The 288,358-nt window shown below is 37.6% G+C and overlaps 1 long non-coding RNA gene across 4 annotated transcripts; it reads right to left on the reverse strand.

Moving 5' to 3' along the window:
* Positions 1-59,195: 59,195 nt before the first annotated feature.
* LOC142601571 (uncharacterized) lies at positions 59,196-225,707 on the reverse strand. 4 transcript variants are annotated; one of them, XR_012835090.1, is made up of 7 exons: positions 225,643-225,707; positions 216,608-216,745; positions 143,482-143,623; positions 100,086-100,189; positions 64,493-64,984; positions 63,751-63,797; positions 59,196-59,567 (listed from the first exon to the last, which is right to left on the reverse strand). It is a non-coding gene; the product is annotated as an uncharacterized LOC142601571 (long non-coding RNA). The 4 variants fall into 4 exon arrangements; XR_012835092.1 differs by lacking the exons at positions 59,196-59,567; positions 63,751-63,797 and having other exon boundaries at positions 63,833-64,741; positions 64,925-64,984; XR_012835089.1 differs by lacking the exons at positions 59,196-59,567; positions 63,751-63,797 and having other exon boundaries at positions 63,833-64,984.
* Between the last annotated feature and the right edge of the window lie 62,651 nt (positions 225,708-288,358).

The raw sequence follows: 288,358 nt of genomic DNA on the forward strand, positions 1-288,358 counted from the left end.
TTCAAAAAATTAGAAGAAAATATAAAACCTGATAAAATGTTATCATGACTTCTAGAGTTTTAGAAAATGTCTTTCTTTGGTTCTGTTTTAGTTTAGCCTTTGTTTTATACACTGCATAGGAAAAAAATGGTAACAAAGATTTATTACTCCACAGATAACAAATGAACAACAACTCTGACAGCTACACAAGAAGTTCATGCTATTGCATGATAATGAAGAAGAGCTATTCTGGTGACAAGCATGGGCTGCCAATTTTAGTAACAGTTTTCTGTCACAAAGTTTAGATTTGGACACAAACTTTCTAAAGAATATGAAATAATCAGATATAAGTCTTTAAGTTTTGACTCCTCTTATAATAACAAAAGCATTTCAACATGAAGAAGTAGAGGGTTTTTTACAAAAATACACTCGGTATTGCACTGCTGTGCAAATTTTACCTATGAGTGAGCTGATGTACATAATGACTCCAGATCACACAACAAAATCTGTGAGTGTCAAGAATATAAACTAGCCGTTGTCACTAATTATAGCCACCAGACCACATTCCCATTAGTCAAAAGACTTCATTTCAGGAAAGATGTCTGGACATTGGTGTTAATAAAATGGTTTTTTTTCCAAAAATCCTGTCTTGAAATAGCTACGAGAATCACTGGGAAAATAGACCAAGACTTAAATACAGCTTTCACATTCCTGGCAACTTTTATTGGTATTCCATTGCAGACACTGCTTTTAACATCTTCCTGTCATAAATTTCAAATAAAATGATAATGATGTCAAAGATATTGTGTCAGATCTGGCATCAAGAACATAGTTTACATATACGGTAATAAACTTCCTTATATAATAGAGAGAACTAGCTAAGAATTCGGCTTTATCAAGCGTATCATAATACAAACAACTAGAATAATGAGTCTAAGGACAATTTCCCAGTATGCAGATGTGATTAAATTGGGTGGAACATCAAGTAATGAGGAGTAATAAAGAAGGACTTGAATCACTGAAGAAATATGCCTGAGCTAATTTATAGTAAATAGACTTTGACAAAGACGGATGTATTGTTAGGTGCTAAAAGGAAAGAAACCTCATCTGCGTGAATGGAATGGTGCAGAAGTCTTCTCATTTCAGACAGATAATCCACACCTCTGCTAATACCCTATGCAGTGTACTTTATATATAAGCAGCACTATATATAAAAATGTTGTTCCACAGAAACTGTAACATGAAATGGAAAGACTGTGAAGTATCAAACGGAAGCAAATGGAAAGGGAAGAAAAAAACCCCAAAAACCAGAGGAATAAGAGTGGGAAAAACTGGAAGTACAAAGTATTTCAAGTTCTTTTGAAACCTTCAAAGCTAGATTCAAACAGAGATTGAAGAGAAGAATCCTGCTTTAGTAGGAAGATTCAGTAGGTTAACTACTCAGTTCTTTTCTATGCCTAAATCCTTATTATTCTTTGTAAGATTACCGAGTACTGGTTTCTTTTTCAAGTGGAAAAATATTGCTAAATGTTACCTTTGAAAATGCAGCAGCTTTCTTCTGCTTCTTTCTTTTTTCTGCACTTCCTTCCCTATATTGAAAATTTAAGTCTCAACAGAAATAGAGTTTGGAAGTTTACTAAAGATAAGCATTTCAAACTTTAGCTGCTTACCTGAAACTTGAACCAAGGTAGCCTAGAGAACTCATTGAAATAAGTTGCCTGTACATACACACACGTACCGCAAGATACTGGCACTCTACTGAAGATGTGCATTTGATGACCCTAGCCTGTATGTTTAGATTTCATCAGGCCCTTTATTCACTAAGGGCTGTTCAGTAACTCTAGAAGGCCTTTCTGTCCCTTTTTAATTACCCAGGTTGTCCCTAACTGCAGTCTTTTTCTTCCTCTTAATTTATCACAGTCACCACCCCTGGCCTGAATCCAACCCCAATTTAACAAATTATTTTACCTTCAGACTGAGCTATCTTAATCAGTTTTTGTCTCTCATCTCTTCAGCTTGATATCTGAGCAACAAGCACAAATGAAACTCAGTGTTAAATCTCTACCAATTCCTCCTCCTGTAGAGTACACAGAGAGGCAGCCAGATTCAGAAACGGGGAAGTCTCATTTTGTCACGTCCGCTGATTTCATCAGGGTTCTGAAACACAAATTTAAAATCCCAAAATAACATTAAAAAAACAAGGGCTCTCTGTGCCCTCAGTTTGGTCAGTGTGAGTCATTCCCAAAATTACTGAAACATAATATAAAGCAGAAGAATGACATTTGTTTTCCAGTTCTACTTTTAATTTGCTGATACTTGAATGCATCAGCTGCTTATAACAGCTATCAATACATCTGTGCACTAAGAAAGCAAGCAAGCCGGATAAGTGTTAATGCTTTAATTTTATTGACTATTGCAGCGGGTCATTGGTGAAGTGGACTGTAAACTGGGTGCTTTTGAGATTTTCTATTTATATCCATTCCTGGAATAAGTCTAATGACATATTAAGGTAAAATACAAGAATAACAAGCAGAAAAGACATAGTTTTCATATCACCTATTGACCATAAAATGAGCGAAATGTTTAACATAATAAAATTTACGCTATACTATTTCTTCTTCATTCTTTGCTGAGAGAATTAAAATGACAGTTCTTTATGGTTTAGGCTTTCATTGTTAGAAAATGGCTGCTGTACATAAAGTAATAGAGGGTACACAAACCCTGCCTGTCTCATTTTGTCTCCTTCTTTCAAAATAACCTCATCCACAAGGAAACTAGTCATTGTTTTGTCTCTGACTCTGAAGTATACCAGTTCCCAAGGGAAGGGGAAGAGTCATTATTTTATTGTCAAGAATAGCAACACACTGAAATACATTTTAAGCATGATTAAGATCTTATATATTAATTTGTATATAATGGTTTAAATTAATGTTTACTCTGAATAAGGAGTTGATTATGCAAAAGTATACAATCAGAAAATTTCCATAGTGGCATGCAAATACTTGTATTTCAAGGAGTAAAAATTCATTTGAACAGAATATTATAAAATAACCAGATATCTGACCACTACCTTGATACTGATACAATATTTCTTGAGGATTTCTGTCATGCCTCAAGAGGCCAAGTGCACTTCCAGAAAAGCAATGCGAAGCAAATATGACCAGTCACATTCTACAGTGATTATATATATATTTTTCATCAAGAAACATTACAATTATTTGGTTTCAGCAGGAATATTTTACTATCAAGGCATTCTTGAAAGGGAACTTCAATAGAATATAACCTTGAACAAATATCTCTTGTGAGAGACATGACCAAAAAAAAAAAAAAATGACCACAACTAGGTTATGGCTGTGCTAATACTAGTACTGCTTTTGCCAAGTCATTGTTTCTTTTTGTTTCTTTACCCACCCTCTCTGTATCTCTTGGCTAATCTAAGGACACTTAGACTGTTGAGATTGTCTTTTTACTGTTTTACATATGTCTAGTCTGTTTCTTTGATGTATAGACACGTATTTCCAACAGTAATTATTATTATAAGCAGTCCTCTTTAACCACATGTTGTGGTACTTTTCAATTTTCTCAGTCTTTTCTAATAAGCAAGTGTATGAATTCAGAGGGAGCAGAAGACTACAAGAATTTGAAATCAGATGATTTGTGTCAGAGAAAGTGCCAATCAATCCCTCTATTCTGGGTAAACGCACTGCCTGGTTTATGTTTGGGGTTCAAACAAATCAGTAATGAGAGTGGAAGCCAAAGGAGGCCATAAGATTGCTTCATCAAGAGTCCTTTTTTTTTTTTTTTTCTTCCCATGAATAAACAACATACTATCATTCTATAAGAACAAAGAAATTAGACCAAAAGAGTTCTATTATGAGCCATTGAATAACTGAAGTCAACAGAGAAACACTGATTTCTGTCAACCAAGGAGTGTTCAATGGCTGTAGAAAAGAAAGGAAATTATACAACTGGTCACATACTCATTACTTAAGTGCCGTAATCTGTACAGTGCCCTGACCATACCACATCCATGATCACCAGAGATAATACTTCATAAATTATTTATTAACCTGAAGATACTCATAATGTTCAGTTAGAAAATTAAGTTGATCATTCCCCACTCCATGTTTTCATTTTCTCTTTCTGAAGCATATTTTAAACCACCTGACAGAAACATAGATGTGCCTTCAAGCACCAACAGGATTTGCTGTGATCCTGCTCTGAACTTCATGGTTAACCACCTACTTAACCGCCTGATTAGATGAACACATCACTGTGCTAGCTCTAAAGCTGCTCTGTATAGCTAATGAAAGAATTACCAATGTTGGAACACAGGCAGATCATCCTTTTCTTAAAATGTTATAAGAGTATATTATGTAGCACAGATGTTAAAAGTGTTTTTCCAAGTGAGATATCCCAGCTTGGTTTATTATAATAATAATAATAATAATAATAATAATAATAATAGTTGACATCATCGACATCATCATCATCATCATCATTTCTGTATTAACTCTACCAAAAAAAGATTTTTCAAACACACTCAAACAAATTCTGTTTTCAGATGCATGTCTCTCTGGACAGAATATACCTTTGAGGGAAATTCTTAAGCAATTCTGGTTTGCTGTGTATATAGAAAAGAGCTCATCTCAAAGCATATCCAAGGTTTTCTGTCCTCTAATTCCAGCATGTAGCTACTTCACAGCACTGCAAAGGGTGTTTGAGCTCAGGTAGGAGTGAATGGTTAGTTCCTTTTCGAATATGCATCACATTTATTTTCCTCTTCAGACACTTGGTACAGCAACAAATAATTTTTTTTTTTTTTTTTTTTGCATAATAAATATTGGTTTGTTTTGATAATAGCTGGAGGGTATCTGTCAGTTTGTAGCATGATCTTGGTAATAAAAGAAGCATCTACTGTCTTGTAAAATAGAAAATAAAACTATGCTCAATTTCTGAAGCTCCCTGAGGTGTTGGAGTTGAATATTTAAATAAATTCAGAAAGTATTGGACTAAAAGAGTTTTAAATGTGCCTTCAAGAGGCACAGTGCTTGTTCCTAAATCCTCAGTTTGTTGGCTGTGGCAAAAACATTTCTCATGTTGCTCCCTTTAGACTCCAGGAAAATTTAAAAAAAAAAAAAAAAAAAAAAACAAAATGAAAAACAAAAAACCAAAGCACATATAAACTCACTATAGCAACCTAGTCTATGAAGATAATAACACTTCTGCTGCTTGATGATGCCAAGTTGAGTAATCAGCATGTTGCACAATGGAAGACCATAAAAGTTGCTAATAAGTGTACTTTCAGGTTGGTTCATATTGGTAATCAGAACTGTGTTTTGCTGCGATCCCTGATATTAATTGACATGTTTATTATTTTTGATTGACATGGATAAGCAAAATGCAACCACATTTATTACTATCTTCTTTTTATTTGCACCTTTTTGCTGTTCAGAGGTTTTCAGGAACATGGAAAACATTTTTCAATACTGGCGACACTAGGGAATTTCACAAAATAGAGGCTCATAAGATTTACTTTCTTATTCTTTTTTAATTGCCTATTTGATGCTAAAGTAAATTCATTTTGAAATCTCTAGTACAAAGATTTGCAGTATTAATAGCCTCAAGCTATTTTGGGTCTTACTCAGTCCTTATAGAGATACAGTTTGGGCAAATTTTCTCCTCCCCACCCTCAGTTTTATAGTAAACCAGTAGTTTAACAAGGAATTTGACCAAAAGACTGACTCAAATAGGATCTTCATGTATAAAAATTCTTATATAAATAATTTTGTAAAATATGAATATAAAAGAATGGCAGCTGAAACATCAATTATTAAACAGGAAGTAACTACATGAAAGATTTTCTGAGGCTGGAGTACACTGGAAAGAAAAGTGAAATATCTAAATCTTCAATGTAATCGTGAACTTTTCTATTATTTGCAACCTAATGTTTCCACATAATGACACACGCAGCTCTCTAAGCGACACTTTATCTTACTACAGCTGTTACCTTGATAAGACTTGAGAAAACATGGCCACTGGTTCCAAAAAAACCCTGTAAAACCTGAAGCTATATAATAAGTCAGAAGATGATTGATGCCAATATACCATTTCTGAGCTAAGACTTTTCTTTTGATGTGCGTCTGTAGAGTTTTCACTAATTACAATATAGGGTGATGCAATGCACTAAAAGAGTTTTCTCATTGACTTCAGTGAAACAGAGATTTTGCTTACAATTTCAGCATTTTCTTGTATCTAACCTTGATCTGTTCCAGCACATCAGGATATGTCTCGTGAGGCATGATTTTATTCTGTATGCATTACTATCAGGATACACTGGAGGCTGACTGGAGAGCACCTGGCCCACTGAGGTCATCGGTGTGGAAATTGCTGCTGCTTTGATGGCATTCTCCCCAGTGGCACTGAGTCACTCTCATGGGAAACAACAGAGATCTTCAAAACACTCAAGCAACCCAATGTGCAACAGCCACACCCAGCAAGAACTGTTGTTAGATATGGCTATGGTAATCAGAATAAGGTTTTATGGGCATCTTGGTTGCCAATGCTATCACCAGCAAAGTGTCTATACATCTTAATATCATCCCCATGTCAGTGGGGGGGACGAGAGCTCTCACTTGCTAAGGGACGCAGATATGGATACATTGTGTGTCAGAACTCATCCTCCTGTCTTCCCAGACTATCAAGACGCTCTGGCCAGAGCTCAGTGGAGGTGCCACCTTCTGACCCAGACATGGAAGACAGCCAGTCCTGTTCAGGAGACTGCATCCCTGGATCATTCTGGCTCTCTCACAAGTCCCTTCCCTGGGGTGTTTTCCTCTAAGAGTTCTCTGAAACCACCTCCTCCTTCTCTCCTCTCTTCGAGACTGACAAAATGTGCTGCCACACTAAAGCGACTGGGAATACACTGGCATTACCAGCTGCAGCCCATGCTAAGCTGTGCACTATCATCTCACAGGGTCTGCGTCATGTACACAGGTCAAGTCAGAGTGAGTGCCAGGATCAGGTCAGGCATGCCACAAAATTTGGTAAATGAGAAGTCTTTTTGATAGTGCTGTCTGTGGTGATACACTACACACGCCCAAATCGGGCACTGGCTCCTAGAGTGCCTTCACTGGAGTAACCTCCAGAAGTGAACTAGCCTATGAAGATTTTGTCTCCCCATTTGAAAGACTACATGCACTAGACGGCCACAGGCACAATATAGAGCACATGAGTAACCGCAAATTACTTATGAAAGTGTAATTAAGCCATGTTGTTCTGAATAATTTATGTCTGCTGCACTTACAGGCATTTTTATAGACTTATTTCTTCTAAGAGTCTTCTGGGACAGGTAAAAACCCAGAGAGATTGAACTGATGGAATGGGATTTTGTTCTAAGGATGGAGCTGAATGCTCCGTGTACAGTACGTGTCTTTAAACAGCAGCAGCTGACCAGCATTTTGAGCTGGATACCATTTTTTTAATATTGCATAAGTTAAAGTGGAATGAATGAACTGTGGCAAATATTCAATGGTTACTATTTTTAATTATAATGGTTCACACATAGAATCTGAATTGGATACTATTTATAAAGAAAAATCTATTTCCCTATATGTTATTTATTGACCTATGTATCAATTGAAATATTTATATTGTTTATATAATGATGGTTGTTCACTTTTCCTTTGTTCCAGGAACTCAAAATAAAGATCTGATATTTTCTATATTTCTCTTGATTGTTTCCAGATATTTCAGCATATGTTTTTGCTATTTTGTGTAAGCTTTGTGTAGTGAAGTTAAGTATGAAGGCTGACTTATCTGCAACAGACACATGGAGGGAGAAGTCTCATCAGGCACTTGGGAAAGAAAGTACACTTTTCACAAATGAACTGTTAATTTCTTTCCCATTTTAGCACCCATTTACTCAGGGATGTTGGAGCAGCTGTGATGAGAATGATGGATGTTCCAAATTGGTTGCCATTGAACTCCTGCAATTTTAAAAGGTCACAGAGTGAAGAAAATGAAAAACCTCTGTTTTGGCAGAGACAAAGTTACCCTGGCGTGGCAATCATGCCAACAAATAGCTTTGTGCTCATATCTAACACAAAATCCTAAAACTATTTCTAAAATACTTTTTCATTATTTTTACAAGTCTGTTTGATTTATTATTATTGTGCTTTCATTTATCTTGTGTTCAAAATTTGATCTCAATGTATTCGTACACTTCTAATCTTTTATTTACACATATTTTGAATCCCTCAAGTATCCAGGTATCCCCACACAGTCAATAAATTCATTCCTTTTTTACCACTATTTGTTCTATATCAGTTCTATACTTATGACCTTAAGAAAGATAACTCTATTAAGATTTTCCTTTTATTCAACTGTAGTTACAAGTAAATGCTTGTTTCTCTTCAGCGCTAGTCTTTATTTTCTTCTAATTCTCAATCATATTTCTGTGCACATATCTGAAGAGAACAATACTTTCAGCAAGTATCTTACATGAACATTTTCTATTCGTTACCTTCTTTTGATTGTGTGGTTCCAGAACCATGAAGGTAGTTAGTTGCCTAACTCCTGTTTAGGCCAAATTTGCCAAAGAAAAAATGGCAATACAGACCCCTGAATAAGAGTGAGGTACACAAATACCCTCGTGAATTTTGTTCAGTAGAATAGAAATATTCTCACTGTGTCAGCTGTCCAATTCAGACGGGATTCTACGCACTTTCCACTGGGAGTCTGATTTCTGGTATGGCCAATGGTAAGTATATAGTAAGTGGTGATTCAGAGAATCCAAGTTAGAGACCTGAAGCTACACAGAATTAATTTTTCTATTAGTGCCCACTTACATCTTTGCTATTTTTAAACTATAATGAGTTGAAGCTGTTGCAAGGCTGTTTGTTTGCCATATTTATACTGGCAGAATTCCTACAGAATCCCAGAGCCCCCACCTCTGAGGTAGCTAACAGTACTTAGCTGCATCCTTTTTCCTTCCCCTTACACATGGTAGAGTTTTCCTCCCCTTAATCATTGCAGTCTTGCATTTTTTTAAGACCCTGTCGTGGTTTTACCCCACCCAGTAGCTGAGCACCACGCAGTCACTTGTTCACTCCCCCCCATCGGGATGGGGGAGCGAATTGGAAAAGTTAAAGTGAGAAAACTCGTTGGTTGAGATAAGGACAGTTTAATAGGTAAAGCAAAAGCCGCGCGCACAAGCAAAGCAAAGCAAGGAATTCATTCCCCACTTCCCATGGGCAGGCAGGTGTTCAGCCATCCCCAGGAAAGCAGGGCTCCATCACGTGTAACAGTGACCTGGGAAGACAAACGCCATTGCTCCGAATGCCGCCGCCCCCCCCACCTCTTCCCCAAGCTCCTTGTAAACTGAGCATGACGTCATATAGTATAGAATATCCCTTTGGTCAGTTTGGGTCACCTGTCCTGTCTGTGTCTCCTCCCAACTTCTTGTGCACCCCCAGCCATCCCGCTGGCAGGGCAGTGCAAGAAGCAGAAAAGGCCTTGGCCCCGCATAAACACTGCTCAACAATAAGTCCATAGAACAAAAACATCTCTATGTTATCAATGCTGTCTCCAGCACAAATCAAAACGTATCTCCACACTAGCTACTATGAAGAAAATCAACCCTCTCAGCTGAAACCAGGACAGACCCTTTGAGTTAACCTTTATTGAATAAGGGTGACCAGAACTTCACACAGTACTAAATGAGGATTCATGAATATCTGGCACATGATTTTAGTTCTTATATTTACTGGAAACCTTCTTATAGATGCTTGATAAGATTGTATTTTCTTCAGCTCAAACAACAAATATCTGGAAAAAGATCAAAATAAAGAAGCACCCAAAGAAATTATAAAGTAGCAAGTAAAAACAAGGAAATAAGAGTATTTTTTCGCACAGTGTGTGAGTTAACTGTGGAATTTATTGTCCCAGAAAGGGAAAGACCCAAACTACGAGTGCAAAAAGTAATTAGACACATTTATTGAAGAAAAATCAGCCAGGAACTCCCAAAATTGCTTAAGCTGGAAGGGTGTCTTTACTGTTTGTAAACAGGGCAACAGTATTATTCTTGCTTTTATTTTTCCACTAAATATTTGCTTTTCAGAGACAGAGTATTGGACCACACCAAAACTTCATTTGATCTAATGCAGCTGCTGTGCACATGCTACGTGTAAATCAGGGAGGCTGACCTCATGGCCCAGCAAGATACTTCATCAGTTCATTTCTGTGGTCCTTCAGGTCTACTATCTGGACTTCTAAAGTTCTCAATACAGTTTCCATGGCACCTCATTTCACCAACCCCTAAATTAACTTTTGCACTTCGGTGGAAAATACGCAGCGCATACAAGTCCTTAGCTTTCCTTCAGCTGTGGGTACACAAGGGGTCATTAGTAAAAGTTTGTTATTTAGTTTAGATGCTTTCACACACACAAAAAAATAAATTTTTTACCTCTTACCTAATATCCTTCTTTACACACTCAAGCTCAAAAATTAAAATGACAAATTTTATTTTTTAAAGAGTTAAGTTACTCATTGAAAAATTGGAATCACACACACAAAAGAGAAACATGAAAATGAGATACCATTCAGAAAACATACTCCTAGTTTTCATTGTTACCTGTAGCTTTCTTTGAGGCAACACTTTGCTGCGGAAATGAAATCAGCACAATTCTTCAGGAAGCTTGTCTTTACCATAGGACTTCTGTGAGACATCCTTCGCCAAAAAGATAGTTCAATAGTTCTAGGTTAGAACGTGGGTTTATAACAAGTGAGCACACTTGTACACATTCTTGTTACTTTTATTAATTAATACATTCTTCCTGAATTGCATGGTTTTCTTTCAAATTGTATAATTTTTGAGACCATTACAATACTTTGTAAATCACATGTTAGGGACACTTGTACTGTACATTTATTTTAGAAGTCTTACAAACTCTTACCCATCTTTTGCATTGCTCAGTATCTGGACTGGTTTAGCACGTGATAAAGTATCATGTTTGAGTGCTGTGATCATCAAATCACCATCAAATGCTTCTGATTTAGCTTTTTCCTTACAGCTTTGCTAATCTTAAGGTTTCTGCAATAAAGGCTCAAGAGGTTTTACAGGAAGCCGTATTTGCTTCCCTGCTCACTGCCTTGTGTGTTGCTTTTGGGACTGAGAGAGAATAAGATGATCTCAGAAACAGCTGAAATTTTTAAAGGAATTCAAGTGAATGGAAAAATAAAACACTAATTTTATTTGCTTTGGAAAACTGACTCCTCTGCATTGGGTGGAACTGACTCCCCTGCATTCAATGGTAAAATTCCGCATTGCCTTCATGTACATCAGGAATTTACCTCTCATTTTCTGAAACTCAGGGATGAGTAGGTTTTAATACCAGGTTTCTGTATCTGTTGAAAGGTTTTGCTAGTAGGTCATTGTACTTGCACAAAATTAGGTATGCTTAGACCACAAAAATTAATTCAATATGAAACTTTGCAAAAGAAACAATGTCTGCCTATTTCCACGTTTTTTGCAACTAGATATCTGTAAACCTGTATAGACTTTCTGAAATAGTTTGTACCTGAAAGAGCCCAATTTTCCCAAGGTCAGATTGCTCTGTGAACTCAGATATGATTTATGCATGGTAACATAGATCAAAAGTGTGTCAGAAGAAGGACATAATTATATGAGACAAAATATGAAAAAATAATGAGGTCGTTTCCTATTCAGATATCTATATACAGGCCTTAATCCTTTCCAGGGAAAGGAAGATAAGAAACATGAGTGTAACATGGTATTTCAGATCCAATTTTATGTCTTGTCCTCTTGATTCTGAAACAAGGATTTTCTGGGGGGGGGGGGGGGGGGAATTTTGGACAGCACTGACCTTTTGTCTCTGAGTTTAATAGGATATAAATTAAACCATATATACACATATAAATATAAAAGTATAAATATATGTAAGATGTAAATATAGACCCAATAGGGTATAATATCTAGATGTGCACAACCTTGAATAGAAGCAGAGTTACTGAAATGTATGAAAATCTCAATCGTGTGTGATCATATTAGGATAAATAAGTAGATTTCAAAGGATTTTGTTAATACAACTGAATGATATACACTTTTTCATTCATGACACTAAGGCAATTCTTAAAATCCTGTAAGTACAGTGTAACTTTAAAATTAGGCATTAATAACTCACTAAACCTTTAAAGAGAATGAGTCACAGACACAGTTATAATAAGGCAAACACAACCTTTTAGTAAGACAAATTTGAATAATTCCCAAATCTGATTAAAAACTGAACTAACACTCAGTACTGTCACACGTGAGATGAAATACACCCATAGCAGACTTGGATAGTGGGGTTTATTTAAAAACCTGGGAGATTCACTTATACCCCACTTGGTTATCTCACACACTTGCTCACTGGCAGCTCCCACCACATCAGGTTCCTTACGTCTCCAGTCCCCGCTTGGGAGGTGGATGCTGACCCAGGGAAGTCAGGTAGAAAGTTGTACCAGCACATGCCATGCTGCTGCTTGCAGGCATCTGTCTTGGGCATCACCAGCCAAGGTCCCTGGGCACCTCCCAACATTTGTGTTCGTGCAGCTCACTGATCTCTGGGACCTTTCCCTACTTCCCAGATCTTTCCTTCAGCCACAATCTTCACCTTCTACTTCCTGTCGTGTCGTGTGTCCCCCCCCCCGTCCCCCCCCCTTTTTTTTTCCCAAGACCACTTCTTCCTTTCAGGATTCCCTCTTCTGTGCACCACCTCTTCTTTTGAGGACCCTACACCACCATTTTTCCCAATCTAGATAGTCTAGCTAAGGAAGCACAACACATGACTGGCCTTCTAGTCGGTGGTTCTCTCTCAAGTCTCTTTCTCAAATGGAAGAATCAGGATGTGACACTTTTGTTTAGTCCAGGTGTTATAAAAATTTATAGCCAGCCCATGCCACCTGCAGCTAGCAGTAGGAGGCTTCTGCCTGAGAGTTTAAAAGTCCTGTTTTGGATATTCTCCCTTCCCAAACACATACACTCAATTACCTTCTGCCTGGTAACATTCACAATTTTAGCTATATTTTTACCTATGAGTATGCTCTTTGATTACTTTCCTGCTGAAGTTGAACAACTAGTGCTTCTTTCCATAGCTGTATTATAAGACCTATCCAACTTAGAAGAAAGAGCAATATTTTATATTGCAAGCATCTGCAATTCTATCATAACTCAATATATGGCACACCTAAGAGTCTGACTGTTATAGAATAAATAAATCATATTAGACAGTATAAAATATATAGTCACAGAACATTAGACTTGGAAAAAAGGGTCATTTGCTTACTTAGTTCACCCTCATGGAAAGCAGAATTAAACTATATATTCTCTTGAGCTTTACACAGGCAGGTTTTTACATGTCTGTAATTATGAGATTTCCATTACTTTTCCCAAAAGATATTTTCATAATCTAGTATCTTGGAATATAACTCTGGCATTGATGAATTTTTTTTCACATAAATACAGTGAAACCTATTGATAGTTGATGTCACCCAGTAATCCATTTCTCCAAGCTTGGCTGGTTTTGGCTGGTAAAATTTATGATATGGAAAACATAAATGTCTATTTTTGAAGCAGATGCTTATTTTGCACTCAGGCACAGAATAGCCAATGAGAAGTTGTGAAAAAAATATAGTGGTGATCTTTCATACTGAAGAGACAAGAACCACAAGTGAATGTTTTGTGCATAAATCACTCTTCAGACAGACTGAAATCATATATGAAAGTTTGACACGCTAATTCTATCACATCTGCTTAGTACTGGTAACTTTAAACATTAAAAATCTCATAAAATAATTAAACTCTAAAAATTAGTCACTGTCAATATTTGCTTTCTTATGATGAGCTACAGATAGTTTCCAGTTAACTTTTCTTCTCTTCTCAAGATCTTGAGATTCATGGAAGATTTCATTGTGTCAGTTATAGGTATCAATTCAGACATTTCAACATCCAAAAATTAGTCACCCAGCAGGAGACTCAGCATGCAAGCTAAATACTGCACGCTAAGAAGGTAATTGCCTATACCCAGGAAAAAGAAAATAATTTGCATAGGAACTACTCTGACCTTGTCACCCAAATTAGGGATTCTCCACCTCTTGGAAATTCAAAGCTGAGTTCACTTCCAGGAGTGCACACGTAGTAGAAGAGGAGATGACTTTTTGTACAATGTCTACATGGTTAAAGAAAATAGGAGAGCTTGCTTCCAGACACCCTTTTCCTCCTAGAGATGTGGACCCATAGTTTCTACTTCTCCAAAGTACGTCTTACTGATTAGACTATTGAAAGCAGTGAACCAAGACCGAGATCCTTACAGCCAGCAAAAGCTGGACAACTATGCAAACAAAACAAAACAAACAAACAAACAAACAACAACAACAACAAAAGCCAAGGGATGCTGGCTCTGCAACCTGCTCCTAAACACAGAGCTGTTGAAGTGAGGGCACAGTGCTGTTACTGCATGGTACTATTCAGTGGTATTTTAATGAAAAATGCATAATCCAACAAAGATGGAAGCCCAAAACTCTCTCAGAGTTAAATGAGAGATTCTACCATCGTATCTATGCATTTTTCATTTCAACATTATTCTTTAAAAGCACTTCAACATTTATTTCATTCCATTTATATATTTTTGATGTATTGCCCAATTTGTAATGGAAAATAATTTGGAAATTATAAAGTTGACTAGAAAGGGGGTTTGATACTTTCATTTCTAACAGTATGTTGTGTGTTATACAGAGGAGCCATCTTTTGACACGTTATCTACAAATGTGTGCTGTCTTTTAATTCCTTCTCCCATGACTTCTGCCATCTGCCTGGAGTTGCAAATATCATTTGGGTCAGAAAAATTAAAAAAAGAAGGAAAAACATTGAAATAAAAGTATCAACAAATCAAGATCATAGTATCAATATTGACAGACAGAAGAAATTTTTAAATCAACAGAATTTATTTCATTAGAAGAAATAAAGGAAACAAATTTAAGGAAAAATAAGATTTAATACAATAGAAAAGAAATACTGAAACATCTAGTAGTGGAAAGAGTGAACAAGAAGCCAAATAGGTGTACATATATAGTATTGAAATTGATACTATATTATGGAAAGCGGATATAACAACTTATTTATTATGTACTTAGGACACAATTACAATAAAATTAATATCTGAAGAGATTTACAAGAAAAATATTTAGCTTCTGCTTGTTTTTTTTAAAGACTTTAGTTCTTAAATCCAGGTAATTCTCTTTAGAGAAATGTTACCAGATCAATTTGAAACCTTTTGATAAGTCATCATAATAACTAAACAAAGTTGACAGACTGCATCTTAAACCTTTCTGGAACTTCAAAATAGCTGGTATGTTTGTCAAACAAGAACATATTGGCAATGGCTTTTTTTTTAATCAAACATATCTTTGCAATTTCTGTGCCATAGCACATCACAGCTGATTATATCATATTACAGTATGTGTTGATGTAACCATAGCAATCATTAAATTCATTCTTGGAATTTGTAGGACACATGGATTCTCCAGACTGTTCAAACATTTGTTCTAAAAGTGCAACATTTTCTTTTTTAAAATGATGTATTTTTAAAGAAAATTCAGATTTTTTTATAGAAAGTTCAGACACTAAAGGAGTTGTTGTGAATATATAGACCAGTCTAATGTACTTATTTCATGCTTACATTTCTCATTTGCTGTTAATCAATCTGAATTAAGTACAATCTACTGCGCCTGCTACGCATGATGCCTGGCATTGATCAATTCACTACACACTTACGTACTGCTTTAAAACTTGATCTGGAAGATATAAGCAGTAATTCCCTGGGGACCCAAGAGTCAAGACACCTCAGAAGCACAACAGTAAGTGATAAATTAGAATGTTTAATTATAAACATGAGTACAGGCTATTTGTATTCTCAATAAATCATCCAACAATATCTACATCGGGTAGAATTTTAATTCACCCTTTCAAGGAAGAGCCCTGACCTATAATTTGCCTTTATTGAACAGATAATGGAAAGATCAGATGATAAGGCTGAAGAGGGAATACTCAGATGTTAAGAATTAGTCTTTTATTTTACTTTGCAATGAGAATTTTTAAATGCCACCTTTTAGGATGTGTTGAACTGTTATACTAGTCCATACCAGTACAATTGTTTTAAGGAATATAAGGACAAGTATTTAGGAACTTGTTAAGCAATGCCTAGAACATTATAGGGTGGCAGAAAAGGTAACCACCAGACCTTTGGAAACTGAAATATAGGATAGCTTTCTAGAACATGCTCTAGTTTGCTGGGATGAGCAGAAGAGCAGCCACAAGAGGTTTGGAGTCATTTCTCGGTTCTTTTTGTAATTGGGGCAAGTACCTCAAGCCCTAATGTAACATTGTATCTAATGATAATTGTTTTTAGAAGCTTCTGTATGATCAGTGGCTGACAAAAATTCTGATCACATAGAGAATAATGCAAAACTAGGTTTATTTTTCCTGATCAAAGTTTACATGCAATTCACTACTTTGAAACATAGTATGAGGTAAGGAACACTTCAGACTGGGACAGTATACAAGTTCCTTTGATCATTTTTGTTTACCAGCTAGACTGTACATGAATCTCCTGGTAATTTTTATTAAAACCCCCTCTGGCCATAATTTTCAAATTTGTTTTCCGAAGATGTGCTACTAAAATAATGCCCTAATTTTGCCTTCTTATAAATAGTCCAAAATCCCCGAGACTTTTCCGTGTAGTTTTAATGCTATTGATTTAACTACATTTTGAACCTAAACAACTCTAGAAACTGAGTCTGTAATATATAGTAAAGGCTTAGAGTGTGTCACCCTCCAAAGAGGCTGTCTGAAACCCACAAGAGTGGCATCCTTACGCTCAATATCTGAGACATGGCTTTCATGTTATAAATCATTTAAGTGGTTAAAAAGTGGTTTGCAAGCAGGGTAGAAAAATAAATAAATAAACCAGTATTATTCTAGTGTTAGTGCATCTTACAAGGCTAAGTAAAGGAGTGGTCTGTATCCATCACATAATGACATTATAAATCTTTGTACCTTGCAAGGCAATGACATGAAAAATTAGACTGAACAAGCCAGAGATGCACTATTTGTAAGCCTCAAAGGAAAGGTTAATGCAAGTTAAATATTGACATGTCAGCAATAAAGATTATAGCAATTATAAATTTGCACTAATGCCAGCTGCTGTTTAATTATTATGTGACACTGACAGGTCAGCCTGGAAGATTGACAGCTGAAGGCATTTGCCTTATAGGAATTATTCAAGATCTTTGGAAAAGGCTCTGATCTTGGTTACAACAGTTCACTCCTATGCACAAATTGCCTAGAGTCAGGGGAGTTCATTCATATTCCCAGTGGCAAGAGCAGAATCTGCTACTATGTCACGTGTTGTATTCATTTTCCCTAGTGTCAGGAAAGTGAATAATTAATTATCATGTAAACATACAGTAACACACTTCCTCTCTTCTTTCCTTTAAGTCACTCTTCTAAGAACTACACAAGAACATATGTAAATACTGTTAGCATCTGCCTGAGAAAAGGGAGGGGGAAAGTAAGAAATGTGAATTTCTACTCTAAATGGGAATGTTTTCATTAATCTCTGTAATAATCATAAACCTTGAGCTTTTGGGAAGTGCACAGAAAGACAAAATATGTAGACAACGAAGGAGAATTTGACTGTTTTCTATGGAAAAAAAAAATCAAGTAGTTATTAAAGAAGTATTTCTGGAGTATAGGGGAAAGAGTAGAATGGAATTCTCTGCTGAAATATACTGGGTCTGATTAAATTATTCATCTGGAAAAATTAATTCAACGACTGCCATTTTGCTTCACTTGCATTGTTCACTAAGCAATTTTGACATCTAAAAGTACACTGAAATTATGGCAGTAAATGCCTGCAAATGACCAGCACAAAGCCTGTGAATCAATTAAATTCTAATTCAACTTCAACATACTGAATGAACAGAATTTAACTTGTGGAGAAGTCTTATCTTAGTACCTCCACACACTGGTGCATTTCTAAAAGACTATGAAACAGAAAATCAAGACAGTCATACCTTTTGTCCCTTAAGTTGTATCAAGAAAAAACCAACTTGCTGATTTAAATGAGGGAAGATTAAAACAAGTCTTATCACTTTTGAAATTTCTAAATCGTACCTTTTCTATTTTCAGTATCTAAGTAAAACAGGAGACCTGTCCCAAAGACCTATAGAGTTCCTGGTAAACCTGCCATTTTCTAAGACAGATTTCTGTATTTTGGGGCAGTTATTCATCTGTTTACCTGTAGTAAGACATGTTTAATTCCCAATACAGCAAATATGTTGAACTTTATCACGTAACGTCCTCTTAAATACTTTGCTTCAACTGTCTTAGATTATTGAAGGAGCTGATAGCTAAGCCATAGCATAGCAAGTGGAACTGCATTTTAGTTCTCAACTATCATTAAAACTTGTTGCTTCCAATCCCTCAGTTAAAGTTTTATAGATAACTAAATAGGCTTGGGGTTTTTTTTGGTTTTTCATTGAACATTATAAATTTTATGGAGACATGAGGTTGTGGATGCCCCCTCCCTGGAAGTGTTCAAGGCCAGGTTGGATGAGGCTTTGGGCAATGTGGTCTAGTGGAGGGTGTCCCTGCCTGCAGCAAGGGGGTTGGAACTAGATGATCTTTAAGGTCCCTTCTGACCCAAACCATTCTATGATTCTATGATTCTATGATTGCTGGAGACATCTATATGCTTCTATTTCTATATATCCCCTCTTTTTACACCCAGTCTTACGAATTCACTGGTGGCATGGAATCAAGGTTTTAACCTTCCAGAGGATTCACTACAGCTCTTCTTGTATTCTTATCTTCAAGTTTATTGCAAATGTCAAATTAAACTTCTGCTAAGATGAAACACATAAGATCAGTGGGACATGACTAAACTGTAAAATATCTGACCTTAAGCAGCAATTGTTGGCATTGTTCTTTCCTCTCTTCATTGAAAATAGGATGTTTCACTTGTTAAAAGAAAAAAGGTTAAAAGTAACCTCCAATAAGTTTCCAATGCAAAACTGTTTCATGGTAACTTTTTACAGTTATAAAATTAAAACAAATCAGAGGCAGCCACTAGGACCTCTGAACTTTAGATTTGGGCCAAACTTCTGGTATAGGGTACCAAGAATGCATTACACCAGTTCAGCATTGTAAGAAAGAAAGTCTACGTGAAGCTCATAAAAGAAGATTGTGTCTCCTTGCTTTGAACCAAAGCAGATTGAGTGGTGACAGTGGATTCCCTTAAAATACACACTCCTGATCCGAACTAGAACAGCAATGTACACACATCCTGCGTGTCATTCCACCGTGTTCTTCACAATAAATGAAGACTTGAATTAAGACTTCTTTATAGCAATATACTGTGGCAGCATAACATACTGCAGCAACTCTAAAGCAGACCAAGGAGGTGACTGAATCAGGGTCTTTTACCCAGATCTTTCTTGAGCTTTAGAGAGGAAATACTGGAGATGTTGCTACACTGCGGTAGTTTAACAGAGATTATTTTAAGAGCTTTTACGTGATCAAAAAGGGGCCAGGCGTTAGTATTATTATAAAAGTTTCAGTGTTAGTAATTAGCCTCATGTTTGCAAATATGCTGATAGAATGAACTCAGAGTCCTCTCCAATCAGATAAAAAAGAGATTAATCAGATGGCTATGCCAGCTTTTTTTCTCCTGCACCCAAACTAACAGCAGCATCATTTGATTTAAAACAAATATATTTATAAGTGTACTTTCAATTAAATGGGGCAGGCTGTATTTTAATTAGAATGTGTTCTCAATTTGAATGCACAAATCCAATTTGTGCAGAAAACTAAAGACATTTCTCCAGTTTGAGGGCGGAGCTGCAAGGGAGTTATGGCACATATTTCAAGGGCAAAAACCTTTAAAAGATTGACCAATCTCAATTATGTTGTTAATTCCTGAGTGTGCTCATATGAAAAAAGTCATAACAAGATCCAAGGGGTTTGGCAACTGAGAGAGTGCTTCTGCACCTGGCATTGTACATGCTCTGCATCACAAGCAGGCAGAAAAGTAGAACTCTGCATTTTTCTGGAGTACTTCACCCTGGTATAACAGTAGCAGTAAGCTCCACAATAAACTTTCAAGGGGAGGGAAGAGATTTCACTCATGTCCAGTTTGGAAGACAATTATAAACATAACTGGTTACTGCAATATTTTTTTTTTGGGGGGGGATGCAAATGTCATTAACCTCAAGCAACCAGGAGCACATCTTCATAGTTCTTCTTCCAATCTTCACTTGGTTCCCCAAGGGTTAAATCTTTTTTCGTTTGTTATTTAAAGAGTTTCATGTTGTTTAAAGAGTAAGTAGACCTCTGCTATTTGGTAGTTATAGGATTAATACCACTTTACAAATCTACTTAAACAAATTCACAGATATAAAATGAGATTTTTTGCTGTCTTTGTGGTTTTAATGCCTTTTCTTTTTTTTTTTTTTTTTTCCAAGACCATGAAATTTTAGCTTTTAAAAGAACTATGAAAAATAATGGAATATATTTATACATTTCTAAAAAACAAAATGGGATCCAAAATGACAGGACACATTCCTTAAGGTTTTTTTTCCAGTAAAAAAAATGGTCTACAGAAAGCTGGGAACTGCCAGTCTGGATAATATCTATTATGTCTCTAATCTTGCCTGCTGTCTGAAATAGTGTCCAACACCAGTTTGCAGATGTCGTATTAATCTACCTTACTGCCATTTTCCTAAACAGACCCAATCTTCTCCTCCTTCCCATTCAGACATACCAACTTTGTGGGCTTTTAGAGGATGTCTCTCTGAGTAAAAGATTCCTGGGACTCTTTCCTAAGTTGATACAATGCACCTGTAATGTGCACAGGAAATTCAAACAGTCCCCTCTATTGTGGATTAATTAGTACTTTTTAGCTCTGTTTGACATTATGTTACCACATTACTATTCACATAATCTCCTACTATTTTCTTGTAGCTTTCTCTATATTTGGCTATTAATGAAATAATTTCTGATCTTCAAGAAAAGTTGCATCACTAATATTCACTCTCAATAGTTATGAATATATTAACACCGGACTTTTTATGGAGACTTGAAACATTGCACCGTCAATCTGATGTGACAAAACCTGACCATTTACCACCTTGTTTCTTTCCTCTTGTGTTCTGTGGGAGACTTCTGAGTAAAGGCTTGTTCCTATACACAATCATTACTGTACCGAAATGTTCAAAGGACTCCAATGATACATCAATTCCCAAGCTTGCTAGATCTGTTTTCCTGGAAGACACATCCTACTTCAAAAAAGAGAAATTGTTAAAAACAAACTTCTTAAACTGACTTGGCTCCAAATAAAGTGGAAGAAAACAATTTCTTAGTCCCAGAGAGTTTTTCAGCTTTATTGTGAGAAAAAAATGAATGTATCCCTGAAAATCCTTTGTGGTACAGAATGAGGTAGAAAATCATTGAACTTCTCGGCAACATCCTTAACTTCCTCCAATGTTCCCTCAATCACACTTAAATATACCAAAAAAAGCTCTGAACAATTTGGTCTGGCATTTACTGTGCAGTTAGAGTAATTGCTATGCACATGGCACTGAAATGATGAATTGAAGAGTTTTATTATCATTTGCAACTTTGAACACAGCAGAGTTTAGTAATGTCAAAGAGAAGATCTGAGCCTGACAGGTAGCTGAAATCAATGAAAGGCAGAGGCAAACCATGAGCTGAAACAGGGGTTTTAGGTTTTTCATGTCCCTTTATGTGTGAAAATCTCCCTCACACACATTATGTGGTTGCCAATTACAAGATTCATAATATTTCTGGGATCACTGTAGGAAAATGGGGAATGAGAGGTAGGGAACAGAGTGAATAAATTTTCTCCTTTATTGCATGACATGGAGACTTTCCTGCAGAGGAGGGGGAAAGGATTCCGCATGCCCTTCTGCTTTCTCTCTAGCCTGGTAAGGCCCTGGGGACAAACATTCTTACCACAAAGGTATTTATGGAAAAATCCTCCTTCAGCATTCTCCTGTTAGGATTCCCACCAAAGCATGGCAATACTCAGTGGGGAGGTGGTATTATAACCACCCAGTTTATTGAGGAGCATGTTTTCTTTATTCCGCTGTTCATTCCTACCCACTGGTTGTCACTGGTCAGACAGTGTGTTTGTGAGGAGGGGTTTATTCTGTGGGCATCCAAATGCCTGGGTCACCAAGAGGTCTGGGTGGAGCATTTATTATCTGTTTGGTATTTATTCTCTTTTTATCCTCAACAGAACGGGATTCAGTTTGCATGCCTAGAGCTCCTACATACTACAATAATCATGATGATCACTGTTTTAATCTCCAATTAATCTCAAAATAAAATTAGATTTGTTGAACAATTTATATTTCCCATAAATTCGTGTTAGTTGGCATGAATTGCTCTCCTTTATGTCCTCAACAGTGAAAGTTTATCCACTTTTTCATCATTAAGGATAAATGTTCTGGGCTTATAAATATCGTACTCCTCATACTTGTCATTTCTGAATATTGGCACAATATAAACTGTCCTTCAATCTTCTGGATTTTTTCTGCTATCTCCGGGATTTATTACAAATCAACACTATCAAGCCAGAGATGTCATCAGCCAGCTCTTTTCCATGCAACTGTCCCAGCTTGATGATTTCAAATGTTTATCACCACCAGATGTTATTTAACATCTTTTTTAGTTATTAATAGACAATATCTATCTAGACAACAGACATCTTAAGTCTTTCCAAATGTAGGAGTGTTCCTAAACTCTTTGGCGTTTTTATTTCTTAAAACATCTTGATCTTCTCCAGTTAGTGAATGGCCTTTCTTTCCTAAGACTTTGTTGTTCTAATGAACTTAATATAAATTCTTATTATATAAATCTTAGCATAGGATATTTAATTTCACTATCAATAATCTACACTTTAAAATATCTATTTTTATTTGTTGAAGCATGATTCTGCGTTTAATATTTTTTATATATTGTGTTTACCTTTTGACTTCTGCTTTAATTTCACCACCTCACAAATATTAGCATGCAGCCAAGTTGTCCCCATTCTTATTTTCAGAATCATATTTTATCATCACATAAACTCTGTTTGAATCATTCTAAAATTTTTTTTCACATGGTCTTTTGTCTTCTGACTGCTGTCATAACTCTTACTAACAGTTAGTTTTCTGGTCTAGTTAGACACTAGTAGGGCACTATATACTAAGGGGTTAACTTCTCTAAAAAGGAATAACACATTATTGAAATAAATTTAGAAGGGAAATGATTGATATGATGTATAAAGGAAAGTCACAGAGATGTGAAGGAAGGCAGTATCACCTGTCAGTCTTGACAATTATAATTCCCTAGTCTAAGTCAAACCTCTCATATATTATTTGAATAAACCTTTTTCTGCTATGGATATCCTAAATTTTTCCTGCCCAAGGCTAACGACTCTGTAAGTGCTGGAACTGGTCCATCTCCATCATTCTGGAGCTGCTCCTCCACAGTAGACCGTAAACTTCCGAGTGTTACAACATGGGGTGAAAAGAAGCACATTCTATGTGGCACAATTATACCAAAATAAATATGGACCGGCTGTAGTGGTTATATGCTCTCCAAGCTGTTCAAAACTTAAAATGTTCTATGGTAAGGGGCCTATATTTTTCTTTGATATTCTTAATCTCTTTTCCTGATCCTTAAAAGCACATAGAAACTACGCAATTCATAAAAGGATGTGTGTGCATAGTCTTAAGGTTCTGCTGAAGCACTTCTGCAAGATGTCAAATTTGTAAAGTACAATCTCATTCTTGCAGATATTTATGAGGATATTTAGCTTTACACTAAGCAAATAAACACACTAAAGATAATGGGACCCATTACTAATTCTATTCACTCTTTGTACATTGAGACGTATGTAATTTAATAATGTTTCATTTTAAAAATATTACTGCTAATAAAGTTTTCTTTTGTATTAGCCTTTCATGCAGAAACATTGGTTAATAACTTTTTCCAATCTCTCTGACTGGCTAGGACACTCCATTCAGACTATGCGGCCTCAGAACTACACACATTTGTCTTTTCATGGCTCGAGATGTGATAAAATGTAGACGGGAGTGAATCTGGAAATGTGCAACAAAGTGTATCTGAAAATTCAGGAGGATTGTAGGTATTCAACATGAAAATCAAATACCTGCGCTGCAACCAGCACATCAGCTCTTTCTGTAACTCTTCAGACTATTGCCTTAGATCTGTCTGCCTAAGACAATTGGAGGTGATAGGATTGCCCAGAATGAGAGAAATAACTGGTAGTTCTGTTTATTCGGCAAAGTGGAGTGGTTATTCCATCAGGATGGAAAAAATGATCTCCAGAGGGATTCAAGAAAGGAAAAATTCCCACAGAGTTTAAAATCCATTTCAAACCCATTTTTTTATGTAATATGTTTTATGCCCAAAAGTAAAGTTACAAAATATTGCAGGAATTAAAGAAGAAAAAAAAAGAATTTTCTCATTTTCTGCTAGAGTCCATTTTAGGGTGATTTAAGATGTATTATTCTTATGGTGATCTAAACAGTTTTGGAGATGGAAAGATCCCAACAGCAAAATAAGCAAATGTTACACATGACTTGGTACTCTACATCACACTTTCAAAACATTTCTAGAAATTTATTGATGTACTTACAAAAATTAAGCCATCCTAAAGTCTTAATAGAGGAAACTCTGGTTTTAAATTAATTCAGTTAATTTAAAAACAAGCAAAAAGAGTGTAAAACAGTCCAAAGACTAATTCAAACAGATATACATTCCACACTTCTGAATCTGAAACTACTAGCTGAAAACAAAAAGTGAGTTCATTCCTGCCAGTATCATCAGGAAACTAAAATATTAACTGATGCCAATCAAGACAGTCCTGCAGATGTTTATGGAGGGAGCATCCTGCTACCAGTGCCCAAGCACTAGTGGGGATCTCCAGCAGTGGTCCCAGGGTAAAAGTGTGCTTCAGGAATCCCAGATTTTCAGGGCTGCTTAACGCTTTAGTTTGAATAGGAATGGAAAGGTTTGCCTCAAAATATCTCCTTTTTGAGTGCAAAACATTGATTCTCCAAGATTTGTATTTTATGAGTTAATACAGAAGCTCATCCAGCCTTTCTCACTTCTCTGCAAATGAACTTTAAGTTGAGACTTTAAGATAATCTACATCTTGCCAATCAACACATTGATCAACTTCCACTCTCGGTTACACATGTCCATACTTCAGCTAAGTTATCCATCTGTACCTTACGTGGTTGGCTTTACCCTGAGCCTGAGTGGGTGCTGAGAGGGAAAGATGAGAAACCTACACCTTGAACTCCACACACCACAAGTCACTGTTGATCTCGAGATGAAGGTATGTGTTTTCGCTCCATGAAATCTTTCTCATTGTACACAATATGGGTTTTAAAATAAAAATAACACCCAAATCCCTCAGTCTATTTCCCTATTGAAAAGCTTGGCAACAAAAATGAATGCATATAACATATAAACAGATGTAAACACACATTTATAAATGTGTAGTGAAATGCCAATACATCTGGCAAATGCAATTTTCACTGTAATATATCTTTTCTTATGAAAAGTTGTATATTTTAAATATAAGTCTGGAGGACAACTCTTTCTTTTCATTTCAGATCTTTTATAGTATATGGAATGTAATCTTTGCCATCTCATCCAAATTTGAAAATGTTAGTGACGCTTTTTAAAGAGGAAAACTAATAGCATGTTACTTTTAACAAAATCAGAATCTAAGGGATTATACATACTCATGAGTATTTATAAGATAACATTTAATTTTCTTTGTAAAAGATCTTTTGACAAGGTAGAATGTACGTGGAAACTTCAGTATCCTACAATGAAAACATTTTTCTTTTTATGGGAATGCAGTGATTCTTCTATTTCCCCAACGGGATTTGAATTAGTTTAGCAAAATGTAGTTTACCCATAACAGCTGCAGCCTGCACCTGTGCAGTATTTCGGAAAATCATTAGGAATTGTATATTGCTTTTTCATTGCTGTGTTGTGGGGGAAACAAATGGGCAGAAAGTGGTTACTGAGACCTAATTAATAAGAAACTAATGCAATATCACTTTGAAGAGGGTTTTGGTTTTGGTTGGGGTTTTTTTGAGGCATGTACAAAAGAATTAAGTTTAAGGAACAAAAATGCCATATTTTCACAGTCTCTTCTGAATTGAAACAACAACTAAGCTGGATATAGAATGTTTAATGCTTCTGACTCTTCTAATGAGTGACAAAGGTTTTTACTTCACTCCAGATTTTAAAGGTCTGGACATAAAGAAGCCTGATGTGTGGTGACTCAGTCACTGGGTGAATTAAACTGCCATGATGCTATGAATATCAATCCTCAACAAATTGGACAGAGAAGGGTGATATGAGGGATGCAAAGCTTACTCTGGCCAGATGCTGATCTCCCCAACCTGCATTCAAGTCCCGGTGAGCTAGAAGTACTCATTGCACTAAGGGAAGTGCATTGTACCTATTAATATCTGCCAGGGCTGTATTTGATCCTGCTTTGAGAGGTGAGGGCTGTCTCAGCATGAACCACACCAGGTCAGAAAGGGCAGGGCGCATATTGCTGCTAATGGAAACAGACAAGAAGCAAACAAAGCCACTCTGTGCTGTCCCCTTCCACCCCCCCACACCCCCCCCCCAAAAAAAAAGGAAAAACAAACCGACCAAAAACCCCCCAAAATCTAACCAAACAAATCCATGTTTGTCTCCTCTCTAATGTTTTGTAAGTTATAATGTCAGATGGCACAAGCCATGCCTTGGAAATCCAACTCTTTCCCTGAATTCCCAATCTCCCTTTTGGTGGCCAAAGACCATAAATTTCTAACAGTATTTCTGTAACTGCATGTGCAGAATTTTAGCATTTGTTAAAGACAGAAAATAAAAAAAAATTAAATATACTTACTTCCATCCATTTTTTTTAAAGAGGTCTGTGGCAAGTTGCCCAGAAAATAAATATAAGTGCATCCCAGTTAAAAAAAAAAAAAAAAAAAAAAAGGACAGAATATCTTCCCATTAAATGCAGATACAGTAACAATCTTATTTTAGGTTTTTCAAATAGCTACAAAGAAATCACTTAAAACATAAAAAGAATGAATGCTATTAAAGACTGTCACTAGGCTTGACAAGTTAATGAGGGTTAGATTATGAGAGTATTATTGTTTTAGCAGAGTATTATATTCCACTTAGATTCTCCTCCTGACTTCATAGACAAAACTTGCTCAGAAATCTGTGCCAACTATTACATTAGGTTAATGGGACCCTGACATGTGAAACAAGGCAATGCAGTCCTGTTGACCTACCACATGGGAAAGGGATACTGTAGCTACAAATTCAGAAGGGACACTAGACAGTTTTTTGTGTTTTTTTTTTCTTTTGAAATAAGAGAATGAGGTAAAGTGATTAAAATTATCTCTAACACAGTGAACACCAATTAATTAATTGTTGTACTCCAGCACATTGTTGTGCCTAAGTGAAGTGGGCTTTTTTTCCCTTCTAATTTTATCTTTAAAAAAGGTAGAATACTTCCTAGAAGACCCAACAGCTGAGAAAGTCTCCTAAAGACACTGCTTTCCCTTGTACTTTGTTGAGGATCTGAAAATAGATACCTGTTTTTCTTTCTCTTACCTTAAAAGACAAGTATAACGCTTTTAAGCCTAGGCACATGAACAGCACACCTAAAACCTGCCAATTTGGTTAAGTTCCGGACAAAACAGCCACAATTACTTAAGCTTTTGTTCAAAACCACAGCTGTGGCATTGTTGCTATTTTGTTTCGTACAATCGTTCTGTGGCTAATGTGTTCCCCTTGAATGCAGACATTTACATCGAAATGTCTTCAGCCTGACAGGGTTTATAGCCACAATCTGATTTCCAGGAACTCTGCCTAGCCCAAGACACACAGAACAGGAGTAGCAAGTGACTCAGGACCGGGTGTATAGGAGATATGTAGGACATGCTGTGAAGAAGACAGACAGCAGAGGACGGCATCCCCAGACATGATCCTGTGGTAGGGATGGGCCACACTGGGCAAGCAGATGAGTTAAATGGACAACAGTTCACTAAAGCAATTGCTATAGCCCCTCTCAGCTCTCCTGCAGCTGTGGTAGATTCAGGTCCCTCTTTGGTTATGTGACGCATGTCCCATATACAACTGAGATTTTTGATCCTTTCTTGAGTTTGCATTCAGCTGAAGACCATTGTTCTGATCATTTTTCTTTTGGCTAGTTAGGAGGAGAAGAGATTATAAGGAAATCAACCCCCCAGAAAGAAGGGCTGTGGGATCTGTCTTTACATATCCTATTGAGACTCTTATGATTCATTGGCCCAGAAAGTGAAGATGACTCCCTAGCACTGTCACTACATGATTTCCACGGAAGAGGGAGACTGGTCTAAGTGATTCTTCTGTATTTTATTATGTTTCTCTTTTGATTGTCACCTGTGTCTCTTTGTGGCTATTGTTAGTGGGATGTCCTGCTTTTCTTACTGACTGCTTATAACCTCTGTCCTGCTATGCCTTCCCTATACATAGCTGGTCTGCTGCATAATTAGTTAATAATACAGTTTATACCCATCAGTTTCAGTTTAGTCTTTATCTGGCTTAACCCCTTAATCATTAGCCCTTCCCTCCTCTGTCTGGCACATAGCTTGCATTACTTCTGCCGTGACTGCTGAACCTATTTGAACCACTACTGCCTTCCCGCTTTGTGCTGGGTTACACTCCCTGTCTCTCCTTTTCCCTCAGACACAAGTGGGCCTTTGTTGTCTTGTCATAGTTGAGATCAAGGGACTTGAGCCAATTTCTGCAGTCCTTAATCAATGACTTACAGGACAGTCACTTGATTAAGGACTGTGAACTTAGGATCTATAATGTCTGACAGTACACATGAAGCTTGCCTGTATCCAGAAGGAGGTTACACTATTCTTCTAGCTGATGCAACTGCTTTCTGATTTTAAAATAGATGTATTTTAACTCTGCATCTTTTCCTACCCTTTTCTACATCCTGATGATTTTAAAACATAATATCAGGAAATAAATTATAACTGTCATTTTTCTAAATAGTTTAATACTTTAAAAATTAGGTATGTATCCGTCTTCAGTTTCCTTTACAAGGATTTTGTACTGTACTTTATTTCTTCTGTTCACAGGAAGAGAATAATTTGTCTCTGGAAAAAGATTATTTTTATGAATGTATGCATATGAATATAGATGAGAGAGAGAAAAAAGTGCGCTAGAATTGGAGAAAAAAAAACTTTGGCAAATTAACTTTTAGGTAAAGGCAATTATTAATGGAAAACATTGACTTAACTACACTGAGCAAAGATTTATGAATGGAACTGCATGTGTGGCAAAACTAATTTCACCTGCTTTTGTAGGAGAGCTTGGACTTTCAAGCTGTGTCTGGGCAAAGAGCCATTTTGAAGGGTTTTTAAATCATGTCAACAGAATGCAAATCAAGCAAAAATGTATATACAAGCAATACTGGTATACTAGGTACAACAAATGTTCAGGCTTTGTGCAACATTCCTGTTTTATCACAACACTGTAAATTTTTTCGCTTACCCATAGTATCATTGCAGAATGATAGTGCAAGTACATGTGAACTTTTCCTATAAACTGCAGGTTGATCAGCTTTGCCTTGGCAGCAGCATTTGTTTAATCAGCCTGCACTGACATTTTGTGAAAGACACTCATGCCATAGTGTCCTGAGAGTGTGGCCTCTCTGGATTTTACTCTTGTTTGATCATTGCTCAGATGTGTCCCCCACCCCATTACTCCTTAAGCTATGCTCTGTGGTTTTTTACTGATGGTATTTAAGCTGACATAGCGGCCGAAATGACAAGCAAACAAAGCCACAGAAGCCCCTCTGCTTACAGCCAGCCTCATCCTTGACAGTTTGACCTTGTCCTGCTAATTTTAACTGTCATGCCAATTGGATTTGAGAGCCAAAGCACAGATTAAATCAGTAATACAGAAATAGTGTTCACATTTTATGTCCATGCTTCTGTTTACAAGGAGAAAAGGTAGAAAGAAATCACGTTGCCCAGTCAAGTTTGAGGATATGGAGGTCATTTTGCCAATAGATGTATTCGCATGGAAAGAATACTATTAAGTTTCAGTCTGTGAAATAAGCTTATCAGACTGCAAAGAATAGATCAAGGTCTTCTGTAGTAGAAAATGATAACTGTACTCCTATCAGCAGGAGCAGCTTCTACAAACCTCTCTGATGACTGACACAATACACTTTAATTTGCTCCCAATAAACAATGTAGTAATGGTTTCTTCACTACATTTTTCTCACAACGTTACTTGTATGTATTTTGAAAGTTAATTTGGATATCATTTGTTTCTAGTGGTTCCTATGTTTTCCCAGCAGTGCCTCTCAAAGGCATAATTTTCTCTGTAAATATTTTTATACCCATTTAAACATATATGTGCATTATGTACTTATATATATTGTATACTTAAAATTCAATAACTGTTTATTTCTTTTTATTTTAATATTTGCTGAAAGCTGCAAACCCACTCTTTTTTAATATATTTGTCACTTTTGAGAGAGTGATATGAATAAAATGCTGAGTTTCAGGTAGGCAGATGAAGAGTGGAATACAAGTACAATTTCTTCCTTGTGAAGCTTACTGTACTCAGGGAATTCAATAACTTTGTGCCATCTAACATGAAAGTGTCATTTGAGATCCTGTTACCAGAAGAAAAAGGAAAATCACTCTGGCCATAAGTGAAATTAGACAGGAAGAAAGGAAAAAAAAATTTAATATGAAATAGAATTTAATCACATTTCTCTATATTCTGTTCTGTCTCAGCCACCAATTTTGTCTAATTAATCTGCTGAGTCAAGTGATACTTATTCATGACATAAAAAAAAAAAAAAGGGAATGAATTCATGGGAGGAAAAAAAAACCCCATGGCTGGCTTCTGTAATTTTGGAATTCCACAGGAAAGTTCCTGGGTTTGTAGGAACTAGAAAAACTCCTGTATCTGTTATTATACTTGGAAGTTTCACAAGGAATTACAAAAGGAGGATTTTTTCCTTTTTGTTCTTTGACATTTTCTGATAGAACAACTATTGACCAAATCCAATACATCTTCCTCTGTGCTGTATTCCTATTGAGTTTGTGTTTACACATGGTCTTTTGCTCTCAGTAAAATATATGAAAGAAACAAAAACAAAAGTCTTGAACAGCTCCTTCCCCATCTGTCTACAGAGCTGTCATCTCAATCAGTGTCTGACACATTCATGTGTTTCTGAAGATGCAAGAACCATATTGACTAGCGGCTGCAGGCACAATGGATATAAAAGACATTCAGCATTTATCTGCATGATGGTAACAATATTCAATTCAGATCTGAGCTTTTAGTAAAGGGGCTATCATTGTGTTATTTGTTTGTACAGTTTCCTGATCCCTGCTGGAGACTCCTGAATGAGACCACTATAGAAATTAGAAATAATGATTCAACCAAAGGAAAGGTGCTTTGTTCTCATTCAGACATGCTTTTTAAAGGTACCATGAGTGCCAGGATTTAGTTATTTATGGCAGAAGTCTATAGAGAAAGCTATTGTATAAGTAATGGATTTTGAAGAAGTGGCAAAGATACAGGCAGAAAAATATGACAAATCATCCATTAGAAAGAAGGGTTATAAAAAAGGGCTATGACTTATATGAACAAAATTCTAATATGGTCATGGTGCTGGCTAATTCTTTTCTTACAATGTGGCAAATTAAGGGTCTACTACTCTTCCCTAACTCCATGGACTTCATAACTATTGAAGTCAGTAGACTTGCAGAGGCATAACACTGGTGTAAGGGAGCAAAGAATCAGACTCTCATTTTCCTGTCTGTATACAATCTAAGGCGTTCAAAAAAGTATTTTTTTAATCATATTTTGACCCTAATATACAAGGGAAGAAACAGTCCTACCCACTTGAACAAAAGAATGTTGCAGTTCTGGTGATGATAATAACAGCTTAAACCTTTCTTTTTGGCTTTCTTTTAAGCAGAAGACAACAAAACACAAAGAATAAAGAAAATCCAGAGAGTTTTGTTATTTCCTGTTATGATTTATTTTTATTCAGAATAACACACTTCCAGAGAATGAAAGATTTTACCAACATGACCAAAATACATCCATGTAAACCATATATGTGTTTTCCTTTTAGAGCTAAAACTATGTAAGTTGAGTAGTTATGAAATTTTCCAGCAGCTCAGATAAGATTACTCCACTGAACTTTTCTCTTAAGGAATTTTATTTAACTTGTAAAAGAACAAAAATTTATTTATAACTCTTTTTTTTTAAATGCTGTCCAGCCCTTGAGAACTTCATGAAATTCCTTTTAAAGTCATAATGACTGAGTTAGCCTAGAGGTACAACACAACTGCTGCCTTAAGTTTCAGTTATATGGAGTGTTCATAGTATGCATAACTACCACGTCCTTCTAGTACATGCACAAGCAATCTACCTGGAAGTTCAATAATGTCAGATATATCAGCAGTGTCTTACACAAAGGGGAAGGGAAAGGGAAGCCTCAGTACTCTTTTTTTTAAAGGACCATAGAATCATCAAATATCTCAAATTGGAAGGGACACATAAGGATCATTGAGTCCAACTCCTTGCTTCTCACAGGACTACCTAAAACTAAACCATATGACTAAGAGCATCATCCAGACATTCCTTGAACTCTGTCAGACTTGGTGCCATGACGACTTCCCTGGGGAGCCTGTTCCAGTGACCAACCACCCTCTCGATGAAGAACTTTTTCCTAATGTCCAATCTGAACTTCTCCTGATGCAGCTACATTCCATTTCCTTGTGTCCTATTGGTGGTCACCAGAAAGAGGAGATCAGTTCTCTTCTTCAAGCTGAACAAACCAAGTGACCTCAGCTGCTCCTCGTAAGTCCTGCTTTTGAGGCCTTTCACCATCTTGGTTGCCCTATTCTGGGCACAATCTAATAGTTTGGTGTCCTCCTTATATTGAGGTGCCCAAAACTGCACGCAGTACTTGAGGTGAGGCCACACCAGTGCAGTGCAGAGTGGGACAATCACCTCCCTTGACCGGCTAGTTATGCTGTGCTTGATGCACCCCAGGACATGGTTGTCCCTTTTGGCTGCCAGGGCACACTGTTGACTCATATTCAACTTGCCATCAACCCAAACCCCCAGATCTCTCTGCATGGGGCTGCTCTCCAGCCTCTTATCCCCCAGTTTGTATGTATATCCAGGACTACCCCATCCCAAGTGGAAAATCCAGCACTTGCTCTTGTTAAATTTCATACAGTTAGTGACTGCCCAGCTCTCTAGTCTATCTAGGTCTGTAAGGCCTCTCTACCCTCGAGGGTGTCCATAGCTCCTCCTAGTTTAGTATCACTGACAAACTTAACTAATGTACATTCAATTCCTGTGTCCAGATCATTTATAAAAATATTAAAGACCACAAGGTTTAAAATTGAGCTCTGGGGAACCCCACTGGTTACTGACCACCAGCCTGATATAACCCCATTTACTATAACTCTTTGAGTCCAACCCTTCAGCCAATTGCTCCCCCAACATATTATGGACTTGTCTAGCTGTGTGCTGAAAAGTTTATCCAGAAGGATACTGTGACAGACAGTATCAAAACTTTGCCAAAATCTAAACCCATCACATCTACTGGTTTCCCTTGGCCAACTGGACGGGTGACCTTTTAATAAAAGGAAATTCAGTTGGTTAAGCAGGACCCTCGTGAACCCATGCTGGCTATGACCGATGACCGTATTGTCTCTCAAGTGTTTTTCAATAACCCACAGAATAAACTTCTCCATAATTTTGCCAGGCACTAAAGAGAGACTGACCAGCCTGTAACTATCAGGGTCTTCCTTCTTACCCTTCTTGAAAATTAGGACAACTTTTACCAGCTTCCAGTCAACTGGGACTTCTCCAGACTCCCAAGACCATTGAAAAATAACAGAGAGAGGTCCTATAATAACATCAGCCAGCTCTTTCAGTACCCTGGGATGAATCCCATTGGGCCACATCATAGATTTATGTACATAAGCGTAATTCTATGTATATATGCATAAGCATACATATGCTTACATAAGAAACAATTTTTCTAATCAAATTTGCCTGTAGCTATGCATATATGTCTGTATCAGCTTTGGCTAAAAATTGTCCTATTTCAGTAACTACTTTATAGCATAAGTGACAAACTACCTCCTGACAAAATCAGTTGCTAGCACTGCTCATGGATGTATTTGGAAAATACACGTATGAAACACACAACTATCAGACAATTGCAGTGTTAAGACTCAGCGACTTGCTAGCAAGAAAAAAAGGAACTGGGAAGAGACAAAAACCAAGTTCTTAGTACAGAAGCAATCACATGTTATCTAAACCCCCTAACTTTTCTAACAGTAAATAGTATTTCAGGTTCTCAGCTGGTGCAAATATCTGTTCAGCTGACAATGGTGGAACCATATGGACTTGTGATAGAGGGCAGATTCTATTTTATATAGATTACACAGCTATGCAGATTATACAGTTATCCAAAATATAATTCTTCACTATAATCTTATTTGGAAGTAGCAATATTCAATCATCCCAAGATTTTTGGATTTGAAGAGTAAGGCCAGAATATATCTTTAATTTTAAATATATTATTACTGCTTCTTCTCCAACATGGTCCAAAACTACTGTGTTTTCTAGAAATAGGATTTAATAGGAGGATTTTAAATTAGCATGTGATTGTGATAGGACTGCACTGTAATTGTTGTATCCAGACTTTCCTGTGCAAATACAGAGTTAAACAACATGGATACTGTAAAAGCAGAACAGATTCCACCCTGGAACAGATTCTCATTTACATTGTCTCTGCTAATGTGGGCTTATTTGCCATCATTGGGTGTTTACTTAAACATTACTAGGATGATATGAAGTGGACTTAAGTGAAACCATGTTTGCTTATAAAAGGCATCTTTCCCTGCAAGGACTGAAAGCAGATTTTAAATAAATAAATAAATAAATCTACTTGATGCACAAAATTGAGGCTAAGATGACTAAGGATGAGCATTTGCTATCTATCCATTCTCAGTCTGCAGTTTCTACTATATGAGCCAAAAAAGTATTCCACCTATCACAAGCACTATAGTGCTTCAGTTTTAGTTCTAAAACTTTTGGGGTTTCTTTTTTTTTTTTTTTTTTTGTACTCTACAGTAACTTATATCCTAGCTATTACTTCAATCTCATTATAGTCATTTAATTCCCTTTGAGGTTTTTAGGTGGGAGGAGTCATTACAGCAGTACTGAGGCAATTTGGAAGTATATATTAAGTACTTAATAGAATCTAACAATCTATCATATCATGTCAATTGATAGTATTAAACCAGTAAAATATTGAGACATGAAAGCATTGGGATAATTCTTATGTACAGCAGTCAGCTTTCAAACATACACACACTTAAGGAAGAGAATTTTAAAGGTAGAGTAAAAACAGCTGCAGGGTTTAGAAAATACTCTTTTGCTACATAAGAATACAGAAGTGCCATCATTCAGTGATGTTTCATCCTGAAGATTTCCATGAGCACAGACTGCTTTTCTTAGCTTTGTTGGTGTATTGCCTATGTCAGAGTAAATTAAAAGGGAAGTTCCATGACATAGAGCAGAGCAGTTTTGTTTGATAAGCATACATCTGGGGGAAGATGAGGAGGCATAACTGGAGGAAAGAACAAGATACTAGAATCTAAGAGATAGACTGTAAATTTAAGTTTTGCCATTGCATTGCTGTGTAAATGTAGACTTGTGCATGGCCAGTCCAACTGACTCAGTAGAACTACTGAAGTGATCTGAATTAATATTGTCTGTAAGCTTTGTAGTATTGGTGCCTCAGACCAATAGAGATCCTAGCTAATTTTTTTGTATTCTCAGGTGAAATGTGCTTTGCAGAGTAACAGCATTATTTTTACAAGGGAAGACCATAGGATCTGTAAAGATCTTAAAATGTTTCTCAACTGTCATCACTCACAGGCTGGACTCTAACATGAGACCCAGGGGACTACCACAGCCTCCTTCTTCCCCTTTAGACTAGCTATGACCAGTCTTGGCTTTACTGATCTCAACTCAGCTACCAGGAAAAGCTGAGTTCATAACTCTCAGCCAGTAAAGAGTGGTTTGCAAAGTAATCCAATTATTGTCAATGACACCAGTTACTAAAGATGGTTTTATCTTAACGTGTTCTTGTAATTGACCATCAGTTCCTTTCCCGAAAAGCAAGAGCATAATCCAACAACATTCTTGCCAGATGTTCAAGCTCTGAATATACATTTCATGGACAGTGACCCATTCCTCCAAGCCTGTCTCGGGGAGCCATTCAGTATTTCCTGTTCTTTGAAAATAGTCTGGTGTGGGAAGATTTCATACTCACTATACGAGCTCCCCTTTTCTTAAACAAATTTGTCATAAGCATCTGAATAGTGCAGGAATCCAAGCTCCCTGTTGTATTACATGTTTCTAACTAAACCTACAAGAGCAAAGAGTGAAATATGAATTAAAAGCCACTGGAACAAAAGCCTCTATATCTTGCAGTAAGAAACTACTAATTAGAAGGGATGAAAAATCCATTCTTTTGCTCTCCTTTAAAGAAGTACTTCACACAAGACTGTTTTAATTTTTGGAATCATTCTGGCCAATGTTATTTCACTAATAAAATATGTCTGTTTTCTTACTACTATTTTTTCATAACAGAATTTTCAGTCTGTCAAATAGGCTTTATACACTTTATAAAAGACAATTCAACACTGTGTAGCTTTTTAATAGGCTCATCAGTGTACTAACAAGATTTGAACTATTGTGTAGCATGAAGTAACACCAAGAAAGGGGGAAAGGTACTACTAAGATGACTTCTAGTGGTGTAGGACTCCTAAACCTTTTAAAATCATGTTGATGTAGTTATTCAAAGGACTAATCTCCTTATTTTTCTACAGTCTTTACTATGCAAAGATTGTTTTCTTCACAAATGCTGCAAGCAATGCAATGTACAGTAATCATAAAGAACAACCTTCAGATAAAATCCTCTATGCTGAAATTGTAAAATATTTATTATTCAAAAATTAATTTTAAAACCCTGAAAGAAACATGACATCAAAATAAAAGTACTGACCAAAGCTTGAAAACATTAAACACGGCCAGCTCCAGAAGGAACACAGAATTTTTCAAATGTCAACTTAGTTTTGATACTCTGTTTTAAAAATCTTTGATACTTGTATTTTATTCCTATTTATAGCTCCAAATTGACATTTATTCATATGACAACAGCTATAACATGAGCCATTAAGAAAAATTTGGTACAATTTATCAAATAACATGTTATCTTATATCATGTTTTGCTTTGACCGGTCACATTAACTTCCTTTGCAACACTATAAAAAACCAAGTGACTAAGGACCAAATCACCTGAGGCCTAAAGCAGTGCATGCGACAAGACCAAAGAAATATAAAAGTTAGGAACGATCTTTCTACAAGTCATTTTGAAAGTAATGTGGATTCAGTTCTCAGATCCAGTAGTCCTTGGGAACAACTAGGAAACAGGGCATCTTGAAAAGTCTGATCTTCCTAATTAACTCTTCATTTTTCTGCCATGGTTCTGGACAAAAAGAGAGACCAAGCTCTCCTGGGGACAGACATTTGGAGAGATTTTACTTAGGAAAGATGATCTGAGCACACAGCAGCCCCGGGCAGCAGACACCTCTGCAGTGGCAGACAAGACAGCAGCATCTGAACACAGCTCTGCCAGCCCAGAAGAAACCTGCAGAGGCAGATCACAGTGGGTGGTTCTCTGGCCATGTTACCAAGGTAGAATTAAAAATGGGAATTCATAAGTGGGTGGAAAAGGCCAAGGCTTGTGAAGCTGATTCATGTAAAGCCAAATATTTCACTTCAGTTTTGAATAAATCTCTGATAGTTGGACTATGAAAACTTTTTGCGTTGAACCATTGCCTTATATGAAGCTACAGTTATGCTGACTTCTACAATGTGAAACCAATTTATATCAGTAGAGAGTGGGTCTTTTACATATTTCCTTACTGCTAAAATGGTGCATTTTCCATATTGATAATTGCATCCTGAAGTCAGTTTTTCTGCCACCTTAGTAAGTAGAATTTTGCTATGTTTTACTTGAAAAATGCATGACAAAAATAATTACTTAACAGATTTAAATAAGGTCCTGTTAACAATTTGAAATATCAAAATTGCAATTTTCTAATTAATTTCCACAAACTGGCTACAAGAATAGGTCCTTTACAACTTCAGAATTTATAAAAGATTTTTAACTGCTACCGTAAGGAACAGAACTTTAAAAAATGTACTTATTTTAATCTTTTGGGAATACCATAGTTGTGGAATATTCATAAGCAGAATAACAGCAGAAAATAATGTTGTCTATGCCTATAAACACAACACCTTACTATCATCAAAGGCTGACACATGGTGCATTGAAATGAAATAATACTAAGAGTTGTACTGCAAACATTAATTTATCACAAAATTCTCCTAATTACCCGTGATCATTTTTCAAATCATACAGTTTTCCTTAACAGGCACCATGATATTGTCTCTTTTTTCTGATGCAGGTTAAAAGTGGAAATGTTCCCCATCTCTGCCTGCTGGAAACTTGCAATTTAGAAGAAGGAAAAAAAGAAAAAAAAAAGAAAAAAAAAAAGAGGCAAAATAAACACCAACAGTCACCAGGCTGTTCTGCAGGACAACTGTATAATTTATAGCAATCATAGTATTGAAATCAGGACAACAAAAGCAAAAGTTATGCCCCAAAGGAGAAAAAGTGCAGGTAGTTTTTTTGTCAAGTCAATGTAACACAGCATTGTAGTCTAAGGTTATGAAAGACAGTTAAACAGGTGAGAGATTCTAAGGTGCATCCTTTTTGTTTTGATTTGTTTTTCTTTTTTTTAACCTCTAAATGAACTTTACGGTTTTAACATCAAGCATTTAATGTGACTTGGTCTCTATGAACCTGAATCTACCTAATTAGAAAATAACCAAAAGCTCTTCAAGATAATAAACAAGAGAAAGAACACAGATAAAACAGGATGGCATATTCAGGTGAAAAAGACCATACAATGCCTTCTAGCATTTAAACTAAGGATTACAGATTTCAGTAAAGAACTGAAGAAAACAAGTCACACAAGATTGTGTATGGAGAACAAATCTTCAGAACATCTTCAAAATCTTCTACAATATTAGCAAAACAGTGTGTTCATTCCTTTCCCCCACTTCATCCGCAATGAAAATGTATGTTAAACTAGAAGACAGGGGTAAGCATTTAGATCTTAAAGCATGAAAATGCTGTGCTGTGTTAATTCATATTATAAAATTTTTAGTTTCTTCACACAAAGTTGTTTTTCTCTGGTGCCATAGCCCATAGTCTCATTTTTGTATTTTCAGAAACTTGTTTTTCAATGTATGTCTGTAAACTCTGTCTCAACTTTTCTGCCTGCACAAGTCTGTAGCAAAATTCTGTTTTCCGAATGTAATGATGCTGCATTAATATTATTATTGGTTTTTATAAGTAAGTGTTAGTGTGCAAAACAATTTTAAGTAAAACTAAGCCCAGTAGAGTTATGATTCTCGCTAACAATGAGTATTATCCAAAGATTGCTCCTGTCACTAGGTATCCAGGGGATTAAAATGAGGGTAATGACATAGATGGAACAGAAACATATTACATTATAGGTTTCGTTACTATATTTCAGTAATTACTTTAACATAAATACACTGATTTTGAGTCCCTAGGTGAGGACTGACACCCCGTGATGGGGTGACCTTGGCCAGCTGCCGGACACCCACCTAGCTGCTCTCTCACTCCTCCTCCTCAACAGGACAAGGGGAGAACATACGATGGAAAAGCTCATGGGTCAGCATAAAGACAGGGAGCTCACACAGTTACCATCACAGGCAAAACAGACTTGACTTGAGGAAAATTAATTTAATTTATTGCCAATTAAGATAGATTTGGGTAGTGGAAAACAAAGACAAAACCTAAAACACCTTCCTCCCACCCATCCCTTTTTCCCAGACTCAAATACACACCTTGACTCCTGACTCCTCTACCTCCCTCCTGTGCTGAGCAGTGCAAGGAGGACAGGGAACAGGGGGTCATGGTTAGTCTGCAATTGTTCCTCTCTGCTGCTCCTCCCTCCTCAAGCTTTTCCCCTGCTCCAGTGGGGGGTGTCTCCTGTGGGCTGCAGTCCTTCAGGAAATATCCTCCCGCTCTGGCGTGGGGTCCTCCATGGGCTGTAGTGTGGACATTTGCTCCATCATGGTCTCTCTGTGGGCTGCAGGGGAATCTCTGCTCCTCGCCTCCTTCTTCTCTGACCTTGGTGCTCACAGCATTGTTTCTCACACTTTGTTCCTCATGTCTCACTGCCATGCAGTGTTTTGTCTTTTCTTAAATATGTTTTCCCAGAGGTGCCACAGGGTTGGCCGTGCCCTGCAGTGGCTCTGTTGGAGCTGGTTGGAGCCGGCTGGAACCGGTCGTGTCCGGCACGGGGCAGCCCCAGCCTCTCCTCACAGAGGCCACCCTGCTGCCAGCCCTTGGACACAACCTGCCACGGTCCCTTACCACTCTAATCACATAGCTTGCACAGCTTTGGACACTGGCCGTGTTGAAGAAATAATAAGCATTACTTATCCAATATGGAGCCAATAACATAAAGGTACGCTTGAGTTACTTTCCCCACCTCCCCCATTTCTAATTTAACAAGCACAATCCACATCTCTGATCCACACGGCAGGAACAATCTCCAAACGCCATATTCCTCATCGGAGCTGGCAAAGCATTTGGATGGAGAGCTGTGATGGAGTTATTCTTGACATACAAGTTTTTTAATATCACATGTTTTGAGGCTAAAACCAAATACCTAACCAGCAAAACCATCATTTTTAACCTCTCTTTTGATAGTATTCTGAACTTTGTGAGATATTATTTTCTAGAGAAGGCGAAAGAGAAAAAAATTCACTCCTTTTAAGTACAACAGAAAGCAATTAGAGATGTAGCAAATGAAAAAGTACCTAAGTAGTAGGAACCATAATCTAATTAAGGTTTATAATTAGAAATAAATTGAGATTGAAAAGGGAAAAAAACATCAGCATGCTTAATGTCAGAAGGAAATAGTTGTCAGATTAGTTAATATATTCTCAGGGGTAAACAGGCTACCAAGCAATGGAGAGAGAGTAATATATGGACAATGCAGATGAATGTTGCATTAAATGCAACAAAAGGAATAGAAGAGAGTACCCTGTAGCTGTATAATCTCAAATATAAATATGAATTAAAGACCATACAAATTAATGAGGGGAAACAGGGACTGAAAGAAAATACCTCAGAAACTAGCAGTGGAGACAAAATTGGAAATTTCAGTCTAACAACGTAAGATACATGATGAGGAAATTCCAGTGATGAGTAGCAGTAGAAAAATAAAAGCTTTCTAAAAGATCTGTGATGCATTCAGTGATCAGCTTTTATGCTAAATTAATGTAATTGTCCTACTTTACTAGTATTTTAACTAATGCTTCGATTCAGGGAATGCTATTCTAGCTTTTTACACTTATTTAGGTTTAAATTTCCCATGCTCTACTCTCTGTTTAACTCTATCTGGAAATTAAAATTATTCACCAATAAAATGATTTAGAGATAAATACGTCACAAAAGGCCTGTTATCCACATAACTGCTGCTTAAAGTTCGGTGATTTTTAAAAAAAAAAAAAAAAAAAAAAAAAAAAAAAGCTTTTCCCTTCTGCAGTGCCAAATGCTGAGAATCAATGTTCTGTGGGAATGCAGCGATTTCTTGAAATGATCAGGAAACCAGGCAGGCAGCCAGGCTGATCATCCTGGCCAGCCTTGCTCTTTTTAGACCCATGGGGTCCAACTTTCCTATGCTGCCCAGCAGAATCTTATTTCCTGCACAGCTAGCTCTGTTTATACTTCTTTATTATTTGTTTATCTAGTAGCCCACAAAGATCGTGATCTACCTAGTATACCATGGATCAGAAAAAAAACTGTGGATACATATAAGAGAAAGATAAGTTATGTTTTGAAGTTATTACAATGAAAGGAAAGGCAAAACTGATTCCTTCATGGGAACTGCCTCAGAAAGACAACAAACACAAATGTTACAATATCTACAAAGACACAATGTAGTTGGGACAAAATGAGGCTAATGCATGTCTAAGACTTGGTCCTAAATGTGAATGTAGGTGTACTGCAGAACTGTCCTGCAAGACAGCCAATGAGACAACATTAAGTGGTCTGGGACATGAGGTAGGATCTCAAAATTGAACAAGTGGTGTAAATGTTTACAATTTCTATGAGCAGAAATACGTGATCAAAACCCATTGCATTTTAGCAGTTCTTCTCTTCAGCACTAATTTTTGGGGTTTTTTTCCCTGTAATTTATTCTGAACATTCCATCCCAGATTCTGGAGCTTGCACTATTTCTAAAACAGAAGAATATATATGTTTTTTCTTCAAGGAACTTACTGAAAGTGAAATTATAATATAGCAAATGGTGGTATAACCAATAAGGTATCATGCAGAAGAGAGATCTGAGAGATAAGGAAAATGACAAGGTGACACGAAACCTGGGGAAGTGAAAAAGCATTAAGTATTTGTTAGGCACACGAATTAATCTGAATCAATGTCTTCAAATACAGTCCCCAAAATATTCTTAATATAAGTGGATTTTACTTAAGATTTAGTAATTTATATGAATCTATAGTGTATGTATATGTATAAAATAACAATTACATATATATAAAATAGGCTGATGTAATAAAATAAATATTTGGAGGTTTTTCTTTCAATTTAAGGAATGGTTAACACTTACAGTTAGATACTGCTAATATCTTTAGAAATACTGTTCACTCAAGACTATGTTTTATTCCCCTTGTGTTTCATACTTTTTTTTTTAATTAAATGAGTGTCTACAAAGATCATGGTTTATCATATACCACTAGAACCAGGATTCAGACCTTCAGACACTAGACAGGACTTGACACAAGACTAGTCAGCACATCCATGAACCAATAGAAAAAATTGAAACTAATTTGAATTTCTCTTAACATGATAATAGTGCAAATGAGTTTGGGTCGTAGTGAAAATAATAATAGCACCCTGAATATCACAATGAAAGTCAATTTCTCTTTAATTAAAACCAGGTGCAGCTGGTCTATGAAACTGGTGGGTGGGACTTTCATTCTGTCCTTCAATCTCTTAATCAGAATATCAAGTCTCTTATTTCTAACATACTTATTAAGTCTTTTAATAATAGTAGCAGTGTTTCAAAATTAGCAGATAGTTGTAACTCACCTGAGAGAACTAAGGATATAAAGGATTTCATCCTAAAGCAATGGCTTGTGCATGACACATCCATCTGTCATGGTGATTGATCAGGATGTCCTTGCCACTAAGACAACCTACGGATCTTTCCAGATAACACTAAATTTAGACAATACGGAAAGACTTGCTCTTGTTCAAATGTGTACAGCACACTTGTTGGGACTGGAATGCAACTGGGATGCAGCAGATTACTTATACATCCTAATCCAATCTCTGCCTCCCTCATGATGAGGTTTAGACTATGCTCCTTATTAGGATGAAAAATGTTTCTTTGATCGATTAGCCTTCCTAAGCTTATCTTTGTTCTCTTATAATGAGAAACCAGCAGTGAAGACAATTATATTCAAAATAAATATTCTTTAGATGTATAGTGAAGGTAGAGCAAGAGCAAAATCAGAATTAGTTTACTGAATCACTGTGTAGTGGACCATAATATCACAGCAAAGAGAAAATCAAAGAAGAAAAACAAATCACTATTTAGAAGTAGGAACTGTTACCCTGACAAACAGCATTTATGCTGATACAACAGAAAATCTCAGCCTTTGTCACATAAACTTACCCTTTTTCCTTTTTTTTTTTTTTTTTTTTTTTTTTTTTAGGAATTAAAGATACTCAGGAAGGGAAAAAATTACACTAGTGAGAAATGTTATCCTATCATACTCATATTTAAGTCATCCTCCTGAATTATCTGTAACAGGACTAAACTTCTAGTTAGTATAAACTTAGTCGAACTTCAGAAAGTTGAAACTACCTAAGCAATGGACAGGGTCATCTTATCTAATATGAGTGGTATTTGAAGGTTGTCCAAGAACCTGAGGCTGTGGCTGAAACTTATTCTTGAGAATAGTGCTGCTGTCATTGTTTAACCTCTTATCTCTCATGAGTCTCAAGGAAATCAAACCCAGTGAAACAGTTTTCCTTAAAGTGGTATTAATTGCAGGTTTAAGTCATGACTTTGAAATTCTCTAGAGAGATATCTTCATAGACACAGAATTTAAGGCCAGGCAAAAAAATTATAATAATTTCATTTGACCTTCTGCATAGCACAGGCTATAACTTTCACTCCATGAAGCCTATATCAAGCACAATTTCTGGTCAACCTACTGTGTAAGTATTTAAAACATCAAAACTTGATTTGACAATGCAAGTAAATGCAAGCAGATCTTTTAAAAATTACATTTACTAAAATATACACCTTATCCCCAGCTTGGGCAGGTTTTTTTCTTCCAGTTTCTGCCTCCTGGCTCTCATTGTGCTTTTTCTCCATTAAAGGGACTCTATGGACAGAAATCTTGTCCTTGTATAGATGCTGTCAAACATCGTTGTTACAAAGAGAGCGCTAGTACTGTCTTCTACCTTTAAGGAAATTTGATCTTTTTTACTCATGAAAGCCTGGTTATGCTTCTGTCTTTGAAAGAAGTTACCCATTTTGCATAGCGTATGTTTGACTCAGGATCAAAATTTTAAGGACAGTTCATGCTTTCCTGAGAAAGAATGTAAGAAAATTCATGATGTTTCACTGTGTAAAAAGTCTGCCTTCTTGCTTCACACTCTAGGAGCTTGCTGGATCATGCTGTATCAGTAGAGGAGGTGAGGGTCTGAGGAATCGAAGGGAGATACTCACTGCTAAGATGAATCATAGGATCACAGAATAGTTGGAGTTGGCAGGGACTTCTGGAGATTATCTAGTCCAATCTTCCTTCTCGAGCCAGGTCATCTAGAGCAAGTTGCTCAGGCCCGTGTCCAGTCAGGTTTTGGAATATCTTCAAGGATGGAATTGTTTCACAAGTGCTTACTAATTGGATAGCCCTCATTTTCTGAAGCTGTGGGGCCCAAATGCAGAAATGCTTGATATTTCCCAACACAACTAAAGACAATGAGAGCAGTAATTTGAACATACAATGTTATATGTAAATACTAACATCCTAAGAACACCAGGATATTGGACAACTTGAACCATGATATACCTTTGGAGCTTCATTCATGCATTTAAAAGGGTATAGTACCATCCACTTCTGGTTTTACAGGGTTGTGAAATTAAATTAACTTTGTCAAGTACTCATACACTACTGTGATGAGCTAAACGGAAGTGCCTGTCATTAACGTCCATTAATTCAGTTTTAAGTATAGGATTTGAATAGTATGCAATAATCACATTGTAAAGCCACAATGTGGAAAAAGCAAAACATTTCTGTGTGCATGAAGTAAGCACCAATTAGCCTGTTCAATGAGTCAGACAGTTCTGAGGGGAAAAAATAACATGTAACTGTCCAATTTAAACCATAACAAAATAACTCTGTAGATGGGAACTGAACTAAATTAGCCCAGAAAAATCTTCATATCAATATTTCCCATCAACCACTTTGGAGGAAGGTGTAGTTTTATGAGTTTCTCTATTTTTTAGAGAAGACAAATATTTCTTCCAAGTATTTTCTGAAACATTTCCAATTCTGCAATAGCCTTTTGAAGTCTGGACACCAGAACTGGACAAAACATTGCAGAAATATGGCCTTTACTAAATCTATGCTATTATTCCTTTATATATGAGAGATGAAATAATTTCCAAGACAAGTTTAATTTCCAAATATTGTGGTTTGCATAAACACACATGTGCTCTGACATTCAGTGCACTTTAATTTATTTTGTTCATAAATCATCCCTAATGCATGAAAAGCAAGTCCAACAAACAAAACAACAAACACAGCATTAAATATATCTGCTAAATAAAGAGCTTAATTAAAAACATCTCTGCAAGAAGCTTTTTGTTAGCAATGGCTATTGCTGTTTGGAATGCAGTAGAATGATTTTTCAAATCATGTCCAAGAAACGTTGAAAGAATTTTAAGTATATGAGAGAGATTCAGGGTTTTTTTTTCTTTTTTCTTTTTTATTATTTTGAGATAAGACATTTCAGAAGCTATAGAACAATTTTTGGCTAGAAATTTTGGGGAAAATTGGTGAGAGAAAGAAGCTTTGCTGGAGTAATAAAATGTTGCATCTTCCTGGGATTCCTAATGAGTCTTAAAATGACTTCTGTTTTGCAAACAAACAGACTTGCACAAACCATATCTTCTTGATCATTAGCCCTCCAGAACATTAAATTTCCCACAAAAAGTGTTTGTTTCTCAAACTTCTGTTTCTGGCTTCTTCAGTGAAGATCTTTCTTAGAGGAATATGGAAGGAGGTAGCCACCATCTGCTGGGAGACATGGACATGAGTTTACAAACATGAAAGTTTAATAACAGCAATGAAAAGTATTTTAATGAGGAAGTAAGAACATGATGGAAGACCCTTTCCATTTCTATCTTTCCACCAGTTCTTTTCAAATCTCTTGTGTTCTTTACCCCAATCTTACCATATTTTCTCTCTTCTCAGAAAAATCCTTATTCTCACTTGGGTCTTCTGACCCTAAAACCTTGCACTCATCTTGTTCTTCTTTCCAGTTTTGGTCATAAAAGTTCCTCTGTATTTATTCCCACATACCTTATCCATCCAACAGACCTGCCCAACTTCTGTGATTTTTCACCCTTTTTATCAGAATCTCCTTGAGAATTTGCCCTTGAATTTGTGCCAGCCCTGGAAATAAGCAAAAGATACCAGAAGCCGCAGCTCCCTACCAGGATGGCAGGGCTGATCTGGTCCAAACCCAGCCTGACCATGGACCTGTAGCATTTCCAAGGAAGGAATTCAAGTTAAATAGGAGCTGAGGCAGCAGCAGGCAGGTGCTGGAACAAAAGCTTCCTGCCCCACTGATCACATAACTCCTCTGCTGGGAGATGCTTTCAGTTCAGCCACTGAGTACAACAGCAGAATATTAAGAGATATTTTGGTAGTGGGAGAGTGAATGAGTGCAGAGTGCTATTGCATTGTAAGCAGTTTCAGGCTTTCCTTTCACCACCTAACACAGGCTCCCTCACCCCTCTGAGTCAGCCTGAATTTGCAAACGAGCATTGTTGTCCCATTCCAAGCTGCATGTGGCATGAGATTCCCATCTTCTCAGTTGCTCTCTATATACTGAACACCTAGTAAGGAAGGTTTCTCGTGCAGAAGGACCTAGATGGACCTATACGTATAGCTTGCTTTGATCATTCCAGAAAATAAAGCTGTTCCAATAAGGAGCTAATTACATATATTGCAAGGAGTGAAGACCTCGTGAGTCATCACTACTAGTATATATATTAGTTTATAAAATATATTTCTCGTATTTTTTGTATGAAAGAATATAAGGGGTTTAATTTAATTAATGGAAAAATAGGTTCTCTCATGCTTATAAAAGCTATGTTTCCTTCCAACACTGTAGAATTAAGTCTTGTTAAAAGTTCAGGAATCCTGTAAAAGTTGGCACTGTTTGCTTTCTCTCTGTTCTTTTTACGAACAAGAAATTCCAGCAATACATGATCAGCTAGGCCATTTTCCATTATCAGTAAAATACCGGTAACTGAATCATTATTCTTCTCAGGTACTCCACAGAGGAAAAAATATTTTAGCAACTATATATTTTAGTGCCTATTTAGTAAAGAAACCCTGCAACATCTATCTTTGTTTCCTAGATTTTGTAAGGCTTGATCTAAAATCTATTCAGGTCAACAGAATTCTTATCATCAACCTAATAAGATTCACTCAGGCCCCAGTGGACACAAATATACAACAGTAAATAAAATACACATGTTCACCTGCATTTGGCAATGAACCCAGGAAGTGAAAGAAAAAAGCATCCTGCAAACAGCAAGTTTGTAGGTAATAACATATTGCTGCACTTCAATGTTTTTTCATTCGAGGTATGTTTAAACAAAAAATAGATTTTTCTCTAAAAAAAGCTTCTTTGTTGCTTCTAACCATTTAAGATATTTTTTATCCACTCTGCTTACTGAGACAACTCTCAGTGATGAAACACTATGCTAACTTACCTAAGTGATAAGACTTTTTTGCTAGAGGCAAATAAAAAAAGATTGCCATCAAGACTGTATAAGCAACTAGTCTACACAAGACTTCAGAAGCCTTCAGATCAATTTTTCAATACTTGAGAAAGCCTCCATGGTACGAAAGATAAGTATGGCTAATTTTTCTGTTGGGAATTATATTTTTTAACATACATATTTTGATACCTTTACTGTATCTGAATATGGCTATACATCTCAGTATTATGATAAAAGAGAGATGCAAAAACCCTTTATTCAGTCATGTTCGTTTTACTGCAGGCCTAGAGGATCTTGTTGACTGATGTATCTAGACTAGATTTAAATTATTCAAGAAATTGAGCTAATTGTCAGCCTAAGTTTTTCCTTTGCATAGTGTATCAAATCACTCTCAGTTCTGTCCCGTTGGACCACCCTAAACAGTTCTTTTTCATCTTTTTTCTTATGCTCTTCAATACCCCTCAATGATTGTTACAATCCCTCTTAAATGTTCTTAGCCAAAGTAAGAATGTGAAATGCATTCAGAATATTGCCTCCCATCATGGGAGCAATGAAATAAATCATTAATAGCATAGCTAAAGGCTTTGTTTCTTTCCATGAATTTTATCTAGCTGTGTTATTTTAGTCATGGACTGGGCAAATCAATAGACTGTGAAGATCACATTTTCCTCCTCTCTTTTCTCAGAAAGCTTAATGGGGACCTTTCAATAACTTTGAGGAGTTTATTGAGAAAACCTAGCAAGGACATTTACTGTGGTGTCTGGGAGGTGTCTGACAACAAGCTGAAACAAGAGCTTGTGGCTGAGTATCAGTAAAAGCTTTTTCTCCATCAGGACAGTCCAGCAGGGGAGAAGGTTGCCCAGAGAGTTGGTATCATCTCCATCCTTGGGAGTTTTCAAGACCCAGATAGATAAATTCCTGACAAACCTAGTTTCATGTGATAGTTTACCCTGTTTTGAGCAAGAGGTTGAACTATAGATCTTCTGAGGTTGCTTCCAGTCCCAGAATTATTGTGTCATTCTACATGAACAATGAGGAGGTAACCAAGTGAGGAAAAAAGAAACTGAGGAAAACAGAAAAATAAATCATTTGCTTACCCAAATTTTCTGGGAATACTATTGGCTTTTTTACCATATTTATGAATTTAAGAAGTAAAGATATGAAAATAAGCTTTCATTCTGTAAGGTATAATTTAAACTTTGTCTCACAGTCACTGAATAACAGTTTAAAAACACATTCAGGTATTGGAGGAGAGGAAAATTTTTTAGGCTATTTCTCATAATTAACACACTCATGGACGATTTCTTGGTAGGACTCCCTCAGAAGTCATTTATTGAAAGAATAAAGATGCAGGTAACATATACATTGGACTGCTCGATGGAGCATTCAACTCTCAGCCCTGCCTGTTGTCAAAGCCTGTTTCAAGAACTGCAGTGTCGGGCTATTAGGAACTCGTTGTAAGTCACCATTATGCCTGAACTTACTATTCTAAAATATGCAGCATACATTCCTGGTTATGTGCTGTGCATTTTAATCCAGTCTGTCTCTGTGCTTGATCAGCTATTTGAACAATACTAATCACTACAGGAATTCAAGGAATGGCACTTTTATTCTGAGAAGAGATTGTTTTATTTCTTTCAAGATATGTTTCACTGAAATAAATGTTTTCTTCTTTATTTCAGTGATAAACGCATTAGAGAAGGTCCATAACAACTTTGAAAATATAGGGAACTACTTGACATAAAGGTCCACCATTTTGCCAACAATGCTTGAATACAAATAAAAGAAAAAATTGTAGCATATGCAATTATACTCTTTAAAATTTTAAAATTACTTACTAGTCTTAAAATAAAAAAAAAAAAAAAAGCTTTTTACACTTCCATGCTTCTGCTTACACGAATATTTCCGTATCTTCTTAGTTTACCTGCCCAGACAAACTCTATATGATTATAAAGGTCAAGCTATTTTTTGTCTCTTATTCAGCTTTCAGTCACACACATGAGATCTGCTGTCTGGCTAGATGGTTAAAACTGGGACGATGCTCCTGCTGATGCATAAGCAAGGACAGAATCTCCCTTTCTGGGCTCTGGGTCATCGGCAAGGAATACTGAAAACTTATTTTTCCATTAGTTAAATATGACTCTGAATATACCTATGCAATAGCCTTGTGGATCAAGTATTTTTAGAAGGGAGAAGATGCTATTTCTGCATATATATGCATGCCTTTAAAGTTCGACAACGGCTCTTCTGAGAACTCTTGGTTCAATGGTTTCCAAAAGGCCTTGCTTGTCAAATGTATTAACTGATCTTCACAAAAAAAAAATATACAGAATAGTACATCTGTCATTACAACACATACTTCCTTAGCTCACTAATAAACTGAGTCAGACTGAGAAACAGTCACACTGATTGATGGCTCACTTTAAAGCAGTGTTCTGCTAATCAGTCTGCCATGGCACCGAAAGAGTGAATGCCAGGAATGTGCAAGAATTTTTACCAGTGCCGGCCCCAGCTCAGTGCTATGAAAGTGCTTGTTTAGGGGGCTGATCCTCACAAGGTGCACTCTGGAGTGCCCAGTTTCTGCAACTCACGTTCACTCAGAAGGGAATTAAGAGCATTAAGTCCTTGGAAGGCAAGCTCCCACTCATTGATGTTGCAGCTTTGAGAGCTAATGTGTGCATTAAATGTATTGTTTCCGAACCTTTTATGGATTTAAAGATAAATGCTTTTAACTTTGAACTGATGCTATATATTATCTCTTAGGAAAAGAATAGACACTGTGATTATTTCGAACTTATCACAACTTGAATTCAATGGGGAAAAAATGTTGATGAGCTGCTTCAATTCTAAACTAAAAATATATTGCTAAAAAGAGATATTAAAAAATGTACTAGCTTCAGTAGGGAACCTTTCACATTTCTAACTCTCATACAAAGATTTATATGCTTTAATGGCGCAATTATCTACTATGAAGGATCTGAGCAGAGACTAGAATGTTTGCTTCATTTAGTGTTTCAGTTTGGACTTGAAACATAAATATGTCAAAGGCCAAGGCATTTTCCTCTGAGCAACCCCCCTGCCCCAGTCCTCTTGACAGTGTTATAAGCCTATACAATAAGTTCTCATTTATTACGAATTTATGATTTGCTGCCATGAATACCAATGGTGTAGTGCAAAAATGTTTGATTGCTGAATTGCAATTTAATAACCAAGTTATAAAAGCTATTATAGAACATGACCTACTGGCCAGACACACATAAATATTTAACCAGGAGTCAAGACTTCCTTACACTTGCTCTTTAACAGAACAGCTTCTTAAAGTTGGAGAAATGGAGATTTTTTTCAAAGTGTGTGTTGTAAAATGCCTTTTAAGTGCAGTACTGTTAAAGAATGGAACAATTTTTGTTTTAAAAGGATTTGTATACATACAGGTCCTATTATATATAATACACAAATATTATATGCAAACAGAAAACAAAGTTGTAAATAATTTTAAACCATTCAATTCAGGTTTAAATTATAAGGTTAATCATCTCATAAAAAATAACTATGTTATAGTAAGGCAACTATGAGCACATCAGCCAAGACTTTCATTATATCTCCTTAAGGAAAAGTCAATGTGATCGTACAGATAACGTGTTGTCTCATGTTATCCAAACCCTGCTGTTAAGCAATATAAATGCTCAGCTCCAAGGCTCCTCAGGGACATGGAGCTATAAAACTGGAAGAGTTTTTATACTATCATGGACTGTAAAAGAGAAATCATCTCTAATTTACTTGCAGTAAATAGGAATTGAAGAATTGGGGGGGGGGGGGGGGGCGCAGAATGGAACCTCAGTAAAATGTATATTAAATGGAAAAATACAGACTTTGTCACAGCCTCTGATTTTGTTTAGCAGCATTTGCTTTTTGTTCTCAACTGAAGTGCTATACCAACCTCAGGACACTCCAGGCAGAAAGAACTAGCTCTAGTCTTTCAACACCTCTTCCTTTTATTATGGAATGTGAGTTAGAGTAGTTAGGTAGTATAAACAAGCTCTAAATCTCATTAATCTTGCTGCCCTTTCTGTTCCCAGTTGTGCAGTCTCCAATATGACAATCATATTCTTCACTTAGGCAGCCACCATTTACTCAGAAAGAAGAGTGATGTTGAATTTTAAGAACATTTGCTGAAACAGTAGCAAGTACAATATTGCCTTTACCATCCAGCATCTATAAATTACCATTGTTAGGGTCATGTCTTTTTTCCACACACAACCAGGAAAGAAAACAATGCACGGTACATAAATTTTCTTGTTTCTAGAAATCAAGTACATTTTCAATGTATTTAATTTAGCCAAATAAGAGACAGGGAAAATGGAACCTCCCACCCAACTGTTCCACATGTCAGCAAGGGGTTGTTGATGTATCTCCATGGCTATGACTGGAAGGGATCTGTGCTTCCCTTATCTACTTTGAACATGACAGCAATCATGTGAGAAGAATCACACTAACAGGATTTCAGACCGAACTGGCAGTCACCCCATAAGAAACACTAATCTCAAGAGATTTCCCACCATTTATGGCCAAGAAACAGTGAGAAATGTTTACAAGCTTCCAGCTAACACTTGTGAGTCTAAATCTGAACCCTGGCCTGAGTAAGAGCACTGCTTCCCTGGCCAGATTCCATGGGTACAGGCACATGTCATGGCTCTTTCATGGCACCAAAAGTTAATAAAGCAAAATAAAGAAGAATGGTAAAAACTTCATTGAAGTTTAAAATAATAATGCCTATTGCCTCTATGTGCTGTAATATTGAAAACGAAGGAATGTGTAACAAATTATATTATGCAGTATGTCTGAAAATACTGTGTTTGCTTTTAATGTACTTTTAGGTAACATAAACATTAACAATAAAACTTTAATTCTTTTTAATTCTTCTTAAATAAAGTTATCTTTAAAATTCATGTCATCTGCAATATGTGCGGTGATGTACAGTCAGATAAATAACACACATTGCTATTGTCAAAAAAGAACTTAGTAATTATTGAATAGAGATATGTGGCTAAGAATCTTAATTAGAAACTGGCTTAATTCCACAAAAGTAGAGAAAAATGAGAGGAAATTCATTCCTAAGAAACGTCTTTCATTCCTCAGGCTGATATGTCCAAGGTAGCTGTCACAGTATTTTCCTGATCTTTTTTACCATATATACTGATCTCCAGTCTATCAGGTTGTAAGTACAGACTTGCTCCTCTGTAACCCTTGAGCTTACTCTATTTGATTTGCTGAACAGTCAGCATCAGATGGGTGAAAGATCTCATTTTCCTCGAAAGAAGCAACAACAAAGAAAAGCACTCACCAGCATGCAAAGGGCTGTCTTAAAATTATGTAACCTAAAATTGGAGTCTCTTCATTTTCCAAGGCAGTTATGGCAAATCAAGCTTGAATGCTGTTCGACTGACTTCCAGTCTAGGAGTGATACAACACCTGCTAGGAGTGTTTATTCCCAAATAATAGGCCAACATATTTTTCTCTGGAAGAGTATATGTGCGAGGAATGGGGGTAGAAAACTGAACTATGGCATTTTAACCTAAAATTAAGCAGTTGTCAGAAGAAAAAGTTGGATCATTTTTCTGTAGTTTGTAAGAAGTGAATGCATAGAGCCAGCCCACTCAGAGTGCAGGCTGGTATTATCAACAATAGAACTGTAGTCAGCTTGGTTGGAACACCATTCAGCTACCACATCATTTTTCTCCTCTGCCAAGCAATTAAAAAAAAAAAAAATCAGTATTGTCATACCTATGTAGACCAAACTGTTTGGTTCCAGATTGGCAAGTTTCTCATGCACATATTAATTTTTAATATGTAAAATTAGGTATATTAAATTAGATGTACAAAGACTCTTGAACAGGTTTCAGTAGTTAATAATCATCTGAATTAGATCATCCCATACTACTTTGACTCTCTCTGCTCTGCAGTTAGTACCACAGTTACAAACAGGAGATGTGATCTCATCTGTTGAGGATTAACACATGGCATTGTTGTAACAAGCAGAGAAGCAGCTAAGCTGTGAGGAGAATATTTACTTGAACAACTACTATCTCTTTAGTAATATCAAAAAGAGCACAGAAAGATAAAACTAGCTGTGTTTGGCTTTGTTTGGTTTTTGTTTTTTTTTTTCTTTTTGCCTTACTGTAGTGTAGGCCTACCTGGCTTCACCCAGTTGTTGAAATCTCTTTGAGGAAAAAACCTGAAACATGCAAGATAATCTATAATTTGGAACACAAGTATGACATAACCAAACAGAAATTCTAAAGTAATTTAACTTAGCTTACCCTGGTGGAGCTAGAACATTTCATCTGTAAATTCAGCAGCTAGAGTAATATATACATAGTATAAAAATTAAATATGTATGCTCTAACCAATATGAACAAAACCAATCAATTAGACTAAGCATCCCTGAGTTTCAGAAAAATGTAGTGCTAGAGTACATTTTAAGTCAACTGTCTAAAAATCAAAAAGTAACCAAAAGTAGTAGCTTCTTTTAGTGTATGTAGATATAAGAACTATAACCTTCCCCAGGTTTCTACATTTTACTTGAAGCTCACAATTGCTCTAACACCACATCTAAGATATGTCAGCTGTGTCTTGTTATAAACAAAACACACCAGTTAAACTAAGGGATTTTTCCATTCTCTATTTCTAGTCTTGCCTTTAACTCTCTAGACCTATGCTGATCTTTTTTTTTCTAATAAATGTATTAAAGAAGTCATTGCCTGTTGAGTTTTTATGGCCATATCCAGTGAAGTATTTAAAAGGCAAAATAGCTAATATTATATACCTTGGAAAAAGCATTAAGCACAATTGTCCCAATACCCCATATGGCATAGCTAAATCTGTGGACACTTGAAAATTTAGACAAGATTTAGTTGTTGTCAGGAAAAAAACCACAAACAAACAAACAAAATCCACAAACAACTAGAACAGTCAGCATCCTGAGCCCAGGAGTGCTTTCAGTCACCTGTAGTCGTGTGGAGTGTAAAGATGCCAGAAGCCACTAGATGAATGATGAAAATGAGAATAATGACTTAACGTTACCTCCCAGAAACCTTCTTCTGCATCTATGTATCCAAAGGACATCTTCCAGTCCTGATCTTCCAACTGACCACTGCAAGCCACATGCTGGAATATGTTCTCCTCATTTCTGAACCATGAGCCTTGTCTTCTTTCCCCTGAAACAAGGATACAGAGAGAGTATGCTTGAGTCTTTTACTAAACCACAGTCATGAAAAAAGCAGGGGCATGTGTCCATGGTGCTCACAATTCCATTGCCCCTGTTGATCTGTCTATAAACTGTTGTGTTCCTGTGCAGTACATCCCTCTTTCAACATCTGGATCTCAGCTTTAATGAAAGGATTCATCTTTTTCTTTTAAAATACACCATTAAAAAAGGAAGGAGGGAGAAGGGAAAGACAAACACTTGTATATCCCAAGACAAGGGAGCTCACATTCAGTTCCTTTTCCTGCCTGAGAACAGCAGCATCTTCCTTTTTCCTTCTCTCTGCCTGCTGAAAAGAGACAGAAATACTATGGTACACTGTACTTAAGTACTTGCAACTATTATTGATGCTGTGCAGAAGAATTTCCAGAAGTTTTTGGTTTATAGATAGGCAATAATTAACACCTGATTTGATTGCCTGCTATTTACAGAATCACCTGAAATTTTTAGCCTTGAACTTTGGTGACTATTTCCAGAAAATTTCCTGCATTTTACTTTAAGTAGTCATTTCACAAAAGTCATGAATGTATCTGAAAACAGAGATGGAACACAGATTCCTCCTTCCCTCAATGAGGGCTTTAAAGTGAGAGAAGAGCTCCAGTTTTGTGCCTCCATTGTCAAAACAGTGATGTCGATGCCCATAGGTAAAGAAATCCTTGTGGCTGAATCTAGGACAATGTAAGGTAAAAACGTATAGAATCTGGGGAGCTCAGGCAATCGCTAAGCAGAGGCTTTTAGAGAGACAAGTTTGGTCTTAAGCCTCTAACAGTTGCCTGCATCTCTTGTCAGATCTGGCCCATAGTTTTGTCAAGGAAACTCATATAGATTTGACTGTAGCTTTTATTTGACGATAAATCCTGGGAGAGACCTCTAGTTCTCAAGTAAGTTCTAACCTTTTCCTGTGTAAGCAAATATGCTTCATTCTTAAATGTGTTTCTGTACATACACTGTGTGAATCTACTACTGCAGAGTATTAATGTCAACAAAAGGTTAATAAAAAATAAGGTTTCCAGGCCTTTTTTCATGCTCATCTGCTCCCACCTGATTTGGTTTATTACTGAAGCTGATGGTTTTCAATAGCACTTACAGCAGCAGCAGCGGAGTTTAACTCTCACTTCTTATTGAAAAAGCCAAATCAAGAGCTGAGTAATGTCTATTACTTATCTGTTCTTTTCAAAATAAAAAGTGAAAGTTAAAAGCTGACAGGGTCATGGGTAAGTGTTATTGAAAGTCACAGCCAGCAAGCAGTTTGCAGCTGGAAGAAAAAAGTTCTTTCCCTTCCTTTTCTGTAGTCAGTCATGGTATTGCTATTCTTCAGTGTTTTTTTCTTTTCTCCCCATGCCCTTTGACCAACACTGATGGTCTGTCTTGAAATAAAGTTCACTTCTCTTATTTTTAGATAAAAGTTAGCATGATCCAAGGTTTGTTCTTAGACTAGAGAATCTTGAGATCTGGATTTTAAACCTCATATTTCTGCTGAATCACCATGCAACTCACTTTTTAATTCCCTCCCCTCTTTAAATTCCCAGTTTTAGGACAAGAAATAATGGATAACAATTCAGTGGTAAAGTACTTTGAGATCTATAAAGAGAAAAGGTTAAATATTATTTCTTCAAGGTATGTACCAGTATTGCAGTCCATAGGGAAGCTAGAAGACAAGCTGTGTGGAACATTTGGGAGTTCAGAGATCATTAGAAAAATTGCAACCTGCTTTATAATAAAGAAAATCTGCCAAATATAAAACATGAAAGATCAAATTTGATGAACTTGCCTTCCCTCACTCTTACTGTTACTGGAGTGTTAATGCGAACATACCTAAACATCACATAGGATATTCACAGATTAAATAAATAAATTGGAGAGTTTATAAGAAAAAGGAAAGAGAGACAGGGAGAGAGAGAGATCCAAATACTAAGAGAAGACATGAACATTTCCCTTTTAGCAAATCTGAATGATTTAGCAAAACACTGTTCAAGTTATTTACTGTGATGGTAAGTAAATCTTCACCAACTACATAAAAGATTTTTATCTCATCTTGATTTTTAGCTACTCTCCCAAGGTCATGAATGAAAAATCTTTCTATGGACTGAGCATTGTAGGAGATCCTAAGTTTTAGACCTGTACAGGGCTTTGACAAACCAGTACTGCATTGGTAAATCCCAGTTTGCCAGCTCCAATGCATTATATGGAATTATGTGTTTCAAGAAAAACTTATCTGGGAAAAAAATTTAGGTTCATAATGAAATGTATGGTGAAAATGAAATAAAACCTCCAAATAGTCAGATGATAACAATGAAACCTAACTAGTCAGTTAAGACACTTTCATGGTATAAGTAAGACCAAGTTTCAGAAGACGTAGACATCAGTGTTGCTTTCCGTATTCCAGGAAACTGACTTGGCCAAATAGCAATATGATAAAGGCAGAATTGTACTCTGAAATCTAGTTTCACTGAAGAAAATTTGAAAGAACTTGTGTTCGTCGTGCAGTGGGAAAGGACACTACTCTTTTTTTTTTTAAATCTTAGAAATTTTCTCATAATCAAAAAACCACTTCCCACCTTTCTTTCCCATGTTTATACCTTGTTAACTGCATCATTGTTAAAAACAGAGTTTGTCTTCATTTATTTTCCCACAGATTGAGCCTGACAATATTGGAATATGCAAACTCCCTACTGCCACAACATGAAAGTGGAATATTGATATTTTATTCACTATTGTTTCCAGATCATCAGTTACATGTGTTTAGCATCCTTCTCTTTGATTATAAAGTACAGTTCTTTTTAAAGAACCATGCTGTTTCCTTCACAACTTTCTGCCTAACAAGGTTGCAAAGCATAATGTTACAGTTTGTTACTCTCCTGACAGATAGAACTGCCAAAAAAGCCGTTCTCTCTTTCTTAAGATTCATTGGAGTGTCAGTCTTTACCCTCAGTTGTTCCTCTTTTCCATTTACATCACAAAATGAAATGATATTTACCGAAGAGAAATTATTGTTCACATTACAATTTAATTAATGTTGAATTAACAAGTAATTTTATGAACAAGCTTTGAATCAATGTGTTTGTTTTGCCCTGGTGGAAATCCTCCAGAATTGATTAAAGCAAGTGAAGGATTAAGCTGGTGATTTATTGACACGAAGAATGTCACCTTTATCTACAGGCAGGGATGTTTGTCTCAGCTGGAGAGTTCCCAGTACATTTCACCTCTCTTTTCCCCATTACCTTTCTGCTCATTTCCCCCATTTTCAGACAAAAAAGGTATTCTTAATTTTGGGGATTATTTGGTGTAACTGTAGGACCGGGAGCTGCACCTACCTCCTACTGTGTAGGATCACAGAGTTTCTTGGGCTGATGAAAACAATTTAAAAGAAACAAAAAACCAACCAACCAACCAAGCAAACAAAAAAAACCCCAACATAATAGAAAAGGCCTTTTCAAATATTTTTTATTCTCTTTTCCATGATAAGCTGCCTAAAAGCCAGAGGTACAAATGGGAAGTTTATTCCACCAGAAAACTTGACACAGAATAAGTTGATGTCATTTGGCTTTATTCAGCTAATACTCATTACATTGTTTTATATAGCTCTGGTGGACCATTGCTCCTTAAAGATGTACTTTAATAATATGTCTTGATACATCACTTAATACACAACAGTGATGATTCCTCAAAATGCAAATCAGTCAGGAAAAAGTTTAAGAACAGCATAGGGGAAAGTGATTATAAACTCCTATGAATCACAGCACTGGCTATCTTACATGTGATATATTTTACAATAATCAGTTTGACTGCACTTAGCACTGGGCAAGCTGATTTCCCATAGGCTGTATTTCAAGGCAATATCCAATATAACCTGCACAAAAAGAAAACAGATATGAAGGTCATTTCAAGCAGAGTAGGGAAAACCTGCAAAAATCTGCCAGCTGAGCAAGCTCACTTGTCCTTGTAATTCATAAAATTAAGCTTCCTCAGATGATGAGGACAGCTTACTTTAATTTTGAAATTTTCCTATATTGCGATGAACAAATATCTTTACACATGAAAACCTGTTTTCACACTTTCTCCATTCAAAAAAGTTTTAGCTACTATCAAAATTCGGAAAATACATATACATAGGATTCAAAAATATCCTTCCTCCACTCATTTTTCAGTCACAGATTTACTTGATATCCAGAATTCATGGCTATTCTTAAAGGAAAGCACAATATGGGAATGTCCAAAGAGTTTAGCTAAATATCCTAAATGCTATCTTTTCTAAAAATTTCTAACGATCACCAGAATTGTGGAGCAGAAAAAAGACATAAATAATTATGGACCTCTCATATTATAATTAAAAGGAATGTTATTTGTGCTCTTTAACAAGAACAGGACCAGACCCATTATTTGAGGGAACAATCTATTTGCAACAACCAGATCTATACAGCAGGAATCAGCAGATACCTCTGGTCTCCACAGAGTGTGACATGTTAAAAATTAAATTCTTATTTCAGCTATATAACTCTAAATGTGGTCAAGCAATGCCATCAATTTCACAAAACTTTCTTCAGAATAATCCTGGTCCCACTCTACAGTGTAGTCTGGCATCAGACTTACATTTGCGAGAGTCTTTTTGTTAACTTTATTTGAAATATCTGATAAGCAAAGTCTTGTATATCTGATTTCTGAAATCCAGAGATCTTTCAGAGGGGCACCAGACATCATCTAGAAATAATATTAGCTCTAAGGCTTTGCAATCAAGAGCTGCTCATGAACATAACACCCGAGTAGTGATAAAATATGACAGCAGGGAGGAAGGATTCCAAATGGTTTCACACTTCCCGTCTTTACTATTATGCTTTGGAAACAAGACTACAGCAGTTTTTTTCCTCAGAGAATGTTTAAAGCGCTCAGTCAGGAAAATCAGATGGACAAGCAGACTCTCACTCCAGGGAGCTGTAACAATGAATTACTTCTGAAATCTTTTGACAGAAAGAAAAATGTAGGCTTGTGCTGTGTTTTAGACCACTGAGTCCTCTACATGGTTCATTTCTGCAGTGAAGGGTGTGAAGTGTTTGACCCTTGCTGTTTCTAAATCCAAACTATGCAGCAATGGCAATAGTCACCACCCACTGATCATCCAAGTTAATTATCCCTTTTCAACAATGACAGTTTTTGCAATAACTCAGCCTTCAAAGGACGTATCCAGGACTTTAACAAATGCACTAACCTCAAAGCAGACAGTCTTTGATCTAGTCTATCATAGAAATCATAGAATGGTTTGGGTCGGAAAGGACCTTGAAGATCATCTAGTTCCAAACTCCCTGCCATGGGCAAGGACACCCTCCACTAGACCAGGTTGCCCAAAGCCCCATCCAACCTGGCCTTGAACACTTCCAGGGAAGGGACATCCACAACTTCTCTGGACAACCTGCTCCAGTGCCTCACCACCCTCATAGAGAATTTCTTCCTGATATCTAATCTAAATCTACCCTCTTTCAGTTTAAAGCCATTACCCCTTGTCCTGTCACTCCATGCCCTTGTAAACAGCCCCACTCCAGCGTTCTTGTGGGCCTCCTTCAGGTACTGGAAGGCTGCTATAAGGTGTCCCTGGAGCCTTTTTTTCTCCAGGCTGAACAGCCCCAACTCTCTCAGCCTCTCTTCACAGGAGAGGTGCTCCAGCCCTCTGATCATCTTCATGGCCATCCTCTGGACTCGCTCCAACAGCTCCATGTCTTTCTTGAACTGGGGACCCCAGAGCTGGATGCAGTACTCCAGGTGGGGTCTCACAAGAGTGGAGTAGAGGGGCAGAATAACTTCCCTCAGCCATGCTTCTTTGATGCAGCCCGGGACACAATTGACTTTCTGGGCTGCAAGTGCGCATTGCCAGATCATGTTGAGCATTTCATCTACCAACACTCCCAAGTCCTTCTCCTCAGGGCTGCTCTCCATCCATTCTCCACCCAGCCTGTAGTTGTGCTTGGGATTGCCCTGACCCATGTGCAGGACCTTGCATTTGGCCTTATTAAACATCATGACGTTCGCACAGGCCCATCTCTCCAGCATGTCAAGGTCTCTCTGGATGGCATCCCTTCCCTCCAACGTGTTGACAGCACCATACAGCTTGTTGTCATAGGCAAACTTGCTGACGGTGCACTCGATCCCACTGTCCATGTTGCCAACAAAGATGTTTAACAGTGCCGGTCCCAGTACCGGCCCCTGAGGAACGCCACTCGTCACTGATCTCAGCTTGGACATCACACCGTTGACCATAACTCTTTAAGTGCGACCATCCAGCCAATTCTTTATCCACTGAGTGGTCCATCCATCAAATCCATGTCTCTCCAATTTAGAGACAAGGATGTTGTGTGGTACAGTGTCAAATGCTTTGCACAAGTCCAGGTAGTCCAGTCAAAACAGAGGTCAAGTTTTGTGTGTGTTTTGTGAGGGCTATTTATTCAGTACACTGGACAACAGGAAAGATAAAAGGTGAAAAGGGGGAGAAAGGAGGAAAAGGGGAAAGGGGAAAGGGGGAAAAGGGAGGGAAGAAAGGGAAAAGGTGGGAAAAGGAGGAAAAAGGGGGGAAGGGGAGAAAAAGGGGAAAAAAGGGGGAAAGTAAAAGGAAAAGGAAAAGGGGAAAAGGGGAAAGGGGAAAAGGGGAAAAGAAGAAGAAGGAAAAAAGGAGGGAGAAAAGGAGGGGAAAAAGAAGGGGGGAAGTAGGAAAAAAGGCAGAAGAAAAAACTTTCTTCTGATTGTTTCATAACTCTCAGGATAAAGTGTCAAATTCGACAAACGCTGCTTTTGATCTGGCCTAAAATAAGTGTAAACAATTATGATATTTAAAAATAAACAATATTAAAAGCCTTAGTCATTCACTCTCTTGAACCTTCTAAAATAAATGTGCATTGCTCTCTGTGTTCCTGTTTACACCATAAAGGATTTTGCTCTTCGTGACAATGATGACTGAGTTTTCATTTGCTTAGACTGTTTGGAAATGAATGGTTTGTACTTTATGCAAACTACAGGGGAAAAAAGTTACACCTCAGAAAAGTAAATTTAAAATACTTAATTTCAGCCATGGAAGCACAAGGCTGTCCAAGCTTGCAAAGGAATAGCAAGTTACACTACAGCTTGCTTACTCCCTTAGACTTCAGGGCACATTTATTCATTTCCCTCACAGTTTTTGCCTACACTGAGACAAAAATGCATTCAGTATGTCAGGGGTACTTTATTCAACAGTTCTCTGCATTGGACCGACAGTCCTGGCCCCCTAAGGTCACTTCTGCTGGGCATGCCAGGGCCTTGACCACATCCTACATCTTATACATCTAGGACTGATTGAGCAGCAATCACAAATAAGGAAGAATAGTCTGAGGCAGGAAGAGAATGGAAGAGTGCACAGAAGTGTAGGGTCATCCCATTTTCTGGTCAGATACAATGTCCTTAATTTGACCTAGTGGACATATCTCAATAAAATTAGAAATGCTGGTACATACTGCATTTCTCACCTTTTCTATGAAATGTGTTTCTGTTTTTATCACCTTTAAAACCACTGATAAAGTGTAGCACAAAAACTTTGAGGTGGTGGAACAGAAGGCAATATGGTCAATTCCTTGCTTTCTAGCTAGCTGCTCAAAATATTTGAATTCTTCCTGAACAATAATGACATGTGAGAACACACAAACTAAAATACTAGAAGACTTTACTCAGGTAGTTTAGCAGGAGTCAGCATCATTATTGTCCGTAAGGTTATACGACTTGGAGGCACATTCCTAACCTGCAACTGTAGTGAAAGACATTGGAAAACAAATCTACGACTGCAAAAGCTAGGTTTTATGCATGGCACTAAAATAGTTCAGTACTTTTTGAACTTTCTGAAGAACAAGCTGTATTTTATTTCTTTCTCTGTAGTTATGGATGCATCTTCTTGAAACATATTTTCCATGTGTCTCCTGAAAAAAGACATTCTATAGAGTGAGAGATTTAAATTTGATCATGTAACTAGACTCAAAGAGACTTGAAAGTTTTCCTGATTACAAGTCCTTTCATAATTTTCTTACAAACATAGTAGTTTGAAATAAATAGTTCTTTGCACCTTTATGGATTTCTAAAGAAAAAAAAAATTGAATGTCAGAGAGACACTTTAGCAAGGATGAGCAATATGTGACAATTACTGAGCTAATACACAACAGTTTTACTTTGCTAATTAAAATGAGAATAATGCAATAATTAAATTAAGGTCTCAATTAAAATTTAATCAATAAACCAATAGATTCAATAATGAAGTCACCAAATTAATACAGCAAGTAATCAGATCAAATTAACAGATTGACAGCACAATGAATTATTACATATTGGTCTTTTCTGTGAAGATTTTAAGGAGACCATACCTCCTCAGTGAAAATCCGATTGCTTTTTTGCCCCAGAAGCTGAAAAAAGATTGGAGAGGGTGATTTACAGGAGTTATTGCCAAGAAAATGTGCTCAACCTCTTGGCTGAGGTAAAAACTATCAGAACAACAATCAGCAAAACCACGCTTTTATGAGATATCTAATGACCAAGTGGACACATTTTTTCCATACTTGAATTATTGACTCACTACCTCACTGCTTTCAACATTTTAAAAATATCCTGGACCTTTTAATGTCAAAGAATTGGAGAACCAATATGAGCTCATAAGTCATTCTAATGTCTGTTGACAAAACATGAGCTGTTTTACATTTATCAGAATTCTAGTCATAATTAAGTAATTGTCCCAGCTGTACTCAAATTTCTGCTTAAATTCTTCACATGATTAAGCACCTTAGTTCTTCAAATGTTGTATCTTTTGTTAATTCCAGGCAAATATTCCCAGGAGTCCCAGTTTGTGGTAAAAATCCAGTTATTTAGTTTTCTAATTCAGAGACATTGTTTATTTCAAAGCACTTCCTCTTCAAGTAGTTATTTTCTTCAGTTAAATCATGAGATGAGAAACCCTGCTGCTCTCACTGCCTGAAGGTCAAAGGGTTGTGTGGGAGAGAATTTACCATGGACGAAACAATCCAGCTTTACCTGGGTGACAGCAATTATGCAGAACGACAAAAGGAGAAGTTAAGTTACAAGATGAGAACTCTAATACATTCTCCCCAGGGTCTGCCACTCACTCAGCCATGAGAAAAACAATGCCAGACTTCATTTTAGCAGTTACGTCTCTATAATGCTGAAATAGTAAAGCCTATCATACACACAGCGTACTTTGTTGTTTTACTTCCCGGGTGTCTGCTCTTCAGGTTGCCTCCTCTTAGGTTGTCAGTCCTTGGAAGAAAACAAAGAACAGAAGTACCCCAATCAATTTTTAATTTAAGAGTCCACATGAATAGATAGTGAAGTCATAACTTTCTCCAAAAGGCCAAACCTGGGCACTCTAACCTGCAGTGAGAGAGAAATGTGGGAAAACATATGGAACCACATTCACAGTATATTAATATTCAAATCAAGAAATAGAAATGTCACTGGGGAGAGGATTGTGGAGGGCATGGACTCTTCAACCCTCACAATAGGAGAGGTGCAGCAGGGAGGACAACACGTTGTCTTGATTTGGGTTGGCGCTTCAGGAGGAAATACTTGGAAGAGCTACTGACCCACAGACATTCCCCACAGTCATTTCCAGTGAGTCCTGAATGTAACTGAAAAGTGAACTACAAATGAAAAATAAATGCACCTTTACCTCTTTCATGTTGTGTATGAAAGATACCCAAAGGTGGAATTTATTTATTTTCTTAGGTCGTTGTTTGGATTATTTTTTCTCACACTCAGGCATCTTCAATAATTAAAAATGTAGTTAATTGTTGCCATTTATCCCAAGTCACCCCCGGAGTGTATTTTAAACACTCTAGAAATATTAATTAATATCATGTGTGAGAATATTAACAATCATTATTTCCGAGCTTGAAAAAATAAGACTCAGAAAGATCAAGACATTGCCCACAAAATGTGCTGGTTCCATGAAATAAACTTTAGTGGCCCATGAAAGAAATTGAGGCATTCTGATGCCTAATCTTGACTCAAAACAACAAAAGCCCAATCATTTTCTGAAGATCACGTTACACAATTACTCAGACAATTACTTTATCCCTTTATTAACAATTATTGACTGAAGCACAGACTAAAGACAATGGGAAATCTAAGAAAAAGAACTTCCAGACATTTATGTGGCAGTTGAACACTGGTTTATTTTTTAAGGCAATGATTTGTTTCTATTGTCAAATAAACAAGAATATGGAAAATGGAGATAAATCCCCTATCACAGCATATATTTAGATAGTTAATCATCTGTAGAAGTCTTCTATAAAATACGCCTCTGTGAAAAGCATTTTTCTTTAGTAAGTAATTAAATAATACTGCGTAGTGATAACAATAGTTCAAATCAATTTAGATTACATTTCTTTAATAAAAAGCTTTCTCTATTCATGTTAATATGTATAGAAATATACACATTAGTATTTTAGCACCAGAGGAATTTCAAAGGGCTAATACTCTGGAACTTAGCAATTTTATTAGTTTCACGGTTGTTTAATGGGGTTTTTTTCATTCTATGGTTAAATATTTATATTGATTATATGGATAAAAAAGTGTACTGTAAATCCTATATTTTGATCCAATTTTTTAATACATTTTGGGGGTCTTCTTCTGATGAATACTATTAAAGTGCACGTTTGACTTAATTGTGAAAATGGAAAGCGTGTCTTTTTTCTTAAGGACATTTCCTCTGTCCTGTTATAAGTGGTAAGTCAAATGTAGCCCAGCAGCATAAACATGCAGCGTTACTTGAGGTCTGTTCAAAAGACAATGAAGACTTCATCTGGCTTCCTTCAAGTTTAGCAGGAAGCTCTTGAAAAAGCACATGCTTCCTGTAATTATGCTGTACGAACCTCCCCCCCGCCCCGTAACATATTATGCCTTAGTTAAATTTCTAACATTCTTCGAAACTTTGCTCTCTTATTTTTGTAACATCATGCACATTTTACCAAGCTAAGAAATATTTTCATTTTATTATTCTTATTCTTCCTGGTTCCACTACTTATTTTCAGCAAATGAAATAGGGTATTTTATTTGGATTTACTTTTTTTCTCTACTTTCCTGCTCTCTTTTGCTCCTTCGGTGGTTAAACATGGAGATTGGAAACTTTTCATGCTTTCATTCTCAACTAGGAGCTTTTCCTAATGACATTTGCACCTGTGTCATGAGCCATTAGAGAAATCCCGACCACAAACATCAATAATCTGAAACGCAAGCAGAAAACACCTGAGGTAATGCCACATTCTTAGCCTTCATTAGAAACTTATGTTTAGACCTTCCAGTTAATGCTTCAGAGGGAATGAAAAAAGGTTTTCTCCATGTTTTGCAATACATGTTGCATTTAAGAAACACATTTATGCGTGTGTTGTATGTATATATATGTCCACATTTGAATTATGTTACATAGAGAGGTATCATATCCATGACATATTAAAACTTACTAGTCCCCAGATGCTCTAGGGGATTTACCAGCACCTGGCAGTAGCACTGTAATATTATTCATCTCCTGACATCAAGTGGCATCCTCAAGTCCAAGCCTGCTGAAGGAGCAAGATACACTCAAGAGCACATAGTTCATGCTAGAATGTGGTCTTAGTAGCTACTAACTCTGGAAATCAGTTAACAAGTTAATTCGGTGTCTCCAAGAGTGAGATAAGTGAGCTGGGACTCAAACTGTTTCATTAAGATGTTTAAGTTACCTGTGAGGGTTTTAACCACATGCACAGTAGAAATGTGCTTTCTGGAACCCATATGGTTCTGGTAAACACAACAACACAATGAAGTTATTGGGCTCTTTCTGTAACAGCTGCACTGCATTACTAATCTTTCTCCCACTCTACCCTCTGAGCAATGTAAAACAATGGGTCATTTCTTCAGCAGATGTAAACTGATGTTTACCATTGATTTAATGAACACGGAGCAAAGCAGTGGAACCAAACAGATGTACACAAAGGATCTGGTGTATGCCCTATTTTTTAAGTCGTCTTACTACAGAAACAGTCTCGTCATTCCAATCTCAACAAAGAATTGTAGTATTTTCTTCAAAGTTATTCCATTCTGCTGAGCAAAATGTATAAATATTATATCTCAGAAGCAATCTCTCAAGATTTCCCATATCAGGAAGAAAACCATTGTCCTTTAGAAAAAAGTACTTTTCGGCTGCTGCTTTCTCAAAGGTCTAAGTTATAGGAAAATTTATATTATTGACTGTAAGGATCCAGTATAGGATACCCATCCCTCTATTGCTCCTATACATTCAATAGAGCAGGAGAGAGATTTCTCCAGGGGACAAATAATTTCTAAACTGAACTGCTGTTCTGAGTCATCCTCTGGAAGACACATAAGTGCAGAAGTATTTTTAGTCCCTATGATTTCCCCTTCTCCACCTATAATATTTGAAAACTAGGGGATATACCATCTTAACTAAGACACCTGAACTAGATGTCTAAAAAGCAAGGTAGCTGGAATATCCTGTATTGTTTCTACACCTGGACGGTCCCAAAATAGTGCACATTACAGCTGGAGGTTTAAAAGAAACCTTTTAGGTAAATAATTTCAGGCCATTTATAAAAAATTTTTTTTCTTGTTGCACCTTTTAGGAATTTTTGTATGTGTAATTGAGTGAGAAAGAGGCTACAAATCAAAAGCCGTGACTTGGAAAATGAGGGGGACAATATTTTAGCCTGTAGGTAGTAGTGTAAATTGTTCTTGTTTTGTGATTTTTTTTGAAGATAGCATTCTCAACTACCCTTTTCCTTGAAGGCACATTTATATAATTATTATATTTGTAATAAAGATATGCACAGCAAGCACTTTCAGTGATACATTGAATAGGAGAAAATCATCTTTGCAAGGATATTTGCTTTCCCTACAATAGCTAAGACTGTGTAAATATTTAACTATAATTATGCTAAAGCACTATTCTTTTATGCCACAGTCACTCACAAAATACAATCCTATAAATGCCTTTCTCAAGATTTGTTACATGCTGGCTTTTGGTCTTATGGGAACAAATCTCTCTCACTGCTATTGATCTGTTCTTTAAATTATTCTCCCATGAGGCTTTCAGCTAAGAGCATCTTTTCCTTGAATCTCTTTGTATTTTTAATTGGCTTATGTTTGTTTAAACAAAATCACACCAGTGCCTTAGGCTGCAGCCGTCGACTCATTGCATTCAAAACCAGACACTGTACTAGCAGCCTTCACTTCTGTCCTCTACTGGACTCATCTCTTTGGGGATGAAATCTGTCACAAGGAAAAAAAAAAAAAAAAAAAAAAGGCATACAAAATTGCCTTTGGACTGGGTTGCTAGGGACGTAGCTGGGATTTGCATAATACTGTTAGAGTCCTAAAGATGAAAGGAAGGGTAGATTGTGCCATTTGTCTGCAAGCTCTGGCTAGCGGGTGGTGAGGAGACACTGCCCCAGGGGGAGGAGCGCTGGAGAGATGGTGCCTCGGGCAGGCCCCAGACCTTCCTTCCCACATGGTCCCCCGGGTGCGGGCAGAGGCTCTGCGCAGTCTGCGCTTGTCTCTCCCATGGCACTGAGGGCTCTGGCTCTTCACCCGTCCCGCTCCCCCAGGTGAAATGAGGCTGTCGGTGCTGCAGACTCAGCTGTTCCCTGAACCTCGCTCATCAGTGGATACTGGAGTGAGCGGTTCCCAAGCTCCCCTCACTGAAGGGAGCCCGGGAACCGCTGTTGTGTGCTGCCCTCGCGCCACTGTACAAAGAGGAAAAGGTTCTTATTTCCCCTTTACCCCTCCTTGGCTGAGCAAAGAGGGTTCAGAGCCAGAACCCAAAATAAGATAGACAGTATGGGTGATGAAAGCAATAGAGAAAAGCATTTCTTGTCATTCAGTTTTATTCTTATGCACTTTGATCCCAACTTATTTTTGAATAGTGTGAAGTGAGGCATATTCAAGGATTTTTAACTTTATCCTGTTCTTTTAACTATTTCCAGTCAATTACCAGCTGCTAAAGCACTTTTCTTCTTCTGTGGCGTAAGTACAAGAGGAAGGAAATAAAGTTCTGCTCATATGCTATTACATTTCAGTTTAATTCAGTATGAAGCCAAGTCTTTACAGGCCACATGGGCACGCTAACTGTACAGTCAGACTTGGGCTGTATAGCCCACCTCCATGCAATACAGCCTCGCACAGCATTGCCTTCACGTCACGTTGTCTCTGGAAAGAATTAGTCCCTAAAATCCTTTGCTCCTGAGTCTAAGCCTCTAGTGCAGATGCTCTTTCTCTGGCCTCATGATCCTATCCCCTCCATGCAGTGTGGATACTTCACAGGTATTGTAGGAGGGACACCTACTCCCACATGTCTCCTTATCAAGCCTTATGTGATCCCTTGAGTACCCACTCAGTAACTTGCAAGCAGATGGACATACAACTAGAAATAGTAATATTTTTTCAAGAAAAATAAAAGGACACCTGGCACACACTTCTTACATTGTGCACAAGGACCAAAATGCAACGTTGACGATCTATGTTATCTGAACCAGCCATGTTTGTGGCAAGGTTCCAGGTCCTCCATGGTACCAACCTCTTGGTTAGCTCCATTCAGCCCAAGCTTAAAAATGCCCAAGCTAACCTCTCTTATATGAACTTACCCGTAACGTTTGGTAATCATCAATTCATCTTGAATAGCTAAGCTTATGCAAAGGAATGAGGGATACTGAGCTGCGAGATTAGGGCAAGAGACATTGCTGGGCTGTGTGAGCGGAGCGCTGCGCTGTCATTTCACCCCATGAGATTTATACAATCAGCATCATAATGTCATCAGCTATTAAATAAGTAGTGAATAAGGCAAATGTGAAACTGTTACTCAGTGAAGTCTGTAGTAGTAGAAGCGAACAGCACTCAGTTAAACTAACATAATGATTTATAATAGCTGAAGGAAAGTACTTCCTTGTGCAGCCAGTAGCAAACCTGTAGAAGTTGCTTCCACAGCAGGTTGTGGAAGACCAACAACAAAGAGAAACACTAAAGCAAACAACAGTAGGTATCCTCTACGATCTTTAACCCACCAGCTGTGGGTGCTGGGGCAGGAAGGGAAGAGTGCAATGAAGAGAGTAGCCCGACTCACATGCTCTCCCCAAATAGAGTCACCTGCTTCCATGGCTGGAGACAGAGCACTGAGCTACACAGATTGCTGCTCTAACCCAGCAGGGCATTTCTTCTGTTCTCATATCCTTAGGTTATGCCTGCAAGCAGCAAGTAGTATTAATATTTCCCTTGCAATCATGCCTAAAATATCCAAATAGGGCCTACTGGAGTTACACACTACACAAGTGTGAAACTCAGACCAGCCCTGTAAACCGGGGAGTTTACAGTCCAAACCCTGAAACATTGCCATAACCCAAAGCATTCAGAGGAAATACTAAAACTTTGGAATGTTTGCAGATCAGTCAGGTTTGCAGGCATGCAGGGATGACAAAAGTACTTTTCACAATTTACACAAATCACAAACGGTGATGCAAATTCACCATCAAAAGTGAAATTAGGTGGAACAGGCTGACAGACATTAAAATATAAGGAAAAAAAGGAATTCTTTTGGTAAGGTGTTTTGCAAGCTATGAGATTTTAATTAAATCACACAAATAAACAATATCCTTAGAGCATTACATTCAAAGATACATGCTTAGGGGACATGAAGAATTAATAATTTTGCATTTCCCATTTTCTTATTCCAGATTCAAAAGCAGGATAAACAGAAGACCACTAATACTTTTCAATTAACAATATAATGCAGTACAAAACAAACTTTATCTCACAGCCCTAGACATAAAATGTCTGATGCAAACCCTGCACATTATTATCTTGATCTCAGAATCTTTTGTCTTCCTTCTTCATATGCCACACTCTAAATAAAACCATTCCAAGATTTTGTGCTGGAATCTGTTTTTCCAGTGGCAGTAGTAGTGGCTTCCAAGATGCAAAAGTAACGTATGATGTTTGAAAGAAGCAGTCAGGAGGAGACCATTCCGTAGTTTAATTTACAAAGGGACTGTCAAATATGACTAATTCAACGGGAAGTCTGAATTCAGGTAAACTTTTGCAACTTACAAAGTCACTCTACTTCATTATACTGTTTCCAGGATTCCTTGGTTGTAGAACTCTATGTAAGATGGGTTACTAAGTGTGATTTCTTCCTTTAAAGAAAAGTAACAAGCCTGGTGATACAAAGGTTAAAAAAAATGACTATTGGAAAAGATGATGAAAAATATTTACTGAGGTCATCTTAAAAAGTATACGGATGGCACTGAAAATACACATAGCTCTGAAAGGATCTGACTACTACTATTGCTTCAGTCACATTTTTTCTTATTTATTCACTAACAAAATGGTTTCCAATGCACCTATAAACAATAAAAAAATCCAATTCCTTTTACCTTTTACATATATAAATGATATGTACCGTGATAAAAAATTTTATGGAAGTATAGGCTCTGGTAGGGTTTTAGTTAGGCTTAAAAAGCAGTACTGCTTATCACTTGATGACTATTGAACTGGGTGCAGACACTTGCAGTGACAAGCAGCTGCCCAGGGACATGGCTGCCTCCCAGCCCAGTGACACAGAGGACAGACGCCACAAAAAGCAGCAGTAAAGCAAGGGAAAGAAAAAGGAAGCCCTCTGGTAAATCTGTCACTGACCATTGTCATGTCCTGTGCATGTTACTCTCCTCTAGCCAGTTTTATTTCCTTTTCCAGTTTCCGTTCTTATCTATACTGATGTTTACCCTTGGAATTTTGCTCTATGAGATCAATGGGAGTTGATGTAAGAAGGCATAGCAATCTGGTGAAAATGTGCCTTAGCATTTTTGGTGGCCCTAAAAAGCAAACGGCTGATATCATAAGTCATGTTGGAAGTTCAGTGGGCTAACCAGCTCAGCTGAGATGTGGTATAAGCAAAGGAGCTTGAACTAACTTCTTCATGACAATGTGCTTATATTTGGCATTATCTTAAGCAACTGACTGAATCAAGACCAGCGTGTTTTTAATACACTGAGCTCCAGAGACCACAAAATCGGTCTGAAACAAAGGCAAAGGATTAAGATGTTAAGCTGAGGGATCAGACCAGCAAATTACTATCACACACTTTACTGTTGATTCAGTGTCATCCAATGCAGACCATGTGTTACAACTTTTACTCCACTGTCTTTTTACTCCACCTTTTGCACTTGCTCCTTTACTCGCTTATGCATCCATCTTGCATATACCAAGTGGATTTTTGGTGTAATACTTGGCTGCTAAAAGTGCATGCATGCCAGAACATGACTAAAAGAACAGCAGCAAACTAATTGCTGGATGATATTTGCAGCAAAGGAGACCGGGTCAAAAAGGTTTCCATGTACCTAGCCTGCATTAGTAATATTTTTTATTCTTTTTTTCACCTCTAATATATTTTAACTTCAACATGGGTAGTAGCTAAAATTGGACAAATTCCAAATTTAAAGAAAATTCTTTTTCTCCCTAGGATCTAATGTTTTCATCATTTCTGTTCATGAGTGCTACTTTTAAACAAATACCACCAAAGTAATGTAAAGAAAGATCACCATTTTAACCGGAATTACAAAAATGAATGGATACAAAATATGAACAGAAGCTAGACAGATTCCTCATGGAAAATTTAGATGTCATAAACATGGTGAAAATTTAGACTAAAGATACAATCATTTCTGGAGGAAAGGAAATAAATATATCCCCCATTGAAGCAAATGCAGATGAAATCACTGGCTTGTTTCATATCACTGTTCAGTTGTAAATGCACGCAATATTTTTCCTCCCAATCAAACATTTTTCTTCCTTGGAACAAAGTTTTTATTTTCCTTGAAAGGTGTAAGAAAATTAAGTAGCGACAACCCACACTACAAAAGTCTTATGGCTACAAATATCATAGACATTTAGAAAAACAATCTCATATATTCTGTTCTTGTGAAAATTATTAGCTTGTGAACCGAGGCATCTGTGGAAACCAAGGAATCTGAGATAAACCCAATCAGAGTAAATAAATAAATAAATAACAGGCGTTAAGGTTGAGTACTGTCCAATTCAACATGTATAACAATTAAGTCTTTCAACTCAAATGAACTCAAACTTACAATCAATGGTCATCATTTAGTTTATATTTTCCTAACTCTTGCTTTGAAGTGGTTTCAATTACATACTCTTACTAAAAGCAAGTTTTAAGCATCTTCTTGTTATGTCTGCTGTAAAAGAAAAGCAGATGGGAACCGAATGTTTAAAGATAACTGAAAAGGACGATTTGTATAGAGGATTATTTTTTTCTTAATGGTTAATTAAACTGATTGAAAGTGCTAAGGAAACCAAATGTCATTTCTGGGTTCATATTCATGTCTCTTTGTTACTCAGAGTTTCTAGAGGTCTGATAACTGGATTCAGTCACTTAGAGCTGAATTCACTAATGGTGTTGAAGGATGCTGCACGCTCAAATCTTGCAGAGGGTTTACACAAGGAGGCAGCATCATAGAAATGACCTGTGCCTTCTCTGCATGTTGTTTAAGGAGTTCCTCTTCTTTCCACTGGAGTTTGCACTGGGATCTGGGGATGCAGTGGCATCCTGTATCCTGGAGGATGCTCTGCAACTGTCATAAAGGGAACAAACACGCTGGGCAGCACAGCTGTCCTGCACTACGTGGGTCGCGGGTCCTCACTTACAGATCAACTGTGGCCACATGAAGCACAGACACAGAATAATGCAGTGGCTGAGGGAGGAGGTGGAAAAGGTTGTGGGGGGGTGTTGTGAAGGAGACAGAGTGCCAAGGGCAGAAGATTTTTAGGGTGAACTATAAGGTAGAGTGTAACAATAGGCAATTTGCAGCTTAAGAGTTCGTTCAGGAGGAGAAGTAAAAATCTTTAGACGAGCTCAGATAAGAGAATTATGTCTAAGCTGAGGAAGTGAGTTTATTCCAGATGTGTTTGACAGCATGAGAACAGAAGTGGAAGTAGTGCTTTTGGTAAGGAGCCAGTACTGGGGATTAGTCAGGTGGAGAGCACTGAGAGGGGAGTGAGGAGCTGAGAGCACAAGGGTGGGAAGAATTGAAAATACAGGCTCTGGCATCAAGCAAAGGGAATGAAAACAAAGAGGGAAGGAAAGGAATTAGAGAAGCAGAGAAATCAAAGGGAGGTTTAAGAGCAAAGCCAGCTTCGGTAGAGATCACAAGGAAAGAATAAAACCAAGAAGGAAGGGAGAATAAGAGCTGCTGAGGGAGGGATGCTGGTGGTTGTGGGGAGGAAATAAAGGGACTGGAGATAATTTGGGGCTAGATTTCAACGAGTGAAGATGAATCTCTCAGACTTTCCCACGTTATGCCCTGCAGAAAGGGTTTTACGATCACTGTTGATCTGTGCATATATACAGTCAGTTCTGTCGGTCTATCTGATTTTGGATTCTTTTTACTTCCCTTTTCTCTCTCAAGCCTACTGTCTAAGGCCTTTATTTTTATAACAGTGTCATTCTTTTATGTACAGTCTTCCTTGTTCCTACTTTTTAGCATATGGTCAATACACTGTATTGTTTGCATTTTTGCTGCAGCCTACTTCTATACAGGCATCCCTGAGAGGGGGTTAGAGAAGCTGCAAGCTCTCTGCCACGGAAAAGCTCTGTGATCAGAATTCTTTCTTAAGGCAGAGGTGGCTGACCTGGGCAATGAAATACATACGCAGTTCATTAAAACAGAAGGTGGTATGTCATCAGAATACCTTTGTAAAAGGTTGTTTAATTTAGGACACTCATACCTACAACCACGTCTGTCTTTGAACAGATTACAGGACTGTATTCTGTGTCCTTCATGTTGTTTGCATGCACATGCAATATATAGGCTATAAACATATGTTAAGTATATCACACTTCAAGCACATCTAAACTAGAGGCAGCACGTGCTTTTCCACAGAGAAGTAAACTCTCTGGGCTGAGATTGAACACTTACTCAGCAGAAAAATGATAGTAATATTGAAATAAGATTCTGGTGTCAGAAGAAGGGATAATGCACCCTCACCTTGGTATCTGGACACCTTGATGTTAACACAGAAACATTAAAAACATGGGAGACTGAATCCCAGGAAAGGTGTAAGTCTCAGCACTCATTGGTTTAGACAGCTGTTGACATCAAAAATAAAATAGCTTGTGAGCCCTCTGGTGGTATTTATTTTTTTCTTTCTCAGATGTTAGCAGGATCCTGCCATAGCAACAACATGTAAATGTACTTGGATATATATGCAGTGACGTGTAAGTATTGCTGTGCATATTGACATACACATACATACATATGCATACATAAACATATAAATACATACACACACATAAATATAAATATAAATAATTAATTAATGGCAGAGAAGAGAACCTTGGTACATTGTGAGAGTCACTTCCAGAACAGCAGAAAGAAGAAATCACCTGCCATCATGATCTGAGTATTTGTGCATAAGTGTCCCACTCACACATGACAGTACTAGCACTATCCATCTGAAAGACGGAATATGATCATACACTAACACTATTATAAGAAATTCAGAAAGATCTTTGCCTTTCCATATCAAAAGCTCTGTCTATAACATAGACCTGTCAAAAGTGTCTTCAAGGAACAAAGTATAAAATTACTTCCCTATCAGATTCCAACTGGATTTGACAAATATAAATCCTTAAACATAACACAAATTAGGAATATTTTATAATTGCTCTAGATCACAGCAAGTACCTGGTTAACTTAGTAATAACAACAGCTTTCCAGTTAGGAGCACAAGACAGTTTCCTTTGTTTTTTTTATAATGCAAAACTGAACTGTATCAAAAAATCTTTTCCTATATTGAAGAATTTCATATTATCACCATGCTACAAAATCCAGAAGTTGTAATCTTAAGACTAAGAAACAAAGAAAAACCTAATGGAATGGCATGTTGTGCTGAAATTGGTCTCCAGCAAATGTCAGTTAAGTTCATAGAATGCCACACTTGCTACAGTAATTCATTATTAAATTGCCATTATCATCCCTTTACCTAACTTGTGGGGTAAAATTTACATTTTAGGTGTTACTCTTTGACGAGGATAATAACCAAGTTTCATTTTCAGAATATTCCTTGTTATAAGTGTTTGGGGATTCCTGGTTTACATTTAAATGTTGAACCATAATATTTCAACAATTACTATTGACAGTAGATGTAGAAACTCTGCCATTAGGGAATTTTCATAATCCTTCTCTTTTGGTTGTATTTAAGTATCATTTATCTTTAGGAGGAGCTTTAAGTGGTAAGAGTTTCAAATTCTTTCATATTTTCACCTCATTACAAAAAACCCAAAGCATTCATCAAAAACCAGGTGACTAAAGAATATAACTGAGTTGTTACACACACATAGGGTTTGGAGGGATTCTCATTGCCATCGTCTTTCATTTATGGCTTCATTTGTAGGATTTGGAATAAAGTGTCATGCTTAAAAATTGACAAATTTTCTTGACTCTAATCATCCACTTCCTATTGTCCAGTGCAGGTGTTCTATTTTCTGGCACGGAGAAGGTTTGAAATGTCAGTACTGCGCATTTCATTTAATGCTCCACTATGTTTCATGTCAGCTGGGAGTCAGGAGTGGTGAGTAGTTACACCTCCCCAAAGAGCTCTAGGAAAAAGTGACATCTCATGAGGACGCCCCTGATCTTCTGGAGTGCATTGTGCTGTGGTGCAGCTGTGCTTTTTCTGTTTCTTTGGACGGGAAGAAAATAAATGTATTCCTGGAATTGTAGTGCCTTTGGAGCTCCCGTTCTGCTCTAACAGGGAATATTTTGCATCAGACTATCACTAGAGGCAGCCCCCTATTCCCACCCATGCTCTACACTGGTTAAGGTATGCCATTGCTCCTGCATACTGTGGGTTGTAATTGCAAAATTAATCCAAAGTTTTACTATTGGAATATGGGATACTGAAATTAACATTTCTGGATGCCATTTTTAGCCTTTTCAACGTGTTGATTAGTGTCTTTGGGAAATTATTAGTCACTGATCTAAAGGTTTCAGTGGATTTTCTTTCACGGTCTCTACTCCCTGTGCATTAATCATTGTATCTACAAAATCAGTTTAATAATACCTGGATTATCTCCCAAAAAAAAGGCTACGAAGTTTATATCACTGCTCTTTCAGAGCACCAAGACTTTTGTTAGTCAAGTATTAACCAGAAAGATAAAATGTGACTGCAATCATGACAACTGACACAGGACACATCTATGTTGAGCAATAAAGTTAGAAGAATCCTAGAACAGTAGTGAAAGACATGACCTTTGAATTTGAACTTTTGACAGGTGATTTCACTGAGCTCATGTCTCCACCACTCTTTGTGCAAGGATAATTCTCTCTGTTTCAGTTTAAAAAAAACCCCACACCTATCTATTCAGCCCTACCTCATATCACCTGAATATTTGAGAGTTAAAAATATGTTAAAACTTAAGAACTATACTAAAAGCATTGAGCAAATTTCATTGAAATACTATTCAAATAACCAGTGTACTGTGTGTGACTTGCTCACAAATGATTTAGAGTTATTTGGAATACCATTTGTGAAATAAATAGACATGGCCTTAATTTAGTAAAGTAGTCATTTGTCTCCCACAACTCCAAATTGGAAATCAAAATACAATAAAATTTAAAATGGTTATTAAATCCAGATGGATCTTCAAATGAAAGCAAGACCTATGGTAATGACAGCCTTTAAAGGGCACATTCAACTCAAAAAACATAAAGAAACTGAAATGTTTTATCTCCTTTTGTTGCAAGTAACCAACGTTTTAAAGTTATATTAACTTTAAAAATACAAACCAAAAGAGTTTTCTTAAATTTCCTATCATTTTCTTCTTTCTAAATTTCTTAATAGTCTTTTTTACTGTTTCTTCTGTACAGTAAATTAACATTATTTTATTTTATTTTCCTAATTTCACATTCTACCTACTGAGATCCAGTGGGACTTACATAAACACTTTAATATATGTGCAAAGGTTCTTAATGGGGCTTTAGCCCATCATTATTTGGTTTTAAAAAGAAAATGTCTGTAGAAGTTGTTCATAGTTTAAATTTTACCAAATAACTTCATTTGTCCACTTACAGAGCTGCAGCAATATTCTTTGCAACAACCTGAAAAGATAGATATTGCAAGTATTATTTCCTTCTTGGGATATGCAAGATACTGTAATCCACCATTAAGTTCTACAAAAAGTGTTCTCTAATAACTTGTTTTTAAGAGATGACATTGTTAAGCTTATTTGTTGTAATATTTGTAGTGAGCTGTGTGCTGTTGGAAGTGTCAGGAGACTGCACTTAACACTTTGCTTTCCTGTGACACCACATTTGCATCCATAACACAAAGTGACAGAAAGCAAATCAGGGATAGTGGTAAGGGTGGAGATGGCACAATATAAACAGCTTTTGAAAATATACAGTGTTTTATTTGTGCACATTGCGTTCTTAATGGAAACGTTCGTGTTTCGAACGGGTTGGTATAAAATCATCATGACATCCAGAGGTAGGTCTTCCATAGCAAATGAATTAGCACTACTGAAGATCAGGTCACCTCCACACACAAAGAAACCATCAAAACCTTCCCTTTGATATTTTAACATAGAACCCTCTAGGTTTCTCCTGAGTTACAGCACTGGGTGTTTTGTTGTTTCAGGAACCGTAGAGGTGCATGAGATTATCACAAACAGATGGCAACCAGTCAGCCACATCACATCAGTCCTTCCTGTTCATTTGTTGGGATAGTACTCCAGTAAAGACGTCACAACTGGTACTTGCTATGAAATTATATATATTATCCTCAAATGAAATTTCAGAAGCCAAAAAAGAGAGGCACAGAAAGATCAGGCAGATTGAACTTTCCCCCTGCTGCATTACTCATCAGAATTCCTTCTTTCTTTGTGTATGTATTTATATTGCGAGCAGTAGAGGAACATATTAGTTACCCAGAACATCCATTTTAGTTCCTACCTTGTCTAGCTGAGGAAGTGTTTGAGCCACATGTGGCAGACCACATCCGTTCTCTTATGCTAGCAGTATGACAAAGGAGCACATCTGGATTTAAAATTTCATTTTCACCCTCAACATTTTTGTATTAACACACTGTCATACTTAATATAAATTGGAAAACACTTAGTCCCGTAGCACTTGATTTTCTGGAAGAAGACAAAGCATGACATTGTGGAGTCCATAAACAGCAGGGGGTATAATTCATAGTAAAACTATATAATATGTTCCATATACATTGCAGCTGTTGATAGATTTTATTACATTTCAGTTAAGGGCCTTATTACATTTGCAGGCAAGATTTATTACATTTGGTTGTATTATTTCTAAAGTTCAGGATATTTTCACATTTGTAGCTGGCTTATTTCATCTATGATCACTGAGTTTACATCATAACCTTGTTATAACTGTAGGTTATGAATAATGTCACCTGTTGTTATGACGCTGGCAGTCAGTTTTCATTACAACTGTTCCTAATACTTCACAATATTTTGCAGGTGCTGGATATTACATTGTGGTTTTTAAAGACATATTTTGAACTCAACGGAACATAAAAGAGTAATATCTGAAGTAAAGGCTCCTGCAACACAGAAATGAGGAAGCTGGTCAGCAGCATGAAAAGAGAGGTGGGAGAGTCCTGCTTACTCACATACAGATTACATAGCTACATACTTATAAACTGGAAAGTACTTCTAATTTCAGAGATTTCAGGTATCATAATTTAGCATAAAGAATAGTATCCTATTCTAAAAATAAGAACCACTTTCTTTCTTTTAATCTTTCTTTATTCCTAAAAGTCAAAAGTTCACTCATGGGACCCAATGTCCCATGGCCTTGGTGTGGTGAAGATGTGCTGGTTTTTTTGGAACATCACGTGAACATGGCTGATGTCGTAACTGTTTTTTACACCCATCTTTACTCACCAGGTCCCACTATTTTTGCCCTTTAGCACCTAATGCCTTCCAGTGCTAAACAAACACTATGTTATTCCAAAATCCTTTCTTTCATCCTGTATCACAGCTCTCCCCCTCCTCTTAAATCCACAAATTTTAATGGAAAAATGACCACTTCATAAACAAAACTTATAAATTAACTTATGACCAGTGAAAAACATTAAACTAACTGCCATGAACCTAACTTCTGATTAATCTGATTAATTAAAATGCATTTGCATTGTTGCAGTATGAAATAAAAATTCAGAGGATCCAAGCCCCTTTCTTCTGGCTACTCATTTATACGCTGAGACAGCTTCTCTATCCTTCATAATTTCATCTATGCTAAGATGGAAACATGCTTGCCACAAAAGGAGGAAATAAAAGGTCATATTGATTTCATGAAAAATCTTCAGTGGTTTAACAAGATATTAATCGTGTGGTTTCAAAAGACATTAATTCAAGCTAATGCAATCACTGAGTTTCAATTGCAGAAAAGACAACCATCAGTTGCTTAACTGTTTTTTAGGATCCACATTAAACTGAGTCTGAGATTCTGTTGTGCATTCACATATTTTAAATTGTTACTCTCTTGTGTCTGTAGATATCTCCTGCAAGTCAATACAGACATATATAGTCCAATATGTGAAACAGCTCTATTCCTTTGTAAATTCCTTCTTTCATTTTTATGCTGAATCGGGTGTGTCTTCAGTATAGGAAGTTTTGTCTCCCTGATCACTGGGGCAGAATCTGTTCACCGGAGAGTGTTCTTAAAAACAATTTTCACAGGAATCTTAAGAATTCCTCCTGCATGAGTTTAAGTCCTGTCTTATATGGTACAGAAAAGCAGAAGAGGCACCTTGTGTGCCAGATTAGCAAAACTGTACAGTTCATACAGCATTTGAATTCCATGCAGAAGATTGTACAATTATGATCATCTTTCTGTACTCTTAGTCCCATGTATAGCTCTTTGCCTAAAGTGTTTAAGAAGAGCATTTGCATGCCATCATCATGGGTTTTAATCATGTGATTAGACTTCAGCTGAGAAGAAAGGAATGAAATTAATTTTTTTTAAGATAAATAGTTTTCTAATTTTCTTCTCTCTTTAGTTATCTAAACGTGGTTAAATACTAGCCATGACTGTAATCTAGGTACACTTTCTTTGCAGAAGACTTCATGTAGAGGAAACCTTATCAAAGAAATGGGATGTCAGTGGTCACAAAGACAAAAGACATTCATAAAGGAGAGAACCAAAGGTGTAGAGAAGTCATGATCAGGAAAGGGAATTCAGAATTCTGAAATGACATCGACCCAAATGCTGTAAGATGCTGAGAAGCAAGGAAACTGAAGAATGAAATTACATAGACATGTTTTATTGATTTATCTAGGTTCTGTTTGTTTCCTGTGCTAAGGAAAAGAATTGTAATTTTGGTGCTATTCTTGAAATATGTTACCTGCTTGATCTAGCACTTATCTTTTGAGATATTTAGTAGAAATTAAAATGTCCCTGTCCTGGCTTTAAACCAGTCCATACCCAGAAATACAATGAAGAGGTCAGAAAAGAGAAACTTTTGGTCTGGGGAAGCTTCAAAGCATCTGGGTCTAATGTGATATGACCTGCACAAAAGAGCCTATCATGCATCTGTCCAGAATTGACAGCAAATGCCATGAAACACATTTATATTTTCAGTATATTGCCTTTTAAATGCAAAGCATAAGTGTTGCAATCTGCCCCCCCCAAAAAAACCCACGATGAGGCAATTCAAGCCAACCCCTATGAAATGAATGCAATTGCACTTGTTAGTTTTCATCAGCAGACTTTTTCTCCTTTTTTTCTTTGTTTTCCTTTCATAAAACCAAAATAATCCTGATTGTGAGCACAAGTTGTAATTCTTATATTTAGAAAAACATGATTCACTGAGAACCGCTGAGTAGAAGCTCTTCAGCATGTTACAAGCAAAGCGACTCTGCAGATCAGGCCCTTTGCTGATTAATTTCATTCACCTAATTAGTGATGCTTCTTGAAAGAATCCTTCTTTTTTGTCTTTTTGCATTGATGATTTAGGTTGGAACAGGCTTATGTTTTCCAGTTACATGTTCTCCAACAAGCGTAACAACAGAATTTACATCTGAAAAGTTCACAAAGCACTGTGTTGTAAAGTGAATTAATCAGTGACCTTTCACTACCAGAAGTGTGCATGTCCTGATAATGTAGCTGAAAGCCCTTCTGGAGGCAGGAGGGGGAGAAATAAAGAACATTGTAAATTAAAGGAGATGGGGACTGGGAGTCTCATTTTCTGTCTTCTGAGTTCAGAGATGACTGTTTCTCACCTTAAAGACTAGTCTTAGCAGGCAATTATTCACCATGCCCAACATATTTAAATGACATAATTGACAACATTTGCTCAAAGGACTGAAGAAACTGAGATAATAAAAGACTTTCTTGCATGACTAGTGCTGGTCATTCTAGGTCAGGGTTCAGGTGGCACGACAGAGAGTCTGGCACCCAAACTGTGAATAAATATAACATATTTCAGCTGGGGTGTCTGGTCTTTGAATAAGAGGCTCCACTCTTATCATTTTCCCAGTACTTTGTGTATCATCATAGCATATATCTACATTGAAAATACAGCTGCGTATTTCCAAGCAATGAGGGAAGTAATTGATGTTAATTATAAGAATTCAAGATTAAATTATCTTGCATAGTCTATATAGACTGGATCAATGCTGCTAGGCCAAAGTGGTCAGAAAAAAATTTTACTGAGTGCTGTAGCAAACTTAGGATTTCAAACCTAAGCTGTAGCATTATTTACATTCTGTGGTTGTTCCTTTGAAGCTGTAAATGGACATATTTATTAAGTCTCAGTGCTTAAACTTTGCAGAGACACAGAAGCTTATGGATTTTAATTCACATACACAGATCTGGGCGGGGCGGGGGGGGAAGAATCAAGTTTTTCTTCCCCTCTTCAGTTATTTGGCTTCATCTTTTCAATTTGAATTTACTTAGAAACAGCAGTCCATTTCTCAGCTGTAGTGAGACAATTACTTTCCAAGTGATTGTAGCAAACTCAAAGATCACATTTTACAGAATTCAAGAATGCCAGGCAAAATCTACTACCATACACTTTCTATGTTCACCTTCACAAAATGTCTGAGAAAAAAATAAAAGTAAATCTTCCTCTATCTGTAGGGCCACTGTACAATGGCATTAACACTGATCTGATGGGATTACTTTCCAAGATATACGTACAAACCACATTAGCCTTCCTGACATTTATATCACATTTCTCATTAATACCATAAATCATAGAATCATAGAATACCGAATCGGAAGGGACCTCGAGGATCATCTGGTCCAATCTTTCTTGACAAAAGCACGGTCTGAACAAGATGGTCCAGCACCCTGTCCAGCCAAATCTTATGTATCCAATGTTGGGGAATCCACCACTTCCCCGGGAAGATTATTCCAATGGCTGATTACTCTCACTGTGAAAAATTTTCCTCTTGTGTCCAATCAGAATCTCCCCAGGAGTAACTTGCACAAGTTATCCCTCATTTTTTCCATGTGACTCCTGGTAAAAAGGGAGTCCTCATCTTCTTTGTAGCCACCCTTTAAATACTGGAACATAGTGATAAGGTCTCTCCTAAGCCTTCTTTTCTCAAGGCTGAACCTTAGCCTTTCCTCATACAGCAGGCTTCCTAGTCCTTTGATCATCTTTGTGGCCCTTTTCTGCACCTTCTCCAGCCTGTCCACATCTTTTTTGTGTAGTGGGGACCAAAACTGAACATAGTATTCCAGGTGTGGCCTGACAAGCACTGAGTAGAGTGAGATAATGACTTCTTTATCTCTGCTAGTGATGCCCTTGTTGATGCAGCCCAGCATCCTGTTGCCTTTCTTTGCCACAGCAGCACGCTGTTCCCTCATATCTAGGTCCTTCTGCTGTGTCACATAGGTGTAATTCTCCATCTTAGTATCTAACAGTACTATTCTCACTAAAATTTCTTGTCTTGTTCAAGAATTTGATTTCAGAATCCAGATTCCCTTCAGAAGGAAGTGACCAGAGGCCAACTCAAAGCCTAAATGAATCATTTGTTTGTATTTCATGTATTTGATTTATTCCTATTGTTCTAATCTGCAAGCACATTCAGCTTTTCTCAACTTCTTTTCTGTACTGATTCCCAACTACTTGACACAACATATTTTAGCAGAAGTCTCCTTCCTTTTCTTTCAAGGTGATTAATGAAACTAGATTGTCCTAAATTGATTTCTACTTGCTTTAAACCTCTGGTACACTACACAGTTGACTGTGAATTTCCTATGTATGACCGTATTAAATGCTTCATGGAAATCCAGACAACTTAGTTCTATTGTACTTTCTCTGTCTAGATCACTAACTTATCAAAAAAAGATCTGTCCTTTCTATTTCATAATCTATTTCTTCTTTCTTTTTTCTCTTCTCCATGTGTCCATAGAACCTCTGAATATCCTTTGCAAGGTCTATCTCATCTTGAATTGTATTTTTTTCACTTTATCTCCAAACCTCTAAAATATATCCTTTTTGCTCATCAGTCCATTCTTTTCCCATTCTTTATAGCCTCGATATAATTTCTGAGAGTATTATGTCACCCAAGCAGATCTGGATCCCATATTCTTTTTTTCCCCTTTCTTTGGAGTCCACATTTGAGATAGCTTATGCACTTCTACATTAAGAAAATGCCAAGTTTTTCAGTCAGTTTTTGCCCCAACTTTCTAAAATGAATTAACTTCTGTCAACTTTCAACAATTCAGTCAACTTTCTTACATTGTCAAATTTATTCCTATGAAATTGTGAAGCACTGTTAGAGGGTCTACTTTTAGCTTTCCATTTAGTTTCAGCTGAATTGGTCCTTTACTGCCTAGTCCAAGTCCAATGGGGGAGAGCGTTATTTACAAAGAAATTTATAATTTTCCTCAGCATTTACATAAACCATCAAAGTTTCATAAATGTTATTTTATAACATTTCAGCAGTCACCCCTAGGAATAAGTAGGAACTAGCATTTTTCGTACCATTTTTCCAACCTATACCCAGGAACTTTTGAAATATTCCAAATAATACTGTAGGAGAAATCACATCTCTCCAGAAGTATTATTCTTCACATGATCCAGACCCTGAGAGTCCATAACAGATCTGCAGCCATACCTTAATCGATATAGGTTAAGGTACCAGTTTCCCGACATACAGCAGTCTCCAAGGGAACTAGAACTTGCTGATCTACACAATTTCCTCACATGCTAAACTCTCTTATTTTCAGTAATTCTAGGATTTAGACCTTGCTGCTTTAAAGAAACTTTGGGGTTTTTATACATCTAATATTCAGTCCACAAAACATTTGTTTCTATTTTTGTTTGAGACTGATTGTTTATCTCAGTAATATATCTAAAATTTCTCAGATGTAAACTCAGAAGAGCAAAGTCTTTTTCATTGTAAAGTCCAATTACTCCATCTAGTTTTCCTTCTCCTAGCCTGAACTCCATACAGATCACTAGACTTAGAGAAGAAATAATTTAGTTAATCATTATCAGCTATATCTATTCTTAATGATCCATGGAACATTACTGCACTTAGCTCCATGGATGACTGACATGTTCATGAAAAGGTTTAGCCACGCTGAAGAGATTTTCATTCTCTAAGTGGATCAGGGTTCTGATGATCCTCAAGGGAAGGAGGCCAGATTACCCTCCTCATGTCTACTTAGTTTCCCTTTGTAACCAGAATTATAAGAGGCACAAAACAGCTTCCACTTCCATCCTCTATTTTTCTCTCGGTTTTCCTAAAGAATCATCTTTGAATTCTCCATCAAGGACATTTATAAAGAGTTTAAACTTACTACATCTATTGCACAGATTCATTATTAATCTGGGGATTTGTGCACCAAGTTCTAAGTGCCAGAAAATGCTAGAGAGTGCTACAAAATCTTCCACCCACTCTGCCACTCAGGCAGAGACGTCAGACTTCTACATGTAATATAATGTAAAACCTCAGGATAGAATGCCAGCCTCAGTGAGGGCTGATTCGTTTCCTAGTTCTAAAATGTCTAACTGCTCTGTTCATGTTTAGTAAATAGGTAGGGAATCCACAGTTGGATCCCTCGTGTCAGTTTTAGGGTCAGTACTGAAAACTACATTTTTACAGAGATTTCTTCTCAGTTCCTGTTTAAAAATGGTTTTACCAGTAGTGTATCTACTTCAGGTAAGAAGTAATTGGTTTCAGTCTTCTTGTGACAGATATTTTCATCAATAGTATCTGCAAGGAAAACAGTAACTTTTAACTTTCAAAAACATATTAATTTGCCCAGTGATCATAATACGCCTCCTATTCACTATACAACTAATGAAAGAAAACTGGGAAGAAGGCAGAAGGGCAATTTTGGCATGACAGGAAACCATAATCCTTTGCTGTTATTTTTAAGGTAGCTTTAGACCCTCTCTTAATATCAGCAGATGAAAGCATGTTTTTATACATCAGCATTATGCGCTCCAGTTAACTCATCTGTTCTATCCACTTCAAATAAATTATATTACTCTAAACTCTTTTTTTAGCTCTAAGGGATCATAAAAAGATAGTTTAATGCAATTGCTTACCTACATGGAATGCTTTCTCAAGCTACATATATGTAAGAGTATTGAAGGAGACAAAAGACAAGATGGGCTGCAATTCAGTATGATGATAATTTATTAATTTTAAGATTAATATAGGTAGTTATTAATTTAATTCACCATCAGCTATTTTCTATGAATCCTATGAAGGTTAATGTAGCAATAGTAGTTTTGTTTCTTCCTTATAGTCATCCCTGTAAGAAATTCAGCATAGGTTTCTTCTTATCTGCCTCTGTGAATAAGAGAGGATAAAATTAAAGAATTAATCTATTTCATGAGAAACATGACATCAGAAATGTAAGATGAAGTTTACTTAAAGTGTTTTAAAATCTTTGAAAGCACCACAGACTTCCAACTGAACCAACAGGCTAGCAGCTTCTAGGGCATATATATACACACAGCGAGACATACGAGCATGTACATGTGTGTGTGTATGTGTACATATGCATATATGAACATACATACACACACACACATCAAAAATTTCATGTGTGTATGTATATTACATACATATATATGTTAGTTATTCCTGTATTCTTTTAACTCAGACCATTAGAAATTTCAGGGAATGGTTTACAATACTTCAAAATTCATATAAAAATCATATACAAATAAAATATTTTTATTTGTTTCTAACAGTAATTGATGTTGATACACATCTTGTAGTCAAGGTAAGCCACTAAAATATTTGTTGAGTGAAGAGCTGCTGCAATGATTTCATTCAAGTCCTAAAAATTATATCAAGGCAATATTTAATCTAAACACTCTCAGCCTGCCTTTCTTTCTTTCTTTTCTTTCTTTCTTTCTTTCTTTCTTTCTTTCTTTCTTTCTTTCTTTCTTTCTTTCTTTCTTTCCCTTTTTATTAGATATACTGAATCTGTCTTTCTCTTCATCAGATAACAAGGGTTTTTGGAAAACCAGATCACCAGATACTACTCTGTTAAATTTTCACTTGGCCACATAATCTATATGTGGATTAAACAATAATGGAAGATTTAATGCAGCCAAAACCTTCACAACAGCTATTGTCCTGGAAAGTGATGACAGTAAATAAATCAGCCTAAACTTGTTTTCTTAGAGATACATTAGTTTCAGGATTATAATTAACTCTTTAAATTCAGCTGGAGTAAAACTTGTCCTTAAAATGTACTACTTTATATGCAAGTTGTTTCAACTTAGAAAACAAACCTTAGATCACTTTAAAAAAATAATTCTCCTTTAAGCAAAAATCTCCTGTTTAATAACAAAATTAGGCACACACAAACATAAAATCTGGTTTTTTCAGAATTTTCAAAAGCTGGATTATCACCTGTATATTATATACCTCACTTTAAGTACTGAAACCAGCCCATGGAATGGAGAGTACAAATTACTCATGAGATAATTACAAGGCAACAACTTGTATTGTGGTTTACATGAAGAGAAATAACATTATCATTATGATGCCTACTCTACTGACTTTTCTCCTGTTCAAAGACATACTGAAAGGCACCTTTCAGATCAGTAAACTCAATTAACTTCTTTTTTTCTATTATATGGCTGTAGCTCAGTGTACTTTTAGATGAGAAGGACCACTCCGGCCCTGTGGTGCAAGTGTACCTCCTAGGTTCTGGAAATACAAGTTAGGTCACAGCTGTTCAACAAGTAAATGCCATGGAAAAGTCAAAGATTGAAAAAATTACTTCCTGCCAAATCAGAAGAATTACTTGAAATTCCTCATAGAGATACCATTCCGTAGCACTTTTTAAAAAAATAAATAATTTTCCTTTTGGAAACTTTGAGTTGGTTTTATTGCAGAATGGGGTTGTGTTGGGTTTGCATGGCAAGGTTTTGGTAGTGGGGGGGGGGGCTACAGGGGTGGCTTCTGTGAGAAGCTGCTAGAAGCTTCCCCTGTGTCTGACAGAGCCAATGCCAGCCGGCTCCAAGACGGACCCGCTGCTGGCCAAGGCCAAGCCAATCAGCGCCTCTGTGATAACATATTTAAGAAAGAGAAAAACAGTTAGAGAGAGCTTTTGCAGCCGGAGAGAGGAGGGAGAAGATGTAAGAACATCTGCGGACACCAAGGTCAGTGCAGAAGGAGGGGCAGGAGGTGCTCCAGGCGCCGGAGCAGAGATCCCCCTGCAGCCCGTGGTGAAGACCATGGTGAAGCAGGCTGTCCCCCTGCAGCCCATGGAGGAAGGATGAGGGGGTGTAGCGATTCCACCTGCAGCCTGTGGAGGACCCCACGCCGGAGCAGGTGGAGGCACCTGAAGGAGGCTGTGGCCCATGGGAAGCCCATGCTGGAGCAAGCTCCTGGCAGGACCTGTGGACCTGTGGAGAGAGGAGCCCACACCAGAGCAGGTTTGCTGACAGGACTTGTGACCCCGTGGGGGACCCCACGCTGGAGCAGTCTGGTCCTGAAGGTCTGCACCCCGTGGAGGAGACCCACACTGGAGCAGTTCGTGAAGGATTGTAGCCCGTGGGAGAGACTCACGTTGGAGAAGGCCGTGAAGGACTGTCTCCCGTGAGAGGGACTCCATGCTGGAGCAGGGGAACTATGAGGAGTCCTCCCCCTGAGGATGAAGAAGTGGCAGAAACACCGCGTGATGAACTGACCGTAACCCCCATTCCCCGTCCCCCCTGTGCCGCTGGGGGGGGCGGAGGTTGAAGCTGGGAGTGAAGTTGAGCCCGGGAAGATGGGAGGGGTGGGGGGAGGTGTTTTAAGATTTGGTTTTATTTCTCATTCCTCTACTCTGTTTTGCTTAGTAATAAATTAGATGAATTTTCTCTCTCAGTTCAGTCTGTTTTGCTTGTGACGATAATTAGTGAGTGATCTCTCCCTGTCCTTATCTCGACCCATAAGCTTTTCGTTATATTCTCCCCTGTCTAGTGAATGAAGGGAGTGATAGAGCGGCTCTGATGGAGACCAGCCAGGGTCAACCCACCACAGGGGTTAAAATATTTCTCTGGTAATTTGAAAAAAGTATGAAAAGATGTACAATTAAATGTGCTGATTTGATTTGATTTGATTTGGCCTAAAAATCAAAACAATACATTTGAAAAGAACATTTGACAAAAGTCATCAATGCACAATCAGAGCAAAGCATTTTCAAAATGAAGCAAGAAATCTCAGATGTTTTGACTTTCTCACATCAAAAATTATGGTCAACACTTGCTAGATAGAAGATAATTTGTTTTTGACAAAAAACAATATTTTCCTTAGAATAGTTTTCAACAACTCTATCTCTGCTCGCAGCCAAGACAAAGCAGTAGGGAAGGCAGCTGTACCTTCTCTGAAAAGCAGCTAAATTTGCAACTTTCTCAGGGCTGAACCTGATAAATCACTCCAGCCTTCTATGAACAGGAACTATAACTTGATATGGTATTGCCATAAAGTTGTTATAATCAGTCATACCAGTACTTCTTTTAATAAATGTAATTATAGAACCAGTTCCTTAACAGTATCAAATAATGTAGCTCCACTGATTCAATACAACTGCTTTAATTTACATGGACAGCCTAGCACATACCATTTATAACCAGTTTAGTTTCCAATAAACCCCCTGAAACATAGTAAAATTCATTTGTTTCCCCTAAGAGTGTACATTCTGTGAAACCAGTTACGCTTTAGTAGTATAAATGTAACTGCTTTGGAAGAAATTCAGGCCACTGTACCTCATGTATCTCAAACCAATGCTTATGTAACGCTATCAAAGCTGCATGTCACCAGGTGACTTTGTTGGTCATATATTGCTTCACAGAGCTATGCATCACTGAAGTATAACCTTACAGCACAATAAAAATGGGATGGTCTACAGGAAAAGAAAAATGAGTGGAGATAAACTTAGATATGAGACAAGAGATACAAATACAATTAATACTCATTGATTTAATGTGTTTGATTGTATTTTTAAACATTTTTCTATCAGTTGTGGGAGAATAAGGCACAGAAAAAAAGTAGTTACAAATATTCACCAATTCTTTCTGTGAATTCAGAATTCAGTCATTTTGATTTCCAGATGTTTCCACCAGCATCGATTCCACTCACATCTGTGCGTAAAGGACAACATTTGAGACAGGGGACTCCTCTTTTTCAATGACACTATCTTCCCTGTCTGTTGGACACCACACATGGTGCCTTGGTGGGAAAAGTATTCATGACATTTTAGTTGTCCTGAATCATCTTTTCGATAAGGAAAGCCTAGGATCATCACTCCAGCAGCTGTAGCAGATGACACAGAAGTTCCTCTACAGAAGAGCAAGACACTGATTTGCCACTCTTGCCAGGAGACATCTGGATGAGACAGATACATTATGCCTTCTGTAGCCCCCCAAAACACAGCTGGCACTGCCCCCACCAGGCAGTCCTAAGTAAAAATGAGAGCTAAGGAGAATAACTTCAGAGCTGATGCAATGCAAGTTTGTTTCTGAAAATGTCTCAAACTAGACATCTGAAAATCTGCCAGAACAGGGATCAGATTTTGCAAGTCAGTGAACATCTTCCCCATAGTATTTACAATGGAGACTTTCTTCTCCTAAATTGCTCCCTTTCTAGTATTTACTATAGAAGGGTCACTAGTCCTGTGTTATGGCACCCTCCAGAAAACCATGAGTCACCACCATGGATGTGAAATACAAGACTTTGCCTCTCTCAAACCCTGAACACATGTTCCAGTGAAGGATCTCTCACTGGGAACAGATATCATGAGCCCATTTGCTTCTCATACCTCTCCTACAGGAGACAAGGGCTGGCCCTATGTATGCTTTAATACTTTGAACAGTCACATAGAGGAGTTACAGTAAGGAAAATAGGAAGGTATAATTATAGGATGAGAAGTAATAGGATTAACTAAGAAAAAATGCCAAATTAAAAAAAGAACAAAATCTTTTTATATGAGACATAAAGCTGAAATTCAGTGGCTAGGTATAAAAAAAGAGAGTTTAAAAAATAAGTATTTAAAAGAAGGTGTAAACTAATGGAAGCTGAGCCATCCAGAAAAGAAAATGAGAAATATAACAAGAAATGTCACATCAAATAAATTAATAAAGACCATGGTTTGCAAACTTCTAGAGAAATGTTGAACTGTATTCTAAACTGACTACAAAGAACCTAATGTTTTGGCACCAGTGATAGGATATTTAGTATGAGAGTCTTGCACAGAGACCCAAAACTCAAACATCAAACTAAAGAGAGTATTTATGATTCTATGATTTAGCAAGATACAAAGAAAGAAGCATAGATCCATCATTGTCTATACCAACAGTGAAAGCAGAATCAAGGAATCATAGAATGGTTTGGGTTGGACGGGATCTTAAAGATCATCTAATTCCAACCCCCCTGCCATGGGCAGGGACACCCTCCACCAGACCAGGTTGCCCAAAGCCCCATCCAACCTGGCCTTGAACACTTCCAGGGAAGGGACATCCACAACTTCTCTGGACAACCTGCTCCAGTGCCTCACCACCCTCATAGAGAAGAATTTCTTCCTAATATCTCATCTAAATCTACCCTCTTTCAGTTTAAAGCCATTACCCCTTGTCCTATTACTCCATGCCCTTCGAAACAGTCCTCTCCAGTTTTCTTGTGGGCTGCCTTCAGGTACTGGAAGGTGTCCCTGGAGCCTTCTCTTCTCCAGGCTGAACAATCCCAACTCTCTCAGCCTGTCTTCATAGCAGAGGTGCTCCAGACCTCTGATCATCTTCATGGCCCTCCTCTGGACTCGTTCCCACAGCTCCATGTCTCTCTTGTGCAGGGGCCCCCAGAGCTGAACACAGTACTCCAGGTGGGGTCTCACAAGAGTGGAGTAGAGGGGCAGAATCACCTCCCTCGACCTGCTGGCCATTCTTCTTTTGATGCAGCCCAGGACATGGTTGCCTTTCTGGGCCACACGTGCACATTGCCAGGTCATGTTGAGCTTCTTATCCACCAACACTCCCAAGTCCTTCTCAGGGCTGCTTTCAATCCATTCTCTGCCCAGCCTGTAGTTGTGCTTGGGATCACCTCAATCCATGTGCAGGACCTTGCACTTGGCCTTGTTGAACTTCATGAGGTTCACACAGGCCCACCTCTCCAGCCTGTCAAGGTCCCTCTGGATGGCATCCCTTCCCTCCAGCATGTCAACTGCACCACACAGCTTGGTGTTGTCAACAAACTTGCTGAGGGTGCACTCGGTCCCACTGTCCAGGTCACTGACAAAGATGTTAAACAGTGTCCATCCCAATACCGACCCCTGAGGAACACCACTCGCCACTGATCTTGAATTGGGCATCGATCCATTGACTGCAACTTGTTGAGTGCAACCATCCAGCCAATTCTTTATCCACCGAATGTCCCATTCATCAAGTCCATGTGTCTCCAATTTGGACACAGGTGTCAAATGCTTTGCACAAGTCCAGGTAGATGACATCAGCTGCACTTCTGTTATCCATCAAAGCTGTAAACCCATCATAGAAGCCCACCAAATTTGTTAGACATGATTTGTCCCTAGTGAAGCTATATTGGCTGTCACCGATCACCTCCTTATTTTCCATGTGCCAGAGCACAGTTTCCAGGAGGATCTGCTCCATGACCTTGCTGGGCACAGACGTGAGACTGACCACTCTATGGTTCCCTGGGTCTTCCTTTTTTTCTTTTTGAAATGGAGGTTATGTTTCCCCTGTTCCAGCTAGTGGGGGGTTGGGGGGGGAAGAGAGAGCAAGTGGCCACATGGTGCTTAGCTGCTGACTGGGGCTAAACCATGACATTTACTTACTCAAATAAGCATAGTGTTTTTAAGCTTTAAGCAATGGATTTTGACATGCTGTTTTCCTGTTTTTATTTTTGGTATAACTGCCATGTCTCAGCTGTAAAAGGGCAAGTTTGGAGTCCTGTAGGCAAGCTCTTCATTGCAAGCAGAACAGGCACATTCCGTTTCAGATGGCAGGTAAGACTTCAGACCTCTAAAGACTAGCAAACTTCATTTTGTCGTACTGCAACCACTCTGCCCACATTATTATGTAAATGAAAACATTTCAGACAGGCTTAGAAAGGCAAGGTAAGGACTGTCATGTTCAGAAAGCAATGTCATTGCTAACCTCTAAGGTCATACTAGTCTATTATTGAAGTGTGAGATAACACTGTGTTGATAAGTAGATTATACAAAGTATTACTTTATTATTATATGAACAAACATCATTCCTATCCGAATAACTTTCACATTAATTAAATTCTCCTCTTTTTTTGATTTATTGTTTCTTTAAATCAGCCAAGAATACTAGGGAGAAAGAGAGACACTTTGTTGTTGTTGTTGCATGAACCAATAAAAACACTTTAATCAATCTCTCCTTTTGTGTAGGACACAACATCAAAATTAATCGTTTGCATCCCCATGCAATGGATTGCAGTGAAACAGTGTGGTATATTTATTGAATTTAATCTAGGATTAAATTACTATTACATAAAAATAGAAAAACCTGTTATAAATTATAGATATCTTTATTCCCTTCAAATCCCCTTATTTCCTGTGAAAGCTAAAACACCTCCTTGAAAAACTAGGATAGTACATGCTACGTGCTAAATGTTCAAAGCAGTATGCTAGAAATCGGTTCTTGGGCTTTTGATATTATTAAAAGAACTTGCCATCCTAATTCACAATAAATTGTGCTACAATATTATATCCATTTATAGTAAAGGCTAAATGTGTAATACCCTTAGAATTGCATCTCACTAGCAATTATTTCTGCTATGTGTTATGACATATATTTCTCCTGTACTTAGGGTAGGATAAAGCATGCTGTGTGAGCACTTTCTTGTGATACATTTTTGTTATAGAGGTATTTGCCACCTAAATAAAACCTCCTAATAGCAACAACCAAATAGAAAAGTGTTGTCAGGGAAACAACAAAGGTGGCAAAAAATTTCATATATACCAAAGCATATACAAAAAAATACGCTGGAGAGTATAAGAACTTGATTATACATCCATTGAAATCCTAAATATTCTTCCTGCTAATGTCAGTGAATTTGGACCACGGTCAAGAGAGGCTGTATCTCTCACTAGTAAAGCTGAGAAGAAAGGCTAATAGTGAGTGAATTTAACCAGATTTTTCATAAATTTATCCCGACTGAAGTTTTCACGGCACCAGTAACAAACACTTAAGCATCATGGATGTAGTGACAACCAGAGGTACAGTGACACTACTTTTATCTTTTCCCTTCTCGGACAGAAGGACAACTGCTTTTTTTCTGCTGACCATTACTTCTTCTAGATCTGTATTCCATCTCAGGTGCAGGCTTGTGTCAGGGGACTTGCAAAAATGCAGAGTAAATTCCATAACAGGTACTTACAGAACAGTGTACAAGAAACAATTTTTTTTTCTTTTCCTACCCCTCATTAGTTTGAAACCAGCTTATTACTTGATGGAAAAGGGGAAGAAATGGTAAAGTATTTAAGAGGATTCTCTGTGGATCCAGAGAGTGAGATCCTTGTTCCACCCGCCTGCCAAGGCTGATTACAAACTACCCACCCAGATGTAAGTGGGCACCTGGCCACTACAGGTCAAAATTAGAGTAGCCACAGATGATACTAGTCACATTACTTGTGTGATGTTTCTTCTACTTGTGTGATCTTCTTAGGATGCCCTAACCACCTTTTCTCAATTAGTCAAGCAGGTTTGAGTAGATCTGTCTTTACCTTATTTCCCTACAGTAGAGGTACAGAAGTGTGCCTTTTCTTCATGTCTAGGTTTTTACCTAATATTTTTACTATACTTCCACATTTGAACCCAGTTTCAAATGAATCCTGATTTAATAATCATGTCTTTCTGTTTCCCCCTGCCTGATTTACCTCAAAAGAACCATCTCTCTTTGCATGTGCCCCTGTCTCTACGGTTCTATAAAAGGGGCATGATCAATGCAGGAAGGCAGATACACAGAACAAAAGCTCTTATAGAATACCTCCTTTTCCATTTTAGTGAAGACTGACCTTCAGAAAACCCAAGATGAAATATAAGAAGCTTAACTTCCAATTATACGTACGTTTGACCTAAGGCTGGAAAGGAGAAACCATCATATTTTTAAGCATCTTTGCCGTACTCACATTCAGGTCAGGATTTCATGGGTGCTTGTACTTATATTTTAGCTCCTGGAGCCTCTTATGGGTCCTGCACAGTAGGTAATAACTGGAATGCAATGTAGCCCATCCCACCTCATCTATGACACATTTCTATTTTTACTGGTCACTCTGAGTAGCAGAAATTTGCCAATTAGAAGCATTTTTCAAGTCCAGACTCCCATTCAGCCAGGGAGTACCTTTGTGCAGTAAGCATCCAACGGCAGTTTTTCTCATTTTATAAAGGTCTCTTCTATTCCCAGTACAACACTAAATTAGTCTAAACAAGCAAGATTAAGACCCACAAAATTATAAAGTTTTCCTGCCTGAAACAAATGTATTGAGTTTGACTTTACTAGTTGTACAACTCCATGTGTATTCAATAAGTCATTTTCTGGGGGCATGATGAAAGGAAGAAAGCTTTTGAAAAATACTGTAATACCTACCACAGATATTTATCTTTATTACTACTCTGATTCTCATGATAATTAAGCTTTTTCGCCTGCATAGGGTGAGTCTTCTATTTCTAAATAGATTAAGGCCCTAATGGTAACCAGTTTATTTATTTATTTTACTTATATTGAGAATTTTATTCCCTAAACTTCCTTGGACATCTAGTGTAACATGTAACCTCTTTTCTTTAAAAAAAAGGACCTTTGCTCTTTGGTCACTGGGAAGTGTATCCTGTCATTTCCTCTGATGAGGTGAGGAAAAACTCTTCTTTGAAACTTAGATTCTGGTTTTGGTCATAGTTGAAACTTTTGACCTATCCATCAGTCAATGCTAAGGAAACCACAGTACACACAAAAGCATCGGTTTTGCAAAATCAGACCAGGAAAATAGTAACTGCATTATGAAGGACAGAATGTATCAGACATTTTTGGCTAAAATATATTTTTATTTTAATATTGCAAGGCATCTGTTACCTAAAATGTGCTGCCTTATTTCCATTCCTTCTTTCATTTCCTACAGATGAAAGCAAATCACATCCCTATAAATTAGTTCATCAGCCATCCTAATTGTATTAACCAGAAACAAAGTGCTTCTTGCAATATCTAAAGTTAAATCAACTTTATTCATAGATAAAACAACCTATTAGGCTGAGATTTTTGAAAATAACTCCTGCCTACTGTGCTGGGATATTAATCCCCAAACACAAAACCACACTTAAAAAACCCCACAATTCTTGTACTTTTTGATGACTGTTTAAGTTATCATCTCATTAGGGTTAGAGCTAGGTCAAAGCTCTACCTGTTTCATGTAATCTGAGATTTTTTTTTCCTACCCTTTCATATCTATTCATTTGCTAGTTTATAATCAAGAACAGATAATTAAGGTTAGAGTTAGACTGAAATCAAAGTCATTCAGGTGATTCAAAGACCACTGGAAGTGGATCAGGACAGACTAGCAGAAGGTACCAGGTGCAGGGCAGCTCTCTGACAGCATCAGGCTAGTGGACACAGCTTCGGACGTACTTTTCCCTGCTGGCTCCCTAGTGGTGGGGAGAAACAGAACAATATAGCAGCTCCTAGTTCGCTTTTACACGGCAGGACAAAGCCTGGGGTATTTGCAGCTCTGGAGTGAAGCACTCCTGGAATGCTGGAGACAACCTCCACAAGATTTGTTAAGTTCTGTTATTCTTTACCATAGACATTAGATGTATAAGTGTGTTTGCTGTACCTATATCAAATTCAGTAGTTGTCTATTTTTGATCTCTGACCAAAAAAAGAGATCCATAAGTAATATAATAAAAAAATTTAAGGAAGCAACAGAAAGATTAATACAGAAATTCTTACCTAGCATTTACCACCAAAAGGCACAGCAATGTCTCTGAATTTGTTTCTCTCCTTAATTCTTGCTTATTCTCAAGTAGTGTTCACACTTCAGGGTTCCTCAGAGTGGCATCCATCAACTATCTATCCAATCCTTTGAGGAACTGATTAAAAGAAAAAAATCACCAGCTTCTCAGAATCTGGTATTGCAAAGGTCTAAGAAAATGGACAGAGAACACCAGGTGGGTTAGATCATGGGAAGAAAATGGCTCACAATAAACAGATGTTCTAAAAATTAGAAGCTGTCTTCTGCTTTTCAGAAAGATAGTCATGCTATAACCAATAAGTATTAATGCAAAATACAAATAATATGCAGGATAATGAACTAAGTAAAAAAAAAAAAAAGAGAAAAATAATTAAAGAAAACAGTGAGCATTGCTATATAGTATTTTTGTCCCAAATCTTTAAAGTATAAGATTTACTTTTTCCAAAATGCAATTCCTTATAAAGACAGCTTGCGGATGAAACGTGAGCATCATAGACGACGATAATAAAACCATTGCTGTGGCCTTCCCCTCAATGAACAGAGGCTTCATTTCATTGAATAAGCCTAGCTCTGCATAGCTTGACAGGAACTTGGGTGAAGGCCTACCAGTCGCTGTACTGACCTCCAGCCTTAAGTGCTTCATGTGGTCTGTTATGCTGTGTCAAAGTCGTGAGAATGCTCCAAGCACTCACAGAAATTATTTAGTACAGTTTCATTATGACTATACAAAGCAAAAACTTTAGTAACATGAAGTCTCTTTACTCCGACAGTTAAGATAGAGCACATTGTAATCTTAGCAAACTTCATTCCTAGGAAGAAAGAGAAGTAAAGCAATGCTTATCATCATAACTTCTCCCAATTAATGAAACCTGTCTGGAGTCAAGTTTCATTTTGTGAGCTATAGGTCTTAAATGCTCAGTGCATACATTTCTGTTCTCAAGGGTCCTTTTCAAAGAGTCAAAGTATGAATTTCGTCAAGCTTTTCAAAGTTTTCAGATCAAGGTTTTCCATGCTGGTATTTCCTGTCTGGGGGCTGTGGTGCAAAGAATTTGATAAAGGAGTTTCATTTTAGGACAATTTCCAAATATTGGTACTTGGGAGAAGATATACTTCTAGTCTAGACTATAGAGGAATGTTGCAAGAGCCAAGACACAAGCATAGCACCAAGTTTTTTCCTTATAATCCAGGAAACATAAATCTAGGAAAATTTCATCATTTTAGCCATATCATTTTGGTCACTGTTTTATTAAATGCCTTACCAGAACTGTGCATATTCCCTTTATTCATCTGATGGAAAAAAGAGTAAAATGTAATACACTGTACCAAACAAAATCCATACTATTGAAATCATAATCCTAAACATTGCTACATTTATCATACCAGAACACTAAAAAGGTCAATGAGCATCACTGGACAACCACACATAAAAATTCCTGAAGATGCAGACATGTAAGCGAGCAGTACATGTCACTGTTTAAACCACCTGCTGCCCAGGAATACCAGACTTGTCTACAAACATTAACTTTGTCCCATCATTTTTTTATTATTATTAGTTTTTAAAATCAAATGCTGTTAACCTCCCTTTATAGAGTCAGGAAATGAAGCACAAATGAAAGACTTGACTAGAGAATCTTTGGCAGCAGTCAGAACAGAATCAATTTTCTGGGCCCATTGTAGGTGGAAAACTTGACCCATAAATACAGCCACCATATTTATGTTGATATTGCTTGCATAGGGCTTTTTTTTTTTTTTTTTTTTTGCTACTATAAAATGAACTGGCTGTAGCACATACAACATATATGATGTATGGAAAGGATGAAATAAAAGGCAGTCATGACATAATGAGAGATACTCACATCACAAAGTTCTGGAATCATGCCTCAGTCTGAGCTTCCCCAAAATTCACATAAGTTTGGACTCAAGTGTTCACTGATCTTTGAGAGGCAGATCGAATCTGATTCTGCACAAAGACAAAAGAAAATGAAGACATTAGGAAAAAAACTTATTAATTATAAATTCTCCTCTGCATAAGTCTTGATGTCTCATCTGTATTAGTACTTAGTTACTCTCTCTCATTCAAATTGCTATTTTCCTGTTTTGTATTGGCTTTTCATGTAATAATTATATTTCAATGTTTTGAGTGGATCACAATTTCAGAATTTATTTTTACCCTAGAAGAATATGGAGGGCTAACTAAGAGGCCAACACACCTGTATTCTCAGTCATGGATTTCCACTGAGATATTGCATAGCTTCAGCAAAGTTAAACCCCCTCCTCTAAACAGTTATATTTCATAATTCTCATATTTATGAACAGAGAAGTCATAGTAATGAGTGGTTGCAATTGATACTAGAGCCCAGTAGTGCTAGGCACTGTATCCGTGAGCAGAAGATAACAATCCAGGTCTTGGTGCTATTTAGAAGGACAAGACACAGAAGGAGTAAAAGTGGAAACAGTACAGGGAAGTTAAGTGGCTTTCTCAGGACCTCATGGTGCCAAGTTCAATGCTGTTTAAAGCAGAAAACATGACAGCTCAGGGACTGCGTTTCAGAATTTTCACAGTGTATTTGGGCTTACAGATTTCTTGTCTTATTTCTAAAGGCCAGTTCCTGAAATGTGTGGAAAACTTTCTGTGGGTTGAGGTCATTCAGCACCTTGCAAGCCTGACCCTGATTTTCAGAGGTGCTGAACGCACACAGCTCCTGTCGACTAGACTAAGAGTTCACAGTAACTCTGAAAATCAATTCATGTCTAATGGCCTTTTCACCTGTCAGAAATAATTGCTGTTTCACAGGAGCATACTAATTCAGTCACCATTTTGTTTTTAAAGGAGACTATTTATTCTTAGCTTCCTTGGAAACTGATCTGCTAGGGGGAAAGATCAGGAACAAATTGTGTCCCAAAAGGAAAATAGATTTTATATGAAACACTCATTCTGCTGATTGTCAGTCATAAAAAATGCATATTTTAATAGTTCTTTCCCTTGCAAAAAAGTCTGTTTAACTAATCTTATCGTATAAAATATCTTTCTTCTAATATTAGATAGTTAGCTGGGTATTCTCTGCTGGGATATATCTTTTACGGTTTAAGAAAAGTCCTTAATACCAGTAGGAGCAGACTAACACATAACAGGGGGTGTCCTTTCTTCAGCTGGATCTGTGCCCAGATGCTGGAGAGCTTTTTCACTGAAAGGTATTATCTTCAGACTTTCTGCTGATGCCTTCCTGGCTTTAATGTTCCCAAGGATAGCACCTCAACATAATTTTCAGCTGTTGTAAGACAGGTTTGGAAATTAAAGCAAAGCTTTTAAATGAGTAAAATGTATACATTTGAAAGCATAAGGCAGCAAGGCCACATTCTAAAGTGCAAGTCTTTTCAATGGAAATTAAAATGCGTATTAGGAAATGGTAAGTTGCGTGCCTTGGCTCTAACAAAAGAGCTCTACTGGGATAGCATAATGCATAAAAACTCAAAGAAAGTTCTAGATTTCATGTCCCCACAAATCTTTCCTCACAAGGTTAAACTTCTGCATGGTTAGAAGCCCATCTTTTCAAGTGCAGCACCAAGGGGGCATTTGTCTTGTCCCTCCCTAGATCAGATCTTCAGTTCCCTTCTCTACATTTCAAGGACAAAATGAAATTTCACTTTGAGAATTTAACAAAGGAGAAGAGCTATGAACACTCGGGTTTTATTTAAAGCTTTTTAGTCCAATAGATCTTCATATCTATTTTTTTATATATGTGTGTGTATAGATATACATATGTATCTGAGAAGAACCTGAGTGATTTTGACAAATTATGCAATGCAAAAACTCTAAGTACATGTTTTTGATGCATGGAAAATATTTCCATATGGACCTGCTTAACATGTATCCCTGGGTAAATGCCATTGGTATTCAGATTTTAAAAGCTAGAATGGTAAATCAATAGTGTGCATATATCATAAGACTTATTAGCCCCTAATGTCTCCTAGCTGTCCAGGGACGTGTTACGGCTCAATCCTATTTTCAGGGAAGTCAATGACTAAATGGTACCAAGGACCAGAGCTCCCTCCCTCATGCAGGTGTTGGAGATTGAAATTAAAAATTACTACTCTCTGTTCCCTGGAGGTTGGATGCCCCAGAGCAGTAGGGCTGTATCCCAAGGAAAACAGCTGGAGGCTACTGTGATGAACACTGGGGGGGGGGAAGAGAAAACAACCTCAGAAATAATTTTTTTCCTTGCAACTGTTCTAACATTGCACATCACCAGCATTCTGCACAGGCATCTTTTCTAAGTTAAGAGAATCTGGATGTTTTTGGAAAAGCATACATTTCGCTTTTAATTTCTCACTTTGATAAAAGTAATAAAAGATCACTTAATCCATGTAGTCCATCCTTTGCTGCAGTTACAAAATGTGAAAACTGCACTTGACAGTCTGGCCATGCGGTTAATGTGAGTTGTAAATAGGTATTTCCAATGGCTAATTCTGATATTTTTATTTTATTTATAACCTGTTTTGTTGTTTGTTTTTTTTTTAATTTCACCCTACATAGTACTGCAGTGTGTAACTTTCTTCCCTGAATTTATCGCAATAACTCTTATTTTGTTTCCCTCTGGAATGGAAAATTATGCAGTACCATGCAATCATGATGTCTTTTCTTCCTGACTTGTGCTCTTCAGCTCCCATTGCTTTGGGGCTCTAACTTCAAGAGAACAGTTTTTCACCTGAATTAGGAGATTACCTGTCACATTGTTTTTCTGTCTGGATGTCATTCTCATTGAAAATATTCATCTGCTTAGAAATTAACACTGTAAATGGCATTGACTAAGAAATTCTGTGTTAGGGACCAAACTGCATGTCAACAGATTTCACTTCAGTACCTGCTTTAAACCAATGAACTGGGTGATACAGTAAAAAATTAACATGTTCAGAAAGTTCTCCTCCACAGTACATGCATGCACTGCATTGCCACTTTTACAGCCATGTTTATATCACAGACCATGTGTATCTCTTCAGTATATTTTATCAGGGAAGTATAAAAATATGCATTTGTTGGTTGGTTATAAAATCTATTGTCCTACTTCCCTTACTTTCTTGGAAATCAAAATTTAGATATATCAAGAACAAGCTAATAACGCTGGCAGGAAGGTATGATGAAATAGACAAATGTTTGGTGTAATTATATTATTCAGTGGTTTTGCTCAGCTGCGATGCTTCATCTTATCCACTGTTTTGGGATGTGAAAGGTATGTCAATTTGTGTGATATGATAAGACTTGGTGGTAAGGCTAAATATTCCTTGGCCATATACCATACCTTATCTTTTCAAGTTACTGCAGAGCTGGAATGCTTATCCACATAAAAGCACCAGAAGTGCACAAATTCCCTATGTATGGACTGAATACGTAACACTACAATATACTTCAAAATTTCAATCAATAAAGAGGAGTTAAACTAAGGATAGGGAAAAAAAAGAAATTAAACATCCCCAGTAGTTATGCTTTAGTCCTCTCGTCCTCAAAAACCCTGACAATCAAAGGCAATTATTTCTCCCATGATCTCTGTCATAGCTTTTCCACGGCATCTTAATAACTGTTTCTCAAGTAAAAGAATACTTCCAACCATTTCCTTACATGCTCCCCAACATCCATTTGCAACTCTGTGCTCAAGAAGATTAACAGCAAGCTGACTTCTAGTGAAGACATAGTGATCAGGCAGCAATCTATATTTCAGGTCACTGGAAAGGCCATGTAGAAGAAGCATTACAGACATTTGCTGGATGATGTGAAGCTGAGAGTGTCTCACTCTAGATCAGAATTTATTGAACTCCATCTGTCAACAAAAGTGACAAATTACTGCAGCTGGGGAAGCTGTTCCCAACAAACAATATATTGGAGAGGCCAGTTGATTAGTCATCCATCTTTATTTCAGCATTTCAATTTAATATAATTGTAATTAATTCTGTATTTCGGAAAATAAAATTTTAGAAAATTGATTTCTGACTTCAGAAAAATGTTTTCCATTTTTACAGGTTTTGCTGATTCTATTTTGACCGACCTGATATAAAACGAGACAATGCCTTTCCAACTCAATATCTGTTCTTATTTTGATAAAGTCATAAAAGTATTGACTTTACATGGATTTAACTTTGCATTGAAGCCATGCTTACATTGCAGCTTGTTTTAACAAAAAAGAGCTATAACTTGTCCTCCAATAAGAGGCATGCTATAATACTTAAATAAAATTAATTGAGATGGAGTTATAATGCTATAAATGGCTTAGATTTTGATGAAGGTCAAACAGTCCAAACTTCAGTGCAAATTCATTTGCCTCGAGAGGAAAAAGATACAACCGGATTCCAAAGTTCCACAAGCAAAGCCACCAAAGATAAACATCTGCAGATTTGGGGGGAAAGGGGAAGGGGAAGGGAAAGGGAACGGGGAAGGGGAAGGGAAAGGGGAAGGGGAAGGGGGAAGGCTAAATGCAAAGACTAAATGCAAAGATTAAATGCAAGCTTTCAGTAAAAAGAGCCTTCAGGTGATCACCTCAAATTCTTGTTGCCTGCCAGGAGCATTAAGGTGTGTTGGCTTTGTTCAAAGTTTTTATAAGGAATGCAATCCACCCAGGAGACGTTACACGAGAAGAGGCTTTTTCTTAACAAGGCTTTTCAAGTGCTCAGCTCAGCACTTAAAGGGAGGGAAGGAGGGAGAAACAGTCTCTGAGAGGCCTGGACTCACTTCCCCATCTGCCCTAAGGGTATAGCACAAACAAGAAAGGAAGTTTCTTGATGGCACTGCTAATCTGTTTCAGGACAAGGACATTACATAGCTCTTCACCTTTTCAGTTTGAGTCTTATTCTCCACGTATGAATGCCATTTCCTGCACTGAAATGTACAGCTGTAGTGTCACCTAATAACTAATAGATTTTTATAGTACCATATTGTCCTCCAGCAGTGAACTCCTCCCACGGAGGAGACATAGGTTCAAATCCCATTCCTGAAAGCAGCTTCCGAGTTTATTTAGACTGCTCTTAGCCATGGAGAGCTACACAGGGCAGAATAAACCATACGCTCCTTGGAGGCTCGAATCCAGTTCGGCTGAGCTCACTGGAGAAGCAGTTTCTCAAACCATTCCCAATGTCTTTTTCATGGAAGTAGGCAACAATTACCTAACCGTAACTATACATATACACATGTCCAAGAGGACTTAGTGCCTCAGTGGAGGTGCTATAAATGCCACAGGATTTGGTTCTCCAAGATAAAAATAGTAAATGGAGATCTGTAGAGACTAAATCTTCATCTGAGCGCCTCGCAAACTTTCAGTCAGTACTTGGAAGGAAAACAGAAAAGTGATTCAGTGCTTAAATAGCATTTGTCATTTGTCTCAGGATTGAAATAAGCAACATATGTAAAAGTTTTATGCAAAGAACATAGCAGCACAATGCAGTCTAAAGCTCCCTTTATTCTAAAATTGAACTTTTCTATAAAAATCTACAAAATCTATTGATATAGAAGTGTTTATTCCTTTATAAAGCTCTGACTAATGCCAGTGACTAAAATCCTGAGTAGGAATATCAATGTAACTGGTGATTATCTATCCCCAGGTGTTATTTACAAAGATTATACCTGTTCTTAATACTGCCTATCTGAGCATGAATTTAAGTGTCACACGTATAATTCCATCTCTTTGTTTTTGATGATGCTTAAAAAATCAAAAGATTGAAAGACAAGGACTGAAATAAAATAAAGATTTCAGATTTTCATTTTCAGAAGTTTTTGGGAACATTTTTAGTTGTAGAAAGGACCCATTCAGATGTTGTTATGTAATTCTGATTGCAGATTTCATCATGGTAACTGGGGACAGATTTAAGTGCACATGATTATAGCAATTTGACTTTGGACGCATGCCTTAATGTTTTTTCAAACTCCTGGAATTCTACACAATTGGATAGGAAATATTATTCAATCTTGAGCAGATTTCACCTTCCCACTTCTCAGGCCTGAAATATCATTTGAATAGGCTTTTCCAGGAATATTTCAACTTCCACATAAATTACAAACTAGAAAATACCACAGTACAAAACATAAAAATTTATCAGCTAACAAGAATTTTTATTCTATCTCCAAACTACATGGTGTTCCAGACAAAAAAAATCTTCCAATGACTTTAATTTCTCTTAACTCATCCTATGATGTATTCTTACTTCGTGTAACATTCAAAAACTTTGACATTTTGTAAGCCAAAGATTAATTTTTTTTATTTTTGCTCAGATACTTTTCTAAGTTTTCTATAAACCTTTTGATTTTATATATATATATATATATATATATAAAATATCAAGTGGGCAATTCCTGTTAAAAATAAGTGGTCATATGATGTGTCCAGGGCCCATGGTCATCTTGTCTTGGAACGTCTGTATTCACTTACTTGTACATTATTATTCAGGTATAATGATTCAGTTCTCATGATACAAAAGATAAATCAATCCCCAATTCAAATTTAGTAACACTGAACAATTACAACTCTCACTGAAATTAATGATACTTGGGAGCACCCTGCCCACACAAAGGCTAAGGAAGCCCTAATATTCTACCTATGAAAAATCAAGCTGCCACACAAAAAAGAAAAATATGGGTTTGTTTGAGACTTTTCTATCTGTACATATGTATTGTAGGCACAAATGCTAATTTCTGACAGAAATTAAAGTACTTATTAAATGAAAGGCTCCTGAAAACAGACTTGCAAGAAACATGAGTAGAATGTTTCCACAAATAATAAATCCAGAATGTCTGTTGCAATCCTCCAGTGTGATGTTTTGAGTGCTGGGTTTCTTCAAACTAGCTCTTGTGAAGTAGAAGATAACTCTTAAAAACATCAAAATTGATGAGGCGGGGGAGGGGGAAGAAAACCCTGAAGTAATGGAAAATGCACAGCAAGATCTGGTAAATTGTTTCATTGGGCTATTCTCCCATGACCATGTCTGCTCTGAATTGATCTAGTTGCAATGTCTACAATATTTGTTCTAACTAGAATCATAGAATTTTGGGTTGGAAGGGACCTTAGACATTATCTATTTCCAACTCCCCTGCCATGGGCAGGGACACCTTCCACTAGACGAGGGTACTCAAAGCCCCATCCATCTTGGCCTTGAACACTTCCAGGGAGGGGGCATCCACAACTTCTCTGGACAACCTGCTCCGGTCCCTCACCACCCTCATAGAGAAGAATTTCTTCCTAATATCTCATCTAAATCTACCCTCTTTCAGTTTAAAGCCATTACCCTTTGTCCTGTCACTCCATGCCCTTGTAAACAGTCCCTCTCCAGCTTTCCTGTAGGCCCTCTTCAGGTACTGGAAGGCTGCTATAAGGTCTCCCCGGAGCCTTCTCTTCTCCAGGCTGAACAATCCCAACTCTCTCAGCCTGTCTTCACAGGAGAGGTGCTCCAGACCTCTGATCATCTTTGAGGCCCTCCTCTGGACTTGCTCCAACAGCTCCATGTCTTTCTTGAACTGGGGACCCCAGAGCTGGATGCAGTACTCCAGGTGGAGTCTCACAAGAGTGGAGTAGAGGGGCAGAATCGCCTCCCTTGACCTTCTGGTCACGCTTCTTTGATGCAGCCCAGGACATGGTTGCGTTTCTGGGCTGCAAGTGCACATTGCCAGGTCATGTTGAGCTTCTCATCCACCAACACTCCCAAGTCCTTCTCCTCAGGGCTGCTTTCAATCCATTCTCTGCCCAGCCTGTAGCTGTGCTTGGGATTGCCCTGACCCATGTGCAGGACCTTGCACTTGGCCTTATTAAACATCATGAGGTTCACACAGGCCCACCTCTCAAGCCTGTCAAGGTCTCTCTGGATGGCATCCTTTCCCTCCAGCGTGTCAACCACACCACACAGATTGGTGTCATTGGCAAACTTGCTGACGGTGCACTCAATACCACTGTCCATGTTGCCAACAAAGATGTTAAACAATACCTGTCTCAATATCAGCCCCTAAGGAACACCACTCATCACTGGTCTCCACAAACTAATCTGCAAACTAATCTCTTTCCATCTTCATTGTTAGTCCATACAGCTGCCTTTTATCAACTTTGTGCTCTCCTTTACTGGAGAAGCTATGCAGACTTTATCTCCTACATTAGCATTGCAGATGGGGTGCACAGATCCATCTCCTGCAATGTGATTGGGTCTATGCACCTCCTACACTTGGATCACAGATACTTCTACCCCTAATTACCACCGAGGTCCTCCTTAGCTGTCACTGTCTGAGCTAAATAGATCTAGCTTCTCACAATTCTCACTGCCAGGTACAAATTTTGTGTCATTCTTGTAGATCTTATCTGAAGTATCTCTGATTTAACAAGATATTTATTGGTCTGTTATGAGACTGGATAATAATTCTGGTAGAGGTCATACGTCAGTGCCGGTATAGAAGCAACATAATCCTACTTCATGTTTTTCTGTTAAACTAAACTATTTAGTTTAAATAATAGTTTTAAACCATAGTAAATAATATTTTAAACTAAACAGTTCAATGGTTTAAGCTATTAAACTGCTTCCAAGGATAGTACCTCCCTTCAGTTATTGTTCTACTCTAGAAGGCTCCATTTCACTGAAGTCCTGAAATCAGTCACTTTTGAATCCCCAGCAACAACTGCATTTGAAGACATATCAGTTAGATAGTGTGTGATCTGTTCAGTGCCTGCCATGTTGATTTTGATCATGTCAGTTGGACTGTGCTGAGCACTGTCTGAAAGTTTTTGGGACAAGTTCTTCCTACAGTTATTCCCATACAACTTACTAACCAAGACAGGTTTTTTTCTTCTAGTTCCTGCAATCTTTTTCACTGATTATTCTTTATTTTGATATACCTAATCCTATAAGAGGACCTTGTTATCTACAAAGAAATCTTAAAAAATCCTCAGATTCTTCTAGAGACAGATACAATATACAAAATAAAATAAGTGAAAAGACATTACAGAGTGAGAAAAGAATGGCCATGTATTTGATATGCATGCCGAAAACCGACATGATGACCCTTAGAGAAATTTTAGTGAAAGTAACAATACACAAATGGCACTCCCACAGACTTACAGTTAACTTTCAGTTGGAGTTAATTTCCAACCTGTTTTTAATATTTTCAAATATTTCCCGATTATTCCATAAATGTATAATTCAAATCCAATGTAAAAATAAAGAGGTTTGGCTAGAAAACAGAAGGACGGAGTTCCTGCCTGACATTTGCATCATAAATCCAGTCAGGAATCAGAGTGCACTAGCCCACTGAAAGCTGGAGAACTCTAATGATAAACAAGCACACTGGGAGGCACAGCATTATCGCTAAATGGATTATTTATGCTAGTTCTCAAGACAAGGAAGGGAGGTGAATAATCCTCTTCAAATCTCAAGGCTGCTGATCAAATAAAAATTTCCAAGTACAATAAAAAATTTGGCTCCTAGAAATATATTGGAGCTCCTTGAGCTTTTCTTCCCTCAATTCAGGAAAGAAAAAATTGTTCCACAGCTGCAAAGAATCAATTTTTGGTACTCCTGAATTAGGATTTAAGTTTCCCATGGGACTGCTTAAGCTTTCCATCCCCTTCAGCTCTCTGTGGGAGGCACCCATGGTTCTGAGGAAAAACACTTCTGAGGCCAGGCCAAGTTTCGAGCTAGACAGCATGGCCAGGTGTTGAAGCCAAGTCTGCGAACCTCCATGGCACAGAGGTCCTCCAGACTCAAAACTGGGGTGGGGTAGGGGGAAGATTCACATTCAGAAATTCCTGCTTTTCTTCCCACTTTGTGTGGGACTTGGCAGGATTTTGTCTCAGGTACACAGGGGGAAACATGTATTTCATTTAACTTTCAGTTATGTATAACCTTGAAAAATTAGGCCAGTCACAAACCTGGTAGGTTTGCACAAGATTTAAAGGTGAAATTAACACCACATGTACAGGCGGTGATCGAAAGCCCAGTGGAATCAGCGGGCAATTTTCCACTGAGATCAATGGGCTGTGGATTACACCCATAAAGCCTGACTAACGAGGCGTTATGTGGATTAAAAGCACAGGTTAAACTAGGAAATACAGTACTTCTGTGCCAATGGGATTCTGGATCTCTTTGGTTTCCCAAAGACTTAGCCGTGAATAGCATAAAGGAAACAGAAAGTCCCTTGCAAAGCTATTGCGTGCAGTCAGACCCCATGCTCTCACACAGCCCATGGGCTCCAAGCCTGCAGGCATAAGGACTTAGCTTGCAAGCTCGCTGAGAGCAGCTTGGTGTCACATACATTACCAGTGGTTCAGGAAGTATAACACTAACAGCGTGCATTTCCTTTCGTCCCCCTCTCTCATGTATTTGCATCTGTTGTGCATGGAAAAGTGAGGTTATATCCATTTTAAAATGTCTATATGTGTCTAAGGCAGGCAGAGAGAAAGCACTGTTAGACATTTTGAAGAGCTGAGTCAATACCTGAATGTCTTGCAGAATGAACTTATGAGCAGACTGGTTTCCACAGTCATATATCTTGTAAAAAGCACATGAGATGTGATAAACTATGGTAGGAAGATTCTTACTGCCTTATGTTTAAATGAATTCCTTTAAATGAAAGGAATGCCACACTATTTTTCTTCAGATTTGCTATCACCAGCAGTGCTAAGAGGCATTAGATAATGGCCAAAGCATTTATATACTTCTCTTTCTCACTGCATCTCTGCGAATACATGATCGGATCAATTAGGGAACAAAAAAGATGTTATGATGTCTTGGAGCTGTGAGCTCATTATCTTCATCAACAGAGAAGATTTTAGTCATGTAAGTGGCTAGCAGGAACAATGGTTAGACATCCAAAAGTATCCTAATTCATAGAAATTGAGAATACGGCTTGCAGTATAGACCAAAAAGAGAAAGGTGGGCACTCCTGCCATCTGCAGAGGCAAAGTATTGCTTTTCATCTGTTCCCACCAAAGCTACAACACTCGGCATGAATCATGACCTTGCAAGAAGCGGATGATTTTCCCTTCCTCTACAGGAGGCCATAAATCCCACATAGGCCCACAGGGACTCAGAATTCTGCTCATTTTAAAAAGTGCCAGTAAGTTGCTGGTTTATATACTGTCCTACACCAACTGCTAGCACTGAATCAGTTCTCATCCTCTCCTTCCTGCCTTTCTTAACACCAAGTGGCTTGGAGAGTTGCTACTTCACTTAAACTGGTTAACCAAAGCTTTAAACATTATGTCAGAAAATGTCAATAAAATCAAAAATATCACATCTAACAGCTAGATAAGATTTAATTGAGACTGTAAGTCTTAACGTTTCTATGCTTATAGAGCAGTTGCATACCATCATATATACCATAATGCATGAAAACAACAGCCATTCCCAGCTCATCCTCACAACATAGTCCATGGAACATTACTGAAAAAAAGATGTGACAGAAGCACAAATGATCACACAAACCACAGAGTCATCACGCAGAACTAAGGACTGCATCTAAATTGACGTTTTGCATTTAAAGTATCTCGTGAAGTTTGTATGTCTTGTCTTCAGTCCAGTCACAAAGCTGCAGCAACAAAAAAAGGCTGCGAGTACAAAAAAACAGCGCAGAGATAAATGTAGCAGAACTCCTTTGTCAATTCAAACTGCATTTCTGCTCTAAACAGTATGAAATTTGTTTAGTTTCAGTATTTTTGTACATCTAATTATTTTAAATAACATTATGCAATAAAAAAAATTCCAACTGCACAGAATATAACAATGTAAGCAACATAAGTCTATGGTGTAAACAGAAATGCCGGTCAAAACACTGTGATTCCATACATAGCAACTTAATTCAGACTGAAGTGGACTACATAGTCTGCATTTCTGAATCTGGATCAAACTATTAAAATCTTGTTGATTTCAATTATTCAAACAGCATTTGCAAATATGGCAGCATGGATTCTATGAAGAAATTCTTAAGTAACCGTGTAACAAGTGTTCTCAGCATAAATTACTCAATAGAGATAATTTATTTATAGCACTGAACAACTTAGTTTTCCTAATTTTGTCACAGTCAATGATCACTCGTAATCAATACTCTGTAAAACCTGCAGTGTTCCTCAGCCTTTTTCCTGCCAACTGATGCTCTCTTGACTGTGTTCAGCATGGAGCAGGGGAAAGCATGGGCGTACGATTCTCAGCCCTGAAGTCAGGAGCTGCTGCCAAATTTGGCAGCGATCGGGATCCAGCAGCAGCTGCTTCTCACAAAGGTCATGCGATCCCTCTCGTGAGAGTCAAGGCAACCTGCTACTTCACTCCCGCCAGGTGTTTGATGCAGCAGAACCTGAGAGAGCCCAGTATGCAGAGGAAGAAAGCCTTGCATCCCTGAATGGGCAGGTGTCTGCCCTCCTGCTGAGGTTGGAGCTCACTACGAGCTGTGATACAGGTCCGATTGCTCCTCCAAGCAGGCTGCATCGCTGTCATGCCTGAAGAAGCTCGGGGTCAGGTGCAGGTTCCTCTGCTGGAAATGCCCAGTTGACTCAGCTGAACCAGTGGGTCTTACCAACTTTCCTGTAGGCAGGGCTGACTCTCCCCCTGGGAACAAAAGGGTCTGTTCCCGCTAGAGCTTTCCAAACCTCACTAGAATCTTTGTTGTTCTCTCTTAACAGTAACATGCAGTAACAGAGCAACAGAGGCGTAAGAGAACGAAATAAGAAACACTGTAAGTTATTCATTATCAAGACAACATGAACAGGATGAGCACATTTAGTTGTCAAATACTGAAAAACAGAAAAAAAGTCATTATTACATGTAATAAGTTTCCCCACGCATTTTCTTTTACAAGTGCTTAAACACATTACAGAGATATTGTACCCGCGCAGTAGCCCTCAGCGGTTTCGTAGGTTGTTCCCCAGCTTGCAAAAGCAGGCGTGTGGCAACTCATGGTGTAAAAAGGGCAATCCTGAGGAAGTTATAAGCTTCTTTACAAAGTTGTGACCCCTTTATCTGCAATTCTTCTTCCCAATTTGAGCAGACTACATGTACAAATTCTATTCAGTCATAAACAAGGATTTCTACTTAGTTCAAAATAAAGCCGTGAGAAGGGAGAAGTGTATCTAGTGTCATGCGTAGCACAGTCAGGACTCCCAAGTAAGCACCACTTCAAAGTTTAGTTCTGAGTAAACTTGTTCCAGGTTCTCGCATGCTCTAATCCAGAATGGAGTTACAGGCTCAGACCTATTTAATGTTTTTATTATCTCTATACCCACTGGTTTTAATGTTCAGTATTCCGTAGACTTTCACATTAAATTATCATCTTCTACAACAAATTTCTATTCCTGGGGAACTGAAAATAAAAATAGCAGATGTCTCCACTCAAGCATATTGCAATTCCTGTTCTTAAACTATATAATTCTTTTTTTTTATTATTTAAACAACCTCCTTGCATTCTCTAAGAAAAACAGACTTAAGCTGTTTCTTTAAAAAAAAAAAAAAAGAAAGTTAAAGCTTTGATGTGATGGATGCATTGAACATGTCAGGAAGAGTATTATCAAAAGGAGAAGTTTAAAGCCATTCCCTGGGGTATATATGTTTTGATGTCCTACTGTCCTTGTCATACATGAAAGTATTTGGTCTATCTAGAAATTCATTTGACCCAGAAAAAACAAATTGTTCAGAGTTAACAGGGAAAAAAACCCACACACAGAACAAGGACTGGGACTATGATATGCTCAGTATTACACTGCACTCTCTGTTTGAAGTAGATTAAGAAGAAACAGTAACAAGTAATTAAAATGTGTCCCGTTGGTCCCGTACCACTATCCAAGCATTTCTGTAATACAAAAAACCCAAAGGACTCTAACTCCCAAGTGTCTTGAATGGATTTCTTCAGGTCTCTACCTCGGGGTTCATTCATGTGGCACAAGCTTCTTAGGTGACAATATACCTGGGAAACTTTTTTTTAATGGAGGGTAAAAGTGGTTTAAGGGCAGAATTAACCTATATTTTTTTCTGTATGAAAATATAGCCATTAATACTTGATTCAGATAATAGAAAAAAAAGGTTGCATCAAATGTGATGATACCAGCCTCCCTAAGATTATATGATATTATTTATTATTTGTCTGATGTTAAATAAAAGTCATTATTTCTACTTTTTTTAAAAAAAATGGATTTTAAATTGCTTTTAAGCCTTTGGCAAAGGTGTCTGCTCCAAAGACATCTTATAAAATACAAGCTCAGAAATTCTTCCCTCAGCTTCAGAGTATATTTTTTTAAAAAAACAGACAGCAAAAATTCAGTGCAGCTTCCAGGACAGCTTCTGTGTCCTAATAGAGGGTAAGGAGAGGAGTTATTTCCCACATGTTTCGGAAAGTCCTGATTCAGTTCTCTTTATAGTTAGCAGACAGACTTCCATAGACTTTAACATCAGTTGGGTCACAACTTTATTCGGAAATGTCACTTGCTGAATGCCTGTTCTGCCGTAAACTTCTTCAGGAATGAGACAACACGAGTGTTAGAGCAAGGTGTAGTGAAACTCAGTGACTTAAAGATAAAATTGATGACAGCTACATTCATAGCAGGGAACTCGCAGTAAACTTTTCAAAAAGAAGTTTGCCTATGCAAGAGTGAACAGCATTTCTGGCAAACCAACAATTAGCCAAGGGTGAGAAGTATTACCAGTTCAGTGATCTCAGAATCATTTTCCTAAAATAGCAGAACAGAAAAAGGACAGCCAGCTTACCTCGTGGGCTTCAACAAGCTCTCCTATTTTGTATTTTGGCAGAATGACGGTACAAGCGAGGAAGACATAGAACTGAAGTAAATCATAGAGATGCCCCTAGATCTGATACATCACATGTCTAAGGAATGATGAATTACAGCCCTTTGGAAAGGTCCACTGTAATGAAAAAAGTGACCTTGACTGCTAGTGATGACAGTCCACCCGGGAGTGACTGGTCTGATCCAACAGTGAGAGCCAGTCTGTTGTAACCTTATCATCCTGAAATTCATGGTTCGCTGCCGGAAAGAATTTGAAAGACAGAGCTGCAAACTTTAAAGTGGTTCCAAATCTATCCCCTGGCTCTGGGCTCCCTGAGCACTTGCACATTCTCACATGCTAAAACACAGTTTCGGAGAAGTGGAACCTGACCGTTTCAAACAGGTCTTGCTTTCAGAATGAACAGCATGAATTAATATACACAGAAAATTCCACAAGGCCATCACAGATGTGTCCTAGTTTGTACAAAATACACACTGACATCTTAGACAGACTCTTTTCCACACTGTAAATGGTTTACTACTGTGTAGAGAAGCCCTACATTACAAACAGATTTATTAGCATATGTACAAAAACAACATTCACATGAAAATATTTATTTTAAATATAGCGAAGCTTGCCTTATTAAAATGATGAATTCTTTTTACCACTTTTCCTTTATGTATGGATCACAGCTTAACAACAGACTTGAACATGAGGTGCATGGCTAAAAAGTTGAAAATTGTGGTAATATAAAAGTATACTGCTGACTTGTCTAATAATAAAATGTTCTGACATAGTATAAAATGCAAATTGTGTGTTATTGCCTTAAATTGTTCCAGTTCATTTACCATGCTATGAGCATTCATTACAGCTAATTATTGCAACAGATTTTTATTATTCATAATTACTTTTTCACATTGTAATGATCATAAATTTTGAAAATTCCGGTCATCATCTGTCACCATTCATGCTTGTCAGATCTTTTTTTGTACAGAACATTTTGCATACTTGTTATCATTAATATGTTTGTAGGCTGTTATTATTCAAATCTAGTAAGGACCTTTTAAAGGAAATGCAATACTGTTTCTTAAATACATCCTTTTAGACATAATGGCAGACTGATGCTGATCCTAACTTAGAAAATGAAATGAAATGCCACTAATTAAATGTACAGTTTACTCCTTGCACTTACTCTGTCAGGCTCATGAATGCACCAGCAGTTAGGCAGAAATTATTTCACTGTTATTATCATCCAGGCAGCAAGGTATTTTAAAGACCAGTTTGTAAAATGAAAAGGTTGAAAACATAAAGCATTCCTTCCCAGCAAAAATGGAGAATGAGAGAAACAGCAAAGGAGAGAAAGAAAACTGCCTACACAGCTGTAAGCAACAAAATGCTCACAGAACCAAGAAACACTCAATAACCTAAGCTCATCAATCTGGTCCCATTTTACGAGGTAGCTGGAGATGTCAGATAGTCGTTTCATCAGACAGAATAAACACAGAGGCTTTATTGTTGGGACTGCCACTATTCTGCAGTTGCACTTGGTTTGCTACTTCTGAATAAGCCAAAAGTACTTCCCTCAGAAGGGACTCTGATTTATTCTTTCCAGAACAGCAGATATTACTAGATATTTTCATAAAACATCACAAAATTTTTTAGATGAGCTGAACTGGCAGATGAAGCAAGTGCACAGAAACAAAAGAAATAAACCCAAAGAACAACAGCAACATCTTGATTAACCGTGTCATTCAGTGCCATCACAAGTTCTGAATCCATTTATTCCTTGTGAACAGTGACACAAAGCACAATAATGATGGTACCATGCTAACATATTCTACGGTCAATGGAATACATTACATGTCAGAAACTAGGGGAAGTCTTTTATTAATATTTCTCAAGTCTCTGAGGAAGTTACAGTGGAGTGAAGATCACTAAATATGCTTGCTATTCACAGAGCAGATTAAATGGCAGACAAAAAGCAATTACAGGTTTCATTTTTTCATTGAGCTTCTACATAAAATATGATACCAGCACAGTTACAGTAAATGTTCCAAAACCATTTGGACAGAACATAGTTTGGCAGCTTTAAAAGAAAACAGCCACACATGTGTTGATAAAACTATAGTACCTCTGACACTAAAGGCAGAAGATAAGGAGGTTACCAGTCATGGTTGACTAAATAAAGCCTTCAACAGAACTTGACATTCGATGATCCAACTTGAAAGGTTATGGAACACATTCCAGGCTGATTAAATGGGTCAGAGCTTTTCCTATGGACCATAGCCAGCAGGTTAAAGTCAATTGTGTCCCCTCCAATTGGCAAGCGATTAATGGAGATGTCTCCCAAGGGCACTAAATTGGGACCTTTACTCTTTCTACTGATGATTAATGACCTGGTATTATACGATGCAGCAATAAAGAATAAGCATGTGATACTTCTCTTATGCAGTTTTTTCTACATCACTGCGTTAGAGGACTCAAACTTCAAGAAAAAAATAACATAAAATAAACAGTTAGGCATCATTTTAAGAGTTACTAGCCAGTAAGAACAGTACCCTCTGTTCTTAGCTGAGTAATACAAATGCAGAATGATTCCACTTATTGCATTCATTTACTTGCTTTACACAGTACAGCTGAGATTAGTATCTGAACTTTTCCCTCATAGTCCTAGAAATATATTAGAACAGTAGGCAAATGTAATTAGGAGTAGGTGAAAATATTCCTAGATTTTTTTTCCTATTAAATAGTCAAGCTTGAAAAAAACCCAAGCTAAATCTCTATCAGCAAACATCCTAAGACATCTTTAAGCAGAAGCTCCATCACTTAAAGACACTGTGGTCCAGGCATCAGGACCATTTTTTGAAAATTCACAACCCATCATTTGGTCACACTTCAGAAGATGAAGTGATAGCTAATCAAAAATGTTCCATTACAGTTAAGAAAAGAGAGCTGAGACAACCAGATTATATGTTGCAAATGGAAACTAGAGCAGTGCTTTAGGAGAAAATCAAATATTAATTAAAAGGCAGAAGAATCTGATTTGCACAATTATCAGAATGTCGTTTGTTAAGCTGGTTCTTCACTAATTTTGTTCATAGCTAACTGTATCTCCATTTGTCATGATGCAAGTAAAATGTGCCTTTATTTTCTTAGGCTCCCTGCAAACTTCTAGATAGCTTCTAAAGTTATATCCCAATATTTTTTGGGTGCCTTTTTTATTAGTAGAAATGGAATTTGAATGTGTATTTCAGATAAAGCAAGATATATTGAGAAAAGCTTCAGACAAAATCAGTCTTGAGATTTGATGTGTGTTCAAAGGACATCAGATTTAACTATATTCATCAGTTTGGGGAGAGACGGGAGGATGAGCTCATGGCTGACCCTGAGCTAATGTCCCCACTTTTTTTGGCAGATCAGAATGAAATCACTGCAGATAAACCTTGTGGGAAACCTCATCAGGATGGAAAATAAACATGGAAAAACTGATCATGGGAAGATATGTTTTTCAAAATGAGAAGTGACTCTAAAAGGAAGCACTTAGCTACATAAAAAAAAAAAATCAAAAAAACCCTCAAACGTTAAGATTTGAAAAGATCGATGGATAGGTCTACGTAGAGTTGTGAACAGTGAGTTATTATCAAAGGATTAGGTTTCTAATGAGAAATGTATGGGATAGGATCTCAGATTTATGTTAATTGGTATTTTCATCAATGAACAATAGAAAGAAACATCACATCACTGGTGATAATGTCTGAAAAATTTTAATGATTGGGGAAATGCAAAGACTGAAGAAACATGGTCACTGTTGCAATTACCAGTCTTACGAGTTCACTGGAAATGCCATATCTCATTTGAAAGTTTTTTCCTAAATGATATAACTAGTTCACACAAGTAATAATTTGGAAAAGCCCTGCAGCCAGGAGGTTAGACTAGGTGCTGACAGTTGTCCTTTGCAGCATCAGTCTATGAATCTCTAAATCTAACGTATTTACTTCTTCCCAGTTGCAGAGCTGTACGTGACAACAAATGAAAAGTGTTGGGTTTATGTCATGAGATTACTATGTGAAATATTGAGAAGATAGAAAACTTGTCATTAGTAGGTTAAAGCTCAGACTTTTAATACAGCCTTCTGATAAAATATAACAAGGTAAAATCTGTATTAAATTAAAACATGTAATAATTAATTTCCTCTTCTTAAAAGTACAGAAATGTTGCTTGGAAGGGACCTATGGCAGTCCTCTTGCTCAGAGCAAGGCAACTTAAATGTCTCCAAGTGCAGTCTGCAGGTGTTGCCCCTTATTATGTCATCCAGTGCTACTGAGAAGAGTATGAGTCTGCCAGCTTTGTGACTGCTGTTCAAGCAGCTGTAAGCTCTCAGATCACCCCTTAGCCTCCCTGCTACCTGGTCTTAACGTTATTTAGATTCTTGTCAAAATCTAAAAACAATGTTGTCAAATACTGCAATCCATTTACCTGTGAAAAGGTACACTTTATTCTTTTTCGCAGGAATGAAGAAAACACTTAGCTTGCACCTCTTCTGTTCTAGGGTGTATCACCAAGATAGCATACATCTCAAGCCTTTTTTAAAAAAAAAAAAAAAAACACATCTGTCCAAAGTTACCACAGCAAATTTTTCTGGTTCTTGAAACATCAGGCTGCTCTGAGGTAAAAGTATTTCTTGTTGTCTGCTTCCTGGCCTAAATGCCCAGTAATCTTCAGATCTGAATATGCCATTAGGTGCAAGAGTACAATACAAATGTTATGCATGTGTAACATGCATATTGAAGCTCTGAAAGGAAACATTTAATAACCTTCAAGGTTCTTTCCGACTGTCAGCAGCCCTCTTCAAGTTATCTCTTCTACCTTCTACGCCACATCTCACTTCAGAATGGCAAAAGTGGGAAGACGTATGGCAGAAAATGCCCGCAATAAGATTAAACCTAACTACTATCCCCTTTCATTGTCAAAGTACTGAATAAATATTGAAAAGGTACATTTAGAATATTCTTCAAACCAAGACTAAAACTTCAGTGGGTGTCTGATATTAACCTTCAGCCATCTAGAAGATTTCTAAAAAGCTAGAAATCCAGGAAATGCTAGCTCGCTACTGCAATCAACGGCAGGGGGGAAAAACCAAAACACCTAGGGAGTGTCTCATCTCTTTCATCACTATTTTTGACTGGTATATTATTTGGAACTAAGATAACTCATTTGAATGGACAGAGTTTTACATCTAATATGCATATTCAATCATGATGAATTGCATGGCATTTTTTGAGTATCTAACCATAACGTCTATCTTGACGGCAGCTCTAAATTACTGTTATTCCACATCATCCCGTGCCTGGACTCTAGGAAGAACATGCAATCTAAGATAAACATGGCCCAAAGATTTAAAGTACCATTGTCCAACATATTAAATTGTTCGGGTAATGAATTAAAAGGTAGTGAAGTCTGTGAGGCACAAGTGAAAGCATGAGACAAACACAGTGCTACAGTCTGAACTAAGACTGCTAAATGAAAATTAAACTAAATGATTACTTAAAATTAAGATATAGTAAGTCTTTTTCTCTGTAAGTTCATATAGAATAAGTTATTAGATCTTCCCATTTAAAAATATTGTTCTTTTTTTTCATGTGCTGTTGGATAGAGCAGTGGGAAAGTAACACAGACCTTCCATAAAATATCCAAGATAGCTTTGAAAGATGATCATTATTGGTCTTTAAGATCCTGTATTGTTTGTCTAATGACATAAGCACATTTATTTTGCCAATGCTGCAAGATACACACTAAAATGGACATCAGTTTTAGCCTTGCTGTCAGTTTACACCCACAATGTGGGTGCCCTGATGTCAGTTTGCACCCACAATGACCAGGATTGATAAGTGTCTTCATTAAAAAACACACAAGAAAATACATAGATTGGCAAGCAAAGCGTGCAGGGTGCTGTGGACAAGAAAGAAGTCATAATCAAGAAACCAGGGCTGAAAGGAGGCCACCCCAAAAGTATGCACACAAATAATGAAATGCAGACAGGATGGCACGATGGGGAATGTGCTCACACTTTTCCTGGAAAATCAGCATGAGTGGAGCCCATCTGAAGGGCCCATACACTAATGCACAGGGCATAGGCAACACAGGACAAATCAGAGGGCTGCGTGTGATTGCAGGGCAATGATCTCTTCGGGATCACAGAGATGTGGTGGGATGGCTCACACAGCTGGAGTGCTGCCACAGCTGGATACTGTCACTTTAGGAAAAATGGGCTAGAATGGCAAGGATGGTCGGTTGCCCTTTATGTGACAGAGCAGCAGGGATGCATGGTGCTCTGCCTAGGGATAGGTGATGAGACAGCTGAGAGCTTACAGCTTGGGGTTAGATGGTGGACCAACAGAAGTGATGTTGTAATGAGTGTCTGCTGCCGTAAGTATATCAGCTGACTTAATACAAGATAGTAGTAGCAAAGCCCACCGAAAAGAAAGGCTAAAAGGTACAAGGAGTCATATGCCAAAGATGATTAATTAGAAGTCTATAAAAATGTGCACTGGGAAAGTAAAACCAGGAATTTATTCCTTAGTTAGGTTAATCAACATGGGGAGACTTAATGTACAATGCTTACCCTTAACGTTAAGCTTATGATCAAATCTGAAGTTTAAGTTCACTAGAACCCGCTGAAATCTGCCTGTCCCTCTAGAGTCAATAAAGTGAGATGCTGAGGTTAAGACTGTGTCTATGTGCAGTGAGAATGTAATTAAAGGAACTAGCCCCAGATACTCTAGTTTATTTAACCTCTTTGTGGGGTACTTGATGGATGCATTATTCTTAATTTGTTCTGCTTCACAATGGCACAATACACCTTCAAGTTTACCTATGCTTGTTTGCCATTTAATAAACTTTCGAATATCACCTTAAGCACTAAACACAAATGAAACAGCAAATTATCATAATTAAGTTAAATTTGGAGCAATAGCTCTCAACCTTTACTCATTCTCAAATTTTCTGCTTCTGATGCAGACATGAAGTACTTATGTGCATAATTCTAACAATTATTCCAGCAGAAGATATTTTTTCTCACTATAAGCCTTTGTTTGCTTTACCAAAAAAAAAAAGACAAAAAAAAAAAAAAAAATCCCTGCATAGAGTTCTAAATGTTACAAGATGATAGATGAAAATGAGCATTGTTATGTCTAACCATTGACTTCATTGTCTGTCCCTAACTTCTCCCCAGCTGTGGCTAGCAATAGCTTACAGCGTTTTTGCTTTGCATCTGAATTTCCCTTTTTTAAAGCAAACTAAAGCTATAATTTCAGACAGTAAGCATTAGTGTCTAACTCAGAAAGTCAGAGTTCAAGATTTTAGGCAGCTTTTTGAAAGATGTTGCCCATGTACATCAATAGGTTTCGTGTGTGGCTTTTATCCTCCCTGCACAGTATATACACAGACTAAATACTTGAATTGACTCATTTCATGTAGGCAACACAACTTTACTTGGAAACAGCCTGAAGCAAAATTTAGAGTCTTTATATGCTTTCAAGGAAGATGAGATGTTACAGGTGCTCTGGAGAAACAATTGAGGAAGAAATTGTGACTAAATGCTTAGCCAAGCTAAATGAATATAAACAACAACCGTAAAGGTGAGCAGAATGTCCAGAGGTTAAGGCAGCACTGCACTCTAACGGCTGGAGAGACCATTCATTTCTTTATTACAGTAACCAGTTTTTGATAGTCAAGGTTGTGGAGTCCATTCTCTAGCCTGCTGGATCCACTACCACCTCATTAAATCATCATTAGATAACCAGTGTAGCAATTCGAACAAAGCAGAGGTCCTTCCAAATATATTGTAAAGAAATGAAACACGAAAAGACATCTGCTTCCTCAACCAGAGATATTTCATGTAAGAAACTTAGGTACTTGTATCCTGATTTTTACTTTGTTCACAAAGATGCTAACATGCTGAGTATTTTTATTATTACTGTATCGCATTCTGCCAGCTTCCAGCAGGCATTGACATGGCGTAGCTCTATCTATGCCTGATGGCACGAAACCGATGTGACACAATCTGACAGGACAGTGGATCTGGTGATGCTGCAAATACAGTGACAATGTGTTTAAACCACTGAATAGCCAACACTAAAAGTTCAGGTGAACTTTAAGTTGAGATGCTTATCCAAAGCTACTTGGAAGTTATAAAAATATTATTTTGGTTTTGTGCTCCTTCTTCAGATCCCAGGACAGTAATATTTCTTTTAAATTATTCTCCAAAGCAGTCAAATTCTTACCCTGAAGACATAGAAATCACTTATAAATTACTTCTGTGAAATGAAAATAGATTTGCACCTTCTCCTATTTTAGCCTCTTCTAAGCCATTTTTTTTTTGTTCCCTGAAGTGCAGTTTGCTGATACACTCCTTCTCAGCTCTGCATCTTCAACAGGTACAGTATTTTGTGCTCAGCCCAGCTATTGTACTCAGACCTTTAGGGTCTGCCTGGATCGGGGACACATTGTTCAGACATTGATGCAACCTCTCACCAGTTCAGAGAGCTGTCTATCACAACATTTTGACTAGCCAGAAAAGGTCGTAGTTATTGCTCAGTTTCTGATTTAGATTTCTACCATCTTGCCCCTTCTAACTTCCACCACTGCTGTCTCTCTACTGCCCCCACCACATTACGTCTTTGTAATATGGAGGAGCAGGATCCAAAATGAGTGGTGTATTGTGTCAATACAGAATACAGAACTGCCTAGCAATGAATCTAAATGACTGTGTTTTTAAAGGGTAGCCAGACAAGTAACCCACAGAGAACACACACAATATAATTCTGGTTCTGCCTACAGCAAAATGTCAGCTGCTCTAATTGTGGCACATCCCAGCAAATATTGAAGGTGAGATGATAAATACAGATCAGCTTGACATCAGCTGTCACAAGGAAAACAAATGAACTTACAGTGATGGGAAAGGTGGAGAATACCAATAGCACAGATAAACTGAAAGGAAATAACAGAGCCAGATCTTGCCTAGTTATTTTAATTGATGATGAGACAGAAATACCATGTTTAAAGAAGGGCATGTAAAGCACTCTGGAACAACTGCAGCATATGTCTACCAAGCCTAGAAACCTGTCTCTGCAAATGGGGTAAATATACAGTGATATTTCTCCAGCGTATGCTCACAACTTCCAACAGACAGTTAAATTTTATGTCATGTAATTAAAATACATGGGGTCTGTGTTTCCAACCTTTGGTGTCATTTATAAAGCACCAGTTCTTGGTGTCTCAGGCTGTGCTTTCAGTAGCAATATTGTCTTCTCTGTGCACCATATTAACCACAACTGTCTGTGCACCATATTAACCTTTCGGTTCTTCCAGAAGAACCACGTCTATGCCTCTGCTGAGAGCAAATCTGGACAATTGCTCTGGCTTAAAGTTTACTTGGGGAAAAAGAGAGAGAAGGAGAGAGAAAAAAGTGTTTTCAAAGTCAAATCAGTTTGCTGCAAGCTGACAGTGAGGGTGCACAGACATTTGTGCCAGCACAGCTAAGCGACCCATTCATCACAACATGATGAACAAGCAATTCAGAATGTTTCTACCTCTTGTGATTGTTGACAAAACCTTGACAATGGAGGGAAAGAGGCTAAAGTTTGTTATTTTTAAAATCTTCCCCTTACAGACCAGGAGATGCCAGCTAAGTCACAGAACAGGAGCTGTTGCAGGAACTGGAAGTGCCAGTGAAGGAGGCAGTTTCAAAAGCCAAGGGAATCCTTAAAACAAAAGCTGCTGAAGTAATTCCTTACTGAAGATTGGAATGAGCACTTGTAACTGTGGAGCCTTCTCATAGCAGCTGGTCTGGAACCACTTTTCTTACTTTTTATCAAACTTTTCATCAGACTTTTCAGCCCATCTTTACCCTGTCTTTTCCTCACAACTGTTGAATGCTGCCTTAGTCATAAAACAGACACAAAGCAGGTATACTGCAGCTCTCAAGCTGTGCCTGTTTTCAGTCTGTAGTTTTCAATTTTTCATACAATAAGTGAGCACCCTTTCCTACTGAGATACTTTCAGTTATAAATGCGTCCATTGTAGAGGGTGCTCTGGAGGGAACTGGTTCAGATAATGCAATGCTGAAAGGCAGGGGAACATTTTTCCTAATTGGACTCTTGAGTTTGGAAAATCTTTCTTTACTGGCTGGAGGAAATACTTCAGACTTAATGTCAGGACAAGAGATGATATATAAGAAAGGGAGACTGAAGGAATCTAAGGTAGAGCCTAATTTATGACTCTTGAATAAATCTTTTTTGATTGATTGCATTCAGTCTGTTTCTGTGCTCAGTTGAAACTCCCTTAAACAGCAGTCCTGTCTCCTTCATTTGCAAAGATTTTAGAAATATGCCTCTCTCTTATATCTTTGGTGTTCAAATGACGGTAAGCATTTTTCAGTCTGAGATACTGGTCCATGTTAATTCCTGGTTTAATACTGTGACTTTCTGCCAGAGATCGTTATGACCCATTATATGTAAGATAACAAAAGCAGAACTGTAGATGGAAAGAAGATTTAAAGAGCATAATGAAGACTTGCAGCATTAGCAAAAGATACAAATAGTTGGGTAAAAAAAGAAAAAGGAAGGAAAAAAATCTTGAGTCAATGTGTAGAGAACTGCAGGGCAATATCCCCACTGTTAGAACAGTAAACAATCTAGCTTTCATTTGAAACACTTAGCAAAAACCTGAGAAAGATAAGCTGACAAAGCTCAAAAAAAGGTGAAAATTCTCTTCTCCTATAGAAAATAATATGCACAAAATAGTAGAACTAACATCAGACATAAAGTATTTGCTCCTTCTAATTGCTTTATGTCTTTACATATGAGAGGTCTGTGTCAACTCCAAACTTAACTGGATGCTCTTTAAGTCTAAGAAAATGACCCCAGAAGTCCCTATTTCTGTGACCGCCAGTCTTAGGAAAACTCAGAAGTCAGTTGGCACCTGCCTGAAAACTCCCTAAGTATCTTAATGACATGCCTGGGTGTGCACATATTCCTCTTTTTTTGCATTCTATCAAAGGAGGACTGAGTAATCTGGACAAGTTAACTTGGAAGAGAGAACAGCAAGAAAAAGTACAATGACAGAGATTAACTAGTGAATAATACAGTACAGAGAATAAGAAATAATACTGACTCAGTGTATTATTTCTTGCATTTAAAAAACTGGGGACCCCTTAAGTGAAAATACTGTGTGTGTATCAATCAAATCATAATTCACATAGTTCATCTGTAGAACTCTTTGTAATAAGATGTGGTAGAGGCCAAAAGAGCAAACTGGTTCAAAACAGGGTTAGGCAAAGTCATAGATTATTTTACATTTACTGGTGGTTATTATATACAGCCTTTGAAATGCAATCTTCCAGACTGCTAGAAGTATATCATGGGAGGACCACTCTATATTGCTAACCATTATTGGTCTAGATGGAGACAGGCTATTGGGTTAACAACTTGTATGTTGGAGGCGGCTTTCCTTTTGACTCTTAGATAGTTTGATGATTAGTCTACTGTGAAGGGAAACACCGACAGCAAACCCTTCACGATGAGTCAGAAAATCCTTCCAAGATTTCTACTTCTAGGTAAATGGCCTAAACATAAGTAATACATATATGTACATGTATGTGTATATATACATAGTGGGAAACAGCATCGCCTATAGTTTCAGGCATCTTTTTAAAAGAAGAGCAAACTACATGAATTTAGGACCCTGAGCTTCCTACTTGGCAACACTATATGGAGACTGGAACTATAGGAAATATTCTAGTGCAAATTATGCAGATAGCTCATATATATATCACGAAACTTCCTATTTTAAAAACAAAGAAAAGTTTAAACAGGTAACTTCTACGAGCCTTAGGTGCTTTTCAGGTGACTGCATCTTTGATTTTGCTTTCTGATTGTGCATTTTGGATTGTCTTCTACATAATTTTCATTTCTCCAATCTTAACTATCATTTTGCTCCTTTTTTTTCCCCTAATCTTATTTCTGTTCTGGCTACTGTCTGATTCATGTGTAAAATTATTTAATAGCCTTTTTCAGACCAATGAGAATAATTTAAAAAAAAACCTATTAGTATTACTGTCACACAATATTATCATTATTCAGGTTCCATAGCTGACACACACTGTTGGACAATGCACATGGCTAAATTATTATTATTGTACCCTGACCAAACACTAGGAAGAGATGCTAACTGAACAGAATTATTAAAACTTTCTGTCAAAAATTAAGTGCTACTTAATGGAAATTGAGTAAAATGTTCATCAGTTTCAAGCCTAAAGTAAGTAAAGCCAAAAGGAGGCTGGACATATGGCAGAAATTTGACTGTGCAGTGGGTCATAAATAATGAGCTGAATTACTTGGTTAAAGAAATCTTAAAGCAGCCAAATTCAAGGTTCTCCATCTGGAAATCAGGAATGCAAGCTATACCTCAAGACTGGTTAAAACTGTCTTGGAAAGCAGCAATTCAAAGGAAGACATATGGGTCACTGTAGATAATTACATCAGCATAGCTGTCAGAGCAATCTGCGGCAAAGAAAGCTAATGTAACAATTATGAGCATAACCTGAAGAACATCAAATAGGGAAAGTTTCACCTCTGATATACAATTTAACAGAGGAAACTACCTCTATGTTGAGTTTTGTGGTCCACATTTGAAGAAGGATGTGGAAAATACCAGTGAGAGATCCATGAGGAGCAGAGGCCAGGATGATGAGCAGAAAACAAGCATTTCATAAAGCGGTTCATGAAATCAATGTAGAAAGATAGGGAAAACAGTAGCATTCTAGAATCATTCCTGAAAATATAGAAATAAAATTTTTGAATATTTAATATGCATAGTATTAGCCAAATTATGTTGGTGCTAACTTGTCCAAAGATACTGAAGTTTTCTGTGAATTGAATTTGCCCAATTCTTTTGATATAGACAGACATCAAAGACAGATATTTCACAGAGATCAATATTTCTCAGAGATGTAAGACTTTATCAAAATGTGTACATTTTGGACTCTGAGCAATGAGGGGTCAGCAATGTAGTTATATAATCACTAACTAATGGACATGAAGATATATTCAAGAGCTAAGATATTGACAGAACCTATGTTTTTCGTGTGCTATAGATCTACAGAGAATGACACACACACAAAAAAAAAAAAAAAAAGATTTTTCCAAATAAGAGCTAAATAGTGAAACATAGAAGAACGCAAAGACTGCAGAGTGTGTGGTTTGGAAACTATTCTGTGCTACTGGTGAAGCAGTCACCTTATTGAGAAGAGGACTAGAAAGTTCAAAACATTCTTTAATCCTATTTTTTGAAAAAATCTGTGGGTGTCTAGAAGAGCAAAATAAAGATGAAATTGAGTATAAAGGGTGGTGATGGTGTCTCTCATTAGCCTTTTTGCTTCATGCAAGAACACTGACAGCATCCAGAAAACTGTGGTTCATATTAGTGAACATTTGTAGTGAATAGACAGATATCTAGATGTGACAGGTGAAGTAAAGAAACCCAGTGTCAAACAGAGCACAAAAAAGAATCAGCTAAATGCAGGCTGGAGAATAAAGAATGTAAAATTATATCAAAGGTGAAATTGTACGGCAGTTCTTCTATAATGCCTTATAATAATAAACAAATAAATGTAATACAAAAGGACCATTCTCAAAGGTGATCTGGCTGCTATGTACCTCAATAGCACAATAACTAAGGCAAGGGACCTTCCCCCTTCCTTCAGTATTGGCCTAGAGCTGTCACTTGTCAGTATCCATGTGCTTGTATAAGACATTTTTAATGTCAACCCACTTAGCATATTCACAAAAATCAGTAAAAACTTATAAACCTTTGCAGTGGACGAAAGTGCTAGTCTTAGAAATGAAAACTGAAGGTATGCCTAGCAAGTCCTGGCTTGATTAAGCACCAGAGCATCTTCAAAATCAATGAGAACAGAGTGGAACCACAGACACTGAGAACAGAGTTCAAAGTTACATTTTATTCTGTTTTAAACATGTGCTCACACATCCTTTTTGCAAATGTACACATATCACATGTATTTGTGCATCTTAGACATGCAGCTGTGACACAAATAAACTGTCTGGCCTTCTGTGTATATTTCACAAGCTTCAGATGAAATGTTCTGAATCTGTAGTGCCATGACCAGCAGAATCATGGCTCTGTGAGTTTACTAACTAATAAAGGAGAAAAATGAATATACCTTATGAATTTAATCTTTTAAGTCTTACATCTTTCAAAATCAAAACTTAGCACTCCAAAAGAGGTATTGCAATCATCAGTAGTGTGCTATACTGACACTTGAAATATGTATACTGATACTGAATCATCAGTGCAATCTATGATATTTTGGAATTTAATATTTTAAAATGTTTCTTCTTGACATCTTCCTGAATCAAATTGCCTACAATAATCTATGAGCATTACTTCACATTTTTTCTAGACAACATAATACTGTTGTTTAAAGGACTGTACTCTCTGATGAGACATGAACACTTTGACAAATTCGTTTACATAGCAATGCAGCCACACAGAAGAAGATGAAGTTGGGAAGCTTTATCTTCAACAATCAACTTTGCAATTAGATGTTATCTCAAGAGAAATTTGGAATCCAGAGAACTGCAAGGAACAGAATGAATCCAGCAGAGTCATAACCAGACAGTTGTTCAAGAGATTTGCCTCTTGCTAAGGGGACAGCATTGATGTAAGTGAGGTTTCCTGAGAGAAAAGTCTTTGTTAGTATTTTAAGACCACACCTACTCATAGAAATAGCACTTATTGGTATGTAAGTTAAATCAGAGAAATGCATTGACACTGATCAGTCTCCTCTTGATTTTCCATGAGAGTTGAGTTGAAATTGCCTTTGAAAATCTCCCCCTGTGGCAGGAAACCTTGCATCCACTGCACTAAGTAATGCAAAACAGGCCCATAGCTGTACTGTCTTAGGCTGTGATCCTGTCAGATTTCATAAGGTGAGCAACACCAGGCATTGAAGATGAGACCTCTTCAAAGCAAAACCAGATGGTGCAGGAGGTGGTGCTGGCGACTCAATAATTGACATGCTTCCCTCTGAGTCAGTGCTGAGCTGAAGATTCCATAGCCCAATGTGGTGCTAGGGGTACTGTCATTCCTGTCTTTCAAATTTAATGTGAATCAAAATCTGCGGTTAGTCCTCCTCCCTAACGGTATAGCTTTAAAAATCAAGGGGCTGTCAGGAGCAGGAAGGAACTAGTTACTAGCAAGAACAAAGGAGGACACACACTTTTCCAGATTAAGGAACTGATTTCATGGGTGGGTATTCATGTATATGTGATGGCATTCCATATACAATGTGCAAGTCTGAAGGCACACGGATTTTACATAAAATGTAAAATGTGAGTGTCCTTAAATACAATGATCTGTTGGTACTGGTAGACGTTCTGTAGTAGAACCACTATATTTCAATTCAAGCTATTTTTAGACATGTTTTTTACATAAATATTACAGTTTATGCTGGAGATTGGGTCCCACATATTCAATTTATTTATATTGCTTCTTTAGTACATTTGCCCATTCTTGAGGTAGTACCTTTTTTCTACTTTTTTTGTTGTGAAAGTAATCTGGCTTGTTAGGAGTAAAATGTTACAAAAATGTACACCCTGAAAATGCTTGTGACCCAGACAATTTTCAACACAACAGTTTCACAGAGTCCAGCAGCAATGGTCCTTGCAGAATGGACATGGCAGACAATAGCTTGGAAGCATAACAAACTCTGGTGGCGTGCATAAAAATTCGTTGCTACAAAATGTTCACGACTTAGATGCCCTCGATACTTTTCTGCTAACTGAAGTAAAAAGCTGATCCTCATTCATTCCTAATGTTCACTCAAGTGACCATCTACAGTGAACGATGCCACAGATAGCAGCCTGAATGGGAAAACAATAGCTTTTCTTTTTTTTTTTACAAAGTCCACCAAGCTGTCCGGAAGCCTGAAGACTAGAAAAGATGTCAAGCAGCCAGCAAATACAAAGCCTTGCAGACATGTAGTTAGGCAGCGAAAAGATTAGTCAAGAAAGGCCCAGTACTCTCAGATACAGCACACATGCCACCTTTCAGAACTTCCTATATTTTTAAGAAATAGTTTATAGTATGTTCCTGACATCATAGCAGCTGGGTTAGCACAGAGTACTGTAGATAATAGAAGTGAAAGAGCTTCATCTACTGAGAAAGCTCCACGTCCAATGGCCCTTTATCTTACATCATTGTTATTCAGACTGGAGCCATTTTTAATGTGCTTTAAACAACCTGTCATTAGGAATTCACTAGCATAGCTATATTCATTGATAACACATTCATCTATTAAAGGCATATGTAAATATCAGAAATGTTTTCCTAAGTGGTCTACTGTCATTTTTAGCTAAAGGCAGTTAGCACTTCAAAGCAATGCGGAGTCTGGCTACCGGAACATTTGTAATAAAGTCTTTACTTTTCAATTCCTAGAGTGTGCTTTTCCTGAACCACGAACAAGTAGTATGAATGAAATAGTGGTGATAGATGCAATAAAATTTGCTATGGAATTGTCAACCTTTTTTTTCCCAGTGTGTCTTCTTTGCATATGGGTCCCAGCTGTGTATTGAGCAGAAAATTATTCCTACCTAGAGAGCTAGGCCTATCAGCCTTCTATATTGTTTCTTATAACAGTTTGTTTTCTTTCCTCTACCCTCACGAGAGCCTAACAAGCCATGGACTCTCATCACATGCTGATTACCATTAGTGTATAAAACTGGAAATGCAGTATGAGTAATACATTGTGTTGTGTTAAACAAATCTTCTGTTGAAAAGTAGAAGAAAAATGCTATCCCAAATATTAAAAATAAGCAAATAGGGATGAGTTTTATATCTTTTGATTTGCTCTTTGAGAACTGCTGCTTCTGGACTACACATGGTGGTGCCAGTGTTCTGGGCATTAAATGGCTCTTGCTTTTCTTACAGTAGTATTTTTAGTCATTCCTTAATTTCCCTTTGTCCTCTTCTCTGTAACAGTTGAGAGGACACAGGCTTTGTGTTATATATTATTTCTCAAACTTTGAAAGAGAGGAAAGGCAGAAGTAATTTGAAATTATGTCTTTAGCATTTTTAATACTATATAATTCTGATGTAGATGTTTACAAGTCAAATGTATTATTATACTAATGCTTTCCTTGGGCTGTAACTGAGAAATGGTCCTAACATCAAAGTATGACCTGTCAATATACTCTCCAGATCCTAAGAAGAAAAAACTTTTTGTATTCACCCCACATTAATCCACTAATCTCCAAAACTCAGGGCTTAAGTCTCACTTACATTAAAAACATAAATATAGTTTTGGCAAATTCAGGTCCACAGACATTTCCAGAGAAAGCTAAATATAACTTTATGTAAATGAAAGAAAGATTAGGCTTTCCATTTTCAATTAATGAAATTTAATTATTAAATTTCATAGGAAAGGTGCCAGTCAGCCATGATTTTTATTTATCTGTTCATTTTACTAATACATTTGAAGAGAAAAAATAGTATTTTCTTTCCAATAAACCTATCCATTTGACAATTTTATATCACTGGTTGACTACTCAGCATGCCTGCCTTTTGTTAACATCATTGACAAAGGAATAGACACACGTCTGGGGTACCCAACTGTGTATTATCCACACTACAAATCACTCGTCTTCACTCGTTAGCTCCTGCATTGAAACACACAAGGGAGCTCAGGTGTTCATATCACCAAGGCATGAATTCTTAAAACTGTTTTTTCTTAAACTGACTGGCAAACTATCATGGGTGAATGGGAAAGCAAAAATAAGAACTGGTGCATTTGAAACAAAAGTTGACACTTCTATAAAAACAGAGATTGAAAGCCTAGCCACAGTGCTGTTGTTCCATATCTGGAGTCACAGAGAAGGCAGAATGTGAGCTGACATCTTCACTCCATTTATGCTTAAGGGCAGAGGATAACCTCCTCTAATAGTGACATTTTTTTTGATTCTATGATCTTGGGGAAGCTCTGCAGGACTTTGGATGTATCTCTATCTACAAATGTTTTTTGGTTTTCATTTTTCAAATATGGTGCATTGAAATTCCATCCTGTAACTCTAGGAACTGTATTGACTCCACTGTTCCCTCCTAAGAGTTCAAGAACTGTTGGAAAAAGCACTATTAATTTTCTCTTTCACTCATAACTATGATGTGTGTCTTTTCTTACTAGTGTACACTGTAAGTAACAATATAAGGCTCATGATCGTCTTATAAGCTTTGATTTCACATATGACTTATTCAAATGTACAGGTTACGTTTACTGAATTAATCAAATGACTTGTTACGAAATTGTCTTCTGGTACCTCTTCCTTACAAACCCTGTATCCTATCATTTCTCAAATAATTGTAAATGGACAATAATAATAGAGCTCCTATCACTCCCCGTAGTAGTTAATCAATGATTGAATTAGATACAGCAGGAACAGCATACATCATAACTGCATTTGATGCTGTCCTGTTTGCAACCGAGAATTTGCAGAGAGGCTTTATCAGGCCTCTTTGTAATCTTCACAATATTTGGGTTTTTCTATCAAAGTCAATAACAATAGAATCGAGTCCAGCATATTTAAAAAAATAATGTACTTAATGTGCTGAAAAACAGAAGATAGATGTCAGCTCACAGTTTATACCTGCTAACTTGGAGATCACGTATTTCATCTAATGCATAAAAAGAACAACTCCGATGTCTCGTATATAACACAGATGTAAAGCAATTCTATTTTTGTGTAAAATTCAAGTGACTTTTCCCTGGGCTGCAACAGAAACTAAGAGAAAGCTTACAGCATTGCCCGAGCAAATTGATTCTGTTTGGGAACTGCCTTTCTCTACCTGTGTGGAGCAGCTCTTAGAAACACAGCTATAGGCTCTTCTCTTCTATAAAGGCCAGGCAAGGAAATTCACATCACTTTTTGGAACATTGTATTAGCTTAAATCATTCTTCATCTGAGCATTTAGCTTTTCCTGGATGTCATCCACATCAGGAACACTAAAACACCACAACACACATTTAACCTTAAGCATGCATGTGGTTCTGCTGAAGCCTTCCAGATCACTCACATGCTTAAATTTAAGTAACTGCCTAACAGCTTAATTAGAGGGAAGCCAAAAAAACCACATGTCCTTTATTATTTCTGATGGTCTTCCACACAGATACAGAAGGGGAAGGGAGGGGAAGAAACAGAAAATAATCATCAGCATATAAGCATAAAAATCTGGGAAGATAAATTCAGAGCAGTGTTGGGTACTTTTTTAATTCATAGTTTGATACTGACAGTATTTCAGTTGGTTTCTGCTTTTCTAGCTCTAACAGTTCAGCTAAAGTTTCTGTTTCTTTGTTTGCTTGTTTTCAAAAAATTCTTTAAACTAGTTATCCAATTGTTGTGAGATCACTTTTTCACAAAAATTCAGCCATACACATCCCTGTTTGCAAGCTGTAAATCCATTATGTTGTATATGGATTGGAATCACATACTGTACCTTTGCACAGAATGGCAGAGAGAGTGGCTACTTGACATGCAGTTCTTCAATACTTTCTCTGTGCTTTTCAATATGTATCTATAAGCCTTATTTATTGGACAGCATTCAAATCCTTCTTGTGGACCAAATCACTCATTTTCTCAGCGGCTTTTCAGTCAGGGTCTCAGTACTCTAGAATCTGAATACTTTCCAAACCTTAATTAATGTATTGTTGCACAATCCTGTGGGAAAAGAGGATTATACTCTCCAATTAACAAATAGGGAAGTGAGAAAATGTAAGGTAAAAGGATCCATTACATCAAATGCCTAGTCTAATATACCTATATCTGATTTTCTCACAGTACTGAACCCTAGAGAGCATCATATATTTTTAAGGTAGAAGCTCCTTGGATTTACTATAGCTGAGAGTACAAGATAGAATGTTTTCCAAACAAATATGACATGTTCTAGAAAATGAAAATTAATATGTGAGAATTTTGTTTTAATTGGCTCACTTGCCATTGCAAAAATTCAGAGATAGTTAGAATTTATTTTTTTCAGGGCAGCATATTTATCTGCTTCAACTGAAGATCTCCCTTCTGTTCCACTGGATTTTTCCTTCAGTCATGGCAAATCTACCCATTTCTGCAGTAAATCAGGCAGACATTATACAGACAACAGCTCCTCTCACTTCATGAGCTTAACTAAGCTGCAGAGAATCTTTATCCAGTGAGGCAGGAGGAAAATATTAATTATTAAGTCAATTGATGATTATAGAAAATGTATGACCTATGTAAAAGTTTGGACAGTTAGAGGAGCTCTCTATGTGATATATACTGTAATAGCATAGATTTTCATTTCAAATCCATCAAAAGTTGTCTCATAAGCACTACAGATGGATTTCCAAGATAGCCAATGCTCATAAGCAGTCCTGTCACAAGATTTCATCAGAGAAATGCAATTAAATGAAATTATCAAGCACTTAGGCAATATAAGTCAAGTGTAGAGGTTGCAACTTCTTACAATCTAATTTCTTGATTTCATTCTTGTCTGACTTTGCACAGGTTTCAGTGTCTAAACAGATAGCAAGATAGGTGGGGCAAGGGAGGAGACAGTAGAGTTGTGTCTATTAATTGCTTAGATAAATTAGAAACAGAAATCACTGCCAGTAAATATGTGGGCTTGAATGAATTAATTGACCTAAATGGCTTTTGCATGTTCTTTTGGCTGGGCAGAAAGGTTTTCTCTTTGTTTGGGAGCTGTGAAGAGAAGGAAAGGAATGTTCTCTCAACAAGGAGAAAAGACTCACTGATGTAGGAACAGAACAAAATGATAACCTAGAACAAAATTCAGTCCAATCGCAAATCTGGTGGCTCCAGCTGTGTTATATTGGATGCACTGTTGCAAAGTACATCCTCAGAATATTAAAATTCTTAGGTTGTAAGAAAAAAAAAAGTATTCTAATCTTATACACCTGTAAAATGGCCACCAAAGGAAATATTGCTATACGTTCCTGCTAACTCTCATCACTCAGACAGCAACTGGCACCAGAACTCTAAAAATGGAGTTTTTTCTTTTTAATTTCTTGGGCTTTTTTTTTTTTTTTCATTTTTTCCTAATGTTGTGATTTTTTTTAATAAATAAATTATCACTGAAACATAGTAAAAATAGGGAAATGGGTGGAATATTTTATTTCTTACTTTCATATTGGCCACTTTACCACAAATCCCTATATTTATCTCAGGCTGAAACAGAAAATAAAAAGCAGTCTCTATGGTCATTACCAGGATACATTCCAAAATTAGTTCATTTGAATCATGAAAATTATTTGCATATTAAAACAAAAGCAAATGATGTTGCTTTTCTCTGAAGTATTGTATCACTGGTTTGTAAACAACATAACTCTCATTAGACTGACAGGATGGGAAGGATTTGTATATTTATACTCTATGTGGTACAAGTACCAATATTGTAAATGTGTACAGTTCAGTAATCTGTGTCTATTGACCTTGTCATTCTGATTCCACTGAGAAAGTGGGAACTGTATTTTCACATCTTTTATTTACTCACAGGCTGAAATTAGTTCTATTGCCTGTGGGCTCCCTGAAGCTACTTCTGTGATTCACTGAATTGCTTCAGCTGTGTTATTGCACATTAGAAATGAAATAACTGCCAACAGCAGTTGCTTTCTGACCAATACTGCAGGCCAGATATACTTATATTAAAACACGTTACAAGAGGTGTCTTCAGAATAAAATGAGTATAACAATGTTTAACTAGCCATTGTGGATGAGAGCAAACTGCACTTGAGCTGTATTTAATTCTGAGCCCAAGAGAAGGTTCCAACCTAGGTTTAAAATCGTTTTTATTAACTGTGTCAATGTTATTTGCCTGTATCTTACTGGAAGATTAAACTATTTTAGCCAGAAGCAATCTTGAGCCATACTTGAATAAAAACATAATTTACAGCTGCTCTTTAGAATACATTTTAAATCAAAGTGATCAAAAATGTAGCAAATTAAAGCACAGCAATCCTACGGGATCCAAGACTGTTCTTGTGTTGAAGGTGCATACTCAGCCACATCCCAGCTCTGTGTTAGGATGAGATCTGAGCATGAAGTCCAGAAAGAGGAGCACAGCTGAACAGTCTCCCAAGCTGCACAGCCATGCAATTAGCATTACAGGAGCACATACACCTCTCTGCACATTACTGCAGAAAAGCATCCTAAATAATATCTCTCAATAGTAGTAAATCAGAAAAATATTTAAATGTTTGCTTAGAGAGAAGTAAAGGCTGCATAAAAAGGCTTTTCCAGATCAAGAATTCCATTGGTATATACACAAATTTCTCAATTAAATCTGCACTAATGGAAGTATGTTTTGACTTTTTCGTTGTCATGGACTTTCCAATATCATGTCATTGTCCATGACAGGATGGTGCACTTCTTATCTTTTTTGTATCATCTTATAGTAAGTTTTAATTTAAACTTTGTATGCTGTCTGTTGTAAGCATGTTTGTAGTAGTAGTAGTAGTAATAATAACAAATAAAAGTTTTTTGGTTATATTCATTTTTAGCACTCTGAAGCTCCTAGTACCTTCTTTGCACACACAACTAAATAAAATACCACAGAATGCATCCACTATTTATATTAATAATCATTTATTTATGCATTTATACTTATAAAGCACTGGGCAAAAATTAAGTGATTTTTACCTCTTTGCAATATTATCTTCACTCTAATCAACATTTGCACAAGCCACAGAGCACCAAGAAAATGCACTGATATCCAAGGCCATAATCTTTGGAGCCAGATACTTTTCTGCTTGTGCCCACACTTGCAGCAATTGCACGCCAGGCTGACACTGTACATTCTGAACACTTTGAAGTGAAATCCTAGCAAAACATTTCATGTCATTTCAAATTGGGAAAGACAATATGGCTTTCTTGAATCAGTGTGGACATTTTCCAATGTTAATAAAATTCTCATTTCTGTAACACATAACCCTGAGCCACACAGCCTCTTGAGTTCCAAATTATTTCATGACAAATTTGACAGACTGAGTTTTATAGGCCTAACACAATTTTAAACGCAGAAGAAATAACAGTGCACCATACACTCTGATCATTTTTAGAAACACTTAACACAACCACAGCTGTTTAGCTCTTGTCCTGCTTGCAAAGAGCTTTATTTTTCAAACTGAATCCAACAATCATGGAAAGTATCAATAGACAGTAATATCAGTAAATGTATTATGTTAGTATATAATACACTTATGTCACATGTGCTTCTCAGTGGTAGTAAATCCACCGACACCATCAAAATGAAACAAATACTAAGATATTATCAGTTTACAGCCATTAAAATTTTAAAACAGCTAAACCTGGAAGAAAAGAGTTATCATTAAGAATCTATTTGCCATTGAAAGTTAACTATCTATACCACACTGATAAACACAATAATCATGTTTGTGAGATGCTACTGCATGATTAGATATCACAAATAAAAGTATTAGAGTAACTACAAATAGTTAAAAAGTCCCAAAGTTTAAAATTGTTTTGTCTTCCATGGTGACATATTACTTTAGCTGTACATGAAAGAAGGGGAAAAGTTATACTTCCAACACATAATAAATACTCAGTATTCTAAAGAAAAATGACTTGTGGCATTTTTGGCAAAACTACCAGGACATTCTATAGCATTGAATCAAAGCTCGTATCATATGATTCACAAAAAAAGTGAATGAACAAACACTATATTTGGAAGAATCATTCACAGAAGTTTATATGCTCCTACAATTCAGTAGTAATAAAGGTCTTCTGTATTAAAAAAATACATGTAAATGAAAATATCTATGGCGGCAATCTTCACAAGAGTACAGCAGATCTTATTCTTAGTTCATTAGGAAAAAAGAATTAATTTGCAACAGTCATATTTTATGACTTCCATATACCAAAAAACAACACCCTGGAGAAATATTTATTAACATACTGGCCCAGATCTTCTGGCATGCCTGATTATTGCCCAGCTCAGAATTATGTATAGAGCTCCTCCTTGTTTGTGCTCTAGCTCTCCTTGCTGGAAAGTCCAAGGGAACAACAAAATTTTAAAACAACTATGTTTTGTTAACAGATTTTCAGGTAAATCCTCACTGAAATACATCTTATTTTACAGTGCATGTGTTGATCTGTAAAGATAAGTGGTAAATGTGATATGACAGTAAAAAACACATGGTAGCTTTCTACCAGGAGACACCAAAGTACCTTTGTTCTTTCTTTTTTAGCCCTGTATGTTCTCCTACATGGGAGTAAACAGTCCTCCCAGAAAGGAAGAAAGGAAGAGTTATAGGGAGGTTCATAAGTTGTTAAAAAAAAAAAAAGGAAAATAGACCACCCGAGGAACTCAGCTTCAAAGCTAGGAGTTTAAGGTCTAGAAAAATAAGCTTGGGTCACACTTCAGTGCGGGCAACAGTTTGGATCAAACAACTTGCATAACACCATATTACTGTTAGGTCAATAACAACGCTGAGCTCCTCTGTACCATATTTATGAATGTTTATTATTTGTAAATATCGAAAATACATTATTTCTGGTTATCCACAAACTTCTTACTTCTTTCTTCTTCTAACTGGACTAAATTACTCTAGACCCCATAACTACAATGATATAGGTATGACAATAGAATGACAGATACAGATGCTTCAAATTCTTATTAGAAATTTATGGTACACTTTAAATAATAATGCTGCATCAGCTGTTTGATTTAAGCTTCACTATCACCATATATCTTCCTCTTCAGGAGTGAAGTAACACAGGTAGGTTAAGCAGATTGGGAATAAAGTGGGAGGGATCTGAAATATGTCCAAACTGGCTCAACAGTAGTAAAATTTTGGGGTTTGTAATCATCTGAATTTAAGCTCAAAATCCATTTGCTTTTCAAATTGTCCAAGGTATTTAAGTAAGAAGACTAAAAACATTCTCTCATTTTTTTATACTGGGTGGAAAGAGAACTAGAAGCAAGCAGCACCTCCTCTCCTCCCCTTGGAAATTCCACTTCACCTTTTGAACTAATAAAAAATTCGGTATTCCCTTCTCTAACTAGAAGGTATTTTGCTGTAAAATGGCAGACATTGATGATAAATTTAAGAGGCAGGCAGGAAATTCTATTGACATATGCACATAACAAGAAATAGAAAAGGAAGAAACACCCCCCTCTAGCAAGTATGTTTCAACAATTTGGATATACAAAATGGGTAATATTTTGCGCAGTGCAGCTACCACAGCAGACACTGAAGCTGACAAATTGTCATTCAGCCTGTAGTAATAGCCCTGTTAGCACTGGTCTAAGGTGCATTAGCACCCTGAGAACAAATGGGACTTGCACCTCCCTTTTCTCATTGCCCTGTGCCTGCCATTTGCTCAGCAAGCTACCCAACCCATTGTCCTTCAAACCCACCCTTGCTTTCAAGGCAATGTATGGAGCAAAGCAGGGCACTAGTAAAGATGGAAGAAATTTCTGCAGTAACCAGACAGCACTCTAGAACTTAAGTATCAAGCTGTATGTTCACATCCTAGATTTGGATGCGCTGATGAATTCTCCAGATTTCCAATTGGATTTAGTTCTGTAGATAGAAAATAGCTGCCCATTTAAAATCCAGTGAGCTATGTTTTTATCAGACAAATTCTGGCATTTTTCTGAGTTATGCTACTAAAATACAACAAGAATAATTGCCTTTGTCCTAGTCCATAGTAAGAGCAAGGTTTTCAGACTGATTTTCTGCATACATCTTGGTACAGTGCTTGCATTGCCCTAGGCAACAGCACAGAGAATGCTGGAGACTTAAATCATCGCTGAAATAGTGAAACTGAGTGGTGATTTCAGTACCTGAAAAGTGTGTGTGGGGGTAACTCCAAGAGGTGCAAAAGTGTCCAGATGAGCCAGACTTGGTCTGTGGGAAGTTTCTAATAAGGACATTGGAAATGTCTCTGCAGTTAGTAATGATTGTTGGAGAATGTTTACCTGTGAGTGGATAAGGTGGCTATGATGGTATTGAGAGGCAGTTTGAACACCAGCGGAAGAACACCTCCATTCATGTAAATATTATTTCATTTACATAATGAATAGGAAATGAAGCAGAACATTTTGAAGATATTCATCATTGTGGCAGCGGCAAAATCCTCTCTATTTCATGTTACCAGAGATTGCATGAACAAGACCTGATAGATTAGCAACAACAAAACTTTATGTCAAAGTCCTGAATTGTTTAAAGTGATTTTTCTCCAGGAGAGAAATTAAATCAGCATAAGAAAGGGAAAGTCAGTCACATATACTATCTGCATGAGTACCATTAAAATAAACAAATCATTCGGGTGGGGGGGGGGGGGGGGGGGGAAAAAAAAAAAAAAAAAAAAAAAAACCACATCATTTCTATCTTTGCCAAAACCAGGAAATACAGATTCCTCAGGTTCATAATTACTCGACATAAAACACATGTTTTGCTCCCTGAAGTCCTAGGTACACCAGAATACACCGAGGTTTGCAATATTGCATCAGAACACTTAAGTGTCTCTGGGTACATGTGAGTTGACTTGTTTATGTTAATAAAAATTTTTTCTATAGATGGCCTACAGGACAAGGAAACAGTACAGAACAGCAATAGGTCTTGAAACCATTTAAATCATGTAACTGATTGAACATAAACAGGTCTGCTTTGAAACAGTAATAAAATCATATGCTTGATTTTACTACATTGGATTAAAACAACACGCTAAAGTGAAGAACCTTCATGGATTAAAACAGCACCCTAAAGTGAAGAACCTTCATTTGGCATCTGGTAAAGTGTAATTACTTGGAAGCACATTTATTATAAAATTAAATGTAGCTTTTAGTATGTTTACAATTATGATAAAACCATGTCCTTAGGTGGTATCTCCAAACCAACAGTTCCTGCATCATACCTCAGATCTTAATTTTTTGCCTCCAGAGATTTGGAGAAAATACAGAAATAACACCATGTATTTCCAGCAGCAGCAATACAAAGCTTACATTCAAACACACTAATGTTGAAATTAAGGGCTATCAGTACAACTATATATACCATGGGTATGTTTGTAATATAGTTCACTATCACACGAAAGAATGTGTTCCTCACCTTTTTGTCATGAGAAAACAAACTTTATTCATACAAAAAACAGAGGACACTATTAAAAAAAAAAAAATTTGTGGAATAGGTTTAAAAAAGAAATGTATTAAAGTGTTGCTAGCATAAAGACAACTTTCAGAAATTAAAAATTTTTGTGCAAATGTGGAAAGTAGAAAAGAATATAAGTCTAGAAGTGAAATATAAAGCCATAAAAATGTATAAAAATATTTTAAGGAACTTTAATAAAAAGATATAAAAACTAATAATATAGTCTTTTCAGCATCATAAGCAGGCAAAGAGTCTGTAGAACCAATAGATGATTGAGGAGCTGTAAAAGAAGATAAGGCCAAAGTTGAACAGTTAAATTAATTCTGCATATTGGTGTTCTCTACAGATGAGATTAGACTGGTTTCTACATAGGAACTTTTCTTTTGGAGGGAGAAATGCAGGAATTGTCTGCAATTGGATGCTCAGTCAAAAAATTCTTAGAACAAATCAATAAAATTAATAGTAACAAATCACCACAGTGACATGATATTCACCTACAAGTCAAAGAAAGTCAAATATGAAATTGGCAGATGATTAATACTACTGAAAGTGATCTCAGTGCTGAGAGAATCAATGGTAACAAAAGTAAGCCAGTTCTGACAAGTTTTAGCTAGACTAAAAGAAAATATGCGTGAGTAAATCTGACTTCTTTATTAGAAAAAAAAGGTAACTAAATTTAAAAAAATGGTAGACCTACAGATATTATGATATAATGAGCAAAGTTAACTCAGCTTTTGCAGTGTCTTATTGTGCCTCACAAACATATTGGAGCTCTTTGAAAAATTCAAGAGCATGGGAGATGTGGCTGACACAATGTATTTGAATTTTGAAAAAGCTTTTAACAAAGTTCGTCAGCAAGGGATCTTATAAACAGTAAGTTACTTGGAATAATAGGAAAAATATTCCCTAAGATTCTTGATTTGTTAAGGGATAAGAAATAAAGAATAATAATTTTTAAAAAATTTCTTCTGTGAAGGGAGTTTTTCAGAAAACCTAACAAGGATGTGTACATCTCTTCTATCCAGAGTTTATATGCAGGATCCAGGGATGCTGGTGAAGAGCTGACAAATTTTGCTGACAATGATAATTATTGAAGGTTATGAACACAAAAGCCAGATGCAACAAGCTACAGAATGTTATCATAATAATGAGTGTCTGGACAAGAAGATATCTTACTAATACCAACATCCATTAATAGAAAACAACTATTACTATGATGAGTCTAAATTAGCTACGTCCACTCAAAACAGTTTCAGGAGTCTTTATGAACACATCTATACAAGCTTTGGCTGAATACTCACGAGAGATCATGAAAGCAGCAGAATGGTGGCCATAGTTGGAAAAGGAATACAGAATAAATCTTGTTGAATATTGAATGCAGTTCTACTTCCCCACATCTGAAAATGGACTCTGGAGAACTCAAGAAGATACAGAAAAGTGTACCTAGGATCATAAAGAGTTGTTATTTAACGAGGAGAGATGAAAAAAGACTAGGTGGAAAAGAAACACCCATGAGATTAAAATGACGAAATCCTGTAAAATATTGACTGGAATAAAGTAAGTACACAGAGAATAACTATTCCCTGGTTCCCACCATGAAAGAGTTTAGAAGACTTAGTTATCAAGTGGCAGGCTTAAAGCAAACAAAAGGAAACACTTTTCACAAAGCACATAATTAAACTGTAGAACTCATAGCTACAGGATGTTGGAGATGTCAAAAGCTTAGGTGGGCTTAACAAGCAATTAGAAAAACTTATGGAAGAAAAATTCATCAAAGGCTATTATATAATATATACACACACAAAAAGTTTCCCACTCACAAAGTCCCTGAGCTATGGTTTGACAGAAGCTAGAAGCAATAGCAGGAAAAATTTTACTTTCTATTTGTCCTGTTCTGCAATTTCTCTCCCAAAGTTTAGCTACTGTTCACCACCAGAGTAGTGGTATACTTAAATCTTTGTATGTGTTCTTGTATATGTTCATCACTTTGTTTCACAGGGGGTTTGCCTTTGATCTTTGATATAATCACTTGATAAGTAAACTTACTAAAATAAGAACAATGATTACTCTGCAAAAGTATTTTTCTTATAGATGCTTAGTGAACCAGTCTTTTACCCAAATTAAATGTCGATCCTAATTTACAGGAAACATCATTATCATTTGTGGCGGTCTCAAGACAGCTTCATCTAACAATCTGTACCAAATAAGGGTTGTTGCCTCTGTAGCCTGTGACCTGCATTTTTCTGCAATCTGCTTCTAGGTGCATCTCCAGACACTCACTCCTTTTTTTACAACAAAGCAGTTTAGATTGGTCTGGAAACTCCAGCTGATAAGCTTGAGCTTAAATAAAGACAGCTGCTCTGACGGAGCAGCCCCCAATTCCTGAAGAACATTCAGGAATACTGTAGTCATGCATTTTCTGAGCTGACAGTAAACTGCTGAGCATTATTAGGGCTTTATTACTTGTTTCTCTCTTGAGCTCAATGAATTGTCATTTTTACATTAAAACATAAAGCTATAAAGTTCTATGGCTGGCCTTTAAAAAAGCAGTTAATGTCACCTGGTATTGTTAGGCTTCCACAGATTTCCCAAAAGAGGTTACGGTTAATGAAATTTGCATACATTTCACAAAAGACCTCCTTTGGTATGAATTTCAAAACACTTTACCAGTACTTGTTTAGCAACAAACGTTATGAAAGAGTATGATTCCTAAGTTTTTTCTCAGATATAGAAGTATTCAGTTGATATAAATCAGGAGTAATTCACATTACGGAACTATACCATTTGCACTTAGAAAGGAAGTTACTCTCATTAGCCTGACAATACATGTTAAAATTCATCCTTTTATATTCGATCACATGATTAATAAAGGTGTTTTTACCCAGGTGGTTTGAGGCTATTTCTTCCCAGAAGAATATTATAACATGTCTTGCTCGAGTAGCACACCAGAGCTCTTAAATCAATACAAACCTGACAATGTGGGACGTTTGAAGGAAGCCGCTATCCCAAGCAGCGCTGAGGCACTGACTGGAAATAAAACTCAGATTTCTTACCTGGTTTGTTCTTGAGTGAATGATTTCAGGAAATCCAGTCTATACTATTGCACACAGTGACTTTGCAGACTTTGCTTACTTAGCAATACACATAAAAAGCATATTACAACTTTGCTCTGTTGTCTATGCTGATCTGAAAACTGTTTCTGGTGCAATTTTAAGTTGCTTTAATCTGCTAAGACTTTTTTGCAATGCACTGGTTTTAATTTCTTTGCAGTCTTGAATCCTCTTTCTTTGTTTAAGTGCTTCTATCAATTCTAAAAGTAAAACATCAATTCTTGATTTTCTGGACTTTGGGCGCTGGGATCCAAAGGGGCATATGGGTGCTCTCTTAAATTCATGACTCTGCTACTAAGTGGAGAAAATAAGAACAAATAATCCAGAGCCCATACCCCTCTAAAGCAACTGTATTTTAAGCAATGAAATTATACGTATATAAATGACATGTGAGTGAAACCCAGTGCCATCTTTGCTATTAGTTTCTAACTATAGTGGTAAAGACAAAATAAAAATCTTGCAACTCTTTACTAGAACAGATACAACCTATACTGATAGATTGCCAAGGGCAGGGTCCAATGCAGAGAGGTAGCAGTTTGCAGAATTTAGGTATGCCAGTTTGTTTATGCATGTGAATATCTAAGAAGCCACAACTTTAATGCATCATCTCCAGAAAGTGATGTCTCTAAAAAGTACTTAGACTCATAGAATGGTTTGGGTTGGAATGGGCCTTAAAGATCATCTGGTTCCAACCCCCCTGCCATGGGCAGGGACACCTTCCACTAGACCAGGTTGCCCAAAGCCTCATCCGGTGTGGCCTTGAACACTTCCAGGGATGGGGCATCCACAGCTTCTGTGGACAACGTGCTCCTGTGTAATACTTCACTTCCACAGTAATGAATTTCTTCTTGATATCTAATCTAAATCTACCCTCTTTCAGATTAAAACCATTACCCTTTGTCCTGTCACTCTACGCCCTTGTAAACAGTCCCTCTCCAGCTTTCCTGTAGGCCCTCTTCAGGTACTGGAAGGCTGCTATATGGTCTCCCCGGAGCCTTCTCTTCTCCAGGCTGAACAACCCCAACTCTCTCAGCCTGTCTTCATAGGAGAGGTGCTCCAGCCCTCTGATCATCTTCGAGGCCCTCCTCTGGACTTGCTCCAACAGCTCCATATCTTTCTTGTTCTGGGGACCCCTGAGCTGGACGTAGTACTCCAGGTGGGGTCTCACAAGAGTGGAGTAGAGGGGCAGGATTACCTCCCTTGACGTGCTGGTCATGCTTCTTTGATGCAGCCCAGGACATGGTTGCCTTTCTGGGCCACAGGTGCACATTGCCAGGTCATGTTGAGCTTCTCATCCACCAACACCCCCAAGTCCTCAGGGCCGCTCTCAATCCATTCTCCACCCAGGCTGTAGTTGTGTTTCACGTCCTTTAAAATCAAACAGTATAAGACTAGCAAAAAGTACAAATGAAAAATAGTTGATATCAATCTCCAGTTGTCAGGTCTATGCCAGTATGCATGAACAGCAGGGACCACTGACACAGAGAAAGCCTTCCTGATCTCATGTATAACAGAAATGGATTCGTAGCATCTTCTACTATGGCAATAAACTCCAGAAAGAAAGTCTGAGTCATGCCATATGTTAGACAAACTCCTACTTAGAGGTACTAACTTTGCTCTGCTGAAACTGAAAATCCACTTAGAAATTAAGTTCATCTACACCTGAGTATGATAGCAAATGATTTTTTTGATCAACCTGAAAAGGTCTATTGGCAGCCAGGCCCTATCTAGTCATTAATTTCTCCCCAGTCACTGTTTCTGATTACTTTCCCTAACCAGTAAAGAAAGATGTAAATACTGTAAATGTTCTGGTCTGGTTATATTGATTTCCATTAGTAGGGAAAAGGCAAAAATCTCATTTCATCAAGCCTTGTGTTATCAAAATAAAACTGTGAGGAGAACTTCAGCATGTAGTAGCTGGCATACCTCCAATGAATTCATGCTAATCTAGTCTACGTCCCCTAAATTTTTTCTCTATAGAAGACACAGCATCTAAAATCTAAAAAAAATAAATAAAGTATATTAGAATGTAATTTCAATTTTATATCACTTTGAAAAAAATGTTGAATTAGACCTTAGATTTCTTATAAAGTTTGTTTCTATTACTTACATTTATTAATTTTATTGTTTAATACACTAACACTTCTTCTATGTATAATAATATTAATTTTTAATCCCATGTGAATATTACCTTTTTTATCAATTTTGGGTTGCATTTGAACTTATTACATGCATAAAAAAAAGATTAAAATATGTCTCACAAATTTAAAAAAAAAAAAAGACCACCCTTACATTCAGATTTACATCTAAGAATCAGCCTACCTGGGAGCCAATGGTTTTATATAACATCAGGGATCTGTTGATCACACATAATTCCCGTAGTTTCGATCCTGCAAATGCTTGTTTGAGTACATTTTCCTACTGATAAGCCATCCATTCAAAGTGCTACATATCACGAAAAAGTAAACCAAATGAGTGAGTCAATGAATAAGTCAAATACAAAAAGGTAATAAAAAAATACTGTCTTAGAACAGATTGGACATTCCAGTAAGAACACCTCAGTCTTGACAGGATGCTCTTTCTAGGAAGACAACTCTCTATTTTATGTTAGGTTGTCATCTGATTTTTATTTATTGTAGGACTCCCTTCAATCTGTAAAATAAAGTCAGAATTTCCTTGGGAACAGCAGCAGATTCATGCCTGATACAGCAAGTACCAGAGTCAGCTCAGTAACCAAAATCCCCTTAGAAGAGCACTAGGCAAAGCAGCACATCAGTTGCCTGTTGATGTCTATTTCTTATTTAACATCTCTCCTTGCCTCTCAGTCCCATAACGTAGGAATAGATATCACTGTTTTACACACCACGTGCGCATTCTTATGTACATCAGTCTTTCAGGAAGTGCTACTTGGATAACTGATCTTCCCACAGATATAAGCTGTCTACAAATAACCTGCAGTATGATTACTACATACGGCAAAATTTCTAGGAAGTCTTACTGAACACTGGACACCCTATTTTAGCAGGGTGGATGGACTAGATGACCTCCAGAGGTTCCTTCTGACCCCTGCCATTCTGTGCTTCTGTCATTCTGTGATCCTTGGGGAGCCAGTTTAATGATTCCAGACTTGCCTTACCTAACTTATACCTTCCTCTACAATCCTTTCAGACATATAAGTGACATATAAAGTACTATGAAACAGAGGGGAAAAAAATCTCCATAACTCAAAATATTGAGGACTTTCTGCTACTTTCTGCTTTTCTAGTTACTGTATATTGCTATGCCACCTCAGAGAAAGCCTGGATCTAAAGCGAGTAGAAAGAATATTGTCTGTAATTCTGACTATTTTGCAATCATGAACAATTTTGGATTGTTTAGTTCATTAGCTGTTTGGCTTCCCTCTTTTTCTCCTTTGGCATGGTACACAACAGTGAGTTAAGTTCAGGATATCCAACGAGATTAAGATAGCCAGGCTAGCAAGGAGATGAAAAGTTCACAAGCAGTGCACAAAAACACAAGCATAATAATAGCAATGTTATTAGCAGAGTGCTCATACAGAGCTCATTCGTAGGCTGCAGACAAATGTTCATCTAGCAAAGAGCAATGACAATTGAAGATATTAGCAACACTAAGAGTTTCTTCCTCTCTCTTCCCAAGAGGTTGCCAGTTCTGCAGCTTGTTGGCAGGATGGGTCATATGAGAACTCCGTATGGAGTCATGGTAGTATTAATCAGCTGATGAAGGCACTTTGAAAAGAGAACTGACTTTGCCTGAAGTGGATAAGGCAAAGCTCTCAGACTCCTTTGTCCGGCAGAGCTGTGGGAATGGCAACTTCCAGCTGGCAGATTATAGGTTTGGAGAGCTCAGCATAGTAACATCCTCATTCAGCACTGCTAGATGTAGAAGAGATCTTCTTGTGACACTGTTTAGATTAGATATACTATTTAGAGTAGATAGTCTGAATTTTTTAGAGGATTTTTTTATTCCACTGCAAAGTCAAAAAAAACCCAACCAAAAACCCCAACTGTGAATGATGAAAAAATAAAAGGCTATCACTTTTTCTTCTTTAACCATATTTTAAAGGGGGGAGGGGAGGGGATGTTTGAGTGTATGCTTTTTTGCGGCTTCAGAATATGAAAAGAAAGCTTGAAGATTTTTTCTTTTTTCTTTTAAAACAACAAAATTCAATCCTTGCCTGTAGAATACTCTGTGACTAGAAGGAATAGTGAAACAATGATTTCACAGAAGTCAGGCATGTGACCAGAAAACAGAAAGCATTTTCAGTGCAAAGGCTAGTATTTTAATACTTTTTTATAAAAATGTGTCTATTAATAGATTAATTTAAAAAACTTCTCCTTAAGAATCATCTGAAGGCATGTAACAGGTTAAAGACTTCATAAAAGTTTCTAGCAAAATTAGGCAAGATTTTCCATATTACCATTAAAAATGTATGTAAGATACCAAAAAATCATTAAAGACATGCCTGTTTTCACGAATTCTTTGTAAATCACACAGACTTAATCTCATGTTTTTATCCCAGATCTCCTTCATTATCCAGCCTCTACAATAAATGCCGAAACATTCTAATGCATTTGCTTAACATCATTTGGTCAGTGCCTGTTGTCACATTATAAAACTAAAGTACCTCAGCAAAAAAACAGCTTCTTTTACAGTAGTATGAGTTGTACTAGTCCTAAAGTTATTTTATACTTAACCTTCAAGCCATTGTGCTCTAGGATATAAACCAATCATCACTGACAGAGATTAACAAGAAATTTCCTCTACGGGCAGAATATTTCATAAGTGCTCACTGCAGGGTTTCTTGCACTTTCCTCTAAAGCATCTGGTAAAGGCCATTGTCAGATGGAATAATAGCGTAAGAAAGCTGTTAGTCTGTTCTGGAATGGCTCCTCTTGTGCACTAAAGCTTTTGTCCCTGATCTTCCTGAACCTTCTCTCTGCAGTTAGAAAGAAGCAATGCAGATATCTTCACACCTATTACCAGTTAACTAGTTAAATCTTTCTCTTATCCTCACTTACTTTAGTAGAAATGCAGGAACTGTCATCACAGAGAATCATAATTCATCTTAGCTATCATATGCGAACTCTGGGTATTCTTCTGGACCAGTTTTTGGAAATAGCATTTTAAATCATGAAGTTTAATGTAAGATTCATCTTCCAAGTGTTTCTGAAATTTTTACTGTTCCCAGAAAGAAGACATTATGTAAATATTTCTTCCACTGAGAGAATAGAAGTAAACAAACAAGGTTAACAAGAAGAATGACCTCATAAACTTTTGATTTCTACATGTCAAATTAAATGAAGTACAACTTTCATCAGCAGATACCTGAATCAAGAATTAACATTCTTTTAAAGCAGTTGTCCATAACATTAGTTTCCTTAGGAATTTACTAGTTCCTTCAGGAACATCTCACATCAGCTCATTTTTCTTATTGACTATATTTTGTATTAGCAGTGTGGAATGCACAGAGGAAAAGGGGCTAATTTAAAATCACCATATAAAAGATGATAAGAATGTTTGTGTAACTCTAACAGTCACATTCCTCTCATTTTCTGATTCTGATTTCATTGGAAATCCTGAGAACTACCTTGAAGAAAACTACAATTCAAAGGTAGCCTATACATGTATCTAGACATGTACATAGATATATGTGAATATTTATAATTGTTTCTGAATGCAGTTTCATGTTTCTGTGACTGAAATAGACCTACATCACAAAAGACTAGAATTAATAAAATATATTAAGCAAAACCATTTTCTTACCTGTTGCATTTCAGTTCCTAATTTACTGATGATTCTTCATATACATCAGTTACTGTAATTCCCATACTAAAATATTCCAGCAATACAGTTTTTAAAAACCATGAAGAATGATGAAGATGAATTCATCAGTCACAGTCCAATGAGTTAGTTGTTTTGACTGCATGCAGACACTGAGGGCTTTTTAAGAGACCTGTCTGGGAAAAGTAACTTATTTTGCATTCATAATACTATGAAAAAATATAGTATCTTAGATACTACTGTGGTAAATGCTGTCATCTATAGAGGAAGTAACACTGCCACTGTCAAACAACTAAAACTAATGATGATATTACAATATGAGTACAAAAAAGATTAGTCAGCAGTGGCTACAAGAGAAGTCAGCTGTTTTTTGTACTCTTGGCGCTGATTTGCCAGCTAAGTGCCAATGGAAACCCAGTGTTCACAGGAAGAACTAGTAGGACAAAATAATAACACTTGCTTAGTGAGGTTCTGAGTCCAGGATCATTGTATGGGTTTAAAACCTGAGGTAAGATTTTAGTACATTAAGGGTTCTTTTATATAAGCTGGGTTCCAGTGGCTGGTCGGTATCATGAAGGTGGTGTTAATGCATAGGTTGTTACTAGGTCCCTTTTTGTACCTTCCCCAAATATATCAAGTTTTACACACAGGAAGCATAAAATAAAATGACCTGGAAAGGATAAAGCCAAAAGCAGACATTGTCAACTTCCAAACACCTAAGCCACTATATTAAAAATATTAACCTGGTAGAGTTATTCTATACCGCATCAAAGGACATTATAATCACATTGAATATTTTACACTGGGCAATTTGTCTTTATAAAAATGTTGGTGTGTCATTTATGCTAATGAGCCTGCCATGTTGCTCTCTTTCACTGCAATTTATTAAAATCATTGGGATTATGCAACAACCATGCACTCCGGATACTTTAAAACAATAAATCAACATATCAGCCATGGAATTTACTCAGATTCGAGATGTTCTTACATGGTATAAATGACACTAGAGACAGGTGATGCACTGCTCAAAGAACTTAATATTCTTCTTTATATTATTTACAGTTAAGAACATATGGTGATATAAATGTCCACAAACTAAAAAAACAAACAAACAAACAAAAAAACCCATAAACCAAAAAAAACCCCCAACAACTGGGCACCAACATTGTAATTTCATAAGATAAAAATTCAGTGTAAATTCCTAAATGTCACTATTTTAGAACTCTCCAGCCAACGGATTTTCAAAGTCATTTTATCTATATTGTCTGTTGTATAACTGAGAGTGTGTTTCCTTCTTGTAAGGGGAAATATACACTCTGTATTCACAGAAAAACTATTTTCTTCCACCTTTAATCAGTGCATTCGCACTTGCAGTTAATTTTGAAATTAAACATGAGGCAAGAAGATTTCTGTTTGTTCTAAAAATGCACTTTGGGGATTTCAAAAACCCTCAGCTTTGGCCTCAATTCATTCGATTTCAATGGCAAAACTCATTGATGTCAATAACAGCTTTAAGTCATACCATTAAAAAAAAAAAAGAAAGAAAATCTTATGAGTCAGGCCACAAAAAAAATTAATGTCTTTAAAATACTTTTTTAATCATGAATATGTGGATCTTTTTGGGTTTTGCCTCAGATCCTTTACCAATCTGTTTTCCAAGTTTTTTTCCCCATAGTCCTCAGGGCTAGAAAAAATTATTGTAAATGAAAACTGAGATTTCTGCATATTTGTATAAACTAAGGAGGTGATTCATAAAGGAAACACATAATATTATGATTCCCATCCCAAAAAAACTACAGAACTGCCAACCTTGCTTCCCTGGACAGAGTGGTCAGCAAATACCAAGACTTCATAAAGATCTCACCTTGATGAACAATGCTGTAAAAGAGAAGATATTCTGAAAAGTGTCTTGTATTCTCCATTGTACAGAAGAAAATGTCTAGCTGCATGTGAAAATGGAAGTTCTTTAATACTCATCAAACTGTCTGCAGAACAGCATCCTTGTAAAATATTTTGATTAATATTTTGTGTTAATTTCAGAAATTTTATATGTCTTATCCACATTTCCCAGTCTACTACAACAACCTAGGCTGCTGACAATGATTTTGAATAAATATATTTGTTTTAAAACAGCATTTCCAATAGGTTAATACATGTGTCAGAAAAATGGCAGTATTATCAGTGACAGAGGGTAGAATGCTCAAAAATACACAAGACAGCTGAAACACAAAAAACAACCTTCTCATAAATCCCTGTATTTTGTAAAATTAAATGGAAATTTGGATCAAAAGTGCCATATTATAGCTGCAGAAATAAACTTTTTTAATTGTATGTGCAGGTCTGGTAAAAACTTAGTCTGAATGAGAATTCTGCCATCTTGTGGTCAGTTTTTTCTACAATACTCTCCATTCGGCACATTAATGTTAAATATAAATACACATAGCTTTACAAAGACTCATTTTAAATAAATTTATACTTTAGCAGCTGTAGGATTACTTGATAAATTTGAAATATTACCTAGTCACGCTAATGCCCTACAGCTCAGTGAAATTTTGCACAGCATGTTACCTATAAAGATAATTTTATCTTTCTTGCATGTTTATTCTACACATTTAGAGGATATATGTAATTTTTATTTATTTAATGTTCACTACTTGAAATTATTTTGCTGCACTTTTCTGTGTATTCCATGAGACATGCCTCAGTTTTATGTATATTTGGCCATTATATATAATTTGCTAGTATGCAAGATGTAAACTTCCAAGCCTACTTCTCTGTGAGAAGAAAGCTCTGATTTGAGATAAATATCATAAATGATTATGATTATAGCCTATGAGTTCAAATTGCAGTAACATTTGGGAATTATCATTCACTCTTGATATAGGGCAATATGTTTCAGTACTGCTCCAAGGGAACACACACTCATAAATAAGGTCTACATGGGATGAGAAACAGAAACACCTGGTTTCCACCATGATAGACCTGTGAGAGTTTTTTTAAATGACCACTTAAAGTTCTGAGGTAAAAAGTTAGAGGTCAGTCATAACCTTTAAAATAAAGGCTTTTGAACTTGCTCAGCCACAGACTACACACATCACGTTTGTTCCAGAGAAGACTGAAGTTCTTTGGAACAGCAATTTTCCTCACCATGTATCCATTCTCCAAAATTCTCCTTTCCACCATCTTCTCCCCCAAGCACACTCACTCCAATGGTAAATGCCTTCCTGACACCCCAAGAATTTCTCACTAGAGCAGATTTCCTTTTCTATCTCTTTGACCACCTCTTTCTCAGCAGTTCACTTCCACCCTTTTCACAGCTTGTCTTTCTTCTCACTCTTTATGCCTCCTTTTACATTTACTCTCTTTGCATTTCCCCTAGATTCCTAAAATGGAGTGAATGAGCAACTGCAAGTGTGAGGCAGAATAAGGCATGAATTAGTGGGTGACTGAGTCAAACAGGAAAGAGACAGAATGGTGAATGAAATAAAACCATATACGTGGGCGATGATTGTTAACGTGAGGAGAAAAGCAAGGCAAGTAAGCAGGTGGATGAGGAATGAACAATCATAGTTAAGCTGAAGGAGAGAAGCAAAGAACAATTAAGGAACGCTGTAAGGAAAAGGGACAAAGAAACAAACCTACTCAGGAAGGTTTTGATGGAAAACTTGGGAAAGGGAAGAGAGAGAATTCAAAGTAACTGGAATAAAAGCCTTTAAAACACAAAAAGCCACTGGGCCCAAATAAAAATGGTAGCAAAGGGCTTGAACTAGGAAATACTACAGTAATACAAACCATATAAATAGGAGATAATAAAAGGAAACCAGGAGATTAATTACATGTTCACCCCTTTCTTTAAAATAATTTTGTTTCTATATTAAAAGGCAGGAAACTGAAAAGGAATGAGGACTTGGTTCAGGAGGATGATGACAGAAACCTTTTAATTCTTCATCTCATAACTCAGCTTCTTACACCCCTCCACATGAGCCTTTCTATCTACCTCCAAATAAACCCTACACCACAGACCAAGTCCATTCTTGGTATGTATCCTCATTTTTCATTTGAAAATCTGGTCACTTCATGTTCACCATTGCTCTTTTAACCCTCCAAATACCATTTCTTTCAGGCAATTCCTTGGTGTTCCTTCCTCCTCATATATCAGGCAACATCATAATCAATTTTCTGTTAGGTAGATGTTGTTCTTGAGTCTTTATGTTCTCGCTGTTTTCTCATTGCTTTTAAAGCAATTGTTAAAGGAAGAATTTATCCTGTGCTTTAAACTAATACGAAAAGAAACTGAAAAAGCCCAGATAGACTTAATTTCATTTTTTTTATACCTTCATCTGTGAAAAGACTTGACAAACAGTAAAAAGCTAACACTTTTTTTTTCTTACTAAATAGATACGATCTACTAGATAGATTTGGATGTACATCAGACTCACATACACATAGAGAAAATTTGGTGACTGCAAACATTTCTCTCTTTTGCTACCATAGGTTACGACCGGTTATCTTCAATAATGGTATTATGATAACAAAGTGGCATAGGCTTCAAAACAGTCTGCACAATCTTGTCCATGACCTTTGGGTAATTATTCAATTTCTGTGTGGCTACTCTGCCATCATCACTCATGCTAGCTGAGAATAAGCAAATTTAGATATCTTCTGCATACGCTGGAATTACTATGTGCCTAGGACAAGGACACAATTTCCAGGCTTCCTTAAAAACAAAATTCCATTTAAGGAAGGCAAATAATTTAACCAAATTATTATTTCAACTGGATGTTATGACAAATACTGAAATAACAAGTTTTGATTACAGTACACCCTAGCCCTCTACAGGTCGTGATGGATTTGTCATCAATTTGACATGTGGATAGACAAACCGTTCAATAAAACCCCTGTATTGGTACTAAGTGGCAGAAATTTCTACCTGCAAGTTGAACACAAAATAAAGAATAAACTGGGAAAAGCAAAATTTTGCTTGTTTACATGTTAGTGAAAAGTGATTGATAATGCAACATAGTCATAAAATACTTACTTTGTGGAAAATCCATTTTCTAAAACTAATATTTATAAAACATTTTCCAGAAGGATTATTAAAAATTCCAAGCAACCTAACCTCAGGGTTAGCTGCAATATATATGCAGAGCAATTCAGAGACTAAATATTCTTACCATGTCAGATTATTAAAGGCTAGCATTAGCATTTGTACCAAACCCAAGCTAAATTATGAATGCATGCTCAACTGGGCTAAAAATGTTGCTTTTAAATTGTGCCTTATGAGGTCATGTTGTTGAATAACCAACTCTGAACGTCTTCTACTTAGGGACATCATGTCAAGCCTATTATCTGCTAAATGTGCCTATTAGAGTAAATGTATTCACTTACATGCTTTAGACATTGCAGTGGGGTGAAGAACAGATTTCAAAATAGCAGTATAGGTACATCAGCCAAACCACTTCAGAAACCTTGGAACATGTTTTGAAAGAAAATAGAGAGCTAGCAGAATCTATGAGCTATAACATTGAATCTATACTTTGCCTTATATTAAATCAAGATAGAAATGGATCCTGAAATAGAAATGATTAAGAGAACCAGTTAAAAAAAAAATCACTTCTTTACTATAATAAATTTTTTAATAGAAGACTTGTCTCTTCTCTCCATTATGAAAGCTTTACAAGCGTTTAATATCTGTACACTTTGAATCATCTGTGTGGGTAAAAGTGCAACTGGCTATTTATGCAACAGTATCTAATGACAGGACATGTTAGGGAATCAGATCTAATTTAGACTGAGTAATCTTGTTCAATGCTGTCTGCTTAATATCAAAAATTGAAACTAAGCCAGAGGTTATTATGTGTAGTTCACTGAAGAGAGAAGTGCCATTAAAATTAGGAGACATCAGTTCTTTTCCTGGCTTTGCTACTCAGTCAATCTTTGGGCTTGAGGAAATAATTTATATATACATATATATGTATGTATATATATGCACACATATGTGTGTAGATGTAGATTCATGTGCTTGTGCATACACAAAATGTGAATACAAAGCCTGCAAAATGTGAACGCTTCGCTTTAGAATGCCAAATGCTATTTTAAAACCCTTTCAAAACACATCCCAAAGCACAAAGTATTTCAAGGAATACAAAACACTACTTACCAGCTACCAATTTTTTTTCTCACCATACTATCTTGTGGAGCATACTGCTGCTTAAAAGTCAGTACAAAATTTGTGTGCTACATTATAATGAATGCTGAAAGAGCCTCAAAGGAATTAATTTATCCAACTCCCAAATATTTCATAAATCCAGAATACACTTAGGCAACACATAAAGAATAGATTGGCTGTGAACTGAAGACAATACAGCTTGGTTTCCTTAGACATGTACCTCACAAGCATGAAAGCTAGCACATTTTTTGTTTGTTCATACCAAAGGTATAGATTTGAGCAGCTTTAAGCACAGGTTATCTGTGGCTTCTCTTTTATCTACACAAACACAGTCTGGAAATTCAGTTTCATATTTTGCAGTTTAGGAAGTATCATATCTAGGTGTTTACAGAAGACATACAGAAATCTTACTTTGAAATTGTGCTGGTGTGGGTTGGGATAGAGTTAGTTTTCTTCATAGCAGCTAGTATGGGGCTATGTTTTGGATTTGTGATGAAAACAGTGTGGATAATTACAGGGATGTTTTCATTACTGCTGAGCAGTGCTTACAGTGAGCCAAGGCCTTTTCTGCTTCTCACCCCACCCCACCAGCGAATAGGCTGGGGGTGCACAAGGAGTTGGGAGGGGACACAGCCGGGACAGCTGACCCCAACTGACCAAAGGGATTTTCCATACCATATGGTGTCATGCTCAGTATATAAAACTGGGGGAAGAAGGAAGATGGGGGGGGATGTTCACAGTGATGGTGTTTGTCTTCCCAAGTAACCATTACGTGTGATGGAGCCCTGCTTTCCTGGAGATGGCTGAACACCTGCCTGCCCATGGGAAGTGGGGAATGAATTCCTTGGTTTGCTCTGTTTGCATGTGAATCTTTTGCTTTACCTATAAAACTGTCTTTATCTGAACCCAGGAGTTTTCTCACTTTTACCCTTCTGTTTCTCTCCTCCATCCCATTGTGGGGGGAGTGAGCGAGCGGCTGCCTGGTGCTGGGCTTCTAGCTGGGTTTAAACCACAGCAGAAATCAAGATTTCAAAGCACAATAATTTATTGCTTATATTATCAATAAACAAACACTGACACTGATTTGCATCTGAACAGGGGAAAGTTAACAAAATGAGACTTGCAAGTAGAAATGTGGGGGGTTTTTCAGGGTTTTTTTTACAGTTATATTTTTGTGGCCTTCCCTGGAGTCTATAAATAAAGCAGAACAGTGGCTCTGCTTTGGCAAGTGAAAAATCAGATTTCAAGAAGAACTTGAGATCAATAGACTGCTATTTTGTAGACGAAGCCTGGAATATTAGTCCCAGAAGGCCAATATATGACTTTAGACAGAACTCCCAAGTTTTATTTTCTTAAAACATTTATTCATATACATGATACTGCCAGCTTTAAAAGCATGAAGTATAATGTCAATCTGCATGGGGTAGGAACATATCAGTGATGCTGTTCGGTGAAATAATACAGAAGGTTTCACGTTCCTGGAGAACAAAATTCCATACAAACATTCATTGTCATGAACACTCTCAGCATCAAAACAGCATAACATTCATTAAACAAGTGACACGGAGAGGAGCAGAGAAATAACCATGATTTAGCCAGTTTTAGTGTGCAGAGATAAAACAGAAGATAAGCCAGAATTAGAACCCACAGATTCCAGGTGCTAGGTGCAAACTCCACCCATTACACAGCACTTCTGCATGAGAGAAATCTCATCTCCAGAACAAGCCTTCTTTCCAGGACACCAGAGGCTAATAAACCTTCTCCATTAAAAAGGAGATAAATTTCACTGAGGCATCCAAATCTCTCTAACACTGCCAGAGCACAAGGGCTTCCATGAGATTTAGTCTTACTGCAAAGTTTTCCACTGTGAACTCTTCAGAGCATAGCACCTGGAGAAGGACAGTGACATAATTTTGTGATACTGTACTCATAGATTTTGCCTCTAAATGTCTTATCCTTGGTGTAAGGATGTGGTTCATAACTCCCTCAGTTAAAAGATAGAAATCAGAGAACTTAGAACTACTAGAAAATAAATAAAACAATAAAAAGGCATCCATAATTGCAATAAATTAACAGGTGTTTCAAAGCATTCTTAGAGTCTCAAAATTTCAAGTTGCTGATTGCTATGGGAGTGTATTCTATTTACAGTCTACAAGGGGCATAAGGCTAAATAGGTTGGAAGGATTAGTAATAAACTAGAAAAACAGCCTTTGATCTCTAGAAAATGTGTGCTTACTTCCTATCCAGATCTTGAAACTTGCTATTATTGTATAAAAGAAGAGTATCTACATGAATTCTGGGATCAACCAGAAAACTAAAAATAACAACAAATATTATTTCATTTAGATACAAACTGTGTTTTGTTGATCTCAGTAAAGACTTCATCCAGGGACTCTCCCTCCAGCACTGATATATCAGGTGTTTTATGTGCTGCCACTGGTATATGAGGCATTAATATGTAGTAATACACAGGAATGACTGGAACTCTGGATATGTATCTTGAGGGTTTGCTTTAATTAAAATGCATTGACAATGGAGTGAGCTGTCTTTCATGTTCATACTATTATTGACATTTCGATGCTGCAGTTCTGTGGGCCTTTTTAGCATGTACAAATGGGTTGAGCACTTCCATTGACAGACTTTTTTAACTATTCTGTACAAATGCAAGAAGCAATGGCCAAAGAAAATAAATTGTAAGAGAAAGTCTGGAAGATGTGCAGAGTTCTCGTATCATTAAAACACATGTTCCAATATGAGAAGCCCCCTCATCATGATCTGAATGCAGGCTAAATGACTAGGGCAACTGAACTTCGGGGATTACACAGATCACACTCTGCAGGCAGATGCTGAAGTTCACTTCATAGCCAGTACTATCAAGCAGCAAAGCAAAGGCTATGCCATCATATGACGCATGGGATGCTAAAGTCAGAGCTAGTCAAAACCAGAATTCTCTCAGACATGCTGTATAACCTTGTCAATATCTAAGGAAGGACGCTGTGAAAATATAAGTTTCTTTTCCTCATTCTCATGCCAGATGGACCTACAATTCTTTGCAGTAAATTCCTTGTTCTTATATTTCTACATATGAAATAAGCTGAGTAGAAGCCTTGTCCATTGTGTTCAGTTACTGACCCAGACTTTTGTCATGAGTTCTACTTGCATTATTTATTATAATTAATTGTTACACTTCATTGACTATTGAGAAATTTCATCCAAGGACATGCATAATCCTTGAAATTCATATATCTTCATATTACAAGGATCATAAACCTTAAATTAGGAAAGGATGGACTAATGCACATAAATTGCTCACGTGTACTTTAGGAAAAGCATTAATTGTCTATACCGGGGTGATGGTGTATTTCTGATATCTGTCTATCAGCCACTGATGCCCTTGCTCTTAGCATAAATTAAACAGAACTGTTTATTCCCATAGTTGTTATAATTATGACCCAGCCCATGCAAGAAATCATTTCAGCATATTTATTACTTGAAAATTAGAGAACTTACTCAAGAAGGCTAGGTAAAAGAATGAGTCTAATTAAGTTCCTACTCTTAAGACAGGAAATTCTTTTATTTAGTCTTCCCTTCGTAAAATCATTTGAGGAATATAAAATGATCAATTCTGCTCCACAGTTCTATTACTATACACTCATTATAAAACCATCTCATTTTCAGCATAAAATACAGAAATACAGTAGTCTTGAGTTCTCAGTTTTTCCATTTAGTATTTGCAGGCTTAGCCAAACAATTCTGCTTACAGTGTGCAATAAACACAACAGGAGAGACAATGCTGCTGAAGCCATTCAAAGCTGTACTTATTTATGGCTGGGCTTCAGCTGAGCCTCCGGCTGCTTGCCAGCATCCTTGAGGATTTGCAGCTGAGAAGCTAGCTGTACCTGCAGAAAATGCACAGATCTTAGGGGTGTGATAGTGAAGGATCACAGCTTTAAAGACAGATTATTTTTATCAACTCTCTTTTAAACTTTCCTATCCAAAATGATGTTAACTCAGCTTTTCAAGCAGGATCTTCTTTGGCTCCAACCCTACTAGGCAGAGTGTAACATTCTTATTATTTTCTTCTTTGGAAAACAAATTACTCCCTGGTCTCTGATTCAATTTCAAAAGATGTGAGGCAGAAACCCTAAGCAAAGTAAAGGAATACCTTTTCCCAGTACTGCACTAGACAATAAAGTAGCCAAGAGACACATAGGTCGATTTCAAACAGTGTTACCTGTCAGTGGAGCTCTTATTGGAATATTAACTAGGCATAATGATTTTAAAAATTTCTTTACTTCTGCTTAGAAGAAACAATTTTTGAAAAAAAATCATTATAGCTGCTCATTGATTTCATTAAATTTACGAAGCTCAGTTTTCCTATGAAAAGCTAATCGATTAAACAATTTACAAAGCTGTCTCCTTAAGAACTCTCCTCCAAATTAAATAGGGATCTGAGCTAATCATACCACTTCATTCAAAGAAAGCTGGCTATATAAGTAAGTCTGGCAGTGTCCCTTGGATGTTGGAAAATTAATGGACATGGCAGGGGTTTGTGTGTTAATGGGTCACCTACAAATGCCCTGCTGCAATCCCCACACAGTTTGTTACCTAAGGACTATCTATATTGAAAAGATCTTAATTAGTGTCAATTGCCAGGGCTTGGGAAGTTCACCAGGACCTATATCAAATTCATCTCCTAAGTGGAAAGACTCAAGCAGTCTCCATTCCATGGGGCCCCGAGTGGGGTAAGATACCTCCAGGGCCCCTTGGCTAGCTCAGGTACCAAAGGGAGGGTGGCAATGCTCCTGCACCTTTCTGCCAGAGCTAATCTGACCTGAGTTGTTCCTTCTGTGTTGTGTTAATCCACATATTACTCAATATGTTCCTGAAACCCCTTTTTTTTATTTTTGTCAGTGCAGACAGGAGAAAAGAATAATTCCAGCCAAAAAAAAAGTTTCCCCCTATATTTTTTTATTTATTTTCTCCTTGAAAAACATTTGTCTGGGCAAAAGGAAAGATACTTTTGCAATACTGATTTTAATTCACTATTTTGTCTCTCTCACTTACATACACACATTATTTTGAGATACTGTCCTCTGACAGCAGAGATCAATAGACTCTTCATATCTTAAAAACCATCAGGTAACACTTCAGTGATTAGGGGATTGATTCTGCTCTCTGTTGTGCTGTTGTCAATCTGGAATAATTGAACTGAAACCAATGAATTTATATTGTTGTAAGTGAGATCACAATCCAGCCTCCTACCTAAGATGATTCCCTTTGCTTCCCAATCCTATAATAAGAAAAAGAAAAAAAGGGAAAAAAAAAAAAAAGATGGGGGGGAAGGAGAAGCTCTCAAAAAAATATTGCTTTTCTCTTTTGAACACATTAACCTTAAGAACTTTTTTTTTTTACTAGTGATTGAGTTTCATCAACACTGCATATGTTTTATTTATAGTTTGTATACCAGGAGAGCGTGTCTTTCCACAGAACAAAGAGCTTTAGCAGAGTAATCTCACCTCTCTCTTTCAACAGATGCATACATATGAAAGTATATATGATGTTTCTACACATATACAGATAAGTCTTCACACACATACACACATAACACACATATACACATATATAAGAATACATCCATAGATATATAAGCATCCCCATATAAATATCTGTCATAGAAGACAATGAATATATAGCAAATATATTTGGTCTCTTCTATTTCCTTCCATCTTTTTAAATACTTTTTTTCCTTCTTTAACAGTAAGACTTGGCACCGGAGCTCCATGTAAAGTTTAAAAGTTTCTTTGTACACAGGACCTTCCTCCCTCACTATTTACAAAACAGCATTTTCATATTTAAGCAAATTCTCTTTTTTCCTAGACTTCTAGATAACTTTTAATAAATAATTCTCTAAAAAGGGATCGCTGGGAAACATCCAATCATCTGATATTAAATGGGAAAGCTGTAAGTGCAGATTTCTTGGTTTAGACATTCCAAAGAAAGATAGGGTCATGAGTCAGAAGGGAGGAGACATGCTGTCTGATTAGCTAAGCATTGAAGAAATAGAAACTAGACTTCATATTATCTCAGGCAGGTCAGTTCTCTAGCCCCTTGAGTGTCTTTTTAGTATCCAACCATCTCATCATTTTGACTTACAACTTTACTTATAACTCTTATTCATCACAACTAATTGAAGACAAACATATTCTGGCAAGTCCTCAAGCTTCCACCATGTTGCCTGCAATAATCTATTTTTTGCATCAAACAATTGACTCTGGAGCTGTGCAAGATAAAGAAGGAAAAGTCGTCCATCGCTTTACTCCAAAAGGGCTTTGTTTGGCAACTCAAATCTAGAACCTCTGGCCTCCCCATTCCCAACTTCCAATATGGATAATATGCAATATGGTAAAATGCAATGTGGAAAGGACACCTGCTTTTTTTCTGTGTTCAGTTTCAGTTAATCTGCCCAAAAGTCAATGAGTAGAACATGTGAGATTTAAGGATATTTCCATGGGGCAGCCATCTGTTTTATGTTCTATTCTTTTCAGAATACAATATTATATTTCAGCTTTATGTGCATTGGTTCAGATTTATAACATTTTATGTAACTGTGACCCATCATGATGAATATCACAGATGATGATAGGCTCGTTAAGCACATCTCATTTTAGTCAAACTGCAAGTGGCATTTTGTTTATATGGTTCATTTCGCCAACAAATTAGATTTCAAATTGATTGCTTTTTGAAATGACTTTGTTCATCAATTTCTAGACTAGGCAATTACAAAGACTATACTAGTAATTAATAAGCTTCTGTATCAACAACGTTTTTAAACTGCTTGGCAGTAGTAGTGAAGTTTAAGGGAATTCAGATGTCAATTTTCAGGGTCTATCACAGCTGCCCAGAATCTGATAAAAGAATACCTCACAGAGATAATTTTTCATAGACTAATACCTTTTACTGAGATAAGACCCTCTTTTCCTCTTAGCCTTAGGTAGAGGCAGAAAAAAGAGACATTACACCTAATTTGTGAAATATTCAAATAAGAAACTCAGTGTTAATTTATTCAGTCATAAGTGAGAAGATTGACAGGATCTAGATTTAAGTTTTGATTTGCCAGAGACTTGGTGAATGACATTAGTCAAAAGCCTAGGATTTGTTTACATATCAAAATCTAACTCAGAAGGAACTAGTTCAAGTCAAAGAGCTTGGGGAGCATGCTGCAGTAAAGTCAGCACACTGCTTCTGATCCCTACACTAGCAAAGGAGCCTTTGTACATTGCAAAACACAATATAAGCGTCTTGCCCAAAGCCAACTACAAGCCTTATGTTAGAGTGAACTTTAATCGGTGTTTCTGTTCTTGGTATGTTAAATAAGGAAAACAGCATTTCCTACCTTACAAGGTTGCTGTAAGAAAAGTAAATGGTTGTGAGGCTATCAGACATCATAGCAATGTGCTCCATCTAATAAATGTAAAATTCATGTTAAGTCTTCTAATTACAGGTTCTACTGCTTTTGACTGAGAGAGAATTAATTTTCTTCACAGCAGCTAGTATGGGGCTATGTTTTGGATTTGTGATGAAAACAGTGTGGATAATTACAGGGATGTTTTCATTACTGCTGAGCAGTGCTTACAGAGAGCCAAGGCCTTTTCTGCTTCTCACCCCACCCCACCAGCGAATAGGCTGGGGGTGCACAAGGAGTTGGGAGGGGACACAGCCGGGACAGCTGACCCCAACTGACCAAAGGGATTTTCCATACCATATGGTGTCATGCTCAGTATATAAAACTGGGGGAAGAAGGAAGATGGGGGGGGATGTTCACAGTGATGGTGTTTGTCTTCCCAAGTAACCATTACGTGTGATGGAGCCCTGCTTTCCTGGAGATGGCTGAACACCTGCCTGCCCATGGGAAGTGGGGAATGAATTCCTTGGTTTGCTCTGTTTGCATGTGAATCTTTTGCTTTACCTATAAAACTGTCTTTATCTGAACCCAGGAGTTTTCTCACTTTTACCCTTCTGATTCTCTCCTCCATCCCATTGTGGGGAGAGTGAGCGAGCAGCTGTGTGGGGCCTAGCTGCTGGCCAGGGTTAACCCACAGGACAGGTCAAATCTAGCCTAAGCCACTGAGGTTTTTTCCATTATCTTACAAAACTAAAATTTTACCTGATGCGTCTCAAGATCTCAAAAATATCTTCATGGGAGTCTCCATAGGTAAGACTATCTCCTACTCCTTCCTCTGTGCTGACCAATATCACCTTCTCAGGTGATACCAGGTAGGACTGGTATCAGTGGGACCAGGTAGACTGTCTTGCAGGATATTTTTAAGACAGGTATTCCACTGCATGAGACATGCCAGTTCAGAATGAATCCTATCAGGTTTCTCTCCAAATGCCGAGATGATTTCTAAACTAAAATTTTGAAGGACTATTAACCCAGGACATAAAGCAGAGCCTTTGGGATTCAGGATAAAAATTAGGAAGGGAAATGTAAAGCATCAGTTTTCTCACCATTTAACAGAAGAGCAGATATTAACCATCAGCATTTGCTAAAAGTGAATGTAAACAGTTCTTGCAAGCTCTGAATATCAGGCTGTGGCAGCAAAATATTAAGCTGGCTCACAGTGTGCATCCCCGAATAACTAAAATGCCAGAGTGTAGAGAAGAGCCAGCACCTGATTAAAATGGAAATAAAATTTTAAAAGGTTTAAGGATTGCAAAGGCCTGAGGTGAGTAATGAGGTGAGGGAGTAAATCAGCAGTAACTCTAGCCTAATACACCCTAAAAAAAAAAAGTAATAAAAATAAAGAAGCCAGCAGGAAATGGAAGCCTCAGAGGTCCCGAAACTGCAAAGACAGCTGACATGCACACACTTGTATCTCTGATGCTGTTGAAGGGGTTTAAACTTGGACATTGAAGAACATTGTCAAAATCTGTTTAAAAAGGGATGGTGTGTTATAAACAAATACTATTAAGCTTAGCCTATTATACCCCACTTTCTCTCTGGACCAGAATTTTCCATTGTATTCAACAACAATGGAACACCTCATGCACTGGAATTATCTGCTGATTTTTCAAAATCCTTCCGCTAAACTTTGGAGTTTAATCCACTTTAAGACATTCGGGCAGCTCAAGTCATTTTTACAGCTGCTATTCCAGGAAAAGAAATGTCATTTTTCTGACCGTTGTTCTGACTTCTATAGTTCTCAGTTTCATTGAAAAAGTCAGTCACAGTATGCATTAATATAACTACCTGGGATATCTGTCTAGCATTCAACTTTCGCTTTTTTCCAGGAAGCATGTTTTGAACCCTTCCTAAATAATTAATCAAAATTTAACTGATGGATTTCTCACCAATAACCTCCCTTAAATTTTGTTCCAGGCTTGACCTTCAAGTAGATTTGCATCTGATACTAGATATTATCTCTACTCTAATAAGCTATAATAAACTACATCATCTTTGTCAGCCACAGATATGATCCCCAATGTTTTATGTATGAAACACTGCAGACCAGCAAGAGAACTCAAGAATAGTTATTATCATAATGCAAAAATTATTACACAGTTTCTTCAACCTTAACTTAAAAGGACAATTTCTGCTTAAAAACAAAATCCTTTTTCCTCATTAGTAATGACATTTCAGGTTTATACAAAGTAAAACCATGACTATTACAGCAAGTATTACCAAAAAATATATTCCACTTGGCCTTAATCACTTGGGTCATGTGGAAGACATAAACCAGATTATGAAATAAAATGAGTTCAGTTTTCACTTAGATGAGAATGTATTTCCTACATCAGAAAAGTTTATTTTACATGCTGTATTAGCTGTTTAAATAGACTCAGTGCATATACTGTAATGAATCCACATATAATACACTGAGGAATTAAAGGCTCAGAGTACTGGAATTAAAGGTTCCATTATTTTTCAGGTAATTTATTTTGCATCACTGTATTATAAGATTGAGGACAGATGCTTTGGCCCTTTGCCTCAACTCTGCAGACGGTTCACCTTATTTATGTGAGTACTTCCTATAAATCCAACAAGTCCCAAGGGTATAGTTAAACATGCACATAATATTGCCGGATCAGGGCCCTCATCTTGATTTGCTATGCTCACTGGATGCAATTTTTTTCCCGTTGCTGCCAGACTGCTTGTTTGTTAATCATCTTTCCAGATGATTACTCCAGTTTTCCAAGTCCATCTCTGTGTGGGGCCACATATACACCTCACAGGTAACTCCTACCTATTTCTGCCTTGTTCCATAACCTTGATGTTTCAATACATCCAATACAGTCCTCTACCTGGAACTTACCTTTCCTGAAACCCCCAAACTATTTCCTCCTGACCTCACTTTGCCTGATTGCTCCTACTCCTGTACCAAATGTAGTCAAAGATTTCAGTTTGACAATGTTTTATTTGAAAAGAGAGATTTCTATGACTACATTAACAAGGACTTCAGTAAATTTTAGACACAGCAGTGTCCTTGTTTATCTTCTTACTTTAACAACACTTTTCAAAGTCCTTTTAGTGAGCCTGAAAACTTATTACACTGGCTTGTTTGGGCATCTGGAGAGTCTGGGGGTAGGAAATAAAAAAGAAGTAAAAGAGTTGTATGCTACTTCTAATCCAATTCCCTCATACATATAGCCATTCCCTTCTTTTAGCTGGCATTTCCATGCTTGATAGGTTTTCTAGGCACTTCTGAGGACAATATTACTGCAAATAACAGAGAGATGCATTGTGTATATTCTGTCTACACACTATAAGCATTTCATACATCATTTAATTGTTACAAAGACTCAACAAGGTCAATGTCTTTTTCTTAAAGTTAAGAAAGTGATTTTTTTTTTTTTTTTAGCCTGGTTGATGGCTCCGTAGTGTTTGCAGAGTAGTCCATTTGGCAGGAGGAAACTGTCACGGATTTCATTTTTATTGCACTGCATTAGCATCAAAGTCACATACTTTTCTTTTAGTAAATGAATAAGAGAGAACTAAATTTGTTTTAACCTTGGCAATGTCTGTAGTATTTCTGGCTAGGTAAATCAGCCACTATCTGCCATCCTTTGATGCAATATTAAACTGAGGCCATGAATATTTAGAGGCATTTAATTTTCCAAACAGTTCTGCTCACAAACATAATGCAATAGTCCCTGTGTCCTGGCCATATTCAAATAGAACGATTTCCTCTTTTTAACTACTGAATTCCAACCAACTATGTGGTTGCTGATGTCTATATTTCGCCCGAGATGAATACATTTCATCTATAAATGTATTACTGCTGTTACATCAACTTGCAAATACTACACTTAAGATTTACTCAGATAAAATTAATGTCAGTCACTTGCAGGGAAATCACTAGTTACCAGTATCTACTATCCAAACTGATTTGCCCCTTGAAAATTGTGCAAGTATAGAAAGTAAATAGTATAGAAAAGGGTTTATAAAATGAACATTCTGACCCTTCTTGTGCATTTAGAGCACAAAATCTGAAAGAAATGAAATTCATAGAGTAGCCATGTGACATTCCTCAGTAAAGGGGAGCCAGGCTGGAAGACAAAGAAAACCTGATAATCTTTTTTTTTTTTTTTTCTTGCTTTTCCAACAACAGAGAAGAATATAGAAAGAATCAGCTTAGGCGGTAGGTTTGTCCTGAAAGTTATTGGCAACTAAAGCCAGTTCTGTTTCTATGCCTTCTTTCCAAAACAACTCTTTTTTTTGGATAAAGTTTTAATTGACTACTGATGGATAAAGAGGTAAATGTTTTAGACCACTAACACCACTAGAAGCTGTCAAACAAATACTCTGGTTCTCAGCCCAGAATTCATCTTTCATGCCACAGAAGGTTACTCAGGCTTGGAGTATTAATATTGCCTCAGAATAAGAAAAAGTATTCCAAGATTACCAAAAACAACCAAACAAAAAACATCAGTATTGAAAGTTAGGTTGTTTGGTTCTTTTTTTCTTGCACTGAAGTAATAGTCTGATTTTCAGAAAAGCTGAACCTTTTCTAGACTGAGTACTACTTCTGAACATATTTTGAAACTTTCATAGAAAACTAAATCAGGATTTAAGAGACTATATGGAGACAGAGTCTGTTTAATATTCCAGACATTTTGATTTATGTCTCTCTTCTTCCAGTCTTCAGGCAAAACTATTGTTTCATCTACCTATCTTAAAGCTGTATTCCCTCTGGTAAAACATTTAATCTGTATCTTTTGTTCCAGAAAATCTTTTTTCATGGTTTATCATGATTAGAAAATTGTAGATTCTATTAAAGAGATTAAATGTATCTTGAAATTAGATTGGTATCAAATCCCTTAAAATTACAATGACATATCAAAATCTTCCCCAGACAGATATAGCTAGAGAACTTATAGCTGAGTTTACAGATGCTTTAAAGATCTAAGTCTGCCTACATTCTAGACAACATAAGAGATACTGAATATGAAAAGCAGACATCAATTCTGTTCAGAAACTAGGTTTGGTAGGTACATAGTATATACGAGCTGGAACACTTCAACAATGAAAACAAAGGCATCAGCATTTCTACTGAAACAAAGCTGATGATAGATTGCAGTAGTAAACATCCCAGTGGCTTTTTTCATCATGCAACTCTAATATTCCATGAAGGAACAAATTAGCCTTCTAAAGCTGTTCCTCCCCAGTGAACACTAAATACAAGGCTTAGGATTTATTGATTGCAACCGTACCACAGGGCAAGTATGCTTTGCAGTGTGCCCAGCAGTCAGTTTTGATTGATCCAGTCTGAGGGATATATTGAAGCGCACCGTAGGTTTCTCTTAGGCTATGCACCCAACTTTCATTTTCTATTTGTATTTCAAACATGGCCTAAGTGCATAAAGTACTTGCTTCACAGTTTAGACAAAGCCAATATCAGCACTTTCTGAAAATAAACATAATTCTTTTATTTCCACTCAAATTTCCAAAGTTTTCCAAAGAACTCCCAAGCATATATACCAGGAGGAGATGTCTGACAGCAACCAGCTTTGTTCTTGTAGGAAAAGGTATATTGGAAGTGTATGTTGAAGCTAAGCAAATTCAAAATAATGTGTTTCTTTTTTGAAAGTCCCAGTGGTATTTATCCTTTGGAATGGCTTAGATAAGAAAGTGACAATTTCTTTATCACCTGAAAGACTTTCCTCAAGACTAAACATCTTTCCAAAAGATAAGCTATCTTACAGAGATAGCTTGAATTTGGTGTTTACTGGGAGAGTTTCTACCATCTGTGTAATGCCAGATTGTGGCAAGGTTACTGCACAAGTCCCTTTGGCTCCAAGTTTACAACAGTATAAAGAATGTCTCCAAGAAGTGTGGACATTCAACAGTGATCATCGTCAAAATTTCAGTTTCTCTCATTTCCTCTTCTTTCAGTGACTCCTAACTCTGCAGAATACAATATGCTCCAAGAACTTAAGAATGTATGAGCAGCTCTTAAACATTTTGTGATTCAGGGCCTCAGAGAACTATTAACTGTCCAAGACAAAAATTGTCCTATTCCACATCACACTTAACAAAGCAGGATGTTGTGGTCATTGCTCAAGGCATATGTGGCACATTCAAAACTTTTCTCTGTTACTTACATATTTTGAACCTGCACATGGAGAGAAGCCAATTCCTTAGAAAATATCTACACTGCAAACTTTTCCTCACTACTTTCCATTTACTGTATTTTATCAATATGCTAGTTAACATCATAGTTCAAACACATTTTGTGGATGCTTAACAGATTAACACAATGTTATTATTGCTCAGATTATAGATATCATATCACAATTCTACATATTGACTGACTAGACAGGCAGTTTATATGACTAATTTTAAGTAGATGCCTAACTTTAATACATGGAAAAGCCAATGAATCCAACCCCTACCATTTAATATATTATTGTTTAATCTCTATAAGCAATGCAAATAAACAGGAATTACTGGGAATCTTTGATTTTTTTTCTGAAGATGCATACCAAGGACCCACACATCCCATTTATTGTGTGCTGAAACTGTTTATTCCTCTTCTGTATTTAAGAAGCTGGCATTTGGAAAATATATATTCCCTCTTGTATTTTTTCTACCATTTTAACTAGTTTTGATGTGCAAAATATTTTCAATATAAATCATTTAAATCTTTAAAAAATCTAATAGGACAGAAAAAGGCTAATTCAAGAGAGATTTAATATAGTATTGCCTACTTACTACATTTAGAAAAGTTTTTCTTTTTAACACTTCAGGTTCTGAACTCATGAGATGATTATCTGAGCTCAGTTTTTATTCTTGATGCTCTTACCTGATAAGAATTTCTTGCCAAAATGAGCTTCCCAGCTCCCAAAAATGAAAACACCAACAAACAAACAAACAAAAATAAAAATTTTTGTACTTTTAAAATATCAAAATTTAATTCACTCTCTAAATTTTGAAGTGCTTGGCTCATAATTCTGATGTTTCTATTGGGCATGTGTTATAAAGTGATTTCTGCAAGACATAAATATGGTTATTGCAAGAGTCTTGGTCTAGAGGTCACATGAATATAAAGGATAAAGTCTTGATCAAGAAGGAAAAACAGTTTTAGAAAAAACTGTTAGCATTGAAGAAAGAGGAATGTGCTCCATCTAGAAAAAGTCAACAAAAAGAACCACACCAGTGACTGTATGGCACTAAATTAACTGAACAGCATATTGGGAGCCCTTATCCCTCCCCATAAGATCAGAATAGCTCATGTAGGGTATAAAAAAGTCAACTGCATTAGACAATACCTGATTTCATATCATTGATTTCTATAGTAATAGAGTCTGAACAGTTTCAAACATGTTTCTGATCTTTTCAAGCACTTGTTGTTGTGGGGTTTTTTATTTTTCCATAATACCACTGTGTCTTTTATTCAACCTCTTTCCACTATATTTATTGCCAGACACCCAAAAGTTAGAAAGAGTGTTTTTCCAGCAAATGAAAATTTTGCCTCTTGGCTGAAACATAGTAATGTTAGCAAATCAGTTTGGGAGTGAAAAACTACATGGAGAACTGGAAGAAATTAAAATTGTCATGTTAAAAATTTACTACAGTGCTAGACTGTTCTCTGTCTGACAGCCAAAGGCCATGAGCGCTGCAGTGGACAATAAACAGGCTCAGTGCTCATGCAAAAGTGTTTGTTACTAAGTCACAAATTATTCTATAGACCCTAGGTTTCCTGAAGAAGCCTTTTATCTGAACATTTCCTTGGTCCAATCTATTGTAATGTATTTAATCTAACTTATTTGTGGTCCATGAGAAGTGCAGAACATTAATCACGTCTCCTTTTAGTTTTCTCTACAATTATATGAAGCTTGCTTTTGCTCTCTCACACACCATTGTAAATCAGAAGTAAATTTACTGAATTAGATGGAATCCACTGGAACAAACTGGTATAAGTAAGTGAAGAATCAGGTTCTTTATACTTTAATTCATTGTTCCTGCTTTCTTTCCTTTCCTGCCCCCCATCATTATTTTAACACAGAGGTAACTAAGGTCAGTATATTTTGCTTTCAGCCTTGATCACAGTTACATCTTCGCTATATTTATAGTGAATGAGACAGATCAAAGAACTCTAAATCAGCTGCAGAAATAGCTAAAGCTTGCTTAAACAACAGCTGAGAAACACTTTGCACGCACCATTTGACCTAACCTCAACTCTGCCCTCATGATGGATGAAGAAATGCAGCTTTCTGGCTCAACAACAAAAGTAGTGGGAAACATTTACCAGCACAAATTATAATGGTAGATGGAGTACCATGTTCATTTATGAAACCTCAGACTTTCAAAAACATTCTCTTTCAACCGGACAGCAAACATGGAAATTCTCAACTTGAAAAGAAACATTTTTTTCCCAAGATAATGCAGATGACAACTGAAAACTGCTGTTTTTTTCAACTAGAACCACTACCACAACTCCAGAAAACCTGAAGTACTTCTAGATAATAACGCTTTAAGCTCACTTTATATCTCAAGAGATGCTCTTATCCACACACACAAGAAAATGAAACAAACATTCAGGGCAATTGTGTCCCTGACATTTTGGATGCAGTGAAACCAGTACACAGGGCAAATGGTGGGGTCAGATCACAGCATGTTCATACATAGCACATCAATAAAAGTAATTAGTTGATGCAGGCTGAGCTATGGTTTCTTTTTTTAATCCTGAATTACTATTTAAAGCAGTTACTAACAGAAAGGGGAAAATCACCCATTGGCTGGCCTTCATTTCAGATGCAGGGACTAGTAGTCTCACATCTAAATATTTGATTGATGTGACATTCAAGTACTTCAGAAACTACTCTCTCATAGACTGTCATAAGTCAATACATGGAGTCTTCAAAGAGCTTCAAGTCTATTGCAAATGCTCAGTAGAATTTCCTGTGGACTATTCTTGGCTTTCAGGAATATTTCTTCATGATATATCTCACAGGATATGCTTTGCATCATACATAGACTTTCTGCTCAAATCCCACTAATACTTCTACAACATATAACAATACAAGGATGAAATGACAGCCTTAATCAGTGATTTGCCCTATTTTTCAGATTAACATTATTTAAGATTTTGAAGAAATATCTGCTCCAGAGAAGAACATTTATAGTCTGTGAATAATTTCTAGATTTGTAAAAGTTCATATGTATAGTTGTAATTCAGTGATTAAAGAGGGATTTTTTTTTCTGTATGTCTCATTACATGTCTTCAGTGCACAGATAAGTAAGCTGAAAGCACCTCCAAGTGATCTTGGATTCACCATATACAGGAACTTCATGATTAGTATAACTCCTGCATTTATGATGCTTTTCTTGCCAGCAAAATCACGCTGCTAGAATGTTTACCATACGTCTTTGTCTTGGGATCTGGGAAACAAGTTTAGGGAGTTTCTAATCACAATTCAAAGGGACTTAAAGTCTGTTTGCTTTCCATCTGAATATAATCATGCAGTTAGACTTCTCATTCAATTTGCAGCTTCACCTAAAACACTACGAAGAGAAACAGTTTCTGTTTCCTACCTATCTAGTTTACTTGTCATCTGTGCAATGTTTTATATTGAGAGAGGAGCTATCTGATGATAGAATATTAATTGATTTTCCCTCTCTTTTGTAAGAATATCTAGGATACATCTGGATATGACATAAGACCAAAAAAATACAAAAAGAAAATGGCTCAGAATGAAAACTAACCCTTCTGACTAATTTATAAGACAAAGTCTGAAAAAAGAACTTTTAAATCTTATCTTCAGGCCTGGCATCTTATCTCATTGTGACAGAGTACCCAAATTTGATTGATTATAGATAGTTTGGTTTTACCTATTGGAGAGGAAATGCTGTAAGGCAATTATCATGGACAAAAGATGAAATTTTCTGGTGTTTTGTTTTGTTTTGCTTTTTTTTGTTTTGGTTTTTTCCAAAGTAGAGCTCTCACGTCATAGATCCACCTAAACAGAGAATCATGAAACATCCCTTTCTCTCCTGCCCACAATGTCCTAATTCCCTGCTACATTCTGATACTCAATTTCAACTCTATTTGCCTATGCAAAAGTATGCATATTTTGTGTGGAAGATCAGCGCACTTGTGATGCATGATAGGCCTAGATATTCACCCATGAGTGAAAATGCATAAATCACAGTGCTGCTGTCAAAAATGTAAAGAACAAGCCTGTATTTTATGACAGTCAAGTCATTAAAATCTAGTCCCTCCTTGAAGAGCTAAGATTCTTGTTTGGTTTTCTGTTATCATTTCATCATCTGGAATGGGAGGAAGTAGCAGGAGGCAAAGTTCAGGATTCTTTTCTCTTTTTACTCTTCCAACATTGCTAAATCATACTAGGTCTGAATCCACATTAGCACTGGCCTGCTCCATCAGGGAAAGTCTTGAGGGAAGATCATCTTTACCATGGCAAATCCTACGTTCTGATGACTACATTAATATGTGAGGACTCTCTAATCTGCCAAACACCAAAAACATTTCAATAACAAGTAGTTGAAGTCAATAGATTTCAAAATGGAATTGAAATTCCATTCTGGAACCTGGAAGAGCTTATTAACTGACCATAATAAATTTGCCATAGTTGAGGACTTTCAACCAAAGTTGGATTCTTTTCTGAAAAATAACAAGAATCAAGAAAAGTATTGTCATTCACTGCACATTGTTGGTCTGGATGCAATCAATGGATGGAATTTTATGGCCTGGTGTATTGTGTTTGTGGGGAAAGGTTTTGGTAGCAGGGGAGCTACAGGGATAGCTTCTGTGAGAAGATGCTAGAAGTTTCCTCCATGTCCAATAGAGCCAACGCCAGATGGCTCCAAGACAAATCCACCACTGGCCAAGGCCAAGCCCATCAGCACTGGTGGTAGCACCTCTGGAATAACATATTTAAGAAGGGGCGAAAAACCGGCAGCAGAACAGCAGCCAGAACAGAGGGGTGAGAAGATGTGAGAGGAACAACTCTGCAGGCACCAAGGTCAGTGAAGAAGGAGGGGGAGGAGATGCTCCAGGCACTGGAGCAGAGATCCCCCTGCAGCCCCTGGAGAAAACCATGGTGAGGCAGGCTGTCCCCCTGCAGCCCATGGAGGTTAACTGTGGAGCAGACATCCACCTACCCATGAAGGACCCCACACTAGAGCAGGAGGATGCCCAAAGGAGGCTGTGACCCTGTGGGAAGCCCACGCTGGTGTAGGCTCCTGGCAGGACCTGTGGCCCCATGGATAGAGAAGCCCATGCTCGAGCAGTTTGGTCCTGAAGGACTGCACCTCGTGGAAGAGACCCACACGGGAGCAGTTCAGGAAGAACTGCAGCCCGTGGTAAGAATCCGTGTTGGAGAAGTTCATGGAGGACTGTTTCCCACAGGAGAGACCCCACACTGGAGCAGGGGAAGAGTGTGAGAAGTCCTGAGGAGAAAGGAGTAGCAGAGACAATGAACTGACTGCAACTCCCATTCCCCGTCCCTCTGCTTCATTGAGGGGAGGTAGAGAAAAATCAGGAGTAAAATTAAGCCTGGGGAGAAGGGAAGGTTGAGGGTAAGGTGGTTTATGATTTGGTTTCATTTCTTATTATCCTACGCTGATTTTATCGGTAATAAACTAAATTAATTTCCCTAAGTTGAGTCTGTTTTGCCCATGACAGTAATTGCTGAGTGATCTCCCTGTCCTTATCTCAATCCACAACCCTTTTGTTCTATTTTCTCTCCCCTGTCCAGCTGAGGAGAGGAGTGATAGACTCACTTTGGGGGGCACCTGGCATCAAGCCAAGGTCAACTCTCCACACCTAGTATGTAACAGGATGGGCTGGACACATAAAACAGCCCTAAAACATTCAGAAATTTTACAATTTTGCAGTCTCCCCTCTTCTGTCCAACACTCCCTCATACACCCATTCGTTAGCTAAGAAAATTAAAAGAGTACATTAAAACACTTAATTCCCATTATACAGATCATCATTTGTCAGTATATTCTCAATTTCAAGCACCTGGGTGCCATTTAAAACAGAAATATTACTGCAAAAAAAATTACCATGAAGCATGCTTCCACCCTCACCCTTAGCATACTTCAATGACTCTGTGTATCTGTGCCATAAATTTTCCCAGAAAGGAGCTGCCAAAGTTCAACTTCTTCCAGAATATCAATTCATTTCTATATTGTTTTCCTGTCTTTAAGGACCTATAGACATTGTTTTCCTTTCTTTAAGGAGCTATAGATGTTGAGTGAATGAACTGAATGACTGTAAGGAATTATAAAATAAAATTTGAATTCCTCAATTTTCTCTTGCATTGAGGTTGAATGCTGCATTGCATAAGTATGAGATTACCTTCAGAGTGTCAAAAGCTATAGAGGTATCTTCTGTTTTGCGTGACTGAAAAGTGTAACTATTTTCCCTTTGTGTGAATGTGTATTTTCTCATTCTTTCATTTGTTAAAAAAAAAAAATCCAATTATGTGTGAAATCACCTCCTTTTCTATCTCCTATAGTAGGATTTAGACCTACCATGTCACCCTTGTGACACTAGACTTGAATTTTCTAGATCTCTGATAAAGCATTTTTCATGACAGGCCAAGGCGTCTGTCAGTAGGCCATCAGAGCATCATGTTAAAGAGTAAAAACCTATCTGATTTGAAAAACTTTTTTAATTTACCTTTGCATTCATGGGAAACAGGAAATAAGATTTAACATGCAGCAGGGTCTACAGGTTTCATCAGTAGTTTGTTGATTGTTTGCTTTTCAGACATATAGTACTGCAGTGTCTGGATGCCAACATAAATTACCAAATAAATAACTTCTAATAATTTAGTCTGCGTGTTAGTTTAAAAGGAAACTGCACACCTTTCCCAAAAGATGTATCATCTGCATGGTGCCTGACAGCAAGTGAAACAGATTATATGCAAATCCAGAAATGTGCTACTCTGGCTTTAAACCTCTTTTGTTTGTGGTGTGCAGCTGCAGTTTTAGGCAATATGATGAAGCAAATGGGCCACGCCAGATCTGGTAACAACAATAAAATATTCAAAAAATATTTATGGTAAATGATTCAAATGTTCTTCTCCCATCAAATGTTCAGAACATTAACATATTTCAAATGCTAAATAGTTGCAAGTGCTTGGGATGTTAAATCATTCATTAAAGGAAGTGAGTGAGGTCATCTCAATGTTATTAATTATGGGACAGAGATAGTGACGTGCATCTTCAGATGACTACTCTTCGGTTATTGGCCATAACCCTAAGTGGGGCTGAGCACCTTCAACTCATGCAGTTTACTGAAAGCTGAAGCACAGCAAGTAATCATGATTCCAGGAGTTGTTTGCAGAAGGAGAGTCTGTTCTGGTTAGACAATATGTTTCCTCTAGACTTGCCCGCACAAGGACCTGTTCACTATTTCTTGCAAGAATGTCAGAAATACTGAAATAAACTCAATCACAACATTTTCCACAAATAACATTTGAAATAGCTTGCATTCTCATCATGAAGTAATATTTACATATGGCTCAAGAAATACAACTTAAAATAATTGCTACATATGAAAAGTCTCGTTTCTCAGGACTCTACCATGTAAAAGTGTATGGCCAAGCCATGTGCTGCAGGTCAGACAAGGTCCACCCTAACATACCATACACAGAGAAGTTTACATCCTGCCTTTCTGTTCCAGCACTTGTATCCTTCCTGTAGACTGGACTAAGCAGCTGGGAAACAGTTACAAATGAAGCCTGCTAAGGTTTCTCTGTCCATCTGGTGGTGTAGGAGGTTCAACTCCTTCCACACTGGCACTCATTCCACCAGTTTACAGTGCAAAGCAAGCAGCAGCCATCCACCTGCACAGGCAGAGGGAAGAACTGACCCAAAAGGGACATCCAGCAAGACCTCTCAGCATTTTGATCTCTTTATGCTCCTTCCTAAGGTTTAACCACAGGGAAGAGGAATGAGCCTTCCAGCTCTCTGGAAAGATTTTTCTTTTTGCTTTTTTTATTTTTACTCCCTTTCTCCATTTACTTGTTCCTTTTTCTCAGAGGTATTACTCAGTTTGGCTGTGAGTTTCTACTGTTATTTCCTCCTACAGAAACCTGTAGGACTGCAGACTGCAGTGAAATGGGAGAATGTCTCCATCCCAAAAAAATACCCTTCCCAGAGGTATTATTTTTCAAAGTTCAAGATTTTTCAAGCAGTTTAATAATTTCAGACTCAATAATATACTGATGCTAGATATAAATTAGTGAATCCATCCCTCCTCTTTCAGATACATAGGCCAGTTCACAGAAATCACTTCCTCAGTTCTTGTTGTTAGAGTATTCTCAAGTTAAACTCTGTGAGTTTTTTCCAGTGGCCCACAACCCACTTTTTGCATGTGTTGCTAGTCATATGGTGGAGAAGGACCCTGAAATGCTCTGAAATGTCCCTGAAACACCCCCCAAAGGCCAGGTGGCCCACCTTCATGGCTGGGTATCAATTCTGCTGATACATATGCGTGAGCCAGCAAGAGCATAGAGCTCAGCTTGGGCTGTAAGAAACACAGCATATTGAGTAGAAATTTGGGTGGCTAGGTCACACTGAGCATCCAGCTGCTCTATGCTGTACTGTCTTATTTATCCCAGTGGACAATGTGAAGCTAGTTCAGGAAATATGAGCTGCAGATACTGCAAAAGGTAGCATTCTTCATAAAATATTGTCGAAAAAAAACCCCCACCCTCCTCATCCTAACAGGTAAGAGTAGATAGCATAGGAGCACCTTTCTCTTTAATGTAGCAATAGACAGTGTGTTGGCAACATGATGCTATTGACATGGTTCTAAGTATGTATCATTGAAAGCAACTCTCATAATTCACTGGCAGCATGACTACATTCTGGAATTAGAATGCTAATGCAGAATGGACAAAAAATGGATTTTTTAACAGCACTATTCAAAAAATAAATAATTAAAATACAATAATTATCATAAATCCTTCAAGTGTGTTCAATAGAAAACAAACTAGTGGTAGAGCAATACTTTTCTTCACAGCAATACTATGAAAAGTTCAAGTGTTCACTTCAGTATTCGTTAAAATTACACATAAATATCTATGTGTCAATTAAGGAAAATCCTGTATAGAGGTGAAATTCAGGAATGCTGAAGCTAATATTAAGAAGATGCTTTGTTTGTTTTGGGTTTTTTTTCAAACAGACAGGAATCCAAAGATGCATGGAAGTGACATTTCATGACCTGTATGCCACAGAAAAGAATCCAGCAAGCCAATGTAGAAACCGCAAGTGAAATTTCTCCCACAGATGAAATAACGGAAAAAAAGAGCAGAACCATATTAGCATCTTTTGTGGCAGTCAGGGGAAGGGCAGGGAGGTAGGAGAAATACTCTTCATGTTGGTTTCACTCAAAACTGATTTTCAGACACTAAACTGGTGAGATTTGATCTTGCAGAGCTGTGATACTCAGTATGAGTATAATGATGTGTTTCATAATATTAGCAGTATAATGAACAAAATGTAGTAAAGTTTAAATGACAAATCAAAACCCATATGCCAAAAAAGCATGCAGTACATTGGAACACACTTAAGGAAATAGTCTTTACTGGCATAGGAAAATATAATGCTATGCAAAAGGGCTGCAGAGAGAACTATACCTGACACATAACAAGGGGCACATAAATAACTCCTTGAAATAGTAGTTTTCTTCCTTCGTACTTCTCAAGGATTTATTGCGACATTTCTGAATGGTTTTTTGAATGATATTTTTATAAATGTCAAAATTTCAACTCACAGTCCCTGTCTGGGAAGAACGCAGTGTTGAAATGTAAAATAGCTTAGAATCTTAGGACCATTCATGGATTTAAGGAAAGTCATATGAAGTCCAATCTTACTCTGATTAGTAAAGATGGTAAACTGCAGCAGTGTCTAACTTCACTCAGTGAATCAGTCTGGACAGTGAAAGAAAGCAATTGTTCAGTCCATCTTCACACTCTAGATAAGGATCTTGATAGCAACTATGTATGAAGCAAATTGCAAAGATACACTGTGTTCAATCAATGCCTTGTACTGATGCATAGATTGATAAAAATGGCAATGGGGCAATGGTTTGTTTGGGTTTATTTTTGTCTTGCACTGTTATTAAAAGATTGAATAAAAACTCTTGGATATATCTGGCAATATTGAAATAACTTCAAGTTTTATTTCAGCAGGAAAATTTTCCAAAGGAAGTGTCATGTAGTAGTCAGAATGAATAGCAGGAGCCAGGATACTTAAATTCTGTTCTCGTGTTGAGGACACCTGACACAAGCCAACCTTTCCAGGTTTTTAAAAAAGTTGCCAATACATGATACAACTCCAGAGAAATCCAGTACAGCTTTCCTAGTTTTTGCTGCCTGCTCATTCCTCACTGTTTCAGAAACACATAGCCTTCTCCTTTGTAAGTAGCTGCTGTGGGGCACTCTGCTCCTAAGTTTTGCCTTGAGCTTTGGTTCATCTGGGTAATGAAACAAGGTAATCAAAGAGTAATTAATATTTATGGACTACTCCAAAATGTTTTACATGAAAGTTGCAAAGACCCCCTGATATAAGGAAAACAAGATTGTCATGGAGAAAATTTTGGCAGTAGTGCACAGCAGCTGATGATGACATTTTCACTTTGTCTGAGTTGAAGTACTTAATGAAAAACTTTGAATGAAATTCAGGTAACACTTCATGATATCTTCCAAACTACACTCATTGTTCACTTGAGAAAAATCATGATCCTCTGACAAGAAACACAGGTCATCTACAAATGAGGAAAGAACATTGGAAACTGAACCTGATACAGATATAGTATCTGAATTGCAGTAGTATAGCTGAGCATAGAGTGAAGCTGTATTCTACATTTTAGGTAGTCCTGCGAGGAGCAAGGAATTGAACTCCATGATCCTTATAGGTCCTTTCCAACTTGAGATATTCTATGATTCTGTGAAGCTGGAATGGTAAAAAAACTTCACAAATTCCCAAACGTTAAGCAAAGAAATTGTTTTGAAGATAGATCGTTATTTTCATTTAACTTAATTTTATTTCATATAATACGTTAGGTCCTCCTAAAGAGAGATGCTTAATTCAGTAGCCTTCTCACTAAATGTGGAGCTGAAATGGAGCTCCTGGGCCCACAGGCAGTGGGTGTGAATAGAGGTCCCCAGTGAGGTTGGTAGGGCCATCAGGCCCATTAGTACCCTCAGGGTCCTTACAATAACTGTATCTTATTCAGAATCACAATAATAATTTCACTATAAAAATTGTTAAAGGATGAAACAGAAATAAAAAAGAAGCAGCGATTCACTCAACATTACCACTGCTGCACAGAGTCACCCAAGGTTTCTGAAACCCAGACAGATTCAGATTCGGATGGCCTCTACAACCAAGGAATTGCTCACTATGTCCGAACTGTTTCTACAAACCTTTAATGAACTTTGCTTTTTCTGTTACAGAACATCCACTAACATTTTTCAGACAGTGTTTATAGAATTCTTTAAAGGTTAAATGTGATTCTGCTGAAATGCATCGTGTCATCATGTGATGTTGATCACAGAACATTAACCTTTTAGTTTTGGTTCGTTTCTTTTGTATGACTGCAAGGGGCATGAGAGTACTGAAGGAGCTGTTTTCTTGTTTTCTCTCAGAGTAAGGATTCCTTTGTATATTGGATGGAAAGTTCCTGGAGGAAAACCCTGTGCAAGACCCCACCTTTGTTAGATTCCAGCAGGCAGCAATCTATTACTATATTACTTTCAGTAATTTCCCTAGTTCCTGGGAACTAGCTCATTATTTTACATTTTGGCACACAAATACAGACTTGAATATTTCTTTAAGATAACTCTTGTATCTGAGTTGAAGGCTAGTCTCTGTATTCCTGTACACTCCAGTAATTCCCTGAAGTATTGAAACAGCAATTTAGTATGACTTCAGGTATTAGCTCACATAAGCACTACTCAGTTTACAGGGGCAAATGTGTCTCTGAAATCAGAGACCTGTTACAGCAGCACCCAGATACTCTGACCCACTTCGTATTCCAGCAAACCAATTCAAAAATTCATTAGCTAATGAAACGTGAATCTCACTTCAAAACTTGAAACTATTTCATAACAAGATTTGATTAGAGAAATGGAATTGCTTAAAATCTATTTTTTCTTTTTTAACTTCACAACAAATGAATCTACATATTTCATAACTACTGATGCTAGATAGTATACACAAAAGATTTTCAGATTTTTTTTCTAGGTATTTTACAGATGAAATCGAGGGAATTAATCTTGTCAAATCCAAAGTACTGAGTCATTCTCTAATACAACATGAATAACAATTTATTGTGGACCTGATCTAGAACCAAACATCATCTCATCAGGGCAACTCTGCTTTGTACTTAAACAATATTACTGGATGGTCTGTTACATATTGACAAAAATGAAATCAGAAAGGCTCAAGCTTTTTAGAAAAACAAACAAATCAAGAGTATGGTAAGAGCATGCGATAGGTGGTAATACCTTTGCTGTTTACTCATACCAAAGAATATGAAAAGAAGTGTAAGGAATATGACAGAAATGTTAGAAAATAACAAGTTACATTTATAAACAGTCAGACCCAGAGGACTTTCTTTGAAGGCATGTTGGTTTCCATTTTTTATCAATATAAACTGGGGTAACTATATGGACCTCCATATAGCAGATGTACACTACCAGATAAACTCATCCATTGTCCAGATTTCTACCATAAAACAAACAAAAAAAAAAGTCATGAAAAGAACAAAAATAAGATCCCTAACATGAGATATTACTTCTTGGCTAAAATTTTAAGACTCTTCTACTGGAAAGATTACAAGTATTTCTGTATATGCCAGTAATTTCTTGTATAACTTTGGTCTGTATTGTGGGCCTGAGGCTTTTCCCTTAGATAAAATCAGTGCAGAACTGGATTGGTGAAGAGTCAAAGTCAAGAAGTGGAAGGCACTGAAAGCACATGATAGTTTCCACCAGTACATTTCCCCAGTTCCTCTGAAACAAAAGATCTTCAGCCCTGTCAAACAACAATCAGCTACAGTAGCAGAATTCTGTGTAGAGAGGACACCAGGAGCTCAGTTACTGCAGACACTGAAAAAGTGGCTAACCCCAGGAAATAGCCTAGAAGGAAGGGAATTGCCTTATGCATAAAGGTATGAACAGCTTAAACTTTGAATATCTGGCATTTCAATGAGCTGGCTAATGTCATTGTTGCAGGGGAAACAAAAGAAGGGAGAGAAAAAGAAAAAAAAAAAACCAACAATAACATAAAGCACACATCAGCAGGTAGCAAAGTTTGCAAGTGTTTGAAAAATGCTGTCCAAGGCAAGGAACGGGGATCTTCATTACTATGACAAGTAATGTCAACAAAGGTAGTGCATGTTACAAGCAAATCGAGTTAGCACGACTGGTGTAAGACCATATATGGATTGTTACCATGGTTCTTTAGATATCATTCTTAGGGCATCCTTTTCACTCTACTGCATTTTTCCATTGTGATGAGATCTCCTCAGCTGCTGTTTTAATGGGGTTAGGGTTAAGCTTGCTTTCATCACTGATCTATAATTAGGATGGCTGTTATTCTATGGTTTCTGTAGAGCCATATGGTTATCTAATGCTAACAAGACCTGCAGTGCCTCAGATTCTGTATATTGCTTCCTGTCTGGCTTCTGGTTTCCTCATTTTCTGCAGCATTTCTTGGGTTGTCTATATAAGGAAGGAAAAGGAAATCAAAGTCTGTGTTTATTGTGCTTCCTGGAGATTAATATTCCCCTATGAATACTTTTGAAAAGATTTCAGCCATGCTTGTCTTGTTTTTTCTGCAAAAGAATATACCCTAAGAGCTACAAGGAAAACTGTTCAAATTTGCTTCTGTGTATTTGTCAGAACTCTATTTGTTCTATTTCACTAAGTTGCACCAAGGGAGTACCAGGTAACATTCCTCAACTCATACTGCCACTACAACAACAGATTTTTTTCCTTCCTTTATTTCCCAATTTATTTTGTTTGTTTGTTTGTTTGTTTCCAGTACTACCCAGAAGGAGTTAGGCATCAGAAAGGTATAAAAGGGAAAGACACTTCCTAATCCAAAAATGACAAGACAAACAAGAGGTAAGAAAGGAGGTACAGAGTGGTCAGGGCCTGTCATGGTAATTCAGGGTTTAGTAATACAGTGGTTTGGCTTTTGGAGAGGGGAAACTCACCACAGATTTTGACATTCTGTTCTCTGCCAAGGTTGGCAAGGCTTTGCACTCAGAGAACAGAGAGTTTCATATAGGGCTTTCTTCTCCCCAAAAAACGCAACTGTAGACATTTTATAATAAATTCTCTGTTTCTTAGAAATGAGCTTTTCTCATCTTGCTCTAATACTCTGTTTTACTTCCTGTTTCCTTTGGGTCCAGATTTTATTGTTTCAGTGCAGCAGTTTCAGTGCCAATGTCAACATAAAGACAGGAGCATTTCCAGTTTACGACAGGTCTGACAGTCATGCTTCCAGTGCTTCTAGCTGGAAGCTGAACCAGTGGGCCAGCCCAGATGTTTTTGCAATGAAAGTATTGATTGAAGAAAGAAAAAAGACTTCTTGGACATTAACAGGAGCCTGGAAAGCAAACACCTCACATGAGAAATAACCCAGAAAATGACACTATTACAAGACACAAACTGATACATGGTATCTCAGAGGAGGAAGAACCGGCACTAACCACGCAAAAGGTTAAACCATTCTGAACTTGGTAGCCATCTAAAATTGCACAATGATGTTGAAGATTGGATGGAACATAAAAACAGAAAGGGAAATGGGGCAATCTTAAGTAGAAATTAGCACAGCTAGAAAACCTTTTGTAAGACATAAGGCCAGATGCACAGTTACGTAAGTAGCTGTCAGTATCACCCTACACATCTCATCAAAATTTCATTTCACTGATTACAATAAATAAGCTTTTGATTTATCATGAAAAAGAGAAATTTATAGAAATGCATAATAAAAAGCTCTATTTACGAGCTTTTTGCTGATTCTTTATATGTTCAGAAAATATTCAAAGGAGAGTAACAGAATGTAGTTCCTCACTGAATTTCAGTGACCTATGACTTTGTGCAGTCTCTTTCAAAAAAATTCCCCCTACAGCACAGAATAACTCGGGGCTTTTGTTCCTCTTGTCCATATTGCTTGTATTTTTAGGAAGACTGATTAGGATAAGCATACATATGTGCAAGCATTGTGCTTCCCTCCATCACCACTCTCCTAAGTGTATTAATTTAGGTATCAATTTTAGGTATTCCTTTGCTCCACCTCCTACTCCATAGTGAAGTAACAGATAATACATTGATCCTTGCAAATAAAGCAGTATTAATCTTGCCATTTTACAAACTGAGAACTCAGGAACAGAAGGATTAAGGTCCATATCCTCAGCACACGCTGAGATGCCTGGCTGTTGGCAGCATTCTTCAAGGATTTGAGAGTCATCCAAGGCCACACAGGAAGCCTTTCATGTCAGAAAGGAACTGAACTTGATCTTCTGAAGTCCAGGGTAGAATCTTTACCTTTCAACCATCTTCCCTCTTGAGTCCCAACTTTAGGCTCACAAGATTTAACAGTTACATTAAGAGCAGCAAAGCAGAGTAGCACCTAACCCTCCATGTCGCAAAGGGGACTTTCTCCCCAAGACTACAGTAGATTATATGTGAGAATTGTTTTGCCTCTGGAAAACACTGTGGGGGGTGGATTTTGTCTCCCCACATTTCATATACGTACAGCCCACGTAACTGATTGTTCAGCAGAAACATATTTTTAACATGAAAACTAAAAAAGAGAATATCTTAAAAATCAGTGTTTCCACATCCAAACAGAGTAAGTAAAAATTAAATACTATCCTGTAGTGAAGCCAAAGTGTTTTACCTCTTTATACAAATTTAATAATTGAGAATATCGTGGTTGTTGATAACAAGGCCAATAACAAATAAGTAATCAAATGCTTGAAGAAATTAACAAACAAGTATATAATGGAGGACATTTAGCAATAACCTGACAAGTATACCACCCATCATCATTTGCACGGCAAAACAAGGAAAAATTTACAGTTTGAGTGAGCCTCTAATCCCCAATCAGCCTGCTGCTTGTGTAACAGACAGCATTCACTGGAGATTAGAATAATGTAAATTATAGTATTGCTGCCATTAAATTTACCCTTACTTTAATTTGAAGAGAACAAGTTTTACCGTTTCTAAAAAGCTATTAAAAATCCTGCAAATTATTGAGCGCCATCTACTGTTTCATTAACTCTTAATACACTAGCAGTGTTTTGGAGCTGCATAGTTGAATCAAGATTTCATTCAGCAACTAAAGCAGAAATCCAGATTTTGGTATTTATTTAAAAATTGCATTGTATTCTCTCCAAAAAATCACTGCTCATTTTTTCAAGCGCATAATGAGTTTTACAAATATTAAAAAACAAAACCATTAATTAGAGATTAAAAGAATTAAGTTTAGCATCAGTGTCAGCCTTTTCTTTATCCCAAATATTTTAGTAAGGAGATAATATAGATCTTTAATCCTTTTCATATCACTAAAGAAATTGAAACATTGGGTACTGACTACACTTGGGAAAAAACCCAACCACCAAATAAACAACCCACCAGACATTAAGCTAGTAATGTTTCTATTCTAATGATTATGAATATCCAGTGATTTACTTTTTAAAAAAGAGATAATAGCTTAGTTACCTAGGCATAGTCTGACATCAGATACAGTTCAGGTAGGCTCCTACCTTCCTGAATAACTAATTTACAAGTAGTTATTCTTCAAGTTGTAGTGAATTTGCTTAAAGAAAGAGATCAGACAAATGTCAAGATTGATGAATTATACGACCAACTGTCCATGCTCTCTTGCATCTATAGTTCCGTTTTTTGCATTCATGCTGGTAAATTGTAGAATCCCTGTTTCTACTCATGAAGTGAAGAGGAACACAGAAGGAAAAAAAAAAACAAGGCTTACTGGACATTCAAGCTGTCATTTGCCTGGCTATTCTAGCAGCTCAATATCACTTTGATGATCTGCATAGCCAGAAAATAATCTGTGGTGGGCAGCATTCACCCCTAGGAAATTACATGTTTAAAAAAAAAAAAAAAAGAGAGAGAGATGAAAAGTGATATTGTATACCAGAAATATCACGTGCTTTCACTGCTTTTCATCTCCCAGTTCAGAGCATGTTTCATCTCTTGCCCTAAAGTTTAGACATCTACTCACAGCTAATAGTCTTATCTCTGAAGTAAATAAAGAGAGGTGGGCACTTCCAGAAGATAGTCTATCATCTCATACTAAGAAATGTGCTAAAGAGACACTAACTTTTGTGTATATTTTTTTCTTTTTTTAACTGAGTAAATTCACAAACACTATACTCAAATACCTCTGAGAATATTTATGAACATAGGTGGGGTATTGGCCACAACTGTCACCCTTCTAGGTGACAATTCTCCTTTGAACAGACTGACAACAAAAAGGCAGATGTCTCAAGCTCTAGTGCTCTATCACTTAGACCCAATGGGGTGAGCAGTAACAACAGATACTACAAAATACCTAGCTTCCGTGTCCAGCTGTAAGGATGAGCATGGGTCCTGGAAACGGTGAAATGCATCAGCAGAGCAGTGCTCTCGGGCTGCCATGGAGAGCTCTTCTGATCAGGGTCAGCCTCTTCCTGTTCCAGACTTCAGTTATTCTGAGACAGCCTAGGTGTCTTTAAATGGTACCATATTGCAAAAATTAGACAGCCTTAGATAAATACACTGACATGAAGAGAACTCAGGAGGAGACTGAAAGGAAAGAAGTTAAGATCTTTCTTTGGGAAGGAAAACTGGTGTCTGATTCCTCAGTTCTTTCCACACATCCTCAACCAGGAATTTTTTCCATAGCAGTTTTGCAGGGAAGAGTCTGTATACACCAATATTCTACAATGGAGCATGGTGTGGGTATGGTGAGAACTGCAAAGGTCACACAGGTGATACAGCAGTGGCAGCGTGGCATGGCTGAGAGGCAGTCTTTGCCAGCTCAGAACCACACAAATGGTCTCACACTAATCTATGCAGGTTAATAGCACTACTTAACAACTGGTAGTGGTGCTAGTTTATAATACCCCTCTGCATTATGGTCCATTCATTGCACATGATGGCCACTCAGTCTTGCAGTTTCATAGCATCCCAGTCTGTCCCTCGCTTTTGAGAAGCCCTAGATGGGAACTGCAGAGGTTTACCAAATTGTCACATTCTGAGGAGGGAAATAGCAGAGTTTGTGTTACCCTGTAATCTCTAACACTTCATTTTAAGGCATAACACAATTGCCAATGCTCAAGCTGAGCTTTCAACTGTAACTCTGAATTTGGACTTCAAGCTGGGTAATTTTTCAACCATCACTTTGCATGAATACGAGTTTTATGTATGAAATAGCACACTGAATGCAGTATTACCATCCCCAAGTCTTAAATGTTCATGAGTCAGACCTCCCATGAGCTATGACTAATTTAGAAACTAACGGTTTTTTCTTTCATATGTACAAGTAATTTGGTTTTTCCATCTACCTTTTGAATTATCAGGAGATCAATCAGGACACAGCATGTTTCAGCGTTTGGCTTTTGCACAGGTTAGAAAATTCCCAGAGGGGTTCTGCACTGGCTAAGATCCCAGACAGCTGGGACCTGAAAGGCTCCAAAGACTCAGTAAGGGTAATTTGAACTTCCATGCTGACCTCCTGATCTTTCAGCTTTGCCTAGCCAGATGGCTTAGATGTGGACAGGTAAGAAAAGGGGTCCTTGACAGCTGGGAGCTATTATAACTCCAGGGCATCATGAGACACAGTGGTGGCTACTGGCCAGTAATGGTTCAGGCTGTGAAAGGCAAGAATAACTGGGGTGTAAGAGGAAGGCCACTACAGGTCCTGAACTCTACATGGACATCTTCAGAGTCTTGGCAGTTGCCAAGTGCAGAATGAACCACAGCAGGATTTGGACAACCATTTCAAATTCCCAAATCTCAGTGGAGGCCATCTGACTCTTCAAACCAGCCTACTGATTTCCTGCTTTAGCCTAGTCAATTAAAAGCATCAAGCTTGCTACTGTTACCACTTGAAATTGTTCGGAAGCTTAAGAGACTGCAGATGACACATTTCCCTAGAACTCAACAAAAAGCAGAACATATTTTTGTGAGAGATATTGAAGACATCAAAGAATCCTGCTGTGAATTGAGATGTTTTGACAGAAGAAATAAATGACTGCGCTGTCTACCCAACCTCCTTCACAGCACCACGTATTTCTCAGATTGGAGAGAGCGTTCCAAAAATCAAGACCATGTCAAAGAGAAGAGATGTAGCCTTCCTCCATACAGCTGGATGGAGAATAAAAGCAGTTCCCATACTACTAGGCTGCCCTCACTCTTCAGGTTTGTACTGAATAGCGTAGTGGTTACTACCACTAATAGTGCTAGCATGGTCAAATAGGTAATTATAAATATATAATCTCCATTTGTGGGCATGCTTAGTTCAGAATGATAATTAATTTTCCGATTTAAACTCCTGGAAACATAGTGTAAGAGAAACCCCAAACCAGTACTTTATACTGATACAAAGCCCAACTGCTTCACTACATATGGAATCTCCTTCAAGGTGAAGATTCAATCCTAGGGATAGTCCCAACAATAGAGACAATATTTTACTGAATACAGACACCTCAAAAGCCAGGAAAATACTATCCCATTTTGTCCATGATGGAAAATTATTAGATGAACAGTAACACACTTAAGTCAATGTAGTTCCTCCAAGCAGTGCATTGCCAGACATCTCTCAAATAACCTCAGTCATGTAACCATTTGCTAATCAACACAGTAGCCTGAAATACAACAGACTGATGGATTTCTTATGTGGGTAGCTCATCCTGTTAACCTGAAGTAGTTTTCTGGTAATATTTATTTTCTGCCCTTCCAGTTTATCAATCACACCTCCATCCCTTGCTATGTTCATCTTGTCCTCCCTCTTGCTCATGTTCCAGGTTTTCACCTAATCCCTTTAACCTTAAAAGACACAAGGAAACGGTTCAAAGAGGAAGTGCTCTATAAATCCTCCATGCATGTTTCATTGTTTCACTAACAGCAGAGTTAAAACCTGATTATGATAAAGTACAACCAGAGTGTTCAAACTAATGGCAGTACAAGTTTCAGGAGACAATCAGGGGTTTGGTTTTTTTAAGGAAATGTTTTATCCAAAACATCAAATCTATTGCAGAAATGTTTGGCTTTGTCATCAGTTAACTTTATTAATGCAAGAAATTTAAACTGAAATATCAGATTTTCAGATACCCAAAATTTTAAAGCTCTATTCTGAAGTTTTTTGGATTTATGATCTTGGTCAATGATGAAGCCAAAGGCACTGCAATATATTTTACACTGAATTGTAGTCTCTATTCTAAGTCAATTTTTCAGTCTAAACATGTTCCCCTTCCTTTCTCTCAGATTCTTCCTGAAAGCTTGTAGAAATAAAACATTAAAGATCAGGGGTCATCTTCTTCCATGTCTTCTATGATGTGAAGCACACACACCCACACAATTTCAATAGTAGATGTTATTTAAATAAAGCTTTCTCCAGCAGTTAAAGGTAAATGGATATGAATGTAAATAATGTTTACTGATACAAACTTGAACAACAGACTAAGGAAATAATCTTGAAAACATAAACAACCATAGAAAAAATTGCTATGGTGAACAGTTGTTCCTGGTGACAAGCTTTCATACCAGTTAGGTACCTCATGTATTTTCTGTGATTTCAGCTATGACTTTCTCCCCTAGTTCATGTTTTGTTTCATGCTCTCTTTGATTTCCATCCTTTCCACTGTGACAAAAGAATTTTGACATTACCGTATTGTTTTGCAGCTAATATATTAATCCATGGTGCCTTTATTTGCATAAGTTTAATCAAATCCAAGAATTGCAGTGAAGCAGCAAGAGGCTTAAGAAATTTCTTTAAAACCAATTGGCAAACAGAGGTCCCCTTAGTATGAAACCAGCTTCCTGGCTAGGAACAAAACAATTGATAGATTTTATTATATTTTTTTTCTATCAGAATTCTTTTTCCCATACAAGGTAATGTTTCTTCCATACGAATTTCAATTCCAGTACATTCCTGGTGGAGCTATCCAACTTCTACATGGCAGCAACTGACAAAGTATTAAGGAAGCATTTGTAAAATGCTATAGTTACAGTGCAAGATGTTACCACCACCAGAATGAATTGTCTTGAGTGCTGTTCAACTTTAGTTGATGAAACTTCAGCTTTTGACAAGACAATAAATATTCTTAGTATTGTTTCATGTGCTGACACACAGAAATACCCAAAGTATTGTAGTATGTTCCAATATTTGGGTTGCATATGGAAACAACATCTGCTAATATTCTAAATAGTAGGGTTTGCTGTTGTTTAAACATATCCCTTCTAAATTAGTCAGTTAAAGATATAATGACTATTCCAAAATGCCTAAAAATGTTGTGTATTTTATATGCATGTCTGTACATGCACATACAAAAGCATACACAAAATACTATAATATAGTCAAGATATCATCAGCCATAAATAATATTTGTGCACTTCCTATCACAAAAGTTAAGCCTAGTCATTAAACATGTGAAATAACTTGGGCAAAATCTACAATGCAATCCAAAGTATGCCTGCTGACAAGGCATTGTCTCATAACAGAAATCCAGGATGGCAATTTATGTTTAATATTTTATGTAAGAGATATTGGGAAGAAAAAAAGAAGGAAAAAAAAGTAATGTTTCCCTTCTTATTACAGATATCTTATTCATTCATGCAGACCTTTCTGCACAGAAAACCGAGACAAAACAGTCTGTGAGTTGTCTCCTGCACCAAGCAGTCAGTCAAGGACCGGCACTCTCCCAGGCTGGACCGAAGGCGCAGAGGGCAGTCACACAGACAAAAGTAGCCAACTGGGACAGCTTTGCCCAACTTGGTCTCTGCAGTAAAAGATGCTCAGAAACCACTGCTCTGAGGTGCAGTAAAACTGGGGTACTGAGCTAATCGCTCTCTGGAGAAGGAGCATTTCCCTTCCCCAAACACCGTGGGGCAAAGGGAGGCACAGCACGTGGGCCACCCCACACAGCCACCCAGCATCACCCAGCCCACAGCTCAGGTGTGAGGAGACCCCTGAGGCTGCTCCACCCCACATGTGGCAGCCCCTAGTAGGGCTGGGGTCACCTCTCAGACAGCTGCCATTGTGTTTGGGAGGGATCCTGCCTCCGACCCCAAGCACACTCCACAGGCACCTAACACACGGCTCCAGAGGGTGTGGGGGTCGTGCTGAAATGGGCCTGGGCCTGCTGAGGGGCCCTGGATGTGCAGGTACCCCTAGTCGGGTGACTGAGAAAAGGGAAGCAAAACCCTCTGGGGAGTGTTTAAACCCAACAGCTGATCACAAGCATCTAAAAACTGAAACAGTTCGTGCATGCCTAAAAGATGCATCAGTCAGTTTCTAGACCTAAGCCAACACAGCTTAAACTAAAACCTGAAGAAACCCTCAAACTTACCCTTGAGAAGGTGAGGGAGCAGCAATGGCTGGTGGCTCCTCACAGGGCGGGAACTGGGAGCCATCGGTGTTCCTTTGCCAGGGCCCATCCCACTGCAGCAGGAGGGAGCTGGGCAGGCCTCAGTGACTAGGGCATCAGGCAAGTCCCTGGTGATGGCTGGGCCCAGCCTGGTGATGGCTGAGCTGTGGGGAGCTGGAGACCGGCCCTGCTGTGGCATCGCTGAGGCAGGGACTGATGGCCCCGGGGGGGGCTGAAATGGGGTCCTGGGCCCCTGGGCAGGGTGTGGAGACCCCCGGGAGGGATGGCAGGGGCAGTCAGGGCTGGCAGAGAAATGCTAAGACCAGGCACACACTCAAACATTGCTTCAATGACATGTCAGTTTCTGAAGTCTGGGACAACAGGTATGAAGATGGACCATGTCAGTATTTGGAAACATGCTAAACTAAAGCTTTCTCTCTAAGTAACACCTTGCTTTCCTTCTCCAGTCATGGTACACCTCTGGAGGGCCATACCTCCCCTCAGCAGGGTCACAAGATAGCTTTAATCGATGGCAAGTAACAAATGGCTGATTTAATTCAAAGTGCTATTGTTGAGCAGGCTGACTCCAAAAAGATGTTTTTTCAGAGGTTACAATTGTTCAAAGGTTACAAATATAATTGCATTTATAATGAAACAAGTACACTGCAAGGAACAAATTCATGCTGAAATTTGTCTGACTGTGATACCAATTGTTTCTCAGTTCAAATCTTTGTGTCTGGCAGCAAATTTTGAGAGGTGCAAAGATTGCTGTCTTTATTTACCATTCACATTCTATATTTTTATTTAAAAGTGGCAGAACAGGACAGCAAGGAAGAAGCTACTCTATTTACCTCATCCAAGGTCAGGTAGACCCTCTAGACTAGGTGGTCTACCCCACAAGCAACTAAGCATGCTAAGGTGAGAGAAACTTTCCTGTTTCTTCCCTGCAGAGAGAAAAAGGCCAAGGGCAAGATTAGTAGTTTCTCTGGGTGGACTAGGGAACATGCTTATAAGCTGAGCAAACCTAGAGTCAAGAGAAGACAGAAAGAAGGAAACTTTCCCAAGGCTCCAAGCAAGGCTGTATATAGTCTCCTGCAACCATGGAAATCAGTGAAAGTTGTTGAACTACAAAGTCAGGCCAGAGGAGGGAAAAAAATACACTCTACTGGAGTGAGCAGAGCAGAGAAGAGATTTGTTTTCAAAACTTTTTTTGAAACTTTTCCACTCAACAAATCTTGTTCAATCTGTCTTTAGTGTAAGATATTTCACCATGGAAGTTCAGATACCTGTGTTTGATATCTTTTGATATACTTAAGTTAAAGCTAGAACAGAATTCTGGCTATTGCCAAAGTCCTACATGAGGATACTGGACAACTGATTATTCAGCAAGCAAAACAAAGATAACCTGTCTTCTAACAGACGAGCTTTGCTGAGTGCATATACAGATAGGGAAAACTGAGCAGTGGTGCATCATCTTGCTAACAGAATCTGACCAGCCCATGTCCTGTGAGTCTTGAGCTCTGCAGAGAATCATGAAGAATCAGTTCCTGTAAGTCCAAGGTGTTAAGAAGTTCAAAGTGATCATTACAATTTTGGTTTTGCCGTCTTCTGTAGTCATTCTTTATACAAATCTGGCATCACCTCCACTGACATAATTTGTCATGGTCTAATTGTAGCTTCCATATGCTAAGATCTTTATGCACTTACACCTCTGAATTAAGATATGTGCCTTTCTTTCAAAATTTCACTTCTGGATCTATGAAAAATACATTTACTGAACATTCTAAAAAAAAATAAATCTCTCACTGAACAAAATGAGTAAATCAAATCATATCTATTCAGTTTTTTATAATTAATTTTAGGTGTGCTTCTTAAGTCCCAGCCTTTTATATTTTTGCTAGTAGGTGCAACTGATTAATTCAGACTCCACTTCTTGACTCCATAAAAGTTATCAGTCAGTGGCAAAACTTACTCTAGGAAGCCAAAATTATGCACCTGCATAGAAAATAGAAATGTTAACCCACTAAATATTTCTTAGAATTTACTGGCCTATAACGCAAATAGCAATTACAAGATGACAAATGTGACTATAGGTGGGGTTGAAATTCAAAATAAGTAATGAGATTTTGAACACCATGATTCCCTTGGATCCCTAACAGTTCCACACACTGCAAAATTATGTAGCTACTACAGTTGCAAGTGAATAGAGTAATTTGTATTCAGAACTAGTTTAATATGTAATACTGATTCATCAAAAATAGAAATCCTCTGAAAGCTTAAACATTGACTGGTCTATGAATCTGTATGAACTATAATATTTAAAGAATTTCATTCTATGTAATAGAACAAGATTAAGTAAAAGAGTTTGCCATTTTCAGGCACTTCAATAATACTGCTTACTGCTTATCTATGATTTTTGTTCATAGAGCACCTGTAGGATGAGATTATTTTCAAAACAATTAAAATAGACTGGAATAGAATACTGAATGTCTCTGCTCCAGTCTGACAACATAGAGCAAAATATAAAACAACCCAACTTATTGAAGAGTTCTTCTGCAAAGGGGCTTCAGCCGAGTTTCATTTATTTTTCCAGCCATGTTTCTTCTCATCTGAAAGCTGACAATGTGCTCAATTCTGCAGCTGCTGTCACAATGGTAACTACATTTGTATAAGAGGACTCATTCTGCTCATGTGTAAATGATGCATAGCACATATCTAATTTAATTCTCTTTGGTGGATTGTTAAATGTTGAGATTGAACTCAAGAAATGTGGTCACAGAGGCACAAGCTTCATTTGCCTAATAAAAAAATGCACGTCTTTTGATTTGCATCTTTGTTGTTTCCCATAAGACTATCTATCAGCTGTCCCTGATAGAGATTCGTGTCTCTTTTAGCCAGACTACGGCAGGCTGAGATGCTTACATGCTCTAGTCACAATCTTCAAGACTACCTACAGATGCAGACTCCACAGGAGAAATGCTAAGAGGAATCTGACCCTCCTCTTTGTCTATAGACCCAACATTTGTCGCACTGCCTAAAGAGTGGGAATTCAAATGTTCTCTGTATGACAGCATGACTTCTCTGACTTCCTGCTCCCATGCAGCAGTTACAGGAGCCAGAGAAAACATGAAGCATATCTTCATTACATGATATGAAATGAGAGGGGTGTTACACTGTCTTTCTTTTATCCAACACCAAGACTACTTGGTAGACTTATAATGCATTGGCAAAACACTAGCAGCACAGACGTAAGTTCTATCTGCCAAACCACACGCTTTAATCCATATGGCTTATTCTAGCCACAGAGAAGAGAAACAAGCCATGCCGAGCCAACATGGATACAGCCAAAGCATGGATGAGAAAAAATTGCCAGACGTGCAATAATAATAATCACAGCATCACAAAAAATACACTCTAGAGTAGGAGATGTTAATGGGGAGTTGTAGGCCTTTTAAATCCTTTGCTGAGTCTGCACAAGTCACAAGTCAAATTTTGCCACAGCATTTTAACAAAGGGCTTTTTATGCCTTCACCATGTCAGTTAGGTGCCACCCTCCCTCTGTAGCTGTGTTAGCAGAGATCTGTAGAAAACTGAATGTTGATTATGCAAAACTCCTAGAATAATGCGAAACTCCTTCAATAAACACTATATTCAATCTTTAGCCAAAGCATGGCTCCAGTGTTCCTATCCCTCCCTATGAGTTATTTCAGAGATTTAAACTCCTGGATTTTATCATGTACCTTATGAAATTCAGTGCTTTTACTCAATCTTCAGTGCTGGATTCCCTCAAACGTCAGATCTTCCAAGGTAAGATATGGATACCTGAAACCTAATGGCTATGAAACCTGGGATGTGTAAGGGATTATTTTTTTTTCTCCTCCTCTTTTTTCTTAAAAAAAATGAAGACATATATATAAAAGGAGAAATTTAATGAATGTCATTTTAGGGACCAACATTACAGAAGTATCTTTTCAACCAAGTAAAATTACATCATTACAAATTATTACATTGGTTGAGCTTTCAAAAGAAATATTTCATTTCAAATGGGAAAAGTCAAGTGCTTTGAAAGCATTCCCTCATCTTCTGCCTCTCATTTGGAGACAATCCTGAATGTGAGGAGCAAAAGATGAGAACTTAAGAAGATAAAACTTCAGGACATTACTTGATCCTTTAAGGTTAATCCTTAAAAAGAAAACCCCAACTTTTTCTTAAATTTGTCATTCAAAATGCAGAAAAGAAATTTCATTAAAATGTGTGATTCCATCCTCCCCAACCCTTGAGAATTTTTGTAGAAAATGAAAGGGAAAAAAAAACCCCAACACTTTTTTTTGTCAACCAGCTATAAAACAAACCATAGGAAACAGTGTCTTCAACATAAACAATTATTACCTTTCCCTTAGTGATGTTATGTAAAGACAGGATGCAGCCTGCCTTTCAGATCACCAGCTGAGCTGATCAAGAGCACCTTTTTTTTTCCTTGGTATATCCCCTGCTGCTTGCTTTCTGTCCCATTCTTTGAAAATCTAACTGGTGTAATGGGAACCCATAGAAGTGCTCAATTCTCTGAGCAGCAGGAGCAGCCCCTATAGGAACCCTTAGCCCTCCGGATGTATGGCTTTGAGCCCAGTTTCAAAAACCCAAAGTGTCAACATAAGCCAAACTTTCAGGATTTTGCAGCTCATCCAGCACTCCTATGGTTTCATTAAACACTTTCCTCAAGTCCAAAAAGGCACTACTTCTTAAAAGAAAAAAAAAAAAAAAAGAAAGAAAGAAAAAAAAAAAAACCACAAAAAAACCCCCAACAACCACCAAACAAAAAAAACCCCAACAATGTCTAATCTTAAGTATTGCATATGTTCCTCCCAATGAATCCTTTCCAAGAGAAGGTGGTATTTGCCCTGCTTGTATAGTCTGCTTTATCCTAGTAGATTTCAACAGAGATTTGCAGGGAGACTTCTTCAATGAAAGCTCAGCAAATTCAGTAGTCCAAATGGGATACACTTTCCAATTAAGGATTAACATACTTTAAAATGAGGTTGTAGATTTCAATTGGCATGACTCAAACTGAAATGTCAACCCACTTGCCATCTGGTTTATACATATTGAGTCTGGAAAGCAGCAATGAAACAGCTGAAAGGCTGCTACCATAGAAACAGTACACATACAATAAACGTTACCTAGAGATCTTTTAAATTCTCTCAAAGTATTGTACCAGTAACCTTGTAGTTTGGATTTGCTTCTTTGGACAGAGACAAGTTTAGAGAAGATTTAATCTGAAATGCAGTACATTCAGGCAACTAAGCTCTAGAAGAAAGAGAATGGTTTTTCCAGGGTCTGAAATAAAAGCATTCTAATTAATGAGTCCAGAGGAAAAAAAAAGTACATTAGTCATATATTTTAATTTGTTACAAAGATTAAACAGGCCAAAAGAATCTGTTAGACAAAATAGACTACCTTCATTAAGGGGAAGTCAACCTTTATTAAGCACTATTTCATATGCATTCCATTTAAATACAATACAAGAATAATTCATAAGAAAGAATTGCCAACGTTTCTATCAAGAAAGGACTTTGTATTTGTTACATACATTGCATAGATCGTAATGCACTAACTTGGGCCAAAACCTGTCAGTAACTCATTTTGCTGAACAGGACTGTCTAAAGCCCCATATCTGACCCATCAACATTGCAATGTCCAGCACCTAAAATGACCAATGCTTTGAAGAAGTGTTAAGAATTAATGGATATCAAAGAAATTGAGATTGGAAGGTAAGGTTGGATATATTTTAGATACTGGTGAATGAGGAAGGAAGCAAAGCAGTTGGATGCCTTTCACATAAGCACACAAACTTTATCCAAACTAAGTGCTCTGCTGTGCAGTACTAGAGCACAGAACATGTGCACACCTATTCCTACTGACCTAGGGTGCTCTCCAGCACACATGAAGAATTGCTGCAGCTAAAAAAAAAGAAGCAAGCAATTTTGGTTTTTTTAAGAGAAAATTCCATCCATTGTTATCACAGGTCTCAAATTCTGAGATAACTCAACATTCACCTTGTGATAACAAAATGTAGACCTGAGGGGAATAAAAGCAAAGAAATGTACATGAACAGAAGGGGTTATGTTGTAGTAAAGATAGTAGTAAATTAGAACATCTTATTTTAAAAGATGTCACTATCCCCTAAGCCTCTAGTTTTCTCCTGAGTTTAAGCTATTAATGAGCTAAGCAAATAATTTTATGGATTGAAGGCTTCACTGGGATTCAGAGAGAAAACAGATTATCAGTCACAGAAGACAGATGTTACAGAGAGAAATCCAATAGCCATATTTAAGACAGGATCATATCCTGGAAATAAAATTCACAGCTAACACATTGGAAGGAATAGACAGAAACCAGAAACACATTTTTCCTCGCTAGGAGATTGTTAAGTGTTAACAAACAAACAAAATTAGGACCTAATTTTTTTTATTCTACCAAACTGCCCAGAACTCCACTGAAGTCAGTGGAAGTTCATCACAAAGACCTCAGCCCTCCACTATTACAGTCAGTTGAAGTTATGTTCTCAAGCAGATGCAAGATCAGTCTGCAGGAGATCACAGGATATATAAGAGATAGAAGTTGTTGGCTAAGGCCAGAGAAGACAATCTGGTCCCTTAGCACTGGAAGTCAGAAACCAAATGCCTGAACTTTCTAAAATAAAGTGCAAAGAACATCTAAAAACTTAAAACACCTATTTGTCTTAGCTAAAACCTGCGAAGGACTAACATTCACAAATATTCTCAGAAAATTCCAGATAACGTGCACCAGCAGCATTGTTCCTGTCAAGTCAGCATGTTCAAACTGTGTTTAACCAGATGGGTGTGCAAACTCCAGAATCAAAATCCTGACAGTGGTATTTTGAACCTAGGAGTGTAACATGAAAATCATAGCCAGAGGAACACTCAGTTTATCTGGAGAAGTTCTTCAGTCCTCCCAGGTCCAAAGTCTCACAAATTATCTATTTTTTTCCAAGACTCCAGTTTTTATGCAAGATATTTTTATTATTATTGATACAAAGCCAGATCTAATAGGCAGATGAGGAAGTATACCCTTTTGTCTTTTCCAGTTGTTGCTTGCCCTTCGGCCACAAGATAGCAGTGTTTTCCAAGTCTTGCTGTTTGGAAACGTGCTGCAGCAAAGCCAAAGCAACTCCCATCTGAGAACTGCTGGATTCTTCAGAGGGAATGGATATGGAAAGTGATGCTCATCAGACAATCCCTGCCTTCCTGTACTCCCCCAAATATGTTTTGGTATCTATCATAGCAGGAGTTTATCGTTCACTGTAGCAGAGAACCAGTTAAAAAAGGAAAGCCTTTCAGTAAATATTACAAAAGTAACTTCAGAGAAACGTGTTCATTGTGAGAAATACCTCTGTCCTCTCCCATGTTCCTTCCGCTCTTTTTCAGTCTTATGTTAATGATTTCCTTGAAAAGTTCAGTCACAAAGGCTAGTTCAACCAAAACTATTGAAACAAAAGCACCAGAAAGGTTTTACTGTAACTGAGAGGTCAAATTTATCAGTAAATAGCCCATGTGCATTTCTAGTACAGGCACTGACTCAGGAAAGTAGGAAGATGATCTCTCTCTCTCTTTTCCTCTGTCTCCTGTGTCCTTTTTTTTGGTTGGTTGTTTTTCTTTTTTTTTTTTTTTTTTTTTAGTATTTATATTCATGCACAAAGAAAGAACTTACAGATTTCTTTAGGACTAGAAAAAAAAAAACAGTTTCATAAGAGAGAACTTTCAAATGCCTAGGAGCATCATACATATATGTATACTACTGTATGTGCCCACTGGGCATTTATTCTGCTCAGTTCTTAGGGGCCTCAATACACAGCTCCTGCCATGTCAGGCTTGTGCTGTGGAGAGGCTGGTTACTGCAGCAGCAGGGTAGTCATGCTGCCTAACTTGAAGCACAGACTCTCAAGAACCAATTTGATACTTAATAAAGACAGACAGTTCCAAGGAGAAAAAACAGAGCATCTGCTTTAGATTCATATTCCAGATCACCCGACAGAGAAGCATCTCTTACTCTTCTTCTATCCACTATTAAAACAACCCAGAGAGTACAGTTATGTGACTGAGACTAAGTGCATAAGCATTAGCAGCATAAACTCTTTCCTCCTCTTAAATCAAGACTGAAGAGCTTTAATAATTGTGTATGAATTTCTGGAAATCTTCTTACAGCTCTAGAGACCTGATTTTCAGGAGCAAGAAGTGTTTACAGCTGCCATGCAAAATATCCATAACAAAGATGTCTGTTAACCCTGGAACTAGAAGCTGCAAAGCCCCTTCAATAGGCTTCCTCAGTATTTCCTTTTGAGACTGTTCCCTTTGTATAAATTATTAAACATTTTCCAGACCAGAAACTGGAACCCAGGTGTCTCAACCCATGGGCTAAAACATTATTCACATCTCAAACTGTCTGCTTTAATGAATATTAAAGTATTGTGTGCAAAATGGAAAAGTACCACACGGGAGAGACTTGAGGAGGTACACTGTTGATAGCCTGTAGCCCACTGACTATAACACTTCCATGAGAAAGCACATTCAAATTCATTTTCACATTATGCTTACTTTCTCAAACTCGTGGAGATGCTAAATGGGAGTAACCAATATAATCTGTGTTAACTGGCCTTTAGTTTTCTTTGGTTTTCTTACAAGTTTTTCTAACAAAATGTTGCGTTTTGGCATATATAACATTTGACACAAAAGGAGATTCCAGCCTAGTTATTTAAATGTGAAGAAGCATGCACCACAGAGCATGAGTGTGCTTTTGTTAGTCATGACCACTCGAACAAACAGAAATGGTCTGATTTAAATAAAATTATTTTAGATAAAATCTTCACACTATATTTAATATGTACAGAATTTCCTTATATATTCTTAATATAGCTATAACTATAACATATAAATAAATTAAGACACAGTGAAGCAAATACATATTAGAACTGCATATTAAATAAAGCCTTACTAAATATGGGGAAAAAAAAGATCCACACAGTGAAAGGATGACTTCTACTCATTCCAAAACTGAAGTCAGGCTGAAAGGAGAAAGGAGAGCTCAGATTTTTGTTTATAATGTTTATGCATTGCTAAGGAAACCTTATACAACAATTTAAAAGTACAACATTTCCAAGATCAAGTTTATAATCATACAAATATATGTAAATATTTTGATACTTAGAAAGCATTTTAAAATAATACTTTTTGTATTTACATCAATCTAATCCAGTGGATAGTTTCAATTTACAACAAAGAAATCCATTCATTGTGTAACCACATAAAAAAGTAACATTTCAGAGGCCTTTTCTTTCACATTTCTAGTTTAAGAGTCTTTTATTACCTATCTAAAAATGTTAATTGACCCTATTCTGCACTTGGAGAGGAAAAAGAGAGCACATGGAGAGTTAATCCTTTTTCCATCTGAGACACAAGTGACTGCATAATTAGTTACACCCATGCTTTCACTGGTGCATGTGATTGGAAACAACTGCCTCTCCTATTTCACCAACGAAAAGCTTCCACATTAATTTATAATACAAACAAGTATGTGTGAGAGTGAAAGAGTGTGTGTGTGAGAGCATGATCCTTCATTCCTCCATGCTACACATGCTCCATTTGTTACTCATGCAGCCGTTAATAGATCTTTTCTATTTGTTCTCCTTTAACTTATTGGGTACTCTTTACATTAAAATATACTTTAGGATTCGATTGCTTTAATTTTACATTGCAACTTACAATTGTTAAGTTTAGTTTAACAAAAGAAAACAAATCACCATTCAGAAATCTACTCAGGCTGTCATTTTTCACCAAACATTTTCTGTTGTGATTCCAAGCAGTTCCTAACAGCAAGCTAAAGACAGAACCAAGTGTATAAGTCAACCACTGTAAACAACAGTTTAATAATATTTTAAAGATGAAATTTCTGAAGTTAGCAGCACAATGGCTTTTAAGCAGTTGCTGTCTTGAAACAGTTTCTTTGAAACAAGTGCAAAGTCATAAGCACAAAAGCAGCAAGACACTCCAGGGAAGACGCAAACAATAAATGTTCTTTAGGTTCCTGCCATACAATAGTTGTTCATTGTTTACAGTTATTTATTATTGTGTAAATGTCAGCTCTTTGAGAAGGACTGCACTTACCACAGTAGAGGTAGATCTGTCATGGGGTACCATTATCCATTCTTAATAAACAACTGCTAAGCAAACTAAGCATGAACTCCCTCTCCACAGTTATATCAATCAAACTGACAGCAGATAGGTACAAGAAATTCTGCCTCCCTGTCTGCAGGGAAAGAGAGCAGGTACTAATTTCCAAGTATCCTCTTACCGGATTTTATCAGCAACGACAGAATATTTAAAGGTATTTTTTGTTCCTCAAAAGTCACAAATGGTCACTGATCCCTGTACAGACTTTCACTGACTCTGATGACAATGCTTTACAGAGGAAGATGATACTATATATTTTTAATTACTGCCATGCCACTTTTGCTTTTCTTTGCTTCTTAAAGGCCAATTGCAGAGCTTGTAGGAACTTTTTTCTTCTACTGGTTCATTTTCTTTCTGATATTGTTGTAGTGTATTGCCATAAAACACTTGAAATCACATTCACTTTTTCTCTTCTCCTTCTTTTTATCTGAAAGTTGTAGGTGATAAGTTACTATTACCCGATTCTCTGCTCTGGGTTCAGATATTAAGCATTGTGCCTTAAAACAATTTACTTTCTCTTTTGGCATCGTACATTTTGCTGCTATTCTTTCACAAAAAGGCTTGTCTCCAACAAAATGCAGAAACCCTTCTCCTTTCCATTTCACAATGTCTGACCTAGCTATGATCCTATCAGTGGGTGTTACACATTACAATCCCAACCATCTAACTCTCTCATCTTCTGGAGACTTGAGGCCCTTTGCTAAATGTTATGGTTTCACGCCTAAGTTCAGGCCCCTTAAAGCTAAGCATGGAAAGACTGAAGCAGTAATTCTATAATGGAGAAGCTGTGACTGCATTTTGAGCTTAGGGAGTTCCCACTATAGCACATCTCCTGTGTTGTGCCAGTACAGCTGTTTGTAGATTTCTTCTTTGAGTCAAAAAATTAGATTAATCCATGTGTGTGTGTGTATATATATATAGACATATGGATATCCTTGCAAATACAGGCAATGATAGGCTGGAGAGAGGCAGATCTTCCTTAAAATAGCATTGCTTCCAAGGCTCTCATTTCCCAAATAATAGAACTACAGCCTGATCACTACACCTTAAATCATTTAGGATCTGGATCTAACATTCAGGACACCAGACCCGTGGAGTCTTTGAAGCACAGTGTGGAGTACATCATTCCCAAATTTAGGCCGAAGTTTAGAGTCTCAGATCTTTAAGTTTAGATACACGCTTCCATGTATCACCTTATCTGAGAAATACTTCTTAGATCAATTAGACCTACTCCCAATCCCTATTGAGCCAATATATATTCAAAATAATTCCACTGGGAAAGGGCTAATTTGCACACTTTTACAAGTATTTAATTTATTTCTGAGAGCAGTCCCACTGGAATCAATGGGAGTATTCATAGTAAAGTTAAATGCATGCAAAAAGTGGTTTACTCTGGAAAAATGACATTCCAAAGCAGTTTTTAAACCATTTTGCTTAATTCATGTTTAATCAGAGTGCTGTGGTTAAACTGTTTCTGTGACTTTTCTAATAACTGCATGCATCAACAAGGCCTCAATTTTGTAACTTCTGATGTGCAACACTCTGTCGCTGCACAACGGGGAAGCTTTCTGCAGCATGTGGTCCAGCTGCTCAAAACACTTTTCCTGGGCTAGTTGCGCTATTCTGTTGTATTCCATTACATAATGCTGGCTCAGCCCAACTCATTTCTGTCAGTATTAAAAGCCCAAAGAGATGCAGAGGAGCGATATGCATTCGAGCAGGCCAAACACTGCTCCTCATGGAAGTCTCTTCCTAGAGAAAAAGCTGTGATTCCCAAGCAAAACTAGAAGAGTTAATGCCACTAAAAATATTTCTTCCTTTTTCTTTTTAAGAAAACATTGCAGGGAAAAAATAATGGCCTTTCAAATATGCTTATTTCCTCAAGAAATATTTTGCAGCTCCTTCCATTATCAATAAATACGGAACTATTTTGGTCAGCCTGTGCTTATTGACATTTTAAGACTAGCACCACCACCACTGAGAGTCACAAATTTGAAACAATGTTCTTTTTCCTTTTTATCCTTTGAAAACTATACTTTCAGAAAGCTTTGTTTTAAGTCAAGTGGCAGAAGTAAAAAGCAGTCTAGTGGCAATTTCATGCCATTTTTAAGAGAAAAATGTTTTAGGAACGAGGGGGTTGTCTGCAGCCCGGTGCTCAAACTACTGCCACAGCCGGGATGTGGCACGCCAAGATCAGCCAGCGCAGAGCCCGCTCCCGCCCCGATCTGAGGAGGCCCCAGGAAAATGCTTTGCCATCGGCAGGACCTGCGCTGGCAGGACAACCTGCTCCTGCCTGGCTGTGAGGAGCACCTGGGAGATGTGGCTGGTCAGACTGTTACATGCCATAAATCAGCTGTAAGTCAAATGCCACAGGGATGACTCGTGGTGCTGAGAGGAAGAACTTCCTCCATCACAGAAATCAGGTTCAGTGGAAATATTAGATTTCAGTGGTCTGCTTCTTCCTGCAAGGTAGTTTAGCCATGTTCCACCAGTTTTAATCACGGTGTCTCAGCAGCAGCAGCATCTCCAGCTGAAGGTAGACGGTTACTTTCACGTGGATGGTTGCTGAAGCTGAAGTCTGGCAGTGGAAACCTAAAGCCCCAGGGACATTGTCTCAGCTCAGGCACACATACCAGAAAAAATACAAATGTCCGGAGATTTTAGGTAGCAGTGTTGACCCAATAAATATTTTGCAGCAAAAAAAAGAAATTAGTTCAACTCCTTGCATATCTTTTCAAAGAATTGCCTTAATTTGCATTACATTTTGTAATCTTAAAAAGGACAAATGATCCCTTATGAAAAGTTGGTCTCAGCTTTGCAGAGTTTTTGTCCTCTTCTGCTGTCCCCCACTTATGTCTTCCTATTATTCCAATTATATTAGGGTGGCGAAGTTATATTTAACGTGCAATAACATAAAGTATATATGTTCCTCCCCTTTCTGTTATGAAAGTTTAAAAAATAATCAAATAACAGTTCTCAGTTTTTGTTGCTGTTCTGTATTTCTCTTGCAGTTTATAGTGGAAAAGGACAGAATACAAAAAACTGAATAAAAATACTCAAGATAACAAAAATCTTTGCTTCATTAATATTCTGAATTTCTCTTTCCACAGCTGCAACCAGAATTTTTAATCCCAGAGAGCTATTTCAGTACAAAGTGCAGTAATTAGCTCATAAATGATCAGAAACAGATCTGTGCCCGGTGTTTTAGCCTTTAAAATAGTGAGGAAGAAGTGAGGTTTTTAAATACCATTTTTGCAAGCCTGCTGAGGAAAAATTTTTTGCTTATTTTTAAGGGCAAATTTCCCTCACTGTGTGGTTTGTCTGTTTATATTATTTTTAAAAGTTCAGGGGAATGGTAATGTGTGAAATAATCCTTACCAGGAAAGCAATTCCACTAAAATGTATATTTAAATTAGATCTGTTTACTATCTTTAACTCCCCTTCAATTGAAACCAGACCCTCAACTCAGCTCTGCTGTAATTTGATTAAAAACAATTTAAAATAACCTTTCCATATACTGAAGAATACTTCAAATGAGACACGCACATGAGGTATGTTAAAAGAAAAATAAAGCTGTGGCATTGAGCAAACAACTAGAAATTCCAGAACTAGATTCCTCCGAAAAATTCATTTTGCCTCCCTTTTGAATAGGTGTTAAGATAGATTTTTAATTACTTGATCACATATTATTCCTCCCTAGTCCCAACACCTTCCCCAGCTCACCATGCTATGGGGACCAGAAGAGTGCATCGCTGTGCCTCTTTTCCCCAAACTGTTCCAGTCTCTGGTCCCACGCTGGCAGCTAATTGATTCTCTCACTTGCTCTCATTACAGATGCTCCTTCCAGTCTCACTAAGCTTCTTGCCTTCATCACCTTCTCCCATGAGGTCTTTTGACTCAAATAGATAAAAATCAAGCAGCTACTCTGGACTGCTTGACAGCAGAATGAGGCAGAAAACTACTAATTGTCTGGCCTCAGCTGGCCATGCAGGATCATAGCTTGATCCAATTTTGTAGTTTGACCAGGTTGCCAAGGTGTCCAGGTGAGTTTTAAGATGTGTCTGAAGACAATCTGCTCCAGTGTTTGAGCTTGCTCAGTGTGACAGGTTTTTTTTCCTCATATGTAATTAGAATTTTCCATGCTACGACTTATATCTATTGAGCCTCTTCCTTTTCTTTTTGCTGAAGAGGACCCTAATTTGATTTTCCTCTAGCATGGTAGTACTTCACTCCCCCAATTTCACTTCCATCTGAGCTTTGGCTTTTGCTATTCATCCCTATGTGTCCAGGCAATATATTTCTTCTGGTAGCCTATAGCCTATTCCATCTTCCTTTCTGAGTTTGAGCTTAATCAGGAGTCTCCTATTCAGCCAGGCTGGGGTGTTGCTGACTTCCTGCACCTTGCAATTCATTCTTGTGCTTTGAAGTGCTTGTAGTTTTGTTTGAAGATCAACCAGCTATCCTGGACCCCAGTAGTTACCTTCCCCCAGGCTCCCCCTGGGCAATGAGATGGTATCTTGTAGGCTGCAGGAAAACTCTTGTTTCCTACAGCCCAGAGTCATTACATAGCTGTTCACCCTCCTCACTTCCCTGACAACCTTAAATTTTACCATCTCATGACAGCCCAGACTGATGTCAGTCATCACGTCCTTGGATCAGTTCTTCTGATTCATGAATATCAGGCCCATCAGAGTGCCTCCCCTATTCAGCTTGTCCACCAACTCCATCAAAAATTGTCCTCAAAGCACCCCAGAAATCTCCTGGATTGCTTGCACCCTGCAGTGTTAATTTTCTACTAGGTGCCAGGATGGCTGAAGTCCCTTATGAAAACTAGGGCTTCGTCCAGTCCTTTAAACAAAGTTAAAATTTGTCCTCACTAGGTTAACAAACCTGCCGGCAAAGAGGCTTTTGCAACTCTTTGTCAAATGGATCCCTTCTCTTCCAGCAGTCTTCTAAACTTGCTGTCTAAACCAGCAAGTCCTGGGCATTTCCATCCCCCACAGAAGGGTGCCTCTGGCCATCATCACCCATTGTTTCTTCTTCGTGGCAGTGGTTCTGAGCCACAGTTTGGGCTCAGGTGCCTCCTGTGACAAAGTGAGCTGCTCCACAATGGAAGGCAAGCCAGGAGCCACAGGTGACTGCAAGGCAGACAGGGAGAGACAAGGGGCACAGCCCCACAGACCCAAAATAAACAAAACCAGATCACATCTGATGAAGGTAACTAGGTTCAACCCATAGTTCAGTGGGTTGAACTTGCAGTGGCAAGGCAAGTCCAAGGTCAAGCGAGAAAGCAAAAGCTGAATCAGAAAGGTACAGGAGTGGGCAAACAAGGTAGCTCAGGCAAGGACTAAGGGCAAAGGCCTGAGCTTAATGGCATCCCCCAGACCAAAAGGCAGAGTACACGTGTCAAAGCTACAGACAGGGCAGGGCAATCATAGCCCGTTGTTATATTCAGGGCCCTGACAAGAAGACACGAGAGTCACATTTTAGTTGATGGGTTTAGCAGATGGGTTTAAGACCACCTTTTTTTTTTTGTTGTTTGTTTTTTGTTACCAACAAAAAAAGCAAGACAAAAATAACTTTTAGGCAATATGTCTGTAGACTTAGAGCATATTCCTTTATTACATGCTTTTCCTCAAGTCTTAAAGTGTAGATAAAATTTCAAAGAACAAACATTTCACACAGGTATTAAGTGTCAACCAAAGATTCAAATCAACACATTAAGTTTATTATTTGAACTATAGATCTACCAAGGCTACTATTGATCTGTGAGGATAACTTCAGGTGACAGAATTCTGCTAAGGGTCTTGTACTACAGAAATTGTTTTGCTCCTCAGCCAAGTAAGTTAAAGAAGAAATAAAGCCTTTCTCATTTCACCCTAAGGTAGAGAATAATCATTCCCCATGAAGGATTCATAATGCCTCTAGCAATGCTTCAATCATCTAAAAGAGATCCAATAGACAAAAATGTCTTTGGAAAGAAAATTCAAAGATTAGAAGTTGTATTATTCCAATCACCAAATTTATTAAATGAGAGGAGTTAAAATCTTTCCTAATCACATTTGGTTTTTTGTAAACATTGTAATAAAAATGTGAAGAGCTTTTTCTCAGATCCTCTACCCAAAAAAATAGCTAATAGTCCCACTAAGTCCCTCCATTAAGGAGAAGATAACAAAATTGAATTTTTTTTCAGCTTTTCTGAACAGGAAACATGGGATGATGCACTGAACTAAAACTGAAAGAGTCAAACCTATTTGGCCTGATCATGCTTTGTTCTGTCTTTAGTACACTGAGGAGCTGCAGCCCATCTATGCGTTGCCGGTTGTCACCCTTGATGCAGTCCCCATAGAAGATATCACAGAAATACAAATATGCATGTTTGCCCATTTCCTTTCTAATTACATGGACAGACTTGAGTCCTGTTGATCTGCCAAGAATGTTTGCATTTTAGGCTGCATGTGTGGCTGCCATGATCTTAAACCCAGCCGCAATTAAAGGGATTTTCAGAGTAATTGAGTAAACACATTCTTAGAGTAAATGACAACCCAAAATTGGATTTACACACAGAAGAGTCCTTCCTGGTGAAGGCAAATAGATAATACTGCAGGTGATATTGAAGGGAGGAAACAGTTGAGGTTGGTGGTGGGGATATTGCAAAAGCAGTTATCTTTTCTTAAGCAGTAATCGGTATACTCATTTGTGCCATATTACTATAGAACATAATACTTCTAGCAGTTCTTATTACAGGGCCTATGGCCACACAACAGCAAATACTGTTAAGACACAAAGAGGGCATTCAAGAAGGATCTTTACTGAACTAAAATTGGCACTGAAACACTAATGTTTTCAATTACTGCAGAGCAAAATAAAATGTATACATGACAGAAATCACCTAAAGAATTCAAGCCTACTCTTTAGCAAGTGACTATGCCATAACACCACCTGAAATGGATCCATCCAGGTGGGTGATCCTCATTAAGACTGGAACTAACCCCATTTTATAGGATCGATATAAGACCAGATAAATTTTGCAAATGTTTAATAGCATTGAAGTGGTCTACAAGACCTTGTATTAGCTCATTTTATGAACAGAAAATTCATTTTTCTTTCAGAACAAGTAAGCCTTCAGCATATCCAAAAATATACCTGTTTTTTCCAAATGTTACCTCACCGATCATCAAGCCAATAAATTACACCAATAACTTGTATCAAATCTCAAAAACTATGGAAAAATAAACCCAAACAACATTTCTTAGTGTTTTTCATTTGATGTTAACTTCTGGAGACTTAAGTCACTAATGGACTCTGGTTACAGATCTATCTAGTTTCATTTTTTAAATTAATAATATCGAGGTCACCTGTCAGTACTGCCTAAAACTAGAACATTTCCTTTTCAACAGTCGAACACTGTATATAATTCAGTGTGTTAAAGAAATTACTCTTTTGTCAATTATTAACTTACCTGTTCTGTGGCATATGTTATCATCTGGCACAGATCTATTTTTTCCATTAATATTTCATTTCAGTTTGTTCTACAAGAAACTGAGTTAAAATGCAAGAGTTTGAAATGTCATAGGAAGGTATAAATGTATGAACCACAGTTTGTGCACAGTTGTTATTACAGTTCCTTCCAGCATGAATTAAAGGTATTTTTATCTTCAAACTCCAAAGGAAAAACAGGAAAAACAATTCCTATGCTTTAAGTAGTCATGCAGAGTATTTAGATTTTTTCCACACCTCAAGTCTGACTTTGATGTATACAATCAGAGAATTCCATTTGTTCCTACATCCATTTCAGCAACAACACTTTGGGCACTGAAATATTTTGAGAATTATTTTTCTGGAACTGTTTAACAAATCATTGCTGATGTACTTTGCAAGGGCTTCTCAGTTAAATAAATTACAAAAAAATAGTCTACACAGTAACGGAACAGTAAACTAAGTAAAATGTTCCCAAAAGAACCAAGCATAATGTAAAATATTAAATAAACGTAGCATTAGAGACTTAGTTATTGAAGCATATTTTGGCTCTTGCTGATCTTTGTTTTCCTTTTATGTCTTTTAGAAATGCTGGAACAGTTTGAATCACTTTGTTTTCAAGGTCAAGCTCAGATAAAGTGTGTACCCTCCCTAAGAGCATGTTGAAATATGTTCCTAGTTGTTTCACAAAGCTATCAGCTTCTGAATTTCCTTCTTCAATTTACACATTGCCACGTGGCCTTATTTCTTTGGAATGACAGCTATTCAAGTTTGCAAAAATCACAGATTTCTCATAAAATCTTTTGATATTTTTCTGTTAAATGGCATTTCTGAAATTCAACCTGTTTAGTAGAAATTACTCTGAAAGATGTATAGAGCTAAATAAAGCACTTTTTGCCTAGTCCTACTGTTCCTGTTTACTAGGAAGTACATCATAATTGGCCATGTACCATCACTCTGTAAGAAAATTTTAAAACCTATGTGACACACAACAGAGTAAGGTAGAGAAGGAAGAGGATATGCTCTTTATTTTTCCAGGTTGCACCACAATATTCATAGCAATCACAGCATGCCTGCTGATTCCAAAGATGTTTGAGAAAAGAACGTAAGCAGAGGAAGTGCAGAAGATGCTATGCATCAAACTCTCCTATTATTTACTGGTTCAAATGAGATGTTTTGATACAGCTGCACAGAGTATAGAGCTAGTGCTGCCTCATAAGGGCTTCCAATGTGTAAAATCTAACTGTCCTCTGAGTTATCACAGGAAGAAATAGAACAATGCCAGGAAGAACACCAATAAATTCTTATCAATTACCTTCCACCTTTGATATGACATTCTATGTAGTCTCATACAGGTATAAAAATCAAAATTAAAGATCTCTGGCTCAGACAAATTATCAATTAACTTGATAATTCAACAACTCCCTTTGCCAAGAGAAAAGGCAAAAAAAATCACCATATTTCCCTCTATCCCTCTTTCTCCTAAAAATACTTTCTCCTCATGTGAGACTGAAAACATCGTATGAGCCACCATGGTAGAAAGGCTCAGATCAGAGGTCATAGGTGTTAATGCGGAACAGTGCATTGGTCGAAATCTCATTTCTGTTCTGAGATAATAAGTATTAAACTATATTGCTTAAGTATTTTCATTTTCTCATCCTAGCTGCTCCTGAATACTCAGTCTTTCTACCACTTCAAAATTAAGAAGGCTTGTAATGTACATCATCCTTTCAATTGTTATAATCAGGTGTTTTAAAATTAACTAAGCTGATAGTATGATTCATGATCCAAGTTTCAATAAAGCTCAACAGCTTTAGCTTTATGTATTAGACTGAATGTATCTCTACGGCAATTTAAAAAAACTCCAATATTTGGGGGGGGGGGGGGGGGGGGGGCGGAATATCAAAAGGAGCAAAAAAATGTAATTGTGGAGTTTGTATATGCATTCATTAAGTTCAAATTTCATATGTAAATTTAATGCAGTTCAAGTGTTATTCCACTAAAAGTGATTTTATTTCTTCAAAAGTTCATTCAGAAAATTGTGTTGGATTGTGCTATATTATCCAAGGATTATAGGTGCAATTCTTAACCTTCCAAGTGTAAAGTTTACAAAAGTAGGTATCAAACTCATGCATGCCGAGAGTTTGAAAAATGTTCTTCTTAGGAACAGTACTATCAAGGTCAAGCAAGGGCAGCAGAGAAGACTGGCTTTTGAATTACATAAATTCTAGGCTGCTGTGAAATACGTAAGTAGAGGACATCTTCCACAAAGTTAGCGTATGACCCTGATTGCTGACAGATTATCATAATATCCCCTATCTTGAAAGCTATCTCTAGTCCAGAAGGCTTCCATCTATTCAAGAACATCTAATTTTCTAAGATATTCATTATCCCCAGCTTCCATTGACATCACTGCAAAGGCCAACCTTGGGAACCTTGCAAGGCAGTCAAATCTTCAGCTGTCCCTCAAAGACATTCTCCCTCTACTTTTGAGATGAGAAGCTCCAACTGACTCCCTGAATTATTTTGGACACAAGTTCTCAGAAGCTGAATTGCAAAGTGATGTTTTGCAAAGTTTCTCGTTCTTGTCTCTTGTTTGGACTGATCCTATACTGTGGTATTACATAAGCAATCAGCTTTGCAGCTCTCGTCACCCACTTCTCTTACACTACCCACTTTAAGGCATGGTACAGCAGATACCAGTGTATGGAGAGACCGCGTGCTTCCAATATTTTAAACATGCATGCAGAACATGAATGGTGTTTGTGTTTCAAACATAAGCTGCCTGTAGCTGAAGACTTGCAGTCCTCCAAGATGCACAGTTCACTTGCGTAATATTTCCATAGTTATTTTTTTCAGAGCAACTGACATATGCAAATCAGCCTATTGCCTCTCATTCAGGTGAAAATTTGGTACAGACACTGAAGACATCAAAAACCAGGGGGTTTTGGCCTTTGTTTTAGCATTTAAATGTGTATAGAGAGCAGATTCTCCCTTGCTCCAAGAACCAAAAACCTAGTCCTCTATCTGCTATTAGCTATATTAGCTATATATCAGCAAGTAGCAACTGCGTTGTTATTATTATTTTTAAGGTTGAATATATTCAAGTTGCATTTATAAGGTGCTGAGAACCTGCAAAGTCTCTTCAATACAGAGGCGCATCATCATTCCAGTAATGCTCAAGCCCCAGGAGACTGAAGCATGTGCATAGTTTTTAGTCCATGCAAAGTCCCACTGAAGTCCTAAGAAAAAAAGCTTCTGAAATCAAAGGGATTGTCCAAGTTGTTAAAATGAAGCCTGTGGAAACGGTCCTGGAGCAAGACACAGCCATTCACCCCATTCCCATTCATCATATTGCTTTCATTTCATGCAGTGTGGATGAAATGGAGTCCAAAGCTGCACTGACAGATAGACCTGATGTCCTACCTCAGTCTTCATAGTCTAATACATAAGCCTCAGCACATATGTATAATCTATAGTGATTCTCTGGCCCTAGTATAGAAATAGAGAGAACAAAAAGACCCTGGCCATAAATACCACTAAAAGAAAAAGATGCAGAGGCAATTATATTGTGCCAAGGATGAATTAGACAGTTAACTTGCTCTCCTGTGTTAAGCGTGGAAAACTATCACCAGTTTTGACTTTTCCCATCTGTTCTACTCCAAGCTTGCCGAAAGGCTGATATTCTGACAGCGATCTGAAGCATGGTTTTGCCAACTGTTTCTTTTTTAAAGTCCATGTTCCATATGTTCTTATTATGCTTCTTTTTATTGCCCTGAGATTACACAACTAGGAAGGAAAAAAAGTTCACGGTTTTGTACAATGATATTAAATATATTATTAAAAAAGTTTGTGGAAGAGATCATCAGAATATACTTCTCTCTTTTCCTGTGAGTTACATCCTTGTCTTGTCATAGTGTATATTCCTGTCACTTACAATGATTGTCTGTTAAACTTCACTTACCTTATGTTTGATATGTATATCACATACAGTCTCTACAAAAAATTAATGATTTAGAACAAGGTATGCAGTAAGTAGGAGTTTTAAATATGTATTGAATTTCAGAAGTGTAGAAGAAATATATCTATGGTTTACACACGGAAAGTATTTCCACCAGCATTCCTAAAATATTATCACCTTCCAAGTAGTTCATCTTTATCACAAGAGTTTAAAAAGCAAAAATCTTGAATTCTAACCTCATGATAACCTTGCAATGCTATGTAATAGAAAGCATAATCATAAAATCTATGCAGCCCTGGAATAGTTAATGTTGACACATTAATACTGATTTTATATCCAGAGTTCTCATCAACTCAGGGCAAATCTCTACAATTATCATCTATAGTAGTATAAAAATCCCTACAGTTATCATCTGTAGTAGTATAAACTAGAAGTTACTGAATAAACCACCAGAGGAAACCACTGGAGTTTCATATCCATCTACAACAGTCTGACTGGCATGAGTCCCACAAGAAGAAAGTAATCAAAAATGAAAGTATTGAAAGAGGGTTTTGGTGTGACAGGATTCAAGCACAAGCTTAGCCTTATCAATAAAGAAAGTGGTATGTTTTATTTGCTCACCTGATTGTATAAGAAACAGACAAAGCTTCGCAGCACACAACTCCTTCTTTAAGTCTGAAATGGAAGCATCAGCCTTCAAAGCTGAGGAGCACAGAATTATGTTGGTGGGCAGGGACTCTGAAGATCATCTAGTACAACACCCTGTTCCAGGCAGAATTACAGCCAGCACTTGATCAGGTAGGTCAAGGTTTGGTCTAGCCAAACCTCAAATACCTCCAGAGATGGTGATCCTATAACTTGTCTGGTAAACTTGTTCCGGTACTGCATCTTCCCACTCGTGAGAATGTTTTTCATAATGTCTGAGATGATACATATGTGGCCATTGCCTTTGCTACATTATCTGTCCTACCAAGAAGAACCTGGCCCCATCATGTTCATATCTACCCTTGCAACAGTTGTAAGCAGATGTTGGATTGGCCCTTAGTCTCTTTTCCATCAGACTAACAATCCCAGATCCTTCAGCTTCTCTTCAGAGATGTTCTCCAGGCAGCTTGGTAGCCCAGCAGTTGGATCCTCTCCCATTTCTTTACGTATATTCTGAATATCAGGGGCCCAAATGGGATGAGCTTTTCCTGAATGCCCTTGCCAATGACATGTAAAGAGGATAATAAGTTTTCTGTCTGGTGGTCATCTCCTTAAAATTTGGTTCAGTACACTGTTTGCACAATTTATTCCCAGTGAGAGCATGCCGTTGGGTTGTACTGCCTGAACATCTCCTCTAACTTCCCAGCCCTTTTCTGCAGATCTCTCTGCCAGTCACTTCCCAGTCTGCGCAGGGTAATTCTGCCCATGAAACAGAACTTTCCACTTTCCCATGTTGAAGCTTACAAGATTTCTGCACTTGCTGAGGGTACATTCTGTGTAATCATTCATAACACTGTTGAAGGTGATTGAACACTATCCGTCCCGATATCAAGCTAAGGGTATTATGGTCATTACACACCATCAGCCAGATCTCAGACTGTGGATTATTGCCCTTCAAACTTGGCGGTCCAGCGAATTTTCTTCTAACAGTCCCATCATCCAGCCCACACTTACTCAGCTTACAAAGGAAAATGCTGTGTGAGATGGTGTCCAAAACCTCATGAAAGTCAAGATATATCACATTCAGCAATCTCCTCTCATGCACAGAACAAGTCATATCATTAAAGAAGGCAATCAGCCTGGTCAAGCATAATATGCCCCGGTAAATCTGTGTTGAGTTTTTTGATTATATCTTTGCCCTTTAGGTGCTTGGGCTTGAATTCCAATACCTGCATGATTTTCCCAGGGAATGAGATTTCGAGGGCATCACAATTGCTCTAACATAATAATCACCTTAACCTATTAGGTTATTGTCCCATCCCAGCCAATTGTCTTATCATTTCTCAGCTTGAAAATGTTACCTTTTGCTTCACAGGTACCAACCCAGTCACCTTGTCTCTCAGATTGTCTAATTATTTAAGGAAATTACATCAAACTAAAAGCAATTATTCTCCAACTATATTGAGCTTGAAAAATTTTGCTTCGATTTCAGACTTCAGAAAAAAAGTTTACATGACTAAAAAAACCTTTTACAGCTGTACCAAGTGGATCTAATAAAGACTTATCTTTGTTCTACAAAATTAATCTCATTTATTTATTTTTATTATCACAGGTATAACAACAATAATACTATTAAAAAATACCCTGCAGCACTAGTTCACACTTTGAAGGTGGGAGAGTTAGTTTCCAAATTGTTAACTTGCCTTTAGGTTGTTAGTTATAAACAAGTAGTCAAAATCTGTCATCATTATTATTATTATATCAGTAATATTTTATTTATTTGTAATAAAATAGCATTTGGAGTTGCAAGCCTTACAATCTTCTTTTATACAAACAATTTCCCTTCAAAGCCTACTGCACTCCATTAAACCACTTTACCTGATTTTTGAGGCTTTGGTGCAAGTCAGAAATCATCAAAATGACCACCCTCAAAATGAGTTCCAAGGTTTGCTCAAGCTGCTCTAAACCTCCAACCCCATCTTGCCTCCCTGCCCTGCTGCTTTGTTTGGGCTCTGGCAGGTCTGGGGTGAACCAGCTCAGCTGATTTGTCCAGCTGAAAACATTTTGCTGGGAAGATCTGCTTCCAGTCAGACCAAGAGACTGATACAACTCACCACACAAGTGCTGAAGATAATGCCAAGGAAAAAGTAGGCAAGCGCGTCCATGCTCCTTTTAGGAGTAATGCAGACTTAGAAGTCATCTCTGACACTTAGGTCTCTCAAGCCATTTGTGAAAATAGTCTGTTAACAGTAAGCTTGAAATTGATGTCACCCATTGAAATTGATGTCTGTTTATGCTAATGGCAATCTGCACAAGTAGAAAAAGGCTTTCCAAAAGGGAAAGAAATAAGCAAGGGCAATAGCCTTCCTTTGTACTTCTTTACATTTTCTTCATTTTGATGGATTTAGAGTGACTGAGTGACAACTTTCTCACTTCCATTTACCCAGTTCTAACATGAATCACCTCAACTGCACACAAAACTCACAAAATCATAGGCACAGGAAATCAGAGGCTCAGGAAACAAGGATATGCACACACATACAGAACCTGTGCTGTAGATGAGCTGAAGGGCAGTGTTTTGTTCTTAAGCCAGATAATCCATTTCTTTTATGGTTGGCTATAATGCTGATTATGATCTGATTAACGGCCAATTTCATGATGAGCACATTATTCAAATTTATAGTCGTTTGTTTGTAATATGGGCTCTCAGAAAGCTTTGCTCTTAATTACACTGACGCTTTAATTTTATAGTTCTACAGTGCTGATTGGAATTGTCAGTTTGTGAATATGATTATTGCACGTTAATGCTAAGTGTACAGTAATGTTCTTCTAGTATGATACGAACATGCGTTGTGTTCTTGATTCTACTGTATTTAATTATCGTTAATATATTCTTTATTAGAAGCAGATGGGAAGTTCAATAGAAGCATTCTTGTACTGTGTCCCTGCACCTATCACAGCTATCCAGACTAGGACAATGGGTTAGGATTGCATTGTTGAGGTTCCGCACATAGTTACTAATTTAAATCCAACGCAATTTAATTGGCTGCAGTGGGGCTACTCTGGATTTGCAAGAATGTTCTGAGAGCTGAACAGCAAACAAGGCATTATCTTATTGATGCGCCTGTTGGTATATGTTCAGCAGACTAAATGTTAAACAGTAACTACAGTAAGAGTCTCTGTTCCATTCTAACCTTACAATATCAGTATTTGTCTGTATTTCATCTGACCTTAATTTCAAAGTGTTTATTTATTCAGACTGTGCATTTAAGTTCATTGCTGCCTTATCTGTACTATGCTGAAATGAAAGACTCTGTTCAGATAGCTACCGTGACAATTAGGTGACAGTGCTGACACCAACCACTACAAAAACTTGCTAGCATTATCCATTGCCAGTGCTACGGTGGAGGCTCCTTTTTCCTTTTAAAAAAGTTTGGTACCTAAGGAAGCCAAATTAACTACTGAAGAGTAGTTAATTTGTTAACAAGTTCCTGGGAGGTGTTTCCCTCAAAAAAGGAAAGATTAGGCATCGTGACTGATTGAAGTCTAATTATGAGGACTGAGGAGTGGCTTTCTCCATCCTATATTTGTATCTGCTATGCTTTAACATCAACATGCGACAGCTCTACTTGTCAAACCAACAGAAGTGGCCTCTGAGATGCCACAAAGAACCTGCCCACCAGCTCTGTCGATTCATCTCTACCTGAGATCCTGGTCCGAGGCTCAGAGTACAAAGGACGTGACACAATAACATTAATAATTTAAAGATCAGATAAATCTTGTTAGTGAGAGTGAAGAGTTTCCAACTACTCTTCTTCCAAAGACATTTACTGGGGCAAGTCATGGAGAAAACATTGGTAACGCGTACGGATTTCTTGACAGCTATGGCTTTATGGGGTGCTTGCTTCTCTGAAAGCAGTGGTTTTATCTTGGGGAGCAGTCTTTACCAACTTTCATCAGCCCCAGATGGCAGGTATCCACATGCCTATGCTAGCGCAAATATTTCAGCAGAATGTAACCTTTCCCAAACACATTATGCTGCTTTTTATAAATAACCGATCAGCTTAGTGTGTGCTTATACTGTTGGATGTAGAAAGCCATGGGCTAGCCTCACCCACAGCCCAAACCGGCTGGATGCAAAAGCCATTTAGCTACATTAATGCAGGACTATGCCTGAGCTAATAAGACCTGCTGAGAGCCCCAGTATTAGTACAATTATGTTTTCACAGTAGCTTGTTTTTCTTTTAGTCTAAAATATTAGATCACACAGGCTGACAATTTCATTACTTACATCAGAACCCAAGTAGAGTTTAATATGTATAGAGAGAGTTTATCACAAACAGAAGCTTAAATAGCCAATATAAATCTTCTCCAAAGTAGTAATAGTGGATTTAGCAGCTATGTGGTATACAGAGAATTAAGGTTTTCATTCCACTAGCCTTTTATTTGTCTAAGCTGACATGCAACATAATTTTGCTGCTCACAATAACAAACCTTAATTGATAGACTTCTTCCTAGTATTTTATTCTGAAGAATTAATGTTTGCATTTAATATCATACTGTCATTATCTTGTTTCCTCCACAGTGAGAAGAGTTGTCTACATTCTGCAGGTGCAGAGGACCAGCTAAATACACAACAGCCCCACCCCCATCCTTCCTATCAGCATACACAATGATCACCAGTTATTCTGCATAATTACATGGTTGCATGTATTAAATGTTGTTATATTGCATGGCAGCATGTTTTAACAGTTAGGAACTTACATCTCAGAACTCTTACAGGTATTTTAGTCACAGTTTGAAAAAGCAGCATCTTTTTCCTGGCATGAAATGTGGTTTTAGCACAAGTTAACTAATCTAATAAACAATATGAAAACATAATTAAATCAGTGCAGAAAAAAAAACATGTTTTTCTCTTTTCTTTTTTTTTTTTTTTTCTGTGTGTTACCATCTGGCTCGCTGGTAACCTAGAAACTAGATTTATCAGCTGCTAGCTACCTGAAGGCTTGGGAGAAGCAAAGAGGGGAGAGGAAGGTTAGTACTCAGTATTTGTTTTAACACAATGTGTTATAGGTGCACTAGACCTAGTATTGTCAAGTTATACAGCTGTATACAACACCACAAATTCAAAAGAGCATAAAAAGACTTATTTTTAATTAAGATTACCAAGTTAATGTTGATTTTAAGTGGGATTACTAGTCTGAGGCCCAACAGCACAAAACTTGAGATGTAACTTCATTTCTCCATCTATATAAAATGGAGGGTTGCTTCCCGCATATGTTTGCTGATAGCACGAAATTCTGAGTTAAGACTACACTTGAAAGAAAATCAAATATTTGAAAATGTTTAAGCACCTAGACAAGACATCCTAAAAACTAAAACTCAGAAAATTGAGCCAAAGAACTAAGAGAGTTTTTATCTATTAATTATACCAGAATTTCAACCAGCACTTGCAACCAGTCAATTCAGTTAAAGACACACACTACTCTCATAATGCAACATCAATTTACTCCCAGCAGCTGGCACTAGCCATTGGTTTCCTAACACAGTGGTGTAAAAACATTAAGAACTTTAGCTTCATTTACTCCACTGACTGAAAAGTAACTCTACCGAGTAGTAGAGGGATTAGATAGAGTAGATTATCAGGAGAATCCAGTCAAGATGAATGCAAATAAAGATGGATATAAAAAACTTTGGGTACCAGGTATTCTTCATTTTGGCAATGAGAAGTAATATTTTGCAGCGATTGCTGTACTACTGTGAGACTGAAATGTGTAGCTGTGATTTCTAAAACCTACTAAAAGGCAATGGTGACAGTGTTTTTCAGGATGACTCTTCAGGGCAGGGAAGATGTGGTAACAGGGTATCCTGGTTTAATTTTTTTAAAAAAAAACTGCTCTGTTTTTTGTCATCTTTCCAGTACTTCACTATTTTAAATGTGTGTTGGGTTTATCTCAAGACCAGAAATAACCTGAATGAGAAAAGAAATTGATTCGGGTCAATCAGTGGCATCAGTATGTGAGGAAAAGTATCTGAAGGGAATGAGCAATAACAGAGACAAAATTCGTATTGGTACCCTAGTGAGTTACTGTATGCCAAGCCAATTCCATTTCAAAAAATCGCTAGCCAAAAACATTTTCATGCTCAAGGACAAAGCATTCATTAAAGTAACCTTAAAGATTTGGGAAAGAGAGGAAAGGTTCTCTGTGGAATTAGAATCAAGTTTAAACAAAGAAATCTGCCTTAATCTAACAAGGCAGCATCTCTGCAGGAAATTAAGTGACAATGTTATTGCAACGTAAAGTCAGAAAGTAATTAAAAGTGTAGGGGGTGGAACCCTGCAGGCCTTGTAACAATGAATATTGCCATCTTTCTGTACTTTCGCTGCCAACGCTGGGAGTGATCAAGGGATCAAGTCTGCAGAAAAGGTCAGCGGATTAACAGGTGTTTAAGGGAGTATAACAGAACTAAAGTGGCAGCTTCCATGGCAACAGCAAGGAAAAAAAAAAAAAAAAACCTGAAAGAAAAAAAAAGTACATTATCAAGTAAAGAAATATGACTCTAACTCACAACTAGGTCTGGCATGCCTAAACAACCCAGAAATGACCAGTAACAACTTTTTCAGGTAAAGGAAGGAAACTAATATAATGATTCTGTCCATATGCTTTGCCTTTTCAAGTTTTAATGGCAATGAGAAACTGTTCTTTCAGTAGGAAGACTGATCCTGGCTCAGTTGAAGGCTTTCCCTTGTTTTTAATCACTATGTCCCAGGCCACGTATCTCTGTTGAGGGAAAGAGCAGTAAGATTAATGTCAAACTGCAGCACAGCACAACCTCTACAGCCATCTTCTAATCACACTGGGGTTTATTATACTGCATAGTATTTGGGGATATTAGGGTAAAATAGCCCAACTAGAATTCCCTGAATGCATTCTCAAAAATCCAGCCTACTACAATAAGTACTACCAAGAGACTTTGCAGAACTATAGAAAAGGCAACCACTGAAAATTAAGGCCTTGAACGTGATTTTTGTTTAATGTAATGAGATATCTGTACATGCTTTTACACTCATTTCATTTTAAACTAAGTATTTCCAAATATAACAATGTGCATTTAAAACTAAAAATAATCTCGCCTGCATGTACATTTTAGCTATTGATTGAAAACACATTTTTCCCTTTCTTTTTTCTGTTCTTTAATCTCCCTAGCCTTGGAACAGATTGTACAGAGTTCGGATAAGATTATGTTACAATACAACTGTAAACTGACACCTTAAAAAATGGGAACACTGCCAAGTTATTCACAATTAATATAACCAAGAGTTCACCAACTGTTTTCCTTTAAATTGAGAAAAGTATCAAATTACACACCAGTTTTATTATCTATAAATATTTATGCAAGATTAACTGTTCAGTTTTAAATTTCAGTAAGCAAAAATTGCAAAGGGCCAACTGCTGAAAATGTACAAAGTCTCTCAGAATATAGAGCAAAGTAGAAGAGTTTGTAGACCTTGAAACTGTAGTGAGTTCCCTAAATAGAGAGGAATCACCTATTTATGGTGAATATTAAGGCAAGTTAAAAGTAGAATCAAACCCTGAAAACCAATCTATATTCAATCCCTTAATATATCTTTCTCTATTTATATAGATACACAGAAATACAAGAAGAAGTCTTATGCTTTTAATCTGCTCATTTAAGTTGTTTTAATACAATTGTATTTGGCAGTTGACATTAGCTATTCATCTAAACTTCAGTTAAACTTGGGATAAAGATGTTAAAACACCAAAATTCTGCTCCTAAGTATGTTTTTGACTTGCTGCTAAAGGCAAAGAAATCTTTTGGTTGGCATAGTAGATAATTTGTCTCAAATGCATCTTAATTTCTTATGGTTTTGCTTTCAAAAAATTTCATGAATTCTCAGTATAAATGCTCAAGAGAAGTGAATTTTCATTAGATACATTCAAAAACACATGTAAGATAAATGTACTGTTCTTCTCCTACAAACATATTCAGCATAAACTGGATTATAAGATTTACGTTGGTCTCACCAGAAATCTAAGGAAATAACTTGTGACTGTCATGACCAGTCCAGTAACAAAGAAACAGATCAAATTTCAAGCAGTAAGCCAAACTTATTTGAACTGTGAGAGCGAATTATTAGAAAGAAAGAAAGAAAGAAAGAAAGAAAGAAAGAAAGAAAGAAAGATAACACATTTACAAATACTGACTGTGTACACGTTTTTCAAAATGGTAGAGCAAAATCCTATGTGTAATTATGCACTTGTTCACCTCACAATTTTTGTCTGCAGAAATGTTTTAAAGCTATAAAATTTCTATTAAAATAAGTTCTCCTCCTAAACATAAAGACATCCATAAATATCTAAATGAAAGCATCCTAAATGTGGGTTCAGTTGTGACTTCAAATATTTTGCAAATTCCAAAATGTGGTAATTTGGAATTCATCTTCATGTCTTAATTTTTTAATTACAAAAATACCTAAGCCCGGTTCAGAGAGAGCTGTGAATCATCTTTCATTTGCATTTTGCCTCCACTGCCAGCAAAGACATCATTGTTCAAGGGAAACATATCTCAGTCATTATCAAGAGCTTATGTTACAGCTAAGTCCTTGGAAAAGGTGATTTGTAGCTTATTTCAGTTACCTAATCTAATCAATGAAATACTAATAAAGAACCTTATTATTTATAGAAAACAGCGACAAAGATGGGAAAACTTTCCTAAATATACCAAGTCGTATCAGAAGCTTAACTTCTTTGGATTCCAAATAATTTTAACTGTTCAGACTTCAAATCACAAAACTAACACGCTGCACATAATGTGAAAGTATTAGGAGATGATTTGGAAACAATGATCACCTAAGAACTGCAAATTTCATGTGCAACAAATTTTTGGTAGCTAAAGTAAAAGACATTCAGTTAATTTCTCAGATAGCAAATCACACTAAAGCTTTTCATCAAAAATATACATGCTGATATTTATAAGAGCTCTAAATAATTTCACACCTAGACAAAAATCTAGGTCTTCTGTATTTTCTCTAATTTCTGATGTTTTCCCACTTCTTTCATACCTTTCGCTCTTTTTTTCTTTCACTGTTAGTCTGAGTGAATGATTCATTGCAAATAATTGCCATGAGCTATTCATACTTTTGCTGCATGCTGGTATCCACCAGCAGATTGTAATTTATTTGTCATTTTAAACCAGCCATATTTTTTGCAAGTTGATGTTCTTTTTGTTTTGGGGTTGGTTTGGTTTTTTTTTCTGTACAAGTAGATCATGAAAATGTGAGTACTGGACACTTAACATTTCAAAATTCAAACTGTGTTGCTTAGTTGCTATGCCACAAAAAAAGAAAGAAAAAGGGTCTTGTTTCTATTCTTGGATCTTAAAAGTATAATCACACAGTGGCTTGACGAAGCCAAATTTTGGGGGAAAGGAAATGTTTAGAGAAAGACTGTAAAAAAGTAGGATACAGGGAACATTACAAAACAATTAACCATTATCTTTCCAGGCTACATTGGCATATCCCAGGTAACTCAAATAATCGCAGTAGTTATGAGTGGAAGAGATTGCAGAGTGTCATCTATCCACTTCAGGTTTTTTAGTCTTTGTGTTGCAAATGTTTGATGATCTGTGGATTTGTTTTAAAATGGATTGTGAATATATATAACAAAAGCAAGTCAGCTGTTATTATGCTTAGAATTGCTATGTGGAGTTGTGAAAAAGTCAAAACCACATACAAACCCTCTACAAGCAGGTCCACAATTCCTTCTAGATAAACTTTTCCAGAAAAATAGATAAATGTATACATATATGTAAAAATAGCTATATAAACACATGTAAAATACATAGTAAAAATAAATTAACATAAATCCTAACCTACAGCATCTCATAGTCCAGTTTAAACCCATTATTTGTTGCCTACCCATGGTGGCTGACCCAAAACCAGAAAGCGCTAAGCCAAGCCGCAGACCTTGCCTTCCCACGGAGCTGCTCTGTAAATGCCAGTTCCATTTAGCAGCTGTAGGGTCAGGGGGAAATGTGTGGTTTTGGAAACACAGTATGTCAGTGTTTCCAAAACATTTTCCTGGAATTTTTTTTTCTGAAGAAAATTTTCTTAAAAAAATGGATTTGTTCCAATTTGAAACTAAGCCAAATTAAGAAGAAAAAAACCCCATAAATCTGTGAACTGCAAAACCTGCTATTCAGCCAGCCCTATTGCTGTGGCATAGTGGTTTTTTCCAAACAATCTGGTGCCACCATGGTCAAATTCCTATTCTTCCTCTTGAGTCTTCCTGTTTCATTCAGCAAGACTTTTCCCCCCTCTTCCTACCCTTGAAGTTTCATATTAAGTAGCTTTCTATTCTCTTAACCACTTCCTGCTGCCCTTGTTCTTTGGTGTCCTACACTTTGCAAACTAACCTCAGCCTCACTGGGGAGAAAAGTAGAAGACTGCAAGATCATGAGTGAGGATTGCTTTATTTTTATCTACGTCTTCCTTTAACTGTCTGTAGAAAAACAGCCCCCAGAAAGCCAACCGAGTCCTGGGCTGCATCAAAAGAGGCGTGCCCAGCAGGTCGAGGGAGGTGATCCTGCCCCTCTACTCTGCCCTTGTGAAACCCCACCTGGAGTACTGCGTCCAGCTCTGGGGGCCCTGGTACAGGAGACACATGGAGCTGTTGGAGTGAGTCCAGAGGAGGGCCATGAAGATGATCAGAGGGCTGGAGCACCTCTCCTGTGAAGACAGGCTGAGAGAGTTGGGGTTGTTCAGCCTGGAGAAGAGAAGGCTCCGGGGAGATCTAATTGCAGCCTTCCAGTACCTGAAGGGGCCTACAGGAGAGATGGTGAGGGACTGTTTATCAGGGAGTGTAGTGACAGGACAAGGGGTAATGGGTTCAAGCTGAAGGAGGGTCGATTTAGATTAGATGTTAGAAAGAAATTCTTTACTGTTAGAGTGGTGAGGCACTGGAACAGGTTGCCCAGAGAGGTTGTGGATGCCCCCTCCCTGTGGAAGTGTTCAAGGCCAGGTTGGATGGGGCTTTGGGCAACATGGTCTAGTGGAGGGTGTCCCTGCCTACAGCAGGGGGGTTGGAACTAGATGATCTTAGAGGTCCCTTCCAACCCAAACCATTCTATGATTCTATGATTATCATTAGACAGGATTTCGTGCTCTCAGCTTTTCATGAGGGTCTTTTGCAATCCCTGTACTCCATGAGGAAACATTAAATTCCAATGACAATAATAAGTGGTGGATATTTTGGATATGACAATATATCTGATATCAGAATCCTTGATAAACCTTCCCAAACTTTGCAAATCCTGCAAAAAAAATCATGATAATTGCTAATACTGTTATTTTCCCATCCGCTGAAAGTCACTTTTCCTGAAACGATTATACTGGTAATTATGTCCATGCTTTTATCCTGAAATGAAATCACCAGAGCAACGCTACAGTCTGAGATGCGTGCACAGAGTGCAACTATGACAAACTTAAATAGGATAGGGCAAAGAGATGTTTCTAAGTAGACAGCCAAGAAGACAGATCATTGAATTATTGAGCCTCCTTGTCATCTGAATTCACATAAAGTAGGAAATATTTTTTTCTTATTTCAAATACGTTGCAGGAGTGGTTTTTAGTGACAGGTAGGCACATAAGTTCCTTCTGTTGCTTTCAAAACTCAAGCCCACCTTTCTCTATCATCTCAAGCAAAAAGCTGTAGAATATAGAGTGGAGAGCACCTGAAAATAAGAATCTCAGGAGCAGACAATGGGCACTGTTTTACATTTTACATATCCTTAGACTGATGAATTTTAGCTTGTGGCCAGACAAGGGCAGTTCAATGTGAAATTACCAGTTGAAAATGACAGCACACTTGATTGAAGACAGTATTTTATATATTTTGTTACACTTCATAACACAGTCAACTAAAAATCATCAGTCAACTTTCAGCTAAAAATCACTGCCCAAAACACTAGAAATCTGCAAAAGATGTTAAGTTTCTGCCCATGTATGTGTCTTATTCTGCCTGCTGCAACTCCTGTAGTTGGATGGCTCTCTTTCAATTCCATTCATACATTCCAGCAGGTCACACTTTGTGAAGCCTCTAACAACTAATTAAAGTTTTATTTCAGACCTCTAATAGCTCAATCAATAATTTAGGGAGAAAAGAAAACATTTTCTGGGAAAGCATTAACATAAGATTCACTGAAGCTGTATCACTCCTTCTGGCCATATTTAATTTCAGCAAGATGAACGAAGAGAAAACACAGTATAGCTCGATGCCATACCATTTGTGTTGCAGTATCAGGTTTGTATCTTGGAACACATCTAAACAGCTTTTCTGCTAAAGCAATAATCAATTAGTACTAAAGCACATCTGTAGCAAAACAAGATGTTCTCCTTGGAACCCGATCAAAATTACATTTTGCAAATGTTATCTCATTCCTGTACCACTTTCATTTGAATATTACAATTAAAGAACTTAACTTACAAATTTCAATTCCAAATTCCGCTGGATCAGTGATATGGAGTTAGAAAAATTTTGAAAGGGTAATATCCAGAGGGAATCTTGAACTTCCAAACTTGCTTAGTTTTAACTTGTATATCATTAATATCTCTGGGTTAAAGAAACATTTGTACTGATGGCTTATCACCAGGAAATTATTTGGATTTTTTTTTTTCTGAAGGCAAACCTATTAAAGCATTCAGAAGTGCATCTCATTGTGGACAATAAAAAAAAAAAAAAAAAAAAAATCAGTTAAATGACCTGTAAAACAAACACAGGATAAAAAATTGGGTAAGCAATGGGCCCAGGTACAGTTATTAGCTGGGAAAAAGATCACACAAAAGCTGTCTGAAATGGCCTCTGCATTACTATAATATAGAAGTCTGAAATTAATAACCATAAAAGAAATCTGTAAGCCGCTGATTAAAACACTAAATAAGTGTAGTGATTTAGTATAAAAGAATTGATGAGATTATAGACTGGTGAACATTTGCTTGAAAGAAAAGGGCGAAGAGGAATCGTACATTCAGTGAAGGTCTCTGCCTAGCCTGTTTTAGATTCAGGCACCGCATCCATACATGGAAACACATGCTGGACTCCAAAATGTTTCTCTGCTTTGCATTGCAGTAGCTCAGCCAAGGAGAAAGGCATCTAAACACCATCTTTCAGTCTTCAAAAAGGTGGGAGAGATCCCCTGACCCCAATGCACTCATCCACAGTTGAGGGAGAAAATCCCCGGTCTTCTCTCCCATTGTACCAGTAATAATAAAGAGGAAATTACTTTGATAAGAAAATGAATAGCCATACTTAAAGAAGTCTAGAGAGGCAGCCAGGAGTCCCCCACTCCTGCCTGTGGAGCAGTTATTTCAGACCTGATTATGCCTGGCAGCAGTCTGCCGCGTGATTTGGACAGAGCGTTAGAAGTTAAGCCAGTGAGCTCATCTGCTTGTGGTGTATTGAACTGGCTGACCCTGCAGACTCTGTAATTGGCAAAAGGGAGGACCTCGAGGAAAAACTTCTGTTGTAAAAGTAATTTTGCTGATCTTAAAGGCCTCATATGTCCAAGGATTCTAGCTGCCCATGAAAGTTATCTACCATATGTTTCAGTACATGGAAGGAATAAGTTCATAATGTACTCTGAGTTGTATAAACAACTGAAGTTTTTTTGTGTTTGGGGTTTTTTAAAGCACACTCCAAAATGTATTTCTTCCCCAGCTTTGCTTCCAAGTCTCTTGTTTCCTGGATCTATTTTTCCTCTAGGCAAAGGAACCAGACTATTGGCCCTAGTGATTCCTTAGATCACCATGTAATCTGAAATGCACAACATCCTACTGAGGATTATACAGGAGATGCTAATTACATAGATGATAAACTAATTTCTCTGATACTTTTTATTTTTTTTTAACAAACTGAAGAGTTCTGCCATCATTTATGATTATTTGGCTTTGTTGCTGGAAAGAAATGGGATGTTGGCAGATCCTATATTTAGATAGACTTTTCCAGCACAATGACACTTGAAATCCTGATTTACTCAAGAGAATAATCAATTCTCTGTTAAAGCAGCTTCCATGTGAATAAAGATCTTCAGAGTTTAACATCATTCATATGTCACCATCATTTTGAATTTTAATGCAACACAACAGTGAAGAAACTGAAGCAAATTAAGACAAATACAGTATTCATAGCAGAGTTTGCATGTATACATCAAGAAATTCCCAAACAACAAAGTATATGAACTTTATGTAGATCATCTGTATACTGAGATTCATTTTAATAATAACATTGCAAGTGTTTAAATTCCATGTAAAAAGCTCGACTTTGTTAATGCAAATGCAGCCAGATTTACATCCAAGAATTTATCAAAATGTGCTTCTTTCAAAACTCTTGCTCACTTCAGAAAATGTATAGAAAGCTCCTGAATACGTCTTCGCACTGAAAAAGTAATTTCTGTTTCCTTACAGTTCCTGAAGCATAGTCTGACATGGCACTTCTGTAAGTGTCTTTGAGACGAAGATGTTCAGAAAGCCACCAGAAGCAAGGTGTTTAACCTGTCTCACTACAGATGTCTGACTGAGATAACACAAAAATAAAGTACACAGCTCTAAAGCACACATCCTGTAACTTGATAGATTTGCTTTTAGTTTCTTTCTTTAAATAAGAAACAAAAAAAGGAGTTTAAGTTTTTAAACAGAGAGTCTGAAACAGATTTCCCAGCTTTCATTTGGAAAAGAAATGTCATGAATACTTAGTTGTTTCTGCTTCAGTAGTAGTTAATTATAGCTGCATCTCTACTGAGGCATACCAAGCATGGAGCAATATTCTGTGGATATTTTTGGCCCTTGACCTCAGCAATTTAGTGAATGTTCAGACTCTGCTGAATTTTTTTTTAAGTAAGGATCCTAACTTGATTATTGTTATAAATAGCACAGGTATTTCTTTGGCACAAGCGGTGTCAACCAATCCATTTACCCTTAAACTATACAAGCAGTATTGTTTCATATATACAAAATAAAAAATATGAACAGTAAGATTGGTAGGAATTAAGGTAAAAGGCAACTTTCTTATTCATAGTCTTTACACTTTTCTTTTTGCACAACCTGTGTACCTGAAAAGCACAGGTTCTCTTCTATCTAAAGACAAATAACAGTGCTTTCTGCTGCTTGATTCTTGACTTTTGGCAGAATATAGAGGTCATCAAAACCCTGCACACCACAGCTGTCAGCCATGGAAGTCTTTCCAGCTTTACCATCGTGGCCCGGGCTTTGGAAGATGGTTTCTTCTGGTTTAGCTCTTAGTAAACAAAAACCCATTCTGTCTGCCTGAGGGAGCTGAGCATCTACAGCAGCTTCTCAGAGGTCTCTGTCTGGAGCCACTGTGAAATGCTTTTGCTCAGCAACTTTAACTTACAAAGCAAACAAACTCAAACTATTAGGTCTTATCTATGCCAGAAAACTTAAAAGATTAATGTTGGGTGTGTGCTTAAAGCTCAGTAGGCACTCCTGATAATTCCATGTGTGAACACTTCTATTCTGGAACCAGTCTCTTCATTCTAGTTAGCTTAAGTCACTGTAAGATATTTTATTATGTCCATTTTTACATTCCCATGAAATACAGTTATAAAATTTCACTTGTGATAATCCCATGAGGTGACTAGCTACAGAAAGAGGTATAAACTGGAGATTTTTTTCAATTACTGCAGTCAAGTTCCAAGGACATAATGCACAATAGGTACTATACAGTGGTCCTCTCTCAAGAAAACACTGTAATTATAGGTTGTTGGCAGAGATCCAAAGGAAAGCTGGCTATCATTACTGGCTGAAGGCTTTCATCTAGTTAAATTCAGAAAAAGCAATGCAAAGCAGACAAAGCAAAGTAATTACCATTATCAGGAGGAAATACAACAATACTAGAGCTGGTCTTTGCTCTCCACAAGAGATGTGCTCTTTTGTTAAGATAACGATCTTGACTTCTGTGTATTCACACAGCTAGGATAGAGCATGTGTGAATATTTAGTAACCTTTTCTTTCTTGACAAACAATGCTTAGCAGGGCAAACATCATATGTTTGATGTCTCTCATTAACCATAAATTCGAAGCAAAAGCACCTGCTTTTTAGCACATATACAATTCCTCTGTGAGTATTACCTATATGCACCTAAGGATCTCATCTGCATGATATTGATAAGGGGACCTTCATCTGTTGTTTCGTAATGAAGCAGTTATTTAAGCTGCTATCATATAAAATAAATTGGGTAAGTGCTATAACAAAGTCTCCACTATTATTGTGAAATAATAATAACGCGCATGCACAAACTCACAGAAACAAGCTTATTAGAACAAATATTAGGGGAAAAAATCCCTAGGAAATTTTAACTTCACACAGGTGAAATATTCTCTCCCTTATCCAAAGAATACACTGCATTTAATCTCCTGTCCCCCATGATACTAACTGGTGAGAAAAGACCTAATTACCTTAAAGTTTTGTTGCCATTTAATAAGTGTGCCTCCAGGGCTATAGGGAGATGTTTTGCTGCCTGTGGCAGGACAACATCCCACATACAGTCAATCTATCATCTTTGTATACATGTCTCAGTTGCCTTTAAAGGCACCTCCCAGAACATCATCCTACACCTGGTGACTACTGCACTCCCAGCATGGTCCCACTCGAAGTGCCCTGGCTGAGAATGGCCTGTACTGGTGCACAGACAGTCCCTCTCCTTGAAATAATGTGATCCTGGCCAGATGCAATATGCCAGAAAATTCCCATTGGTAGCAAACATGATCTACAAAGAAAGGACCTTCTCCCAGCACTGGGTGGTTCAGGCTCATTTGCAAGTCTGCTTTGCTTGACTCTTGCAGAAACCATGGAATCACACTGGTATGTTTTGCTTTTTGAAACAGTTGGTGCATTACACTGAAATTCAGGACAGAAGTGTTTTAGGTAATAAGAAAAATGTTGCGGTTTATCCCTAATACTTCCAAATTATGTATTTCATTCAACATATAGTCTGGGAGAAACTTTTCTCAGATTAATTTGTTTCAACACAGAAGACAATTAAAATATTCTGGGGCAAGTGCATTGCAAAATGCTTTCAACACCTCTTGAATTGAGCTTTCCACAGTACTGAACTACTGACCTCAGCCACCATTAATTACAATTGCAAATTTTCCAGTATTGTTTTATAACCTGATAAGGAAACATGTTTCCTGTCCTTCTGGGAAGAGGCGAAGCAATTCAGTGCAAGGAACACAGCACTGGCCAACCATTCCCGACAAGAGAATGAACCTCTTCAGCTTCTTTTGAAAAACAAAAACCGTAAGCTTTATTGCCTGAAAATTTGGTTAATTTTCCTTGCCTGATTTGTGGATTGCTTTACGGCTATAATATTTCTTTTCTTGATTATGTAAGTTAAGATTTTTTTGAAACTGATTTTCTGATGATTACATAGGAGACATAGTTATTTGAAACATCGTGTTTCATTCCCCTTTTTAATAAGAATTTTGGAATGCTTTAGCAGAATACAAATACAGACATGTTTTAATTCTCTTTCAGAACAACAGACTTTGGTGAATTCTTAGCATCACCAGGCATCTTTCTTAATTATTTTTCAAGGAGAGGTGAATCATTCTTTTCTGTGAGTTCATGAATTATGTATTGTATCGGATACTATGTGCAGTCATGTGATTATTAATATATCTCTCTCTCACACACAGTTCTTAATCATTCAAGGTTGTCTTTTTTCCTAGGCAGCTGAATAATTTCTTCTATGCCACCTGAAGGTTTTGATCTTCCCTGCAGTAGTTTGAATTGTTCGATACTCCCTTGGGCCTGAAGACGGAGGTAGCCATCCAGCCAGGTGCTCAGCATCTCTTGAGACTCCTGAGGTCCCTTGGGCTACTGAGGTCCCCTTGCCCCGACTCTCATTGATGCCAGTTGTCAGGGAAGTGCTGAGTGCTCCCCAGCAAGTGCACAGCAATTTGCAGGATTGGGCCCCAATATCCAGCGAGCTAGGCACTTGTGTTACATCTTTTTGATTAAAATACCAGAGATGTCCCTCCTGGGTGCCATAGTCCTTTGAAGCAGTAAGAGCAACCAGAGTTAATCACCATTATTGAAACCCACCCTCTTTTTCGGCTGTCAGCTGGCGTGATGCTGGGAAGCAGGAGTTCCCTTTGCTGTTTGCATGTGTTCACTCTCCTTTTCCCCAGGGCCCTAGGGACGCCTGGGGCGATGCTGCAGCCAGCTGCAGTGGAGGCAGAGCCTCCTCATCCTCCTCTAGCCTCAGCCCCAGGAGCAGCAATGCATTGCTTCTGATCCTCCTCGCTCTCACCTTGCCCACACACCATCCAGGCTTTTTTTCCATCCAGCTCCATGCCAAATTACGACCACAAACTTCATTTATCTCCACGTGTTGATGTGATTAGTGTTTGTGAAGTTTTGTGTTGAATGTATATTTTAATGATAATTCTTAAATATTTGATTCACAGAGGCAAGGGGTGGAATGTGTTGGGTTTGCATGGCAAGGTTTTGGTAGCTGGGGGGCTACAGGGGTGGCTTCTGTGAGAAGCTGCTAGAAGCTTCCCCTGTGTCTGATAGAGCCAATGCCAGCCGGCTCCAGGACGGACCCACCGCTGGCCAAGGCCAAGCCAATCAGCGCCTCTGTGATAACATATTTAAGAAGGGAAAAAACAAGTTAGAGAGAGCTTTTGCAGCCGGAGAGAGGAGTGAGAAGATGTAAGAAACTCTGCAGACACCAAGGTCAGTGCAGAAGGAGGGGGAGGAGGTGCTCCAGGCGCCGGAGCAAGATTCCCCTGCAGCCTGTGGTGAAGACCATGGTGAAGCAGGCTGTCCCCCTGCAGCCCATGGAGGAGGGATGAGGGGGTGTAGAGATTCCACCTGCAGCCCATGGAGGACCCCACGCCGGAGCAGGTGGAGACACCTGAAGGAGGCTGTGACCCCGTGGGAAACCCATGCTGGAGCAAGCTCCTGGCAGGACCTGTGGATCTGTGGAGAGAGGAGCCCACGCTGGAGCAGGTTTGCTGACAGGACTTGTGACCCCGTGGGGGACCCACACTGCAGCAGTTCGTGAAGGACTGTAGCCCGTGGGAAGGACTCACGTTGGAGAAGGTCGTGAAGGACTGTCTCCCGTGAGAGGAACCCCACGCTGGAGCAGGGGAACGATGAGAGGAGTCCTCCCCCTGAGGATGAAGAAGCAGCAGAAACACCGTGTGATGAACTGACTGTAACCCCCACTCCCCGTCCCCCTGTGCCGCTGAGGGGGGCGGAGGTTGAAGCCGGGAATGAAGTTGAGCCCGGGAAGATGGGAGGGGTGGGGGGAGGTGTTTTAAGATTTAGTTTTATTTCTCATTCCTCTACTTTGTTTTGCTTAGTAATAAATAAGATTAATTCCCTCTCTAAGTTCGGTCTGTTTTGCTCGTGATGATAATTAGAGAATGATCTCTCCCTGTCCTTATCTCGACCCGTAAGCTTTTATTTCATTGTACCTTTTCTCCCCTGTCTAATGAAAGAGGGGAGTGATAGAGCGGCTCTGGTGGGCACCTGGCCCTCAGCCAGGGTCAACCCACCACAGTCATGTAACTAGGAAAATAAGAATCAGTATGGCAATGGAATTCATTGCTGATTACTAGAGCTGACTAGAAGATGACAGCTCTGGGTTTTTTTGCCCACATTTAAAGATTTTGAAAGTCTTGCTTTCTTTCAAAAACAGACCATAGTCAAAATAACATTTTCTGGAGAATAATATATTTTTCACATTTATTGAAAAATCATCCATAGATGCAATCTGTTGATTTTATTTCAGAATCTTACACCCCACATCATTCACAACCTCAGGATTTGAATGTAGGTGTCTCACATTACTAATTTGCTAATCCTTATGCATGGCAGTGAGGCTCAGACTCCCATTCTTGGTTGACTTCAGCAAAATGACGTCTTGTGACAAACTGAAAGTACATCAACTAGCTCTATTAATCAGTGTAATGTAGGACAAAGTGAAAGGAACATTTTGATTTATTTATACATTTTGCTGGGTTTTAAATGAACTGCAGCCAAACAAGAAACATGAAAATTAATATAGGGCCGTTGTACAGAGCACTCTGCATAGTGGGAAGAGGGGTGAGCTGAACCACATCGCTCCCAGAGAGGGAAGATGATGTCCTGCAAAGAGAAGTTCCAAAGGCATTGCTATACATCCTTAATCTACAGCCCTCTTGTGCCACACACAACCTTAATAAACTAACTAGCCAAACAAGGGAATATAGCTGGATCATTTATCACATTATGAATTTTGTCCCTGTAACAGCAGCAACATCTGTGGATACTGAAATATATATCATTTCCATACTGATACTGATGTGCTTTCCCAAACTCTTGAACCCAAAATCTGTGCCAGGAACCACAGGACATTTCTAAAAATATCACAACAGTGAGTAACATTTGGAGACTCAATTTCTGCATGAAGACTAAATCTTTCTTCCTAAATACACTAACTAGTGCGGATGCTGCTGCACTCTGGCAGGAATGACCAGTACAGGATACCAGTGACATAGTGGCATACCATGACAACAGCATGTCCTGATCTAGCCTCTGGCCTCTCTGTGTCACCTCTCTGTCTGATAGCTGTTCTGCAGAAACCCTCATTCTAAATCTCTGCAAAAAATTAAAGAATCATGATGTTATTCAGGCTCTGTTTGAAACAGCATTGGTGGACTGAGGAACTCTGTATTTTAGCATTCCAGTCCAGCTGGACTGCAGGAATGAAATATTGACTTAGCCAGCAAATAGGCCATTACAGGGAGCACCCCAGGCTCTTGCCTGACCAAAATGGGTTTTGATAGCTACAGCTCCATCTCTCATTTTGTTTCTGCCCATTGCTTGATCAAGGGCCTTTATAGCTAAGTCTCTGTCTATTTTATCAGTTTATGAAGTGGGCCAGTTAGTTAGGAAATTCATTACAGGCACTGCTATTAAGTGGTTCACCTCTGCTGAGTTTCTGCATTACTGTTTAGTGTGCTTCCATTTATTCCATTAAATGTACTCTACAGAACTGTGTGCGATGGTCACATGGTAAAAATACAGCATGTCATTTATAAAATCCAAGATTTCATTAAACACTCATAAATACACATTTTTGATGGAAAGGAACTCTTCGTGGTATAGTGCAAGCCTGGTATTCAAAGCACTCCTGCACTCAAAAGAAGAATTACTTGGAAAAAGCCTAATGGGAAAAAAGGTCAGATCATCCCAGAACGGAGCAAAGAGTTCACTTGGAAGAAGGTTGGTTTGCCAGCCTCGCACCTTGCCAGCCTCCCTTCAATCTCACGTTTCAATAGCACTGACTGGGTTGACTGGCTAAGTTTTGATGCAATAAACGTGTTTTGCTCCTATATGAACATAGTATTTTCATGAACTGATATCATATAGGTCACTGATTATTCAAATAACTTCAAGGAGTTTTGCATATCTCCTCTTTAAAGAGAAGTGCTGTAATTTTAGAGATATTTTGCTCTTAACGGAGGCAAACCACTTGTTAATATCATGTATGGCATCATCTGCAAATAGCATATTGCTGAACTAAAAGGATTTAATGTGTTAGACCAGTGGCCAAAGAACCAGTCTCCATGGCAACTCTGTATTAAGTTTCTCTGCTACAACAATTGTGAAGACTATTCAATCACAACTCATTTGAGCTGGCTCTCACAAATATTTCCACTTCCAACATTTTGTCTTAGTTTTAGGAGAAAAGAAAAACATTGGAAAATGAAAGGCCAGATGAAAGGCTGACTTTGGAAAGGTCAATATGAGTCCATTGTACATCCCTGGTCTAAATAGAAAAAAAAAAGAGTGTAAGTATGTTAAAATGTTAGACCCAGCACCTACCCACAGAACCCAGGCAGAGTCCATCAGCTATTGTTATGAAGATTTTATCAGATCAGTTATTCATCTCTGAATTTTCATCACTTATCTGGGGGGCAGATTCTTCTTAAAGAGCAAAAATACTTTTTCTTCTCTTATCACTGAATGTCTATACCCACCGGTGGATAGCAGATTTCTTATCATATACAAGCCAAGCCATCTCTCAGGTTGCTCAGTGCCTAGCAGAGGTCAGCAGCGGGACCAGTAAAGGGAATATCTGCAAAGTAGAAAACATCTGGTTCCAACTACCTTCTGCACAATGCCCCTTCCTATTAGGGGCTTCTCCTAAAAGCTTTTCAAGTCCATTTGTAACTGGATATCCAAACACACTGCTCTTTCCCACTTATGAGCTCACTAGAGCTCTTTGCTGGTCGGTTTTAGAAGCAGTTTGACTGATGTGAATACCTGTGTATTTGATTCCTGTACCGGATTACTGCAACATGTAAGCAGGGAAAGAAACTGTGTGCTCCTGAGAAACCTCCATCTGATACAAGTGCAACTGCCCACCAGCTGAGGCCACTGTGAACATCTCACAGCATGGCTCCAATCTCTGCACTGAATCCCCATTAAAAATGGGCAAATGCGCAGTGCGTCCCAGCTAATTGGACTCTGTCACAGAACTGACCTTTACAATCTCTGAGATCACCTCTCTGTCCGTGACTACTGCTTTCTGTAGCTGCTCCTTCCCACAGGAACCACAAGCCAATGGTTGACAGACACAAGCCTGCCACAATGAGGACAAGATGTTAAGGAGTACTAGGTAAGATTTTGGAAATAATTTCTGAAGAAAATGGAAGCAGTCACAGAACCACAATGCTTTCAGGAATGATATTGCCTTCCACATTGCCCATAATCACATATTTGAAACTTAAAAAAATAACTGACCTCTGCCTGTAGAAAAAGTAATATATAGTGGAAGAAAGAAATGACTCCTAAATATTACCTGAGTGACTCAAATGTGTACAGAAGTAAGCCTTGTAAGAGAGTCTACAGAGTCAGTAATACAGGTGTATATTATAACCTCCTGCAAAACTCCTGTTGTGATTCCAATCACCTCTGTTACTGAATGTCAGGCTCATATAAGCCCAAAGCTTCAGGGCAACAGCTGAAGTGGAACTTCCAAGTTTTATTTATTTTCCATACTACTGAAAATAGTAAGACAACATACTTCTACTTTTTGTGGAGTAGAGCCCCCACACCTTCTTATACAGGTGAACACTGCCAGTAATGATGATATATTCATTACTTAAAAGGGTCTACATCTGTTACCACAGCACTAATAGTTAATACAAAGATTGACAAAATTGAGGGTTACTGTAGCAGATTTAGTTCTAAGGTTAAAACCATATATTCAGTTACATTCATTTAAAACAGGAATCAGGTTAGAATGAAAGATCTGGGAGTTTTAAATCTATTCCAAGTTTTAGTGCTTTGCTTATAAAACATACAGGCAGGAAAATGGTTTGTGGTTTCAGGTTTCCATTAAAATACTTAGCACATATCCATTTGTGCTTATTAAAAAACCCACACACTTTAATCTGACCATCTCTAAAAGACATAGGTGGGATGTTTTCAGTTTCCAGGCCACATCTAATTATTTTAATGAATTGATACTATGAAGCAACAACAACAATAACATCCTGAAACCACATCAAGCATCACATGAAATTAAAATTTGAGCTTGAGTCATTCTACTTATCGTTACTGATCTTACCAGTCATTATATGTATTTCTCCTTAATCCTTCTTTCCTGTAATATCTTAAGGTCTAACTGCAATATGGGGGCAAAGTAATTTAAAAACATGAGACACCAAATGAATGTCTACAGGTAAAATGTCTTATAGCAATGAAGTGTCCATTTATTTTAAAAGCAGCAAGGTTTAATGGAACATTACTGAAGCTTTTAATCTTTCCTCAAGATATTTCAGGCCTTTTCTCCTGGGAGCCTTGTCTGCAGGGATCCCAGAGCTAAACTGCAGTCAAGCTGCTATTTCAGAAAGGGTTGAGGTAGTTCATGCTTCAATTAAATTGCAGAACCCTCACAGCAGGAAACTACAGTTACAAAATAAAATCTTTACATAAAAGCCTTTGTCTTTAATCTCTTTCATTAGAAGATTAGAGGTTTAGTTACAATAAGTTGCGGCAGGGCCAAACCCCATTTCCACTGGAGTTAAAATGGCTTCAGAGAGACCAAAATTTTGCCATGAGCATCAGCCCAATACATTTCAGTAAGGCTCTTTACCTCAAAATCTCCATGATTTAAAGACATTCCTCCTAATAAGCAGAATTTATTAGCTTGCATCCACTGGCTCAGTAGATATGGCTACATTGCCTTTGAATAAAAGTGAATCACATTATCAGAAAACTGCCCCATGAAAGATAGTATTTGCAAAAGCTTAATTAAATATATCCATGATCTTCTTTGTATTCGAGATGCAGGTACATAAATTGAGGAAAAGCATCTCCTTTCTCCACTTACCAGCTCCTAGGAAGCAGCATCTTTGCTAAGAAAGTAGGCTGTGCCTACACTAGACAGCTCAGTGAAAGCCCAGAACCTTTACCAGATGCAGGAACATAATTACATGTACCAATAAATTGCTAGAATGGTCCCTGGCATACTTCTTCTTTGCCAGCTAACAATTTCCCAAATAGTTCCTGGGCACAGTTCAAGAGGCAGAGCTTTCCCAGAGTCATTCCCAGGAGGCACCTCAGAGGCATTTAACTGCAGGGACGCGGGCTGTCCCACGCCCCCTTGGCCACCGTACCCAGGGCTGTTCTCAAGTACGCTTCATTTACTAATACAGATGTGGCCTTTGAGACTACTTAAAGCAGAAGGTTACCATGGCAGGTCGTTGCATTGAGCCAGCCCGGTCACTCTGACTGCTGCGTAGTGCCAGGTGTCCTGGAGGACTCTTCTTTCTTGCTTCGAGCACAACAAAACTCTTCGGAAGACCAGGTCCAAGTGTGTCTGCTTCAACTCTTGTCTGAGTCCCTAGGGTCATGTCAATAAACCAGTCCAATCTTTTGTGAGAACAGTGTGAAAACCAGACCACAGTGTTTACAGCTGGGGCCCACAGCCAGCGGAGTATCATATTCTTCCTTACAAAGGGTCACTGTTACCCTCTCCCTCTTACCTCTCCTGCAGAAATATTCCTAATTCCAGAGTTTCCACTTAATTCACTATGACTATCAGACAGTAAACTCAGCAACACTTGGTTTTCTATAAACAAGAACGTATGGCGAAAGAGCATTGTGGTGCAAATTATAATGTTCAGGGTACTGTATTTTTTAAGTAAGCAAGTGAAATATCTCACTTGTAGCTAGATGATATAAGATTTTTCATCATTATTCATGCTTTTTAAAAACATTTCTATGGGTGTCTCTTTGGGGTAAACTGTTAGTATGCCACAAGCTGAGTATTCTATAAGCAGTTTCAAAGGAAAGTTCTTTCTCCTGTGATACAAATGACTGGTTAATTAGTTGAAGTCAGGATATCTAGAACATTTACTAAGCTTAATGAACAATGAATTTTAGGAACTGTATTTTAATCACTAGGTCTCTCCGAAAGCAATTTGCTACAAAGCCAGTAAATATAATTATACAAATAACTATGATGTGAATTAATACATGATAACATTCATAAATGCAATTTGGATTTGAACACTACAATATAATTCAAACACACTGGGAAATTACCTAAACTAAGTAAAGCAGTGTATTTTTGCAGCTTTAGTTTTACTTCAATCGCTTTCATCTCCCACTAAAGCCTTCTGTAATTTGAAAACACACCTCATGATTAGAATACCGTAAATCACAGGCCTTATATGGTAAAACCAGCACTTCCCAATTCCCTTGTAATTCTTTAGATCATATGCTTAACATTCTCATTTTCTTTCCTGGGTGAGGAAAGTCCAAAATAAAAACCTATTTAAAGATTACTGTTCAAAATCCCAAAGTAATTAAGAAAGCAATACAGAACCTCTTATCCTCATGTGTGCATGTGTACATATGTGTATATACACGTAAATCCATACTCATACAAGACTTTTTGAAGTTATCAAAATACTTGAGCTTACATGCAATAACGAATAAGCAGTTACTATGACTATGAGGTCTCGGGGCACTGAAGATGCAGAGTATTTCCAGCTCCAGGGGAAGTCAGTGGAGGAAGGCACTTACTTACACATTTCAGCGGAGAACGTGGCCACTTCAAAGCCTATTGCAGCCAGGAAAAATGAAGATCCACATCTTTTGTTCATACAGCACTAGAAAAAACAAAAAAGGAACAACGAAACCTGAAAGCATATTTAGATTATATGGGTGAGCTTTTAAGACCCTGAGAATTACTCAGGTTGTTTAACAGTTGTTTTACATCCCTGCGGTAAATACCATGACCAATGAAGAACAGTTGCACTGCATGTTTGTAGGTTATGAGGCACTTAGAGGACACCTCATCTAAACATCACTAGAGAGTAATTGTGCAAGGTCACATGGGTGTTGGGATGGCTGATGCAGAAGTGCCCCATCACCTTCCTCAGAGCACCTGGTCTCCAGGAGGCACCAGAAGGAGATCAGAAGCACAGCAGCCACATCAGAGTTACTTTGGACCTACTGGCACTCACAGGGGTTACTAGTTTGGGCATCCTATCATGATACCATGGTCAAACAGCTTCCATGGCCAAAGTGAGCTGCGTTGAAGCACAGGACGAGTAAATACACACATTACTATTATCTGCACCATCAAGGTAGACCTACATAGGTTTTATTATGTAAAGATTAATGCATAGAAGCTTTAGCCTTTCCCAGCATGTGAACAGTCCTCTAATCAGGTTTACTGAAATTAGGGTCTTCATTCTGCTGAAAATCTTCCTTTCTCTTCCCAATTAACAGCTCAGTGAAAGATGTGTTTATAGAAGAGATTGCCAGTAACCTAGACTGAGGAGTCCACTCCACTTTCTGTGTGGGTATGCACACATAAACAGTCACAGCTCAGGTGACAGCTAGGTAACAGATCTAGATGACCTTATTTTTACAGCTTGAATTGGTCCAGAGACCAATTTAATTTAATCTTTATATATTCCTCCCACAAGCATTCTTACTTTGAATTCACTATTCCCTTTTTCAGTTTTGTTTAACCAGTAAATAAAAATCACCAAAAAAATTAAAGGAATAGAGTATTCTTCGCCCAAAAGAATTTTTTACATACAAAGAGAATTTAATTAAATCAGATTCTAATCCAGTTAATTAGTGTTCAAACTGTGCTCAGACAGCCCTAAAAAGTATTTGTTCCGTAGTCTGGATATCCATTTAAAAGCATATTATAAATCATTTCATTTTGCTTGTCTTCTAACAGCAATAATTATAAAACCAGAGCATATTTTTCTAGCAGCTATTAATACTTTTCAGGAAAAGTAAGAATGATTATCCCCATTTTACAGGTGGGGAAACCTATTTCCCATTTCGTTAATGATCCCCTCTTTCTTTGCACTTCATTAAGTCATTCACAGCAGTATAAAGGGAATCTAAAATAGTGCCATGGTAGTATTTGTAGCACGTGCAGTTTTTCATCATTTTGCCCTGGAATGACTAGCTTCAGTGCGGTGTTGGATCAGCTTTTGAGGAATGGAATACTGAAGTTTATTAATGATATTCACATCTACATGTGACTAAATACTACTCACGTAGAAACCCTCCACAGAGTAAAGCCATAGGGAAAAATCCTTACTAACTGAAGTTTCATGAATGGCAAGGAATGGAATGTCAGCTATTTAATTCATAAGACTTCAGAAAGCAAATGAATGAGAAAAACAACTTCTTTTACTCCTCAGCATACTTTACATTTTAAAATCTACCTCTTGAAAAATTCCAAACTCTTAACTGAGTGCCTGAGATACCAGATCTGATAGAGGAAACGTAGTGCTTAGCTGATTGCCCTCTCACAAAAAGTACAAGTTCTCTCCTGGATTCAGCACATACACAGATATGCATCAATTCCAGAAAACATTATCTTCAAGTGATGTCTAAATCACAAGATAAATAGGCTGTTCTCCAATTGAACTTTCTAGTTATTTTTGCTCTTTTGAACAACCGAAATTACAACCATAGCCATTGTAACCGCAGCTAGGTTCTGTGTTATTTCTCTGAGTGACAGCTGTAAAAATGTCATAGTGACCTTGAAAACAGAACTAGTGTGGGAGCACCGTGGAAGAGGAAACACTGCAACACAGAGACTGGTTTGGATGGCTCCATGGCAGACACAGTCGTGTTTCCATACTGCTGTCTACAGCTGGCCGGGGTGGGGAGGGGGTGTCTTATTAGATTTTCCTTCAAGCCTCCTCGCTCACTTTGATGGCCAACAAGATGTAGCAGAAGAGTCAAGTGTTGTGCAGAAAATGGGTGACTTCAGTTTCAGGGGAGCATGTTAAGGAATACGCCCCAGCGCACAGGCAGCACTGACACCTCTGGAGTACCCGGGCGTTACAACTCCTGCCAAACTGCCTTAGTGGCTCTGCCCACCACTCAGTCTGCTCCCACTTCATGGGCATTCTCAAAATCTACCTCTTGTACCTCTCCAACAGTTCCTTCATTTATACTAAACAGTTTTTAAGAAATAAGATGAGCAAAAATACTTATTTTCTGGTTTAGAATTACATGCTGTGTCATCTTTCCCACTTTCAAGCATACTGTGTCCTGTTTAGAAAATAAACCATTTGGGGCAGAGACTGTCTTCATGGTCTTTTTCATACAGTATTGTGCACATTTTGTTAACATAGATCGTTGATACAATACACTGGTAGGATAGCTGCTTATGAAATAAACATCTACTTGTTTGGGTTTTTTTAATAAAGCTCTAGTTTTGAGATGTCACATTTCATTCTTTCAACATGAGGGTGGTGTGCTTATGCTCGACAGGGAGAAATTTGGCAATAAAAATATAAATTTTATTTTTATATGTTTTAATGACACAATATGGAAGCCCACATTTAATTAGATTATATCTTTTTTGGCATTTCTTTCCCATTCTAAACATTCTGAAACTGTATACATGTAGACAACACTCTGCATTCTTAGAGGCTTTTCAATTCCTACCAGAAAGGATTACTCCATAGTCAAGATTAGAAAAGCTCTGCAGTGGGAAAATTAAGACTCATTAACTTGAACTTAGGTCACACAGTAACAACAAACTCCTCTTGGAAAGGGAATGTCTTCTATAAAGTCACAACGTAATGCAAAGAATGTATTGGCAACAGGAGTGAAAATATCTACCTGTATGTTGAGTTTCTTGTTGCTGTTTCTACAATTACGTGGTGCAGGTACAGTTGCAAATGTACAGATTGATGGGCATCATTAGTGAAAATCAGCATAGCTCATAAAAATCTCAGACAAGTACTGACAGTCATAGTGCAAATTACCTTTCTAGAGCACTTCTCTGAATACATTTATAATCCATTAAAATTGTAATTATGATATTAGTATCTGTTATGTAATTCTATCTCTTTGAACTGTAATTTCATCATCTCTTAGGAATTAGTATGACGAACGTTTTACAGAAGAGAAATAATACATGTATTGGACAGCATTTTATTGCTCTGCCACATCACTGGTGAAGATCTTAATGTTTCTCTAAGCAGCACAAGAAAAAATTTCCACATATTTCCACACAGGACCTCATAAATGGAAGCGAGAGAGCTCGCTCGTACCTGCCTTCTGTTCTGCAAGTAGGAATCCTCTTAGTGGACTGAGATACTACCTTCTTTTTTAACCCATGAGTATCTCACTCTGCCAAACTACTGCCTGGAATTACTCAGGAGAAACGTCAGTTTCTAAGGTCAGTCCCACTTACGATACATCACTATTACCTCTCCAAGAAAATTTTATAGTTACAGAAAAACTGTTTCTTCCATGAGGAAAGTGGGAAGAGTTAGGAAGGAAAAAAAAAAAAAGAGAGAGAGAATGAGAGAAAGAGAGAGAAAGAGAGAGAAAGAGAGAGAGAGAGAAAGAAAGAAAGAAAGAAAGAAAGAAAGAAAGAAAGAAAGAAAGAAAGAAAGAAAGAAAGAAAGCAAGCAAAAGACCAGGAGTAAGATGAGAAAGGGTTATGTGATTACCAGCGAGCATAAAAACAGATTGTGACAGACAAAATAAGAGGAGGCAATACATTGAAAAGGAGAAGAAAGAAGAAAGGAGGAGAAAAATGAGATTTAAAAAAGGAAAAGACAATGCAGATAGCTGGAAAATTACATTAAAAAAGAAGTTAACAGGAATGAGGGGAAGACATGTATTTTCTGTCATTTTCCATCTGTTTTGTAGTCTCTTTTATTCTATTAGTCAGGCATTTAGCCAAACTTCTAGTTGCTGAAAAAAAAAAATGCCTTCCAGTCTCAGTTAATTCAGATTTTTAAAAATTTTTTACATTTGGTTAAATCGTCCTCTTTAAATGGGAAGTTGCATCACCAATCATGCAAAAAACATTGTTCTCCTTTGGAAAAAATTCCTTCAGATCATAATTATTTTTCTGCAAAATACTTTTAAAATATTCAGAAAAAAATATTCCATTTTCTAGCTAGTAAGGAAATGCAAAGTGGTTTATATTTAAATTAGGTCTTAATTTTAGTATATAGTACTCATCATTAGTATTCAGTACTTAATCCCTGCATTCAGTGCTTCAGTAAATTATTTTCAAAGGAACTAAAGTCTCTGAGGATTTGCATTTGGACATCACCCTCTTCCCGTTTCATTCTTCTTCACCTCTCACCCACTCTGTCTCTGCAACTCAAACGTAAACAGACTTCAGCATTTCCTTGCCTTCCACCGTTTTCCATCAGACATTACAGAAATGTCTTTTTATCCTTTTGCTACTGTTAATAGTTGAGATTAAAAGATCCAAAAGAACATTTTGGATTTTTTTTTTCCAAATTTGGGAGTTCATGTCTCTTTCTAAGCCACTTTGTGCTCATACCAGTTGCAAACAGTCAGTAGCACAAGATGTAAGAAGCCCTAAGGGACTTTTTATAGATTTACTTATTAACTGCGTGGTGGTTTGAAGCCACATTTTAACCAAGGTAGCCTAGTTCCAGTTAGTTATTTATTCACATAAATCCTAATCATGTTTGAATTGTACTGAGCAAAATGTCTTAATTAAACTTGTGACAATGAGTTCCATGGACTAATTTTATACCATACAAATAACTATTTTCTATCATCAGGCTTATTTTTATACCCTTTTTATTGTCATTGAATATATTCTTGTTCTATAACAATGCTATGCTCTGCATAGCAATACTAATCTATACTGTTATATAAATCCAGTAATTTGTGGCTTCTAATTGGGATATTTATATAACTATGGACAGCTTCATACATAAGTGCTTCATCTTCTTCAATGTATTTTCTGTTAAGGTCCTGGAAGTGTTATGTGTGGAAGTGCTTTCATCTTTGTTTACAAAAGGAGAACCAAGACACAAAGTTTATGTCTACACCATGTCAATCCATGTTAGGAATTCGAACGTGCTTGCAGCCATTCTCCGGCACTCCAGCCATGTAGACCAAAACAGTTTGTGCTCATATATTGAACCAGGGGTCCCACAAAAGCTGATTTTTAGAAATGGTCCTCTGCCTGTACTCACTCCCAGAGCTGTTTAGGAAGATGCTGGTTAGCACAGACCAAAAGCACGACAGGGAAGACTCGAACATTGCAACAAGTTAAGTGATTTTTTTTTTTGGCCCTGGCCCTGTTTAACATTTGCTCATACAGCTTTAGCTGAAGAGAGTAGGTCCTGGTCTTCACCATGGACAGAAGGACAGCATTTTATCCAAGACTACCAATGCAAGAAAGCTAACATGAAAGAACAAATGATGAAAAGCAGTCAGGTGCTCTTGTTAAGAAAAATTCTGGTTTTCCCTTGTGACGAGGGGCATGAGCCCTTCAAGGAACACCAAAGTGCAGATGGATCTAATTGCAAAGAATAGGTGCAAGCAAGAGAATTGGCTAGGAAACTAGGAGAAAGGGAGGGTATTATTCCCTTCTCCCTGGTGTAAAAGCATCCCAGTACAGGAAGGGTGAACTGCTGAAGCGAGAGCAGCTACTTCCTTCAGAAGGAGCTTAAGTGCTTCAGTCAGAGCCACATCAAGTTCCTCGCTTTTGCTGAGGTTAACACAGCAGAGCTGAGTTGCTGCATTTCTCTGTTTTACTGGAAAGAGACATTTTTGTATTATAAACATCAAAAGCTGTACTATTTGGTGAGCTGGCTAGCAGGAAGCAAGACCAGCCTATACCAGAAAGTTTTTAAAGCTTATAATAATTATGAGTTGTCTTTTTTTACTCAGATTTGGACTAAAAGCAAGTTCAAGGTACACTTTTCTTAAAAGCACAGACAAAACCTAACTTAGGTGAATCAGTGGCTAGACTGAAATCTGGACCTAGGACCCTAGCCACTAGGCTATTGATGTCAATGCATATGTATTCTTCAAATAAATTATTCTAATAATTTGCTGCCTCACGAGGAAGAGTTTTTCTCTTGCTCTGAGTGCATTTTGATATGTTACATGGGACAGGCAGGTGATACTCAGGATACATTAAAAGTGAATCCACTCTGATGTTATTCCTTTATCATAAAGGTCAAACATTACTCTCGTAGATTAAATGCTTACCATATAAATGACAGGAACAATAGGGAGGACCTAACGAACACAACAAATGGAAAATAATGTCAGCAAGACCTGGAGCAGGCCCAACAAAACCAGGCTTAAGTTAATTAAGTTAACATTGAGAACTCTGCTACAGAGGAGCTCTTTAGCTGTCAGCAATCAGCTATGTCATGACCACAGGACTACCCTAGGTAGAAAGGTAACCTCAAAGTTATTTGGTCAGTGGAAAGGCACCTACTGACTTTAGTCATTTTTGGATCACAACTTTAAGACAGACTAGAAACTCAAGAAGTTGATCCAAGTATTGACCCTTTGTGTCTCATTTTAAAATGTCCCAACTCCCATTAAATGTGATGCACTGAGAACATGGAATCTAGACCAAGGTCATCTACACAGAGACAGATTAACCACAGCCCCAGTGAAAAATAACATAGATGTTTGTCTTTTGTAGAGAAGCAAGGAGCAGTAGGATAGCTATGGACTTCATCTAAAAGATATGTGTTATTAAAAGGGTTGGTATAGACATAAGCCATATTTATTCCCATTCTGCTATTGAGTTTTATTCTGAAACTAGCAATTAAAAGAAATAAGCTGAAATAACCTCTCTAGAGCAGATGGATAATTTCAATAAACCAATCAATAATACAAAAAAGACACTTCTTTTCTGGGGGTATATGGGCACTATATAGCCACAGGAAGTCACAAAGAATGAAAATACATTCCAATTACTTTTTCTTAAGGTCAATTCATTCAAGATACATTTCATTTGGGCTTTCAACACTAATAAGGCTGTATACCCTGTGCTGCACAACTGGGACTTGGCAATACACTATATTGCCATCTGGTTTTGTTTATCATGGATCTGAACTATTAAACATTTATTAAAGACCTTATTGGTTAAGCCATTCCTCAATAATTGTGGTTATTATTTATTAATCGTAATACAGCTACATAATTAGTTAGGGCCTCCTTCTGGTATCCTTACTCACACTGAGTAATAATTTACTCCACGATCTACCCCAATAAAACAAACCACAAATCTGGCTAACACTCATCACAAATTTGGGAAGCAAAAACAGTTTTCCTGTGGCATTTGCACAGCATGTATTAAAAGTTAAATGGTCACAGGCATGCACATGTGCATGCGTGTATTTCAGTTATCTGAAGAGTTGTGTGAGGTTCTGCTTAGTAATTTCAGTTTAGAGGTGTGTATGTTGCTAGTTTTTCTGAGATAGTAAATTGGTAGGAAGGGCAGGTCAAGATCTATCACTGCTAAGGATTTGATCTGTATTATTAACCCAAATTCTAAAAGACAGGTGATGTTCTGTTTCTTAAACTACTTTATCTGGTGTCTTGTTCAATACCTAGTGCTACCTTTGGTTATTTTGTAAAGCAGACTAAGATTCACAGCATTTTTTCAGACAGAAGGGAACAATTTTATATAATTTGGAGATCTGAACATTGGACGGCCCACTTCATTTAGTCATTCCAAGCTGAAGAGCACAACCTGACACTAAGACACATCTTAACTCATTTCAAGGAAATTGTTATTGGGCCCCTGAATAAGGAAATCAGGTATATGTCACCCAAAAACTCTACCAAACAGTTTGACTTCATATAACCAGAAGCTGAATAGCCTTCAAAGGTGCTTTTTCACAGCACACATGAGCCAGTGAAAGTAAAGATAACAATGTATGTATTTAGGAGGAAGGGAGCCTGACATTGCACAGATAATCAAGGAAGAGATTATTTTGAGAAAACAGCATGTAACACAATTAAGAGCCCTTCAGAAACAAGACATCAGGTCTCTGCCTGCCATTTGTGAATGAGGAAGACATGCCACAGTCCTAATGAGTCTGATCCAGACAAGAGATTAAATAACCCGTTTTCTAACCTCAGGCTGGGAAAACTGTAAAGGCCAGATCATTTCAACGTGTTTATGACATACTGTATTTGTGTTGTCATATATAGATGAGAACCTGGGGCATTAGGAAAAAGACAAAAGTAAGTTTGTTTTCATACTTTCTCTCAGTTCTCAATTATGAAAGTGATGCTAAGGGGTTTTTTTTTCTTATTAACTGATTTTCTTAGTTTTAGTAATTCCCATCTCAACAGAGCTTATAAAAATCCACCAGGAAAACATTTTAAAGAGATAAATATGTAATTAAGCTGGATTCATTTGATTTGTACATATTATTAACATGTATGTCGCCAGAGACTTAAGAAGAGATATGAAGGCAAAACTGAGCTTGGAGAGGGTTTTCGATACTCTCTAGGAAGTGCAGTGGGTGGAGCTTTTTCTATACATAGAAGAACTGTGACCCTTGATCGGGGGTTTCCTAGGTGGAAATGAATTTAGCAGAAGCATTCTGGAATTAGAACAAGTAGATGCTGAGAATAATAGCTTATTCTTTAAAATGTCCTTTTGTTTCCAGAGGTAAAATTAGTTTTCCTTTTTTTTTTTTTTCATATTTCACCTGGTCATTATTCAAAACCATTGTATGTGCTGTATTAAGATTAGAAGCTAGGCTTTCCTGTTGCAATTAACACAGATGGCAAAAGCAAAAATAAACAGAACACTCAAATGCTGTAAGCATGCTTTCAGTATATTTTAACTCATTTTCACTGGACAAATAAGTCTTAATCACAAGGACAAGAAATTTTGCCTCAACACAGCAGAATACTCCAGTACTCAAATGAAATCAATTTATGGCAGCAGATATTAAAAGTATAATATAAAAATATTACAGCGCAAGAGAATGAAAACAATCTCCCTCTGACTTTCAGTCAATTATGATGCACTTCTGTGATATGCATTTCTCTAACAAGTTTGTTCTTCTCATTAAGCCATCTAACTGTGTAAATACCATCAGCCCTTTATGAAAAAGTAAAGAGGATTTTTGGAAGGAAAAATTCTGCAGTAACATTATGCACAACTTCATGCTGTTTTTTCAAGCTTTACCAAGGCATTCTTTTCTTGGGTCTTTTTTATTTTAGTTTCTACTAGCTGTAACAAAGAACCATTCAGTTACAGGACAGCTAATAAGAAATTCAACTTTGAAATTCCATTGTAGTCCTTAAAATGATATCTCATACTTTAATGACTACATGTAAGTTTAGTAGCTGCTGAGCATGTCTTTCAGCAAGATTTATGCAGTCCCATCTTCTCAATAATCTCTCAGGCTTGGCCAATGCACTACAACTTTCAGTCAAGCATGCTGGCTAGCATTATTAGTAATGCAGCTGGGTTTCACTAAATCATATTTTATTTAGTTGAAAAGGGCATAGGAATTGAACTGATTCCAGTTCATGGGATTTTTAGCAAGCCACAGGGGATGAGGCTGTTCCTTTAGCTTTTAATGCTCAGTGTTTCAATTTTAGTGCACATGCAAGAAGAGTGTCCCATTGGTAAGGGTAACAGTCTGCATTAGACAGTCCTGGTCTTGCATTCTGATCAGCAATAGGCTCGCAGCATAACGTTGGGCAAGACTCGCTGAACCAGACTGATCTTTTTTAACTTCAGAAGATGCAAAGTATCCAATCTATATCAGATATCAAGGTTTCTTCCAAACAGTGGAAAGAAAAAGATGTGCATCTCCAGAGAGAGATTTATTTCATCCTAAAATTGATTTCTAAGGGAGGTGGTAGTGGTACTAACTGACCTTGTGCTCCTGATGCCTGTAGTGGTACTAACAGACTGCAAATGGAGCTCAGAGTTTAGGATTAAGTTGAGCTTTGGATAGCTAGCATAAGGTAAAATGCATTTGTCCACACTGAGTGGTCATGCCACTAGACAAGGTGGACACTGCTAGTGGAGAAAGCAGCCTGGACTGTGCAAGTTACCACAGAAGAAAGCACGAACCACTTACCATGGGCCCAGTGGTGCGGCCTTCAGAACATGCGAGAGGATTGTGCTCTGACAACTTGCACAGTCCAGGCTGCTTTCTCCACTAGCAGTGTCCACCTTGTCTAGTTTTTTAAGGCAATCTGTATACGTTGTCTTGAGCTCCAGCTATGTCAGTGACAGCAGTCCAGAAGGCTGTATAAGTACTAAAACATTTAGGCACCTATCTCTTTGTACTTTATTCTCTGCCTCACAAAAGGAGAGCAGCTCTCCCTTTTTTTAATGCATGTTCTGAATACTAAAACGTAAATAACTTAGAGATTAGGAGATGCAGGAATTACAGTAATAACATAGCAGTGACAATGCTCAAAAGAACCAGTTTTGGTTACAAAATTTTTGCATAGAGACATTTCAAGAAAACAAGATTTTGTCCCATTCCTAAGCATGTTTGTTAAAAATTAAATAAAAGCTGCCTAAAATACAAATTACAAAAGAGGTATTTACTCTGACAAGATGTTTTTTCACACATATATGTGTTATTTTAATCCTACTTTTTCTTTTCTATTGAAGTTTTTTGAACACGTTATTTAGGGAGCATTCTCTGAAATGTCATGACCATTTAATTTGTACAGAAGAAGAGTAAAAAAAGAATGCTACAGTAAGCTTTGTATTTGTAGCTACAATTCTAAACTATGGGATGTTTTTGCACTCACAACAATGAGAAATTGTTGGAATCATGTAATTAAAGACTGTATTGTAATGCATATACACCAGGGGGCAGAGTAAAGGCCACTTTGACATTTCCTGGCTTTGAGTGCACAATGCAACAACCCTAGAGTTCTACAATGAACATAAGGAGGTTTGCATTTAATAGAGTATTTATAATTCAAGTCAGCAGTAGCATCTTCCTAATTGTCTTATTACCAGTTGTCATCAGATGTTAAGCTACAGAATGATGCGTAACAGAAGTGTGCTGCTGCAGTAAGGAGGACCATAAATCGCCCTTTGCCATAACTCGATAATTCAGCAGCCAACCATAACGTACTTGACTGTGCAACACTCTATCCAGGCCTGTCTCACCAGAGTAAGGATTGCAGGAGTCTTCCCAAAAACAACAATTAAAAAAAAAATTTTAAAAAAAGAAAAAAAAGAAAGAAAGAAAAGAGTATGTGGAGAAGTTCAGGCTATTCCTGAAGTGTCATTTTCCAGCTTGCTTTTAACTCAGAGTCGTTCTTAATACTTGGAGTACCAGCCAAAACACCCCAGCCAACAGAGGATCAATAAGCTAAAATGACTGTGGATATCAAGCTAATAATTTAAAATCCACATTTCTAAATGGGCTTGGGATAGCCTCGTGTTCAAATCAATTCAGTTTTTGGCAATTATTTTAAAAATTATGATCCCATTTAGAGAAAAATTTAAGTCAATTTATCTTTCCTCTGTTGAATATTTGTATTTCTGGAAAGTTAATGTGAGTTACTTGGGAAAGGAAATAGGAATCTGACTCAAAAGGACTAGCAGAAACCAAAGGAATAATTCCTTAAAGTATTATTAAAAAATTTACATATAGTGTTTGTGCACAACTTTTAAAATAACATTTAGAAATTAGTAATTCTCCTAATACAAATCTCTCTTTCAAAAATGGCTGACTTAACCATTGAGGGAATAAAAAGATGAGCTGATTTTTAGAAGACAATCTGAGCTGTGATCTGAAAGTCCCAGTTGTATCCTTTCTGTACAGTTGATTAAAGCAAAATCTTACATCTGAATGCACTTTATTTTAGGACTAGCGGTTTAGTGTTCATAGCTCTTCACAAATATTAGTACATGCTCTTCCATTCTTCTCCTGGATAAAGTAAAATTCAGTCTGAGCAATTAAAGGTGTTTTCTACAGATGTTCATTTTAATACCATTACTTTTTTTTTCTGTTACCTCAGTTGTTTCTAAGCTTTTGCTAATGCAAACTGAATGTTCTTGACATGACATTTCCCCTGATGTATACCTGTTTGTTAGAGGCACCTGGTCAATTATTTAATTGGCATAAGTGATATTTTACATAATGTGAAAGAACATCTCTGCTGTCTACTGTCATGTTACATCAGGTATCATGTGTGAGAATTGGGAGTGATTTCCTCAGTTCTGCAAATACTTTGTCTTGTTTCATTCTGCTTTTGAAAAGCATTATAAATTCTATAGGAAATACTAAAAAGACAATAAACACTTTGTAATGTTTTGTGTATGTGTGCACAAATACATGCATGCACAGAAACTTAGTCCAAATTTGAAACACAAAGTCTGGGATAGAGCCCAGTAAAATCAATGGTAGTTTATGCATTTTTTCAATTTCTTTGTAACTGGTCTTATGTAACTTACTCCATTACAAAATTGTTAGGTTCACAGAAAGAGTGATCTTTTATTTCTGTGTTAACATGTTGCTCAAGAATGGTAGTTTCTATCACAAGATGTAAAAGGGTTACACCGGAGTCTCCCAAGCAGTGTAAATGATTATCCTGCTGTTCAAACCTCATAATAAATACTGCTGGCTCTCCACTGAGAGTGTAAGCTAAACTGAATAAGGTCTCCATGGGGCACAATTTAGAACAGTAAGGATGTCTGACTCGATAAATGGCTGGTTGATTTAACAAAAGGGTGCATGAGATCAGAATGACAAATTAATTTTGCCTAGGTGAAAAGCCATGCTTTCCTTTTTTTCAATCCCCTTACTTTAAATGTACAGCACCCTTATACAGACTTTGCCTTCTGAACCTTCACAAAATCTCATAGGTTTCAGAGAAAAGGTCAGGATTACATTACAGCCAAAAGTCTGTACTACCAGTGAGTATGCTATAATGAAAATTAAAACTATGTGCATGTAAAAATTTTTCTTTCCATGCAATTTCATAGAAAACATAAACAGCATCAGGAGGCAGGAGGAAAACTTCTCAGTCCCAAAATCTGTTGTTTTGTTCTAACAACTTTTGCCTGACAGTTTTGTATAGAAATATGAAAGATGGTGAGATTCCATATGCTTAAATCCAAAAATGGATCTTCAAGCAAAAAATGCTTTTGCATTAAAATGAAGCAACATTACTTCTTCCTTTCCCTCCAGTAAAGGAAGGCTATGTTTCAAGGAAGGCTCAGCATAAGATAACATATAGCTTGTTTCTTGCCCTGGAAAGTTCAGGAGACGGTTATTTTATGCTTCTGCTCTGTTTTGTATACGAGTGCGTGCTTGTGGATTTTATCTAAATGCAAACATTTTACATGTCATTTTCTTACGTCCTGCATGGACCACATATTGAAAAACTGCTCTTAGATCGATCACTAGTGAGAAGTGCTGTGGCATGAAATTCAATAGGCAGCACTGCTACTTTTCCTAAACCTGCAGGCCAGAGGGATAAACAAGGGGATGGGAGGAAAAAAAAAAAAAAAAAGCACCAAAATGAATAGCACTTACAGGACTCAGAAATAAGAACAAATGAAAGAAAAATAGCCTAGGCTGCATTTTATCAATACATCTCAGCACACAGAAGGTGACACAGCTATTTATAGCAAGCAGACCTTTTCTGTTTTCTACCAGATTTTAAGCCAAATAATTATAGTGCATAATCAAAAGTGTTGAACTCTCACAAAGCATGAGTCTAGACCTCAGAAACAAAGTACACTGCTAGCTTACAGTTATTCTTACAGCATGGCTCGGTCAGAGGATGCAGGATAAGAATTTCTCTAGAACTTCAGGCCATTCCACCACCTTTCTGCCATTACATTAGGTTTGCTTGGACCACTGGCTTTCAAGGACCCAGAAAAGCTAAGAGGCAACACCATCTCCTTTGAGTATGCCTTAATACTGCCTGCTGCAGTGCATGTGGGAGAGCCCTCTCCATCTGTAACCAATTCCCCAGTCATTTAAGGAACACAATTAAAACAGAGATCAGAAGGAGGAGTGAAGAAGAATCATCTATTCCAAGCTCTCATGTATACTTTTGAATGCACCTTAGGCCTACTGGGTACCATCCTTCCCCCCTCTGCAGCACTGCTGCACAGTTCTACTTTGCAGGGAAGGAATATCAAAAGCAGAAAAGACTCACATAGCAATTTCCATAGCAATGTCTCCCTAATATCCCACCACCAAAAAAAGACATTCTGTGGAAGGCTACGTGGTTCTGTTCCAATCCACAATACCCTCTGAAATGGCAATTCATAGACAGCCAGTATGGTAGGAGGTCTTGAGGGAGCAACAGAGGCAAAGGAAAAGGGTCACTTAAGTGAATGTTTAATTCTTCCTCCAGCTTTTCTGATATCCAAATGGACCATAAAGAGTCTGGAATCTCAGATGCATTCAACTTCAAGACAGATGAAATCATTTTCCCACTGAAAAAAATAATGGAATAAAATTGTAAACACTCATGGAGCAAAGAATCACTGCTGTTTATTCAGAAAGGCTTATGGAATAACATCAATATCTTTCTCAGCCTTAAGGACCCCCTGCATTCCTCCCTCAGAAACATTAGTGAGATAAGAAAAAACAATGATTTTTAGAGACAAGAGCCAGAATATTCTTGGCAATTAAAATAAAAGTGGGCAAATTTGTTTCAAGTGCACAATGTAATTGTATGATTTCATTGATGATAAATGAGACTTACATTATTTTGTCTTTAATGTATAAGCAGTTTATATTTAGGCTGTTGGTAGGGAAGAAATGCAACCTTTTTGTAATGTCATTCATTGAATACATTCACTGAAAAAGCAAATTCTGGCAGTGCCCAGCCCAGATTCTGGCAGCCCTCTTAAAGGTCAGTACAATTATTTTTAAAACAATCACAATATTTATTATTAGGACCACCAAACTAGGAATCTTTCAGTGCTCAGTATCTCAGACCATGCCTCCTCAAAGGAAAAAAGAGCTTTTCGCATTAGTGAGTGGGGGAGCCAAGTCTGAAACCTCATCCTACAGTCCAAGAGGCTTCAGGATTAACACCACCTCCCACTGCCAAATCAGGGTGGCAGTCCATTTGAATGTAGTAATAGCCTGCAGGCTATTGCTACGAACAGCACGTTTCAAATAGAAATTTCAAAGCTCTTTACAAAGGATTACCATTATCTGCATTTTACACACAGGAAACAAAAACATTTGGGAAGGAGATATTCTCTAAGGAGAAGAACAGGAGAAGAAACATCACCTCCTTAGTTGTCACCTAATACATTTTCTGCCAGGCTAGCAACTTAAAAGCCACTGGAAGCTCACAAAAAGAACAAAAAAACCCCCAGTGATTGAATGTTTTTAGCAAACAGGCAGCTTCCAGCATATTCCAGTGCTGCAGATGGACAACAATGTACACCTTCCTATATTCAGGACAAAGATGAAAGACCGGATCTCCAACAGGTGCTAATAGATCCACTGGGTTTAGTGAATTTGCACTAATTTACACCAGTGAATTCATAGAATCATAGAAGTGTTCAGGCTAGAAAAGACCTTTAAGATCACCAAGTCCAACCGTTAACCTAGCACTGCCAAGTCCACCACTAAACCACGTCCCTAAGCACCACATCTACACGTCTTTTCAATACCTCCAGGGATGATGACTCAACCATTTCCCTGGGCAGCCTGTTCCAGTGCTTGACAACCCTTTCGGTGAAGAAATCTTTCCTAATACCCAATCTAAACACCCCCTGGTGCAACTTGAGGCTGTTTCCTCTCATTCTATCGCTTGTTACTGGGGAGAAGAGACCAACACCCACCTGGCTACAACCTCCTTTCAGGTAGTTGTAGAGAGCGAGAAGGTCTCCCCTCAGCCTCCTTTTCTCCAGGGTAAAAAACCCCAGTTCCCTCAGCCGCTCCTCATAAGACTTGTGCTCTAGACCCTTCACCAGCTTCGTTGCCCTTCTTTGGACACGCTCCAGCACATCAATGTCTTTCTTGTAGTGAGCGGCCCAAAACTGAACACAGTCCTTAAGGTGCAGCCTCACCAGTGCCACGTACAGGGGACGATCACTTCCCTAGTCCTGCTTGCCACACTATTTCTGACACAAGCCAGGATGCTGTTGGCCACCTTGGCCACCTGGGCACACTGCTGGCTCATGTTCAGCCAGCTGTCGACAAACAACCTCAGGTCCTTTTCTGCCAGGCAGTTTTCCAGCCACTCTTCCCCAAGCCTATAGAGTTACGTGGGGTTGTTGTAACCCAAGTGCAGGACCCGACAATTAGCTTTGTTGTATCTCATAGAGTTGGCTTCAGCTCATTGATCCAGCCTGTCCAGATCCCTCTGTAGAGCCTTCCTACCCTCAAGCAGTTCAACAGTCCCGCACACCTTGGTGTCATCTGAAACTTGCTGAAGGTGCACTTGATCCTCTCATCTTTATCATTGATAAAGATATTAAAGAGAACTGGCCCCAGTACTGAGCCCTGGGAACACCACTTGTGACCGGCCGCCAACTGGATTTAAATCCATTCACCATAACTCTTTGGGCCTGGCCATTCAGCAAGTTTTTGACCCAGCGAAGAACACACCTGTCCAAGCCATGAGCAGCCAGTTTCTCCAGAAGAATACTGTGGGAAATGGTGTCAAAGGCTTTATTAAAGTCCACGTAGACAACATCCACAGCCTCTCCCTCATCCACTAAGTGGGTCACTTTGTCATAGAAGGAGATCAGGTTAGTCAAGCAGGACCTGCCTTTCATAAACCCATGCTGACTGGGCCTGGTTGTCTTGTATGTGCTGTGTGATGGGACTCAAGATGATCTGCTCCATAATCTTTCCCGGCACCGAGGTCAGACTGACAGCTCTGTAGTTCCTCAGATCCTCCTTCTGGCCCTTCTTGTAGATGGACGTCCCCTTGGCTAACCTCCAATCAACTGGGACCTCCCTGTTTAGCCAGGACTGCTGATACATGATGGAAAGTGGCTTGGTGAGCATCTCCCCCAGCTCTCTCAGTGCCCTTGGGTGGATCCTATCCAACCCCATAGACTTGTGTGTATCTAAATGGTGTAGCAGGTCACTAACCACTTCCCCGTGGATTATGGAGGCTTCATTCTGCTCCCCTTCCCATCTTCCAGCTCAGGGGGCTGGGTACCCAAAGAACAGCTGGTCTTACTATGAAGGACTGAGGCAAAGAAGGCATTAAGTGCCTCAGCCTTTTTCTCATCCTTTGTCACTACTTTTCTCCCTGCATTCAGTAAAGGATGGAGATTCTCCTCAATCCTCCTTTAGTTGTTAATGTATTTATAGAAACATTTTTTATTGTCTTTAACTGCAGTAGCAAGAGTAAGTTCTAATTGGGCTTTGACCCTTCTAATTTTCTCCCTGCATAACCTCACTACATCCTTGTAGTCCTCCTGAGTTGCCAGCCCCTTCTTCCAAAGGTAAAAAACTCTCCTTTTTTTCCTGAGTTCCAGCCAAAGCTCTCTGTTCAGCCAGGCCGGTCTTCTTCCCCACCAGCCCGTCTTTTGGCCCATGGGAACAGCCTGATCCTGCACCTTTAAGATTTCCTTCTTGAGGAACGTCCAGCCTTCCTGGACTCCTTTGCCCTTCAGGACTGCCTCCCAAGGGACTCTGCCAACCAGACTCATAAACAGACCAAAGTCTGCTCTCCAGATGTCCAAGGTGGCAGTTCTGCTGACCCCACTCCTTACTTCTCCAAGAATCAAAAACTCTATCACTTGGTGATTGCTGTGCCCAAGACAGCCTCCAACTGTCACATCACCCACAAGCCCTTTTCTTTTGTTGCAAACAACAGGTCCAGCGGGGCGCCTTCCCTAGTTGGCTCACTCACCAGCTGTGTCAGGAAGTTATCTTCTACACACTCCAGGAAACTCCTAGATAGACTATTTCCTCTCTGCTGTATTGTGTTTCTGGCAGACATCTGGTAAGTTGAAGTCTCTCATGAGAACAAGGGCTAGCGATAGTGAGACTTCTCCCAGCTGCTTATAGCATATTTTGTCTGCCTCTTCATCCTGGATGGGTGGTCTACAACAGACTCCCAACACGATATCTACCTTGTTGGTGTTCCTCCTGATTCTTACCCATAAACGCTCAACCTGATTGTCACCATCGTCAAGATCTAGACAATCAAAATACTCCCTAACATACAAGGCCTTTTCTTCCTTGCCTATCCCTTCTGAAGAGCTATATCCATCCATTGCAGCATTCCAGTTGTGTGAGTCATCCCACCATTTTCCATGATGACAACTATAGCATAGGTTTCCTGCTGCGCAATGTCTTCCAGCTCCTCCTGTTTGTTGCCCTGGCTGTGTGCATTGGTGTAGATGCACTTCAGTTGGGCTATTGATACTGCCACCTTTTTGGGGGGGAGAAGCCCTAGTTCCTACATGACCACTCTCAGGTGCTTCCGTGGTTTCTAACACATCAATAACCCATGTGTCTTTGCTGCTGCATGGATCTCCATCCCCTACCTCCACTGAGACGGCAGACCAAAGGATCTCACTAGCACACTGTCCTTCAAACATTGATGTACTGCCCCCAGGTTTATGTCTAGTGAGCCTGGTTTTACCCCTTTCTCCCTTTAATCCTAGTTTAAAGATTTTTCAATGTCAGGCCTGCTAACTCCAGCACAAAGATCCTTTTCCCCCTTTGAGACAAGTCTACCCTGTCTGTCCCCAGCAGGCCTGTTTCAACCATTACCTACAAAAGCTAAAGTGATGATGAGTTATAAAAGTTTCTTTATGTATAGTTCATATATATAGTTATATATGTAAAAACTACAGTGTATATATAGTATATAACTATATATAGTTAAATTATAGTGTGTATATATATTATAGTATGTATAGATACAGTTATATTACAGTTTCTCTATAAACAAGAAAAATTCTCCCCCAAAATCTACCTGTTATAAAGATGAAGTTTTGTTCAAGTATAGCTATTGAAAGTAGAAAATAATCTTTACAATGAGTATCTAGAGTAATCCTTAGCTTTGGAGAGATAGTGTCCCCTGTAGCAACTTCAAGGAAGTAAACACCTTTCCAGAGATTAACTATAGGTCTAACCTGAGGAAAAAAGCTAATAGTGAACATGACTTTCTCTTGAAAAAGTCTTGACAACACAAAACTTTTTTGTGATGGCGAGGTAATGCTTTAGGTGACTTCATAAGCCTTTTCCACCTCTAGCATCTGTGCTTTTGAGAATTTCCAAGGTAACCAGTACTTCAAATAGGCCACAGGAGCCAAGAGGAAGCTGAGTATTTTCTTAGTTTCTTTTTTTGGGTGGAGTGAGCAAGATGTCTCGTTCCTCACTAACATTTCTATTTTTCCATTTATTAATTTTTTTTTTATAGAGAGAATGGCTTTTGAGTCTATTGACAAAGTTAAGCCAAAATTAAGATGCAATGCATATTTTCAGCACATCTCTTTAGCACCGAAGCATGTGAAAAGTAGTGCGTTTTGTTTCACTCCCTTTCCTTTCTGTTTTGCCTGCAAAATACAAGTGTGTTTGTGACATTATAGCTACCATAATGGAGTATGACAGCACAGAGGCAGGAATGTCATTGTATTGCCATGGCAATAGACAAACAGTGTTTATTACTGGTAGTTTTAGGCTTTCACTCAAGCATTGGAAGCACTTTTTAGTTCTTTCTTCTTATGCAAACATATTTTAGTGATTTTTGGCTGGCTTCATCCTTGCTGGCTCAATGAGGTGCAAATTAAACGGCAGTTCTGTGGGCCAGGAAGGTCTCCTGCTCCACTGAGGAGTAAATCACCTTGCGATGACAGATTGCATTTCCACTGCCATCCCTTCCCTCAGTCATGGCAGGGGATGGTACCTTCATATTCAGTCCAGGTAGTGTACGATCATACATTCATGGTCTCCCCACTCCTGAGTCATTCAGGTTTGTGAAAGCTTAAAGCAGAGGTGAACTTAGTCCCTTTACTTAGCGTTTTTGACAGCAGCACTAAAACCAGTGCTGTAACTTTTACTAAGTATTACTTGGGCAAAGGTTTAATTGACATACTATCCAAATCAAGACAGATGCTTATTTAACATACTGGCATCTTAACTCATTCCTTGAACTTGTGAATTGCCTATACTTATATTGATCCCACTTCAATGATTTTCTTAAGTGAAATGTAAATTATTTTATAATTACAATTGTCAGGATTTATCATAAGAATCCGCATAGATGGAAGAGCCTTGGAAAAAAATGATCCTACTGTAAGGCAGTCAAATTAATTAGCGGGCCAAACAGTGCTTGTGATTCAACTTAGATTCTGTAGCTAATATTCTATTAATATTAATTTCTCCTTTAGAAATGTTCCTGTTTTATTTTCACCAAAGCCAGTAAGGTTAATTATTGGGTATTTAACGCCTATAAAGTAAGTTCTAGTTTTAAATGTTAGCTGGAATAAATTGATACTTTCAGTATCTGCTGTGACCTGAAAAAATATATAAACGAGAGAAGGCACTGAAGCCACAAATATTCTTTTGTTGTCCTTGCTCTTTCAGTTCTGAAGGTAAATTTTGCCTGCAGGTATGTAGTCCCAATGATGCTTCAGCATCACTTATGATAGAAACATCTAATCATGGGGTTGAAGGAAATCTCAGACACTTAGAAAGTGCCCATGACCCATAACAGAATCAATTATATCTCATACCTGACCAGGTTGTCCAGCCTGCTCTTAAAGTCTTCTAGTGACAAAGATTCATATCCTTCCCTGGACAATCTATTCCAGTATTTCAAGGGCCTTAGCAAATCCTTTCTAACATCCTGTCTGAACCTCCCTTGCTTGGGATTCATCTGGTTTCAGCCACCATGGAGACAGAGCACAGAAAACCCCCTTGTTCTCTGCAGCAGCCTTTACATACAGAAGATTGTGACATCACTCCATAGTCTTGCTTTCAGTAGGCTAAACATCCCCATATCATTCCGCATGTTCCTCCACGACAACATCTTATAAAGTTTGAACTCACTGCCCTTTTTTGGACTCTTTCAAAGACTTTGCCTCTTTCTTGAAAAGTGCCCCAAACTGGGTACAGTATGAGGCCCTACTAGATAACCAGATTAAATCTTTATTAAGATTTGAGAGTGAGCTAATAGCAGTGGTCACTCTTAGAAGATTTTGTATCTCTTCACCACAGGATTCTTCCTCTCCTTTTCTATGGATTTAATGAGTAAATAGCTGCCAATATTGCAGTGCGATATCTGGGTAACATCTGAAAATACACCATTGATACAGTATGTGCTACAGTGCAAGCTATGAACTAATGGGAACAAGCATTAAAACTGAAATTTGCATAATAGGCCTAGAGAAGCTTGACCTGTCTGAACAATAGATGGGCAACTATGGGATAACAAATGGAGAGTAGCAAAATCAGTTTATTAAGATCAAGTAGCAAAGATAAAATCAAGTTCTGGGTTGAACAGAACCTGTGGATGGATGCACTCACAGATGATGGGTAAAAACCTAATCAGCTCTTTTCATACTAAGAAAAGCTAGAAAGCTTGAAACAACCCATTAAAAGTAAATGCCCTAAAATTAAGTGGTGTTGCAATCAACATAAGGAAATAGAAATGTTTTCAGTATGAACATCTTTAACAAAAGTATAGTCATAACTGAACAAAAAAACAGCTTTGTGGCACTGGAGATTGAAACTCCCCAAAGGTGGTTGCAATTTACCAAGACTCTGATTCATTTTTCCACAATGAAGTCCTTAAATAACACACACCTGTTCGTCATTTGCTATTTTTTCTTTTTTTGCTGAAATAAATATCTGCTGACTTGGCTTCATTTTGAAGCAAAAATTATATAGTGCAAATATATTACAAGAGGGTTATTTTTCTGGTATGAGTCAGAGTCCTCTATCCTAAAATCACAACCACAGCAACCAGTCTGAAAGCTAAACCGCACAAACAAGTGTATATTCAATTCCAATAAACCACTTTTAATCTAAATTGCATATAGCTCATCAATTGGCTTTTGAGATAACACATTTTGAGATGTTCAGAAGAATCTTCATCAAAGAACGACTGTTTTAAGCTCTTTGCAAACTTTCAAGAATGCAACACGTTGCATACTCTCAAAGTAACAGCAGTTGTACCTTTGTTGCGAGTTTGGTAATTTTTCACAGGTCCTTTGTTCTTGATCATTCTTGTCTTTCACTCCCTCACACTGGGAAACATTGTGGCTATGCAGTCGCTGCCTACTAAGCAAGACAAGTTTCCACATTTTTAGCTTCAAGTCCTACCAGGTGCATGTTGCAGCTCTGAAAATGTTTCCCTATAGGAATATTTTAAGGCAATTGCTGTAATAAGCTCTGTCTTTCATCAGCTGCTAAAAGGTTTCCACTCTTCCCTCCGCAGAATATTTACCCCTACAGAAAGGGCCCACCAGAGTTAGTGTTAAGTGCGGATTTGTCTCTAGACTCCCAAACTGAGGGAGTGGCACACGGGACTGTGAGGACCTTTGGGAATTCACTTTCCAAAGCCTGCTGACAAACCAGTGGTAGCCCTACAAGGGGCACTTCACTCACATTTGTTAGTTCTGACAGCGTGGATGTGAGTATTCAGATGTCAAATGAGTGCTGGGGATAACCTGGTCTGCCCTGAGCACCCCACAGCTTCTCTGCTCCGCAGCACAAGTATTGTAGGGAACCAGATGAGGCATCCACTGCAGCATGAGGTGGTACATCATACCGACGTCTCAGATCCCTACCATGACCCCTAACAACTAGTGGTCATGCTCAGCTGCAGCAGTTTGACTTCTGCGAGGAAGTAGGGATTAGTCGCTGAAGAAATTAGGACTCAGTGTTTTGACATAACGCCAAAAACGGTGGGTCCTATCTCTGGCTTCGATGCAGTGCCTTTGTCCTGCTCAGCTGCTACTTCAGGCACTGAAGCTGCTTTCACTGACTGGTAATTTGTCTAGAGCAAGATACTCTAAGATGTACAAGAGCTTAAAATGATACTCATCTGATCCTTGAAGGACTCCAAGGCAGGAAGACCAAATCCTTCTCACTCCTCCCTCTTTCTCTTGAAACTTGCACTCACCCAGATCTGAGAATTATGCCCATTTTGTTTGTTAAAAGGATTTTTTTTAGCCAGAGAGAGCTCACCAACTTCACAGACACCTACCTTTACGGACATTTTCACATCATTGGTGAAAGTATCAGAAAAAGGTTAAAGAGGGAATTGACAATTGGAAGGATACCACAAAGCTTAGAAACAGCATTTATTTGTTCTCAGCAGCTCATTTTCTCCAGGGCCAGGAGAGTCAAAATCCTCTGTAATTACTAACTACAAATGTTTACATTATCCAGGGAATTGCAAATTCCCTTTAAATGCTGATAGCAGTTCAGATACTTGAGGTAGAGGAAGTAAAATGTAGAGGGAGTAAGATCAGTAGTTACAGCCAGTTCTCAGTCTTTCATCCTAGGGGGAAACAAGCTGCTGTCAACACAGGAGCAGTAAAAGGACAGTTTAGCTAAAAGCTAAACACTCTTACAAAGTTGAAAATAAACCAGCATATTGTGGTACCAAGCTCTTTTGAAAAATTATGAAATAGCACCACAGGTCTCTACAGAGCAGATTATAATTCACCTACGTATAACCAAGTGTTTTGGTCCATAGAATAAGTATACATGCTCACCAGGGAAAATTTCATGTTTTCAGTGAATTTACCTTCTTTTAAAGTCCCCTTTGCACACAAAATTAGGTCATATTGCCACCATTTGCTTTCTTCCTCTTGTAAACTGCTAGGCAGAAAAAATCCCAGCTATGAACGAATAATATATTTTGAGAGCCTTAGCAAACCAAAAAATGTGTAACTGCTGAAACAAAGTGTTCTGCCTCAGGAAGGTATCCTCACCTAGAAAAGTATATTGCCTTTCACACAGGACAAAACAATACTGAAGCACCTCTGAGCTGAGTCTTGTGGGAAACTAGGATTTAACATCAGTCATCAAAAACAGGCTTATAAATGTAGTTATGCTTGTTACCAGTACTGGGAGTTTTATTATAATATTCATTTACCATTATGTTTATCAGAGAACTTCTATCTACTTAACCCATGGCACCCTGGAAAAGATTTCCTGAGGATAATTAAAACCTGAAATCCTGGGGGGGATTAACATCAGCAAATCCCAACCCTTTAGGACTAAGGATTGGTCTGAGGATTCATAGATGTCCTTTACATAGTCATTAGTGTTTCAGGCTGCCAGGTTCCCGTACTAATAGAAATGGCCAGTACAGCCTTTTGTCATCCCGAACAAAAGAAAGGGCATTGGGAGGATGGTCCAGGTGCCAGGTAGTGAAGCATTTGACTTTACACCTTTGTTATGGTTGTGAAATGGCTTTGCTTTCCCCTGGCATCCAGTCATTGCCCGGGTCATTAGGGCAAATTTTAGAGTGTTTCCTTTATTCCTGTCGGGTTCTTTCACTCACACACTCCCATACACACACACACTCTGTGTGTGTGTGTGTGTGTGTGTGTAGACACATATATTTAAAGAAAGGCAGGATGTGATAAAATTCCAGATAGTAGTAGAAAAACTGCATGACAAAGGTTTTGAGAGGAAGCAGGAATAAACGAAGATGCCGTACTAGGAATATAGTAAAAGCCAGGGGACTAATAGACAGGCGTTTTGGTCTAGGAAAACAGGAAACATCTAGGATACATATGCATTTTTTCATTTAAAAGAATCATATACCAATCATAATTTGTCACTGATGGCAACTACTGGTACGGGGTAGGGTGGTATGCTTGTAGCGTAAGTTAAGTAGGAGGATGCTCCTAAAGGCAGATAAATTGGCAGAAAATAATTTTTAATTTCTAAATGGCACAAAATTACCAGGTAAGCAGGATTCCCCTTACAGTCCTCCTTTGAACAAAAATTTGGCAAAAGTAAATTCGAGGGGTTACAAAGATACTGACATAGTATTCTTGAATCAGAGTCCCCAGAGAAAGAAGTTGACAAAATGGAAAATGTTAGATCTTGTGGTGTCTTTTTTCCCCAAAGCAGATGTGTTAGAGCCCTAAAAATCCACCACTATACAAGTAACACTGCCCAAACAAGAGTGTGAGAAGACAAAATGCCATCATAACTTCTAAGTAATTAATGATATTCGCGATTATACGAAGGACTAAAATTTAAAAATATTTGAAAGCTAAAGAATCTTCCATGAAATACATACGATATGCCCACAAGGAAGCATGAATCCTGATGTGTTGGCTTTTTAGATATTTTGGTTTTATTTAAATTTTCATTGATGCTACAGTTACCAAACTAGAAAGTAAAATTAATACATTAATAATTTGTCATACAGAACTGTAAGATACTTCCTAAAAAAAAAAAAAAAAGAAAAGAAAAGAAAAAAAAATCTGTTGCAATTGGCACATTTTATATTTACCAAAATTCTTGGGTTAAAGGTCAGCACACACAGAATGAATGTCCCAAAAGACAGTGTCCATTAGGCGTAGTTAGGGAGATCCTCACTGCTTTCTACTGTACATATACTGCCTGTATATGCCTATCTGCACTTGGAAAAGAAAGGTGAAGAGTGACAATCATTTGATCTTTCATGTCATTTTCCTCTATTGTCTCCACGAGGCTGCCAAAATGCAATGTCTTGTTGGGATTCATTAAATATGTGTTATGCAGTATTGTAACACATGAACAGCAATTTCTGCAAGATGTGGAAGGCTGTCAAGATGGGCAGGGGCTGGGGCCCATGGCATACCTGGGGAAGCTGAAGGTGGGTTTATTCAGCCTGGAGAAGGGATTGAGGGGGAACCTTATTGCTCTCTACCTCTTGGGTAATCATAGGGAAGACAGAGCCAAACTCTCCCTGGAGTGGCACAGTGAAAGCATGTGAAGCAATGGACATAAGTTGCAGGAAGGACAATTCTATGAGGAAAAAATATCTCCCAATGAACAAAGTTGAGCCCTGGAGGAGGTTGTCCAGAGAGTTGGTTTCTGTCCTTGTAGACATCTAAAACTCTCCTGGATAAGGCTGCAGGTAACCTGGTAAACTGCAAAGACCTTTTTTGAGCACAGGATTGGACCAGATGACCTCAGAGGTCATATTCTGCAAGGCTATGATAACTATGCAACCTGGAAAGGTATGGAGCCATTTGCATAAAAGCAGCAATTTTACAGGAGGCCACAAAAGAGGGAATATGTAAGAGTAAATGACTGAGTTTAAAAGACATTAAAAAATACCCTTGTTCATATCTCTTATAGTATTTAAAAAAACAAAAGGGATTCTGAAATTCTGATTTACAAATGAATCACATTTCTGCAAAAGAATGCATAAAGTAGGAAAATAGTTCAAACACTAATAATCTCCGATTTCTCTGGAACATAAAGTACAAGCAGAATTCCCAGCTGGTTAAGGTAGCAAACATGGGGGTGGAGAGAAACACTAATTATACATTAGCTCAGTTAAACTAATTCATGTGGGACTACATCACATGAATTGATGAAATAAATGTTAGTAGATGAAATGATGGAAAAACTAGTAAACATGTAATCATTATAAACCCATCTCTGTGATAGGTAGCCGGGATTTGTAAATGCTACAGTAAAAATGAGACTTTAAAAGAGATTAGACCTGTCCAATCCACATATATCCTATGATTTGTTTTCAAAAGCAATTGAACTGACAGTAAAATCAGCAGAAAAAGAGTGTAAACATCAACTGCAAACAGAAGGCAGCCCCTAGGAACTTCCCAGAAAAGCAAAGTAATGATAACTCTGGGGGACAAAACATAGTTTAATTATGTAGAAAGACAAATTAAGTCAATAGAATCAAGGTGTTTGATTATACCAAAAGGGAAATAACTTGGATGTTAAGCAAAAGATAAAGAGATTCTGCTCAAACCTTTACTTGGTGTAAATCCTACAGCTCTAGCAAAGCCGGGGGTAGATCATGACTAGGGATCCAAACTGCAAGATATTTATTTTGGAAGAAAGTAAGGTATAGTTTATACTCCTCTTTTCACATTGGATGTTGTTTTGTTCTTTAGAGAGTCCTCATAATTCCAACAAATTACTTTCAAAACAAAATAAAATTGAAAGAGCTGAAACTTCAAGGTTTAGAAGAAATTATCAAAAGTGAGCAAACCTGATAGTGGAACATCAGTTTTTGTGCCCAGAAACAAAGCCACTGCTCCTTTATATCCCCGAGGTCTTAAGAATGTGCTATATACACTGTGTAATGTTCATAACCTGTTAACACATTTCTTTCACCTGGAAAGACAAACACATGTTTCTGCAACTTTGATAAATGCCCTATGTTAGTAAATTAAATCAGAGAATATTGTCATAAACAGGTACTTTTAGGACAGGCAAGATGCATTGCTATGAAAAAGTGCTTGTGTACATTATCTATGTGATTATGCTGATTTATAGAACTCATCCTCCAAGAGTGGTTTTAGTCATCTATTTCAGAGTGTATTTACACAAAACACAAGTGATCCCATCAGGATCTGTAGGTTAGCACTGAGGATATCAACCAGCCATGGTATTCAACATAAAGTTCATTCTCTCATCCACAATTTCTCCTTTATGACACTGAATAAATAGCAGACCTGTAGTTTCTGAGGGCCCCACACAGAGGTTTTGTGATAATCTTCTGAATTTGGTCATAGATTCTACATTTGGTTGTGTAATTTAGCTAGCATATCTTTTAAAAAGAGCTCACATCCTGATTTTGAAACTTTGTGTAATGTAGAATACCTGACTTTTTTATTAGATGGTCCAACACTCACTTCAGCTTAAGAAAAATAAATCTACATTTAAATAGGAACTGAATTTCAGCCTTTGAAGTAAGTCGCTCCATTGCTCTGGGCTTCCTTTTCCACCTGCTGTATTTTGTTCACTTAGCCCAGATCGAATCAACACGCTGCCTCCAAGCAAAATTCACCCTGAGTGATTCTTCCATCTCACCCACGATGACTTTTTTGAGTGAAAACACAGAGGCGTGTGGCATTCGGAGGAGTGGCATGCCGTTGCTCCACAAGCGCCTGCAGGGATGTGGTGAGTTGTGGTCCTGCATCAAGGGTTATCACCACGTCCTAGCACTTTTTGGAGGTAGGGGAAGGAACATCTCCTGCACAGGCAGTGCGTGTGTAAGAGCTGGAGGAGGAGGAGGAAGGTGTGCTTCCTCCATGGGACCAGCCTTGACTGTGCCACGTGGCTGGTGCTGCTGCCACCACGCTGATGAGCAGAGAGGGTCCCAGACTCACACCGGGACTGCCACATTTACATCACAGCCTTTCTGGGAAGGGAGTGTTCCTTTACCACCACTGCACAGTGTCGGTTACAGCATATGTTACAGATAACACAGCAAAGAGAAGAAAAAGTACTGGTGCCAATTTGCCAGTGGAATAAATTGTTACATTTCTTCTCAAAGCCCGCTGCGATTGAAATTCCTACTTGGTGTTTTTTCTGCTAATTTCTAACTTGTGTTTATTTAGGGAAAAACATTTAGATGGCTTAGATGGGTAGGAATCCTCCCACTCTTAGCTCAATACTTTCAATGATTTGCTTTCCTAGCTAGATCTTTTTCCCTTGTCAAACATCAGCCTTGGCCTGTGTACAGCAGATAATGCATCTTGACTCCGCTTCTAACAAATTAATGATGTATCTTTGGTAAGAAACCGTTTTCTGAATATTCATGTTCTCAGAGAGACTGGATTCTTTCTGCTGATTTCAGTGGCCTTTGCTCTCAACCACCAACCACCACCATTATAATCTAGTAAACATGACATCCAGAAGCGAGGGTTTGACCAATTCTGACAGAATTCTGGCAACACGCTATTGACTTAAAGAAACTCAGGGAGATACCTGAGATGACAAAACATTTTAAATGTTAGTAAATTAGGACCTTAGCATGGCTGCTGCCAATGGAGGAAAATGGCATGTCTAAATAGCTGTAGAAGAAAAGGTGGGCAGGAGGAGGGAGAGCTTCACAAGTGGTAATTAACTTAGTGAACTATATCGCAAACAGTACTGTAATTTTGTAATAGATCTGAAGTGGAGAAAAAGGTAACGTGTAAAACCTTCTTAACGAGCATTTAAACAGAGAGTCCCCAAAGCAAGAACTGAATTGACAGGGGGAAGTCCCACGGAGCCAAATCTTACTGACACCTTGCTATCTCCTAAACTGAGGTGACAAGCTGTCTGCCCCGGGGAGAACAGCGAGCCATGAGCTGATGAAACAGGGAAGATGTACTTAGATATGAGTACAGCCACCAGGTTGTAATCAATCCCGCCGAGTATCTCAGCTGTACAACCCTTGGACTTGCGCAGGCTGCCCTAATTCACACACTGTTCAAACGCACTTAATGCTTCTTTTGCCTTTGATTTTCAGGAGTTTATAGTAGCTCATAAGGGTATAATAAGTTATTTACTTAAGTGAGGAGGTATTTAGCTGCTTTGCAACATAGATACACACTTTAAATAATTTTCCAAAGCACTTACTCAGGTAACTGCCATCTCTGCTAATAAGCATGAAGCTTTTCAGTATCTTGAGACCTATACATTTCTTTAAAAGTCCAGACTATATGCTTGCTGAGGTCATTGAACACCACTATGTTCACTCACTACGGTGAGCTATGTTTGAGGAATTGAGCCTCAAATGGGCTGTATTTTTTGTAGCTGCAACAACACTAGGGAACTGTACGTAATACTGAAATAGAGATGCTAATGAACCTCCTGGTGATAAATCTTTTAGGCCAGCTGGTCACTTAGTCTCACTGTGAGTTGTTCTGCATATTCAGTAACCTCTCAAAACCAATACAAACAGGACATGTTTTGAAAACAAAGACATGTACTCATAATAATAGTCTTAATCCCACAAAACTTCTTGCAGCCTACCACATCACTGGGCTACAGAGCAACTGTAAATGGAAACCCCATCTGGGCATGAGTAGCCTGAATCCTCCTCAGAGAACAAGCCTAAAACTCAGCTCATGACCATTCCCCAGGGACCGATGCTGCAAATGCCTGTCTCCTAGTATAAGGAAAACTCTGGTAAAACAAAATGACAGTGAACTAGTTCTGGGAATTGGACTCAGTAGTTACTAGACCACTGATTCAAACCTGCATGAAGATTCAGCAGAATGAAAGAATGAATAACTTTATCTCAAAAGCTGGTTTTGACCGCAGTTATTTACAAAAGCAAACCTTCAAAGGTAAATATCTGAGTACTTCAGGTTTTTTTAATCCCTTATACAAACAATTTATGGATTTTGTTTCTATTTCAAATGCTTAAGAACACTCATTATGAAAAGAAATATAGCTCAGCAGGATCCTCACACAATATGTTGATTACAATTCTATGGTATTTATTTAAGACTGAGAAAAATGTCCCTGGCATAATGCCAGTATCTTTCACTACAGTCAGCACAGAGTCTGCCTAACTGCAGAGGTTCAAAAGGCTAAATTTTGGGTACATTTACTTGCTTCTTTAATTATTGAGGAGAAATCAGTTCGTCACTAGAGGCTGATAACATTCCCACTGTTAAAGGCCTTTTTATCTCCCTGGGTAATGAGAGACTTTACTTTTTATATAAATAATTATCTCTACACAATGCTAGGGTTTTTACATATGTCAAATTTTGTAATAATTTTAATTAAAAACAAGTAATTATAATACCAATACAGGGTAACTATGCAAAGATGATAAATTACAAATTATCGATAATTAAATATTACATGTGAAGGTACTTAGAAGTATTCATATTTATAATTAACAATAATCTGAAATAAAAAGAGGTGTATGAAAACCAAGACCTATTACTGTATGAAGATTTTCTTCCTATAAGATCCTGCTTTCTCTTCTGAAATTATTCATATAAAAGCTTATAATTAAATACTACAATATTTAATTTTTTTAGCACATGATCAGTAAATTACAGGCTTTACTGTTGGTACCTTCTTACATTCTTTTTGTTCTGACTGATACAATAGATGTCTTGTGGCAAGTAACTGAATTTTTCAACATTATGATTTACAGTTCTCTGTTCTGTTGGCAAGCTGGTAATTGAATAGTTTGTGCATGGCTAAGCTGTTGTGGCAGTTCATCACCTCTGTAATTTTTAAGAGGTTTTTTTAATGATCTCTGATGTGAAGAGATCTCCGATGTGGAGAGATTTGTGGAGTTTTACAAGGAGAAATAATTTAAATATTTGCAAATCTGTTTTTTCATAGGAAGTCTTTTGATAATTTTTTACTTTTAATATTCATAAAATAATCTCTAAGTTTACTTGAATGAGGTCTAAAAGATATTCCAGATTTCAGAATGCTATGCTATATGTGTAATGAAAGTGTAATGAATTTTGACAGATTTATGTGAACCTGATTTTCAGAAATGTTGAGTCCCCAGTCATACCACTTTAAGCTAATAAAAGCAAACACGCCTTTGCTTCTCTAAAAAAAAAAATCTGTTAGGCAGATGTGCATTTTTAAATGAACATACATAAATACCTCATAAAAGCTCAAGAATAAAAAAGAACATGATAAATTGAACTAATTCTGTTAGCTAATATGACTTAGCACGGACTTGCATTGATACTAATAGCAGGAAAAAAAGATTTAGCATCAAACAGCGCCAGGTCTGTTTTTATTTATTTTATGTAATACTGTTGTTAATAGCTGTCATGTCACAAGTGAAATGAGTGAATTTGTGCATATGCATCTGTGTAAAAATGTGCAATAATAATGATGTAATAATTCTGTATGTGCTCACACACACAAGGTAAATCTCACTGTCTTTCTTTGTAAGGCAGCATGGCTCCAAACATTTTTGCTTTTGAAGCCTCATAGACCCTTTCCTTTTCTTCATTTCTCACTCACTCTCTGGGGTGAAGGACATGAGGGCATGTATATTGCTGACAGGAAAAACCTGCTTAATGAAAATAACCTGAGCTGAATATTCTAGAAGGAGGATACCTCAACATTGAAATGATATGTATTTGCTTTCTGTGCATTTTAGCACCAAATGGATGCAACACTGGTGCCAGCAACTGGAGTGTAGATAAGGAACAGATCAAGAGCTTTTCGTGTGGAAAGATTGCATTAGCCTAGGGAACAATAGTCTCCAGATACTGCTGAGCCACAGTGTAAAGAGGAAATATAATTTGAACAAGTGAGAGCAGGTATATATTACCCACTGACCTACTGCCATGGTTCTCATTTCTTAACCTTTAAAGAGAAACATCTATTTGTTGGAGGACAAAAGAACGATCCTGGTGTAGAAGAGAATTTGACATATCTCAACCCACAGTAAATATCGCTTATTTTATAGAGCATTCTTCACACAAATGAATACACACACATACAAAGTCTGTCATTATTAATTTTGTTTTCTTCCCTGAAAATAATAAACAATCAAAACAAAGCCCAAATGTTTCTATGTAAGGGTTTTAAATGAATGTTTCACATAAGAGAAGCAATCTTTCCAATTTTGTAAATCATATTATGTGAGTGCATGAAGGGTGACTGCAGACACCCTTTATTCAGCATTACATTTTATCATCATTATGGGTGTTCTGCCTTTCACTGTAATACTGAGGGCTCACACTACTTCTAAGCAGACTAGAAAGGGCACATTCATCTCCGTGGCCCAGTCCCACACTGCTGCAGAGATCCCTCCATCACGGGCTGGTGACCTGCAGGGAGAGACACCGGGAAATGAGTCAGCCCAGCTCAGCAGTGTTCACATAGGTGAATGCATATAAATTTTCCCATGGCTGTACAGAAAAAATTAAAATTTAAAATTTTTGCATGCTGAAATTTATATATATATTTATATATACATATATTCATGAGTTGTGAGAGCTCTCATACAGCAAAACCCCATGAGCAGACACAGCCGAAGCAGGGGCTGCTCCCCCCAAAAAGCAGCCAGGGCCTCCAAACTCACCACAGTCTGAGCAGAAATGCATAGTTAGAAGCCAGATGGATCTGCTAAGCTTGGTATCAGAACAGACCAAAGCCTTGAAAAGAATCCAAGACAAAGTTTATGACACTATTTTACTGGGGTTTTAGAGATAACGTCTTACAGATATCTCTGCAGAAAATAGGTGAGTGTGCCTCAGTGTTCTCTTTTCGTTATGTTCAGCTTTAATAACACTATGACTAGCTCATCTTGTGAGGAATTTTAAGGAAATAGCTGTTATAAAAATAACAAATAGACACAGGGCATTAACCTGGAAACTCTTGACATCAACAGGCTTACTTGCATGTATAAGTACTGGGTACCACAGAAAAATTTTAGTTAATATTTAAGCTATCGGCAAAACGAGAGTCTATGTTACTGAATATTACTTACTTTAAGACATAAATTTGTTTGCTTGATCTCCATATTATCCTGTAATGACCCCTTTGAGATGATCTTCTTTCAGCACCATCTGCTTCCAGAAAAAGCAAGTATATACATGTATACTTTTTCACATCTTCATATGCAGTTAATACTTTCCCTTGGTACAGTAATATAATCCACAGACAGGCCTGCTCATGTTCAGAAAGCAGAAAAACCCATAGCCTGGTGAATTTAATATTACATATATGAATATTGGCTGGTAGTAAATAAACAGCTACTTACTGAGTTTTATGCAATATTTAAAATAAATAATTTAACTATATACTATTCTAGAATACTACCCAGGAAACTATATCCATCCTCCTAAGACTAAAAGCACTCCTAGTCCTCCTAAGACTAAAAATATCATGTAAATAATATTTGTCTTTACAGTAACCTACCAATTTTTCCACCTTTACAATTACTGGTTTCACAACATGGAAATGATTGACTTCCTAGCGAGCAGGTATTATTCAGCACCAGCAAAGATAGGAGAACATGACCTCAGCAACACGCTTACCTAAAAGTTAATCCTGTTCCCACTGAACAGCTTCACAAAGTGCCAGGGAAGCAGGACTGCCTATTTGACTTTATGTGCTCCTTTCAAAGACGCAGGCAGAACCAAATAATTCCTTTCAGATATATGCATCTTTCATCAGCCAGTTTTTTGTTTCAGTGTGTATCACAGCTACCTCATACACCATGGAAATTACAGAGCTTCTCTACTGGAATCAGTTACGATTAAAAACAAAAGCTGTTTTCAAAGTGACATGTTTAAAAAACAACACTTTCGGTGAAATTAATAGAGCTGTGAATTAACATCAAGTTATTTTCCTCCTCTGACCAAATTATAGCCTGAGATAGCTATATGCTGTTTCTAGAGAATTCCATAAAGTACATTTACAAACGTGCGTGCCATATTCAGTTTTAGCAGAGCAGCTGTGTCTTATGCCCTTCACCATGTCAGAGCCTGATCTTACACCTCAGTTCCAAGAGACACAGTTTCTGTCAGATTATTGTATCTTTCCAAGACATTTAGTAGAAGACTAGCAGTAAAGCCACCAACTCAGCTTTTCTCTTTGTTCTGTTAATCCAGATATTCTGAAATTAACATGGGGGGGGGGGGGGGAATAAAAATTAAAAACCCTGAAGCAGTGGAAAACAGTCAGCTAAAGCAGACAAGAGGAAATTGTGGTTAAAAGGAAACAGGTTTAAAACCACCATGTCTTATTTTATTCCTTACTCTTTTACTTCAAGACTCATCCTCAGGTATATGTGTGGTCTACAGAGACCACAGAATAACTCCTGTCATACCCCCATGTTGATGTATTTAAAATGTGGAAAACACAAGTTCTTTTTCTTTGCTGTTGTAAGCAAACTTTAATATCTCATGACCGTGGGGCACATTGCATCCACGAACCCAGAAGCACTATGTGCAGGAAGGAAGGAAGTATCTCTGTCTCCACTGGGAAATCTGAGGGCACAATCTTGTGTTCCAGCTCCATGGAGCCCATCTGAACTGGCACTCCTGGAGTGGGCAGTCCCACTTCCAAAACACCTGCCCTATCTGCCAGGGTAGGTTCCTAAAGTCATCTTGAGTCTGACCCCAAGTCTGTGCAGTGGCAGGTCATGGAGCCAATAAAAACAAGGTATGATTTTGCAGGGTGGTGTTCTGCTGTACGAGCGGGCTGAAACCAGCTGACCCAGCAGCTGCACAACTGCAATTTCCAATCAAGGGGAAGGGGCCAAAGACAGCCGGGGGGAGCGGGACTGCCGCTTTCAGAGCTACACCTGAAACCCATGCTGAGATGTAAGAGCTACCAGGGTATGACATAGTGGCAGCACCCAAAGCTGGTGCAGGTCTAGGTGTCCAGCCTCATGGCCAAAGTGCTGGGAGAGAAAACTACAACGAGTACAGTTGTGAGATGTTGAGAGGACCAGATCCAGTCAGCTATATTTTAGACAGCTAGGTCATTTGCTGAGTGGGAATGTGCTTAATGTTTAAATGCTTCCCTGAGCCGCAACCTTAATAAATGTCAGTGGAGAAAGGCTACAATGGGAAAGGAAGTTGAGGGGGGAAGATGCAGAAGGAAGTTATGATGTTGGGAGAAACAATAAAAGCCTTTCTATCCCTGATCTTCCTGCACAGGGGAAGGGAGGGAATAAACAATCCACATTTCCCGATTTATTACCAGTCATTGACTTGGCTGTAACATTTATCCCTCTTTTAATCTGCCACAAATTCGTTTTTTGACCCCACAGCACAAGCATATCATCAGCTAGCAACAGTCTCTTTTTCCTCCCTTCAGGGACCAGAGGACCACTTCAGGGACAGTTCACATCATGCCGTGCCTCTGCCCCCCTGGGAAGGCTCAGGGAGTGGTGTAGCGCAGCGCGTGACCTCCCTTCCTTTCTGCCATTCACTTTCAAGCCATTTGCAACTTTGTGCTGGGACAGCTGTCGTGCCTGGACCTTTTGGAGCAGAAAATGGAGGGTAGGGACCAACCTAAGTATGATTTCCTCTATTTTTTCCCTCTCCCTTTCCCCAAACACCGGCACGCACACCAAAGACAATTGAACCTGTATTGTTCATAGATTTAGTGTATCCACTACCTTTTGCTGCTCTAATTATCTGCTTTGTTTTCTTCTGCCTCTGATTCTCCTCCTCACCAGATCAAGTACATTGTCATGTACCATTTGAAATTGCTGGAACACAAAACACTTGCATACATTGCACAAAATTATACATTTACAGTATATGTCCCAGCTTTTTAGCATGGGTGACAATGATGTACTTTAGATACAATCGAGAACATCAACAGATTGTATTACAATCTGTCACACATTCTCAGGAGGGAGAAATTGGCAACTCGCTACACTGAAGAACAGTAATCAAGCATCTGGAATATTACAGTACAAGTAGATTTTATATGATCTGACTAGTTGAAGCAATTTATAATAATGACTTTTTAAAAATGAGCTTGCCAACAAGAGGTCTCTGTAACAAGCTTATGTTCATATTGACACCAGAATACTTAATGCACTTGTCTCTCTGATCAATAGTATCTCTCATCTATTTTACTAATGACACTGTTCTAAATTATTTGCACCTAAAATAGATGCACCTTAAAGGCAAACAAAAAAAAAAACCAAAAAAACAACCCAAAAAACCCTCTTGGTGCTAATCAAAAGTAACGTCCTATTTTTATAGATGCCTAATGCTCAGGAAGAACTTTAAGAATGCTCAGTAAGCAAAATATTTGTGTCATTTTCTGCACCATTGGCAAGTAAAACATAATAACTGCTTTCTCTCATGTGAGGAAAATGATATATTGAACAATCTGACAAAAATAGAAAGGCTGTCAAAAAATAATCTAAAAGGGAAAAAAATGTCCTCTATCACTCTGAACTTGGACCACTACAACAGTTCCTGTTGTTCAAAGAAAACCAATACGAAAAGAATCAAAGAAACTGTGAATATGATGTTTAATTCCTGAAAGCACAAGTTATTAATGTTCTAGCTGAGGTGAAAAGCTCCATATAGCAGCCTACTCTGACAGGGATTGCAGGCCAAAAAACTGCTAGGGTTGTATCTGTCAATCAGCAGCACACAAGAAAGAAAGGAGAAACCTAAAGAGAACACTACAATTTTCTTTCAAGACAAATATTTAAAAAGAGAGGCAAGATCGAATTCAAAAATATCCTATCAAATTATTAGCTTGGTGAGGCCTGAATTGGTCAGGCAATTGGACTAGATGATCATTGTAAGTCCATTCCAACTGAAAGAGTCTAGTCTATTCTATTCTATCCTGTTCTATTCTAAAAAATAGTTATGCACAATTAGATTTATTCAAACAAACTTAAAATTATTGCTGTCGTCCAATTCTGAAAATATGTATGTGAAATGGAGACTTGAAATAGAAATTTTAGAGCAGTCTTTAAGAAGGATACGGTTTACGATTAAGGTATATGGTTAAGAATTAAGGTCTAAGACACTTTAAACCTGGAATACTTACGAAATATATAGTAAGATGAATTAAATAGTTTTGATTGCTAAACTTAAAGCCAGAATAGCTAAGCACAGATTTTCAGAGCCTTAAAGCCATGGTCTGACCCAGTTCTCTCAACTAATGACACCTGTGCAGGCAGAGGACTGGGAACAGCAGAGGATATGAGCTAAATGAAGGAATCAGACTAGTCATACATCATTCTTGTCCTCTTCTTTTTACTTCTTGATCCCAAAACAACTTCTTCTCCAGATAGTCAAGCTAGTGCTAGCCCAGACCATCCAGACCCACGCTGGGCCACATTAGGCACAGGAGGAGAGAGCTGCTGTAACTCCCCTTCCCCTCTGGTCCAACAAGTGATGTGAAGTTTCCCGTCACTCCTGTCGGTCATACATGGCTAAAGGAGAAAACTTACTCAGGGATACCAATTTCCCTGTGTCCACACTTGAGAGTGGCAAACCTGGCAATAGACATACACACACATACACACTACAAGATTAGAGGCCTTTGATGTGTCAGTCAAGAAAAACACCAACTTCACACGAATGACGCCTCTCACCCATTCGCAACTCGCTGTTGTGGGAGACTCAGGAGAGCAGATGTTCCTCTGACCAAAAGCCAGCCTTATATCCAGTGCTTCCCCTTCTACTATGTTCTGAATCCTGCAGACCTTTTCACACTCATGTCCCAGCATGTATCTGTTGATCCCTCTCAAAAAAATCAGTCTCATCAAGACTTAGAGCTACAGGAACACTTCTGAATTCCTCTCTTGCCTTTCTTGGAGTTGTCTCTTGGAGGTGCTGCTAGAGCTAAGTACAGCTTAAGAAGCATCACAGTCTTCAGGGGAAGCCACCACTGTCTCCCTTGAGTTTGGTCTGGCTCAACCTTATTACTTAGATGAGTTTCATTAGATCCACTCTTACTGGCAGATGATCCCAAGGAGGCAACAGAAACCCTAAAAGCCTTGTGAATTATCAGGCTGAAGCTGGGAAGACTTCAGGGAATTCTTCATGGAAGAATGACAGAGTCTTAAAGGTCCTGGCGTGTTATACAGGAACAAAGACACACAAGCTCCTTTGTATTCACACACAACGCGTAAAGAGCAGAGAAGGAGCTTTCCAGAGCACTTGGAGTTATCCAGAGTAGACACTCCTGTAAAAAACAGTTAAAATCAGCTCTTAGGACTTGTGTTGAACAAGGATAACGTCCTTGAACTAGAAATGTAACAACCCTTGGACTTTTCAGTTTAAAACTATTTTTTGTGGGTTAAGGTTGGCAGGCAGCCTAAGCTGCAGGTGCCTGCCTTCTTCTGAACTTTCCTCCTAATATTCTTTAGTTTACCTGCTGTTCTGTTTAAAAACACGACACAGGCAGTTCAGACTCAGAGCACTGACCACCTATTCTGACTTGGAGATCTCACTGCCTGCAGACCATCTTCAAGGTGGTTTGTGAAAGAGGAGGAAGGGAGAAAAAGGGAAGTAGCAGCACATGGATTAAGTCTGGGGAGACATTGAACAGCTATGCTGAACAAGCAGCAGATGGAAAAAAGCATTTAGGGAGACCAAACTGTGCATAAGGGCTTCAAAGTGACTCCCAGTATGAACAAGGACTGTGGGTTAGTTGGCAAATGCCAAGGGAAGTAGTGAGATGGAACAGGCTACTACAGAGCAGGCTGGCCCCAGGAAGAGGAATGAGATGCTGAAGTCCTGGCAGGGAGCGATTGCTTTAACATCAAAAGATCGAGTGCTACAGTAGCTCATTTCTTTGTTTTTATGATCTGGAAGGCTCCACAGGGGTAATTCCTGGTCTGCTCCCTTGCCAAGGAGGAAGGCCAGCACTTATGACCTCTGATAGATGTTTATCCCTCACTGCCAGGGAACTGTAGAAAAGCGCCTGTCAGGTTGGGACATCAGCAGAGGCATAGCTAACCCCGACACATATGTAAAGGAGCCTGACAGCTCCCTAAAAGAAAGAACTTACTTTATGGGGGAAGCCTGAATATCTGCTTGAAGAGCACAGTCATAGAATACATTAAGATGCCACTTCTCCATAGAACAGCTTAAGCATGACCAATATAGCTGTTTCAGTAATGATGTATACAGGCAAAGCTGCTGCTTATCTGCTGCTGTTCTGCCTTTGAAGCATGAGGAACCATAACCAGCTATTTGCATTTATTCAAAGGGGAATAAGAACATGGACCACAAATACAGAACTGAAAGATCAAACGGGCCAAAAAATGAGGGGACATCTTGGGCTAAGAGGCAAAAAAGCAATATGTAGAGCTCTCTCAGTACTGAGAGCAGTGCTAGAAGAGTTAGACCTGTCCTCTTGTTTTGAGACTGGGAGCAGAAAGAAGACAGAAAGGCTGCTGAGATGTGATGAGGGTCTTCACATTTAAGAGGGGATGAGCAGATAGGGTTCTCCTCTTTGAGAGGAGAAGAGGAGGAAAAGACAGCTGGAGCTTGAAGAGTATGACAAAAAGGAGAGGGAAACATTCCCAATCCAGCCTTCTGATAAGGGTGGTAATGTTGCGTTTCCTGTGGTCTTGAATAGATTTTAGTGGCCTGAAATGTTAATACTGATTTTGCAAAGTGGCAACTTCCTGATTGGGTTTTCTGAAGTCAGTAGAAATTGGATCACCAAAATCTACCAAGTAATTTTAAAATCCAAATCTGCAAATTCATTTGTGTGAATTTTATGGCATTTCTTGTAGATTAAATTGAAAATTAGGGTTGTTTGATTTGATTTGGAGGAGGTCTTACTGCTATTAATGAAATTCTGTTGCTCAGTGTACTGCAACCAACTTAAAATATTCTACCATACCTCAAAATTTGCATAAATATTTCCCAAACCATTTCATTAAATTTTAGAGGAAAAAAAAATGACAATACATAAACATCAATTCATTTAATTTCATGGTTAGTTCCTTAATACTCTTTCAGTAAATGTCCTCTAAAATATTTTCTGGATATAATGAATTCTTCACAAAATAAGATTTGACAACAGCATAGTGTTTGTTATTAAATATTCACAAAAAAGGAGGAAGCTATTTTTTTAATGTAGACGTTGGTAAAGTGTGAATATGAAAGGCTCAGCTCTATGAATATGTTTGTTGTATAAGTCTTTATGGGAGGGACAGGAAAACCTTCTGACATAATATTGCTTAAGGAATTGACCAAGGCATTCTATCTTTTGGTCATTTTATGATATATCACTTCATACAGCAGCAAAACCAAAAGTAAATTTGTTAACATCTATCACATCATTTTTCAAAAATCACTTTAGAAATGTGAGCTCAATGTTGGATGTTGTAACAGGTTTTTCCATTATGTGTGAGAGTATAATAAAATAGTAATAAAAGCTCTTTATTTACACAGTAGCTCAACAGTGCTGCTTACACAGGACATTTTCATCCTACTCCATTTTTAACAGTTGCAAACATAATGCTGATTTTGCAGCTGATATAGCAAAGAACAAGTCATGTTCAGCATCATATCAGCTAGCTGTACTTAAACTCATTGAGAATACAGCTTCAGTTTGAGTTTATGATATGATTACTACCAGAACTTGTCCTTTTCTACACCGCCTGCAAAATCACACCAAGCTCTGTCAGCTAGTGTATTAAAAATTACATTTAAGGAGGATAATACTTGCACTTTCTCAAGCTACATTTCTTTTACTCAAACAGGACTTCCTCCATAAGGATGACTCACTGAGTTTCAAAAATTAAGCATTTTCCTATCTTTTATGAAGTTTCAGGTAGAGCAAGATACCATCACAGCTCTGTGAGATGTGAACTTGTGTTATTTTCACTTAAAATGAATTCTTTCACTTTGCCACATTAATTCTCTGTATTAATTGAGAATCAAAAAAATAGAGCTACCTCACTGTTCCTGTTGTATTTCATTGCCAATTCTTCCCTCTCTTCTGACCACATATACCCACTGAGGTAGCTGAATGTGCAGTGAGGCTCCTGGGTCTAAAGCTTAGTGCTCTGCAAGTCCACATGGCCTTCAGCATTTGCTCTGTCTTCATCTGTTGCCCTAATACATCATCCTGGGGCGTTTGAGCCAAAATCTGTTCTTAGAGGAGTGTAAACCTGAAGCCAGCATGCTGTGTGTGCTGGCTCACACTCTTCTTGTCCCCAGCTGCCTTGTATCAGCCGGGCATCGCCCTTGCAGCAGACGGGCTGGGGGCCTGCGGGGCAGGAACCGGCAATGACTTGCAGGGACAGTTGCTCGTCAGCAATGCACTCAGATAACTTCGTTAGTACCTCTGTGAGTCACAGCAGAACTGCTTCAGGATGCCAGAACAGCAGTAGGATCCATTTAGCTGCTGTAATGCCTAAAACACTTAAACAACTGAACAATTTACCCTTGGTCTTTCTGAAACTAAGCTGTGGCTCCTCCCTAAGGATAAAAGAATACAGCAAGTATCTGGAGCAGTGGCTCCCAAACACTTTAATAACAGACCACTGCCTAAATATTTTTAAGGACTTTCATATACACTTCTCATATCCTCTATTGGAAACACTATAGACAGTAAGGTTGCCATGGCCAGTGGTTGCATTAGTGGTCTGCAGAGAACACTGACAATCTATACTAAATCCTACTGGAAACATAACAAAATGAAGCTTTCCAAGAAACAAAAGATATTCGCTAGGAGGTCCCAAAATTCAACTGATAATGAAAACATTCTGCGCTAATTACAGATACTAGAGTACATGTAATATAGGTATCAAATAGTAATAGCTTTGTCCTCGTTGTACAAAGAGCCTTTAAAAACTGCAGTGGGAATCTTTCAGTTATATACATTTAATCAGAAAATGCCTATTCATTTAAATCAGAGAAGAACTGACCTTGGAAAATCTGGAAAATTACATACAAAAAGTTCAGAACACATCAAAACTCTTCATCCTGGTGCTTTGAAATTTTAAAATTACTTTTCCTGAACTAAAAATAAGTTTAGAATATCATTACAATAAAACAAAAGGTTCAAAAAATCCACAGTCAAATAGAGAAGAGATATTTTAAGCTATTAAATAAAGCAGTTCAATTGACTTGAGCTGACTATTTTCCTTATTTTTGGTTGTGAAGACTTTTTGAGATTTTGATATTTCAGTCCTTTCTTGAATAGGACAGATTTCAGGCTCCAAAAATTGCACAGGAAACAAGCAAAGGAACAAAACATCCTTCCTATCCTAAATGAAAATTTATTCTTTAGGGAAAAACCTTATAGCTGTGTCTCCTTGGCCTGGTGAAGGACTACCAAAATGGTCTGTGAAGCTCTGTTGTACTGCAGTGTTCAGAACAGTCCAGCTTTCCCTGACATTCATTGTTCTGCCTTCACAGTAAAAAGCTCTCCACTTTCTTTGTTTAAGACTGCTTTAAAAAAGCAATTATAAAGAATACTATTTTTGTGCTTCAAGTATCCTTCACTCAATGAAGGTTACAATAACATTTTCTTTTTAACTCGGGTGCTGAGCAAAAGGCCTAACCTTGCTGCTTCACAGCTCTGGAAACAATTGATCTGCTAGTTCTTTCTGAAAGGATGAAGCTGGCTGAAGTGAATGCGGTATCACGTGGCTTAGAGGTACAATCGACCAGTACACACACTATCTATGCGAATACTTCAGTGGTCCCTAGCCTTGTGATGCTTAACGTATTTATCTTGTGAACATGCTAACGAAGATGGATAAGTAAGGTTAAGAAACAGCATTACAAGATGCTAAACGACAGACAGAGATAAAAATGCAGATGGACATTTAAGAAGGGCTCTAGGAAGGGGAAGTTCCTGATCTAGTTGATTTCAAAGGGAATTAGGTGCCTAAAATTTATGATCTATTAGTAGCTAGATCCACAAAAGTTTAATTATTATTTAAGTACCTAGCTTCCTCACCTTTGAAAGGGACTTAAAGATTGTGTAGACTTTGCTGAGCTGCAGGTTTTTGATAGAAACTAAAACAGGTTTAAGCAATTTGCCCAAGATCTATGCCCAAGTGCTTCCTTGATCCCATAAATTCCACATAGGAGTTCCCAGCATCGGCTCGCTCCCCTACAGGTTCCTTTCTAACAGAGAGCTCTGTGGCACATTAGGTTAAGCTAAATTATTTGAAAAGGTTCACAAAAACAACATGGTCCTAGAATATCACTGTATTTGGTATGTGATTGCCTGGCTGTTCTATATAAAAGGAACAACAAGAGTTGCAGACCAGGGCAGCATTTGCAACAAGAGAAATCAGACTAAATTGACAGTAAGATTTAGATGATACGCCTACAATGTACACCTGTGTGCTTGCTGCATTTAGTATAAGACGGCATGGCTGATACTACACACATAATTTAACGTGTCTATTTAGTTTGATTTTCACTGATTCATATAGAGATCAGCTTATTTTTTTCCTTAAAGAAGGGAGGTGATTTTTTTACTAATGTTATGTTCTGGCCAGCATATAACTTCTACATTTAACAAATTAAAGCACAGTATTCAAGGATTTTCCACATCCATCAATGCTTATGTAAGACTGGAAGTTGTCTTGGATTCACTCTGTGAAATTAATCCAAAATACTAAATACACCATTTACTGTAATTATTACTCTTAAAAAAGACCCCTACTACTGGGACTGAGAAGATTTCTTATATCAGAGAGTCAAGAGCCACTGGGATTTTTGTTCGTATGGAGTGTTTTTTTCTGGGTTCATCTGAAAAGGTCATTTAATAAACATCCTGCTAGTGCACTGACAATGACCACAGTCTCTCTTGATCTCTTCCTGTGGAACATTTTAACTAAGACTTTCATATTTTATTACAGAGCATGTGTTTTTAATGGGATGAAGAAGTGTTTCATGGCCCATGAGATGTATAGATAGAGTGTAGCACAGATGATAACTGTGGACCCTTCAAACTTGGTATGATCGCTGAGGATTACAGAGAATTAGATCTGATGATGTAGGTGACCATTTCCAAACCTGTGCTCTTCTTTTTTTCGTGTTTGATCTGTGTCTTCTCACATCTCTTACTTTTGTGGAAAAGATGGGTCCTCATACAGCACTTGGCTCAAGTTTAGGCCTAAACCACTCATCAATGAAGAAGGTCTTCATTACAACTGCTAGAGCTGCTGCTTCCCCGCCCCCCGCCCCAGTCCACAGGGACAGATCTCACAGCCATGCAAATTAAATCAGTAGCAGTTGATTCAGGACTTTTGAATGTGATTCTCCAAAACGCTGAACAGACTAGACCTTATCCAAGAAATCTTTACTTTGTATATGAATATAAACTATGGTTTTAATTTACTTTAGTGAAAGCTGCATAGTCTAGTGAGAGTACTCTTGTTGCTCGATAAAAGCCTGCACTACTTTAAGCACAGATCTATAAATCTTTTGGTGATCACACAAAGCCAATCACTAATGTGGTGTTTTAATGGAAAAAGAAAAAAATCACTTAAACTAGTGAATCTCAGCCTTGGAGTTCAAGATCTAATGGGTTTTCTATATCCTGAACTCTATTAAATTATGTACTCTATATTTTTTAGATTTTCTGCCTTCTGGAAATGAAAAAAACTTAATTTAAAATAGTATAGAAAATAAATGTGATATGTCAATATGTAAACCATATTTACCTGCTACATCTGTGGCCATTCCACCTAATTCTTGGCAAAAGAGGAAATTACTGGTCAAAATGTATTTTAACAATTCATTTATTAATTTTACCCTGAGAAGCATTTCATTTTGTAACATGTCTTCCCTAAGTACAGATGGGAATTAATAGTAAGAACTTGGTAAGGTTTTTGTATAACATATGTAAGTATAAGGAAAAATATGCTGACATTCCAGGGAAGCCTTTGGTGATGTAGCACTTCTCCCAGGGCACACATAATCTCTCCTATCCATCAGATTAAAAAATATGTGCAGGCTATACACAAGGAAAGCTTCCTCTGCATCCTAGAGAGAAAGCACTGCCAGAGAGGCTTTATCTTTTTTGACCCTTTAAACCAAACTTGTGTGAACTTCATGCTTCACAGTCTGTTTGAAAGTGTAGGAAATATGTTAGGGTAATGATCAGAAACTAGTAAAAGTTATATATGCATGGTTAGAGCAAATGTTATCACTGTCATGCAGGATATTTTGTTTGGTGTGTTCCCAAAGATTTGTATCACCATATTAAGTTTCTGGTCTAAACCATATTATTAGCTTCCTTAAGAATAGAACTTGCTTGTTACCTATGAAATATCTTTGCAAATAATTCACGTCATTCTCAAGAGAACTACTTTTGACAGAAATATGTGGAATTTGTAACTGCAAGTTTCATGTTCAGCTCAATTATAACATAAAACATGTAAGAGAAAAATAAGTGTAAGCATATGTCATAAAAATTAAAATGCTTTTAAAAGGGAAAGTCCTCTGCATAATTTTATGTAACCCTTGAGAATAAAACAATCCACCCTTTCTAAGTGAAATGACAGTAATAACTGTATAGCTCCAGAAATCTCCACTTGTGAATCTATTTTTTGTTAAAAAAGAAAAGATGTCTCATAATATAGACACTCAGTAATTTGGTATTAAATGTTCCATAAAATGCAACTGTAAAATGTCTAATATAATACATTTACTTATTCTTTTTAAATCATAAGCCAAATCCTTCAAAAGTACTGAAGTCAGTATCTTAAAAGTCCTTCACACAAAGCCTTAAAAAGTTTATGGACCCAATTTCCAAAGAATTCTGGAACAGTCACATTCTTAGTCAAGTGTACACAAAGGCCAATATTTCTGCAGACATGACTACATAATAATTAAAAAAAACCAAGAACCAACTGTCTTGTGTCAGGTGGAAAATTACTTCTTGTGATTTTTTTAACACGTATAAAAGCTTTGAACACACTTACTAACCTCAGAAAACACCACTGTC

Source organism: Balearica regulorum, chromosome 4 (assembly GCF_011004875.1).
Source record: "Balearica regulorum gibbericeps isolate bBalReg1 chromosome 4, bBalReg1.pri, whole genome shotgun sequence".
In the NCBI taxonomy this organism is placed as follows: Eukaryota; Metazoa; Chordata; class Aves; order Gruiformes; family Gruidae; genus Balearica; species Balearica regulorum.